At 40.7% G+C, this 288,358-nt stretch overlaps 1 protein-coding gene and 1 long non-coding RNA gene across 2 annotated transcripts; both read left to right on the top strand.

Moving 5' to 3' along the window:
- Nucleotides 1-69,544: 69,544 nt before the first annotated feature.
- Nucleotides 69,545-74,898, top strand: LOC139013689 (uncharacterized). The gene is made up of 2 exons (XR_011472109.1): nt 69,545-70,250; nt 71,426-74,898. It is a non-coding gene; the product is annotated as an uncharacterized lncRNA (long non-coding RNA).
- Nucleotides 74,899-119,179: 44,281 nt separating this feature from the next.
- On the top strand, nt 119,180-246,735 carry SPTLC3 (serine palmitoyltransferase long chain base subunit 3). Its single transcript, XM_070419901.1, has 12 exons — nt 119,180-119,577; nt 145,113-145,298; nt 163,861-164,015; nt 164,638-164,786; nt 183,086-183,210; nt 185,119-185,212; nt 195,531-195,636; nt 204,735-204,954; nt 212,721-212,847; nt 237,085-237,220; nt 241,750-241,879; nt 242,947-246,735. The coding sequence occupies exons 1-12, from the start codon at nt 119,464-119,466 to the stop codon at nt 243,058-243,060; spliced, it is 1,656 nt and encodes a 551-aa protein (XP_070276002.1). The 5' UTR covers nt 119,180-119,463; the 3' UTR covers nt 243,061-246,735.
- Nucleotides 246,736-288,358: the final 41,623 nt, after the last annotated feature.

Genomic DNA, 288,358 nt, shown 5'->3' with positions numbered 1-288,358 from the left:
GGCCAGACAACCCCAGATGCATGTTTCAGAGAGATGAGTCTCAACTGCTTACTAGAGAGAAGGAGAACAATGCAAGGAGGAACAGACAAGTTATGACAAAGAGAGAAAGCAGTGAGAAACACGATACAAAATTAAGCAGAGGCAGAGAGAGTCAGAGCTGTGAATGAAAGCAGTTCAGGAGCAAATCTTGTAATGATGAGAGTCTAATCACTGGGTTTGGTGTGTGCCCAGTTGGGTTTGCATCTACTTTAATGTATCATACTCTTCAACCAAAGTGGCAAGAGGTTCTAACATCTTGACCATCATTCTTATTTCTCAAAGTAATCATCCTGACCTCCCCATTGATTGTTACTGCAGCAAAACATCTGTTCTGTATTTTTTGTGCTCATAGAGAAAATCACAGAGTTTATAAGAAGTAAAGTTGTTGCAATAATAATAATATTTGCAAAAACAGTGGTAGTAGAAAAAATAACACATTTAGTGAGAGCTTTCTGTGTGCTTGCACTGTCCTGTATGATTATCTTAGATTAACTCATTCAATTATCACAACTCTGCTTGTACCCATTTTGCAGAAGAGGAAATTGAGTCACAGAGGTAAGTTAATTGCCTAAAGATCTATAATTAGCACAGGCTGAAGCCAATATTGGAATCAAATTCTGAATAATGGGCCATGGTTTACCTTTTAAAAAATGTAAATATGAGGACTTCATTTTCCAAACGATAGCTATCACATTCTGCTCCATATTTCTTCTGCTAGGTACAACTAAAATTTGTACCTAGGCATTCCAAGATGTTATATAAAAAACAAACATAAAAGGTGGAGAGACTAATTCAGATAAGCAAGGAGTCTCAGGACCCATGAAACAAAATGGTGATAAGTTCCCTGGATTTTACTTTTGTCTCACATTTCCCAGACTTGGAGCTGAAGAGGATGGCAACCTGGAAACATCAATGGACACATGCCAAAAAAAAGCCTCCCCTCGCCCCCAAAAAAGCCTGCTTTCTCTAGCTAAAATTACAGAAAAAGAAACCTAGCAAGGTAGAATTTTTTTAGAAAATAACCACATTTCAGCAGTCAAAAATCCAGAAAGAAACATAGCCCACCCATGGCACTAAGTACATTAAATATAAATGGTTCAAATATATCAATTAAAATTCAGAGATTGGTAGAGTGAATTAAAAATATTGCCCAGCTATATACTGTCTACAAAAAGCAATAACACTTAAAATGCAACAATAAAGATAAATTGAAAGTAAAGTGAAAGTAAAAAGATAGAAAAAGATATATCATACAAATATTCATTAAAAGAACCCAGGGATGGCTATATTAATATCCATAAAGTAGACTGTAGAGCAAAAAAATCATGAGAAAAAGAGAGAAACATTATCTAATAGCAGGGGAGTCAATCTACCAAAAAGGATATATAACAATCTTAAATGTTTATGCACCAAAAAAACAAAATTCAAAATATATGAAGCAAAAAAAAATTGAGACCTGAAAAAATACAGCCACAATTTTAGTTTAGAACTAAACTAAATATCCCTCTTTCAACAATTGATAAAACTATGAGACAAAAAATCAGTAAGGATATAAAAGACCTCAACAACACCATCAAACAGAATCTAATTGATATTGTTAAAACAACTCACTCAACATAGCATAATGTACATTCTTTTCAAACACTTATGGAACTTAACATAGACCATATTCTGGATCACAAAATAAACCTGAATACAGTGTATTCTACCATCTCAGAGGAGTCAAACTATAAATCAATACCAGAGAAATAAAAGGAGAATCTTCCAATATTTGGAAACTAACAACACACCTCTAATAATCCAGGTAAAGAGTAAGTCCCACGGGAAATTTGAAAATACATTTAACTGAATGAAAATAAAAACATAACATGTGAAAATTTGTAAAACACTACTAAAGCATTTTGAAAGGGAAATTTATAACCCTAAACACATATATTAGAAAAGAAGGAAAGACTGAAATTATAGACTATACTTCCATCTCAAGCAAAAAAAAAATAAAAATAAAAATGAAATACTAGTAAACAGAAGATAGAAAATAATAAAAATTATATGAGAAAACAATGTTAAACATAAAAATATAGAATAAAGTCAATGAAACAAAGATCTGGTTCTTTAAAAGATTAATAAATTGACAAACCTCTGGCTAGACTAAAAAGGAAAAAAAGAGAGGAGGCACAAAATACCAATATCAAGAATGATGCACAAGATATGAATACTAAGTCTTTGCAAAACATAAACTGTCATAATCAATAATTGCTAGACACTAATAGAAGGGAACAAATTATTGATACACTAAACAATCTAAATTAATTTCCAAAGAATTATGCTAAGTAAAAAAGTTGATCCAAAATGGATACATACTGTATGATGACATTTATATGACTTTCTTGAAATAACAAAAGAAATGAAAAACAGAATAATCTTTGTCAAAAGTTAAGGAGGGGTGATGACAGGAGGGAACTGGGTGTGTCTATAAATAAGCAAAATGAAAGATCCTTTGGTGATTGAAATATTCTGTATTTTGACTGTGTCAATGTCAACATTCTGGTTGTGATATTTTACTATAGCTTTACAAGACGTTGTCATTGCAAAAAACTGGGTAAAGAATATATTGAATCATTGTTTTTCTTACAAGTATAATGTGCATATACACTTATCTCAAAATAAAAAGTTTAATTTAAAAAGTCAACATAGGCTTCTTAGTCATAGGTCTGCAGCTAATATTCAAAACATAGAAGCTCAGTTCTAAGCTGTCAGGGAAGCTGCTCTTCTGTAAACTCACTTGGCACATGAAGCACATATTCTGCCATCTGTACAGTCACCCTCCTCCAGGCTGCCCACACTCTAATCTTCCTTCCAGACCCAGAACGTTCTGACTCACCACTTTAATTTGATCTTTCACTCATCCTAAATATACACACGCATGCTAAGTCATGGACACATACACACAAATGCTAAGTCATCACAATTGCTATTTTTTTTTACTCAAATAAAGTTTGAAATCAGAATTATGACACTGCCAAAAATTGCATAACTACAGAAGCACATATGTTACAACAGATGGCTCACAAAGTTGTTACCCTCAAAGTTGTTCTGCCTAGCAAACCTATCAGTAAGCATGTTACAAGTAAAGGAGAAAAAGAGCAGGTTTGGTTGGACTATGGAATCCTTGAGAATGGAGAAATGGCATTCCAGAAAGTTACAACTAAGGGCCAATTTTATAGCATCTATTATATGGGCCGAAAGTTGTTGATGTTGTTGTTTTGGTTGTTAGTCTGTGTGTATTGAGGAGGGGAGTAAAAAAATACCTCAATCACTATTGAGAATATATAATCGCTACTGAAACCATTTCCTCTTACTTGCTGTTTTAGAAAATGCTCAAACATTCAAGATCTGATAATAATTAAATGTTCCAATAGCTCCTGTCAAAACCATTTCTGAATTCCTGGGCCTGTGCTTGCCAGACGCAATGTCAGGATCTGTAGGAACACTTGTTGATAATAAACATTTCCACTTTACTGTATTGTTTCCTTTCCATATTTAAATTGCTACTTTTCCTAATCTATTTAAGTCCATTGGATATGCAGTAGACTTAGTAAATGATGTCTTCTCAATACATAATGTATTACTCAGCTATTGCCACAATTATGGTGCATAATCAACCATCTCAAACCTGAGCGGCTTAAAACAGCTAGCATTTCTCATAGACACAGGTCTGCAGGTCTGCACCTGGGCTAATCCGGGCTGGGCTTATTCAGGCAGTTCTGTTTCAGGCTGAACATCAGCTGGGCTGGGCTGGGCTGGGCTTGGGTTTGGGTCTGACCCAGGTGTCTCTTATATTTGTGGACCAAGGGAAAGTTCTAAAGGCAAATGGCAGAAGAGTAAAAGGTAAGCCAAATCACCCAAACTCACTTAAGGCCTCTACTTGCATTACATCTAATGTTCTATTGGGCAAAGCAAATCATATGAATGATCATGGCATCAGTGATGTGGCCACAAATGCCCACAACAGGAAAAAGAGGGGAGTATTTGCTGAGCACTAATCCAGTATTTCACACACCACAAATGGATTTCTAGCACTTCCTTAAGACAATGAAGATACTATGGGGCACTGATGCTCATGTCACCATTCTTAAACACCTAAGTCAACTGGACAAAAATATAATAACAACTGAGAACAATAGTCTGACCTGAGTATGATTTAGAGCAGTTTCTCAACCTTGGCATGATTGATATTTTAGATGGTAATATCTAGCTGGTGGGGGCGGAGGGGGGGGGGGGGCTGTTTTGTGCATTGTATAATTGTTAGTCACATTCCTGGCTTCTATTTATTAGATGCCAGTAGCAATTCCTAGTCATAAAAATAAAAAAATGCCTCCAAACATTGCCAAATGTTCCATTGGAGTCAAAATTGCTAGGATTTAAAACCACTACTTTAGAGAAATAATTAAATATTCAAGGTATGATAAACATCATCAATTGCCAAATAAAAATGTCAGTATCACAGTATTTTTACTAAATCAATAAATACATTTTCACTTGCATCCTTTTATAAGGTAAGCATTGGTTAATCATCCACAAATCCTTATAACTACTCTGCCAGGTAGGTATCTTTATTTCATTCAACTGGTATTGAAATTAAGCTTCAGCTAAGTGAATTGTTCCAAGACCCAAAGATAAAAAGAGTAAAAAATTAGATTTGTTTTTAAGCTAGATAGATCTTTATTATAAGAGCAGCACTGCATTCCGTTTTGAAATTGGTAGGTGAAAACCTCATTGTATTGTGGGCTTTTTTGGTATACAACTTTGAAACCATAACCATAGTCTATGCCATAAACATGCCCATCACCTCCAAAAGCTTTGTACCGCCATCCTTATTTATTATCATTTTCCTTGTGAAGAACATTTAATATGATACCACTTGTATGAGGAATCTAAAATAGTCAAACTCATAAAAACAGAAAGTAGAATGGTCATTGTCAGAGACTGGGAGAGGGAAATGGGGAATTATTTGTCAAAGGGTAACAAAGTTTCTTTTATACAAGAGAAATAATGTCTAGAGATCTACAGCACAACATAGTGTTAACTGTTAACAATAATGTTGTATACTTGAAAACCTGCTAAGAGGGCATATTTTATGTTAAAACTGAGATTCTCCAAATTAAAATCAGCTTTGAATTGTAGAACGTGTTATTATAGAATCGATAAGGATTCTTGATTATTGCAATAATTTTTGTTCTGCTTTATTATGTATTTATTTTATATAAAAATCTGTGATAACCAAAGACTTGATAGAAAATGAGCCAACTCTTTATTATTCACATCATAAACACTGAATTGCTCCAAAAAATTGCTCATAATCTTCAATCTCTAAGAATGGCAGTTAGATCATATGCAAATTGTAAAAAGTATTTTTGTTCTTATAAACTATACCCACAATCATTAGCATCATCAAAAGCATAAATTTTAAATAAAAATAGTGCTAACTTACTTGTCTTAATTGATTGCTAGAAATCATCTAAAAGTCAAAATTCCCATCTAAGCTATTATTACTGTTTAGAAGAAGGCCCCTGAAGGTCCGCAGAGCTAGCCTTGATTTCTGTGTTTCTACTACAACTCATATCCAGTCCATAGTGAATCCTATTAAAGATTCCTTCACAACATATTGGTGGTCAAACAATTTCTCACTGCTTCCGCCACCATCTTAGTTCAGGCTAGTCTCTCTCCTAGTTAGATCATACAGTAGACCTAACTGACCCTTTTCCACCCTTGCTTCCTATGGACTGTTCTCTATACAGCAGCCAGTGAGCTTTTGAAAAGATTAATAAGTAATACTTCATCATACCCCTACTTAGAACCTTTCAGTAGGTTCCTACCATATTTAGCATAAAATTCAAATTCCTCTCCAGGACTTGCAGATCTCTAATAAGCTGGCTCACAGCTACATCTCTACCTCACCTATAGCCTTTCATTCCTCACTCAGTGCACTGCAGTCATCCTCATCTCCTTGTTGTTCCTTGCACACATCAAGCAAGTTTCCAAATTAGAGTTATTCACCTAGAAAAGGCTTTGCTCAAATGCTACCTCTTTGGAGAAGCCTTTCCTGAGCACCCTATGTTAAAAAACAAAACACAAAAAAACAACAAAAAACACTTCTAAAATTCTACTCACTTCCTTTTCTTCATTTTGTAGTTGACATCATATTGCCTATGTTTGTTGCTCTTTTATTTATTAACTGTTGTTGTTATTTTTCCCAATAAAATGTAAGCTCTACATGGTCAGAAACAATGGTTTGTTTATTATTCCATCTCCAGGATCAAGGAGAGCATATTGTTTATCTTCAACATATATTTGCTGAGTAGATGAATGAATGAAACCTAAATATTAACTAGAGTCTCAAAGTGTTTTTGAGATTTAGCTAATGTTTTCCTAAGTGTTCCTACTACCCCACCACCAACACCCATTCTTTGTCTATAGATTCTGGAACTCTCCCCAAGACTTCTGAGAATTTCCAAAGCTTTATGTTTTCACTGCTTGCTTTCTTGGTTCATGAATCATCTCATGATCCTATGTATACCATCTTTACCCCACTAAAAACCTTCTCACTTTACTGAAGATTTATGGACAACAAATGAAATGGTTTTTACAGAGATTTTGTAAAGAGAAACTTTGAAAAGTTTCCTCATTATTCTTAAAAAGCCTTGAGTTACCACTCCACGGGGGATTTTTAAAGAATATGCTATCCTATAGGTTTTCCTAATACACATCAACCCCCCGTCCCTGCTTTATTCCATCTCTCCTCCTCAGGTCATGCTCTCCAGGGTGAAAACAATCTCTTCTCTTCAAATCACACAAAACAATTTAGTCTTTCTTTCTTGCCTTTGGTTTTTTTCTGTCTTCATGCTTCAGGGTCTCTCTTTCCATCCCAAAAAGCTCTTCAAGGCATGTTCCTAAATAAAGATTCTCTTCTCTGAAAGAATGGTGCTAGCCATGAAAACGATACATCTGTTGCTTCTATAGCTATGAGAGGCTCTAATATTCCACATGAACACCAAATATTGCCTTCTGAATAAATACTATCTCTCACCCTATATATATGTTAATAATTTGTGTACAAATATACATGTGCATATATATACAAATTTCCATGTACATATATAGTATATACATTACATATACTATTGTGATTCATAAAAGAAAAATTATCCGAACCTATTACTAAACTCATATGAACTCATGGTAACTCTTGGTTATTGGTTATTTTGTCAATTAGTCAGTTCTAAAATATCAACTTTAATCAGATAGGTGTCTATAAGCCTTTCTCATGTTAAAAAAGTTTTCTCATACATGAAAAGACTAAAAATTTATTGCCTATCTAATACGTAGTTTTCAAATGAAACCTGAAAGAAGAAAAAGGAACAAAGGAAGCAAGCAACAAGCCATCCTTGTAGATTCTTTTCATGCTTGTCAAATATTTTTACCTCAGAAATTTCTATAGGAATGGAGAAAACACAAGAACAGTTCATTTATCTAAATCACATGGACCCATTATTAAATAAAAAGTTATATACAAACCAATATTTAGTGATCATCTAGAAATAAAAACATGTTCGTATTATCATTTGGTCATCAGACGTAAGGTCTCACTTACCTGGAAGAAGCATCTCAATGGTGGGTAGGACTGGAATACCTGAATCCCCAGGTAGATGTAGTGGTGCTGGTGATAAAAGGATTGCTGCCTACCACCTGTCTTGCACTTGGATGCTTCTGGTAGAATTGTCATCCAGGCCACCCTGCATTCTTGATTGCATTTCTAACAGTTGGAGGCCTTTAATTTGTCATGCTGTTGCATCTATTACACAGGAGGGGGCAAAAGTAGGCTTATAGTTGTGAGTATGTAAAACACAGATTATTCTCATATTAGTATTTATTAATTACTGTATTTTTAAATTATTTTCCATATGGTCAACTGAAAATCAATTTTTTCCCCACCCTGTACTATGCTGGGTCTTGGGAAGAGTTGATAGCCATTAACATGTCTCCCAAACCACTGCTACTAGTATCCCGTCTCCTGGTATGTTCTTTTGAAATACATCAGCCAGTAGTTTCCATTGAAATTAATTGTCCAATATAAATTCTGGGCCCTAAGGCCAAGCATACCATGCTAGTGGAATGTTCTAGGATGACATGTCCTTCCTAATGAGTATAAGAGGCTTGAGATCAATTCTGCAGTCCTGGGTGAGATATTCCTAACCTATGAACTGCAATTACAGATGCCAGCTCTGGCCAACTCCACACACTGCTTATGTCCACCAATGGGGAGAAGGGGTACTGATTTATTGACCTCAATGACCATATATGACACTTTTTCCTGACTTGGAAATGCCACTCCCTGGGTTATTATTCCCACATGGATCAACAGACCTCCCCTTAGTGCCTCGGTTGAACATAATCTGAGCCTAAGATGCAGGTGATTGCTAATCCTTCCAAGCTTTCCTGGACCTCTTCCAGGATCCTACTTGGTGAGTGTGTAAAAACAATCTTCCAAATGTATGTTTTCCAACACACTTCTCAGGGAAGTAGATACCAAAACAAAGTTAGAAGTATGAAAGATTTCTTGAGGGTAACATCTGTGAAATGTAAAGAGTTAAGGGAAAGTCTTCAGACCCTGATGCAGATCTGAAAACAGTGAGCGGAGAAGAGGAAGAAAGACTGTGAAGGAAGTGACTCAGACTGTGGTGCAGCTTTGAGAAAGTCTCAGCCACCCAATGGGGAGCTCCAGTGCAAAGAAGGGTCATTGAGGAGTCCAACATTGAGCAGAAAAGCCCAGGTCCTAGTACGCCCATGGTGGCCAGACATTGAGAGAAGCCCAAGAATAGCTTGGCCTCAGCTCAGATGCCTCAGCAAATACTGAAAGTGCTACAGCTGCCTACTGGCAGCTATCTGTGTTTCCTGCCACAAGTTCTTCCTTAAAGAGAGACCTGAGTAGTGTGTATCCGTGGTTGCCTCAGGAGGAGACAGAGCACACTACAACCTTGACTGTAGTCTAACTTCTACAGAGGATAACTGTGCTGATGAAAAAAAAAATATATAGAATTTTTAAGTATCTAACTAACCCAAGTAATCAACAAATCCCCTTCACCTCAAAGACCCAGCAGATTAGCCTAAATTCTAGTGTCATTTTAGATGACAGTCACTTAACTGTGGGTCTGTTAGGAAGCATCTTAGCCTAGACCCGTGGTCGGCAAACTGCGGCTCGCAAGCCACATGCAGCTCTTTGGCCCCTTGAGTGTGGCTCTTCCTAAGCCTTAGGAGTACCCTAATTAAGTTAATAACAATGTATCTACCTATATAGTTTAAGTTTAAAAAATTTGGCTCTCAAAAGAAATTTCAATTGTTGTACTGTTGATATTTGGCTCTGTTGACTAATGAGTTTGCCGACCACTGGCCTAGACCAACACGCTACACATATATATATCATATCAGTGTGGAGTGGGAACATTCAGTCTCCCATATATAGGACAGGATGGGAGGTTGTCTAGAGCTCTCTGCCACCTGGAACCTATACCAAAGGCTGTGTCTGGGCTCCCTGAGACTCCAGTTTTGGGGGAGGCTACAAGTAATATTCATGGCTTCTGTTTTCCTGCTTGTGTCATATCAATCCTCCATCATCTTCTACAGCAACACCAGAGACTAGCCCAGTGATGGCGAACCTATGACACGCGTGTCAGAGGTGACACTCGAACTCATTTTTTTGATTGATTTTTCTTTGTTAAATGGCATTTAAATATATAAAATAAATATCAAAAATATAAGTCTTTGTTTTACTATGGTTGCAAATATCAAAAAATTTCTATATGTGACACAGCACCAAAGTTAATTTAGGGTTTTTCAAAAAGCTGACACGCCGAGCTCAAAAGGTTCGCCATCACTGGACTAGCCTCACGGGCTTATAGATTAAATTGTAAGTTCCTGGCTGAGAAGACAATGGCACCTCTACCCCTTTGGGATCAGAAGTGAGCTGAGAAGTGAGGTTTAACTTTTTTGATTCTCTGTAGCGTAGCTCCTCAGAAAAGGTGGTGGTCTTCTCCACAAAAACTATTGGTTCAAGGCAACTGATCCTGTGGAGGACTGTGGGGGAGCATTTGGTCCTGTCAACTCATTGTATTTATCACCTCTGAGATAGGCTGTTAAAAACCACAGTTGTCTAATTCTCATATATCTGTCACAAGCCAAATAGTCAGGGAAAGTCCACAAATAGCTGACATTTGAACATTTTCTTTCTGGAGGAGAAATAAGTGAAAATTGAATTTTCTCTAAGTTTAACATGAAATCAAATTTAAAAGTAAATATTTTTCTACTAACAAACAGAAAACTAAGGAAATTGTTAGCATCATTGGATTATTTGGTTACAGGGCAATTAAATGGGAAGAGAGATATAGTTATAAATCAATTAGTCAGTTCTAAAATACAATTTTTTATCTAAAAATTGAAGTAAGATTCACAGAACTAAAATGGAGGATTAAAATGTCTAAGCACAACTATCAAAATCTCAGGAATTTTACACTCTATGAACATGTTCTCTAAAACAAATAATCTAAGACTTACCACTCAAATTTATCTAATTTGTACATGTTTCCACTGATAGTATGAATCCACATAGACATGTGAGAACTTAAGGGGATTAATTTTTTATCACCTGTCACAATGGAAACCTATAGCAGATGCTAAATTAGAAGCAAAGAAACATCTTCATCTAAGACTCAGCAGTTGTTAAAGTGTCAGGCATGGTTGGTTCATTGCAGGAGACGCAGGAAAGGACATGGAAAGAGACTGTCTCCAGGTAGCCATTGATCTGATGGTAGATGTACCCAAGGGAGAAGCATGACATCCTAGTGAGTAACTATCAACTCTCATTTGAAGATGCCCAAGCACAGAATGTGCTCCTATGTCAATATCTAGCTGGAAAGGCCCCTAAATATTGTCTAGCCATGTTGCTCTATTTTATGGAGGAAGCATCTGATAATTGAGAGTCTGAGAAGCTAAACCAAGATCACACATCTGTTTAGGGACTATGCTATGAGTGAACTGCTTAAGTCACTGCTTGTCAATCTTTCTACACATACATTATATTCACTGACCCCATAAATCTTTATTAAACATTATGTGTGATTTAAGGTATTGTAGTTGTTTCCAAAAAAATCATTGAACACCGTATGTTCTCATTTTGATCAAATACATTAGCCAGTCTTTACCAAAGAATCAGTTGAGCAATGGAATTTAACATCACTGGGACTCATTTATTGATTCATGTCATTCTTCCCCAAATGACACTTCTCTAACCATATAGTCATGCTTGGGGCAGCATCCCTTCCAGATACACGCCTGTGTTTTCTGGGATAGTTGCTCTTGGCAAACTCTCTCTCCACTGGCACCTCCTTCTTTGAAAAACACAGCAGGCCAGACCCTCTCTCCCCATTTCCTCTGTGAAAACAGAGCTACTTCCCAGCTGGCTTTAAGAGGCCATGATGTTTCAGGTTGTATATCACCAAAGTGATTGTTTGTCTTCAATGCTCGCAGTCACCCCCATTTATGCAGCCACATTAGAGCTTTTTTGATCCATACTGTTGTGTCTTGCCTGTAAGGCGGACAGAAGAGGATTTGTGGAGCAAGCATTTGGTCACAGGGAAGACCCAGTAGACTGTGATAAGCCCAATATATCACAGCAATTGAATCCTGCTATTTCATCATCAAATATTCTATGGAATCCAGTGCTTCCATCATAACATACCTTCATTTTCGTTAAGCACCGCTGTCTCCTCTTAAATACAAATACTTTTGAAAGGGTTAGTACACCAAATTCCTAAATTAGAGAATCAGACTGTGTTCCTCCACAACAGGATGGAGATGTGAATTAAGGACTGAGCAGCCCAAGCAAGGCGGAGTGATTACTGTGATGACGTCAGATGAATCCAGTCTTATGATGGTTATGTGGATCTTGGGGGCCGGGGTGGCGGCGGGGAGACATTCTGTGCTGGCAAACTGGCTCTGTGCAGCCTTCTCTGGAGTCATAATGACTATAATCATCATCATAATCATTAAAGCAGCTGGTATTCATTGGGGATTTATGTTCCAGATTCTTAGCTGAGAGCATGATACTGTTGAGGCCACAGACAGGTCTCTGAGAATCTTGCACCTTCATTTCTGTCCCCTGCTAGGTTACCCAAGAGTTGTGAGCAGATCTGTGAATGCATATCTTGCTTTCACCTTCAGAGTAAGTGACTGATTCTCCTCTTGAAGAATTGCCAAGATAATGTATGTTAACTGCAAACATGGTTACTTATTTAGTGGGTATTACTTTATGCCTGCAAGCACAGGTATACATAAAAGAAATACTTACTTAGACAACACAAGCATGAGTCCTACAGCTAAACTGCCTAAGTTTGAATCCTGGTTGTGTGGCCTCAGTTTCTCCATCTGTAAAATGGGTTGTAATGAGTTAATGTTTGTAAAGTGATTAGAACTGTGGTTGCATATATCCCCAAATATTAGGGGACTATGTCTATTTAGAGGCCTGGGTTGGTCAGGCATAGGCAAAAATGGAGTCTTTGCACTCAGGTTATTGCAGAGAAGGTCTTCCACTTATTCAGTGAGGCTCTTTAAGCCAATGGCCTTGTTGCCATGACCCTCACCAGGGACCTAAGAACCTTCCTGCAAGACTGCATGAGGCCTGTCTCCTAAATGTACCATGTGGCCAGTATCTCTCCAAGGCTTTGTCACCTTCCAACTGCCCTCTTGGAAGGCTACTTCATGCCCATCCATTTTTGCCTCCTCTCTCGGTCTCAGATCAAAGAAAACACTTTTCTAGTCTAAAGACAGGAGCAAAGCTCTAGTCCTCTTTCTTTTTCTTAGCTTTACATCTTCAATTTTCCCTAAGAGTCAAAGATATTAGAACACAAAAGCTTGGGAGATCTGCAGGCTATTTCTGGTTTTCTGGCCTTGCCTTACACATCTCTCCTCTGAGGCAAAATTACCTGTATAACTAGAGGGAAAGAGGGAAGTCCAATGAAAAGAGAAAACAGAGGTGACAATTTCCACATAGTATCCCACCCTACCTAAGCAAGAGGATGTTTCTTAATATGTGATTGGGAATACTGGCAACTCAGCAGAAGGCCAGGTTCCACTGTTTGCTCACTCCCGAGAACCCCTGACTCTTCCTTCTGCCATCGCTGTGCTTTCATTCTGGCCCCAGCACTGACCCCCCCCCCCCCCGCCCCGAGGGTGTCCAAGCAAGAAAAGCAGAGGCTGGTGAGCCACAGGTGCTGAAAAGACAAAGTGTCCATCCCTGCTAGATGCCAGTGCTGGGTTTCTGCAGACCTGGGGCTCCAACTTCACAAAGCGGCTCCTGCCCACTGAACCACACTGTCATTCACTCTTCTTAGCACCAGAAAGCAAGGAGGGGCAGTGACAACAGATACTGAGTGGATTTCAGGCAGGTCTGCATGCTACTGCCAACCACTTTGCTGAAAGAATTACAAGTCAAGTGGTCATTCTTTGCTTCAGCCAAGAGTTCGAGTGAACCTAAGACGTGAGATACATCCCTCTCTCAGGGATGTGTGTGTGTGTGTGTGTGTGTGTATAATATATTTTTATTGATTTCAAATAGAGGAAGGGAGAGGGAGAGAGAGATAGAAACATCAATGATGAGAGAGAATCATTGATCCTCTGCCTCCTGCATGCCCCCTACAAGGGGACCTGACCAGGAATTGAACCTCAACCACTTGAGGCACACTGGCAGGGCATGTGTGTAATTTTTTTCCAGGTCTGAGCCTGATTCTGGAGGTTAAAGTCCACAAGAAATCAGTCAGCTGTAAGGGAAGATGGCTTTAAGGTAGGAAAGAATAAGAACAAAATGGAGCCCACACGCAGGAACTGGAGGCCAGGAGGATGGACTGAAATCTCTATCCCTCCTTGTCATCTTTGACCGTAGAAGTTTGTTGTCCTGCAGAAGCTGAGGATCACAAGACAGTGAAACAGTTGCAGGCCACGCCATTTCCTCCCACAATTATGTGAGTCCACAAACTGGAGATGATGGTATGAACCACAATGTGGCAGCCGCTTCACTCCCACACTCCACTTCTCGGCCAGACCTACATGACACATTGCGAAGCCACTACAGCCTTAAATGACTGAGAGCACGTGGCAGCCCCAACAGCAGAACCTCTAAACACAAGGTGGTCAGGTCACAGCAGCAAAGAGTAAAATCGTCTGACACCCCACCACCTTCTGGCAGGTCTGAAGTATACCTTACAGTGCTAAAAAGAGAGGCTAGCATTGTCTCTAAATTCTTAGCAGTGATTCAGATGATGTTCGCTGCACACTTATGTAAACTTCATTTCCGTTTTGCTCTAAAGCTGGAAGCTCTTGGGAAAATGCAGAATAAGAAAAGTTTTAGGCGCCTGAGTCACCTGCCAATCTCCTAGCAGATTACTCTACATCTCCGAGTTGCCACATAACAGTAGCATTATTTTTATGCATACACATAGAGAGGCATAAAATACACAAACATAAAATAGTACCGGGTCTTAGCAATGCAGTGCATCGGCAGGGTTATGCATCTGCTCTGTTCATCTGCACTGGCACCTCAGAGAGAAGATCCCTAAACCACATGGGCATAGCAGCCAGAGATCTTGACTTGACACAGTGGCTGGAACCTGCCAGGGAATATACTACTTACCCCAGGTAAACTAAATGCTTTGGGAAAGAAAATAATCCCTCTAAACCAGCGGTTCTCAACCTGTGGGCCGCGACCCCTTTGGGGGTCCAACGACCCTTTCACAGGGGTCTCCTAAGACCATCGGAAAACACATATATAATTACATATTGTTTTTGTGATTAATCACTATGCTTTAATTAAGTTCAATTTGTAACAATGAAAATACATCCTGCATATCAGATATTTACATTACTATTCATAACAGTAGCAAAATTACAGTTCTGAAGTAGCAACGAAAATAATTTTATGGTTGGGGGTCACCACAACATGAGGAACTGTATTAAAGGGTCGCGGCATTAGGAAGGTTGAGAACCACTGCTCTAGTCCCATGGAGACAAATGGGGATAATGAGATAGAAAAATACAGAAAAGTACAGCAGTCCTAATAGAACAATTGAGAGAGAGAATTATAATTATATATATACTATATACTGATTCTGTAAGGGAAGATGGCTTTAAGGTAGGAAAGAATAAGAACAAAATGGAGCCCACACGCAGGAACTGGAGGCCAGGAGGATGGACTGAAATCTCTATCCCTCCTTGTCATCTTTGACCGTAGAAGTTTGTTGTCCTGCAGAAGCTGAGGATCACAAGACAGTGAAACAGTTGCAGGCCACGCCAAAAATTTGTGCACTCAGAGGGGAAAGGGGGGTCCCTCAGCCCAGCCTGTGCCCTCTCGCAGTCTGGGACCCCTCGGGAGATAACAACCTGCTGGCTTAGGCCTGCTCCTGGGTGGCAGAGGGCAGGCCCAATCCCTAGGTGCAGCCCCTGGTCGGGCTCAGAGCAGGGATGATTGGGGAGTTGGGGCGCCGCCCCCTGTCATGCACAGAGCAGGGCAGATTGGGAGGTTGCGATGCCACCCTCAGTCACGCTCAGGGTAGGGCCGATTCGGGGGTTGGGGCACCGCCACCTGTCACACTCAAGGCAGGGTCAATGGGGAGGTTACGGCGCCACCCCCTGTCACGCACAGAGCAGGGCCAATCAGGGGGTTGTGGCGCTGCCCCCTGTCACGCACAGAGCAGGGCCCATCAGGGGGGTTGGGGCTCCATACCCTGTCATGCACAGAGCAGGGCCAATCAGGGGGTTGGAGCGCTGCCCCCTGTCACGCTGATTCGGTGCCAGGAGGCCTCGTAGCTCCGCTGATCCTGGTGCTGGGAGGCATATTACCCTTTTACCATATAGGATAGAGGCCTGGGGGCAGGCTGGTTTGCCCTGAAGGGTGTTATGGATCAGAGTAGGGGTCCCCACTGGGGTGCCTGGCCAGTCTGGGTGAGGGGCTGAGGGCTGCCTTCAGGCTGGCGATTGACTGAAGCTCCCAACCGCTCCATTTTTTCTTTTTTTTATTTTATTCTGGGCCAGCTCTAGCTCTGAGGCGTCTGCTGTTGAGCGTTCTATAATCAAAACAATGTATAACTCCAGCTCTGAGATCTCAGCGGGGTTTTGTTTAGCTTCTATATTTGTTACAAAGTTTCAAACTGCCAGCTCAGAGGCCAGCAAGTCAGGCGGGGAACGTTGGAGTCCTCCTTCACTGCAGCAAGCAAGCCTCATGTTTGCTTCCAGCTGCCTGGCTGCCGGCTGCCATCTTGGCTGACAGTTAATTTGCTTATACTCACTGATTAGCCAATGAAAAGGGTAGCGGTCGTACGCTAATTAACATGTTTCTCTTTTATTAGTATATATATATATATATATATATATAAAAGCATAATATGCTAATTAGATCAGACAGCCAAATGACCTTCTGGACATCATTTCAGACATCCTTCCCGAAGAAGCCATGGTGGTGGGGGCTGAGGCAGAGGCAGTTAGGGGCGATCAGGCAGGCAGGCAAGCAGTTAGGGGCAATCAGGCAGGCAGGCAGAGTGGCTAGGGGTGATCAGGCAAGGAGGCGAGTGGTTAGGGCAGGGGTGGGCAAACTTTTTGACTCGAGGGCCACAATGGGTTCTTAAACTGGACCGGAGGGCCGGAACAAAAGCATGGATGGAGTGTTTGTGTGAACTAATATAAATTCAAAGTAAACATCATTACATAAAAGGGTACGGTGTTTTTATTTTTAGTTTTATTCATTTCAAACGGGCCGGATGTGGCCCGCGGGCCATAGTTTGCCCACAGCTGGGTTAGGGCAATCAGGCAGGCAGGGAGGCGAGCTGTTAGGAGCCAATGGTTCTGGATTACAAGAGGGATGTCCGACTGCCAGTTTAGGCCCAATCCCACAGGGATCCCTGCGGGATCAGGCCTAAACAGGCAGTCAGACATCCCCCGAGGGGTCCAGGATTACGAGAAGGTGCAGGCTGGGCTGAGAGACCCCCCTCCCCCGTGCACGAATTTTGTGCACTAGGCCTCTAGTCTACACTAATAAAAGAGAAACATGGTAATTAGCGTACTACCGCTACCCTTCCCATTGGCTAATCAGCATATCCTTATGCAAATTAACTGTCAGCCAAGATGGTGGCCAGCAGCCATGCACTGAAGCGAGCAGGGAGGCTTGCCTCCTCCAGTGACTGCAGACTCCAACGTTCCCCGCCTAACTTGCCGGCCTCTCAGCTGCAACTCTAAGCAACTATTGCTATGTTGCAAATAAGAAGCTAAACAAAACCCCAGAAACCGGCTTTCATTCAGCCCCGGACCGCAACATTGTATCGATGTTTTCAGCAGTGAGGCCTCAGAGCTAAAGCTGGCCCAGAATATAAAAAAAAAGAAAGAAAACAAGGAGCAGTTGGGAGCTTTTAGTCACCTGCCAGCCGGAAAACATCCCTCAGCCCCTCACCCAGACTGGCCCGGCACCCCAGTGGGGACCCCCACCCTGATCCAGGACACCCTTCAGGGCAAACCAGCCGGCCCCCACCCCTGCACCAGGCCTCTATTCTATATAGTAAAAGGGTAATATGCCTCCCAGCACCGGGATCAGCGGAGCAGCGAGGCTCCCGGCACCGGGATCAGCGTGACAGGGGGTAATGCCCAAACCCCCTGATTGCCCTGCGGCTCTGTGTGTGACAGGGTGCACCACACCAACCCCCCAATCGGCCCCACCCTGAGCATGACTGAGGGTGGCATCGCAACCTCCCAATCTGCCCTGCTCTGTGCATGACGGGGCGGCACCCCAACTCCCCAATAGGCCCTGCTCTGAGCCTGACCAGAGGCTGCACTTAGGGATTGGTCCTGCCCTCTGCCACCCGGGAGCAGGCCTAAGACAGCAGGTCGTTATCTCCCGAGGGGTCCCAGACTGCGAGAGGGCACAGGCCGGGCTGTGCACCGGGACTCTAGTATATATATAATAGAGAGAGATACAACCTATGAGAGAGAAAAAAAATAGACTTAAAAACAACATGTTAGTACAGAGTCCTTTGGAGCATATCATAGGGACCCCTAATTCCACCTTAGAGAACCATATATAATTATCTACACTAATAAAAGAGAAACATGGTAATTAGCATATGACTGCTACCCTTTCCATTGGCTAATCAACATAACCTTATGCAAATTAACTGTCAGCCAAGATGGCGGCTGGCAGCCAGGCAGCTGGAAGCGAACATGAGGCTTGCTTGCTTCAGTGACAGAGGACTCCAACGTTCCCCACCTGCCGTTGCCGGCCTCTGAACTTGCAGTTTGAAACATTGTAACAAATATAGAAGCTAAACAAAATCCCAGAAACCAGCTTTCAGCCGGCCGGGATCTCAGAGCTGGAGTTATACATTGTTTCGATTATAGAACCCAAACAAACCAGATACCTGCTTTCTGCAGCGGAACCCTCAGAGCTAGAGCCAGAGCTAAAGCTGGCCCAGAATTTAAAAAAAAAGAAAAGAAAAAAAAGGAGCGGTTGGGAGCTTCAGTCAACAACCGCCAGCCTGAAAGCAGCCCTCAGCCCCTCACCCAGACTGGCCAGGCACCCCAGTGGGGACCCCCACCCTGAAGTGTGTGTGACCAGCTACAAACAGCCATCATCCCCTCATCCAGGCTGGCAAGGACCCCAGTTGGGACCCCCTCCCTGATCCAGGACACCCTTCAGTGCAAACCAGCCGGCCCCCAGGCCTCTATTCTAAATAGAAAAAGGGTAATATGCCTCCCAGCACCAGGATCAGCGGAGCCACGAGGCCTCCTGGCACCGGATCAGCGTGACAGGGGGCAGCACTCCAACCCCCTGATTGGCCCTGCTCTGTGCGTGACAGGGTACGGAGCCCCAACCCTCCTGATGGGCCCTGCTCTGTGCGTGACAGGGGGCAGCGCCCCCTAATTGGCCTTGCTCTGTGCATGACATGGGGTGGCGCCGCAACCTCCCCATCGACCCTGCCTTGAGTGTGACAGGGGGCGGTGCCCCAACCCCCCAATCGGCCCCACCCTGAGCATGACTGAGGGTGGCATCACAACCTCCCAATCCGCCCTGCTCTGTGCATGACAGGGGGCAGCGCCCCAACTCCCCAATCATCCCTGCTCTGAGCCCGACCAGGGGCTGTAACTAGGGATTGGGCCTGCCCTCTGCCACTCAGGAGCAGGCCTAAGCCAGCAGGTTGTTATCTCCCGAGGGGTCCCAGACTGCGAGAGGGCACAGGCTGGGCTGAGGGACCCCCAACCGCCCCCCCCCCCCCCGCCTGAGTGCACACATTTTTGTGCACCGGGCCTCTAGTCCTATCTAATAATAGAGAAACATGATAAGTAGCCATACCTCCTCTACCCTTCCCATTGGCTAATCAGGGCGATATGCAAATTAACTGCCAGCCAAGTTGGTGACCGGCAGCCAGGCAGCTTGAAGCAAACAGGAGGCTTGCTTGCTTCAGTGACGGAGAAAGCCAACGTTCCCTGCCTGCCACTGCCAGCCTCTGAGCTTGCAGTTTAAGAAACATTGTTACAAATATAGAAGCCAAACAAAACCCCAGAAACCTGCTTTCAGCAGCCGAGGTCTCAGAGCTGGACCCGGCCTCAGAGAGAAAGCCGGCTCTCAGTTCCAGTGACAGCCATAGAAGGTAAATAAATCCAAGAATTAAAAAAAAAAAAGAAAAAAGGGAGAGGTTTGTAGCTTCAGTCGCCCACCAGTCTGAAAACGGCCCTCAGCCCCTCACCCAGAATGGCCAGGCACCCCAGTGGGGACCCCCACCCTGAAGGGGGTGTGACCAGCTGCAAACAGCCATCATCCCCTCATCCAGGCTGGCCAGGCACCCAAGCGGGGCCCCCACCCTGATCCAGGACACCCTTCAGGGCAAACCAACCAGCCCCCACCCATGCACCAGGCCTCTATCCTATATAGTAAAAGGGTAATATGCCTCCCAGCACCGGGATAAGCAGAGCCGAGAAGCCTCCTGGCACTGGGATCATTGGAGCCGCGAGGACTCCTGCCACCAGGATCAGCGGAGCAGCGAGGCCTCCCAGCACCAGGATCAGCGGAATCAGGAGGCCTCCCAGCACTGGGATCAGCAGAGCCGCAAGACCTCCTGGCCCCTGGAGCAGCGTGACAGGGGGCAGAGCCCAAACCCTCTGATCGCCCTTTGGCTCTGTGTGTGACAGGGGGCGGGGCCACAACCTTCCTATCTGCCCTGCTCTGTTCGTGACAGGGGAAGGCGCCCCAACCCCCTGATCAGCCCTGCTCTGTGTGTGACAGGGTGTGGTGCCCCAATCCCCCATGGGCCCTGCTCTTTGTGTGACGGGGTGGAGCCGCAACCTCCCCATCGGCCCTGCCCTGAGTGTGACAGGGGGGAGTACCCCAACCCCCTGATCAGCCCTGCTCTGTGGGTTATAGGGGGCGGTGCCCCAAACCCCTGATGGGCCCTGCTCTGTGCGTGACAGGGGGGCAGCGCCCCAACCCCCTGATCGGTCCATGCTCTGTGCATGACAGGAGGTGGCGCGGCAACCTCCCCATCCACCCTGCCTTCAGTGTGACAGGGGGCAGCGCCCCAACCCCCCAATAGGCCCTGCTCTGAGCCCGACCAGGGGCTGCACCTAGGGATTGGGCCTGCCCTCTGCCACCCGGGAGCGGGCCTAAGCCAGCACGTTGTTATCTCCCGAGGAGTCCCAGACTGTGAGGGGGCACAAGTGGAGCTGAGGGACACCGCACCCCCCCCCCCCCACCCAGACAGTGCACAAATTTTTGTGCACCGGGCCTCTAGTCTTATATAATAAAAGTCCAGCAACCGAATGGCATAACGACCAGAATGATGCTCAACCAGTCTCTATGATGTGCACTGACCACCAGGGGGCAGTTGCTCAACGCAGGAGCTGCCCCCTGGTGGTCATTGAGCTTCCATAGTAGGAGCGCCACTGGACTGACCAGGATGAGCAGAGCTCCCACAGTAGGCCGATTCCCACAGGCCACACCCCCCACCAGTGCATGAATCCTGTGCATCAGGACTCTAGTCTCTCTCTCTCTCTCTCTCTCTCTCTCTTTCTATATATATATATATATATATATATATATATATATATATATAGTCCAGCCTGGAACGTAAAGGCTATTTAATAAATATTGCTGACTTGTGGGTTGTTGTTTTTGTTACACAGACTAGGTATAACATAAAGCACTAAATTGAACATCTCAGGTGGAATTTCACTGAGTGGGAGAAGCACCTTGCCTGCAATCTCTGGGCAGAGATCACCAGGGAGGCGGCCTGGTAGGGGGTGCCCAGCCCTTCCACAGAGACACTGACGGAAACAAATGGCTGCTTGTCCCTAACAACATGTGCAGTGGCTAGAAATGTGCATGGCTCAAGCCATATGATCAGGGCCCATGGAGGCCAGAGCTCTGCCCTGCTATAGTAACAGTTCTTTGTTCCCAGGAGAACATGAGAGGATTCCCACGTTGATTGCATCCTGTGACTCTAATCGCTCTGAACTGCGAGGCTCAATGTTTGGTCAGAGCTGCACCTCACTTATTTATTTTTTCTGTCTTCTTTGCAAACAACTTTTCCTCTGTGCAATCAATCCTACACTGAAAAAAAATAAGCAATGACTGACTTTGACGCTATGTTTACTCTTATTTTTTATTTTTACTTTTTTCTGGGAGTTGTATGACTTTTTCAGTTAAAAAATGAGTTCAAAAGACCATCCATCTGCATGTTCCCTTCCTCCATTCTTTCTACCACTGTTAGCAAGCACTAAACTGCAGGAGCAAGACTTGCAGCAGGCTGCGAAGATTTGCTTTGCTCCAGCCTCTGACTCACTCCTTTTCTGCTACAAAGTAGGGCAGTGAGATATAGCAGCAGGATTGGCCTCCGTGGCTCTGATTATTCCAGTGCTGCAAAACCGTGAACTCCTTTAACTCCAGAAGGACCAGAGTGCAGCACGCTGCTCTGGGTGGCCTCCCTGCTGAGATATTCTCTGAGGTTGGGTATGAGGAACAGATGTGAAGGCTAAACTTCATTTAGGCCCAGGCTTCTGGCACCTATGTAGTAATCCTCTTTGCCAATATATTGAGTACAAAGAAGCAAAATGATATCAGGTAGAAAATTGTGTTACAATGACCTATTCTTTCTTCTGATCCATAAATTTCATATCCGCTAACACTCACAGGACTCCAAATCCTTCCATAATTCCTTCCTGTGTGTTTGCTCAAGGACTGGGCTCCCAGCTATATCCCCTCACTTCTCTGAAGGCACCTTCCCTTCTCACTCATGATCTTTCTACTCATTTAACTCCCTTTCTCTGCCAAATCAGTCATGAATCCAGCTCTTTTCTGTGCTTTGATGTTCAGCTGTAGCCCCTCATTAAGACCAATCATAGAGTTAGAAGGACGCGGGACGGATAGGTTAGAATTGGTCACAAAAGGCCAGAAGAGAAAGTGCAGGAAAATGGAAATGGAGGAAAGTGAGGCAAATGCCCTCTTCAGCTGGCAAAGATATTTTAGGGAAATGGGCCCTAATTTGATGGTGTGAAAGCAGGTCTTGCCTTTCACGATAAAATCAAGGCCATTTTCTGAGAGTCATATTAATTGAAATTGATCCCTCTTGAAATAAAGACCTTGTGTAGGCTCATTTATGTATAAATATTTTTAATTAATAGATGCCTTCATCAAACATGAGAAGAATTAAGCACTAACACTCACCAGAGAGCCTGAAATTAGATTGATTATCTGCATCTTAATTTGCTTTTTTGGCACCACTAATTTATTTTTAATAGGTCTGTAATTTAGCTTTATCTATTTCTTATTCTGCTTGGCAGACTCAAATACGTGCAGCGCACCAGTCAGTCTCTATAACCTTTAGGCACTGCTGTCTGCACAGTATATTAATTTTTAAATTATCCAGCCCAATGTGAGGAAGAACTTCAATTAATTTCCATAGAGGAGCCAGGCTAACACCCCATCTTCTCCCTAGTAATAGTGAAATTTCAATGAAGGGGAAGGCCAAATATAAGGCGAAGCTTGATAAACACAGTAAATTCTCACTCTGTACATTCACAGTACATTCTAGAATCTGTTGCCCTTGACATGTTTTCCATTTGAATCAGTGGCACTGATATCATCATTGCAGTGAAAATCAATGCTCCTCTGTTGGCACCTGTTATTGGCAGGTTGACACATGTAATATTGGTGAAGGGAAGGCAGGAACATGCCAAAGGACTTTTCAGTTCCTCCCCATTTCTGATTATATGCACACTTTACTATTCTGAAAATTTTACCAGAATTTCTCTCAATCAGGAAGCTGGCCTCATTTTGGAAAGCCCTTGGTCACCTCATGGGGTATAAGCAAGATCACAAAGTAAAATCCCATACTAAAAAGAAGAGTAGTTATGACTCTGCATTCGGAGAGGGGGAGGTGCGGGGGGGAGGGACGAAAATAAACAACAGAGGTTTGGTGTTTTGTTTTTGTTTTTCTTTCTTTTTGCCTTTTTTGCCTAATAAGAATATAAGAAAAACAGTGCCATGGAAGGGACATATGTAGGGTGAAAATAGAACTGTGAGATTTGCACGCAAAGACCACTGCTGACCTATGAGCAGGGACAGCAGTTGCATGAATCCAGATGAAGACCATGATGATCACAGCCAAAGGCAGACTAAAGAAATTGACAACAGAGAGTCAGATTCAATTTATGAAACAGATCCATCCAAATCACTGATGATCTCAAAACCTGCCTCATCTGATTAACCAATGTCACCCCAATAAATTTAATTGAAAAACAATATCAAGGTAAAGTACTAAACATGGAAAAAATCACTGATGATTGTATTTGGCGAGGGGACGAATCATAGGTGAACCCCTGCACCTCTGACTTGAAGTCATGGGTGGCTGGCTGCTAGTCAGCACTAAGAACAGCAACAATGGGAATGAGCGGAGGGTGGGAAGCCAACTTTCCATGTTAGACAGCTATGTCTCAGATGTCTGTGAGACAGCCAAATGGAAATAGCATCGAGACAGTTTGGTAAGTAAGACTAAAGCCCAAATGGACTATCTGGCTTAGATAGATAAAAGTGGACGTTATCATTATAAGATGGTATTTAAAACAAAGAAAGTGGATTAGATCACTTAGGGAAAAGGATAAAAGAGAGGGGAAATATACTGGTCCAGTTCTTAGTCTTTAGAAATCTCAAAATTGGATTGAAGGAAAGAAAGGGACCCCCTGATGGGGGGGGAGGAAAGGCAGCTCTGAGTGGGAGGAGCATTCAGCAGGGGTAATGTGGCTGCAGAGAGGTAATGGGAGACCGTCCCAGGAGGGGTGCTAACCGTGTCAAGCGTTACTGCAAAACCAAATGGCACAGGAACACAAGGTCAATCCTACCCCAATGAATCTATTATTTTTTTAAATCCTTTTGAAGGCATGAGGAGATTGAATGCTGAACTTTGGAGGCAGGACTTGGTCTTTGATAGGAATATGGACATTTTCTCCATGGAAACAGGAGAGAGAAGATGGATGCTAGATAGAGACCCCTGAGTCTCCACAGAGCATAGTGTCACCTGGGCAGCAGCTCTCAAGCTAGGAAGCTGGTAATGATCTCACCACAAACCTGAAACACCTGTAAGTCCCCTTAACTCTGAACCCCAGCGACACTCAGTCTGCTTTTCAAAGCAGCAGTGCGTGGCTTTGCCTACGAGAATATAATTATCATGAGGAAATTATCAATGACCAACACAGTATCTAACTTTTTTAAAAATATATTTTATTGATTTTTTACAGAGAGGAAGGGAGAGGGATAGAGAGTTAGAAACATCGACGAGAGAGAAACATCGATCAGCTGCCTCCTGCACACCCCCCACTGGGGATGTGCCTGCAACCAAGGTACATGCCCTTGACCAGAATCGAACCTGGGACCCTTCAGTCCGCAGGCCAACACTCTATCCACTGAGCCAAACCGGTCAGGGCAAGTATCTAACTTTAATAAGTCTTCAATCTGTGATTTTTCAATCATACCCATAGATTTTTAAAAATAACTTTTATTGATTTTTTTACAGAGAGGGATAGAGAGCTAGAAACATCAATGAGAGAGAAACATCAATCAGCTGCCTCCTGCACACCCCCAACTGGGGATGTGCCCACAACCAAGGTACATGCCCTTGACCAGAATCAAACCTGGGACCCTTCAGTCCGCAGGCTGACGCTCTATCCACTGAGCCAAACCGGTTAGGGCATACCCATAGATTTTTAAAAAATATTTCTAAACAGTTCTTAGCATCACCAGTATATTCTAAAAGATGGAAGAACCTGACCCAGAAATTAGTAAAATAAAAAATGAATTAATCTATAAACATATTGCTTTTCTAACTTAAAAGAAAATCCTCACATAGGTAGAGAAAAATTAAGGGATTTAGTTACACAAGGGATAGGGCTGCCTGATACAATATTAGTGATTGGGCAAGAGAAAAGCTTAAAGCTGAGGTCAGTATTTATTCCCAACTAAAGATCATAAGTTGAGCATACCAGGAACCAGAGCTCACAGTGTTTGCAGAAAAAGTACTTTAAAATAATTTACTCCAGGGTTCTAAATGTCGATGCTCTCTCAAAACACAAGGATTCGGGGATTGGATCCTTTTATGCCTGACGCGGAGTAACTAACAATCGCCTTTCATTCTGAACATATCGCCCAGTGTATCATCTTAAGAGTGGCAGAGTAATCTTGGGATTTATAGGAAAGGTTTACACAAAATAAATGCGGCCAGAGTTAAGAGAAAGATAGAGAAAGAAGGCTGCAAAGGACTAAAGAAAGGCAGGGGTCAGGCAAGCAAGTTGAAGCTAGTTTATCAGTCGAGAATAAAGTAGAAGAACATGGCACCCTGTCCAACTAGACAAAGGAGTCGGGGACATCTGAGTAGTGGCCAAGAGGCTACTTCAGTTGCTGACCACAAATCTCACACCTCGTGTTTTCTGTGCAAGGTAACTTGCTGTCCTTACAGTGACTCCGCCAGATCTAAGAGTGCAGGGTCCAGATGGCACTTGGGCTCGCCTGTGTGCTGGGGACCACCTGGCTCTGTCCTACCAGATGCTTTGAGGGCTCTGTGGTGTGTCACAGAATCTAGAGATAATACTTGGAATATTAGAGTCCAAGTTCGAATATACAAGAGCCCAATCAAACTCAGTCATTTGAAAAAGGAGAAAAATGGGAAAGAGATTCTCTACGAGTTGAAACAGGTCACATAGCTAGTTAACTGAAGGACCAAGATAACAACTGCTAATGCAGCATAAATCACCATTAAGTTTCTCTCCTTTTGTCTCAATTTCTTTACCTGTAAATAGGAACAATATCTACCTCTTTGCTGGGTGGTGGGGAAAAAAATAAAAGATGTATGTGAACTATCTAACACAGTGATTGGCTAGATTGGCACCCTTTCTTTCTTGAACGTGACATTGTGCCTGATGCTACCAGAAACAGCAGGTTAAAGAAAATCAAATGTGCCTTGGTCAGATGGCTCAGATGGTTGGAGCATCATCCCGTACCCCAAGGGGTTGTGGGTTCAATTCCCAGTCAGAGCACATACCTAAGTTTCCAGTTTGATCCCCGGTTATAGTGATTACAGGAGACAATTCATCAATGTTTCTCCCTCACGTGGAAATCTCTCTCTCTCTCTCTCTCTCTCTCTCTCTCTCTCTCTCTCTCTCTCTCAATAAAACATATCCTCAGGTAAGAATTTAACAAACAAAATAAAAACCAAACATTTTTTCCAGTTTTCAGGACAATCTAGAGAAGGAAATTTTCACACATGCTTCTTCATTTTTAAGGGAAACATGTTTCTCTATTTCCATCCACAAAGTATTAAATAGCTCCGAAGCTCTTTCTGTGGCTTCTTAAATGCTGCTTTCAAACATGTCTTTCCCTGCACCTGCTCTCTCAGGGCAGCACTGTCAGGGTGGTCAGGAGCCTCTTGGCAAGAGCTCATGTTCCCAGGCTCTTGGCAGCACCCTCAATATCTCCATAAACTGAGAGAGGAGAGGTTGCTCTTCTCCAGAGGAGAACTGAATTCGCTTCTCTCTGTAGCTCCCCAGGGCTCAGAAAAAATAAACGTTCAGTGATGCTCAATAGCCATATGGACCCACTAGTAGTTTGGATATTTCTATGTGGCCAATTGGGATCACAACAATGTGAGAAATATGTTTCACGTCTATAATTTTGGCAGAAAATAAATGAAGGAAAGAGCTGGGCTAAGCAGGGCCTAGGGAAAATTTGGTTCTTAGAGTCCACATGAGGTACAGAGAGCTGTTTCGTCTCTTTCCAGATCACTCCTCTCATATCTTAAATATATAGTTTCCAAAATTGTGGTCATCAAATTGGCTTCCCTCCAAATCCTGTTCACCACTTTCCTCCTTTTTTTTTTTAAATAAAAGCCTGTAAACAATAAAGGATCATTAATACGCTAAAGAGTAAAATATTAATACATGTTTGTGTACCTTAATCCAACGTCAGCTTGTTTTCTATGAGGAATCTCAAAAGTTGTATTATAGGAATTTAAGGACAGAAAATCCTCCAGAGACAAAAGTTAAAATAACTCAGTATCAGCTTTGTAAATTGAAAGAAGAAAAAGTGGGAGCTTTTACCAAGGTTATTTAAGTTCCGTGGAAGGCATATTGGCTGCAGGTATGTCTGGTTTTCATCTAACTTGAAAAAGGCTTCGGTTTCAAAAATGAAACTATGCAAATAATGTCAGTCGTTTTGTGTAAATGCTCTAGGCTTTAAATGTTATTGTGGAAAATAAAGTAAAATAAAACAGCTTTAGTATGGCCCCAATAAGCTTAGCCCGTGGACTGCACATTAAATCTTGAATTACATAGTCCACCAAGCCCTCCCTAATGAGCCATCTAAGCCTCTGATGTATATAATATGCCTTTTTAAAAATGTAGGAATACATATTCCACCCACGGGTTTGGATGGCTCCTCTGGGTTATTTAAGTTTCAAAGGAGTTCATCAGTCTCCCAGGTATAAAGTTCTGTGAATGCCTTAAAAATGAAAATCCAGAAATTAGAAGCTCCAAATACCTTGAAGGGGAACAATATGTCAGCCCCAAACCAGGGTATCAAAGGCAAAGTTGATGCGACATCTGCCTCCCTGAATTTCCTATCGTTTGTCAGTTTGAGTCACAACCCTTAAAGCAGATGTAACTCTGTTCCTTCCAACCTAATTATACAACTCTTCCTTGCTTTATTTATAATTAGAACCCAGTGACCTCCTCTGACTCTTGTCGCTGCTGCTGTTGCATGACTCTTCTTGGATGTTGTGATGTGACTGTGCTGAGCCCGAAGGAGCAGGATATTCAAAGCCCCAGGATGGAGGCCCCATGGGCTGTTCTGCAAAGAATGTGAAGGTTGCAGCATCCCAGCCTAAGGAAGCTGGTGAATCCAGAAGAGTTGGGTAGAAAGGTGAGAAAAGATCAATTCTGGGGAAGCACAAGTAATAGATAATGCAGGACTTAGCAAGCAAAAGGAATCAGGTAGCAGGGGAGAGGGAATTAATTCTGCAGAAGTAAGATGCAAAGAGAGAAAGAAAGCGGCATTAGTTGGAATCCTTCCTTGTGCCAGACACTCCCATTAATCTATTTTAGTGCCCATTGCAATTTGCTATGTAAATAAACTTACTATCGTTCTACAGAGAAGGGAACTGAAGTTCAGAGAGGTTTAGAGAAAAAGAATTAAGCCTGTAGCATTTGGTTCTCCCTGTGGCTAATGATGGATGCAGCAGAACTGAATTCCAGGAATTGTGAAGATGGGAGGGTGTGTCTGGAGGAACCCAGAGGCACATCCAACGCACCCTGCCTGCCCATGGCCAGTGTGCTTCCTCAACTGCAGAAAAGAAAGCCCACTCCCTCGGTTGTTGGGAGGATGAAAAGAGTTAATACATACAACACATGGCACATTATATGAGTGGAAACTAATTACAATTATGTGGTTTGTCTAATGATCCATTTCCCCAATTTGCTTGTAGAAGTTTATGGTATGGGCCCATAGCTGTGTGTACACAAAAGAAAGTGTTTGATGGCGTTTCAAGTTTCTGTAGGCACTACTCAGATTTTTTCCCCATAAATTAAGGTGGGTTGGGTATGGCTTGAGCAGGAACAGCTGCTTAGAAAATTGCAGGTCATGACCCAAGTTTGAAAGGAGTAAGACCTAGAAAGCCGTTAATTCCAAAGGTTGAGGTATAGCGTGGCAGTGCATTTTTCATGCCACACAATTTAGAACTATAAAGAGCTGATATAAAGTAAATCTCACGCTGACAAAGGAGCAAGCAGAGAATGAACTCATTCAATCTGATGCTCTCATTTGGCACAAGTGAACCTGGTGGCTCCGAGGAGTCCAGTGTGTCATAGCCTCGTCTGCCCCCGCCTTCAGCATCTGGACAACGCTAGTTACCCTGGGCCAGTGTCCCTGTGATATTGACGGTCACACTAAAACAACATAGGAAGGACACACTGCCCTGCAGTCACCAGTAAGGGCATGTTTTTCATGGAATTAGTAGGTGGACCAGAGGATATCTGTGAAAATAGAGATCCATAACCTCCAGGATCTTCCCTCCCAAGATTATTAAGGTACAGACCGGGAGGGGCACAGAACGCTTCCACCACAGCCTCCCAGGACTCAGGCAAGCCCCCACAGGAGCACCAGGACACCTGATAATAGGCAGTTCTCTCTCTTCATGCCCAGGGTGACAGCCCTGCTGTTGGGGAGTGGCAGTGTGTCTTCTGTCAGCTGCCGCGCTGCTCTTTGTGGAGATGCCAAGCCCTTTAGACCACCCAGCAATCTGTGAATTACACCCCTTTAGCTTTCCCTCTATTTTTTTCTCACCCCTTTCCATGACTCTTCTCCCCTCTCTATAGATTTAAGATTGAGATATAAGGAGGAAAAGGAAAGAAAAAAGGAGTGCTTTATTTTTTATTTGTGGTTTGTTTGTTTGTTTTTGTTTGTTTGTTTGTTTGTTTGTTCTTTTTTCAAATCCTAAGTCCTGGACACAAGCTAGGCACCATTTTTTCAAGTGGCCCCCACCACCTTGAATATCACCGGTCCAAGCTAGAAGCTGGGACCCATTCCATGCCTCCCAGAGCTGTGTACTCATCAAGCCACCCAACATGCACCTGGTCTGTCCCATCCTGGCACTGTAGTGGGCATTATGGGTAATCAGAGAGGCCCAAGACATAGTCACAGCCAGGTTGGGAGACAAGAAAACTCAACTATAATGATTTTCTTTGTGAGGCTGTTCTGATATCATGACAACCTTCTGACATGAAGAAGCCCAGGCTGTAAGTACTATGCTTTAAAAGGAGCAACAGGAAATACGTTCCTTACATTGAATCCCCTAATGTCAATGGGATTATTTAAAATTGGTGCAGGAGGCAGCTGGTCATGTTTCTCTCTCATCGATGTTTCTAACTATCTCTCTCCTTTCCTCTCTGTAAAATAACTCAATAAAATATATTTTAAAAATAAATAAAATTCATGCTAATGTTAGCTTGCCTTCCCAGAGGTTTGGACTCACATAGCTGCTGGCCCATCTGGGCTGAAGGGCCCTGGAGGCATGCTCTTGTTAACACCCACCCAGGCAGCATTTCCTGGGGTCTGAGAAGTTCGCAGACACCCAATCAAAAATCTGCCCCAACTATTCCCTGATGTTTGAAATCTTCCTCAGGGAGAAGAGAGAAACTTTATGCACATGACTTCAGTTCATAGGGTAGAAATGACAGAGAGAAAAGATGCCTCTTAAACACAGAATTGTTAGGGGGATTAGAGAAGGTGGTGGAGATGGAGAAAAGGAGAGGCCAAGACCATTCAGAGAAACTTCATCTAATGTAGAATGTGACTGTCCATTGGCCCCCAGGCACTGACTTGTCCTTCCCCTGCTCCACTTCATCCAGAGTTCTGCCCGGAGAGGCGCTGGCTCAGGCTAGCATCTCAGCAGCACTCCCAGCACCAGTGCCACTCAGGAATGGGGAGATGTTGAGGAAAAGAGAATAAGCTGAGATGTCAGCCAGTTTTCCTGGCTTTGTTGTTGGCTTGTTTGTTCTCAGCTTAGATTAATTAAATTGGAATTCTCTCTCTCTCTCTCTCTCTCTCTCTTTGTGGTGGTGGTGGAAAGGGTGGGTGGGTATGAGGCTCTCCTCCCAAAATACAATGTTCTGAAGCACAGCCCGCCTGTTCTGCTGTTCTGAACTATAAAAGATTGAGTTAATTAACCTTTCATCAGCTGATTACTTTCAACCTTTCTGTTGGCACATTGGGGAAATGTATTAGTGGTTACTAATTAAAGGTATTGAATATACCTTTACACTTCTTCAAATTCCTAGACTCCTGGAACTAAGTTGATTAAGAAAAAAGGGGAAATTTTCTGTTGAATTTATTCTTGAAAATAGCTGAGACTATAAATAAAACCAGAAAAAGGAAAGCTGCTACCTTATTCTATAACAAAGCTTTTTAATTGAAGTTTGGAGCCTGGGATCATTCTGTAAGAATAATAATAGCCTGGCCTGTGTGGCTCATTGGTTGAACATTGACCTCCGAACCAAGAAGTCATGATTCAATTACTGGTCAGAGCACATGCCCAGATTGGGGGCTTGATCCCCAGTGGGGGGCATGCAGGAGGCAGCCAATCAGTGATTCTCTCTCATCACTGATGTTTTCATCTCTCTCTCCTCCTCCTTTCCTCTCTGAAATCAATAAAAACATATATTTTTAAAAGAATAATAATAGCTAAGACTTACTATATGTTTATCATGTGCAAGGAAAATAATTCCACTTCACATGTACCATCTTATTTAACTTTCACAGTTATATTTGATTGTTGTGAATTCCAATCCCATACTACAGGTAGAAAAATTAGAGTTTAGAAGTCAAGCAGTTAATACATACCAGTGAAAATCTGTGGGTGCTCTGTCTCCAAAGACAATGTGTTTCATTTTATTTTCAGAGTTGAAAGGACCTAGAAAAACACTTGTGGCTCCAACATGCATCATGTTTTCTCACAATTCCTCCCTGCACAGGTTATTTATAGCTGCACAAATAACCATCTAAAATATCTTTTATCTCAATCTAGAAGCACCTTAGCAGAGAAGTCTGTCATCAGGTCAAGCTGGTAGCCACGGGCTGCAGTCATCTGAAGGTTTGACTGGGGCTAGCACACTTTCTGCTAAGCTCACTCTTGTGATTGCTGGTAGTTCCTTACTCTGTTGACTAGAGACCTCAGATCCTCACCACGTGGCATCTCCATAAGTAGCCTGAGTGTCCGCATGGCATGGCAGCTGTATACTCCCACAGCACATGACCCACGAGAAACAGAACCCATGATGGAGCAGAAGTCTTTTATAGCCTAATCTCAAAAGAGACATACCATCAATTCTGTCATATCCTATAGGTCACACAGATTAGTCCTGGTACACTAAGGGAGGAAAAGGGTCTACATAAGGGTGTGAGTTTCAAGAGGTGGGGATCACTGGGGGCCATCCTAGAGGCTTCCTACAATCTTTGCCTTTCTACACTGTTCTCTCAGCTAGAATGCCCTTATCTGCCTTGTCTATCTCCCTTACTTCTACTCACCCTCAAAGACGAATTCAAATGTAATTTTTTGGAAAGAATTCCATGGTTCTCATGGTCCTGATGATTAACACAGTGATGACATTGTACTGCAATGACTTGCTTACAAGTTAGCTTAGCTCGGGACTTCCAAAAAGCAGAGAAAAGGTTTGCACTCGGGGAATTTAGTTTGGGAAGTGATTCCAGTCAACAGGAGTGGGGGCTGGGAAGAATGAAACATAAGAGAAGGAAAAGGCAATCCAAGAAGTAACTATTGAGCTGATCAACATCATAAGTAGTAATTGGGCTTTATCCACAGGGGATCCTCTGAGAGATTGTGGAAAGTGTGCCTAGAATTGTCTGCCTACAAAAAAGAGTATTTACTCTCCAGGTCCTTCCCCTCAATGATCAAGGGTAGGTTCAGATAGTATTGACAATAAAGCAAAAAGCAAGAGTTAAGAGGTATAACAAGTGTATTGGGGAGAGACTGGTATGCAGCAATTGCCTATACAGTGGCTGGAACAAAATGTTGGCATGAGTGGATATAGATGTCAACATACATCTACAGATCCCAGTTAAGGCTGGGAACAGTACCTCATTTATCTTTGCATCCCAGTGCTTAGAACAAGGACTAGCAGCTGGAAAACCTGTGCCATCTCCTGCAAACATCTTGGAGACTCTTAATTTTCAACAAATATGTACGAAGTACTTACTATGAGGTAGTCACCAAGTAAAATACTAATAATCCTGTTGAAATGGTTTACAAAATATTTAATAACTAGTAATTCATAGGGATTTCCAAATCAAAATGAACACCAGCCCTTCACAAACAGAAATTTACTTTCGTAACCCTGAAAACAGTTACATATTTGAGACATAAACCAAAAATATTTATACATGTGTCCAAATGATGGGTTTTTTTTTGGATTTGAGGATGAAATATAAAGAAAAAAGATGTCTTAGGGTACCCACATTATAAGACAAGCTAAAAGATGTTTTACAAAGTAAACAAATATAGCGGATGGAATCTCAGATCCCTAGTAAAGAATGAAGAATAACAGGAAGGGTAAACATGTGGATAAACAAAAAATACTTTTTTAAGTTATCATATTATAATAAAATTACTTTGAAAGTCTATTGATTAACACAAAATAAAAGTATTTTATAGGGTTTATAGCATATAATGGCAAGAATATATGACAACAAGAGAATAGAGGGCAGGAGGGAAGTAAATTTAACTATAAAGCTACATGTTCTTACAATGTGCATGAAAGAATGTAATATGTAAAAGTAGATTGTGAGCATTTTAAAATGTATATTAGAAAGCAAGTTAATCGATAAAAAAGTAATATCAAGAAATACATAGCTAAGAAAAATTGCAAGTTGAAATAAAATGGAATACTGAAAAAATAATTGATTCACCCAAAAGAAGGCAAGAAAGGAGAACTTAACAAAGGACTGGCAGATAGGCAAAGAGAAAATAAAAATAAATATCCAATGGTAGTCATAAACCCACTACAACAATAATTATATTGAATTTAAATAGGAAAAAAACCCACACAATTGAAAGACAGACATTATCTGACTAGACAAAACAGGAAGAACTAGCTATTTCCTGTCTAAAGAGACCCCTTTAAATATAAACACACAAACTGGTTGAAAGTAAAATTAGGGAAAAGGCCTAATATCCTATATAATAAAGAGCTAATATGCTAATTAGACAGAACAACAGAACAACCATCCAGATGACTTTCTGGATGAAGCAGGCTGCAAGGGCCAGTCAAGGCTGCAAGGGGCTGAGAGGGCCAAGGCAGCTGGGGCTGCAAGGGCTGAGCCCCTTGCACGAATTTTGTGCATTGAGCCTCTAGTATAAATAATAAGCAAATAAAAGCTGAAGTGGCTATATTAATATCAGACAAAGCAAACTTTAAGATAGAAAGTGTTATAAGAGACCAAAAAAAGGAGATTTTTATAATGTAAAAGAAGAAATTTATTTAAAAGACAATTCTAAATAAGTGATGCATTGAATCAGATAACTTCAAAACACATGAAATAAAAAAATAACATAACTAAAGGAAGAAATAGACAAATCCACAATAATAGTCAAAGATTCCAACTCAGATCTCCATTATTGGTAGAACAATCTGAGAGAAATATGTGCAATGCATAAATGACTTATATCCAGAACATATACCAAGTGTACTGATTAATAATGTGGATTTTGTAATCAAAGAAAACACGATAATTTCAAGAGAAACATCAAAACTGCTTTATTCAAAGTAATGTCCATTGCTAGCTACACATTTCCCTCATCTTCCAGGTAATTAGTGGATACTGTCCCAATAGAACTTTTCTTGTTTTGAGGCAAACCATTCAGACACCCTATTTTCCACTTCTTCGTACATTTTGAAGTGCTGCTCAGAAAGTGCGTGTGCCATTGATCCGAACAAGTGGTAATCTGAAAGATCAAGGTCTGGTGAATATAGCAAGTGGGTTAATACTTCCCAGGCAAGATCTTTTAATGCGTCTTTAACTGATTTTGAAGTGTGTGATGGTGCGTTATCACAAAGCAAAATTACTTTGCCCTGTCTTCTAGCACATTCTGGTCATTTCACGATCAAAGAGTGGTTCAAATTGATTATTTGTTATTGGTAGTGATCAGAATTAACGGTTTCACCTGGTTTTAGAAGCTCATAATACACCACACTTTCCTGATCTCACCAAATGCAGAGCATTGTCTTCTTTACAAAGCGATTTGGCCTTGCAGTGGATGTTGATGGTTGACCTGGATCAACCCATGATTTTGGTGCATTTGGGATTCTCAAAATAAATCCACTTTTCATTGCCAGTCACAGTTTGATGCAAAAAATACTTTCTTTCATGCCCTTAAAGCAACATTTTACTGATGACTTTTCAGTTTTCCATTTGTCTTTCATTCAGTTGATGTGGCACCCATTTTCCTTCCTTTAAAATATTTCCCATTGCTTGTAAATGATCAAAAATTGTTTTTTGAGCAACATTTTATCTTTTTGAAAGTTGTTTTTGAGTTTGACACGCATCTTCATCCAATAATGCTTGTAATTGTTGCTCTTCAAACTTTTTCAGTTGACCTGGACAGTTTTTGTCTTGCACATCAAATTCATCACTTTTAAACCAGTGTTCACAAGTATCTTGAGATGGAGCATGTTCACCATAAGCTTCCCGAAGTACACAATAACATTCAGCAGCACTTTTCTTCAAATTAATGAATTGAAACTTCCCCAAAAAATGCTCTTTTTTGGCACGAAATGGGACATTTTTTAAGCGTAAAATATCTATGATGTTAACACCTTCAGAAAATTTGACATATGAAGTTTTGAAGCTTGCTGTCAATACAACAAAATAGCATACATATCAAATCGCATATATATCAACATATGTGTAACTCCACCTATTGAAAAACCCTCATTATTAATCGGTATACCTAGTAAAAAACTCTTACAAATCAATAATAAAACCAAAAAATCTAATTTTAAAATGGTCAAAGGACTTAGACACTAAAAGAAGATATAGTAATAGCCAATAAGCACCTGAAAGATGCTCAACACAATTGCTCATCAGGAGAATGAAAATTAAAACCATGGTGAGATGTGGCTACACATCACTGAAAGCACTAAAATTAAAGACTGGACACACCATATGCTGACAAGCATGTGAAGACACTGAATCTGTGATCCACTGTTCATCAAAAGTAATGTGGTTGGCCACTTTGGAAAACAATTTGCCCTGTAACCCAGTAATTTTATTTCCACGTATATGCTGAGAAGAAATGAAAATATGTCCACACAACACAGCTTTATTTAGACTACCCTAAATCAGGATACAAACCAGCTGTCTATCACCAGGCACATATAGAAACAAATTGTGGTATATTATGGTACCGTATCCATACAATGCAATACTAACCTGTACTAAAAAGAACAAATTAGTTATGCACACAACATAAATAAATCTTTACAAAAACATTATGTTGATCGAAAGAAGCCAGACACAAAGAGATAATACTGTATGAAATCCAAGAACAGGTAAAACTCAACTACAATGATATAAATCAGAGCGCGGTTCCCTCATGAGTGGGAAAGGTAGAATTGCTGGGAAGGGATCTGAAAGGATTTGCTGGAATGATGGGAAATGAATGTCCAATAGCTTGCTTGGGTGGCTGCGTGTAACATTGTCAAAGTTCATTAAGGGCAGTAAGAATGGTCAGATCTATTCATTTTATTGCAACAAATCATACCTCAGGCCAGAAATAAACAAACAAAAATCCAAGTAAAATTAAGGAACTTGAATGTCGTTATATTAATCAAATATTGCTGTAATGATGCCTACTGCCAAACAACTACAAAACTCTGACTTGCAACAGCAAAAAACTTGTTTTTCACTCACAAGCATGCAGGTTGGCCAGTGGTCCTATGGGACTGCCTTCTCTGGAGATTCTAGCAGCTGCCCAGGGCAAGTTTTTCTCATAGTGCTGACAAACTCAGAAGAGCAGTGAGCCATGAGGACCCACTGAGGCTCAACTTACAACTTGCTTCCTGGCATGGCCCCCTCCCATTGGCCAAAACAAATCACATGACCACAGACAAGGGATGAGAGGTAATGTAAGAGGTGGGACAAAAACCAGGTCTTCTGACAACTAGCCCAGTGCCTAGGCACCCGACCATGCTGTTCCCCAGTAGTCTGGAAGCCAGCAACCTTGGCCACAGCTGTGTTTCAGAGGAAAGTTCCAGCACATCTTCACACTCCCACACAGAAGTGTGATGAAACCCAAAGGACATGGTGCTCTGCGCAGGTCTGAGATATAAAGCCTCACTCGGGGTTTTCTGGTGTTTGTTCGACATGCAGGAGGCTGTCTTCCGCCACAGAGCTCTCTGCTCTGAAGGAAGAAATGTGTTATTGGAAAGAAAGACAATGCAGCCACCTAATGGATACTGGGTGTCATAGGCCTGCTTCTGCTTCCCTGAGAACACCTGAAGTAGATCATAGCCCAGAGGGGCGCTGTGTCCCTACTTCAGTGATTGCATTTGAGCACAGCTGTCTGCAGGCGATAGGCACCTGGAAGTGTGGGTGGGAGGCTGTGGGTATATGCGCTGTTCACTGAATGTGCTTCTGCAACTCTTTGGCCAGCAATATTACCTGACTTGAGTCCACCCCAACATAAACACCCAAAAGGCAATTAGACATAACCCTGTTTCAAGAAAAGTAGAAAAATTAGACCTTTTTCGCCACTACATCTGGTGGAGACCTGGTCTGAAGAGAGGTGGTGCCCATTTCTGCCATATGTACTTAGATAAACCAACCAGAAAGAAACATTAGCCTCTAAGTTCCTTTCAGGCCTGTCAAACCACTTTCCCCTAAGTGCCTTGGACACACAGTTAGCACAGCAAGAGCCTCTAAATTCAGTCTCTTTTCCACTGTTCTGACCCAGGCCAGTGATCTGAGCTTCCCCAATCCTCCTGGCTTCAGGCGTTTGTCTACTACTCCAATCAATGGAAGTCATTTGCTCCATTCACTCTTCCAGCAAACAATGATTGCTCCCCTGCTGTGTGTCAGGAACTCCGCTAAGCCCTGGGGATAAAGCAGTGAATGAGAAAAACAAGGACCCTTCCTTCCAGAGCTTAAAAACAAGGAGACAAGATAGACATTGACAAAGCAGGTGCAGTGTGATGGGAGTTAAGAAGCGGAGTTGCACTGGGCTCTTCGGAGCCTCCTAAGCCCCAGGAAGGGCTCCCACTTTCCCCTAAGGGCAGAGGGAGCCATTAAGGGCCACATGATGCCCATGTGGCTTGGCTACAATTTTTTCCTGCAAGCTGCCAGGGAACAGGGCAACACTTTTCAAATTCCACATCTTTCTGTGAGCTACATCCCACTGGGCCGGGAGGGGTGTGTGTCATGTCAAGCTGAAGCACTTTCACATGCACTTAAATGTTTGCAGTAAGTGGGAAAGTGGAGGATGCCTGCAGTGCCTGTGACCACACCCCGCAGAGAATGGAACTAGGTTTGGGGGATCTCTAGGCCTCCGATGGCTGAGGTGGGCAGTGATGTAGAGACCACCCACAGGCCGCTCTGCCACTCTGACCCCTCTGCCAGTAAACGCCCTTGCATTGGGGTGAAGTGCCTCCTCTTCCCCGCCTCTCTGTTGGCCAAGCACTGCCAAGTCATTTTTAAAGTCACCTGAGGAGATAGGCTGAGGTTCTTGGTTAACTCACAGGCTGGCACGCAGCCCACTGTGTGCAGTTCAGAAGTGGCTTAAATCCTCGTCTCCTTCTTAGTTTTCCATTAGTCAAATGACAGAGCAAACCTGAAAGTCAGAGGTCCAGCTGGCATTCCTGAAGTATCCTGAGAGCCCTGGTTATAAAAAAAAAATTAAAGTTCTTTCCCACAGAAAATGTAACTGAAAAAAATCTTTTCGTTTCAATCATTCATTCCTCGGAAGGTTTTTCCATGTAGTAGCCCAGAGCCAGCCAGGACTACAAAGGAGGTTGGCAACAGAGCACCAGTGGTTCTGGGGGAGAGGGTGCTGGGTTTCCCCCACCCAGAATCCTATCTTTAGCAGAAACTGCCATTAGCCAAAATTTGTCTTTGGACAGCATATCTTTCTGTCTGTAAACAAACACAGCTCAGACGTGTTTCATTCAGCTCCCTACCTAGGAATCAAGCTGCCAGATGAGGTTGAAGAGTGGTTGGGCCCGGTCTGTGTGTCTCAGTGGTTGACCATCGACCTATGAACTAGAAGGTCACGGTTTGATTCACTGTCGGGGCACATGCCCGGGTTGTGGATTCAGTCCCCAGTGGGGGCATGCGGGAGGCAGCCCATAGGAGGTTCTTTCTCATCACTGGTGTTTCTATTTCTCTGTCCCTCTCCCTTCCTCTCTGAAATCAATAAAAATATATTTTAAAAAAATAAAAAAAGAGTGGTTGGCAGCGGTGGTGTGGGAGCCTCGGAAGGGCTTCAGAGCTTGACACCAGCTGCAGTGGAATTGATTAAGATGAATTCCCTTGCTCTGACTGGTGGGAACTCTGTCAACAGAGGGCATTTGGGGAAATGGTTCCTATAATTTGTTCCCAGAGAGCTCTGCCCTGCAGCTGAAAGCCACTCACGAAATAACAGGTCTTTGGGGAGAGGCCCATCACACCACCAGGAGGTGGCAGAATTTTCCTCCAGGTGAGCTCTGCTGTAGCCTGGACTGGGGGCAGGATCAGCACCAAAGTGCAGGATGGGTGAGGGGCTACAGATCCTACCTCTGGGGCTCCTGATCCTGCCTCTGGGGCTCCTGATCCTGGCTCTGGGGCTCCTGGCTCCAGGCTCCAGGCTCCCACTCAGTGCTCAGTGCTCTGCATGGAGCAGCCTGGGAGAAGCAGAAGAGGAGGCAGTGACTATGTCTGCCAAGGGATGGCCTGAAATAAATTTCAGTGCCTCTCACTTCTGCTTAAAGACTCCAGGCTGGCCACACCTCTTCGTTTATGTGTAGGGTTTACTATGATGTCACAGTAGTTGAACATGAGCTCACCCCTCCACACACACAGGCGCACACGCACACACACACACACACACACACACACACACACAGCTCCATCATTATCTGCATCTCCCTCTTCTTTCTTTCATCGAATATTTAGGAAACTCCTGCATTGTGTGTGTGACAGGCACTTGATCAGGGAGTCAAGCTGTCAGTTTGAAGCTGATGGTTGTAATGGGTGCAAACAAGCTCTTAACTGAACAAGAGCGGGGATGTAAGCAATCTTGAACTGCTCTCAGCTGGGTGGGAATCAGTTTGAGAATCCTGCAGGATCTGTAGTGGGTCTCACAGTCCAGGGTCTGAGATGAAAGACATGAAACCTTCTTTTTCCCCTCACCTGTACTTGCTAGATTTGGCCATCCTGAGCTTAAGAGAATTCTTTCATGAGCAGAGAAGCCAGTGCCCAGGGGACCTGCTCTTCCTGTGTGCACTGCTTGGAGGTGACGGGGACCCTCATCTGTTGTTCTTGGTAGACCCATGATGGGCTGAGTCCAGGATATGTAGAGTTTGTTTCATGATATAAAAAAAAAAGTAGGGAAGAGAAGCAACACTATTATTCCCAAAAAACTCTGTAGAAACTCAATCAATGGTTTATGGACACCAATATCATGTTGAAAAGAGAATGATGTATAGATTCTAGAGCACTGCTATCTAGTTCTAACTCTGCCACTCACAGTAGTACTGTGGGCAAAGAAATTCACCTCCCTGGGTCTCCTTTTCTCTCAATTATGAAATGAGAAGATTGGACAAGGTGGTCATTGCCTGGCCTTGTGGCTATCGAGAGCATCATTCTCGGATGATCTGACACCAGCCAAGTTGTCATGGCAATGAAGTTGGCCTGCATGGTTACCTCTTCCTCACACAAAACTCCAGCAGCCTGAGAGTTTAGACATGGTGTGGAGGAGAGACTGTTCCATGGTGTGATCACTGTCTGTCCTACAGGCTGGACCCAGGCCAGACAGGTTGCTTTCCATAAACCCCTCTTAGAGACTATCTGATCATAATTGATGTTCATCTATATATATAAAACCCTAATATGCAAATAGACCCAATGGTGGCACAACCGAACAACCAAACAACCGGTGGCTATGACATGTACTGCGCACAGAACATGGCAGGGATTAGCCATGGTGGGATGGTGGAGTAGGTGAGCGGGGATGCCATACCAAGGCAGGGTGCTGGTCGCTGTCATTGGGGTGAGCCTCTGGTGGTTACTGAAAATTCTTTGCTCCCGCACGCCACGGTCCTGCCCAGCGCTCACACCTGCTGCCCAGGGCAAGTCCTGGAAAGTGTTAGGACTATAGGACAATGTAATCCTTCACTGCCCTTTGTAAGCTTACCACCACAGGAGGGCAGTGACCAGGAAGACTTGTCCAAGCTTCCTGCCACGGGAGGACCAAGACCAGGAAAACTTGCTGGACACCATCTAAAGGGTTAAAACTGGCCTAAAAACACCTGATCACACATCCACATTCCATCCAGATTCCAAGCCATCAACGCAGCCCCAAGACCCACTGACTGATGACAAGAACTTCCCGCCAGTGACTGCATATACCAGGTAGGGATGAAACTCCAGCTCCTGCTGCTGCCACCATCGACCCAGTGGCCTCTTGGTTCAGTGCTGTGCAGCCCTTTCCTTAAATAAATTCAGTTTTTCTTAAAAAAAAAACCAAAAAAAAAAAACCACTCGCACCTGCTGCTGGCACCCAGTGCCAGCCCTTTTCACTTGGCACCATCAGCAGGTGTGAGTGGCTGCTGCCAGTCCTGATTGTCCCTCAGGGCTTCTCCACCTTCCCCTACTCCCGAGGGGTGAACGGGGCCGGCAGCTGCCTCTCGCACCTGGTGACAGCCCCGCTCACACCCACTGCCAGCACCCAGCACTGGTCCCGATCTCTCCGCACCATCAGTGGTTGTGAGCGACAGCTGACGACCCCAATAACCCCTGAAAGCTTCTCCACCTTCCCCTGTTCCTGAGGGGCGATCGGGGAAGCAGCTGCTGCTCACACCCGCTGACAGCATGGAGCAATTGGGGCCAGCGCCAGCAGCGGGTGCAAGCGTGGCCAGTGGGAGCATGGCCAGTGCTGCCAACGCATGGGAGGGAGCAGCAGCAGCAGGAGTGGGGCTTCTGGCAGACAGGGGACCGGGGACCATGGTGGGAGGGGCCAGGTGGGGGACAGAGGATGGGCTGAGACCCACCCCTGTGCCCACTGCAGCCTCGTGGCCCACAGTTCCTTTCAAGGTGCACGAATTTGTGCACTGGGCCCTTAGTTCTGATATAAATTGGCACCCCTCCCTTGCCTCCTGCTATGTTCTAGTTCCTGGAAGAAGTTGTTGTCCTGACCTGGTCACATGTGTAATTTTCCATGCCTCATAGCATTTGCATACTAGTACCTGTGACTATACTCCCCACCCCCTTTACCATATATAATTCCTTGGCACCTGCCAAGTGGTGTAGGGATCCATTTCATCTTGCCGCTGCCCATGATATGACTCGTTTGTAAGTTTCCCTTGATAATAAACTCTGATAATTGCCAGACTGGAGTGGCAGCCTCTTTCTTTCCCTGCCCCCCACCTAAGGTTTTCAGTCTCAGGAGGTTTCACTGGGTGTGCATGTATGAAAACACGGAATTCCACATTCTTTTCTTTCAACTTGAAATAGATGCTGGGAAAATAGAGATATAGCTCTAAGCTTAACTTTGATTCCAAATAACTGGTAGGTCAGTGTTGTAAGTGAATACATTGGCTTTCAAATGGGAAAAAGCCAAAAGTACATCTTATCCCTCATTAGATATAAAATGGAAATATCTCTGTTCCTTCCAGAATGCAAGGGCATTTCATTTCTTAAAGATGCTTTAAAAGAAATATGTTCATTTTGGGGATACTTAAGCTTACAATTTCCCATAAAGCTGCTACTTCTTAGGACTCTGGCTAAAACCTCTTATCTGCTGAACCACTTCATTTAGCAAACGTTTTGCACACTTTCTATACAGCAGACACAGTTAGTTATGCAATGGAAGTACAAAGTCATATACTACATATGCCTTTTTTATAGAAACTCACTTTTATTCATTTAGTCTACAACTATATTCTGGCACCGATTAGGTACTAGGAACAGAACTAGTCCCTGGAGAAACAGGAGTGAATCAGACATGGTCTCTATCTTCAGGCAGCTCCCAGGACAGTGATGCGGAAGGTGGGAAATGGGCTACTCTGACATTGTACAGAGGTCGGTTTGTACATGCAGGGAACTGAAAATAAGGAGTGGTCCAGGCGCTGACTCTTCAACAAAGGTGTAAAGGAACCAGAGATGGGGAGTTGGTTGGAGTAAAATCGATGAGGAGAATTCTAGATAAGAAGACAAAGGTGTGAAAGGAAATGTTTCCTTGTTAAAAGCAAAAAGACCAAATGTCAGCAATGGGAATAAAGGAAGACCGTGTCTACCTAAATTGAGAAAACTCAATTTGCAAACATGAAATGATGGTGCGGAGCTGTCTTCTACCTCTAGGAAGGAGAGGGTGAGGACTTCAGTCTCAGACGGTGGCATCTCTCAAGTTTCAGATTAATCTCAGCTCAGCCAGTGCCTAACTCCAGGACCGTGGGCAAGCTCTTTAACCCCATTTGTAAAATGAGACCAATAAGAGGATTTCCCTAAAACTCTTGGGAGAATTAAATGATACAATGACAATAAAAGCAGCTACTAAGTGGTCAATAAATACTGCAATTATTTAAATTTTAATTTGATCTCTTATAATGAGTTGTTTTTTGGTCCCAATGACAAATGTTTGTAGTTACTAAGTGTGTTGAATGATTATTTCTGAATTGCACAAGCTTATTCTTTACACCAGTGTATTAAATATGGAGCCAGTCTTAATCATAAAAAAATATGCACACATCCATTTGTGAAATGGATTTTGGTCAACATTCCTGGGTAATTTCATTTTTATTTTATATAAAGTGTCACCAAAGTGAGGAACACTGATATCAATTTCTCCTTTCCAAATGGTAGTGCTTATCAGTAACATTTTTATTATGAAGTCCTGGCATGGTTCAAAAAAATGATTCTGTGTGATTTTGGGCTTGATAGAGCAATGCATATGTTTGTTTTTTTAACTCCTCATTCACCACTTAATAGTTGTGTGATATAAAGTTACCCCATCTCTCTGTGCTTCCTTTCACACATATTTCACATTGTGTGAGATTTTGGGGTTGTTGTGAAAATTAAATTAGTTAATTCAGCAATGTACTTAGGACAGTGCCTGACACATACCACAATATAAGGTCACAGTAAAAGTTGGATAGTATTATTATTACCGAAATCTTAGACATTCAACAAAAATGGGTTATGATTAATAAAAACCATAATGAATATTGACTGTGACACTTTCTGTATTAGTTATTGATTTCTATATAACAAGTCACACCAAATTTGTGTGGCTTAAAACAAAACTAATTATTATTTCTCATGGTGTCTGTGGGTCAGGAATTGGGAGCATCTCAGCTGGGCAGTCTGTCTCAGGTTTCTCGTGAGGTTTCAGTCAGCTGGGATTATCTCAAACAGATGCAGGCTGGATCAGCTGGGCCTCTTTGGACAATTCTGTCTCTATGTGGTCTCTCAAAAAGGTCCCACAACTGTGGCGCTCAGGTGGCCAGACTTCTTACACATGGTTCACGGTTCCCAAATCAAGAGAGAGAGAGGAGGAGACAGAGAGACAGAGAGAGAGTGAGCACACCAGGTGTGAAAGCCCACTACCTTTCCTGCCCCAGCCTCAGAACGTGTGTAGCAAGCCCCCCAAATTCAAAAGAGGGAGTGATTATCACATTATAAAAAGAGCATGTGAGCCTGGCTGGCATGGCTCAGTGGTTAGGCATTGACTTATGAACCAGGATGCCATGGTTCTATTCTCTGTCAAGGCATATGCACCATTTGCAGGCTCGATCCCCAGTGGGGGGTGTGCAGGAGGCAGTCAGTCAAAGATTCTCTCTCACCATTGATCTTTCCATCTTTCTCTAATCCCTTTCTCTCTGAAATCAATAAAAATATCCCATATAATAAAAAGTTAAATATGCAAGTCGACCGATGGCAGAACGACTGGTCACTATGATGCTCACTGACCACCAGGGAGCAGACGCTCAACCCAGTAGCTGCCTCCTGGTGGTCAATGCGCTCCCACAGGGGGAGCACCTCTCAGCAGAAGCCAGGCTCACGGCTGGCAAGCTCAACAGCACTGGTGGAAACCTCTCCCTCCTCCACGGCAGCACTAAGGATGTCCAACTGATGGCTTAGGCCTTAGCCGTCAGTTGGACATCCCCCAAGGGCTACCAGAAGGTGAGAGGGTACAGGCCAGGCTGAGAGACACCTCCAACCAAGTGCACTGGGTCTCTAGTATTTTAATGAGAACATGTGAGCCCTGGCCACTTTGGCTCAGTGGATAAAGCGTTGGCCTATGGACTTAAGGGCCCTGTGTTAGATTCCGGTCAAGGACACATGCCTGGGTTGCGGGTTTGATCCCCAATAGGGGGTGCGCAGGAGGCAGCTTATCAAATATTCTCTCTCATCATAGATGTTTCTATCTCTCTCTCCCTCTCTGAAAGCAATAAAAACATTTTTTTAAATGTGAGATAGGAGGTGATAGGTAGTAGACAGATAGATGGATAAGCAAATAGATCAACCTTTGAAATTACAAATCTGCCACCTTTTCCTCATTGGAACTGGAGACCCCCTCTCCTAGCAACAGCACAAGTTCATTCGTTGACTTGGAAAAGATCCAGAGCCTTTTGACTTTTGAGTTTGGGAACTTGTAATTCCATAAAATGAGAAGTATCATGTGGTAGAAGACTCTAGAGACAGCCTGCCTATAATTAAATCTCAGTTATTTGACTTATAACTGGGGGACCCTGGACAAATTTTTGAATTGCTTTGTGCCTCAGTTTCCTCACATATCATATGAAGGCAATAATGATACTCACCCCAAGAGTAGCTGTGAGAATGAGCTTGTATGCAGTGTATTAGGGATTCCATGAAGCAGGAGTGAGGGACCAGAGATGGTGAGGCAGAGCAGGGAGAGAAGCTGCTAAAATGTGCATGATTGAGCTGTTACTGTGGTAACAACGGGGGCTCTGGGGACACAGAACAAGCCTCTGAAGTTTCCCTCTGATGGAAGCGGGAGCATTTATGCACCAATCCTATTTGTGCTTGAGTGTTAGTTGATGGTTGACTGAGGGTCATCAACTCAGCCATTTCCACACTGAGCTTAAGGGCTGGCAGAGCAGCCTTTTCCCACTTCAACAACAACAACAACTCTGCAGCAGAAGACTGAAGAGTAGCTGAGCTGGAACCCTGGCAGCAGGCACCAAACCTTTCCATAACTTGTCGAAGTCGGGGAACAGGAGTGAACACATGCAGTGCATGCCACAAAGATGTTCCAAAGCAGTTGACACCTGGGCCTGGGAGTTGCCCTCTGCTCAGCCTGGAGGGTCTGTGAGCTGCTGGAGGTGCCAGTGGTATGCCACTGAGTGTAAATAGGTGCTGACTCAGAGCAAGGCAGATATGGCCCCACTTTTGTTCCTAAGGGTGTGGGTGTGGCAATGGCAGTATTTCCTTCTGAATGTGTCTTAATACACCTGAGACCCAGGTGGGCAGTTCCTGACACACAGTGTGTCCTCAATAAATATTTTTGAATAAATGAATGAATGAATGAATGAACCTTCAAAGGCCCCAATATAAATCTCTGGAGCTTACATGGTACCTCCCTGTCCCCTCTCCATACTTGAAAAAGGAGGCCCACCTTCATGGTCCAGAATGAGAATAAAGACCATTTAAAGACTGCCTGAAAAGTAACTCACTCATTAAAAAAATCCAAAGTTCAAATAGCAACCTGTCTCTCCCAGAAGAGCATCAGGCCTGGGGCTGCCCATGGCCGCGGAGGGACTCCTGTCACTCTGTAGTAGAAAGGGTGCTGGGGTCATTGAATGCCTGGCCCAGCCTTAATTGCAGTGTTTGGTTCTTTTGTGAGCCACCATGGAGACCTCTGAGGATCAATTTGCAGGCTGCTGCTTGGGGTCAAGTGTAGGACTTTTCTGCCAGCAGCAAAGCTTAGAGACAATATGCGACACCATTTAGTTCAGATCCCATCCTGCCTGTCCAGCTACTGCAATGTCTGCCCTGCTTAGAGGGGCCAGCGAAGTCTGCTAACGAGCCCAGCTCTGGGGGGGGCGTTGCGCTCCCCAAGGCACCGTGACAGGGTGGTTCTCTGAGGCTCCAAAGAGCTTGTCCACAGAACCAGCAGAAGGAAGCCAACAAAAGGCCATTGGTTGCTGTGTGCATGTGCCAGGGAAAGAGGGAGAGCCCTGAGTCTTCAGCTGTGGGACAGGAACTAAATGAATCCTGAAATTGGCAAGTGTAAGCAGGCCTGACACTGGCCGGTTACACACAGGCCACACACAACATAATGTCAACCAAACATTCCCAGCACTTGAGAGAGAGCAAAACCATAGGCAGGTCCAGGTTCAGAGAAAAATCACCCACAAGCAGAGAGGAGACACTCCTCATTCAAAGCTGAGGAGGTTGGACACTCCAAAGGGATGGCCTTTAAAAACCCCTGAGTGGTAGCACTGCTGTGCTCCTTCCTGGAGGCTCTGGGGAAGAGTGTGTCTAAGCTCCTCCAGGCTGCTGGCTGAACTTGGTTCCTTGGATTAAGGTTCTGTTTCTTTGCTGGCTGTCAGCCAGGAAAGTTTCTGCTCCTAGAGGCTTCCCACAAAGGCATCCTACTCTTACCTGAAGAATCTAAGTCATGTTAACACAGAAAATAGCCAGGATTGTCCTGGCTGGTGTGGCTCCATTGCTTGAGCGTCATCCCATGCAGGTTGGATTCCTGGTCAGGGCATATACCCAGGTGGCTGGTTGGCATGTACAGGAGGCAACCAATTGATGTTTCTCACATTGATGTTTCTCTCCTGCTCTCTCCCTCTTCCTTCTTCTCTCTAAAATCAATAAAAACTTTAAAAAAATAGCCTGGACTTACAACTCCTGTGTGGACCTTTAAAAAATGGGCTGCTGGCCACGCAATTTCACATCTACTTTAACTTTACTGTTTCAAAGGAAAATGACCCTGGGTTCCCTTTGTGTCCAGACATAATGCTGATCCCTTACACACAGCCATGCTCTGCTTTGAGCCCATCAAAACGATGCTTCAATTACATTTCACCTCAACTCCACCTTCTCCAAAACCCTGAGATGAGCACATGGCTTGATTTCTTTGGTAAGATGCACCACACTTCCTGTGGGGTGTGTCCTTCCTCGTTGCAAGGACTCAGTGATCTGACCTCGTAGGACTAGAGGCTTGTCTTAGGCTGGCTGAACTAGAAAAACTAGGAGTGCTTAATACAGAGCTTGGCACATGGCAATACTTGATTTAATCTCATCCATAGTAAAAAAAATGTAATAAGAGTGTATTAATTATCATTATTATAAGCTCTGTGGGTAAGTAAAAGGCACTGATGCTGTGCCAAGGGTAGAAGCTGTGACTAAGCTGATTGGAACAAACAAATCGCCCTGCACCGTGTCTGCAGAAATCCCTGTTACTGCGGAGATCTCCTGAGGGCAAACTTCCAGCTCAGAAACCATGTGACAGCACCTTGGTGCTAGCAGAGCTGTTTAGTCATTAGAAAGACTTCTGCAGCATGGCCCCTACGCCTCTGGACTATGAGTTAGAGTAATTAAGCCACAGCTCTTAAAACTTTAAAATTGCTTGGGGTTTTTTTGTTTGTTTGTTTGTTTGCTTTTTGTTGTTGTTGTTAATCCTCACTCAAGGATATTTTTCCATTGATTCTTAGAGAGACCAGAAAGGAGGGGAAGAGACAGAGAGAAACATCAATATGAGAGAGACACATAAATTGGTTGCCTCCCACAGGTGTCCTGACCAGGGCTGGGGATCAAGCCTGTAACCCTGTAACCAGTATTTGCCTTTGACCGGAATCAAACCCGGGACCTTTCAGTTCACAGTCCAACGCTCTATCCACTGAGCCAAACCAGCTAGGGCTAAAATTGCTTTTCAATTGCTTTGTTAAGGTAGATGTGAAATTGTGTGTCTGTCTATCTGATGCTAATGCAAAAATAAGTTGATCTCTGATCTGTATCTCACTTTTTCTTACTAAAAATGAAAAGGTTTATATTTTTAATAACTAAGGGTAACCCTAGCATAATGTAAAAGGTTTTGGTAGATCCTTTAGAAACATGTCAGACACCAATTTGGGGTTCAATGAGGATCTGGTGAGGATGGAGGACATGAAGCATTGGCAAGCAGTCCCTCAGAGCATCCCCCTCTTTCCAGGCCACCTAGACAGCATCTTTTGTTTGGGTAATTAATGTTAAGAATGAGGTCATATATGTAATACCTTAATCAATAAAGAAATTAAAGATTGAAAAAAAAGGAAGATAGATTTAAATGCCTTCATCAAACACCCAATTTAAAAGAGCTGAGTCAGTGTCTAGCAATGTTGGGTACATAGACTATCAATAAACATTTGTTGAATACACAAATGGACTCTGATATGTGCTTCAGACAGAATACCACCCTCCAGAATGGAAACATGAGAGAAAGTGCTATATGGGTATGATAAAGGGCATCCACACAACAGTGTAAAAAGAGTTTACACATAAATGGACAAAACCTACCAGAAGGTCACAGAAGAAGAAAAAGGTCTATAAAATTCAGGATACAGATTATTCAGGTTACTTCTAATAGAGTAACATCTGTATTCAAGACAAAGCAATTTAGTTCACTTTTATTTGAAAAGTTAATCACTTCCTGGCTCTTAGGTCAACTGCCCAGTCTTCTGTAAGCTATGTCTGGTCACTGGTGGATGTTGGATGCATGAATTTCTGCAGTGTGAGGTTTCTTTCCAATCTTAACAAAAATTCAAACTCTGCTCAGACTTCTTTGTATGAATACTTCTGACATTCATTTTACATGTTCTTACTAAGTTAAGAAATAACTATTATTCACAGAAAATACATAAACACTAGATTCACTAATACGATAATCAGTCTTTTCTGTTACTTTTTGCTAATTTATTTTGGGGCAATATGTAAGATACAGTGAAAGACATAAGGAATGCTACAGTGAACATCCAATGTAAGAAATAAAACCACCATCCAATTGACATTCCCATCTCTGATTAGAGACCCTTCAGAAGGATCAGCAGTCATGAATGTGGGGACTATTATTTCCATATCTTCTTTAAAATTTTAAAATATTTTTAATTCTTAGTTTTGAAGTAGAAACAATATTGCTTGCATATTTTATCCTAACTGTAACTGGTATCAAACTTTTTTTTCTGAAAGTGTTTTTTTAAAAAAATCAGTGATATATTTTTGAGATTTATCCCTGTTGCTACATGTACTGACTATATAGTATTCCATTATATGAATATACATTTTATTTATCCATTCTTTTTTTTATAAGTTGTTTCCAAAAAAATTGCTGTTATAGGTCTCCTTGGGCATATGGGCAAGTTTTCTAAGGGGCATTGTTAATAATGATAATAAAGATACTATTACCATTACTTTAACAACTACTACTAATAATAAAAGCTAACTTTTATTAGTCTATTTGTTATATGTTTAGTAATTTATTTAATCCTATGAATTCTAAGAAGTAGCTACATTATTAATTCCATTTTACCAAAAAGAAAAACATTAGAGGGTGATTAATGAATTATAGAATGCAAATTTTTCTGCCATATAAAATGCATCAAATTATAAAAGTTTATATCCCTTTCAGATGTATACGCAGTTCCTATTGCTCCATATTCTCATCATAACATGATACTGTCAGATTTTCAAATATATATAGAGAGACTGGTAATGTGGAGTATATTCATTGACTGCTTAGAATATAGATCAAGAAAGATTGAGCCCTGGCCAGTATTTCTCAGTGGTTAGAGCATCGGCCCATGTTCCCAAGGGTCTCAGGTTCAATCTCCATGCCCAATTGGTGGGACATGTGCAGGAGGTAACCAATCAATATGTCTCTCAGATTGATGTCTCTCTCTCTCTCTCTCTCTCTCTCTCTCCCTCTCTCCCTCTCTCCCTCTCTCCCTCCTTCCCCCCTCTCTGAGAAGCAATGGGAAAAATATCCTCAAGTGAGAATTAACAACAACAACAACGAAGACTGAGAAAGAGAAAAAGAGAGAGACTGGGAAACAGAGAGAGATTAAAAAAAACAATCAGAGTAAAGGAAAGTATATTTTAGGACTTAGGAAAGGAATTCAAAGAAGTTAGGAGTTGAAAACTGAGGAAAAGCAACCTAACTAAAACATTAAGCCTAACTGATAGTCTTACACACATCCACCCAAGCAATAAAGCCCTACACATGCCAATTCTCCTTTACCCAGTGCTCATTCGGCTGCCAAAGACTGTAGGGGGATACCTGAAGGAAAATTCCTTTATCTCTAACTCCTAATTCTTCTGTACTTTTAACATTATGACTCTTCAATAATGTTGTGTCCCTAAGCCCCTCAGCTTTTTCCTTTTTTGCTATGAATAATTCATATAGTACAAAGCAAATCAGTAACACTCTTTTTAACCTAAAATTATCAAATTTTCACCAGCATTCATTCATTTTCTTTTGTCTCCTCTAAGAGGGAGATACATGTATTATGTATGCTTGATCAATCAGAAAACACACCCCAACTATGAAAACAAGAAGATTAGAAGTCCTTAATAAAAATACAACCAAAAAAGAAAATTGTACAAGTCACTAGACCTTGGGAGACAGCAGTTCTCACTCGTTCATTAGTATTAACTCTTTAAGCCCACATGGACTTTCAAATGGTACCAATTGAAAATGCCAGTGTGGGAAGTGGGCTTCTCCCCACAGCTATTACAGATTCCCTCCTCATTAAAGGGCCTTCTGTGTTGCACAGGTTGCAGAAATGTGGGCACTTTTGAAAGGGAGCTAAGAAAACATGCTTCACTGGATAAAAGGATAGCCTTGTTTTACTAAAAAACAAATTCAGGCCATAAAAAGTCAAGAAAGGCTCTAACAACAAAATAAATTATATTTTAGTTACACACCCTATGTTTTTATGGAAAACTTCATTCTCCACAGAAAAACTTCAAGGTACCATCACCTCCATAAAACATTATACCACAATTTTCAAAGGGAGTTTTCCAGGAGAATTGTATTACTCTGAACATTCTAATTCCCCATGAAATTTAAGAATTTTACTGGTTATCAACCACCTCCTCTGATCTTGCAACTCCAGCACACAACACCAACAGGAACCAAAATATCTCCCTTCTTTTGTCTTTCAGTCCCATCCATTTTAACACAACACGAGTTCTTAAAATACCAACTTGGATTATCCAATGGAAAATTCTGAGAGAAATCCATAGTTTGTCCTGGCATTTCAGTTTCAAAAAGAGGCCCAGGTTTGGTGTCACTGTCGCTTGTGAAACCACTTAGACTCACGGATGGAAAGAATGCCTTTTGCCTCCCTCTTTGCTGGAGCAAAGTAAACATGTCTCCTGGTACCTGCTGGTTACTGAAAGGGTTTTCAATATATTTAGTTAGTATAAGCCAGTCTTTATTCTTGAATAAAGCCCTTCAAGATAGATAGAATCTGCCATGATTTCAAACAAACAAACAAAAAAACATTTGTCACTTTAAAAGATACTTTTCTTCATCTGATTCTTGATCAAGCCAGAATACTCCATTAAGGAATTTATGTGTGAGGCCTCTTGTTACTCAAAAATTATAGCTACAACTTATGATTCTAAGAACACCCAACAACTTGTAAATAATATTCTAATTAACAGTACTTGAACTTTTGTCCTCAGAAGACAAATGTCTTTTAAAATAACTTAGCAAGAAATAAAGATAGCAGGTGTGTTGTGCAGAAATGTGTGAACCATCTGACCAATGCCAGGAGGAGCCATGTAAAGCTTACCTTCTTTTTAAGGTATGTGTAAGGAGTGGGAGAGGTCCAGAAAAAAATGAAACAAGTGTAAGGAAAGACTATGGGGTGTCAAAAGGGAGAGGCAGCAAGGGAAACATGCTTTGTCTTTTCAGTTCTCAAGATGGATCTAGAATCATGAAAATGTGCCCTGTGTTCTTCAATTCCTCATCTCATAGAATCCTCACAGCAACACTTGTGGGCAAACAGCCGATTATAAGATAAAGAATTCGGCTGTTCTTTGCCCCTGGTTTCTGGGAGGAAGCTCCTAAACCTTTGAGACTTCTTGAATAATAGAAATGTGTTTGTTTTTCCAGGGTGGGAACCCCTTGGGCCACACCATAGTTTATGTTAATGAGGTGACTCATGTGGACCCCTATATATTTTCAGGAATGGAGCTGGCCATGCTGGAAAGACCAGCAGTGTTATTAAAGGGTCAGATAATACCATCCCAACTTCATGGGAGGGAAGGGGAGCTGGACTGGGTTCAATCATGAGGCCAATGATTCCATTAATCATGCCTACATAATGAAATTCCTATTTAAAAAATCTAGTAAGCTGAATCTCAAGAACTTCTCTAGCTAGTGATCATATATCAATGTGCCAGAAGGGTGATGGGGAAAAAGACACATTTTTAGGGGCTAACAATCTGAATCTAGTGACTGCCCTTTTAATTGTCTGGTCTTGCAAGACCTGTTTACTCCCATTTTAGAGAGGCCATAAACCTTCCCCAGATTAAGTTATCAGTGCTGGTGCCAGGCCAGGCCTTTGGTTAAGGTCTCAAAGCCCCAGCACATAGGGCTCTTTAAGAACTTGCAAAGGAGACCAGAAAACCCCATATTTGGGAGGCAAAGGACTGGGAAAGATATAAAAAGGGACAGCTTCCCCCATGTTGTTGTTCAGAATTTGAAAGACATTTTTCTCTGGGACCACGTGTAATAATACAGTGTAACTCCATTTCTCTAAGCGTTGCTTGGTTTTTCTCCGGTCTTCTGTAACAATGGAAGTCTTACATTTGTAACCTTCTCAGACATCACCTTGTGCAACTCTTCATTTGGCTGCTCCTCATTTGTTTCATTTATAATAAAACTATAATGAAGTACAAGCATAACTCTTTCCTGAGTTCTGTGAGGTGTTGTAGCAAATTATAGAATCTTTCGAGACAGGAGAACCCCTGAATTTGGTCAGAAGTGTGAATGGCCTAGGAATCTCTGAGCTTAGAGCTGATGTCTGAAGTGAGGGCAGTTTTGTAGAGGACTTTGCCCTTAATCTGTGAAATTTGACCTAACATCAAATAATTAAGGTTCAGAATTACATAGCTCAGGTCAAGAAGTTATGCAATTCATTTAAGGTCCTTCTTGCTCTAATTATAAGTGTTTTTCACTACACCTTGCTGAATTTTAACTTGTCAGAAAATTTTCAGGCTAGGTTCAAGGAAGATTGTAGTTAAATCTGTTTTAACACATCTAAAAATATTATAAAGCATGTGATGTTTAAAAAAATATACTATAATAACTATAAAAATATGCAAAAATTTTCCCCAAATAATCCATCTATAAATGTGGATACACCAATGCAGAAAACTGTTCTTAAACTGATATAGTTTCAAATTTAATCTAGAGAACATTGGCTGATACTGCTCTAAAATTAAATATCAAGCCAGCTTGATTTTTTTCTGATTGTATCACTGCCATCATATTTTGGAAGTTTTCCAGTTTCACTAATTGTTTCACTTTTTTTAGCAAAAGCACAGGAAGTCAAGTCAAGCTGGCTGACATCTTGAGAGAAAGCTCTCCACATCTGTACTCAAGAACATCTGGAGAATTCCTAAACACCTTCCATTTCAGGCCTCCTGGTGGAGTGGACATCCAGTAGACAGGAGAAAGTGAGTTGTCTTTTAAGTTGGGAAATATAAGCCTGAGTGAAAGGAGATTTGGGGGTAAAATAGGAGTTTCAGGGGTGAGATAGGCAGGTTTAGAAAATTTAAAAAAAAAGTAAGGGATCCAGAGAAAAAGCACAGGGCTATAGAGATGAAAAGGGTTACATTTCCATAGAATAAGGGAGCTGGAAACAGCAGAAGGCACATTTCCATAGAATAAGGGGGCTGGGAGCTGCAGAAGGGGGTAAGGAGAGCCTCCCATGTCCCATGTGAGGTTTGACCTTTGAGCTCTGGAATTGTATATTGACCAAGTCAGAAGGGGATAGTGACCAATCAGAGGGGATATCAAGGGACAAAGATCTGCAGCCTTTATAAACCATCGGAAAAAAGAACTCAGTGGGACTGTTTCCCCCGCCCCACATGGCAGTCTGTGCTTGTTTCTCAATAAATTTCCACTTTTCGTCCATGGTTTCATTCTTCGACTCCACTGGACAAGAGCTTGGGAACCATCCTGCCCAGAGGAACACCAGGCATTTCCAGTCCAAATTTTCTGTATCATAAGGACCAACACTTTGGTGTTTCACTGTGTCCGTCAGTAACAATACTCGATGGAGTATTTTCCCATTGGAGGTCAAGGGCAATTTTTATCGGATGCCTTTTTCAGAGGAACAAATCTCTGGGTCTCAGCTCAGGCAGTGGCTGCTTTGGTAGCTGTTTTGGAAATGGTTTGTACCTGTTGGTGATAAAGCCAGAGGGATTGTATGAGTTCCCTGCAGTAATTACTCATTTCAGCTTCTAATAGAGTAGAATCTAGAACTGGAAGTCATTCTCAAAATTTTGAGGCACCCTGTTATTAAAAAGGAGATAGCGTCTGCAGGAATCTATCTTACTAACATCAAGGCTAATGGAAGTAAAACTTTCAAGGCTTAAGGATTTTTGAGAGCTTTGATCATTAGCGTTTTAGAGTTCCATTAGTTATTTATTTTCCCTGAGGTTTATGGATCATAAAACAAAGTTTGAATAAATGGCAACATTTACAGAGTTCTTAGTAATAATACTACCAATGAAATATGTATTTCTGCAAAGATGAGATAGGATTCCTCAAGTCAGGAATGCAAAACCAAGAAGTATTTTCCCCCGTCATTATTGCTATAGCTTTCCAGAACTAAAAACCTCAACCATCATCATGTCCCATCTTTACAGTCTTTTTGTGTTATCAGCAGGTGGAACATGATTTAAGAAAATATCCTCAGTAATACCCTCATGCTCTTGTGGATAATACGAAGCCTTTTTACAGAACTCTACTTTCATTATAGCTTCTTATAACTTTAGATAACAGAAAAACATCTCCATTTCTCTTATTCACCCTCTTGTAATGGTCAGGACATTTTTTTATTCCTAAGTATTTGAAAGTCATGAGATAACCTAAAACTCATACCTACATCAGGATAAATTTACTTATTTTCTGTCAGCTGACAGGTCTGGATGAGGGCAATTAATTTATCCATCTGGAAATTGTGGGAAACTGTTTATTGCCTTCACTATCTGATAAGCATAGACAGAGAACCCCCTCCCCGCCCCCCCCAAAGCTGGGTGCCTTTGAAGCCCTAGCAAAGGTCAGAGCTAGGCGCCACCTCTGTTTGTCCAGACAGTGGTAGCTGAAACTACTCCCCCATTTGTTATTATGTAAATCCTTGCTGATGGGCTAGTCTGCCTGTTGCCAGGGGTCACCTGCCTAAGGGCTATGCTATGGGTGCATCCCAGATCAATAAAAGCTTGGTGAGGCCTGAGCAGAGGAGGAAGTCCTTCCCCTTGAGTTGGACTTGCCCGCCTGGTCCCCAATATTTCAAATTATCTCTTGTCTTTTCATTTTCATTTGTGTGCGGCTCTGCTTCCAGTTCCTGAACCCTGACCCACGCGGGACGTGGGAAGGAAACACCCAACAGGAAATATTTAATTTCTGAACGAAGCTTAGATTCACGTTTCTGATAGCATACCCAGATTCATAGTTTCTGATAGCATACCCAGATTCATAATTTTAGTTTTTAAGTATGAACCATATAAAAGCCAGACTTATCCCATTTAGAAGGTCCATACTGGTCATAGACAGTTCACAAAATGATGTTAATTATTAAGTTCTCTTTTTTTAGCTATAGAAAGGAAGGTGGTTAAATTTAGAGCAATATAGCAATGGAGGAAGACATTTGAAGGAGAGAGAAGGGAACCATGGCTTCCAAACAGGTGTTGTTCAGCTGGTCCTTTGGTACCAAGTCCTTGAGAAGCATCCCAAGGGGCATGTGTTCACCGGGCCTTCAAAATAGAAGGGGCTTCCAGCAGATACAGGAAGTCAACATGTTTCATTGCCTTTAACATCTCAGGTAGAAAAAAAAGAAATAAAACCCGTTCCTCTACCATTGGATCAAGATTATGATTGTGTTAACTTAAAAGACCAAATTATAAAGTCTTACAGACGATTTCTTAAAGAGCTGGTTTCTGCATCCACCAGAAGCACCCTCCTGAGAAAATGGCTACCTGTGCAGTACCCAACACCTGGTCACACCTCATGGGCACCCTCTGAGGGGGAGTGGCTAAGACTTCCCCTCTGCTGTCCAAGCACTTAGGTGCAGGGGCAGTGGCCATCTTCAGCCAAGGCTGGCTCTAGATTCGTGGCAGGCTCTTGGTAGCACAGTAATGGCCAACTGCTGCTTGTGGTTCTCGGAGGACTGCTTCTTGACAATTTTCTGTTGTGTTTTAGTAATTGGATTGGCTAAATCCATAACTGTCTTGACTAGATTTTGTGACCTTAAAACTTCTGTACCTATCCAAAAAAAAAAAAAAAAGATGAAATGTGTTTCTCTTAAAAAAAAATTTCTATGGAAAGCTGTAAGAATTGGCCGATGGAATTTGGACTGTCAGTATGGGATTATGTTGTTATTTCTGGAAATCCTAAAGTTGTGCTTTCTCATCAACTAAGCATTGACACATTCTAGTAAAGAAGTGTGCAGTTTTAAATTTTTCCATGGGCACTTTTTTTATATTGCAACTTATTTCAAATATAGCAATGAAGTTTAATATATGTTCTGAGAACTTTTTTTGTTTTAAAAATTAATGGGTTTATATATTCTCTCTACTTGAGTACTGAAAATTATTTTAGAACCAAAAAGGTTACTACTGATGGTTATGTGAAATGTTCACTTGAACTGCATCCAGGACATAAGGATAGACTTTTGCTTCATATCCCCTTGGTGCCTGGAGCAAGAGCTTCAGAGCCAGGCGCCACTGGTAGGCATCTAAATAATTCATCACCGAGAAATCTCTTATGGGTTTGTATGTTACATTCTCCAGTGCAAAGATCCAGGGGTGGGTGATGTAGCAGTCAAATCACAGCATGACTTAGCTTGCCTGTGGATACCTGACTCTAAGGCTTGCCATAATTGGGTTGTATTGGGAGCAGTAAATATATATCCTGTTCAACTGTTTTCTCATGGAAATGGTCTTTTGTTTTTGCAATACCAATAAAGCAAATATGAGGTCTGATTTTAGTCTATTAATGCTTAGAACTGATTGATGATTCTCTCTCATTATTGATGCTTCTCTTCCTCTCCTTTCCTCTCTCTCAAATCAATAAAAATATATTTAAAAATATGTATTTCTATTAATACATTGTACTTCTCTAGAATTCACCTAGAAGATAAACTCTCTTTTGGGTTTATTAGGTTTTGTGGTTTTATTTTTTGTTTACTTTTAAAAATTGAACTGCTATTTGACCCAGTGATCCCACTTTTAGGAATATATCCTAAGAAACCCAAACCACCAATTTAAAAGAATATATGCATCCCTATATTCATAGCAGCACATTTTACAATAGCTAAGATCTGGAAATAGCTCAAGTGCCCATCAGTTGGTGAATGGATAAAAAAAAGCTGTGGTACATTTACACCATGGAATACTATGCATCTGTAAAAATGAGGCATCTCTTACCCTTTAGGACAGCATGGAGGGACCTGGAGAGTATTATGCTAAGTGAAATAAGCCAGTCAGAGAAAGACAAGCATTACATGATCTCACTCATATGTGGAATCTAATGCACAAAATAAACTGATGAGCAAAATAGATTTAGAGACCTAGAAGCATGAAACAGACTGTCAAATCTCAGAGGGAAGGCTGGGGTGGGTGGGAAGAGATCAACCAAAGAACTTGAATGTATATATGCATAACCCATGGACATAGACAATAGTGTGGTGAAGGCCTGACATGGGGGCACAGGCAGGCCAGAAGGGGTCAATGGGGGACATGTAGTACTTTCAACAAAAAAGATGTTTTTAAATAAATAATAAATAAATAAATATCAATGTTGGAGGACAGAAACGCTCATTATAGTTTTGAATTAATTTTAGAAAACCAAATTTTAACAAACTTAATTATTCCTATTTTCTTTTATCTTGTAGGGTAAAAGAACAAAGTTATTATTCTGAATTTTGGAAGGGCAAAATAAAGACATAACTACAGAAGACAAGATTATAAATCATAACCACCTAAAATCAGAAATAATATTAGACATTGTAAAATCACAATAAAAATAATAATTATAACTAAAATAAGTTAAGAAAAAACAAGGAATTTATAAAAAGCTGATTAAAGTGTAAAAATGTACTATGGTCTAATAAAATAATTGTTACAAAGGAAACTCCACAATCTAAGCATAAAATAGCTGTTATTTATTCTAATTTTTATTTTATATTATTTATGTAGTAATTTGGATATAGCATTTATTCTTTCACATCCTATATAAAAAAACCTTAATATGACTGAATGATGAGCAACCTGTCACTATGATGCACACTGACCACCAGGGCACAGATGCTCAATGTGGGAGCTGCCTCCTGATGGTCAGTGCACTCCCACAGAGGGAGTGCCACTCAGCCAGAAGCCGGGCTCATGGCTGGTGAGTTGAGCGGCCGTGGTGGACAGTAAGGATTGTAGGGTCCCGTACTGCAAGAGGGATGTCCAACTGCCAGCTGAGGCTGGCTCTCCGGGAGTGGGCCTAAGCCGGCAGTTGGACATCCCCCAAAGGGGCCTGGACTGCTAGAGGGTGCAGGCTGGGCTGAGGGATGACCTGCCGCCCTCAGTGCACAAAATTTCGTGCACCAGGCCTCTAGTATATATATAAAACATTCACAGATATATAAATAGATAATAATTTAAGCTGGTACCTATAGCTTTAAAATATAATTAATTTATCAGTATATTAAACAATTTATATATCATATTAAGTTGTACTATAAATAAACTGTTAGAAATTTCTTAAGAAAAAAATGTATTTTTCTTTAAACATATTTCTATTTATTATAACTTACACAATTAAATATTTGTATGAAAATCATCTTTATTCAAAATAAAATATTTTTCCAGACATACACAGAAAAATTAGGTAACAAAAAATAAACTAGGATTGTTTCAATATTTTTCTCTTTCTAAACACAGGTAATTTTAGCAACTGAAGTAGATATATACACACATAAAAAAACACATATTTATTTCTATTTGTATACTTTGGGTGAGATAGATGTCATGCAAAGATAATTACACATTTTGTTGTTAATCTATTGCAATTTAAAGCAGAATACAATCATGTTTATTAGTGTTTTGTGTCTTGTCTTTACTGAGAAATGTTTCAGGCTTTCAAAACTTATTACCTGGCTCACTTGTCTAAAATCTTACAGTAAGAAAAGAATTGGGAAATTATGCCCTGACCAGTTTGGCTCAGTGGATAGAGCGTCAGCCTTCAGACTAAAGGGTCCCAGGTTCGATTCCGGTCAAGGGCATGTGCCTTGGTTGTGGGCACATCCCCAGTGGGGGGCGTGCAGGAGGCAGCTGATCGATGTTTCTCTCTCATCGATGTTTCTAACTCTCTATCTCTCTCCCTTCCTCTCTGTAAGAAATCAATAAAATATATTTTTTAAAAAAAGAATTGGGAAATTATAATTTACTTAATACAGTGGGGCCTTGACTTACGAGTATAATTCGTTCTGAGACCGAGCTCATTAAGGAGCTTGTTAACTCAAATTACTCTATCAACTCAAAGCAAAACATAGGCCGAGAGGCAGCTGGTATCTCAAAAAACTCATTAGTCGGGACACTCGTAAGTCAAGGCCCCACTATACATCAAATCTTTATGATTGTAAGAGTTTAATAAAATTAAAACCTTTAAAAAGACATTATTATCATTTCAGTTATCATTTCATTTCATTATGCATATACATAAACTTAAGTTTATACATATAATTTTAAATTTTAAACCAGTTATGTAAAGAGTGATTAACTTACATGATTCATAAATCTAATATAGGAAATGTATTAAGTTTACATAATGGGAAATTTCACCCTGGTCTTTATCAAACAAAAATACTATCCTGACATATTTATATGGTAAACTGATTTTTTTAAATATATTTTATTGATTTTTACAGAGAGGAAGGGAGAGGGATAGAGAGTTATAAACATCGAAGAGAGAGAAACATTGATCAGCTGCCTCCTGCACACTCCCCACCAGGGTTGTGTTTGCAACCAAGGTGCGTGCCCTTGACCGGAATGGAACCTGGGACCCTTGAGTCCGCAGGCTGATGCTCTATCTATCCAGTGAGCCAAACAGGTTAGGGCAGTAAACTGATTTTTAAGCACTAAACCACATCCAAATCATTCCTTTTACCTTCAACCAAATGCTCTTGCTTCTTAGTTCAGAACTATAGGATAACAAGGGCTTATTATGTAATCATGCTAAAATGTCCCTAAGAGAAACTCCACTTAACTAAATTTAAACATCATTTTAAATTTAGTGTTATTTTTTTACTTAGCCTATGGTGTATCCCAGAGAATGTTACATATGAACTTGAAAAGGTTTGTATTCTGCAGTCATTGAATGCAGTGTTTCATTTATCTCAGCAAAGCCAAGTTGGTTGAGAGTGCTGTTCAATTCACTCATATCTTTGTAAATTTCCTCTTCAGTTCTTCTACAAAGTATTGAGAATGGGGTGTTGAATTTTTTATTGCTCCTTTCAATTCTATTAGTGTCTGCTTCATGTATTACTAGGGTATGTATTTGATATGTATACATTTATATACTTGTTATATCTTCCTAATGTGTTAAGAATTTATCATTTTGATGTCCTCTTTGTAATAATATTTTTAAGTATTTAAGTATTACATATGTCCCCTCTTTTCCTTGTATTCAATATAGCTATTCACCTCTCTTATGGTTACTATTTCCACATCTTTTTGTTTTTTATTTTCAATCTCTGCATCTTTCAATTTAAGGTGTGCCTCTTATAAACATCATATAGTCCAATCATGCTTTCACATCCAGTCTGACAGTCTTTACCTTATGATTGGGGTATTTAGATAATTTACATTTAATGTTCTATGATTGTATTTATGTCTGTTATTTTTCATTTGCTTCCTACATGTACCTTGTAATCTTTATTCTTCACCACATTTATTGACTGCTTTCTTTGGTATCAAATATTTTTCATCTAACATTTTAATTCCTGCTTGGTTTTATTTTTACTATTTTTAAGTCACTCCTCTAGGATTTAAAATATAATTCTTATCACAGTCTACTTCAGATTAATTTTTATTAAAATACTAGAGGCCTGGTGCACAAAAATCTGTGCACTGGGGGGGTGCATCCCTCAGCCTGGCCTGTGCCCTTTCCCAGTCTGGGACCCCGTGGGGGATGACCACCTGCTGGCTTAGGCCTGCTCCCTGGGGGATTGGGCCTAAGCTGGCAATCAGACATCCCTCTGGCAGCCCAGCAGCCCTCAGAGGATGCCCACTTGCCAGCAGGGAGCAGACCTAAGCTGCAGTCGGACATCCTTAGCGCTGCTGAGGAGGCAGGAGAGGCTCCCACCACCACCACTGTACTGGCAGCCATCAGCCTGGCTTGTGGCTGAGCAGAGCTCCCCCTGTGGGAGCACACTGACCACCAGGGGGCAGCTTCTGCATTGAGCGTCTGCCCCCTGGTGGTCAGTGTGGGTCATAGTGACCAGTCATTCCCAGTCTTTCTGCTGTTAGGGTCAGTTTGCATATTAGCCTTTTACTATATAGGATAGAGGCCTGGTGCACGGGTGGGGGCCAGCTGGTTTGCTCTGAAGGGTGTCCCAGATCAGGGTGGGTGTCCCGCTTGGGTGCCTGGCCAGTCTGGGTGAGGGGCTGAGGGCCATTTTCAGGCTGGTAAGCAACTGAAGCTACCAGCCTCTCCTTTTTTTCTTTTTTTTTTTTTTTTATTCTGGGATTTATTTACCTTCTATAATTGAAACTTTGTTGCTCTCACAGGAGCTAAGAGCAGGCCTGCTGAAAGCAGGTATCTGGGGTTTGTTTAGCTTCTATAATTGAAACTTTGTTGCTTTTGGAGCTCAGAGCCGGGCCGCGGCAGGTGGGGAACCTTGGATTCCTCCATCACTGGAGCAAGCAAGCCTCCTGCTCCCTTCAGCTGCATGGCTGCCAGCCGCCATCTTGGATGGGTTAATTTGCATATCATGCTGATTAGCCAAAGGGAGGCATAGTGAAGGTATGGTCAATTACCATGTTTGTCTATTGTTAGATAGTATAAAAATTTGATCCAATATAGCTTCATTTATTCTCAGTGTGCTATTAGTGTCATGGATATTTCATTGATATATATTATAATCACAATAGTCTAGTGTATTATTATTTTTAAAGACATTAAGAAACAAGAAATATACCTATATATCTGTCTCTCCACATAGTAACTATTTCTGATGATCTTCATTTTTTCTTTTGACTGCTGTCTGCTCTCATTTGCCTCCAGCCTGAAAAAATTTATTTTGTATTTCTTATTAAGCATGTCTGAAAGCAACAAATTTTCAATCATTGTTTATCTGAGAATGTCTTTATTTTGCCTTCATTTTTTGAATAGTTTTTCTGGATGAAGTTGTTGGTACATAAGTTTTTATTTTGTTTCTATTAGCATTTGGAATATTTCATTCCATTGCCTTTTGGCCTCCATCGTATTTGATGAGCTGTCAGTCATTAAGGCATTGTTGCTCCCCTGTACATAATGAGGGTGTTTTTTTCTTGCTGCTTTCAAGATTTTCTTGTTTGGGCTTCCAGAAGTTTGACTACAAAGTGATAATTAAGTGTTTACTTTTTGTATTTATTTTACTTGGAGTTTGTTGAACTTCTTGGGTGTTAATGTACTCTGTTTTGCAATATTTTGGAAGTTTACAGCCTAATTTCTTCAAATACTTTTTCTTCCTTTTTATCTCTCCATTTCTTTCTGATTATACTTACGTCGGTTCATTTGATATTGTCCCACAGGTCTCTGTAGCTCAGTTAATTTTTCTTATCAGGCTTATGCAAGTCTGTTTCTTAAAAAAATTCTTCTTATAAACACACAAGACACTAGGTAAGTAGAGGAATTATGTGAGCTGTTATTAAACCAGAAAACAAATTTAATGAGGAACAATACAGATCTGATCAGATAAAGAAGTACCAGAGGACCTTCAAAATAGAAAAAAAATGAACAAAACAAAAAAAGAGCATTATTGAATGTTACAGTTTGTTGTACATCAACTTTCCACACAACTATAGGCAGGTTAATACCTCAACAGGTAGGCATACAGATCTCACATGCACATTCTTACTGAGTCCACGATTCCAGTAGAAGGCAATAAAGACTTCAGCTGGTCTCAGCTGAACTTGGTGAACTTTCATTTTTGTCGATGCCTTACAGGCAAAGACCCTCAGGAAGACACATGAAATTTAACGCCTGGCTTATCAATTTATTAAAACCCACACCTTAGAGAACTGGGAGGCATCATGGTAATAAAAATATTAGAAAAAACTTATAGGAGTTGGACTTGTGTGAGATATTTCTGAAGAGGATTCAAAGCAGCAGGGCTTTGCTCTGCTTTGGATGCTATCAGTAAGTGGGGACAACTTCATGATGAACTATCTTAATAAATCTTACCCAGCAGGTTACGGAACAGTGAAGCCGAAGCTGGGATTGGTTTTTAAAAACTCAGCCGTTATTTATAGTCCAACCAGGAGAGAAAAATCACCATTTTTGTGGTTTGAGCAACTCTCATGTTTTTGTCTTTATTCAGAATGATTATAGAGTGCTCATCTTCTCTTAATCCATCATTATCACAGAGTGGCATTTCATGTTCATATTCTGTTTATGGAACACCACTGTCTAGCTGTGAATACCCCGCTAGATCTTGGCATCAACACAGGGTAATAATACCAGACCAGTTCCCAGATATCTGAACTACTCTTCTCTTCCTCAGTGTAAATACTCAGGAATGGCTCTGGCCAGTTTGGCTCAGTGGATGGAGCGGCGGCCTGTGGACTGAAGGGTCCCAGGTTCAGTTCTGGCCAAGAGCATGTGCCTTGGTTGTGGGCACATCCCCAGTGGGAGGTGTGCAGGAGGCAGCTGATCGATGTTTCTAATTCTCTGTCCCTCTCTTTTCCTCTCTGTGAAAAATCAATAAAATATATTTTTTAAAAATACTCAGGAATGACACTTTAGGGATATGGCCTTACAGTGGTTCTCAACCTTCCTAATGCCGCGACCCTTTAATACAGTTCCTCATGTTGTGGTGACCCCCAATCATAAAATTATTTTTGTTGCTACTTCATAACTGTAATTTTGCTACTGTTATGAATCATAATGTAAACATCTGATATGCAGGATGTGTTTTCATTGTTCACGACCCACAGGTTGAGAACCACTGCACAAGATGCTGGGATGAGCTGGAAGACCATCAGGTTCCCACTGGTGAGGACAGGGTCTAAACAAACTATGTAGGGCTGGGCGTCCTCTGGTTGATGAGATCATGCTGCCATTTGTAGGGAAAACTTGCTGTCGGAGACACCAGTGTGAAAAACATCACTCCTTGCCCTAAAATGTCTAGGCAGCTTTTGGGACTATAGGTGAGGCCACAAGAGGGCCCAACGCTGAGGTCATTAATTTGCTAAAAAACTTTTGGTTACTTACCAGGACCAGCTGTAGGCCCTTCCTCCAGTAAAAGCCCAACCTTCCTTTTCCAGAAGAGAAAAATCTCACAAGTTGGGACATCTTGGATAGTAGAAAACTTTTCAAATTTAATGTGAGGGCCAAAGAGCCCTCTTAGCTGGCATGCTGTTTCTGCGAAAACATTTGGTGAATATATGTTTCCGGGGTTGGCTATGGAAGCTGAGCTATCCAATGGTATATTTCCTAAGGACCTCTCTCAGGTGGCCACTTTCCTTTTCTCTGCATGAAGACCTCTTCTGCAGTCCAGGCTATCATTAAAACCCCATGGCCTTCTTATTACGAGTACTGATGTGGAATTTATAGACTCACTTGGTTTTGTGTGATTTCTCCTCTAATTTGTCACTGTCCTTTGCTATCATCTGATCCTTTGTTATTTCATTTTTTCCTCTGGAATTTTTTTGAAGTGCCATGCAGACTTCTTATAAAAATATAATATGGTAGTGTTAAAAATTATTTGGATTTCTCTTCATATATTTATGTTCTGGGTGGTTTTTGTTGTTGTTTTTTGCTTTTTTGAGAAACCTATCTTCTCTTTATAAAAGAGTAAATATGTCAGGAATGAAATAGCAGTGATCATGTGTGTCTAGAACTCTTCCACTGTAAGACATCTTCCAGTGGCCACTCTTTTCCTCCTATGAGCAATGCCCCTTACCTACATCGGACTCCGCTGTCTTCATAGAGGCTCCTCTTGTGTAGTCAGTTTCTGACTTTTCAAGATTTCATGGCATCCGTTTTCCTAGTAGTTGAGTGGCCAGTAAGACGCCTTCTTGCCTTGAAGGCTCATCACCCTCTTGGGGACCAGAGGCTTTGCCAGGGTAAACTGGTAAAAGCCACAGGCCATGCATTTGAGGTCTTTCTCCAAAGCAACATCTGCAATCTCTTCAAAAATGTATTAACAGCAGTGTCTTTGTGGTACCACACACTGGTCCTGGCTTAGCTGTGCCCCTCTTCCAATTGACCTTGCCATGAAGCTTTATCTCTTCCTCTGATAGGACACATTTCTCATCGGCATAGTGATCCAGAAAACTTACATGCCCATCTCATCACAGTAATTTAAGCCCTTGAAGCTGTTTTTGGGACCCCAGGTGAACAGGACACACATGGGAATATTACCTAGTAAGCCAAGGATGCTGGCTTGATGGACCGGTGCCATTCTGAGTGCAGGACCGCAGCAGCTAGGAGCCAAGAGAAGCTGGGGGGGGGGTGTGAGTGAAGTCGTATTCCACAGTCTGAGTCTGAGACCTGGGAGAGGATATGGGTGAGAGGGTGTCCTTGAGAGATACCATGAGAAAGAGGTTGTGGTGAAAGGGGCCAGGAGGAAGAGCAGGAGCCTGAGCACCATCCCTTCATGTCTGGCTTCTCTCTGCTTGGCTCAGGTCCTGGCAACCCAGCTTTAATCAACCCCCTCACAATGAGGCCCTTGTGACCTCACACTCCCCTCTCCCACTCGTGATTCTATCCCAGGAAGTCCCTTGGAGCTGTCCCTGCACCAGGAGCCCCATCCTTCATCTCTTGCTTCTCTTTCACCCATCTCATCTCCATCTAACCCAGCAGTTCTCAACCTGTGGGTCGCGACCCCTTTGGCGGTCGAACGACCCTTTCACAGGGGTCGCCTAAGACCATCCTGCATATCAGATATTGACATGACAATTCATAATAGTAGCAACATTACAGTTATGAAGTAGCAACGAAAATAATTTTATGGTTGGGTCACAACATGAGGGGCCAGAAGGTTGAGAACCACTGATCTAACCACTGTAGAGCTAGATAGCCCAAATTTTCATGAGCCAACGGTTGAACACAGGGGTGAGCTGTGTCTGAGAAGCCAAGTAGATGGGCTGCCCAGAAGCACCAGGAAGGTCTGGGTCAGAGATATGGGGCCATGCAGCATATCTGACTCTATCCCAAGCATTTGACCCTTCCCCTTTAAAGCACCTTCTGTTGCCAGTGGAAACAGGGCTCTTCTGCAGAGTCATAAGGAAAGCATTTCAGGGACCCACACATGGGAGGATGAGGTACAGTGGTAAGATTTACTGGAGTAGAAACAAAGGACTGCCCCCACGTGCCTCGGGTCTCATCCACCATCAAGTGGCTTAGTTTCATCTCACTGTAGAATAAGTCCTAATACTGGTGAGCTTAAGTGCTTAGCAGGAGGGTCAGGATCCAGAAATGAAATGCCATCATCCTGGGCTGCAGTATTGCAGCATAGTCTCAGCTCCCTACTGCCCTCTGCTGCTGCTGAACTACTGTACCCAGGCTGTGCTTGGAGCCTCACTTGGAGCTGTAAGGCTGCCGGGCCCACATGGCTCCTATGGAGAGAGAATGCACATGTGGAAAAAAGGGGATAATGCTGCTACCCAGACAAGGCCTTGGGTTTAGGAGAGATCAGGCTTTCTTTCAAACTTACCTCTTTCCTGGCTGTTCATGGGCTTGTGCTGTGGTCGGCAAACTGTGGCTTGCGAGCCACATGAGGCTCTTTGGCCCCTTGAGTGTGGCTCTTCCTAAGCCTTAGGAGTACCCTAATTAAGTTAATAACAATGTACCTACCTATATAGTTTAAGTTTAAAAAATTTGGCTCTCAAAAGAAATTTCAATCGTTTTTCTGATGATATTTGGCTCTGTTGACTAATGAATTTGCCGACCACTGCTAACCAATCTCTTTTCTGGATCTTTCTGGATTTTGTATCCTTTATCCAATCCAATCCTTTTCCCAGGTGAGACACCTACCCTTTATAATTTCCATCTTGATTCCTACTGTGCATGTCTCAGAGTAGGACCTCCCCCTCTGCCTTCTTGGCATATAATACACATTCACATTGAGAGGCGCCAATATAATCAGGTCAGAGAGGTCAAGGAACAAACGGCATCAAAGTGTTACCAGAGTGTTACATTTAACAAGCACCAGGGCAATCAGGAAGGTTAGGAGGGGGAGATGGAACAATCAACTTTTATGGGACACAGCTGCAGCCAGGGAGGTTACGGAGATGGCTGCAGCCCGGGAGTAAACTGAAAAGCAAGCAACCTGATAAGAAAGTGGACAGGCATTAATTCACAACGGCGCCAAGATTCCCAGAAGAGTGACCCCTTTGCTTCCCCCGTTTGCTCCCCCCGTTAGCTAGAAAAAGTATATAACCTATGCCTGAACCCTTAGTCGGGGCTCACGGCCACTGCTCTGCCGCGTTCAGAGTAAGTTGTGGGCCCCGACATATGTTGGAAGCTAAATAAACCCCTTGCGTTTGCATAGAAAGCGTCTCTTGGTTCTTTGTGACAGCGGCTTGCACCCCGGATTTTACATTTGGAGGTTCCACCGAGATACCGGCGGGGGTGAGAGGGACCCCTTATTTAGGGCTGGAGGCTCTCCCCCAGCGGGGAGGAGAGGGACCCCCTGTTTAAGGCAGGAGGCTCTCCCCCACTTGTCGCCGGGCACGCAGCGAGGTATTTGTTGCAGCCGCCTCTGGGTTCCAACAGACGCTTCTTGGGGTAAGTGACGGCGCCTTTCTGAATAGCGATCGCTTAGATATTGGAAACACAAATTTAGTTAGAGCTGGCAAATCTGTTTGGTCGGGTGGCTGTCGGGGAGGGGCGTGAGCCTCCCCCGACTGCGACAGACAGACGTGTCGGGAGGTCGCAGGCCACAACCCCAGGGGACGCCCTGGTGGAGTCTGGAGAGGACCAGGGACGCCTGGTGGACTCCTGTCTGTTCCGTCAGTTAGGTACGGATTCTGATTCTGGTTCTGTAGTTCTGTTGCCAGCTAGGTCAATTGGTTCTGTAAAACCTTCTTTTTGGATCCTTCGATTTTTGTCTCAACGCGTTGTGTCTGTCTTTGTCTTTTGTTCTTTGTTTCTTGTCGTTGGTGTGTTGGTGTGTTGGTGTGTGTGTGTTCTCTCCTCCACCCTCTGCTCCCTCCCTCCACCCTCTGCTCCTCCTGGATGGACGCTGTGGAATGGACTCAGACTGCTCCTTTGGGTATTGTGATTGATCAGTTCAAGGAGATTGCGGAGGCTTTAGAGCTCCCTCAGAAATTGGAAAGTTGTTAAGAATTGAATGGATTGTTTAAACTCTGAATGAATGTCGGGTGAAAGTATGTGAGTGTAAAGACGGGGAGGGAGGGGGGAGGGGGCAAGTGTGCTGGAGCGCGGTGCGCGGTGACCGCAGCCCTCGCCCCGGAGCCTGGCCGCGCCACGGGCCCAGGCAGCTGGGCTGCAGCGGCTGAGGCCCGGTCGGCGGCGGGTGCTGGGCCGGAGCTGGAGCCCGAGCTGCGCAGCCTGGAAGAGGCCGGAGGCCGGGAGAGGCGGCGGCAGCCCAGGCAGCCCGAGCCCCGCAGCTTGGGCCTGCGCTCGCTCAGCGCCATAGGCGGCAGCGCGCCTTCGGGGGGCGGCGCTGGGGGGCTCGGGCCGGGCGCGGACTCGTTCACGGAGCCTGGCGGCGGCGGCAGCTGCGGCCGGCGGTGGCCGGCGTTGGCCCCGGGCTTGTGTGGAGCGCGGGGGGGGCGGGGCCGGCGAGTCGCTTGCAAGAGGCCGGAGCAGCGAGGCCCCCGGCGGCGTCGGGTCCGGGGGAAGGTCTGGGAAAGGTCCCGCGCGGAGCCCACGGGCCGGACAGCTGGGGGCGGCGCGGCTACTCTGGACAGGAGCAGGGCTCTTCCCATGGAGATCGCGCCAGCTAGATGACAAAAAGTCCTTCTTGTAATTGAAAAGTTTTAAAATGTGTCTGGTATTTCTGTTCACATGTAAAGAGAAAAGCTGGTTTAAAACTAATGCGCGCAATTGTCCTGTTTTTGGACATTTAGATAGAGTTTTGAACTAGAGTCTCTTCACACATGTACAGAATAAAACCCAAGACTGATTATTTCCTAAGAAAAATAGCTAATTTTACCCAGGGAAGCAATGCAGGCTTGTTCTAGCAACAAGCCTCCAAAAGAAAATTCAGTAAGATTGCCTCTGTTACAAAATTTGCCAAAATACATGCCTTAATAATAATAATTGGATTTGAATCTCAAGAAATTATGTAGCTACAAATTTGCCTCTTGACTTTCCCAAGAGAAAAATGGTGGTTTTAAAGTCAAGGGCTGGGCCAGGCCTGTTTGCCAGCCTCGGTGTGGTTTTCCATAGCTGCTGGAAACTTGAGACCTTAAAATTTACTGAGTCAAACAATAAAAAAAAAAAAAATGTTCATCTAGGTATTATTAATCTGAATGTGCCTCATACAAAATCTAGAGGGTAGAATTGAATCTATTGGTTAATTGTGCCTTATATTTTTGAAGTTTACAAGAAGTCGCTGACCACAGAGAGACAGACAGCTATCCCAAGATGACGTCAACAAGGCCTGTATACTCACAAACTGATAATTGCTAGCTGTGATGATTCAAAGTTTTAATGGGAAATGTTATCTGTCTTTATTGTTTAAGTATATGTCTTTGTTGTTTAAAATTGTTTAGCTAGTGAAATTTTTGTTTGTATCTCCAAGAAAAAAAAAATGATGAATGTATTGCTAATCTGAGGAATGTTAATTACTTACATGTCACCTTAAAAATTAATTAAGGCTCAGAGTTCTAACTAACTGGAATGTACAGCTTTGATGTGATGGAGGAAGGTAAAGAAATACTTAATGGAAGGTCTGAGGCATGGTTATGCATTTTTGAAGGACATAGAAAGAAGGTTTGAAGGCTAACCTAAAAGAATGAAATTTGTAAAGATTGTGTATGTAATAAAAAGAAAAAGATAAATGTTAAAAGAAAGATGAATGCATGATAGACCAGTAAGCTGGGACAAGTAGAATAGGGAAACTAAACAAAAATCCTGTTTTCCCTAAACCAAAGACATTTGGAGTAAATGCTTTGCATTTGCCTCCCTAAACAAAGGTTAAATCGTTTATGTCAATCTGATTAGTGTCATTTGTTGTCCATGCCCAGGGACAAATGAAGTTAGAAAATAAGCCTTATTTTGATTAGTTCTTTCATTCAGGAGGAGCTAACCCGGTCCCTCCCTGCAACATGAATGATAAAATGTATGTTAAGAAATTTTAAAATTGCTCAAAACTCGCTGCCTTGGGTCCAGTTCTGCATGTATAAGAAGGGACAGAGTAAGGTTTAGTAGCAGGAGTGGAGAGGCAGGCAGGGCAGGAGCAGGCCAAAAGAAGCTGGCGAGGCCATCCAAACCACCCAGCCGCTATTGGCCAGAGCCGCCTGAGGCAGACCTCCTCGGACTGGCAACAGCTGACTCTGACTAGGACAGGCTGGGCTCTTTCCAACTGGGCCCCCATGAACCGATGGTCGAAATGAAAATCGGGGGCCAGACTGTGAACTTTATGGTTGGTACAGCGGCAGAGCACTCGGTAGCTACTCAGAAGGTAGCTCCCCTCTCAGGACAGGAAGTCACCATTATTGGAGCTACCGGGACCACAGCTGCAGACTGTTCTGCCGCCCCCGCCGATGTCAGTTAGGCGGCCATCAGGTGGTTCATGAATTCCTGTATTTGCCAAATTGCCTGGTCCCTCTAATGGGCAGAGACCTTTTAGCCAAAATGAAAGCAGAAACCACTTTTGCCCCAGATGGTTCAGCACAGCCCTGCCTAGGTGAAGAGACCTCTTCAATGATCCTGCCCTTAGCAGTGCCGAGGGAGGAAGAATGGAGACTTTATACCCCCCCAGCCAAAGGCCCCCACATCTGTTCCTGTCAGGCCCCCATCAGGGGACTTGGATGATGTTCCTGTTATCTGCTCAAGAGCCCAAGACTGTAAAGATACTTGTTCACTAAAAAGATAATTGTCTCTTTTCTTGAGAGGGCTCCAGAGGGCGCACGAGGACATTTGGCTGCGCCTTGGCGCCACCCAGGCAAAAGGCACCTCCTGGAGCCTCAATGGAAAGGTCCCTACACCCAACTCCGTGGTGCTGACGACCCCCACCGCTCTCAAGATAGACGGCGTCGTGACCTGAGTCCATCACACCCACGTCCGGTCAGCGGACCCATCCATGATCCGGAAAGACTTCGTCAAGCTACAGCGTGCTCGACCTGCCTGATGCTGGTAACATTGAATAGACTTAGATAATGCCTGCATCTTCATGGACATGGCTCCAAAGAGACAAGGACAATTTATAGAATCACATGTTTAGTAGCAGAAGATGTGGCTGCCTAAAGCGGCCATGATGCCTATATTATGTTTCATTGTCACATTAACCTTTAATTCTCTTGCAGGTTTAAATGTATGTTGACTATCCTGGAAGGGTACTATGTGGGGTGAGCCCCAAAAAGTAACGGGTGCCTAGCTGCCAAGAGGGCAGGTGCCCACCTGGGCAGGGAACAGTGCCCATCAGGTTTTGGTCTCTGTTGAGAGACAGCTAATAGTTGGCAGCCTGTGTACTGCTTGCAGGCCTTTATGACCATGCCCATGTCAGGGGTAGTCTGAAAAGAGAAAAAAAAAAAAAAAAAAAAAAAAAAAAAAAGCCTGTTTAGAGTAAAAAGTCTGAAGCATAGTTATACATAAAAAGAAAGTTTAATGCCAACAACTAAAAGGAATTGGCAAGGAAAGTCAGAAAATCTTAGAGTAGATCAGTATGTCTTTCTTCTTATGTAATTCCTCCGAAATTTGGCGATGCTAACATGGCAATACATTTCTTTGCATAGATTCAATAAGACCGGTTCCTAATAGTGGTTTTATTAACGAAAAACTTTGACTGGAGTATCATGTTTTAAAGAGCCCTGTCTAAGCTCTAAAGACTTGAAGCCAGTAAAAATGCCACGAAGGAAGCCTGGTATTCTGCTTGGAAGCCCTGAAGATGGCTGGCGCTGGAGTGTCAGGCCGATGCCCTACCATCACTGGCGGTTGGTAAGAGTAAAAGGGGAGCAGTAGGGATGCCTCTACGTTCCTGCGGAGCCCCCACACGCTCTGGGCCGCAACAAGTAGGAGGGCTACTGAGATGGGCTTAAAGCCTGGAGCGTGGGCTCAGGTGGAATTGCTACAGGTGAAGAATTCACCTAACTCAGCAGATACTGCAGGCGGGCCTGATGGCAGCTGGGTGGCATGGCTTCCTAGCCCTACGGGGCACATTAAAATTCAACCATGAAATTCCAGCAAAGGTAGTCAGTTACCATTCTTGTTGTGTTTATACAAACATCAGGACAGTAGATAAATTAATCTTAATTTGGCTTTTTAATAGCCATGGAGAAATTTTAAGAAGAAAAATCCTATTTCAATAGAAGTTGCTAAAGCTAAAATAGTTTCTTTCCTTATCATCAGGCAACAGTACTCAGCCTTAGCTGAGCCTGAGGGTCTCTAAGATTAGAAACCGTCCACAGAAAAAGGGGGGAATGAGAGGCGCCAATATAATCAGGTCAGAGAGGTCAAGGAACAAACGGCATCAAAGTGTTACCAGAGTGTTACATTTAACAAGCACCAGGGCAATCAGGAAGGTTAGGAGGGGGAGATGGAACAATCAACTTTTATGGGACACAGCTGCAGCCAGGGAGGTTACGGAGATGGCTGCAGCCCGGGAGTAAACTGAAAAGCAAGCAACCTGATAAGAAAGTGGACAGGCATTAATTCACAACGGCGCCAAGATTCCCAGAAGAGTGACCCCTTTGCTTCCCCCGTTTGCTCCCCCCGTTAGCTAGAAAAAGTATATAACCTATGCCTGAACCCTTAGTCGGGGCTCACGGCCACTGCTCTGCCGCGTTCAGAGTAAGTTGTGGGCCCCGACATATGTTGGAAGCTAAATAAACCCCTTGCGTTTGCATAGAAAGCGTCTCTTGGTTCTTTGTGACAGCGGCTTGCACCCCGGATTTTACAACATAACAAAGGAATTTCCCCTTTCCTGGTTCTTTCTCCCCCCTAATCTGTGGGAACTGACCTGGTGTTCCCTAAGGAGATTCTTCCTGTTTGCTCAGGTAGTAAGTCCCTTCCGTTGAGGATGCAGAGGTCCTCTGGGGAGCCTGTGAATACTGTAGCTTCCTAGTAAATCAGGCCCAATGTCCCATTCAGCTCCCTAGTTTATCAGGCTTTATATCTGATTCCATTTTCTCCCTTCCTTAACTAACTAGCTACCTACATTAACATTTCCAGCACACTCTACTGGGGTTTCCATGACGACAGTAAACAAGCTTCAACTGCCTTAAATTCCAAGTCCACAGACCACACCTTAAAAACAATTATTTAGACATTATTTTCTCCCAAAAGATGAGGAGCTTCCAGTGATATTTAGTTCATTTTCATAGCTTGTACAAATTATAGTATGGCATACTTCCCTGTACTTAGATTGCCTTCCATATTCATTAGAATTATAGAGTAAGACTATGTCATTATAGTCATGATCAGTCATACTTTTTATATCCAAGATGTCTTTGTACATGGGCAGTCTTTCTTTGGGTTCAAATCAAAATAAAAATCTGTGCTGTTTCTGTGTTATGCGTATCTTTTCCTGGTGAGAACTCAGCAGAGGGTTGAGTTAATCAGACATTCTGTTCAAAGTACAGGGTAATCATTGATCTCTTCAAGACTATTTTCTTACTTTATTTATTCCAAATTCTCACTCCCTTTTTTGCTAATCTCCCCCAAAGGAAATCATTATAAGAGGAATATGTCTTCTTTTTATATGAGTTTATATAAAATGTGTGTTGTAATGTGTGCATAAGTTTTAATTTTACTAGTAGCAAATGCTCCCTTGTCCTATCTTATTATGTTTCTTGCTTTTTTAGTCTTAACTTCCTCTAGACCACTCCATGATGGACCTGGTTAACCACTGCTGACTGTCCAGATCTGGCCCTGTGCTTCTATATGAAAATAGACTTGTACTGGAATACAGCCTTGCCCATGCATTTTGTGTACTATCTATGAATGTTTTCATGCTCCAATAGTCCAATAGTTGCCACAGAAACCATATGACCTTCAAAACTGATTATATTTACTATCTGACCCTTCATAGACAGACCTCTGAACTAGATGATCCACTACAATTGCCATATTTAAATTTTCCAGAATTATCCTTTTTCTATTGCCATTCTTTTTAAGGGGGATTGAGCTCATGGAGGAAGAAAAACATGCTAACATTCACTCTGGGGGCAGAGATTTTCTGAAAACAACTTTCCACTTCAGAAATCCCATTTGTAGTTATGTGACAAGGCCCCAGCACTGGCACAACCCTTCACACACTGGAAATATTCCTTCAATGAGCTCAGTGTTAGCCTCTGTGGATTTTATGGGTTTGAACAATTAAGTCATGTTGTCTAAGACAGTTTTTTAAAGCAGCCCCTTAGCTAATGCACAGTGAGAAAAGAAGATAATATGAGTGAAAACTGTTTCTCACCCTTCATTACTAATAATATTATTTATTGGTGGGAGTTGTTATCTATATTATAGATCGCTGTAAAAAGCTCCAGATTTGGGGAAAAACATTTAAAAATACATAAGGCACAAACAGTTGGGGATTAAAGTAGGGCTGGTGAGGATGACGGTCTTTCAGAGTATTATTACTCTTTTGTCTTTCTATCCTGGTTTAAGCAGCATCTCTTATTGGGGCAGCTTAATAAAGACTCAGGTAACAGGGGTTAAGTTACTGTATAGTACAGTGCTAGGCACATAGTGCACATAGTAGGCACTCATTAAATGTCTGTTGGATGAAGGAGTCGGCCATGAAGAGTGCTTTCAGTTGAACTCCAGCCCTCTAGAAACTTTAAATGTTCAAGAAAATACTGGCAATGGCATTCAATGATGGGCATCCAGACTACAGCATAAAAAGAGTCCAGATATATAGGAACAATGAATTATGCTAACAACTCATCACAATGGCCATGGGGTAAGCAAGGGGGTGCAGTGTTGGGCAGGATACAATAAAAAATCTAAGTGACTAGCTTCACTGCAGTATTATTCACACTGTTACTGTAATTAACTTCAAGTCACCTGTTTTGCCAGTATTAACCTTACCTGTAGGTACTTACTACATAAATTTTTGCAGTGCATTTGGATTTCACTTGTCTTCAATTTCATCGCAAAGATTCAATCAGAACTTTATTATTTAAGACAGATATTCGAGTCAAAGGGCCACTTTAACAAACAAGTTTTTCCAATAAATATATAAAAACTTGGTTCATGAATATGCTATGTATTCTTTACTCTTGCTACTTTTTTATTTCATTATATAATATTTAATTTTCTTCTGGAAGACAAAGAATGACACAACAAACATGCATTCACACACCACACAAGTTGACAAATGAAACATTTTCAACCCAACTGAAGCCCCTAGTGATCCCAACCCTGATCACAGAATTCTTTCTTATTATTAGATACTAGAGGCCCGGTACATGAAAATTCATGCACTGGAGGGGGTGGGGGGATCCCTCAGCCCGGCCTGCTCCCTCTCACAGTCTGGGAGCCCTCAGGGGTGGGAGGCGACCCGGCAATCAAGGGAAGGTGACACCCCATCACACCTCTGCTGCTGCCACTGCCGGCAGCGCAAGCCTCAGCCGGCCCTGGTTACCTGAGCCTCGGGCAGCCCTGGGCAGCTAGGCAGCCAACATCCGAGGCTTTCCTGCACCTCGGGTTGACCCTGGGTGGCTGGGGGGCTGAGGGGACTGGGGGACTGCTGCCCCAGTGGGGCTGAGGGGACTGGGAGCCACTATCTTGTGGCTGTGGGCGCCACCATCTTTGAGGGCAGAGCAGTCAATTAGCATATTCCCTCCTTATTGGCTGTGGACACTGCCATCTTTTGTGATGGTGTGAGGATCAATTAGCATATTCCCTCTTTATTAGATAGGATAACAGTTCTCTAAACTTTGGGTATTATTATTACCATGTGTTTCTTGATACTCTCCTACATATATATCTATTCCTACAAATACATAGTATTGCCTACTCACTTAAAACCTACATATAACTGGTATCATAATTTAGGTATATTTTTGCAAAAGATTTTACTTCATTCAGTATTATAATTTTTTACTTTTATCTATATGGATATCATAGACAATAATATAAACAGACTCACTTTAAATGGAGCTGAAGCTTCCATTACAGAGGGACTTCCTTGTACATCTTATGCCTCAAACCTTGGAATGTTCAAAACCGTGCAAAATAACCTTTGGATTGGGCCTGAGTAAACTTGTGTCTTACAAAAGAACTATTTGCAAAGATAATAAAGCAGTTGTTCTGACTACTGGACTGATGACCTCTGGACTGAAAATTAAGAGTAGTGTTTAGAATTAACATCACTACCTTATGTTATCTACACCAATAGAAATACCTTCCTTCTACTAATGTAATTATGGCCCTTTCCTTTCTCATCAATACACATAGCCTTTGTTTCCTGATCAGAACATTATTTGGACTTCTGCCTGACTAATGATTCCCGAATAGCTGTTCTTATTGATCTCAAATAAATGCTTGTTTCCCTCTCACTTGTGGACATGTACAAGAGTTTTTCTAGGGTAATATTTAATAACTAGAGGCCCAGTGCACGATTTTGTGCACCAGTGGGGTCCCTCGGCCTGGCCTGTGGGATCGGGCCTAAACCAGCTCTCCAACATCCCCTGAGGGATCCCAGATTGCGAGAGGGAGCAGGCCAAGCCAAGGGACCCCACTGGTACACAATCAGGGCCGGAGGGACAGAGGAGGTTGGCCAGCTGGGGAGGGACTGCAGGAGGGCTTCGGGGCATATCCAGCCAATCTCACTCAGTCCTGATTGGCCAGACCCCAGCAGCAAGCTAACTACCATTCAGAGCATCTGCCCCCTGGTTGTCAGTACACATCATAATGAGCAGTAGAGCTGCCTTAACATATCATTAGCATATTGAGCTTTGATTGGTTGAACAGACAACCGGACTACCGGACACTTAGCATATTAGGCTTTTATTAGCAGATATAATAAAAGCTAATATGCAAATTTTCCCCTAGGGAGTTCAACTGACCAGGTGTTTGACCGCTCACTGTGACGTGTGCTAACCACCAGGGGGCGGTGTGGAATGACAGGAAGGCCCTGGCTGGTGGCTGGAAGCCAAGGGAAGGAAGGCCTTGTCTGGCAGCTAGAAGGCCCCAATTGGCTCTGATCACTGGCCAGGCCTAGGGACCCAGTCCATGCACGAATTTCATACACCAGGCCCCTAGTCTACACTAATAAAAGAGAAACATGGTAATTAGCGTATGGCCGCTACCCTTTTCATTGGCTAATCAGTGAGTATATGCAAATTAACTGTCAGCCAAGATGGCGGCCGGCAGCCAGGCAGCTGGAAGCGAACATGAGGCTTGCTTGCTGCAGTGAAGGAGGACTCCAACGTTCCCCGCCTGCGCTGCCGGCCTCTGAGCTGGCAGTTTGAAACTTTGTAACAAATATAGAAGCTAAACAAAACCCCGGGATCTCAGAGCTGGAGTTATACATTGTTTCAATTATAGAACACAAACAAACCAGCGGAAGCCTTAGAGCTAGAGCCAGAGTTAAAGCTGGCCCAGAATAAAATAAAAAAAGAGAAAAAAAAAGGAGCGGTTGGGAGCTTCAGTCAACAACCGCCAGCCTGAAAGCAGCCCTCAGCCCCTCACCCAGACTGGCCAGGCATCCCAGTGGGGACCCCCACCCTGATCCAGGACACCCTTCAGGGCAAACCAGCCAGCCCCCAGGCCTCTATCCTATATAGTAAAAGGGTAATATGCCTCCCAGCACCGGGATCAGCGGAGCCACGAGGCCTCCTGGCACCGGATCAGCGTGACAGGGGGCAGCGCCCAAACCCCCTGATCGGCCCTGCTCTGTGACAGGGTGCGGCGCCCCAACCCCCCCCCCCCCCCCACAGGCCCTGCTCTGTGTGTGACAGGGTAGAGCCATAACCTCCCCATCGGCCCTGCCCTGAGTGTGACAGTGGCAGCGCCCCAACCTCCTAATCGGCCCTGCTCTGTGGGTGATAGAGGTCAGCGCCCCAACCCCCTGATCCGCCCTGCTCTGTGTGTGACAGGGGGTGGTGCCCTAACTCCCCTATCGGCCCTACTCTGTGAGTGACAGGGGGGAGCTCCTCAACCCCCTGATGGGCCCTGCTCTGTGCGTGACAGGGGGTGGCGCCGCAACCTCCCCATCAACCCTGCCTTGAGTGTGACAGAGGGCGGTGCCCCAACCCCCCAATCGGCCCTACCCTGAGCGTGACTGAGGGTGGCATCACAACCTCCCAATCCGCCCTGCTCTGTGCATGACAGGGGGCGGCGCCCCAACTCCCCAATCAGCCCTGCTCTGAGCCTGACCAGGGGCTGCACCTAGGGATTGGGCCTGCCCTCTGCCACCCAGGAGCAGGCCTAAGCCAGCAAGTAGTTATCTCCCGAGGGGTCCCAGACTGCGAGAGGGCACAGGCAGGGCTGAGGGACCCCCCCTTCCCCCCCGAGTGCACAAATTTTTGTGCACTGGGCCTCTAGTATAGAATAATAGCATTGATAATACCACTACTAAAAATTAAATCTGCAACTTAATAAAAGCTAAAAATGTAATTTCCAAGTATTATACATACATTAAATTATTCTATGCTCACATCAACCCTATGAAATGGATAACTATTATCTTCCTTTTATGGATACAGAGAACATAAGTGAGCAGTTGATGGGTCATGTGATAGGCAAATTTTCTGTTTTACCGGGTATAGCAAATTCTTGTTAAAGTGTTATACCAATTTCCATTCCTGTTAGAGGTACATACAAATTCTTATTGGTCTATATTATTGCAGCATTTAATAATGTCAGACTTTCAAAATTTGGTTTTTCAAATCTTCATAGAGATAAATATATATTCATGTATTATTTGTGTCAATAACTCAGATGAGAAAGAGGGAGATCAAAGTAAATTCTGTCTTAAGAGTGGGGTGAGTAAGGAGGTCACAGAGGTTGGAAGTTGAGAACACAATAAAATGTCTTTTAGAGAGCCAAATATTACTGATCATCTGGCTCAAGCCTGTTCAAAGGGTGGAGCCACACACCATGGAAGTCTTTGTTTTCCAAATGCCCATGGCTTATTGGACACTAAAGGGAAAATCGGAATGAAACATCGGAGTATAGAAAAGTATCATCTGTAACTTTCAATTCTTTCCCAGCTTAGGCTCTGTAACACTATAGTGAGGAATGTTCTAAACACTTCCACCTCCTCTTTTTATTTGTGAATGGCTCCAGGAGCACAGAGGAAATGGTACATTTTTATAAACCTAAAATGTTCACTTTTCCCCAGAACTGATTAGATTTTTTACATCTCCTACTAAATGTGGATTATGGTGTTCAATAGAGAGATATACTTAAATTATGAACACAAGGAGATTAAGGATCTTTAAACTATGGAAAAAGATAAAACTTTTCAGCTCATGGCAGATTGGGAAATGTAATTTTCAACAAATGCACTTCTCTTTACACTTTAAGCACAGAGAGACCTTAAAATCCCACCACATAGAAAACCCCCACAATGTGAGATGGGGGCTTCTCAGGGCAGGACTGCTGATTCCCTGGGCATCAAGGGCCCCCTGGTGTTCTGTGGATTTTATTCCAGAAACTCCCAAATTTTTCTAAGGGAGCTATGCAAACACACTTCACTGATTAAAAGTGTAAGACTTGTTTGGCAAAGAAACAAAATTCAGGCCATAAAAAAAGTAAGATATGCTCACAGCAACAAAATAAACTATATTTTAGTCATATATCCTATGTTTTATGGTAAACTCTTCCTCACAACAGAGTCTATCACCTCCATAAAATTGTAGCCCTCTTTCCCCAATGCTCAAAGAGAGCATTTCAGCCCAGCTGATGTATCTCAGTGGTTGAAGGTCAACCCATGAACCAGGAGGACTCTTGGGAGAGAAGGAATTGGGTGGGCACCAACAGTGTGAGCTACAGTTTATCTTCAGCAGGGTTGAATATAAAGAAAGGATTCTCCTGCTCCTGGTTTATAGCATACCCCACAGACTCCCATGTGGCACAAGCTATTTTATTGATACATCAGTTTGTGTAGCAGATGATTATGCAGCATTAATAAGTGACCACTTTAATTTTAACATTGCCAACACTGCTTGCTTTAGACCTTCTAGTAAGACACCGAAGTGCTGGAAATCTGAAGCTCCCATGGGAATTACAGAGCATGGCAGTGTTCTGCCATTTCTGGAGACCGATCTGTAATCATTAAGAGGTATCGTATCCCGTGAATGCAGCTTGCAGAGAACTTAGATGTGCAACACCTCGGCATTCTCACAAGGCTGTGGGCGGTCGGATGCAAGGGTTATCTCGCTGGTGAGGAAGCAGCTGAGAGATTATGTGGTTCGCCTTATGACTGCTAAGAGGTACGGACTTAACGCATGTTCTTCTTCCTCTTTTCTCTTTCTACTGTACCTTGTTGTATTCCAAGGCTGCTGCCAATTGGGGGAAGATTTTAGTTCAAGTTCACTTAACACCTCCAAGGACATTGAAACATATGTGGTACTTCCAAAACCATATCAAAATAACAATAAAATATAAGAAATGAGCTGCAACTACTAACGTATCTATGATGATAGTATGAAGACATGATGACTAAAGCTCCTCTTTAATTTCTGTCACCTGAAGTTTATTATAGATAATTTACTGCTCTGGAAACCAGCCTGACTTCTCCCTTCTGGCACCGCTGCCACTGTATTTAGGGCATCTTCCCTGTGTGTGTGGATTTTTGACCCACTTTCTTTAGCGAAAGCATACGAAGTGAATTCACACTTTTGCTCACACTGCACTCAAATGTATGGAGAAGGGTGGTATCCTTATTTCGCTAGAAGTGACTTTTGCTTCTCACAAGTGCCACCTGCTGGGTTGTATGTGCATGTCCTTAGGAATGTGCATGAAAGTTTGGAGGCATTCAAACTTTCAAGCAAACTTTTTTGTTGAATAATAACATACATAGCATATGTACAAATATGTTAAGTGTACAGTTGCATGGGTTTTCACAAAGTTTGCACACCCATGGAGTGAGCACCAGATCAAAAACTAGAACATTATCCGCACCCCAGAACCACCCACTGCCACCTCCCTGCTACTAAACCTGGAGTGTGGGTAATGGATAAATTTCAATCTGGTAACCTCAGTCTGATTCAATATTGTAAACTGTGCACAGAATTGTTCCCTATGTAAGATGTTCAGATGGCACACCTTTTGCCCTGCTCTCCCCTCAGCAAGAGGGCATCTTAGTACTGAGGGGATGTCGTAGAGGTGTTCTCATGATTTGGAGGCAGGACGGTCGCAGATCTATGTCTAGAGTCCTCACTGGTTCTGGGACAAAAGTCTATACTCATCCTGCCGTCAACTGCTGGCCCCTGAAGCCCTCAGGTAGTGCTGGCTGAGCAGTGCCCAGTTTCTGTCCCTGCTGACAGGGCTCCCATTAGCATCTCAGTTCTGGATGCTGTCCTGAATCCCTCCCATTATATGGTCATGATCCTGGCCCATACAGTTCCAGATGGCACTTTATTCTCTGCTATAATGACCATACTTCCAACTATCTCCCTTTCTTCTTCCCCGAAGGGGCATGAGAGAGCACCTGGTTCCATTCTGTAGCACAGGAACTGGGGACAGCTTGGGGACACGCACTTTTAAGGCCTCTCCTGTGTCTAAGTACATTTCACAGCCTTTATCACTGTGAAGGCTTCGTTTCCCAGGGTCATACATGGGAACGAAGTCTTGAAAGGGATGTTGCTGGCCTGTGACCCCGGCAGGAGCACCACTGCCTCGTCATGTTGAAGGTGGCCAGATGCAGGCTCTATCCACTGTGCCTGGGGAAGCAGACCACATCCAGCACCCTTGGGCTACCAGAGGCCTATCAGTATGAACTTGAGAAAAGGCAGTCACCTTAGGAATAAGAAGTGCAGCAATTGTATGTCCCTGCCCCTGTATCCCTTTCCCTCCCTCTCCTTAAAGCAAACTTTGTGTTTAATGCAATAATCTTCAGGCTTTGCTTTCTTCAATATTACATGGTAGCAGAGTAACCCTCCACCCAGGCTGGTCTTTTCTCCACGGTGCATCCACTTACCCCTTCCCTAGTGTCACAGATGGAAGGGATATGGAAGAACATCTATGAACTGAGCCTCCAGGTCCCACTTTTGATCCATTCTATGGGACCTAAAGGGATTTGGGGTGATCCTTTCTCTCATAATTAAGCCTGGCTCTCAAAACTCTTTTTTAGAAACAATAGCAATAATTTCCCATTTCTTTTTGAATTTCTGCTATAATAATTCTTATCTCTGCCCACCCTTCCAATCCCCCAAGGCACCCATCTGCTCAAGGCCACAGGGTCCTTTAGGTTGACAAAGGCCATATATACAGAAACATAAAATTGCATTCCCTCCAAAATCCCTGAATTAACACAGAAATATATATATATTTAGAAAGAACTTTCTATATATATATAGAAAGAACTCCAATTTACTAGCTCCAGAAATATTGCGTTAAAAAGACTTGAAATAACACTGGACAAACACTGGTGTTCATGGAATTCTTTATGGTTTATAAGATGCTTCCCTGTGAATCACCTCACTATCCCCAGTCAGTGCAGCATGTATTGCCGTCCCCATCTGGAGGCCGAGGGAGTTAAACTCTTTGCCATCAGCCTATCGTGATGTGGTGGCAGACAAACAAACCTATTTTAAAACACATCTTTCATGTAGCTATGAAGATAAAAGTTGAAATTAGGGACCAGGGTAGACACTCTTGATTTTGAGAAGAACCATCTTTCTGAGCCACTTCTGTCAGGAAATGTATCAATGACAGGGGCCTTTATTCTTTGGAGAGCTCTGAACATGGCACCACTATTTCAATTCAAATGCTTCACGGTGTCCTCTTTAAAATGTGGCCAGCACCATTGTGGGCGGGCTCTTCACTGCACAGTTATGATGGGGATTCAGGCTTTGCCTCATGAGACAGAGGCAGGAGGACATTGAAACTTGAACTCTTCATGGTGCGAAGCAAGGCCCCTTTACATGGCATCATGCGAGGAACCATGGCCAGTATTGAAGTTAAAGGGAAACAGCAGCTGATAACTTCCAGGAAAATAGTCTTGGAGGTGTACTTTGTTTCTCTTTGTGCAAGGCCATTCCCTAATGCTACTCTCAAGTGTCAGGAGAGTCTGTTTAATTCATAGCCCCTTTGTAAGGCCTGATTGGAGCGATCATCTTTGTCTACATTTTTTTTGGCAAGAGAGAGAATAACTACAGCATGAAAAGGGCTCAGAGACCTGCAGGAGGAGAGAGAGGGAGGGAAGGAACTGAGCCTGTGCTTGGAGCAGGAAGTGCTGAGGGGCACAGATGGGCTTGAGGGACATTCTAGCACTCCTCTGGGTCTCAGCACCTGACAGCATCCACAGGGCAGTCAGAGTACAGTAAAGGAAAGGGGACCTCTCATGTACTGGAAATTAATTGGACACAGAATTCATCATATTTATGGATAACTTTTACCTGTGACATTTGCATTAGCCACCAATAAATTATTATAGTTAAATATTATCTTTCTCATAGATGCCATTTAAGTGCAATGAAAGAACATCATCACACAATCAAAACAATGAAGTTATCTTTCTTATTTTCTATCCTCAGGGCCCTCTCTCCTCCCAGCCATTCTCCAGTCTGTGGGAATCATTTCGTAGTGAAGCACCTATTTCACATCCAACCAGAAGATGTCAGCCCAAGCTCAGTCGTCTTGGCACTTTCCTGGACCACAGAGTAACTTTTCTTTTTTCTCTCTCATCAGTGGGAAGTTTGAGATGCTTACAAGCCTCAGAGTCAGGGACAGTGACCACAGTGGCTCTTCATGGATGAGACCCATGGCCTCTGTGGCTCTGAGCAGATGAAAAATCTTTGGATTGTGGCCACTAAATAAATAACGATTGATTGCCTGGAGCTCTAGTCACTTCAAAAGAGCCTCTACTAACAGCAGTTTGCAGTCTCAGGAAGAGCCACCTTTCCTGCCCACAACAGTCCCTAAGCCTGGGGTGGGGGTGAGGGTGGGGGCACTGGCATTTCCTGTACAAGAACAGGAAACAGGTGACCTGACCCATGCGGAGAGGATACCACGTACCTACATCCCATGAGGTGCATGAAGGCAACTCCAGATCTGGCTCAGCAGCGTGGCAATGCCTCCGAGGATGAAAATGACTTTCTCACTTGCAAACTGTCCTCCCCAATGTGTCAGCAGAACTTCATGGGTATAAAACGCCTGTGGTAACTCTAAGAATCACATTCTTGCCATAAAACACAGAAGGCAAAGGGAGTGGTGGGTTGCCTTTCTTTCCACGTGGATTTTTGTGAAAGCTGAAATAACCTATTCCGGACGCCTCCCAGCAGGTATAGGTTTATAACTCTGGCCAGCCTGTCCATGAACAGGTCACCAGGAAGAGAAGTGGCCATGCCATGGCAGGTATAGATTGGTTGGACCCATCCCCTGGGGCATGACACTGCCCCACACTTGAACAAAATGGGGTTCCGTTATCAAGGCTGTTGGGGAGGCAGCTAGCAGAATCTGCTTCACAGCACAAAAAACTGATTTAAAAAGGACCTTCCAAAAATCCATATGAGAATACAACTCATTCTTAGTAAATCAACATTAAGCATATATGCTGCCCAGGTAACTTATCATAGTGAGATCTTTTAAGCTTTATGTAGCTCTATTGACTACTTGCAAATATAATTTGTGAAAATTATATTATTTTGAATGCCTTTAGGGCAGTTCATTAAGACTCAATAAAGGTTTCCTCTTTCCCCCTCTATTACTTTCCTCAGAGCTCTGCTGGACCTCCCCATCCTGTCCCCTAGGAACCTCTTGGTCAGATTTCATAATTTCTAGCCACTTTCAATTGCCAAGGTTCTATTCATTTCAAATTTTTAATCTAAATATCTATTTTGGTCTCATCTCTCCCCTTCTCCAAGCAAAGGCTCCACCTTCAGAATGTTGAGAATGGATGAGTTTGTGATCTACTCGTTCCTTTCCTCTACGCCAGCACTTGGAGATTGGTCAATGGGAAGACATCGTTCATCTTCCGGAGGCCCTCTTGGTGCTCTTTCTTCTAGCCTCCAAGTCCTCTGCAGTTGGGTGAAAATAAAGGGACCAGAGAAAATGGTCAAAAGCCTTTTTCCTGGGCAAGTCTGTCATCTTTGGTGGTTGATTCTAAGTTACCACAGTCCACCAACACCCTCCAAGTGAAAAAGCCATTCAAATGCTCGCTCTCTCCCAAGTCGAGTGCACAAAATCTTTCGAAAGGCTTCTTGGGGTCACTGTATAATTTACTGCTGACGTGGCTCACTTCAAACTCTTTCTACTTCCCTGGCTTCCCTTTCTGACAAACCTGTTCCTGGTAGGCAATCTTTACATCCATGTTCAGTGGAGAACTGACAAGACGACACAAAACTGGTTCTTTTCTGTAATGCTGTGGACAGCTCTGCATTCCAGTCAAGGGTGTGCAAACATCTCCACTGCTGGTCCTTGCTCTCCATCCTATCTCCTTGCCTTTTCTTACTTTCCTTATTTAGATTCTGGTGCAGATGGACTAGCCTGCTTGCCTAGGGATGTATCCGTCTTGGAAAGAGACTCAACCTTTCCCTTCTCCAGGCACCACCAGTCTCCCTGAGAGAGTCTCTTAGGGACCCCACCACCTGGCTTTGGAGATGGGAAAGCATCTTCATCATGAATACTTACTTCACCAGGACGACACCCACACTTCCTGTGCATCCCCCAATTCCCTCAATGGTTTTTCATAGGTTGGGAAGTGACACTGGCTGAACTTCATGGATAGTAGGGACACTGTGCCTCCTCTTGGTAAGCCTGGGGCAGGGCCTGATCCCCGCACTTTGCAGCACTTTTTAAAGGTGGTCATGTAATTCACTTTACCCTTAGGTTTAGTTCATTGCTGCCAATACAGAGACATGATAAATGTCCTCCTCAAATCTTTTAAATTTAATATTGAAAAAATTATTTAAAATAAGTTAAAGTTTGATAGATAGATTGTTATGCTATATTCAAGAGAGAGAAAAAACTCTAACATGTTTTCAGTACTTTATTTCATCTAATTGTCCTCAAGACAATGAAGTAATATCATCCTCACTTGATAAATGACTTATTCACAATCTTATAGCTGATAAATGGGGCAGAAACACAGGTCTGTCTGATTCCGAAGCCCAAATTTTATAATTATATTTCTTTTTATACAAATAGTATCTGTTAAATGGGTGGGTCTGACAATCCCTCTGAATAACGAGTTTTAAATTACTGACACCCAAGTAAAATCCAATTAAAAAGGAGTGGCCACCACCAGGCACTCACCATTTCCACTTAAAACCCACTCAGTGAAGAAATACTGAGAGTCCACTGAACCGAAAAGAAATGGAATATAACCTCACCTTCAAACTAGCTTGCAACTAAGAAAGAGCCTAAAAACACATAGGAAATGGACTATAATAAAGGTGAAAGTGAATCATCCTAACACAAAGGCAAACATCAAATTTTAAAGGGACTTTGGAGTCCAGTTTCATGTTTGGGGGAGTGGATGTCCTAGAAAGTTACAATCTGAGCTGAGTCCCGGGAATGGGCAGGCTATAGGGATGAGCAATGCCAGGGAGAGAGTGGAGGCTAGGGAACAGCAGGAAGGAAAGCAAAGAGGCAAGAAATCATCTAGCAGATTAGGTTTGGGGAACAGTCAGCGACAGCTAGTTTAGCTGGAATGTAAGTTGGATGGAATTTATAGATTAGAGATTGGGAGATAACATTAAAATTCAAGTAAGGGTCAGATCACAGAGAGCTTTCAGTGTCAGGTTAAGGTAGTGACTGGGACACCATTTAAGTATTGGAGCTGAGTATTATTTCCCTAGAGTTGAGTCTTAGGACAGTGAGTCTGGAAACCCTATGTAGGATCAATTAAATGAGGAGAAACAGAAAAAGTAAAACTAAAAGAACGGCCAGGCAGCTATTACAACTGTCCTGGGATGCATTATAAGAGTAAATACTCCAAAGATGTGGAAAAGGTGGAACCCTTGTACACTGCTGTTTGCAGTATAAAGTGGAACAATCACTTTTCATAGGTTGGCAATTTTTTATAAAGTTTAATTTTATCTTATGACCCAGCAATTTTATTCCTAGGCACTACTCAGGATAAATGAAAGCACACATCCACAAAAAGAGTTGTATAAGGATATTTCCAACATCCTCACACAAAATATTGAAAAACTGGAAATAACTCAAATGCCCATCTATAAAAAAATTAGATAAACAAATTCAGTATTTTCATATAATGGAATGTCATTTAAAAATAAAAAAGAATGAACTACTGAAAATCTCTGGCAATAGAAATCAAATACTAGGTGCTGGGGGAGGGAAGTAAAGGGAGAATGGACTAGAAAGCTGCCTGAGGGAACTTCATGGATGGTGCAAATGTTCTGCATATTATTTTTGGTGGTTACACAGATAATTATCCCAAACTCATCAATCTGCATATGTGATGTTTCTGCATTTTATTTGATGTTAATTATATCTAAGTTAAAAAAAATTCTAGGGTCCTGAAAATGTAGCATCCACTAAACTTTCCTGCAAACAAAATCTAACAAATTAGAACATTCAAATACATTACCTGAAGAAACAATCTAAATAACATGCCAGAAATAGTGGCTAAAAAAGACTTAGAGGAGAAGCAATAAAACCAATAAAAACCTATAGTAAGATGAAATTATGTGCTTAGATTTTTAAATTAATTTAATCCTTTTGTAAGAGATAATGAATGTGATCAAACTAATGCTTTAATAATAGCCTATATCTCAAATGCTAAATTATGGCCAAAAATTCTGAGAATTCAGTTGGAAAAGATAAAACAGTGGAGTTTTTTTAGAAATCTGTAATTAAAAGAACTAAAATCCTGTTCTCAAAAGCCAATATTATGCTCAAATACCATATTTATACATTTAAAGGTATTCATTGTAAACTCTTATTAAGGAATATTTTTTCAACAAAATTCATGATTCATGAAATTTACTTTGGAATTAAAACTGATTTGCTGCATTTATTTCTCACACTGAGAAGTGATATAGTGCTTACTGAAGTGTGTCTTCTCTGTTGGGTAGATAGAGCTCATGTTAAAAAGGCAGCGTATAGCCTTCTGTACTTAGCTTAGAAAGCAAATTTAAATTACTATTCATCTCTCACCCAGATAAGCTCTAAGAAGTGTATACTTAATGTTACCTGTTTGGAGAGTCTGAAATACATTTCCTGTTTAAAAGGAAGATAGAAATCTGTAGGACTGTCATTCTGGTGACTTGCTTGAGGAGCAAAAGTAAGTTAAATTGAAAGTCCATTTAAGAAGGAAAATATAGCCTTCACCATGTGAAACTCCTGTACCTCCCTCAAGAAGAAAAGATAAGCTGTTACCTAGAGATGAGTTTTCCATGACAAGCAGGTGATAGTTCTGTGTAGAAATCAGATACAGAGTAGAAAGTGATATACTGAATGTAAACTCTTGAAATAGTTTGGTAATTTGGGTCTTCTCTGCTCCCCACTCTGGATACCTGTTAATTCTCTGGGCTTCTACTACTTGAAGAGACTAGAACTAAAGGGAATGATTCTTAACGAGCAAGTGGTTGAATAAATAGTGGTAAATTTCTACAAGGAAATATTAGACTGTTTATAAGTAGAGTTAATTGGATGCATATTGACATAGCATGGTGTTAATATGTTAAATGAGAAAAAGCAAATTTCAGAATAATGTGTATTGTAAGTATTCATCCTATATAATAAAAGCCTAATATGCAAATCGACTGAATGGCAGAACCACTGACTGGCAGTGGCAGTTGGGGGGCAGGGCCAGCCGGTGAGTGGGCAGTAGCGAGGGGAGGGGCAGCTGGCACCACCCCCCGATTGCCTTGCAGGTCACCTCCAAGGCAGATGCCAGAAAGGGCCCCCTGATCACCCTACTGGTCGCCCCCCAGATCAGCCCTGATTGTCGGCTAGGCCTAGGGACCCCACCTATGCACAACTTTTGTGCATTGGGCCTCTAATTTTTGTATAAATAAATCACAAGGGACAATATACCAATAAAAGATATGAAAACAAGCCATCAGATCTGATTCTCAGAAAAATAGCTTAGGACATCTTATATAATAAAATGCTACTATGCAAATCAACTGAACAGCAGAATGACCAGTCATTGATGCGCACTGACCACAAGGGGGCACTGCTCAGTCAAAAGCCAGCTCACAACTGGTGTGCGCAGCCGTAGTGGTGGGAGCCTCTCCTGCCTCCCCGCAGCTCTAAGAATGTCCTACTGATGGCTTAGGCCCTCTCCCAGAGGACATCCCCCAAGGGCTCCCAGACTGTAGGAGCATGCAGGCCAGGCTGAGGGACACCCCCCACCAGTGCACAATTTACATGCACCGGGCCTCTAATGTATAATAAAATGTATAGACTATTACAGAAATTTTAGAAAAGATGAGTTAACATGGATGGACTGATGGATGGAGAGGAAAGAAGAACTGGAAAAGAAAGAAAGAGAAATTGTTTTTCTTTAGAAATCTAAGGTCATTTTTCCTTTTTTTTTTTGTATCAAAAGTTTCCAATGATGTTATGGTACCAAAGTGTCCCTTAATCTGATCTACATGCCAGTCTTTTTCTATTCTCTTTCCCTTCATATTTGAAAAGAATATCTTCATATTACTCCTTAGGTCATTTAGACCAAATATTACCTCTATTTTATCTTTCTGGTACTATTACTGACTAGCTGTTGAACCCCCTGCACAGATACTGTATCTGTTACTATTTCTCTAAAATGGTTCATATTCTTTTCTTATTGCTCCATATTTTAAGAATTTTTTTTTTCATTTGTCCCCTTTTTAATTAACAGGTTTCTTTTTTACACTTTGTTCTTTTTCATAGTGTATGCTTTATATTGCTCTTGCTTTATGGATACAATATACAGTGGGGCCTTGACTTACGAGTTTAATTCATTCCATGACGGAGCTCGTAACTCAAATTACTCGTACGACAAATCAACAGTGAATGAGTGAGACACATGATGCTGGGCTGATGTTGTGGCATTCACTGTGATGTTCGCTGCACCAACTAGCGGTGGGGTATCTGAAGCTGGCTCGTAACCCAAATTTTAGCTCACAACTCAAAGCAAAAAATCGGCCGAGAGACAGCTCGTATCTCGAAAAACTCGTTAGTTGGGACACTCGTAAGTCAAGGCCTCACTGTATTCTTAAATTGGTATGTCTTTAAGTTCTCTCCTTTTTTATATAAACTAGAGGCCTGGTGCACAAAATTTCATGCACTAGGGGGAGGGGGCCCTCAGCCCAGCCTGTGCCCTCTCGCAGTCCAGGACCCCTCAGGGGATGTCCGCCTGCTGGCTTAGGCCCACTCCCCACCTAAGCCGGCAGTCAGACATCCCTCTCACAATACAGGGCTCTCATAGTCCCGGACCCCTTGCTCCTTACTGCCCACCTGCATTGGAGCTCCTCCACTGCCAGTGCACTTGCCAGCCATGAGCCTGGCTTTTAGGGTTTTATTATATAGGATTGGCTAGCTCTTTATTTTTAATTCTCACATAAGGATATATTTTCTTTTTTGTTTGTTTTTATTGGTCTTATAAAGAGAAGAAAGGAGAAAAGAGAGAGAGAAAGAGAGAGAGAGAGAAGAGAAGAGAAGAAAAGAGAAAGAAATATTGATATAAGAGAGACACATCAATTGGTTGCCTCTAGTACACACCTGACCAGAGATCAAATCCACAACCTAGTTGTGCCTTGACCAGGAATTGAATCAGAAACTTTTTGGTATATGGGATGATGCTCTAAGCGACTGAGCCACATAGGGCTTTAAGTTCCCTGGTTATATCTAGGTTTTCTATAGTGTGTGTGTGTGTGTGTGTGTGTGTGTGTGTGTGATTGAATTATCCTAAAACAAAAGAATAGGTAGCAAGATTATGGTTAAAGGACAAGAGATGTCCACTTATTTCTGGAAGGCAGAGAATATTTTTAGGATTACTGATGACTGAGGAAGAGGCAAGGAAGAAAAGCTGCTGCTTAGAAGACATGTTGAGGAATGTTTGTGGAAGAAGAAGCCAATGACCTGGTGGCAATGGGCTGCGATCTAGCATGGCCTCTTATTAGCTAATAATCCTAGGAATTTTACTAAATGAAGAACTTTCAATATTATTTAATAGATCAAATTTACAAACGGATATGAAAGATATTTATATACTGTGATCTCTTTACCCAATTTAATACATTTTATTCTACACAGTATTCTAGTAGTGCCCTCTGTGGCTCTTCCAGATCACATTGGTCTCCCATTCCTGACCTTGAATTGTGTTAAACATTCTTTCAGTTTGTTTAAGTTTCATTATCAATGTCTGTATCTTTAATATTTATATTGTATATATGTCATTGATATATAATTATATATGTTGTACATGTACATAAATTTGTTTTGCTTGGTTTTGAACTCATATAAATAGAATTGTATTATACATATTCTAAGACTTGCTTCTTTCATTCAACGTTATGTTTTTGAGTCTCCCCCACATTAAGGCATGTAGCTGTCATTTATTTACTTTCACTGCTAGACTATATTATAATTTACTGATTCTATTTTGATAAAAATTAGGTTGCCTTTAGTTTTTGGCTATTATGATTCACGATTCTCTGAACATTCTTATATGTACAGTATACTAGAGGCCCGGTGCACAACACTCATGCACAGGGAGTGGGGGGTCCTCAGCCCTACCTGTACCTTCTCTCAGTCCAGGACCCCTCAGGTGATGTCTGACTGCTGGTTTAGGCCCACTCCCTGCCTAAGCCGGGAGTCAGACATCCCCCGAGGGGTCCTTAGAGCTGCTGCAGAGGCAGGAGAGGCTTCCACCACTGCTGCTGGGCTCTCCAGCCATGAGCCCGGCTTCTGGCTGAGCAGTGCTCCCGCTGCTGTGGGAGCACACTGACCACCAGGGGGTAGCTCCTGCATTTAGCATCTGCCCCTGGTGGTCAGTTTGTGTCATAGCAACTGGTCATTCCGCCATTTGATCAATTTGCATATTAGGGTTTTATTATATATGATGATGATTCTGTTACATGAGTGCACAATTGCCTCTTGAAGTGACTTATTGCATTATGAAAGTGCATAGGTTCAATACCATATTGTTCCTAAACTGATTTCTAAAATTGTACCATTACACCAAAGTCAGCAGTGAATGAATATTTTAGTTCCTCTTTATCTTAATATTATTTGATATTATCAAATATTTAAAATATTATCAAAATAGTAGTATGCAATAGTGTTTTTTGGTTTTAATTTGTATGTATTCTTACAATGAATTTGAACATCATTTCCTTGTGTATTGTGATTTTTTTGACTTTTGGTGAAATTTTAGCTGTGAAAGTTTCTTAATGTGTTTGAATTTGAGGTTTTACAGAAAGGATATGCATTTTCATCTGTCTAAGAGCATTATCAAAAAGGTGTCACTTAAGTGATCTAATTTAAATTCTCCAGATGATAAAGGCAGTGTGAATATGGACTATAACCCATGTGAGAGCTGGCTTATGATTACATAGTTTTAGGAGGGATTATTAATTTTTTCTATTAAGTAGCAAAATCAAAAAAGACCTATTTCAGCATATCGAATATAATCTAGCAAGTTATAAACTCCACTTCTTTTTTAAATATATTTGTATTGATTTCAGAGAAGAAAAGAAAGGAAGAGAGAACTAGAAGCATCAGTGATGAGAGAGAATCATTGATTGGCAGCCCCTTGCACTCCCCAAACTGGGGATTGAGCCCGCAATCCAGGCATGTTCCCTGACTGGGAATTGAACTTGACCTCCTGGTTCATAGGTCAGCATTCAACCATTGAGCCATACTGGCCAGGTCCCACTTTTCTAATCTTTACCAAATAGACTAGTGCTGTCCAATAGAACTTGCTGTGATTGTGGAAATAGTCCATATTTTCACTGGCCAATTTGGAAGCCACTAATCACCTGTAGCTATTGAGAACTTGAAATGTGATTCATGTGATAAAAGAAGTAAAATTTATTTTCACTTAATTGTAATTGTTTAAAATTTAAGTTTAGATAGCCACTTGTTTGTAGCAGCTATCATATCAGACAGTAGAGAAATAGACCATTACTCACCCATACATAAGTGCTTTTATGAGATATAAGTATTAGAATTATATATAAACCAGGAGATGGAATTTTTGGCTACATGTTTGAGAATGCCATAGCTAAAGAAAAAATAGTATAAAAGGAAGTTATAAGGGTCAATGGGGGGAAATGGGGTATATCTGTATAACATTCAACAATAAAGGTATTTTTTTTAAGAAAAGAAAGTTTTAAAGAGAACCAATCTTCTTCCTCAAAGTAAATTTCTGGCCTAATTTTTTATCTGAAATTTTATCTGTTGAAGTTTCTTAATGTATTTTAATTTGAGGTTTTACAGAAAGGATATGCATTTTCATCTGCCATTTTCACAAACCTGCAACCCAGGTACGTGACCTAAACTTCTGGTAGAATGTTGGATGTGTGGCATCCACCTGACAACGTCACAACTGAGAATCAGTATCGTTTATGGGATTGCACAATTGAGAAATATAAACAGCACAGGAAATGGCAGGAGGCACTCCCCAAAGGTTTCATTAGGACAGATCTTATCTCGGCTGCAATGACCTGGCCTACCAGTCCTAATGAGCTAGCTCTGACTCAGACTGGCTTGTTGAATTCATGCCAAGGCCAGGGCATGGTCACAGCCAGGTGCTCACCATGCAGCTTCTTGTTTTTGTTATTTGTGGCACTGAAGCTCTCCTTTCAACTTCAGAGAATCAGCACTCGGCCCATCCTAAGAGAGACCACTCCCAGAGTTATTTCTACTAGACACACAAAATTTACATTGCTTTGTAAGACTATGGTGAATATTTAAACCATTCTTCTCTACAGAATTAAAAAGGATAGCCATAGTTCTGTGAGGAGCACTGAACTTAAAGTCAGGAGAAATGGATTCTTGCCCCAGCTCTGCCCTTAGCCAGCAGTGCTCTTCCTGTGCAATCACACAACTGTTCTGGGCCTCAGTTTCTCCAGCTGCAAAAGGAAATGGTTTTACTATATCAAAATAAACTGATTTGGCCTAGCCGGTTCAGCTCAGTGGATAGAGCGTCAGCCTGTGGACTGAAGGGTCCCAGGTTTGATTCTGGCCAAGGGCACATGCCTGGGTTGCGGGTTCGATCCCCAGTAGGGGACGTGCAGGAGGCAGCTCGTCAATGATTCTCTCTCATCACTGATGCTTCTATCTCTCTCTCCTTCTCCCTTCCTCTCTGAAATCAATAAAGAAATATTAAAGCCCTGATCGGTTTGGCTCAGTGGATAGAGTGTTGGCCTGGGGACTGAAGGGTCCCAGGTTCGATTCCGGTCAAGGGCATGTACCTTGGTTGCGGGCGCATCCCCATTAGGGGGTGTGCAGGAGGCAGCTAATTGATGTTTCTCTCTCATCGATGTTTCTGACTCTCTGTCCCTCTCCCTTCCTCTCTGTAAAAAAATCAATAAAATATGTATTTTTTTAAAAATATATTAAAAAAACAAAACAAAACTGATTCAACTTAGAACCATAGCCCAGATAATTGTGTAAACTTTCACAGCCTGGAAAATCTTGAAAACAGCCATTCCTATTTTTGCTTGTTTTTTATTAAATACTAGAGGCCCAATGCATGAAATTCATGCAAGGAGCTCAGCCCCTGCTGACACAGCAGCAGCCTCTGCCTCAGCCCCCACTGCAGCTTCGTCTGGAAGGTTATCAGGAAGGACATCCAGTCTAATTAGCATATTATGCTTTTATTATTATAGATTTCACACACAAAAATCTCTTATCACAGTCTAATAGAAAAGGTTGAGTTACACAGAACTGACCCATGTGAACAGCTAGGAGATGGGACAAATTGAGGGCTCTGTTTCCATTGCTGCTGGAACCTCATAATGGGTCATCTCAGTAGAAGGAAAACTAGCCTGGTAACAGGTGTCTGGATGATCTTGGAGACTTTGAGGACACAGCTCTGTGTCCAGATTGTATAATTTGTCACAATAAATCATGAGACTTCTCAATGACACATAGAGAAATCCTGTGCATCTTTAGAGCTTCTGACAAAATAGAAGTTATAGGATAAAGTTATTTTTAAGTAGGATGTTAGTTTTATAATTAAATAATATAACTTAAATAGTTAATATACAATAATAGGTTTAATTACTAGTTTTAAAAATACAATAAATACACCATACAGTGTCCAAAAGTCTGAAAACATACAATAAGTAGTACATTTATTGTACACAATACATGTGGAAAAATTGAGTCTCAGAAAGGCTGAGAGCTCAGTTAGTAAGCGGCAGATTCAGATCTAGAATTCAAACCCGTATTTTCTACCTCTAAAGCTGTGTGCTTGTCTCACATTAGGTATTAGCACCTCAAATCAGAACTAGTCCCTGATACATTTGTAAATATTTTCTCATTGAAAACTTAAACTTATAAATAACAGTCCAAGACACCAGCCAACCCACCTTGAAGGTAATTGGGTAGAATGAAGAAGGTACTTTTAATATATGATGGAAGAATATAAATAAGCTTTAGTTACTTCAACACACACCATTTTTCTTTAAAATTTTTCTGAAAATGCCCGTATATTTTTCAAATGAACACCTTTTTTTTTTACCCTGAAGTCCTCTCTGTATAATGACTTGGCTTCATTTTATGACATTGAATATATGTGCACATCAGTGTCCTCGGATTAAAATAGAGAACTAATTGCAGGGTGCTGTCAAGTCTAACTTGTTTATGCAGCATAGGTCACAGTACCCTAGCAGCTACGCTGAATAGACTTAAAGAATCTTCAAATGTTTGGGATGGATGAAAGTTTATAATAGGCTATTTCCAACCCTCCTCACTTTGCAGATGAAGAAACTTAGGCTTGTTCATTCATTCAACACACCTTTGTTGAACATTTGTTGTGTGCCTTCCACAGGGTTCAGTTACTAAGTGAAAAAAGAATCAGCTGAAAGAAGTCAAATGATTGCTCAAGATCACTCAGAGCTCCATGCCACAACTGGAGTAAGGATAATTGGGGCAATGGGGATCAGAGAACACTTAAGATTTAAATAAGATCACTCAGGTCTGACATTAATTCTGAAGGTGTTAATGGTAAGAAGTTCAATGTTTGCAAACTCATTGAGTATCAAGGCAAGGAAGTCTGGGGAATGTTTTTAAATATTAAGATCAGAGGACTTCAGTCAAGTATTTCGAAACTTAATATAGCAATGCTGCTTATATTGGAGGAACATGGCCTCACACATATAAATGAGAAACAGTGGAGCTTAGGTGTGGAATGTCACACCCTCTTGCTCTAATTCAAGACACTATGCCAAGGGATTTACTAAGCCAAGGAGGTTTGGGACCTTGGATGGATAGAAAAAAATAACAACAGGTTAGTGTTCAGAAGTGTCATCCCTTTTTTCGTGTGCTATTGAGTAGGGGAGATTGCTTCTGGAACTCCCAGTCACCTTCATTCACAGGGTGAGGTCTAGGATAATTAGCTTAACCCTTCTGGATGCAATTTTATATTCATAAAATAAAAATAAAATATCTGTGTTTCTCTCCTTCATAGGATTGTTATATCATCACATAAAGTAGAAATTATAATACAGATCTATTTCTATTTTATTACAATTAGCCTCATTTTTTAAAAAAGAAATTGTCACTTAAAACTTAAATGGGTACTAGAATCATCCTGTTAAATAACATCAGTAAGTTGGCAGAATAAGAAGTCCCAGGCCCGATCCTCCATAGAAACAGATTTCGCAGTGGTAAATAGCTCTATGAGAGGTCTAGCTCACATTGAGAAGTCACATTACTCAAGATGAGCACACCTTTAGATGGTAATCAGAAAAAAAAATTTAAGATAATAAATGTTGGGGACACAGAGAAATTGGAATTCTAGTACACTGTTGGTAGGAATATAAAATAGTGAAACTGCTATAGAAAACAGTGTGGGGTATCCTCAAAAATTTAAAAATGGAATTTTTATATGACCCAACAATCTCACTTCTGCATAATTATTCAAAAGACAATGTACCTACTACCCAGAGCAGTCTATAGATTCGATGCAATCCCTATTAAAATACCAGCAGCATATTTCACAGATCTAGGAAAAATATTCCAAAAATGTATATGGAAATTAAAAAGACCCCAAGTAGCCATAGCAATCTTGAGAAAGAAGAACAAAGTTGGGGATATCAAAATAATAGATATCAAACTATACTGCAAAGCCATTGAAATCAAAACACCCTGGTACTGGCACAAGAACAGGTATATAGATCAATGAAAGAGAACAGAGAGCCCAGAAATTGGCCAACATCTTTATGTTCAATTAATATTTGACAAAGGAAGCTGGAGCATAAAATTGAGTAAAGACCATCTCTTCAACAAATGGTATTGGGAAAATTGGATAGGTACAAGCAGAAAAAATAAAACTAGACCACCAACTTACACCATACAAAAGAATTAACTCAAAATGGGTAAAAGACTTAAATGTGAGTGGCAAAACCATGAAAATCCTAGAAGAAAACATAGGCAGTAAAATCTCAGACATCTCATGGAGCAGAATTTTCGCTGATACATCTCCTAGGACAGTGGTTGGCAAACCGCAGCTCGCGAGCCACATGCGGCTCTTTGGCCCCATGAGTGTGGCTCTTCCACAAAATACCACATGTGGGCGCACACGTACAGTGCGACTGAAACTTCGTGGCCCATTCGCAGAAGTTGGTTTTCAGCCTGGGCGAGTCTATTTTGAAGAAGTGGCGTTAGAAGAAGTGGGCGTATGTTCACTGAAGTCGACCCCTCAGATTGAGGACATTTTTAGCAAAGGCCAGCTTAGGAGTACCCTAATTAAGTTAATAACAATGTACCTACCTATATAGTTTAAGTTTAAAAAATTTGGCTCTCAAAAGAAATTTCAATCGTTGTACTGTTGATATTTGGCTCTTTTGACTAATGAGTTTGCCGACCACTGGTCTAGGACAAGAGAAACAAAGGAAAAACTAAACAAATGGGACTATATAAAAATAAAAAGCTTCTGCACAGCAAAAGAAACCATCATCAAAATGAAAGGAGAACATATTGGTCAATGATGCATTTGATAAGGGGTTAATCTCCAAAATATATAAAGAACTCATACAACTCAACACCAGGAAGACAAACAATTCAATTAAAAAATGGGCCAAAGGCCTGAATAGACCCTTCTCCAAAGAGGACATAGCGATGGCCAATAGATGTATGAAAAAAAATGCCCTATATTCTTACTACAATATAAAAGGGTAAATAATGGGCCCTTTTAGGAAAACATCATCTTACAACCTACAATATTGTAGTGCTGAATTCCAAAGTAAAGTTTGGAAACTAAGCCTAATCATTAGTTAAGGACAGTCTTTGTGGGATATTTGGTGGGACAGGAGATTTAGGTAAAAAGTTCCCTGAGATCTGAGGCAGAATCTTCTCCTTTTCTGTAACTCAGGCACTTCATAACTCAACGTAACACAACAGAAATTTGAGCCTGTGGTTTGGAAGATAAAGAGGCAGCAATCACATGTCAGAGTTTTCTCACCTGAATAGTAAATACTGAAAAAGAAATGTAGATAAAAAAAATTAATCAAGTTTGTGGCCATAGGTAGTGATTTCTCTGGAGAATCAACAGCTTGGCTGGCTGCATAAGGTTCTTGATCAGACAATACTAGTATTTTGGCAAGGGGAACATGTGAATCTTGGGACCATTGTCTGCAATAAGCCCTGGGGGTTAGATACCCAATTTGTATGCATCCAAGAAGTGTTTCCTGTCATCTCTTTATGGCTCTGTCACTACTTGCTGGATAACTAAGAGCTCTTATCCCACCTGTCACCAGGAAGCAATTCATTCCTGGGGACAAGGCTGATTTGGAGGACATGAACAGGGTTGAGAACTGGGGAACACCAGAAGCTATAACTGGATGATGGCTCAACTTTCTGCCCTTACCCATCCTATATAATAAAAGGCTAATATGCCAATAGACCAAACACTGGAACAACCAGTCACCATGATGTGCACTGACCACCAGGGGGCAGACACTCAATGAAAGAGCTGCCCCTTGGTGGTCAGTGCCCTCCCACAGGGGGAATGCTGCTCAGCCAGAAGCCAAGCTCATGGCTGGCACGTGCAGCGGTGGCGGTGGTGGGAGCCTCTCCCGCCTCCACAGCAGGCAGACATCCCCTGAGGGGTCCTGTACTGCAAGAGGGCTCAGGCCAGGCTGAGGGACACCCCCCCCCCAAGTGCACAAATTTCGTGCACAGAACTTCTAGTTATAAATAAACAAAGGAAGGGGTGAAAACACTTCCCCAATTAAATGTGAAGCTCAGATATTTATGGATGTCAGAAATCAAGAGCGTATTCTCACTCTTTCACTTTATCCCACAAAATGTTCCTGGGGGATAAAATATTAAATAAAATATTTTATTTAGTGACAATGTTAAAGATGCTATGTCATTCTGCTTTATAAAAACAATTATAAATTAGCCTGGTTGGGGGTTGGTTGGAGTGTTGTCCCCTACACCCATGGTCGGCAAACCGCGGCTCTTTGGCCCCTTCAGTGTGGCTCTTCCACAAAATACCACATGCGGTACACATGTACAGTGTGATTGAAACTTTGTGGCCTATGCGCAGAAGTTGGTATTTTGTGGAAGAGCTGGTATTTTGTGGAAGAGCCACACTGAAGGGGCCAAAGAGCCACATGTGGCTCACGAGCCTCAGTTTGCCGACCACTGCCCTACACCAAAATGTTACAGGTTTAATTCCCAGTCAAGGCACATATCTAGGTGCACCCAGAAGGCAACTGACAGGTGTTTCCCTCTCACATTAATGTTTTCCTCTCTCTTTCCCTTCTCTCTCTAATATTAGTCAACATATCCTCAGGTGAGGCTAAAACATCACATACTACAAAATCATTCCCATAATCACAAAAAATGAGTAGTCTATAAAAAGAATATTTAGCCCTAACCTGTTTGGCTCAGAGGATAGAGCATCAGCCTGTGGACTCAAGGGTCCCAGGTTCGATTCCGGTCAAGGGCATGCCAATTGGTATTAGATGAAATAGCCTCGTAAGCAATAATTCTACACTTTGTTATATCAGAGATGTTATTGATCAATATTCAATTGTAAGTGCTTTGGGAAAGTCATTGACTTTTAAAATATTTTTTTATTAAATTCCTTTTCAGAAATCACACAAAAGTGCCTGTTCAAACTCACTGATGTAAAAATACATTTTAAGAAGTTAATATTCATCCTCTTACTTCCTCAGGTAACCAAAGAATAATTTCATATATTTCTCTATGCCCCACAAGTGTGTAGGATACTTTATAAAGTTTTTTTACCAAACAAGATTGTATTGCTCATATTAGTCTTTTTTTTTTCTCATTTCGCAATCTTAGAGATAGATCCAAGAAATTCCTTCTCATAGCTGCAAAATGTTTCATTTATGGACATACCACAATTTGCCCAATCATTGCATAGCTAATGGACATTCAGGTTGTGCCCAGGTTTGTTGGTGTTTGCGTGTTTGTTTTTCTACTAAAAAACAAGGCTGTGAACAATGTTTATATTTTTACAGGTATCTTTGAGTCCTGGTGCTTTAATTTACATAGGATAGATTCCTAGATCTACCCTATGCAAGATTTTGGGGTCAAAGGGCACATCCATTTTTATTTCAGCAGTTAATGCCTGTTTGTTTTCCAAAGGTTGGGGCAATTTTACACCCACCATCAATGTATGCAGATGCTCATTTTCTTGAATCATTGGCAATATTGGAGGTTGCTGTACTTGAACAATTTTTTCATTCCCATAGCTGTCAGTTGACTTACAGATAATTTTTAAAAACCAGTTTATAATGTTGTATTTCTTTGTCCTCTAAAAGTCCTGACTTTACTGTCATAATATGTTCATTTTAAATAAAAAAGCTTACATGTTCTTATTTTGCCCATTGGATTTTTATTACAGGAACAATTTTACAACATAACAGATATAGAAAGCAACCAACATCCCTCCATAAATATTTTCCAGCTCTTGTCCATATACATTTGAGGTTTATAAAGATATGGTTCTAGCAGAGTGCACTTTGGCACTTTTAACTTTTTACTGGACATTTGAAGATAAATATTTTCCCTGTTGTTCTGGAGTCTTCCCATTTTAACAGCTGCTTAATGTTTCATGGTTAGTGTAGAAACTAATTCACGATTCATCTATTGTTAAATGTCTGGATTACTTTGTGGTTTAATAATTACAGATAACTCTAAAAATATTCATAAATATAAAATCATCATATTTTAAGCATAGTTTCCTTGGATAAATTACCAGGAACAGAATGGAATAAATGTGTTGATGAATCTTGAGACATATTGAAAAGTTACTTTCCAAAAGTGTGGAAAATAATGTATGCAGGCACAAGCAAAGGAAAAAATTTCTGAATGATATTTAAAGATCTCTAAATAAAGACCCAGCAATCTTTATTTTTAATGAGTTGTTGAGGGTTTTGTTTGTTGGTTTATTTTAACATCTTAAACATATTCTATGATGTTATAAACAATGGTAATCCTTGGGGAAGGTAATGACTGGAAGAGAGAGCAAGTGGGGTTCTGTGGTCCTGGTATGTTCTGTTGCTTAATTTGGCAACCAATTAGTCTGATGAGATCAGTTTGTTAAGAACTAGGAGAGCAGGACACTTAGGATGTCAGCACCCTTTTCTGTATCCTATGCATCAATAAATGTTCAAGAACTACATTTTGGGGATTTCATGACCATGTCTGTCACATTGCAGAGGGACACGTGAATAATCTGGATCCTTTGCCAAGCAGCACTCTGGACTGGAACTGGGTATCTGTATATGCTCATATATTCTGCTACAAACCATCAAAGATGTTTCAAAACACCAAGGCTGTGGGTATTAGAAAATCGCTTCAAATCCCAGTTGACCAAACATTCTTTGTCTTCTGAACTTTAGCAGCAGTCTGACTGTGGTGTCTTAAAAGAAAACTAGATGTATCAATTTGAAGTTGTTTCTCAAAATAAACTTTGAGAAAGTTACATGGTGATAAAGTCCAAGGGGATTAAATGACTGGCCCGAGGCACACAGCTAACTAACTAGTGGCAGAACTACAACCAAACCCAGGTCTCCAGTTTACAGTAACATTTTAAGAAGTTAATATTCATCTGCTTACTTCCTCAGGTAACCAAAGAATAATTTCACCTATTTCTCTATGCCCCATAAGTGTGTAGGATACTTTATATAGTTTTTACAAAACAAGTTTGTATTGCTCATATTAGTCTTTCTTTTTTTTTTCTCATTTAGCAATCTTAGAGATAGATCCAAGATGCTTTCTGTGTAAAACTAGCATCGGACAAAATAGCTGTTGATTAAAGTCCTTCAGCAGATTCCCAGAGGGACTGATTTCCATTCTCCTGATCCTGTTTTCAGTCCTCTCCTGATGTGTTCCTAGCCTTGATCTTCTCTTACCTTCCCACACATACTTTCATCCTGGGGGAAAAAAATGTACTTTTATGCTTTGCACCTGTTGCCTCCACCTAAAAGTTCCCCCTGTGATCCGTTCTTTATGTATATTGTCTCATTTAAAATATTCCACACTACAATCTCATAAAGTAGGTTTTACAAGTGTGCCCAAGAGCACATGCATAATAAATGTGCGCCCAGTTCTGTTTAGTTGCAAAGACCACATCTGAACCACTCCTCCCAGCTGCCTCCATTCCTGCATTCACAGTACCATCGGTCTGAACAGTCACATACCGGCTCACACAGGCAGTATCTCATTTGCCCTTCCTTACAACCCTGTGAGCTCAGAATTATTATTGTCCCCATTTACAGAAGAATAAAATGAAGCTCAGAAAGTGTGACCTGCCCAAGGTCACACCATGATTATAGTCCACACCATATAATTTTCTCCCTGATTCTACATTTCTTTTAGTTAACTACATAAATATTTATTAAGGATTTAATTGAAGAATATTAAACTAGATACTCTGAGAAGTAAATAGGTTGTTTATAAATTACTTCCTGTGTTAGATATATATCTTGTACCTAGTTTATAATATCCTAAATAGAACAGAGCTCATCCTACTTATCAGCTTCCCACACTGCTTAGATCAGCCTGGAGCCCAGAATCAGTAAGTATGTATGCATTACTAGACTGATTATCTTACCAGTAGGACAGTGATTTTTCAACCAGTGTGCTGCAAGATTTTTTAAAACATGCAATACCTGACTACTGAGTCAGGGGCACTGACCTATTTTTCCTTAGAATGTCAAATAAAAAATTACAACAGCTAACACAACAATAGCTATCTGGTGTGAATGGCCTGTCTTGAACCATAATTACTATTATTTTTTTGTAAATCAACCAAAATTACACCTATATTTTGTCAAATTAGCAAAAAAAATATATGTGATGTGCTGCAAAATTTTGGTAATTAATTTATGTGTTCCATGAGGTGAAAATGTTTGAAAATTGCTGCCTTAGGCTCTTCTCATTCTGGCTGCCAAGACAACCAGATGCCAATCAGCTACCAGACATTCTCATCCCATGGTTAATTGCAGGGTCATTCATCTCCTGGTCATCCATATTTCCCTTGTTAGAAAAAAACTCCATTTAAGATTTTTTACTTAAACCAGCACTAGGTAACAAGTAGGAATTCCTACTTCCCCAAAACATACAGAAAATCATTGACTTGTTTGCCATTAGAATCCTTCCCTAAAATTATGGTAAATATATCAAGTTTCAGGGAAAGAGTACAATTAATTTTTAAGAATTAACAATTCAAAAATGCATTGAAATCTTATTTAATAATAAGTGCAATGGCACCAAAAGCATAAGTGAAAAAGCAAAATAAATCAATTAAACCATCAAAATTAAAAAATTTTGTTCTTCAAAGGATACCATCACGGCAGTAAAAAACAAACAAACAAACAAACAAAAAACAAGGATGTAAAGTACTCTAGCTGGTTTGGCTCAGTAGATAGAGCATCGGCCTACAGATTGAAGGGTCCCAGGTTCGATTCCAGTGAAGGGTATATGCCCAGGTTGTGGGCATGATCTCCAGTAGAGGCATGCAGGAGGCAGCCAATCAATGATTCTCTCTCATCATTGATGTTTCTCTCTCTCTCTCCTTCTCCCTCTCTAAAATTAATAAAACACACACACACACACACACACACACACACACATATATATATATATATATATATAATATTTTAAATAAAGTACAGCATAGGGAATCCTATATAATAAAAGGTTAATATGCAAATTGACTGAACGGTGGAACAACTGGTCACTATGACGCACACTGACCACCATGGGGCAGACACTCAATGCAGGAGCTGCCCGCTGGTGGTCAGTGCATTCCCACAGGGGGAGCGCCTCTCAGCCAGAAGTCCTGTGCCTGGCTCACTGCTCACTTGCTGGGGAGTGCACAGGCAGTGGTGGGAGCCTCTCCCACCTCCGTGGCAGGCAGACATCCCCCTAGGGGTCCCTGACTGTGAGAGGGCACAGGCCAGGCTGAGCCCCCCTCCCCCAGTGCATGAATGTCATGCACCACGCCTCTAGTATAGTCAATAATATTGTAATAACTATGTATGGTGTCAGAAGGATACTAGTTTATTAGGGTGATCACTTAGTGACTTACATGATGTCAATCACTGGGCTGTACACCTGTAAGTAATATAATATTGTAGTCAACTGTAACTGGAAAAAGAAATCACCCCCTCCCTACACACACACACAAAGAAAGTAAAATGACAACCTACAAAATGGGAGAAAATATTTGCAAATCATGTAAAAGACAATTGAATCTAGAATATAGATAGGAATAAAGAATTCCTAAAACTTAATAATAAAAATACAATACAACTTAAAAATGGGCAAAGGTTTTTTAAAAAACAATTCATCAACACAGACAACAGCATGGTGATTCCCTAAGGTTAGAGGGTGGGAGAGGGGAGTAAATAGAGGAGGGTGTGGGGTGGATAAATGGTGATGGACAGAGACTTGATTTTGGGTGATGAACACACAATGCAGTGTACAGATGATGTGTTGTAGAACTGTGCACCGGAAACTTGTATAATTTTATTAAATAGAGTCACCCAAGAAATTCAATAAAAAAAGAAAAAAATTGGAAAAAGAAGACCTAGATCTAATCAATAAGTACATGAAAAGAAAAGATGTGCATTAGCCCTGGTCGGGTGGCTCAGCTGGTTTGAGCATTGTCTCATGCAACAAAAGGTTGCAGGTTGACTCCCACTTAGGGCACATATCTAGGTATAAGGTTGGATCTCCATTTCAGGGAGCATCAGGGAGGCAACTGATCAATGTTTCTCTCTCACATGAATGTTTTTTCTCTCTTCCTCTCTAAAATCAATGAAACATACTCTTGGGTGAGGGTGAAAGGAGAAAGAAGAAAGAAAGAAAGAAAGAAAGAAAGAAAGAAAGAAAGAAAGAAAGAAAGAAAGAAAGAAAGAAAGAAAGAAAGAAAGAAAGGAGGTGCACAATATTATTTGCCATCAGAAAAATGCAAATCAAAACCATAATTAGATACTACCTCATGCCCACTACAATAGCTATAGTCAAAACCACAGATAATTGAAGTTTTAATGAGGATATGCAAAAATTGGAGCCCTCATACATTGCTGTTTGCAATGTAAAATGATGCAGCCACCTTGGGAAACAGTCTGGTAATTCTTCAAATGTTAAACATAAAGTTAACATATAGCCCAGCAATTCTTATGTACATATCCAAGAAAAAGAAAAAATGTTTTTTCACATAAAAATCTGTACACAAATGTTCATAGATGCATTAGACATAATAACCAAAAAGTGGGAACAATCCAGATATCCATCAGCTGAGGAATGGATAAAACAAGAATGTGGTATATCTGTACTATATGTATATAATTCAGCCTTAAAAGGGAATTTAGTGAAAGAAACCATTCACAAAAAGACACAATATGTGATTTCACTGATATAAAATGTCCAAAAAGTGTACAATGGTAAAACTGAAGAGAAAAAAAGATAGATTAGTAGTTACCTAGATAGGGGCAAATTGGGGGAGGACAAACAGAGAAATTGGGAGAAAATAAAGAATGACTGCTAATGGGTTTGTAGTTTCCTTTTATGGTACTGAAATTTTCTAAAATTGATTGTGGTGATGGCTACACAACTCTGTGAGTGTAGTGAAAACTGTGGAATTGTATGTAAATTACATATTAATAACTTAATTAAAAATAATAAGAATCAGTCTTGGAAATTTCAAAAGCAGAAGGAAATATTTGATGGCATACCCCTGCATTCAAAACAAGCTGAGTTGTAACTGACATATATCTTCCTTTTGCTCTGTTTCTGTGAAATTTTCCATAAGTTATTATATATGTGTGATTGCTGCATGCTCATCATCACGCTAACATGGCAAGAACTAAAAACCTACTAATGGGAAATGAGGTAAGGACACGTTGGCAGGTTCCCAGAACTGGAAAAACTGGTTAAATATAGATCTGGCATGTCTCCAGCTAGTTTCCTGCACTTGTTCACTCACAGAAAGGAAAAACACAACCATTTGGAAGAGAAGACAATGTGATTAAAGGTGTCAACCAATATCTTTGGAAGATTGAACACATTCTGGACAACAAACACCATGCTCAACAGTCAAAACCCAGTTGGTATGCAACCCGCCCTTCCCCACTTCTATTCAATGTAGACTGAATTCATCACAATGTGTGTGTGTGTGTGTGTGTGTCCGTCCGTCCGTCTGTCTGTATGTATGTCTATGTGTATGCATGTCATAGGAAATTTCTGGGGAGAAATTAACTTAACTATGATACCAGTACTAACAATTTGAGGATTCTATGTAATGAATGTTACCTAGAAATAAAAAATACACTAATTGTAAATGCAAGCAAATGGCTCACAATCATAATGTTGAGCCAAAGAAGCCAGACAAAAACAATGTTCTACATGGTTCCATTGTTATAAAGTGAAAAAGAGGCCAAGCTAATCAGTGATGTTAGAAATCAAAATAATGGTTATTCTTGGAAAAGTCCTGACTGGAGGGAGCATGAGCTAGATTCTAGGGTGCGGATATTTTGCTTCTTGTTTGAACAAAAGGTCCACATTTTCATTTTGTACTGGGTCTGCAAATTAGGTAACTAGTCCTGCTGTCTATTCATTTGACATATAGGGCAGGGCAAAAATACGTTTATGATTGTAAGTACATGAAGCACAAAGTTTATTCTTGTATTATTATTTGTTAATTACTAGAGGCCCAATGCACAAAATTCATGCAAGGGGCTTGGCCCTCACAGCTGAGGTAGCTTGCCTCAGCCCTCGTAGCCCTGGCTTTGTCTAGAAGGTGGTCCAGAAGGATGTCCAGTCTAATTAGCATATTATGCTTATATTATTATAGATTGTATTATTTTTCCATATGAACAACTGCAAAACTAATTCTGCCCTACCCTGTATTTTCTGCCTAGAAATTAAGGGAAAAAATCTTCACATCATCTCCACAAAATATAAATCGTAAGTTCGAGGCAGGAAAAGAAAATCAATGAATATGAGCCAGTCTGAAGAAAGTAAGAATTCTTATATACTAACACATTACAAGAAATGCCTTAGTACTGGTACCATTCAACTTTTAATCATACCGTTCTTGTGTTTCTTGTAGTTTGCATGGGGAAGAAATAAAAAAATATTCGAGATGGACCTAATAAACTTGAATAACAATATAAAACATTATTTTTATGCTTTTTCTTTCCACAAAGAAGAATAATCATTTGATCACCAATTATTAATTAGTTGTGATGTCTTATTTATTTTTTTTCTGAAAAATGTTAGATTTGGGGGGGGGCATTTTTATTTTTCCTTTTTTATTAAATGTATTGGGGTGAAATTGGTTAATATGATCAAATAGGTTTCAGGTGTGGGTTTCTATTTTACAAGATCTGTGTATTGCACTGTGTGCCCATCACCCAAAGTCAGATCTTTTCCTGTCACCATATATTTGGACCCTCTTCTCTCCCCACTCCCTTCCTCTGGCACCATCACACTGCTGCTTGTGTTCATGAGTTTCAGTTTTATATCCCACATATGAGTAAAATCATATGGTCCTTAGCTTTTTCTGACTGACTTATTTCATTTGCATAATATTCTCAAGGTCCATCCTTGTTGTTGCAAATGGCAGTATTTCATCCTTTCTTATGGCTGAGTAGTATTCCAAAGTTAGATTTTTAGCTTTATACATTTTTAAAATTTTTACAGCCTATGCTTTGCCTTCACAACTAGATTGTTGAATGTTAGTCACTAAAATATCATATATTCCTTGATGCAAGTGATGTCTATTATCCAATGTCCTTCAGGCCACCCTCTATAAAGTGGGGATTCCACAGTGATCTGGCTTTCCGGTTTTGATTTCTTACCAAATGCTGTTTTGAATTGAAGTTTCCAAAGTTAACAGTTTGCTTGTTCTTGAAAAGGATAAAATGAGGACCATCAGGTCTTCCAATACTTTTAATTTTGCAGGAGGACTGTGCAGTTATGAGCAATTTGGGGCTTTAAAATGGCTCAGGATAACACATGATAAAGGGTTTAGAACAAACTGAAAAATTATTGAAAACTCAGCTGTATTACAGAGTACTTTCTAACTCTCTGGGAACTACAATTAAACAAGTCATTCTTTGAGCCTCAGTTTTAAATGTTTAAAATGGAAATTTTATTGCCTATTATTGTGATGGTTATTGTGAAGACTAAATAAAATGTGGAAAAACCCTGAGAAACTATTTAGAATATTGCTGATGAGGCAAGAATTGGATTAGAGTGGCAGTTAAAATACCAACAAAACAGGTTATTCTACAAATCACTAAAGCATGATTTTAAAAAAATAAAAAACTTAACTTTCAGACAAATATAAAATAAATGCATCAAAGTTTTTATTCAACTTATTAATTAATCAGTAGTAATATATAAAGACTGGGTCAAAAGAAAATGTGAAGAACAGACAAATATAGATAGATAAAGAGAGAGAGAAAGGAATATAAAAATGAATTTTCTAATGCACATAAAACTAGATATTGTCCACTAAGGCAATGCACTATAATGTTTGGGGTTATCTTTTCAAGTTTGCAGAAAACAATTATATTTCTATCAGTCAAAATTAATTTACATTTCTACCACAAGAATCATTAGCATTGCTATTGGTTTTCTGCACATTAACTTCTATCCCAACAGAATTCTAAAATAGTCAACAGAAAACCAATAAAAGGACACACACTCTTATCTATAAGATTCTAATCAGATGACCATTTTATTTAGTCTTCACAATAATCATCACAATAATAGACAATAAAATTTCCACTAGACTATGTGCTGCCTGCCACTCAAATGACACTTTGCAATTTCTCTTGTCCATTTCTAGTTCTTGGACAATTATTTATTACAAAAAGTATCACTCAGTGTGTTTATCTAGTTGAATAGAAACTATTTGAAGTTCCTTAGCCCATACACATTCATTTTGAATGTTATAGTGGGCCAATAATTTGTTTCTTTCTTTGTATTACGTGTGTATATGTTGTAAGGATGGAGGTGAATTACTGCTGTAGAACATTATTCTAATATAGTAACTGATGGGCATTATTAGTCTTTTCTGCACTCCTTATTCCAGCTGTTAAACTGCTCTATTCTCATTGAGCCAAGAGGGAGAATAGAAGACAAATAGCATTCTCTAGACTTTTGTGTTCCACAAATGAAGACCTCAGGGGAACACAGAAGACTCCCATGAGTGACAGCCAAGGTGAGTGGAGAGAGGGATGTTCTCAGAGACCAGAAGAGAGATGCTTCCAGGTCGGGATGAAGAAAATCAGAAGGGGCCCTAGCTGATTTGGCTCAGTGGATAGAGCATTGGCCTGTAGACTAAAGGGTCCTGGGTTCGATTCCAGTCAAGGTCACATACCTGGGTTACGAGTTTGATCCCCAGTAGGGGGCATACAGAAGGAAGCCAATCAATGATTCTCTTTCATCATTGATGTTTCTATCTCATTCTCCCTCTTCCTTCCTCTCTGAAATCAATAAAATATATTTTTTTTAAAAAGAAAATCTAAGGAAAATCATAAGACCGGAGGAACCGGTGGGTGGTGGTGCCCCTTAGAGGATAGAAGTGTCTGGAGAGAGAACAGCCACAGAAATAGTCTGGGTGGATGAGGTCACAGGCAGACTTGTAGGGATCCCTGATTTCTAGCCTGGCAGGGAGGGAGCAGAATGTCTCCTTTTCTTTCCAAAATGGCACAAGGAAAGCAGAGAGAAATCCATTAGAGTAAGAAATCTATTAGGAAAAGGTAGAAAAGCATAATGAGAAGATACTCGGTAGCATATGTCAATGACCAAAAACATCGTCATTCTCCAAGCCCATTGTCCCAATAGCATCCTAATTCCATTAAGGTACCCATTAACTAGACCACCTGATGGAATGGGGTGGGGTTTCTTCAAAATTAAAATTAAGTTCTAAGAAAAAAGTTAGTGTTTTGTTTTTTGGGGGGTTTTTTTGGTTTTTTTTAGTACTGCTGAGTTGCAGGCTGAGATTGTTGTATGCTATATTTATGATTGCTGTGCTTAGGGAGATTCAGCCCTCAGCAGACCCAATGCTTGTCATCTCCATCCATAATACTTAACCTCTTATTGTTATTGTCAAAAAGGCTCATCCATCAGCTCCTTGGAAGCTTAGAACATTCTCCATCCCAAGGCACCAGAATCACTTTAGGACTTACCTCCAGGGTTAGGCCACTCCAGGATGAATTTACTCTACAAATGTCTGGAACCAGATGGGCTTTATAAACCACACCACGCCCACCTAGCAGGGGTATACAATGACCCAGTCACACTTAGGAGTCCAAATGAACTGCCTAGCAAAGTGAGAGACAGTCTACACAAATGAATCAGTACTTCAACCTCACCTAGAGGTGAGTTAATGTATTTTCAGTTCTGGAAATATCAATAAGATGATGATAAAGGAAATCAAGCCCAGAGGACTTCCAGTCAAGATGCTGGAATGTGCTGATCTCCTTCCACAACCACATCAAAATGCCAACTAAATTATAGAACAACCACATGCTCGAGAACCACACAAAGACTAACTGAACAGAATTCCTACAAATAAAGACATAAATAAGCCACAAGGCTCTTAAAAAACAAGACAAAAAATTAAGCCCCTAGTATTAATACTTGCCTATCAAGTTTAAATGTAATCTATGTGTGCAAATGAGATGACAAGTCTATAATATTTAATATACTTTCACATAGCAGTCTTGTAATTTTAAATACATGTAAGAAAGTATTAACTAGTTTATAGACAATATTGAGATATTGGGGAAATTTGATTTATCATATACATTTATTTAAATTTATTAAATATACATGGGTCAATTTTGTGCTTGACAATGTTTTGCTTATTAGGACTAGAAGTTCCCCCAGTAGTCATTTGAAGTGATTTAAAAAAATAAAATATATTCGAGTGTTTTATGTTTTACATTTTGAAGCCATTTAATTAACTAAGTTTTAAATATTTTAAGGCAATGCATTAACTAAGTTATAAATGGCACTGCTTTGTTTAAGGAGAATTAAGCCTATTCCACTTATGTTAATCAATTAACAATCACAAAAGTAGTTGTTCTTAGTCCATACAGAAGTTATAACAAGATTTATAGATAGTACTTAACTAGGTTATCTAGTTCTAATTCAATATGAAAACTATTAATTTAAATTCCACTAAGTAAATCACCATTGCTTTGAACAAATAACCCCCCCCCAAGGAAACAAATAAATTATATTTTTGCAGAAATAACAGTGTTGTTGTTTTTTAATTAACAAAGTCAGTTAGCTGCCCCAAAATATAGTGGCTTTGAGAATAGTAGGGTGACTACTTCTTAGAAATACCCAGTTCTATATTTGAGTCTGAATCCTGTACTTTAAAAAAAAATGATGTTAAGTTTCATAAGCAAAGAGTTACAGTTAGGACATCAATAGGGAGGATGAACACTATTCTTTGCCCTTTGCTCAGGAGCATTCTGAAGATAATTGCTACTAAAAGGACTTGAGTGGACACTATTCCCTGAAAGAAAAGCAGAAATGTTACACTGTTGCTGACCTTGGGGTAGTAGTCATTGACGACATGTTTTTTGTTCTGAAAGAAAGAAAAAACCTTGACATCTGATATCTGTAATCTTGGTATCTGCCCTTTTATGAGAATTTTCCAGACTGATATTTTAGAAAATTTAAGTACTTCCCCGTAGAGGAATCTCAGACTATTAAATCCCAGCAGATATTGAGATGTGGCTAGATCTTTGCTCTTTATTTAATAGATAACAGGATTTGAATGAATGAGGAAGGCAAAATAATTTGTTTTTATTTGTTATTTGACCAATTCAATGAAATATTCCAAATTGAAGCAGGTTCTGTTATTTTTCCTCTTTATTATGGTCTTAGGAAAAGGGACTTTCTTCTTTATTATGGTCTTAGGGAAAAAGAACTAGCATCCATGACTTACTTCTATCACACATTCTTGTGGCTTTGGAAAAGTCACTTAACTTGTTGGAACTTTAGTTTTTGCATTATCATTACCTTCCATTATGATTCACCCAATAGATTTCTAGAGACTGTATAATTTTGACCATTGATTTTGCTTATTTCCTCCCTTTTCTGTCAACTTTCCATGTCCCAGTGGTTCCCAAAGCTTTTTCAAAACACAGCACCAAGCCTCTGAGTTTCTCTTTCTTACCTACCCCTAGAAGCTGGCATCTGGACAAAAAATGTAGTACTTTCAGGGAATACAAGGCCATATTACCTAATTTGGTCTTTGTCCTTAATCCACTAAAGGACAGATTTCTTTTTACCTTCCATAATGAGAGATCTTGGGAAGGAGAGATGCAGGTTCTGTGAACTTCTATTTTGTGATGGTGAGGACTGTCTGTAATGAAGGGCTTAGCAAATAACCTAGTATATCATAGTTACTCAAACATTTGTTGAGTTTAATGGTTGATCTGAAATACATTTAGCTATTCAGAGACACAAAATCATGCCCAATATGTAGTCTGTGTTTTACTATTGATCAATGTCTTAGCTTATTCTGATTATATAACAAAGTGCCATAAACTGGATAGCTCATAAACAACAGACTTTATTCCTCATAGTTCAGAAGACTGAGAAGTCCAAAATCGAGGTGAAACAGGATTTTTTTAAGGGTGAAAAGCACAGGTTTTAGGAAATTTTAGAAATTAAAGGGACCATGGAAGAAGCACAGGGCGGCAGAGCAACAGAAGGTATATTTACATAGAAAAGGGAAGCTGAAAAGCTGCAACAGGTACATTTCCATAGAATGAGGGAGCTGGAGACCGAAAAAGGTCTATATTTACAAAATAAAGAGAAAGAAGCCCTTCATCCAGAAGGAGAAGAAGAAAGCCCAAAGGGAATAAGAAAACAATAAGGAAGGAGGGGGGAGAGAGAACCTCTCATGGGACATGTGAGGTTTGACCTTTGAGCCCAGCAGTTACTACAGTATTCAGTCCAAGGGAATAGTGACCAATCAGAGGGGATATCAAGGCACCAAGATCTGCAGCCTTTATAAGCCGTAGGGAAAAGGAACTCAGTGGGACCCTTTCCCCCCTCCCCACATGGGAGTCTGTACTTGTTCTTCAATAAATCTCCACTTTTGCTATACCAACTTCTGTCTGTGGATTCATTCTTCAACTCCTGCAGACAAAGAACCTGGGTTCTAGTAAAAAAGTTCTGTATCAAAGGCACCGAAGATTTGATGTCTGGTGAGGACCCCCTTCCTAGAGGGGTGTCTTTTTGCTGTAACCTCACATGGCTGAAGGGACAAGGGAGCTACTTGGGCATCCTATATAATAAAAGACTAATAAGCAAATCGACGGAATGGCAGAACAACTGATCGCTATGACATGCACTGACGACCAGAGGGCAGATGCTCAACACAGGAGCTGCTCCCTGGTGGACAGTGTGCCAAATGCTGGGTTCACCGCTGGCAAGTGCAGCAGTGGTGGTGGGCAGCACTAAGGATATCCGACTCCTGGACTGCGAGAAGGTGCAGGCCAGGCTGAGAGAACCCCCTGAGTGCACGAATTTTGTGTACTGGGCCTCTAGTCTGTTTAGAAGAGCACTAATCTCATCATGAGGCTCCACCTTTGTGAGCTAATTACCTTGCAACAACCCACCTCCTAATAGCATTTCCTCAGGAGTTAGGATTTCAACATATGAATTTTGAGGGGGACACATACATTCAGACCAGAAGCAATTAATATTCCTACACGCAAAGCTACCACTCACTGAAACAGACTTCTACACTTATTTTCACTGGGGATGATATAAAATAATAAGCCACCATTGATTATGCATATCTTCTGTATCTGATGCCAAATGATTGGGGTGTTCAGATGATTTTGTGCACACAGCAATTCACATATCCCAATGTGGCAAGTAGAATCATTTCAACAGTGAGAATGCGTGGTATGCATTTCCTGAAGGTCTATGTGTGATGATCTTGTTGTGGCAAATGGCCCAAGAGAACGACAGCTGGCACCCAGAGGAATCAGGAAAGTAAAACCTTTATTATGCAGCGCTGCTAGCCCAGGGGACTGATCCAAAGCCTGAACTGCTAATGTAGGGAGGTTTTGAATATATATATATATATAATCTTCTTGTGGTGGGCTCCTCGGGGTGGGCTTTGCAGCTCCTCCCAAGTCAGTTAGAATGGGACTTGTAAGATTACTGTTTAACTAGATACGAAACTAGGCTGTAAGCACCCAAAGTTGCCGCCCTATTTTCCTTCTCACTCTAACCTTGACAAATTGGGATTAGAAAAAAAAAGTGTTTTTTGAGATTTTTTTCTGTGTATGTTTTTTATCCCTTTATAAAAATAAAATAAAGAAGGAAAGAACAGGAAGAGGGAAAGTAGGATAAAAATGAATATCAGAAGAGGGAGGAGAAAAAGAAAGAAGAAAAGAAAAGGAAGGGAATAGAAATATCTAAAGTTCATTATTTAGTTTTATCTCAAAATCCATATATTTTTTTAAAAAAATTTCTACAGGTCAGTAGAGCTCAGTCAAAATAACAGTGTCTTCAACTTGTCTTTCTAAGTAAGCTGAGACAGCTGGGCCAACATTATCAGCGCCCTCTCCTACCCTTCCATCTCTCTTTTGCATAAATCTGGACGAAAAGAAGCCAACAGCACAGGTTTAGCTCCCAACTCTCAGTGTAATGGCCATGGAAGAGAGAGACCAAAAAAAGCCAGTTCTGCTCTGATGACAATGGTTAGGAGAGATGCAGTAAAAATCCTGAGCTTGAGACACAAAGGGAATTCACTTGGTATTAACTGCATTCCATGATTTGGCCCAAATTCTTATTCCTTCAGCTCTCCAGGGGATGGGAAACACGGCACCCCTCACATGCAAATCCTGGTTAGGAAAAGCATGATCACCACCTCCGTCAGCCACCTCTTTCTGGAGGGGAAGCGAACCCTATGCAAAGCTGAGGACCAGGAAATCAGGCTTTGTTTTTGTTTTCTCTGTTTTGGTTCATTGACCCGATATTGGTTTCTATGCTAAGTGTGTGATGGTAAAAAACAAACAACAACAAAAAAAAAACAACCTTGATTCAGGCCCTGGCCAGTGTGGCTTGCTTGGGTGGGTGTCCTCTCATGCACCTGCACACGGAAAAGTTGCCTGTTTGATTCCTCACCAGGGCACATGCCCAAGCTGCAGAGTTGATGCCCAGTAGGGGGCGTGCAGGAGGCAGCCTATCTATGTGTCACTCTCTCCCTCCCTCCCCATTTCTCTTTCTGTCTAAAAAAAAAATCAATAAATAGAAGAAGAAGGAGGAGGAGGAGGAGGAAAAGGAGGAGGAGGAGGAGGAGGAGGTGGAGGAGGAGGAGGAGGAGAAAAAGAAGGCTTGATTCAGGAGAACAATGCAAGTGTGCTTGGAAGGACTCACCAGGCTTTAAATGATTAACACCATCCAACACACCAAATCACTGCAATGCCACTTGATAGAAGAGCACAGAGCTCTGGTGACCGCTGCATTGAGAGATTAAGAGTTAATAAGTAAACCAGAAGTGTTTGCACCTCCATCTGTCTCACAACACCTGTGTCCATAACAAAGCCAAACTAGTGTTTTCTTTTCCTACCACCCCACCAGGCATTAGCCCACAAAAATGTTTTATCTCATTTTATAGGTGGAGAAAGTGATGCAGAAAGAGAAAAAAAAATGACTTCTCTAAAGTTACATGGTACAGGTAATGCAGCCATGATTTTTTAAAAAAGCAAACAAACAAAACAAAACAAAAAACACCAAACATTCTGTCCCCTGGACCTCTGCCTTACAGGAATTCTTGATGAGTTACTACCTTTCATTATGTCATTGGTTTTAACATTAGGTGGGTTCTGAATTTTTTTTGCCATTTTTGTATTATGATAAAATAGGCATCACATAAAATTTACCATTTTAACTATTTTAAAGTGTACAGTTCTGTGGCATTAAGTACATTCACACTGCTGTGCAACCATTACCACCATCTATTGCCAAAACTCTTTCTGTCTCCAACTCAAACTCTATGCCCAGTAACTGGTAACTTCCTATTCTCTCTTCCTCTAGCTCCTGGCAATCTCTTCTGAATGTTATTTTACAGCAAAAAGAAATGTTGACTTTGAACTTGATTTACAACTAAAAAAAAAAAAAAAAAAAAACTAAACTAAAAAAATGTAATTAGATGCAAGAGGGAAAGGTGGGGGTTAGACCTCCATTCAGAAGTGATTGTATGCAGGTAGAAGACTCCACGTGAGTGTGCTGTGTGTGTGTGTGTGTGTGTGTGTGTGTGTCTTTAAAAGATTTCCTCCTCCCAGCCCGCCCCCTCGCAGTTTGCCACTGGGTTTTGCAGTCTCCTGATTTCCTCAGTCCACAAGAGGAGCCAACATGGGCAATCGCCTCTGTAGTTTCAGGAGCTAGTTTGCGGCAGGGGAAGCCCCATTCTGAGTTGAGGAGTGGAAAGGTAACCCGTATGTTTTTAGTTTCAAAGATCTGCCCCCCAAAATACTATTGCTTTTCTTCTGGAAAAGCCTGATTGGTAAGATTCCTCCAAAGGCTCAGCCCGCCGTGCTGTATGCCATCCCCTCGCCAACTTCGACCCTGAAGCTTGCCAAGAACCCCCGGAGGAAAACCTGCTGGCTTCCATCGTTTGCCACAAATGGCCAATTCTGGAGGAGGCGCTGTCTGCAATGGGAATCTTTACAGTCACAAGAAATGGGACGGCTCACAGAATGGAAACTGCACGAAGAATGGCATAGTGAAGAAAGTCCAGGTAAGAGGGGATCCCTGCCTGGCTCGGGATGGCCAGGACATGTGACTATTTCTTTGTAAGGCTGTCTGAAGCGGTCCTAACTGAAAGTCCTCTTAGGAAGTGTTAGGTGTTTTGATTCTGCCCTTCAGCTAATTTCAAATGCTTGGCTTCTGAGCAGCTTAGGTGTGGGGTAAGGAGAAAATTTCTTCTCTAGACAAGAGAGGACATACATAGTCCCAAGAGCTTTTTAAAGCCTGAAAATACAAACATACCTACTAGACTTTTATTTTCTCTCACGCATTTCGGGGGCAGACTTGTGAAGGCTCAAACTTCTCAGCTAAATTTCAGTCCATCAAGAAATCATGACAGGCTACACTCACCAGGCTTCATAAAACATTTTTTTTAATTGAGGAAGTGGAAGTAAACTAAAAGTCGCCGAGATTATGTGGTGTGGATGGCATTTTCCTCTGTACGCCAGAAATGCTCCCAGTCCACCACTCAGTACAGTTAGCCCAGCTTATTCTCTGGGTGAAAGATGAATTATGTATGGTATTTAGTGGGACATTGTCACAGCTTACAGCTTGATTTGGGGCCAGAGTCTTTCTTTGAAACTTGACATCACAGCATTCCTCTGGAAGACACTTCAGAGAGTGTGGCTTATTGTTACATGCTGCACACAGAACCAAACAGCCTTTTGTTTTCCCATTCGAAACATTTTTTTGGCTCCTGCTGTAATACAATGTTTGATGGGGTTCTACGGAGAAGGAGGAAGAGGAGGCAGAAGAGGAGGAGGAGGAGAAGGAACTGGAGAAATATTGTCAGCTTATTCCAAGAGGGGGCTGGACTCTGTGAGGTATTTGTAAAAAGGCAGTCCCCCACTTCCCACATGCTGCCCTGCCTCACTGCTCTGAGGAGCAGGGATGAGCTCACCTGCCTCAGAAGCAAATTGGCATAGCCAGACAGGTAGCTTCACTGTTGGGAAATGAGAAGCTGGGCAGGGAACCTGTACAGTTCATCACTCATCCATCCCCAGAGAACCAGCATCCACCCAGGGGAAAGGTCAGACTGTCGTAAGATCGCAGGACAGGTTGGGCTTGCTGGGAGCCAGTTCGCCACTCAGTACATTAAATCTGTGCGTCCAGTTGGAAGAGGTGAAGGGGCGATGGGGAGGGGGGTACTCTGGAGCATGGCTGTATGTGAATATGCTGTGGCCCCCTCTTAACAAAAGGCATTACCCTAGCCTTAGACGTGTCTAATGACAATCTCAGGTCTGGCCTCTCACAGATGAGAATTAGTGCTAATAAATAGCATTGTTGGTAGCTGCTTCATGCCAGTTCCGTTTGCCTCATTTTATTCTCATAAAAATACTGTTAGATGAATACTATTAGCCATGTCTGTATGGATGAGGAAATTGAGGCTCTGAGAACATAACTTCTCAAGATCACCTATCTATAAGAAAACGGGAGCATAAACTCCAGACCATTCACCTTAGCCCAACTTCTTTTTTTAATTTAAATTCTCTATTGTTTAAAGTATTATATATGTTTCCTTCCCCCCCACCCCCTTGACCTCTCCCTTCCAACTTCTTTTTGGTACCAGGACTCTATGGTAGTATGCACTTCCCACTAACAGCCTAAAAACCCTTATTTTAAAAACTGAAATTGACTAAGATACCAATGACACTTGAGAAAAAGAAAGGGATTATGCTTTCATTGTGACCACAACTATTCAAGAATATCATGCTCTAACTCCTAACACATTGGCCTGTAGTGAAAAACCTTGGGAAGTAACCAAGAAAATAATAATTATGTATTGTATAATCTCTAACATGTACTGCATTCTTTCTAAGTGCCAGACATTCTAACTACATTCATCATCTCACACATTCCTACAAGGTGGATATAATTACTATCAGACCCATTGTAGAGGTGAGGAAACAAAGCTTTAGTAAGTTAACCAAAGTCAGCAGCAGAAGCATCAAAACCAGTTTGGGAACCTGGTTTTCCCAATTCTAAAACCAAAGTTTGCATTGCTTAGTCCATGCTGCTTCTCTAAATACAAGATGTTGGTAGAAGTGAGATCCATACCTACTTCCACAGAGAAGGGGCAAACTAAACTCAGCCTTAAAGGGCAGAGTTAAGTGTGAGTTAAAGGTATCATGTTTTGCTTGCGTGCTTTATTGTTGTTAATGAAAATTTGAGCTTATTATTGCAAATGACACCAAACTGTCACATACCAGAGCCTTCAATATGCAACATTGTTCATTCACAGACACACTGCATCCATGCACAGGCCACCACCCATTCTTTATTTTAAAAAACTCCAAGTTAAAGAAAACCAACTCCATGTAACCCTGAGTCATACTGAGCCCAACTCCATGTAACCCTGAGTCATATGGACTTATACTGAACCCCAGATGGAAACCTACAGGTAACCTACCTTCCAGACGCTTTCTTCCACAGTATATGGTCACCCTGAATAGGCAGTTCACTTAGCGCAGCATTTCCTGGTAATAGGAATATCATAGATATGCAATGCAGTAGGTAAATGATATTTGCAAATGATTTGATGTGTTTTCCATTGAAAAGTAAAATCTATTTTACTCCCCTTCAATGTGGGCTGGACCTAGTGCAGGGGTGGGCAAACTTTTTGACTCGAGGGCCACAATGGGTTCTGAAGAGGGCCGGAACAAAAGCATGGATGGAGTGTTTGTGTGAACTAATATAAATTCAAAGTAAACATCATTACATAAAAGGGTATGGTCTTTTTTTTTTTTTTTTTAGTTTTATTCATTTCAAACAGGCCAGATCCGGCGGGCCGTAGTTTGCCCGCGGCTGAATGTTTTACTTGGCCTATAGAATGTGATAGAAGGCATTATCTGGGACTTCTGAGACTAAAGTTAAAAGAATCCTGTTAGCTTGAGCCCAATCCTCCTAAAACATTCACTCTTAAAACCTAGCCACCATGTTTGAAGGAAGCCCAAGTAGCCCAGAGAAGAAACCCAAGTAGAGAGAAACCAAGTATCCTTGCTCTGCTACTAGCTGAGATGCCGCACCAATTTATAAACTGTATAAGTGAGCTATCTTGGAAATGGATCCTCTAGCCTGGTATCTATCAGCTCCAATTGATACTTCATGGAATATATAAATAAGTTGTCCCTGCTGAGTCCTGCTCATAGTAAAGATTCATTAGAAAATAAATGATTGCTGTTGTAAGTGTGGCAGTGGTTTGTTAAGCAGCAATAAATAAATGAACATATGGATATTCTTGTTTTTAAATATCTAGAAAATTCATTCTGCAATCTCATCATATCCATTTTATTTATTTATTTTCCTTTCCAATTTGTGTGCATTTTCTGTTTTTTAATTGTTTTTTTTTGTTATGATGAAAAACATAACATACAATTTTCCATCTTTTTTCCCCATTATAGTTCACATTCAATATTATTCTGTATTAGTTTCAGATGCACACAACATAGTGGTTAGACAATCATATACTTTACCAAGTGGTCCCCTCAATATTTCAAGGAAACCCCCTGGCCTATACATAGCTATTACAATATTATTTTTTTCTCCATTGACCTCTCTCCAGCTACTCCCACCCCCCAGTACATGGCCTCACCCCACTAGTGACTGTGTCCATTGGTAATGCTTATATGCATGCATACAAGTCCTTTGGTTGATTTCTAACTCTCCCAACGCCCCACCTTCCCTCTGAGATTTAACAGTCAGTTCGATGTTTCTCTGTCTCTGGATCTATGTTTATTCATCAGTTTATGTTGTTTATTATATTCCACAAATGAGTGAGATCATGTGATATTTATCTTTCTCTGAATCATATCCATTTTTAGTGCTGGCATTTACATTTTGAGGAGAGAGTTTGCTGTGGCCATCTATTTCCTTTCCATTTGTTTTGTGTTTTGGGATAAGGACTGTATGCTTAAGATGAATGTCTGACTGGTTTAGCCAAATACAATGAACTCAAATATTACTAATGCAAAAGTGCCATCATCTGAATGATGCCAAATCTGAAGTATAATTATTCAACCTGTGGCAACCTGCAATTTGCTATATTACCTATGAATAAATAGCTAGCTCAGGAAAGTGTGTGTTAAGGTGAAGAAGTTTATTTAATTAAAATACATGTGTTAATTATATTTAATATTTACCAGTTATAAATTAATTTTATCTATTTACTAAGTTTCTTTAAAAAACCTTTCTTGGAAACACTTTTAGAGGTGGATTGATGTCAACCTGAATACTTGCAAGGAATTTACTACATTTATTTTGAAATACACTGAATTTAATATTTCTACTAAATGTTGTCACCTTTGTCCCAATTGGTCTGAACTAATATAGTTTACTATAATTCTAAAATATTCAACCTGTAAATTAATGTGAGAAGGAGCTGCTGCCACCCTATTAGAAACCAAGATATTGGCCAGATAATTCACAATTTAGGTGAAACATTTGGGGGGAAAATAAACAAAACACTATAAGCATAACTCAGATAAGTATTAAAAATAGTTATATTTTATCCATCCATCACAATACCATCAGAATCCTCCTCCACTCATTAATTTTGTCACATTGAATACCATTTGATTACAGCAGAGACTGAGGGTGGCAGGGTCTGGTATGGAACAGTAGGAAGTGGTAAGAATGTATTTACCTAACAAAGCTCTTTGTCTCCAAGAAGCAGAACAAGTCCTGTGTAAACAGATCTTAGGATTTTCAAAAGAAGTTGGAAATCCAAATGAGGTGGGAGGCAGAGAGAATCTCCTCATTTTTAAATATTGGCATCTAACCTTTAAAAATTCAAATAGTGTAGATTTCAAGGAAATATTGCTTCCAGCCACAAATCTGAAATCTCTGAACTATAGGTAAATAGGGTGAGAAAAATAAGAGGTCATAAGTAGAGTGCTATTTTCTCATACACGTTTAAGAAGAATAGTTCAGGGAATTTGACTTCTCTTAATTTAGATTTACTTCATACTTTAAAAGAACAATCTATAATAATAAAAGTATAATATGCAAATCGACCTAACGGCCGAACAGCAGAACGACCATCCAGACAACCATGCTATAACACCCACTGGCACCAGGCCAGCCAAGGCAGGTGTGATGAGATTGGTTGGGGGCCCACCCATTGCCCAATGATCACCCTGCAGAGAGAGGCCCAGGTCACATGCTGGCGGGGCAATTGATCAATCGGTGGGGGGGGGCTCCATGATCACCCCAAGGAGGGAGGCTCAGGCCACCAACTGGCAGGCTGCAGCAAGTAGGCAGGGCCTCCCTCTGCAGGGTGCTATTTATTGCCCCAAAGAGGGAGGCCCAGGCTACCCCGGCTATCCATTGCAGAGTCCTGTTTGGGTGGGTGGGGCCTACCTCTTTAGGGTGATTGATTGTGGGGCTCCCGGACTGTGAGAGGGCACAGGTTGGGCTGAGGGATCCTCCCCATCTCGTTCCTTGAGTGCACAAATTTCGTGTACTGGGCCTCTAGTAGATAATATAAAAATTTATGTTTCTTTCCCTGAGTTGTTATATTAACCCTGGAATATGCAAGTTTGAGAAACAATTATAACTGACTTCATATACTAGATTTCCCTGACTAGCCCTGATATTAAATATTAGGTACCCAAGTGTTCGTCAAAATGTCATAGAACTGACAATATTTTATTAGTCAAACTTCATCTCTCAGACTTCACAGGAAGTGACAGAGAAATCTTTTGTTAAACAATGCATCATAAAGCTTGGTCACCACTGTTGTTCTCTAGATACGGTGTGACTGGGCCTTCAAAGTTGCCCAAGAAAAAGGCTGTGTGCAAATCGTAATTATTCTGTCAAGTTATACTTGACTGTTCTTTCTCTGCCATGTGGGCCTTACCCATTTGAAGTCAAGGATCCTTTGAGAAGCTGATAGGTACATTTTATAGAAAAATGAATGGGTTCATAATCATAAAATTTACCATGTAGAGAGTTCATATATTCCCTGAGTTTCTCAGATCCCCTGGTTAAGAGCCTCCGCTGTGGAATCCCTTTATTAATTAGGCTACATCTGCTCTCACAACCTAACTACCAGCAAGTCAATCTCTCCAGAGGAGATGGGAAGGTATTCATAAATTGATTTACCAAGGAGAGAAAACCAAAAAAGCCCAAAGTGACTCAAGCAATATGCGCAATAAGTGTCATTCATTCATTTAAAAACTTATATTAGGATTTTGCATTCTACTCTATATTACATTTAAATTTTTTCTTATAAAATTATTTTTATGTCCTCCCTTAAAAGCATTGAGTAAAAATGAACTCCCAGAAAGATATTTCTTTCCTGGTGACTTTTCACACCCCAGAACCACTCAGGATTTCCCGGGGAATCACTTAAGGAAGAATGATATTAGGAAGAACCACTCACCTTGAATTCATTTAGAAGTAGGTTTGAGACCTAGCTCTGCCCCTTAGTAGCTATGTCATATTGGACAGATAACCTTATGTCTCTGATCCATATCTAACAAGGCAATGGTGAATATGAAATGAGATAGCATATGTAAGGCTCCTAATAACTATCAAGTATAGAGTAGATATTTAATAAGTGATAACTGTTATCTATTAAGATAAATCTGCAACCATCTCTTTCTCCACTATTTTAATAGTGTCCAGTGCAATGCCTGGCATATAATAGGTGCTCAATAAATTATGGTCTTAAACCCTCGACTCTTCTCATTCAATGATGGCTTCTCAGTTCCCATTTTATTTGACCTGTCAGCGGAATTTGACACAGGTAATCACTCCCCTTTCCTTAAAGCACTTTCTTCTCTTGGATTTCAGAATATGATACTTTTATGTCATTAGCTGTTCCTTTGCAGTTTTGATTTCTGGTACCTCCTCATCTCCTTGATTTTTAAATAATAGAGTGACCCAAGGCTTAGTCCTTGTACCTTTTTTTCTTTTCTAACTGCATATCTACCATGATCATGTGATCTTGTCTCATCTCTCTATGTATATGTGACATCTCCAACTGTACATGTCCAAAACTGACCTCCTGATAACTACTCCATCTCTCTGTTCCCAAATCTTATTCCCTTACAGTTTTCCCCATCTCAGTAAACAACTCTATCCTTTCAGTGACTCAAACCAAAAACTTGAGTATCGTTCATGACTTTTCTCTTTCATTCTACATTGAGTCAGCAAATTCATGATCCTACCTTCACATTGTATCCAGAATCTGACTATTACTCACCTTCCCACAGCAACCACTCTATTCTCACCCACCATGCTCTCTCACCTGGGTTGCTGCAGGAGCCTCATCTCTTCTTCCTCTGCCCCAGTTATATATCGCTGCATCACAAGCCATCCCAACACACAGTGGCATTGAACAACAACCATTTTATTATGCTCATGGATTCTGCTGGTCAGAAGTTCAGAAAGAGACACAGTGGGGACTGCTCCTCCCTGTTCCTATGATATCTGGGGCGCCGGCTAGGATGGCCCAGTGGCCTGAGCCTGGAACACCTGGGTCAGGAAGATCTGCCTCCAAGGTGGCTTCCTCACTCCCATGCCTGCCATCCAGACTGAGATGCCTGAAGAACAGGACAAGCTGGGACTCTGGACTAAATTTCCACATGAGTCCTCTCTAGCAGGGAGGGCTTGAAGATAGCTTTCTAGTAAATGAAGAAGTCTCATGGCCTTTCATAACCTGGCCTCAGAGGATAGCTTCACTGTCACCCTACTTTATAGGTTGAAGCTGTCAAAAACAATCCCAGAAGATTCAAGGGGAATAGACCAACCCACTGCTCAGTGGGAAGAGTTTCAAAGAATTTCTAAACATATTTTAAAACCACCATATCATTTTTCTATCTCTGTCCATCACCACCAGCAAGACTGCAAGACTGGTCTCTACAGAACAGCCAAAATGTTCTTGTGAAATGAAATCAAGATGTCACTCTTCTGCCCCAATCCTTCCCCTGATTTCCATTTTACTCAGAGCAACTGCCAGAATCCTCACAATGGCCATAAGGCCCCCTGGCTTAGTCCTCCCTGATATATCCCTTGCTCTTTTTCCCAATGCTGCAAGCAACCAGGCATCAGTCTACCCAAGACATTAGCACTTCCTCTCCCATTTGTGCTTCCCAGATATCCAGGTGCCTGTGCCCTCCCTCCCTTCAAGTCCTGAATCAAATGTTATCTTCTCTGTAACAGGTCATCTTGAACTTATCTAACATGGTAAACCTCCTCTCTTCTTGCCTCTCTTTCATGCTCATTTTCTTTAGTACTTAACACCACACACACACACACACACACACACACACACATTTATTTCCTATCTGTTGTCTGTCTAGCATGTGAGCCCCACATTGTCAGGGATTTCTATCTTATCCACTACTGAATCCCCAGTACCTAGACCAGAGCCTGTATATAGTCAGTGCTGAATACCATTTGTGGGATGAATAAAGACCATCTGTTTTTATTAATCTACAAAAGGCCCAGTGCATGAATTTGTGCACCTTGAAAGGAACTGTGGGCCATGAGGCTACAGTAGGCACAGGGGCAGGTCTCAGCCTATCTTCCGTGCCCCTGCCTGGCCCCTCCCGCCGTGGCCCCCAGCCCCCTGTCTGCTGGCAGCCCCGCTCCCGCTGCCGCTCTCAAGCGCTGATGGCGCTGGCCCCACTTGCACCTGCTGACAGTGGCATGGAGTAATTGGGGCCTGCACCAGTAGCAGGTGCGAGCCGGGCCGGCGCCGTCAGTGGGTGTGAGTGGCGGCTGCTGCCCCAATCACCCCTCAGGAGCAGAAGGATGTGGAGAAGCCCTTAGGGACAATCAGTGCCAGAAGCTGCTGCTCGCACCCGCTGATGGCTCCCAGTGATCAGGACTGGTGCCAGGCACTGGCAGCGGGTGCAAGCACTGGGCAGGACCGTGGTGTGCAGGAGCAAATAATTTTCAGTAACCATCAGAGGCTTGCCCCGATGACAGCGCCTTGGTCTGGTGCCCCCACTCACCTGCTCCACCATCCCACCATGGCCAACACCCGCCATGCTCTGCATACACCCCCTGGTAGTCAGCACATGTCATTGCAACCGGTTGTTCAGTTGTTCTGCCGTTTGGTCTATTTGCATATTAGCCTTTTATTATATAGGACTAGAGGCCCGATGCACAAAATTCATGTAAGGGGCTCAGCCCTCACAACCCTGGCTTCGTCTGGAAGGTTGTTCAGATGGTTGTTCTGCTGTTCAGTCTAATTAGCATATTAGCTCTTTATTATATAGGATTGCTCGTAAGAACTTCCATTTGTTTTGTTTTGTTTGCTATTCAAATTGCTATTCGCAATCCACAAGCCCAGTTCTTTAAAAACTAAAAAGGTTAGGGGCAGAAAGGGGTCCTAATATATGGTGACAGGAGAAGATTTAACTTTGGTTGGTGGACACATGGTGCAATATACAGATCTTGTAACATAGAAACCCACACCTGAATTCTATATGATCATGTTGACCAATGTCACACCAATAAATTTAATTTTTAATTTTAAAAAAGACTAAAAATACCCCACTCATGTTATACAAGCTTCTTTTTAGACTTCAAAGAGTATAACCTTTTATGAATTAATTCCCAAATTTTCTTACCTTTGTTGGAGAACATTAACTGCCCCCCTTTGTTTTTAAACATATTTCATTGGTTTTTCACAGAGAGGAAGGGAAAGGGTTAGAGAGCTAGCAACATTGATGAGAGAGAAAGATCCATCAGCTGCCTCCTGCACGCCCCCCACCGGGGATGCGCACGCAACCAAGGTACATGCCCTTGATCAGAATCGAACCCGGGACCCTTCAGTCCGCAGGCCGACACTCTATCCACTGAGCCAAACCGGTTCGGCAACTGCCCCCTTTTAAAAAATCATTAAAGCACTAGATTATTTTGTGTGATCAGGCAGCTACATGTTTTTTTCTTTCTGACTTATTTCATTTAGCATAATGCCCTCTAGGTCCATCCATGTTTTTGCAAATGTCAGTATTTAATTCTACTTTATGAACAAGTAATATTTCATTGTATCTATTACCACATCTTCTTCATCCATACATCTATCGATAGACACCTAATTTGCTGCCATATATTGTCCATAATGCTGGAATGAACATAGGAGTGCATATATATTTTTGAATTAGTGTTTTGTTTTCTTTGGATAAATACCCAGAAGGGGAATTGCTGAGTCATATGGTAGTTCTATTTTTAATTTATGTGAAACCTCAACACTGTTTTACATAGTGGCTGCACTAATTTATAATCCAACAAACAGTGCACAATTTATATTGATATCCAGATATTATGTACACTCCAGGCCTGGGGTCAGGGAACATGCTTTAAGCAAGTGAAACTTTTTGAAGGAAATAAAAATAGAAATTAAATATTATTGATTAGTCCTGATGATTCTGTTGCTTCTTAGCAGGAGATAAAATATGCCTGGATTAGAGAGAAAATGACTAATACCTCAGAGTATACAAGCTTGTCATCTGGTTTTAATAAAATAATTTATTCTCAGGGTTGAAAGTCCAAGAAAAGTCAGTACAATCTGTTTTTCCACCAATGACTCTATACATGAGTTGGTTTTTTTGTTGTTAATCCTCACCTGAGGATATTTTTACCATTGATTTTTAGAGAGAGGCAGAAGGGAGAGGAAGAGGGAGAGGGAGAAGGAGAGGGAGAGGGAGAGGGAGGAAGAGAGAGAGAGAGAAAGAGAGAGAGAGAGAGAGACATCGATGTGAGAGAAATATATGGATTGGATGCCTCCTGCACGTGCCCTGACTTGGGGTGGGGATCAAACCCACAACTCAGGTACATGTCCTTGACTGGGAATTGAACCCTTCAGTCCACTGGTCTATGCTCTAACCATCTGGCCACACAGGCCAGAGCTATGAGTTGTTGTTTTTTTAAATTTTATTTAACAAACTTTCATCACACTACATATTAAGAACTTTACAAATACCAACGTTTTGATTTTTACAACACCCTTATGTGTTTGATACTGTTACTATCCCCATTTTTTTACATGAGGCAACAGATCATATAAAAGTTAAATTTGTTTAAGATTTAAACTTTTAGTTAGTACAGCAGAATGGCCCCAGAGCTTGTGTCTTTATGACCAAAAATAAATAAATAAATAAATACCTCCCCCCAAACATCTTATTGTGAATATTTGCAAACTTACAGAAGAATTAAAAGAGTTCTAAATGAGTACTCATATACCTACCACCTAAATTCTATATTTTATTATATTTGTTTTATCTCATGTCTATCCATCTATCCCTTTCTCCATTTATCAATTCATAGAATTTATGCATTTCAAAGAAAGTTGTAGAATCAATACACTTTACTCTGATACTTTTCCATATCTATATCAATAACTAGACTTCAATTTTTGTTTAAAATTTCTTCTTCTTCTGTTGAGGTAAAACTTACATATAACGAAATGCACTAATCTGAAGTATACCATTCAATGAATTCTTACCTACACTATCATTTGATTGTTCTTATTAGAAAGCACTTCATAATATAGTTTTGACTGCAGAAAAATACTATAAAATTGTTCACTTAACATTGGAGAGTTTAATCTATGGACAAAGAACTGAATACTGTGCAAATTAACATTAAGTGAGGTAAAGGAATGACTCAAGGGAAGGCTGACTCACTAGAGTTTTCCTGTTGTACACATTTAATTCCAAAGGATCAAGAGCTATTTTCTTTTTGGTCTTTAGTGTAATCCAGCTAGCAGTAAGGGAACTTGGTTTAGAAGTCCATACAATTCCACTCTATCCCCTGTCTTCTTACACATGGAGAAATAAGGCTCAGCAAAGCTAAGTGACTGAGTTCAAAGTCACACCACTGGGATACTCCCTTAGTCTCTTGTCACCCAGACCAAGGCCTTTTCTGAGAAGCTGAATTTTTTTGGAAACCTCCAAGCTCTTAAAGCAAACAGCCAGGGACCACATATTTGAAGACTCAGCATGGTATTTGCTGTTGCAAATTCTTTAGTCTCAATTTCAAAATTGATATAAAAATTGCATTTGTTTCATATAAGAACTACAGGCATCTTCTTTCTTGTTTCCCAAAATAAGAGTCATATATACAGAGCTTCCTTTTTTTGTATATCTTAGGACAACATGTCAGAGAAATCAATAGGCAGTGAGACTCAAATAGGTGCCATCACTTTTCCAAGACCTCAAAATGGCCAATCCAGGGCAAGACACACCTCTGTCCACCGCCAATTTCTAGCACCTTCACACAACACTCCCTTTCACATTATAGAACTAAAAACAAATATAGGAGCGCTTGGCACTAACATGTTTTGTCAACACTTGCAAATAACTTGGGACATCTGGGAAAAACACACAATTCATGTACCTCATGGATTAGTTTGTTAGTTTATGCAAAAGGGACTGGCTTTTTCCATAAGGGACCATGTGTCCCATTGGTCAGTTCTTAGCAAGACTACTGAATCAGGTACCTGTAGACAGAAACAGATAGAAATACTGCACATGTTGACCTGAGAAAATGATTCAAAGACTGAAATGAATAGGTCATAAACATCAGGGTTTTTTTTGTGTTGTTGTTAAATGTAGTATCAATCATTATACCAATCAGATGATTCAAGTCTTGTACCCCCATTAGTTATGGGTCAGAAACTACGATGGCTTAAAAGAATGCCTGAATCCTCTAAGCTGGTTGATTCAGAAGTATAGATAAAAACTAGTCAAGATTAGTCTTGCTCTGGGAGAAGTTACTTTTTTTTCTTCATTATGTGCCACATGATAAGAAAAATTAATCTGCTAATTATAACTATGACTATTATCAGATTTTTTGGAAGCAAAGAAATAAATTGTTACGTGACTAGGTTGTTTGGAGACAGGATGCTTGGTTTTCCAAGGAGCAAAAGCTTTTTATAGAAAATAAAATGGCATGTTCTATCTTCCATGAAAACAATAGATTTCAGCAATTTGTATGCATTCAGGTAAACATTATTTCTTTATGGACACATTCTGTTCTGAAAGGCAAGCAAAAGATAAACCAGGTTATAAGCTCTTAGGCTGCTCATAACATACATAAAGGTGTGTGCTTTTACAGGGTGGCAGGCAGGAAGGAGTAGGGAGAGAAGCAAGAATAGCTATGTGCAGTGTGGCTCAGTGGTTGAGCGTCGACCTATGAACCAGTAGGTCATGGTTCATTCCTGGTTAGAGCATATGCCAGGGTTGTGGGCTCAATCCCCAGTGTGCAGCGTGCAGGAGGCAGTCGATCTATGATTCTTCCTCATCATTGATGTTTCTATCTCTCTCTCTCTCTTCCTTCTTCTCTGAAGTCAATACAAATAGATTTTTAAAAAAAGAATAGGTATGTGCAAAATCATAATAAACACAAAGAAGGAACAACAACTGAATCCTTAGCCAGTTTCTCTCTTTCTGAGTAGAAAGACTTTCTGCTTCTTTGCGTTGTTGAATGGCAGGCACTGTTTGGTTTAGCTTCAGGGAGTAGGAAGTTTTGGGTGGGGTTCAGGATCATTGAGATGCAAAAAGAAATTGTTTCAATTTGACTTTATGAGAAAAATGACTGTTTGCAATCCAAGTTTAATCCACTGAGTTCAGCCAAGTGACTCTCAGAACCACATTTTGTGGGCTTCCAGGAACCCCACCCTTGTTATAACTCACCTATGAGTCATTAGCTGTATTGTCAAAACACGCCTCTGATGTTGGTTCATTCTCTTGCAGTTCAGGAGGCTCTTTCCTTGTGAGTTTTGGTTGTAGGTTCAAAATTTCAAAATCAGCTGAACACATTCGCTTCATCAAATCTCTACAATGGATATGGTAGAGACTTTAAAATCACCAACTACACAACCACGAATCACTGTGAAACATTGAATGAGGGTGCTCCTGGGAGACACAGTCTCCACACAGCCTTGCAAAGGCCCTTTGAAAACACATATCTGATCAGAATTTTAAACCACTATTGGCTTAAAACTCATCAGTGGCTTCCCTTATTAGGATCAGGGCTTCAATACAAAACTTGGCTTATAAGCTTTGTATAACCTCCTAACTTAGCCTATTCAATCATTCATCAAGAATGTACTAGTAGTAGTCGATACCTACTTCATATCAGATGCTATTCTAGGTACTAGAGTACTAGCAATGGCCAACATGAATGGAGCCCCTTCCTGGAACTGACATTCAGCCATGCCTGTCCCCTCACTATCCCTAACACACACATACCCCATCCCTTTCCCGCAGGTCCTCAGGCTATTTCTGCTGCTGGGAACAATGTACTGGGTAAACTCCTAAGATTATTCCAATCTCATTTTAGCTACTGAACCATCTTCTTTAGGGAGGCCTTTTGTCTCTTCCTGAACTAGGTCAGATCTCTGTCCTACCCACTTCACAGCACCTTTACATATGCATCACTTTCTTTTTTGTGTTTGTTTGAACCTATATTTCCATCTAGACCAAGGGTTGGCAAACTTTTTCTGTAAAGGACCAGATAGCAAATATTTTTAGCTCTGCAGGCTATGCAACCTCTGTCACAATTATTCAACTCTGCTATTATAGTGTGAAAGCAGCCATAGACAATATATAAACGAAAGGATGCATCTGTGTTCCAATAAAACTTCATTTACAAAAGTGGGTGGTGAGCAAGATCTGGCCTGTGCACCACAATTTGCTGACCTAAGTCAACAGAACCTCCTATGGTGATAAAAATGCTATATATCTGTCTCAGTAATGTAGCCATCAGCCCTATATGGTTATTAAACAGTTAAAATCTAGCTAGTGCAACGGAGGATCTAAATCTCTACATTCATTTAATTTCAATTATTTAAGTTTAAATATAAAGGCCATGTGTGGCTGGGGATTACTGTATTGAATAGCGTACATATAGCCCATGATTGTCATGAGGACAGGAGCTGTGTCCCTCTTAGTCACCACTGTGTCACCTGGACCTAGCACAGCTACTGGCATGGAGTAAGTGCTCAAGATGTGTTTGTTGAATGAAAGAACAAGTGGATACATATGGAATGACTTACCAAACTTCTTGTTTATTTTTTTACCACTGCGATCCACTTGATTAGATATTGCCCCCGGATACTTCTTGTTGTCCAGTCCAAAATGTTATATTTTTGTATACACATTTGATCTCCCCATTATCTTGTGAACTCTATGAGGATGGGAGCTACAAGAGAGACTACCCAAATGCTCCTTCCAGGGCCCAGCACAGGTCCATGCACATGGTAGTCAGCCTTCCCACGAAGTGTTTGCTGCCACCAGTACCCACTTGGAAGGAGAAAGATTCAGCCCCTGGCTATTGGATTTCTGAAATCTGTTCCAATCTATCGTGTTTCAGAGATCTAACTTCAAGATTTTCTGCTTTAGCTCTGGTGCTGTGGAGTTGAGAAATTCAACTTAGCCCTGCCTTTTCCTGCTTTATAACCTTGGGGAAGTTGCTTAATGCCCTGTGTCTCTTTTATCAAGTGAAGGTAATTCTAATTCTATTACAGCTATTCATCGCCTACCTCTTAGGAATATTACCTAAATAAATAAGATCATGGCCACAAAAGCTTTGAGCACCTCAGAGATAAGCACTCTTTTCACATGCCTCATTATAACTGATCAGGGAGATAGTAGGTGGTAGTTATTCTCAGTGATATTAAACCCTGATGCATTGTTTTCTCTCATTTATCAGGATAACTTAATAAAAGCTCTGTGATCCTCAAGTGAGTCAGCTGATCGCAAATAAGATCAGAATAATGCAATGGTTGCAGGGTGGTGAGACAGCCACTTTGTTCCAGAGTTAAATTATGTCTAATTGACATCAGAGCCTCCACTCTCATTGTCAACCCCAGGTAGAATCCTAGGATCCTACAAATCTTTCTATTCTGCATTTCTCCAGCAGTTCTGTTAAGGGGGGCATCCCAAAGAAGGCGCTCTGTTCTTTCACTGCTATCTGAAACAGAAAGTCTGGCTTACCCTGCCATAGAGGGCCTATTTCATTACAGTGGGCTCTGTACATCTCATCTCCAAGTAGGTAACAGATGAGGTCCATGTAAGGTTCTGTTCCTCTTGTTTCATCCCACTAGCAAGTGCCTATGTTGGTCCTCCTGTCTGAGAAGGCCCTCACCTCCTCTCCCAACCTTTCCCAGTCTGGGGTTTCTCTCTCTCTCTCTCAATCGTTTGTTCATTCATTCATTTCTAAAGCAGATAGTCATTGCCACTCTGCTGGGGACTCTGTTTAGACCCCTTCAAGCAAATTTGCCCTTTCTGTGAATCCTTCACTTCTCAGGGTGGGTGTGTCCTGTGGAAGCCTGTGGCTCTCTTCATGGGCTGTTCTTTCTGACTTATTAATTTTTCAGGTGGTGAAGAGAATTTGTCAGGTGGTGAAGAGAAAAGCCAAGACAGTTGGAAACCAACTTAACCTCTCAGGAACTGAACTTGTTTACTGATTTACTGATAGAAAGAGTTGGAGTAGATAATATATAAAGAACAAGTCCCCCTACAGTTCCATGTTTCTTTCTCTCTCTCTCTCTCTCTCTCTCTCTCTTTCTTTCTCTCTGACCCAGGTTGTCTCTAAATCCTAAATCTTGTAATATGCTTTTTCCCCCATTGGTACTGCCTAACATACAAAGATGCTCAATAATTTAAGAATTTAACCTTTGATTCAGTTAATTTTCTGGCATAAGTTTCCCCAGATATAAACTTGAATTTTGGTCAGCCCAGACATGTCCTGATACATTGCCTTGGGAAGGTAACATGGTTCCCAGATTTCTTTCAAATGCATCTAAGTGAGGGTTAGAAATAAAAGTATTTTAACAAAATTCCTATAGTATGTATTCATTAAAGTAATACTAGATGTCATAATAAAAAAGGCATCAAAAAGAAGTTTATTTCTCACTCATATTAAGTCTAATTGGCAGTGATAGGAAGTTGAAGGGGGAGGTGTTCTACACAGTTATTCAGGGAACTAGACTAACAAAAGCTCTGCAATCCTTCATATGTGGCTTCCCAGGCCACCTTGGCCATCAGCATTCAGATGGCAGCCAGGGAAAGAGAGAAGGTGATGGATCATGAGAGAGGCTTTTATGGGCCAGACATGGACATGGCATATTTCTCTTCTACCCCTTTCACATTGGTAGAACTCAGTAACTTGACCACATCTGTCTGCTAGGTTTATGGGAAATGTAGTTCAGCTGAGAGAAAGAGGGAAGGGAAATGGGTTTGAAGAACAGCCAGTCTTTGCCACACTGGACAACAGGCTTTAAATATTTGAAATATTTGAAAGGCCTGTGTGAGAAATAATGAAAACTATTATTTCTGCAAGTGATCTTTTATTTCCTGTCCTTTTATCAAATGACTTGTCTTTTTAAAATATCATTGTAATACAATCTGGTGAGTGTAATGACAGTGTTCTGCAGTGAGAACATCTAGCCTGGATTTTTTATCACATAAAGCCAGTGCTGGGTCTCAAATAGTGAATATTAAGCAGGCAAATAATATAAGTAATTTTATGATGAAAACCAACACTTCCCAAATAGAGTTTAGTCATGGTATAGCCAAGTTTATATGAAAGGTGATAAATACATTTGATACATGTGCTGGGTTCCCAAAGTTATGTGGAATTTCATGTCAGCATTTTAATAATATTCAATAAGCTGAGTCAATCACAAATATGTATTCAGAACCTACTATTGGAAACTGTGTGTTGACATGGAGATACTGTGATGAACAAGAAAGATGTCTCCCCGGCTCTCACATTCTAGATCATGTACACCAGCGGTTCTCAACCTGTGAGTCGCGACCCCTTTGGGGGTCAAACGACCCTTTCACAGGGGTTGCCTAAGACCATCGGAAAACACATATATAATTACATATTGTTTTTTGTGATTAATCACTATGCTTTAATTATGTTCAATTTGTAGCAATGAAAATACATCCTGCATATCAGATATTTACATTACGATTCATAACACTAGCAAAATTACAGCTACGAAGTAGCAATGAAAATAATTTTCTGGTTGGGGGTCACCACAACAGGAGGAACTGTATTAAAGGGTCATGGCATTAGGAAGGTTGAGAACCACTGATGTACACTGTGAAGAACACCCAAGAGGTGCAGAGCTAGGTAGCCTTCCCCAAACCCTTTTGTTGGTGACCATCTCGAGGAAGCACTGGGAAAGCTGTTATAAATGATGCTTGGATGTTAGAGCTAGAGATAAAGCTATTTAGCAACTTCAGATTTGCGGAGTCAGGATGGAGTAAAGAGACCATCCAGGAAGTGATTGCAGTGGCCCAAGAGAAAGGTTGATGAACATCTCCTTGGATACTGTGAGTCTATCTAGGAGATCTTTCTTTCTACGCATTCCTACTGCCCTTATACTTCCCGCCTTTGGTCAACTGTCTTCTCATTCATGAAAGCTCCCTATGTCTTCCAGCTAGTGTTAAATGCATCTTCCTTCCAGTTCCCACAGTACCCTGATCATATCTCTGATACCACTTGTCAGCTGTAGTCTATCTATGAGAACATCCTGTCTCCCAACAGAACATTTGCTAACACAGACACTCAACAAGGCTTGGTTTAGTGTTGAAATAGGAATAACAACACCAAAGAGATCTTTTAGGTAGACGTGATGCTGGAGTTTTAAGGGAATATTAAAAATATAAATTTTAATTGAAGTTGTCATGTATTAGTCATCTCAGCAGTCTGAACAACTTGAGTTGACTTAGTCACTCAGTTTCTTCTACTCCAGCTCTCCTATTGGAATCTCCTAGGTAGGAGGTTTCCACCTGGAGTGTATCAGGTGGAACATCCGATTCTAGTGTCTGCCCATAAGTGAATGACTAATTCATCAGCAGTGAAATATCTGAGTTTCATAGAGCATGACGACATAAGGATGGGGTTAAAACACTCATTTTTTAAATCCCTGGGCAACTTAAAGACATTACTAGTAAATACCCTTTCAAATAAGATATAACTGTGTACTCTCATCATTCTTGTACCACTTCACTTCCATGAGCTTTGGTGTTGCACTATTTGTATGGCTTCAACCATCATCTAATGACATTCCAAAGTATTTTAGAAGGGAAATAAATGGTAACTTTGAAACCAATAAGACACTCAAACATTTTAGAGTAAAAGTGGAGAATTCTACTGAGGAAAGAGCTGCTTTAAATTTTAGCTACCATTAGGAATACTAGTGTGTGTGTGTGTGTGTGTGTGTGTTCATGTGTATATCTTGGCCATTGATACATATTTGGATTCTTTGCCTATATTTTAATTGGATTGTTTTTTTTATTATTAAACTGTGTCTTCTTTTCATATACTCGATACTAAAACCTTATCAGATAGATGATTTGCAAATATTTTATCTAATACTGTCAGTTTTAGATAAAACTTTCTTAATAGTATCCTTTGAAGCACAAAAACTTCTAAATTGGATGAAGTACAACTTATCTGTTTTGTCATTTGCACTTTTGTTATCATATCTGAGAAGGTTTTGCCTAACTTAAGGTTGGAAACATTTACTCCTAAACTTTTTTGGGAGAGTTTTACAGTTTTAGCTTTCACACGGAGGTCTAGGATCTGTTTTGAGTTAATTTTTGTGTATGCTGTAAAGAAGGGGTTCAGCATCACTTGCTCAGGTTTTCTTGTCTGAGTCCCCATATATGATGACCTTTCTCAAGGTCAGTATCTCAACCCCCACCACTCTGTCCTCTTTAACCTCCCATTTCTTCCTCATCTCTCACACTTGCTCTTTCCTACTGGACCCCCATTCTCCCATTTCTCCCTATGTTTAAGCATTGGCCAAGGCTCTATACATACTCTTTCTCTTCTTTTCCAAATATTTTTCTAAAAGTAACATCATCCATTTTAACAGTTTCATCTATCACCTCTATTCAGATTTAATGAAAATCATAACAATTAATGGTTGCTCATTATATGGCAGGTACTTTGAATATATTATCTGAATTAATTTTCAAAACAATCCTTATTAGCTCCATTTTACTTTGAGTCATTTAAGGGCAAGGTCATAGAGTCAGCAAACGAAAGTGCCTGCATTTGAACCCAGGCAGTCTCTCTCCTCTGCAAGCACTCTCCACCTTTATGCTCTTCCTCTCCATCAAGACTGGCCTCAAAGTCCACTTTTTTTTCCACCTAATGTGATAATGGTCCCTCCATTTGTGTCATATGACGACTTTTACTTTTTGCTCTATGTTATGGTCATTTACACTCACTACCCTCCTCCCCTGCCCCCATAGACCATTATCCTATCGGTTCTGGGAAAAAGAGACTGGATTTATTGATTACATATCCCCATTCATATCATCCTAGGACAGTGCAAAATAGGCAGCCAGTAAAAGATCTGCTAGTTTGAATGGAAGAGTAATTTGTAAAGTGGGTCCTCCCAGCATGCCCCAACACTGTTTATTTCCACATGTGACAGGAATGCAGGAAGTAAGCCAACCCCAGGGTGTCACAGTGCCCCAAATGACCTGGCCCTCTGGGCAAGGTGGCTCAGGATCTCTTCATTTTCAAGGCTGCAAATAAAAAAGGTAGAACAAATAAAGAAAATGCATTACACATAACCATGCTGTGTCGGCTTGAGCCAACAAACTTATTAAGCAAAATTGTATGCTTCATTTGCTGTAATAGGGCCAATTCTCATACTTTAAAATAACTATCCAACCCTAGTCTAAGAAATCCTTTCCATGAGGCATGACTAACTTCAATTTTAAGTAAAGGAATGTGGTAAATGAGTCACTTTTCATCTGTTCAGAAAGACCTGTATATTTCCAGATAACTTTATTCTCTGTAAAGGTATCTCATTTCCACCCTGCCAAATAAAATTACATTAAATTAAAAAAAAAAGTTATATGAGAGAGATAGAGTAAAGTAGATATTCATTTGGGCTGTTGGATAGTGTTGAAAGTTTCTTCTTTGTGTTATAGCTATCTTAGAGAACAAGTCATATGGGGAAAACTAGTTACACAGGTCCCAGACCGAGTACTCAACTGAGGGTTTTGTTTGCATGTAGGTAGAGAGTCTGTTATGCCAGTACAGGTTTGCCTCAGAGCCTTAAGTTTAAGCAGAACGTTCCCATGAATTCTGGGGGAGTTGCTCTGCTTGTTTTGGCCACATATGGAGTTCAGCAATGGATATGGGCCAGGAAATGGCAAAGGGAAAACCTCCTGCTGATTCTCACAGGATGGCCTTGAATGACATGCACCCATATAACTCAGCCATCCTCTCATTTTGAGGGCAGGCTAACTCAGGTTTCTGAAGTCACATTGGGTACCGTTGACTCATGCTTCTTCCTCTATGGTGCTCTTTAGAGAAATGAGTCTCCAAATCCTGTCCCAAGCCCACTGATCTTTCTTTATAGCTGGTACTTTAGCACATTTAACCATGGCTTAAACTGTGCCTCACAATGGCTGACTCGCAGACCCTCTACTTCAGCCAGAGCCTTTCTCTCCTTCTGCATCCCTGACTGCCCAGCAAACAGTCCCACTTCTGAGTGCAATCTCCACCTCCAACTTAGCATGACCCAGACATACCCATTGTCTCACCCCCATAAGCAGCCCTCCTGATTCCTTCTTCCTATTAACAATACTTTAATGTTCCTTGCAGATACTTTTCATTTTCTTCTTCCTTGAAATCACACCTAATCAGTCACAAACATTCATCAAATCTTTCTTCATGAAGATATCAGTCCCTTTTGCTAGAGTCTAGACAAATCCAGGAAGGAAGGAAGCCAATTGTGTGTCCCCCATGCTGTGGAAAGAACCAGGAAGTGGATCTTTGTGTATGTGTGTATTCTATTTTTTTATTATTTATTTAACTTTTAAAATCTTTATTGTTGGAAGTATTACATATGTCCCCTTATTTTCTCCATTGACCCTTTCTGGCCCACCCTCACCTTCTGCCCTACACCCCCAGACCTTCACCACACTATTGTCTGTGTCCATGGGTTATGCATATATGCATACAAGTTCTTTGTTTGATCTCTTCCCACCCTAATGAACAAAATAAACTGAGGAAGTGGATCTTAACTGGGTCAGGAGGTCACCTGGAATACTGAAGACAGATGCAGTCGAAAGTCAAGCAGAGAGGAGAGACAAAAGTTGGCACTGGAATAGTAAGTCATCCCCCAGACCTACAGAACTGATGTGAGAGCATAAGGAGAGGGAGGTCAAGAAGTCAAGAGCAGGAGCCATGTCTGTCTTGGTTATCATTGAATCCCCAGAACCTAGCTCATTGCCGGCTCACAGTAGGCACTCAATAAATGCCCTAGATTCCCAAATACAAGGCATTGGCTATAATCTTTCATTCACCTTTTACTCAAGACCTCATATTAAGCAACACTCTCTCACTTTTGTTATTTTAAACAACCAAGTAGCATTTGGGGATGACACATCAGGTAAAAGCAACATTCATCAATGTCAGTTTGAGGTAGCTAGAGAAGAAACCTGATATACTAAATAAATAAGGAGGCAATACATTTTAATAAGATTTTGTGAGGTTTTGACTTAACAACACAAGTGTTAGCTGTTATTATAAAAATGTTTTTTTAAAAAAACTGTTTTAAAAACAAGTAATGTAGAGATAAAAAATTGTCATCTACCAGATAGATTTTTTTGCTAATCCTCGCCAAAGGGTATTTTTTCCATTGCTTTTCTGAAAGGGTGGATGGGTGAAGGAGAAAAAAAAATGTCATCAAGGACTTATTGACTTCCTCACATGCCCTGACTGGGGACATGGGAGCAAACCTGCAATCCAAGTAGGTGCCCTTGACCAGGAATAGAACCTGCAACCCTTCAGTGCCTACCACTTAACCACACCGGCCAGGGCTGGATACATTTTTTTTGATTATCATATGTTTTGTGGCTTGGCCAGTAAGTCACAGAGAATCAAAAAATACTGCATCTCAAATAATAGAAAGGAAACAAAGGTGATAAGCTCTAGAAAACTGTTGGTGGACTCAAACATGCTTGTAATGGTGATAAAGAGTACCTGAGTAGCAAAACCAGTATTTCTAATTTACATGATTTTATATAATATATATTTCTAAATATGCATGGATAAGATAAATTAATGCATTAAATACCAGTAGACATTTGACAGTTTCTTGTAAATCACTAAAACTTATATATTCAAGCACTCAAAACAGATTCCCCATTCTCCAATGAGATGATTCATAAGAAATGTTGTTGAATGAAGTAATGAATAAGGTATAAATAATCTTTAAAGACTGAAACTTATTTAAGTAGTAGCATTAAGAATAGTTTACTCACTAATCCATTGAGTCAACATTGATTGAGCTATTTGGGTGCAGGACTCAGAATGGTTTGGTACCAAAGTCTACTTTCCACTGGAATGCTGACACCTAAAATAAAAGAGAGAAATACTTTAGCTTTGTATTATGAAAAAAAAATTAAACACATAGAAATGTAAAAAAAAAAAATATTTAACAAACATCCATACCTCTAAATGCAACAGTTATTAACATTTTCCCAAAAATTGCTTCATGTATATGTTTTATTTTTGATGGATCATTTGAAAGAAAGTTGCAGCTGTGATAACACTTTAACCACCTTTCTTAATACTTTAGCATGCATCTACAAAGATGAAAACATCCTTCCACATAATTATAATACTGTCATTCCAACTAAAATTTGTAACTCCTTAATAAGATATATTTCCAGTTAATTTTTTGATTTCTACAGTTGTTCAAAATATGTTTTTTATCAGTGTTTTGGGTGTTTTTTTACAAAAACAAACAAGTGATTCAATGAAACACCACAACTGCATTTGGTTGTCTTTTTTTTAAGATTTCTCCCTTACTCTTTTTTATCCTCTTCTTTCCCATTCGACTCAAGTATAATTGACAAATAAAAATTGTGTATATTTGAGGTGTACAACATGATTTTATATAAGCATATGTTGTGAAATTATCACGATCAAACTAATTAACACATCCATCACCTTACCTAGTTGCCAAATTGTGTGTGTGGTAATAACACTTTAGATCTACTATCTTAGCAAATTTAAAATATGCTATACAGTATTATTAACTGTAGTCACCATGTTATATATACTCAAAACTTATTCATACTATAGTTGAAGTATTGTACCTTTTTACCAACATCTCACCATTTCCTCACCATCATGCCATTCTTTGCTTCTGCGAGTTCAGCTTTTCTAGATTCCACATTTAACTGAGATCATATAATATTTGTCTTCTTTTGTCTGGCTTATTTTACTCAGCATCATGTCCTCCAGGTTCATCATGGCAGGATTTTCTTGTGTTTTATGGCTGAATAATATTGGTGTGTGTGTGTGTGTGTGTGTGTGTGTGTGTGTGTGTTCATAAGGTCATTCATCCATCGAGGAACACTTAGATTGTTTCTATATCTTGGCTATTGTGAATAATACTGCAATAAATATGGGAGTTGCAAATATCTCTTCAAGATACGTATTTTCCAATGGATATATACTCAGAAGTGGGGATTCTTTTTTTTAATTTTTTGAGGCAACTTCATACTGTTTTTCCTAATGGTTACACCAATTTATATCCCCACTAATATTACACAGGGTTCCTTTTTCTCCACACCCTTGACAACACTTGTTATCTCTTATTGTTTTTATGACAGCCATCCTAAGAGGTGTGAGGTGATATCTCATACTCACAGTTGCATTATTCAATGCAATTTTCATTTGCATTATTCAATGCAGTATGATTTGCATTTCCCTCATGATTAGTGATGTTGAGCACCTTTTCATATACCTGTTGGCCATTTTTATGTCTTCTTTGGGAAAATGTCTGTCTGTTCTGGTCCTTTATCCATTTTTAAATTGGGTTATTTAGATTTTTGAGTTGTATGTGTATCTTATGTATTTTGGAGATTAATCCCTTATCAGATATATGGTATGCAAATATTTTCTCCCATTCAGATTGCTTTTGTTGATTGTTTTCTTTGCTGTGCAGAAGGTTTCTAGTTTGATATAGTCCCATTTATATTTTTTGCTATTAAAGACCAAGCCAATTGTCATACAAAAAGTTCCACATTGTGATTATCTCATTGTTTCCTCATGAAGCAATATATCATGTTCCTCTAGCCTGATATTTCTTGTGAAATGGAAGTTAGATATAAGAGCTTGACTAAATTCAGCTTAAATGTTCCATTGGTATATTGAATACTGCAACATAATAAGAGCACAGAGTGGCCAATTGTTCCAACATCTGTAATGTAATTTTATCACGTGGTTAAGGTAATAACCAGGTACGTCATCTTGTAACCTATGGGTGATATTTTGTCATCTTGTAAAAACCTGGTTCCTCATTAACTGTTCGCTTAATGGATTTAACATCTGTTGAGAATGTTTACCTTAATCAATTACTTCCTTAGGGGATTGTAGAATAAAATGTACATTTCTGATTACCTCTTTCAGTGACCAATTTTCAAAAAGGTTGAAAGTCCAAAATTTTAAATCTCATACTTTATTGTAATGGGAGAGTACTAACCTTCGATTTTCTTCTGTTTTCAGCAAAATGGGAAGCCACATTTTTATGAGAAGCCGATTGTTGAATCCTTTGAGGAAGCACCTCTTCATGTTATGGTTTTCACTTATATGGGATATGGAATTGGAACCCTATTTGGCTATCTCAGAGACTTTTTGAGAAATTCGGGAATAGAAAAATGCAATGCAGCTGTAGAGCGAGAAGAACAAAAAGTATGTATGCACATCTCCCTGGATCTTTGTCAATGCTGTTCTTCTGTAAAATGTTCTCGCAAGTAGTGATGCATGTGCAGATACTAAAAAGAGTGAGGAGCTCAGGAACTCCTCAGGGTAAATGCTATTTATTTCTACCCCTAGACCCCATCCCTTGTGTGTTCATGGACTTGTTTTATGCAAATATTTATTGAGTAACTACCATTCACCAGATAGTAAACTAAGATTTTCTTCACACACTATCATATTTAACTTTTATAATAACCCCATGAGATGGATATTAAAATACCATTTTAGAGATTTAAAAAAAAATCATAATATAAGAGCAAGACATATGGATGGGGCTATCTTCTGGTCTTCTAGTTGAAAGATGTGTATTATTTATGTTTAATCCTGGAATACAAATGTGTGTCTAAATGAAGTGTGAGATTTTTATTTCCTCTAGATCAGGGTTTTTCAACATTGGAACTATTGATATTTTGGACTGGATAATTCTTTGGTGTGGGAGGCTGCATGTGCATCGTAGAATCTTTAATAGCATACCTAGCCTCTACCCACTAGATGCCATTAGCATTCTCTCACATACTTGTGACAATCAAAAATGCCTCCAGACATTGCCAAATGTCTCATGGGCTGCAAAATCACCTCTGATCTAAATACTTTCGATAGTTAACCTACAAAAGTCTACAGCATCCTCTTTTCACATCGAGCTAACAGAACAGCCTGGAAAACATTTAAAGATATACCAAGAGTCTGCATTTTGTTAACATGATTTCCAAACTGGTTCAAATGATTTATGATATCATGAACCTTTTATTCCTAAAAATTGCTTTGGAATACTATGAGTGTGATCACAAATTATTTGACATGATGGAGCTTTAAACACATCTAAACAAAAAGGATAGGTGAGGCATGAATTTCAATATAATGAGTGAATCTCAAATCCTGTAACTTAGCAACCAGTACCTACGGTAAGATAAACACTTATTACAGTAATGCTTCCATGAACAAATCTCATGGGCATATTTTTTTTGAAATTGCCTTAAGTCAAGTGTATCACCTCCAACAGAAAATAAGGCCCAGGTTTATTGTTATAATTCCTCCTACTTTTAGCAAGTGTGTGAGCAGATGCTCTATGTCAGGTAATGGCTACTAATATAGAGAGAAGAAAAGACAGTTCCTGCCATCAGAGAATTTGAAGCCTGGTGTGCAAAAACAGACTCATAAGCAAAGCATATGACAAAAAGTGATGATGGGGAGGAGTGTGATGTGGGGACTGGGAATCTGTGTCCTGTGATCCGTTTTAGGAAGTCAGGAAGCCATGATGCTGGTGCTTGAATGGTGAGCAGGAATTTGCCTAGTGACCAAGGGCACAAAGAAAGACATTCTCAGAAAAGGGCACTGCCTGTGCCAGGGTATTCATTAACTTGCTAATCAAGTCAGATTCTCTTTGAGCATGCATTTTTTGCCAGCCACCATGCTACAATCAGGGATATAAGCATAACCAGGGCAGATAGGGTTCTTGCCTTTATAGAGCTAACCATTAAAAAAATTGCAATAGAATTTGATAAGAGATTCTATAGAGGTAAGTAGAGGATGTCAAGAGAGCCCAAGGAACCCAAACTTGGTGGTCAGTGAAGGCTTATGGGAGGAAGAGAAAGTTAAATTGAGATGTGATGACTCAAGAGTAAGTAATAAAGCAAAGGATAAGGCAAGATGGGACAGAAGGAGTCTTCAGGAAGAGGAAACTCGGTGTGAAATGGTCCAGCTGTAAGAGAAAGCATTGTACATTCAAGGAACCAAGGAATTCCAATGACTGCAGGGCTGTGAGAGTGGGAGTATGTGGGGAGAGGATTGAGAGGCAAGTAGGGGCCAGACCATAATGGGTTTTTATAAGCCATGGATATTTATTATAAGAACAATGGGAAGGCATTGAAGGATTTCAGGCAAAGGAATGCAGTTTTGCAGATTAGAAAGATCATGTTCATTACCCTATGAAACAGGGGTTGCAGGAGGATAACATAGAGACCAAAGAAACCAGTTAAAAGTCTGATGTAGAAATCCAGGTTAAAAAATAAATAAAACAAACCTAAGTGAGAACTTGGGCTAGGACCTTGGTAGTGATGATAACTGGGATGGTGATAAGAGATATTTAAGAAGGTAGTAGGAGATTATTGGTTTGATTTTAGAAATTAGAGAAATGGACAGATCAAAGACCACACCTAAGCTTATGACTTGGGCAGCTGAGGAGACAAGAAAGTGGTGTCATTCACTGAAATGAGGGATAGAGGGAAAAGATCCAGAGGAGGGGAAAAGTGATTAATTCATCCTTTGACAAGCTGAGTTTGAAAAATTGGCAGCTAGAGATAGAGCTCTAGACTTCCAGAGAAAAGTCTCAGATGGCATCTTCCGTATATCTTGAGCATATCAACATTAATCAAACCCAAAGAAGTAGATGAGCTCTCCCAAGGAAAGTCTATAGAGAAAAAAAAAGAGAGAAAGGATGAGAAGAGAACAAAAAACTTCAGAGAATTTTATAGACGTCAGAGATGGAATTCCAATTCTAGACTAGAAGAAAAGTGACACCAGAAAACCCTTATAATGGTTTAGGAAAGAAATAATTTGTGTTTGAACTGAGGAAGAAAAGGGAACTAATTTGGGGGGTAGTATCAACAAGTCTTGAAAATATATAGAAAATAATATAGAGGGAGGAATGCCAAATTTCTACTTTGGTCCGACATCAGGATGATAGTGGCATACCCATCACAACAAAATGGTCTTATTTTGGCTAAAAAAAGAGATCACAGACACAGTTTTGAGGTATAAAGATTTCTTAATGGTAAAGGATATCGAAGCAGTTAAATCAAGCAGGGAAAAATCACCCATGTTCCCAGAGAAAATGAGGTTTCCCAGGTCCTAGCAGAGCTGATAATGAACCTGGGAAGTTGGAAGGAGGAAGCAAGTTATTTTAAACCATTCTTACAATGATCTCCACAGCCTCCCCCCGCCTCCCCCCCCCGACACCAGATAGTCTATTCTAGAAGTTCTTATCACCAACCTGCCTGCTCCCTGGGTATAAGTAGCATGCACTAACTAAGTACATTACAGAATATTTGCTGAAACAAGGTGACAGTCAAATTTAAATTTCTCAGGGTGGCATCACATGGCAGGTTTGGGCTTCAGATGTGCCATCTATCTTTTAGCCTGTTCCAATATTTTAGCTCTATCAATCCCAAGGGGCTAGTTTTGGGTTTCCTAAAGCACTTCTTACTTTCAAGCAGAATATATATATATATATATATATATATATATATATATATATATACACAAGTTGGTTCTCAGCACAGACAACTCTAAGATGGTTGAGGGCAAGGTTATAGGGATGTGCTCCTGGGAGGGAGTGAAGGGGAAAGATGGTGCAGGTGATTTGTGATGCAGTCAGGGAGCTCTTGAGGTGGAGGGCTCTTCAGAAGTGTTGAGAGAGGGGGTTGAGCCTTCAATGATGATAGATGGGGGCTACCTCCAGAAAGGGATTTGACCTTGAGCCGGGCAGTTCCCTTCTTTGAGCTGTCAGCCTCCAGCACTCTGAGCATTGGGGAAGGAAGGGATGCTTTAGTCCTAAACAATGAGATAGGCACAGGGCATAGCAGCCTGTCTCTAACACCCCTCACTATTGCTGCAAGAACTGCTTGAATCACCTCTCAGGGAAAAGGCATTGCATTCAGTAAGACAGCATGTTGTATTTCTTTACAAAATAAATAATGTCCCACCCATTTGATCTCTGTAAAGTAGAGAGCATCATCATTTAATTGACTCTCCTTAATAGATATTCCTTTTATGTGGCACCCTTTTTATTATGTGTTCCTTCCTTTTGAGCCCTGTTAGATTAGAGGCTTTAAGAACAACAAGTCCTAATTAACTGCAATAGCTGCAATCACTATATACTTTTTTATGGGACATAGTCACTAGATACTCTATCTCCAGGCTGACCTTTATCCTTTTAATATTGCCTCTAGCCCTGCACTTCTGACAGTAACCTTACTCTGTGAAAATAAGCTATCTGAGGCACATCTTGAAGTCTCTGGCTGCTTTTCAATGACCGCTGGTTCTTTTAGCTGAAATGAGCATTATTCTATTCTCAAAGCTGGTCATTAGGAGTGCAGAATAGATTGTCCCATAAGACAAACCTGCCATTCACAAAATGACATCAGGAAAGAAAGCACTTCCACGAAGTTATGGTGGACAAGAGTTATTATGGTTTTAAAAATATCATAAATGGATGCTGTGACTTATGATTACACTCTTTGACTCTTAATTTTCAAATTTTGATCTTATTTTTAATAAAATTTTATATGTTTAAAGTGTACAACATGGTCAAACTAATGGACATATCCTTTTCCTCACTTTCTTGTTAATCAAATATAAGCATTTTTAAATTCAGTTTCTCTATTTTCTCTCACTGCGATGACTTCTGTCATACCAAACCATCCATTCAAACTTAATTGTTGCCCAAATTTAGACTCTCTTTTTTATTTTTATTTTTTTTTTATTTCTAGCCCAAACTCTCTGAAGTTTATTCCAAAACATGAAGGCTCTGATTCATTAGTATAAACTAAGTGAAAAGAATAGAAAAATAAAAATCTCTTTTCCAGAGAGCACTAAAAAAATCACAGGCCCAGGACACCTGGTACCTCCCATAGACTCCATCAACAATCAGAAGACACTGGCAAGGAAAAGAATGATACAGACAGATATATGGTTTAAGTATGTTTGCTTAAATCCTTCTTTAAACTTTTAATTTTGGAGAAACATGTGTCTTTTTTAAAATAAAAGGTAATTTATGAAAGTTGAAATGTAATTTATGAAAGACCTCTAGGTTAATTACTTTCTCAATGTGGTAATGGCCCAACTTCTCAAAAACAAAAAGATGTAAGCAAATATAATCAAGTAAATGTCAAGCATCACCAGAGACTTTAAAATCTTCATGCACAGCCACATTTCTCAATCTTTATAGTTGTTAACATGTTCCTCAAGACTCCTTCTAATGACACCAGACTGTTATAAAACATTTTAATTGCAATTTTGTGTTCACATTAGATCCACACAGTCCCCCAGTAACCCTACAAGTAAATTCCAGACATTTCTTGCCCAGCTGAAGAGACTTTTATATCCATATGGGAGAAAGAGGGCTCAGCAAGTTGTAGCTATAGGGATGTTTAAGACACATCTCCAAATGTTTACATGAATTAAAATACGTTTTGCGCCCTGGTGCAACAGCCTGATTCTCCCAGAGAGACTTTCTTCTGAGTAATTTGAGGTACAGGGTCCATTAAGATCACTGGGTATGAGATATGATTTTTTCCAAAACAAACAGATGGCCCAAGCACTGGTCTTCCTGTTTGGACCTGGGTGGGTCTAAACTCAGAGAGCTGTATTAGGTTTTCTCTGGGAACTTAACATGCTGGCCAGCAGCTTGTAGGATGGTAATATCAGACCAGTTCTTAGCCTTGGCTGCACATTGGAATCACTTGTGAAGCTTTAAAAGGTACTAATATGCGAGCTTTACCTCCAGATATTGGGATTTTATTGTTTTGTGGTGAACCTTGGTTGATGGGGTTCATAAAATCTTTCCAGGTGATTGTCCTGTGCAGCCTAATTTAAAAACGAATGTGTGCAGCAATGCTTCTCAAACTTTCCTGTGCATTCAAATGGTCTGGAGATCATGTACATTCTCCTTTAATAGCTTTGGCTTGGGGCTAAGATTTTGCATCTCTAACAAGCTTCCAGGTAATGCCAGTTCTGCTGGTCCAAGGACCATAAGTTGACCCTTCTCAAAAGTATCACCTGAGAGCTTATTAGAAATAAGGAATTTTAGGCCCAGTGCAGAACTTCTACAGCAAAATCTTTATTTTACCACTAGAGGCCCCATGCACGAAAATTCGTGCACTAGGCGGGGTGGGGGGGAGGGGTCCCTCAGCCCGGCCTGCACCCTCTCACAATCTGGGACCCCTGGGGGAGGGTCTCTAGGTCTGACCTTAGATCAGGGCCTATCAGGGCTTTCCTTCCCCCAGCTGCAGGCAGCTGGCCCCAACCCTGCCGCTGCCACTGTTTGCCATCTGTGCAGTGCTGCACCCCCTCCCCTGCCACCAGTGGCCTCCTTCTGCAGGAAACAGGCTGGGGTGTGATGGCTTGGCTGGCCTGGGCCTCCCTCTTTCTTTGCTGGGGGCAGGGCCAGCCATGCAAGGGGCCGTCTGCCTACCTGATTGCCCCCTAACTACTTGCCTGCCTACCTGAACACCCATAACCACTCTGCCTGCCTGCCTGATTACCCCTAACCACTTGCTTGGGGGTGGACCAGCCTGGAGAGGGGCCTTCTGCCTACCTGATCTCTCCTAACTTCTGGTCTGCCTACCTCAGTGGTCAGCAAACTGCGGCTCAACAAACCAGGGCTCGCAATCCACATGTGGCTCTTTGGCCCCTTCAGTGTGGCTCTTCCACAAAATACCGACTTCTGCGCATGAGCCACGAAGTTTCAATCACACTGTATGTGCGCACCCGCACTTGGTATTTTGTGGAAGAGCCACACTGAAGGGGCCAAAGAGCCGCATGTGGCTTGTGAGCCGCGGTTTGCTGACCACAGGCTTACCTGATCACCCCTAACCACTCTGCCTGCCTGCCTGATTGCCCCAACCACTTGCTTGAGGGCAGGAACAACCTGGCAAGGTGCCATCTGCCAGTGCTGGCAGCTGGAGGAAGGAAGGCCTACTCTTGCATGAACTTTGTGCATCAGGCCTCTAGTACACACAAATGACAGAACACCATTGTGCAACTACTGAAAGGAATGAAATCCTGCACTGGCTTGTAAAGATATCTAGATATATAGTTAGATTTAGAAAAATGATTCACACACATGTATGATATGATCTCATTTAAATTAAGGAAAGGACATAATAAGTACAAATGAATATATTTATAATTAAGTGCACAAAAAAGACAGAAAAGATGAATGAAGAGCCGAAACCGGTTTGGCTCAGTGGATAGAGCGTCGGCCTGCGGACTGAAGGGTCCCAGGTTCGATTCCGGTCAAGGGCATGTACCTGGGTTGTGGGCACATCCCCAGTGGGAGATGTGCAGGAGGCAGCTGTGATCGATGTTTCTCTCTCATCGATGTTTCTAACTCTCTATCTCTCTCTCCCTTCCTCTCTGTAGAAAATCAATAAAATATATTTAAAAAAATTAAAAAAAAAAAAAGATGAATGAAGAGCCTGCTTTTGATCATTATTTTCATAATAATAAAAGTAAAAACAAACAAACATGAGTTTTAGGAAGGGCTCTTCATTAGGGCTGGTGATGACCCACCCACTCCTCACATTGGCTTAGTAGTAGTTGGTATACATTAGCAAAGCTCTATCTTATTGAGGTCAATCAACCCTGCCTATTAGGACAGATGCCTTCTTGCAAAGGAAAGTGGAAAGTTCTATATTGTAAAAGAACTAAAAAATGATTTGACTAACATTTTAATGACACATTAGAAATTATCTTTGTGTGTGTGTATACATGGGCATATGTATGTATACATTTGAATATTTTATTATATATATACTAGAGCAGTAATGGTGAACCTTTTGATCTCGGCGTGTCAGCATTTTGAAAAACCATAACTTAACTCTGGTGTCGTGTCACATATAGAAACTTTTTGATATTTGCAATCATAGTAAAACAAAGATTTATATTTTTGATATTTATTTTATACTAGAGGCCCGGCGCACAAAAATTTGTGCACTCGGGTGGGAGGGAGGTCCCCCAGCCCGGCCTGTGCCCTCGCGCAGTCTGGGACCCCTCGGGAGATAATGACCTGCTGGCTTAGGCCCGCTCTCAGGTGGCAGAAGGCAGGCCCAATCCCTAGGTGCAGCCACTGGTTAGGCTCAGAGCAGGGCCGATTGGGGAGTTGGGGCACCGCCTCTTGTCATGCACACAGAAGGACAGATCAGGAGGTTGCGATGCCACCCCTAGTCATGCTCAGGGTAGGGCCGATTGGGGGGTTGGGGCGGTACCCCTGTCACACACAGAGCAGGGCCCATCAGGGGGTTGGGGCGCTGCCCCCTGTCACACACAGAGCAGGGCCCATCAGGGGGGTTGGGGCTCCGTACCCTGTCACTCACAGAGTAGGGCCGATAGGGGAGTTGGGGCACCGCCCCCTGTCACACACAGAGCTGCAGGGTGATCAGGGGGTTGGGGCGCCACACCCTGTCACACACAGAGCTGCAGGGTGATCAGGGGGTTGGGGAGCTACCCCCTATCAGGCACAGAGCAGGGCTGATGGGGGGTGGGCGCCTTCCCCTGTCATGAACAGAGTAGGGCGGATAGGGAGGTTGTGGCCCCGGCCCCGTCACACACAGAGCCGCAGGGCAATCAGGGTGTTTGGTCACTGCCCCTTGTCACGCTGATCCCGGTACCTGGGAGGTCTTGCTGCTCCGCTGATCCCGGTATTGGGAGGCATATTACCCCTTTACTATATAGGATAGAGGCCTGGTGCATGGGTGGGGGCTGGCTGGTTTGCCGTGAAGGGTGTCCTGGATCAGGGTGGGGGTCTCCACTGGGGTGCCTGGCCAGCCTGGGTGAGGGGATGATGGCTGTTTGCAGCTGGTCACACCCCCTTCAGGGTGGGGGTCCCCACTGGGGTGCCTGGCCAGTCTGGGTGAGGGGCTGAGGGCCGTTTTCAGGCTGGCGGGTGACTGAAGCTCCCAATCTGTCCTTTTTTTCTTTTTTTTAAATTCTGGGCCAGCTTTAGCTTTGAGGCTTGGCTCCAGCTCTGAGGCCTCAGCTGCTGAAAGCAGGTATCTCGTTTGTTTGGGTTCTATAATCGAAACACTGTTGCTGTCCTGCTCACTCCAGCTCTGAGATCCCGGCTGGCTGAAAGCAGAGATCTGCGTTTGTTCTATAATTGAAACAATGTTGTGGTCCTGCTGGCTGAAGTCCAGCTGGCTGAAAGCAGGTTTCTGGGGTTTTGTTTAGCTTCTATATTTGTAACATTGTTTCTTAAACTGCAAGCTCAGAGGCCTGCAGCAGCAGGCAGGGAATGTTGGCTTCCTCCGTCACTGAATCAAGCAAGCCTCCTGTTCGCTTCAAGCTGCCTGGCTGCCAGCCACCATCTTGGCTGGCAGTTAATTTGCATATCTTGCTGATTAGCCAATGGGAAGGGTAGCGGAGGTACGGCTAATTACCATGTTTCTCTTTTATTAGATAGGATATTTAAATGCCATTTAACAAAGAAAAATCAACCAAAAAAATGAGTTCGCCTGTCACCTCTGACACACGTGTCATAGGTTCGCCATCACTGTACTAGAGGCTCGGTGCATAAAATTCATGCACAGGGGGTTGTCCCTCAGCCAAGCCTGCACACTCTCCAATCTGGGACCCCTCAAGGGTTGTCCAACTGTACATTTAACTTCTGCGAGATTGGCAAATTTCCTTTCAAGGAAGTTTGCATAGCTAGACTCTAGTCAGCAGTACCTGAGAGATCTTGCTGCCTTGCCAGTACTTGATATGTTGACATCATCAGCATATTTTTTAATTTTTGCCAATCAGATAGGTGTACATATTTTTGTTCTTGTCTTAATTTGCATTTCCTGATTAAAAGTGAGATGGAGGCTCTTTTGATATGGTTATTAGTTATTTATACTTACTCTTCTAGATTGCCTATTTGTAACCTTTGCTCATAATTTTATTAAGTTATTTTTCTTACTGATTTAGAGCAGTTCCTTTTATATATTCTTATATTAATAATTTGTCTGTTAAATGTATTTTAAAGATGTATCTAATTTTGCTTCTTGGCTTTTAACTTATTCTATGTTATATTTAGCTATACATACAGTTTTAATTTTTTATGTCATATGGATCAAACATTTCTTTTATGTTTTCTTTTTTGTTGTTGTTATTATTATTATTATTTTGCTGTTAATGTTTTTCTTTGAGGAGGGGGAGTTAATCATGTTTAGGAAAGCACTTTTTAATCTCGAAATACAACACATTTTTCTTTCATTTTATTTTGTATTTTTATGATATTGGGTGTTAATATATTTAATCCAAAAATTCATCTACAATTTATTTCTATGTGCTGTGTGAGGTAGGATGACTATTTTTAAAAGATATATTTTAAATCATCTCAATTAAGTAGATGGTTATTTTTTACCTGCTGATTTGAAATATTAATCTGCCTACTTTTTAGATAAATATACAAGTTTTAGGTAATTCTTAAAGATTTTCTCTCTGTGTATACTTTAGAATTAGCTTGTCAGGTACTGGATTTTAAGAAAAAAAAATTGTTATTTTAATTAGCATTACATTAAACTTATAGGTTAACTTTGGAAAATTTGACATTTTAATAATATTTAGTCTTCCTTTTCAGAAACATGATACATCTCTCCATTTATTTAGATATTTCTAATGTTCTTTTTAATATTTTGTAATTTTCTTTATTCTAAAGTTCTATCATTTTCTCTTTTACTATTATTTGGTTATGATTTTTTTATGGTGGTGTTATTTGAATACTATCTTTTATCCCTATCCTATATTCTAATTAGTTATTGATGACATATTGGAAAGCTATTGATATTTTCATATTAATTTCAAATTTTACCACCTTAATAAATTCTCTTCTTAGTTGTCACATGTTCTCAGATCGTTGTATTGCAATTTCTTTTTTTTTTTCATTTATTCACAGAGTATTCTGTGACAGTAGTGAACATGTATTCTCATTGAATTCTTAGGCACCTATGAAATAGGAATTGTTATTCCCATTTTACCCATGAGAAAACTAAGCCCACGAGGGCTAAAAAACTGGCTTCAGGTTACATAAGTAGCAGAGCCAGATTCACATGCCTGTATCTTTATCCTTGTCCACTCCACCTCTGCACCAGTTACTCTGTCAGGTGCTGTGCTTTTTAACATATTACTGATGATCTTCACCACAGGTAGGCTTTATTATCTCCACTTTATGAAGAGCAAATTAACATCAGAGAACTTAATTGACCTATTCAAGATCATATAGCAAATAAAAAATGGAGCTGGCTTCAAACTCAGGTCTGTCTGCATAGCACTTTATTTCATCATGGGTTGGCATCATCAAGGTTTATATGTATCATTTATTCCCTAATTAAATTATCAAGCCCTTGAGTGCTGAAATCATGTGCCACACCTGGAACTTAGATGTTAGTGGACAGATATGTTATTTGGACCTTAGATCAAATTTTTCCATTGAAACGAGTTATTTTTAAAAACAGCTGTTTTCCAGGCTAACCTCAAAGGCCCATTTGGTTAAAGATCAATGTTCTAGTGGAGCCCATAGGATTCAGGAAGGACAAACAAGGTCTTCCTCTACATTCAGGGGACAGCCTAGACCTGGGTAAATCTGAGATGGTATTGCAATTCCTTGTAAGTTTTCAATGTGTGCCATGAAAAACTATAAACTGTCCTTTAGGTCCATTACAACAAACTTGTTCATTATGTTATTTGAGTCCTTTTGACTTATTTTTTGTCAACTCAAACTTACAATTTCTGAGAAATGTATGGTAATGGAGCTAATTTCCCGAGGGAACAGGAGGATCCTGGGGAAAGGCTTTGTGGATGCCCTTCTTGTGCTACTGGTTAGACCCAGGCATCTCCTGAGCTGGTCCATTCCACGGGAAAACATACAGAATCTGAAGGTCTTAATGGCTGGTAACTGCATCCAAGCCACGATCTTTTCTGTCACTTGACCCTCTGGTCTTCTGTTACAATGGTATCACTTTTGGGGTGATATTTTTGATTATCTATAAGATAGAATGCTCATAACCACATACTGGGGCAATCTACTGCATGTGAATTTGAAGGATGGTTGGGCTCCTATACTGGTCACATTTGTAAGCTGAAAAATATCATTCCAAGTGCATTTGTTCTCAAATAGTTAATGATCCTGATGTAGGTTTTATTATGATTTTAAGCTACAAGGTTATGATAATCAATTATACCTTTTTTATGCTTTAACAAGGAAATGGACATGTTTTTGAGAGAAAAGGGGACTGTGCAATTCCAGGAAATTTTTTCTAAACTATTTCCTCTTTGATTTAATAACATTTTTACAGAGTGTTTACTATCCTTCAGATTATACTATATCCCCAAACATTATTTGTCTTTCTATTTCTAATTTTTTAATTTCTTATTTGAACTACATCATATAAACTCATTACATCTAGAGAAAAGAGACAAGTAGGTCCTTAAGGAATATTTCTGGACTCTGAATAAAATCATGGTTTTAGATTTTATGATAAATCTTACTCAAGATAAAATTACCCATTGGTTTAGGAGAGAACTGAACAGTTGATTTAGGAAAACAGTTGGTTTTAGGTAGAAAATAACCAAAATATTATGTCTTCAAAATTAAGATAAAATTAATTTCAGACATGGAACCACAAGATGCATAGATACCAGGGCAGAGGGAAAATGGAAATCATAGAGTTCAAATACCCATTTGACAAGTGAGGAAAATCAGATCCAGCAAAGGGACCTGAACTCGGGTCCAGCTCTCACTTCACCCAGATTTTCCAAGCTTCCCTCTAAAACACCAGCAATGATGAAAAGCATGACCAAGAATATGGAAAAGTAAGGCCAACAGATTGCCAGACCATGGTGGACTGTCCACTCACCATAAGGAACTTAGCATTGACTTGAGAAAACAACTTGGGGTTTCTCATTATTGATGCTTTATGAAGATATGCCATCATGGACCCTGAGGGAAGGTGGGAAAGTACTAAGTCCATTATGTGTGTGTGTGTATATATATATATATATATATATATATATATATATATATATATTTCAAAGAGGATGGGAGAGGGAGAGAAAGAGGGAGAAACATCAATGATGAGAGAGAATCATTGATAGACTGCCTCTTGCAAGCCCCACACTGGGGATCGAGCCTGCAACCCAGGCTTGTGCCCTGCCAGAATCAAACTGTGACCTCCTGGTTCATAGGTCAATGCTCAGCCACTGAACCACACTGGCCAACCCTTCTCCTTCTTTTTCACCTTTTCCTCCTTTTCCATTTATCCTCCTTTTTTCAATCTTGAAACTCCGATTAGATCTTCTGAATTTGTTCTTCACATCTCTTGGCTTTTCCTTAATTTTGTTGCTGTCCTTTCTCATTAGGCTCTGAAAAACGTAGTCAGTTTATTATCCTAGCTTATTAATTTGCTCTTCAGCTGTGTCCATTATACTTTTAAATATTTTATCTCTTTAAAGAACACACTATTTTGTTTTGTCTCTCTAAAAATATCTTATATAGGTATATAAATAATTATTCTTCTGTTTTCTCTTTTGCCTTTTCTCTAGATGTTAGTTCTTCTGCTTATTAAATTGTGTGCCTCTTATTGTGCTAGTTTTCCTTAAATCAGCGGTTCTCAACCTGTGGGTCGCGACCCCTTTAGCGGTCAAATGACCCTTTCACAGGGGTCCTCTAAGACCATCCTGCATATCAGATATTTACATTGCGATTCATAACAGTAGCAACATTACAGTTAGGAAGTAGCAACAAAAATAATTTTATGGTTGGTTCACAACATGAGGAACTGTATTTAAAGGGCCAGAAGGTTGAGAACCACTGCCTTAAATAGTAGTGGCACTTTGCTTTATGCTCCTCTTTGTATTTAGAATCCTTATTTGCCCACATATTCCCCTATCTTGAGGGACTGTAGAGGGGAATAGAATGAGATGCCAGGAACAGTAGCCTGTGTTCTTGCTGTGTGGGCTTCCCACATTGGGACATTGCTCTTCTGTCCAGCCCTTGTTTCCCACCACAGTGCTTTGTCCTGTGGATAATATTACTGCTTCTTACTTACTGGCCCAATAAAAGGAGGACAAGGAGATGTAGCTCTCCAGTTATTCACCCTGAGTATCAACGTCATACAGGTACTGACTCTCTGCTACAGGTCACTTAGGTCCACACAAGTCTCCGCGAATGTTTTAAAGCTACAGTTCCCTGTGGTCTCATTTCTCCATCGATCAGATCTTAATTCATTTTCTATCTTTTGTGATCCTTTAACATTTCTGACTTACGATACTTACGATACTCTTGACTGTTTTCTGGCATTTATAGATTCATTTTGTTCTTAAATTCCTATTTTTTGTTATTTCCTAGGACTTTTAGATGAGGGGTAGAATATGTACGAATATGTACAAGTATTAAATCCACTATGTTTATTCAACATCCCTCTAATTTCTGAATAAGAAAAAATAAATTTAGTCATTTTTTCTTTGTGTTTCTCATATTTCTCAGGACTGTTTATAATGTAGTTATTCTTTTCAACAAAAAAGAAAACACAAACATATTTTATTATTATTCTGAGCTCAACCCTGGTAAGAGAAACAGCTATTTTCCAAAAGGAAATAATGATATAAAAGTAAATGTTAGATGAGAAGTGTCAAAGTAGGAACAAATGAATAATGGTGCTTGATAATGATTTTTCTCTCTTGACAAATTCATGATTCTATTTGCTACTGAATGGGAATGTAGTTAAATAAAACAAAAATGGATATGCTTCAAAATTTGGTGGTATTTTTTTTTACAATGAACTATGGGTATGTTCTCTTTGATTCCTTATAATCACCCTAATTCTGCAGCATGATTTATCAAAAAGAGCATTGGTTTTAGAATAAAGTTCAATTCCCAATTTTTCCATTCAAATTTTTTGCCTTTCTATTAATTTGTCTATAAAACTTGGATAGAAATACCTGTAACTCTTGGAAAATTATGAAGCACCCTACAGGCTTAAAGGTGGAAGAAGAAAGGTTGTCATATTGCAGAAAAAAGCAATCCATATTTGTAACTGCATTTTAGGTTTTGCTGAATCCTCCTGTAGCCTACCCCTAAAATGATGGTGTCCTTAGAGCCTTGGGTTCACTCTCACATCTAGTCATTTGTGTCAGGAAGAAAAATGAACAGTGAGTAGGTCAAGTGACAAAATAAATCTACAGATAGATCAAGATAGTGCCATGCTATTGCAATGCTATCCTATTGCAACGTTTGTTTTTGCAATATCTAGTCAAGTTTCATTTTCTGGTATAGTTAAAATGCCGTGGGAGGCTTACCTTAGACTAGAGGACATTGACCTTTGCAAGGTATCGACTGCTCCTGAATAAACCTCACTGATGCTCAAAGGAATGGGGTGGGGTGACAGCACACCCATGCAGTGGTAGGAAGACTCACAGGTGAGGAGGAGGCAAAGAAATAGCAAGGCAGTTCTTTCCTGGACCAGATGACTCTGTATAGTGAAAAAAAAAAAAAAGGCGGGGGGAGCATCCTTTTGACCAAGAAGTTTCAGATACCTAATTAATATTTTTTTTAATGTAAAGGTCATTTTCTAGCAGAAATTTTTCTCTAATCCTGCAAAAGAGTTTAGAACCCCTGTATTTTGCCTTCAGAGCATATATCCCAATTAAGAGCTAGCTGCTGGTTTCCTTACCAGCAGAAATTTTGGATCTCTGGGCCAGAAACCAGAAAGGTTTGGCAGAATGGAGTATTTTCCCACCTTCCCTCAGGGTCCATGGTGGCATACCTTTATAAGGCATCAATGATGGGAAGCCCCAAGTTGTTTTCTCAAGTCAATGTCAAGTTCCTTATGGTGAGTGGGCAGTACTCGATGGTTTGGCAATCTGTTGGCCTTACTTTTCCATATTGGTCATGTTTTTCATCATTGCTGGTGTTTTAGAGGGAAGCTTAGAAAAGCTGGGGCAGGTGCCAGCCTGAGGTCACCCTGAAGTGGCTGCCGGGAGAGTGGGTGAAGTGGGAGGTGGGCCCGAGTTCAGGTCCCTTTGCTGGATCTGATTTTCCTCACTTGTCAAATGGGTATTTGAACTCTATGATTTCCATTTTCCCTCTGCCCTGGTATCTGGGCATCTTGTGGTTCATGTCTGAAATTAATTTTATCTTAATTTTGAAGACATAATATTTTGGTTATTTTCTACCTAAAACCAACTGTTTTCCTAAATCAACTGTTCAGTTCTCTCCTAAACCAATGGGTACTTTTATCTTGAGTAAGATTTATCATGAAATCTAAAACCATAATTTTACTCAGAGTCCAGAAATATTCCTTAAGGACCTACTTGTCTCTTTTCTCTAAATAGAATGAGTTTATATGATATAGTTCAAATAAGAAATTAAAAAATGAGAAATAGGAAGAGAAGGCTTGGGGATATAGTGTAATCTGCAGGATAGTAAACACTCTGTAAAAATGTTATTAAATCAAAGAGAAAATAGTTTAGGAAAAAATTTCCTGGAATTGCACAATCCCCCTTTCTCTCTCAAAAATATGTTCATTTCCTCATTAGAGCATAAAAAGGTATAATTGATTATCATAACCTTGTAGCTTTAAATCATAATAAAACCTACATCAGGATCATTAACTATTTGAGAACAAATGCAACTTACAAATGTGACCAGTATAGGAGCCCAACCATCCTTCAAATTCACATGCAGTAGATTGCCCCAGTATGTGGTTATGAGCATTCTATCTTATAGATAATCAAAATGTCACCCCAAAAGTGATACCATTGTCACAGAAGACCAGAGGGTAAAGTGACAGAAAAGATCGTGGCTTGGATGTAGTTACCAGCCTTTAAAACCTTCAGATTCTATGTTTTCTCGTGGAATGGACCAGCTCAGATGCCTGGGTCTAACCAGTAGCACAAGAAGGGCTTCCCAAAGCCTTTCCCCAGGGTTCTCCTGTTCCCTCAGGAAATTAGTTCCATTCTACCAGGGGAAGGAGAACAAATAATTCAAAGAGGATGGGCAGGAGGATGAGGAAGCCCACTCCCAATTATTCATTGGCTCCCCATTGCCTCCAGGACAACGTGTGAGTTGCTCTTTTAGACACTTACGGCTCCCACTTTCTGTGCCAGCTGACACTACAGTCTCAACTACACCACAGGGAAAAAAGAGGATGGAATCAGAGGGGTAACAGGGACCCAGACCAATCAAACAAGACTCTAGCTTTGATTCCCAGTGAGGTGGGGGCCGTTATAGGTTCAGAGCAAAGAGTAACAAGAGCTGCCATATCTTTTATTTAATTAACGAACAGTCGGTCTTGCCTGCAATGTCCACTGAGATATTGTGTCCATACCAGATGTCCTTGATATTTGGTGCTGTCCAAAACGTTCATACTTAGAAAACATCCCTCAGTTTAAGCAGCCCATAACATTCATTTCAACTTTTGGCTTACAGGGTTCATACATAAAAAATACTATCATGTTTTACGGGTCTAATAATTGCATTTGGGTGTATTGCAAATAATAACCCTTCTCACCTCAGTAGCCTACTTGGTAATGACACACGGGGTGAGGTGAATGGGTCAGTGTGGGCCAAGTGACTCCATGGGCATTTTTATACATGACCAACTGACCTGCAAGAGTTTTATTTCTTACTCATTCTTCTCAAATACACCCTACATTCCCAGCACATGGAGCCCTTCACCCTCATGGGGCCAAGCATCGCTGCCAATAGCAATCTCCTTCTACCTGTAGTGTCCCTCCACATAAAGCCACCTTGATTCCTCCAGCAAGATGTCTCTCTCCCTCTGTCTCTAACCTTACAAATGCCCAGTGTACTTGGCTTAGGCCAGCCGTGGGCAAACTACGGCCCGCGGGCCGGATCCGGCCCGTTTGAAATGAATAAAACTAAAAAAAAAAAAAAGACCGTACCCTTTTATGTCATGATGTTTACTTTGAATTTATATTAGTTCACACAAACACTCCATCCATGCTTTTGTTCAGGCCCTCGGGTCAAGTTTAAGAACCCATTGTGGCCCTCGAGTCAAAAAGTTTGCCCAACCCCTGGCTTAGGCCAAGGTTTTGCGTTTTCTGCCTGGTACTTACTATTAGGAATTAGATGACAACATAGATATGTCTTGCTTTGAGCCTCAGCTGGATTGCAAACCCCTCAGGCATGGATCACATTTTATACAGCAAAGCAGTGCTATTATTTCAACTGTGACAGAAGCCAGGTGCATCCACAAACTCAACTCATTTTCTAGGTCCTTGACTATATAATAGCCAGATACCTGCCTACAGTTTGGCCAACAGGTCCAAAGTTCAAGTTCATCCACATTTCTAAGTACACAAATGAGTTGGAATATTCATGTTTTTAAAAAGTTAAGACCATATTATTACCCAACCAGTTTTTTCCAACTAAACTGTTTTGGACATAAACACCTATTGTTACTCTTCAGATGAAATGCTGCAGAGATTCATTGTCTCCACACATTTTGGGACTTGTTTTATATCACTCTGTAATCTTTGTTGCCTTTATTTGCTACATTTTTCTCACCTTTCCCACTAAAATGTAAATTCTTTTGGTATGGAGTTCTTAGTTATTTATGGGCCCTGCCTGTCCCCTTGCCCACAAACCCTTGCTCAAAAAATATTTGCAAATGAAATATTTGAATGGATCTTCCAGGTCTTCCCGTAGTCTTCAATTGTAAATGAGATAGAAAAAGAAGAGGGCCAAAGGTAAACTTCTGCCTCTCTTATACAGGATTTTGTGCCACTGTATCAAAACTTTGAGAATTTTTACACACGAAACATTTACATGAGAATCAGAGACAACTGGAACCGGCCCATTTGCAGCGCCCCGGGGCCTCTGTTCGACGTGATGGAGAGGGTGTCGGATGACTACAACTGGACATTTCGGTGAGGTGATCACCTGGAGGGGCTTGGTTGAAAGGAAACCCTTTCAAGGAAATCCTGTCGATTACAGATCAGAAAAACCACAGCAAGGAAGCAACTGGTCTTCCATCATTAAGCCTTTTGCAAGCCCTCATGTGCCAGTAGGGGAAGTCACGGTGATTATGCTGCCAAGGGTAGCATGCTTATATTGCAATTTAAGTAAGACCTGTGTCAGAAGGTGCAGGATACACAGAGCCAGCCAGCCAGGAAAAGCCCTTTTCAGCTGTATTGACAAATTATACCCCTCTACTTCTTGCTGAAGTGATGCCCGTAGCCTTTTCTCATTTAGAAAGTTTTTACTGGAATTTAAACCAGGGCACAGGTGTCATGAAAGCGAGCGCCCAAGGAAAATCAGGACTATGTAATACTGCATGGCTCAGGACACCTTTTTGTAATACTCTACCCAGCTTCAATATGGGGATACTTTCCTCTAAGGACAAACCATTTTGTGGTGGCAACAATGCAAGTCTAAAAATATATGTATGATTTGGGCCAGACGCAAGATATCTTTGTGAGTCTTGTATGGGGCACTATGAAGATATTAAATGACAAAGACCTTTTTGCTCACCCGCCCTTCTCTCTGCAGGTTCACTGGAAGAATCATCAAAGATGTCATCAACATGGGCTCCTATAACTTCCTTGGCTTGGCAGTCAGGTACGATGAATCTATGAGGACAGTGAAGGATGTTTTAGAGGAGTATGGCGTAGGTGTGGCCAGTACCAGACATGAAATGGGTATGTATGTCCACCATTTTGAAATTTTGTCTAGTTGGGTCTCAGATTCCCTGTGGCTACTTCTCAAATGTAGATCTTATCTAGACTGTGTGACGCGAACAGCTGTTATATAATGCAAAAGGTATATGAAAGTCTTCGTGGAAATTTCAAACATTATGCTCTTGCCAAGTAGTCTATTGATTACAGATTTTAGTTATTCAGAATAAAAATTTGATCTTTCCTGGCCATTATTATCTAAAATAGCAACTATTGTCTCTTTTGCCTGGCCCCTTTTTGGGTCCTTTCTCCCACCTTTCTTTTTCTTTTTTTTAAACAGCTTTATTGAGGTGTTACTGATATTCAAAAAACTGTACTCATTTAATGTATACAATTTAATGAATTTGGATATATGCATGCACCCATGAAACTATCACCACAATCAAGTGATAAATATATCCATCACCTCAGAAAGTTTCTTTGTGTCCCCCCTTTTTTGTGGTAAGAACACTTATCATGAAATCTACCCTTTTAACAAATTCTTGGGTGCTCAATACAGTTTTGTTGACAATAGGCACTATGTTGTGCAGAGGATATTTAGAACTTATTCACTTACCAAATGGAAACTTTATACCCATTGGAAAATAACTTCTCATTTGGATTTAGCCTTTTCTTCCAATTTTCTGAATGATGTCCACACCGATCTTGATTTATATATTGTCTGTCTCTGCTACTACAACATAAACTTCATTAAGGAAGGAATTGGCCTGTTGACTGTTGTGTTGAATGAATGAATGAATGAATGGGCAAAGTGGAACAGACTATTTATTTCTTTTTTAGCTAGAACATTCTCTCTTATTCAGAGAAGTGACATCAGTGAGAAGGAAACTACTACTCCACTTCAGGGAGGAAGAGTGGTGCAAACTTCTTCCTATAGAGTACTTTGCTATTCCTGGCACTTGGTTTGCTTATATACCATCTCATTTGTTCTTCACAGAAAGGCTGTGCTGTGGTAGGCTGTGGTAGTTTGTGTTATTCCCATATTTTAGAGGAACAAACTAAGATCATAGCAAATTAAGTGATGGGCCCCTGGTGGCTTATTAATCACCTCAACTCCCAGTGTAGCTCAGCAATTTCTACTATGGCAGTTTCCATCCAGGGTAATTTTCAGTGCCTATCTGAGAATCAGGAGTAAATATGCTAAAAAAAGATTTACCGTTCATGAAAAATGAGTCACAACTTAGATAACCAGTTGGCAGAAGGGCTTTAAAAACATTTAATTATTCAGTTCTGTGCAAGAAATAACAACACAAATTGAACAAAGTAAATTTTTTTATCCAAATTACCAAAAAATACTTAACTAAAAGTTTAGAATTTATAAGTGGTTGCCCAAATTTTTTTAAGAAAGACATCTTACTTATCTTTATTTGAGGCATGAGGGCTGGAGGTATGAAAAGCAGGGTATAAAAAGGTTCCATGCCACTTAGAACGGGGTTGCCCACATGCCTTATTTGGCATAAAGCAGAGACTGGAAAAAGACCCTGGTTATAATGGAAAGGAATCAGTAACTTTTGGGGATGTTTCTTTTGGTGCTAGTGATACTCAACACCAGGATTATTAATGAACCCAAAAGAAAAAAAAATTCCTGAATATGATGACTCCCCTCAACTCACGGAGACAGAACATTCCCCCATCACAGCCCTCAGAAGCTGAAGGGTGGGAGCTTGATACGGGCAATGGTTTGCCCCAAGTGGAAGCCACATGTGGAATCCAGATCCCTGAATCTGCAGGCTCAACAAACCCAGAGAGAGGAGATGATCCCAGTGTGGACTATGCGTAGCCTCATTTCTCTCCCTGCCTACTCACCCTTCTGAGTAGGTGGCCTTTTAATGTTTACTTACTTCATGGAGCTCTCCAGCTCAAACTCTAGAAAGAAGATTTTAACAGTTTTCAAATAAACAGTGAGAGAGAAAAATAAAACCACCCACAATAATTTTAGACAAATAAGAGACCTGAAAAAAGGACATAAATAATCCAAAATAAATAAGTAAACAGGTACATTTAAAATACTTCTGCAATATAAATAGTAACCTTAACATAACATGCAAGAAGTAGTAACATAATTTTGAATAACATTTATTTCAAGAAATACAAGTAACTTTTGGAAACCTTATGCTATATAGTCTTAAGAAAATGTTTAATAGTGTAATGGATAAACAATAAAAACTAGGAAATATAGAGACTTAATTTTAGGAACCAAATAGCTTCTTAAGGAAACAAAAGTAAAAGTTTCAGAATGTTTAATCACTTAGGAATAGAATAGAGAACCCAGAAATAGACCCAAATCACTATGCTCAATTAATATTTGACAAAGGAAGCAAGAACATAAAATGGAGTCAAGACAGTTACTTCAATAAATGGTGTTGAAAATTGGACAGATACATGCAAAAAAATGAAACTAGACCACCAACTTACACCATACACAAAAATAAACTCAAAATGGATAAAGGACTTAAACATAAGACGGGAGACCGTAAAAATATTAGAGAAATCCACAGGCAGAAAAATCTCAGACATATGCCGAAGCAATATCTTCACTGATACAGCTCCTAAGGCAATGGAAACTAAAGAGAAAATAAACAAATGGGACTACATCAAAATAAGAACTTCTGTACAGCAAAAGAAACCATCAATAAAACAATAAGAAAGCCCACTACATGAGAGAACATATTTGCCAATGTTATTACTGATAAGGGTTTAATCTCCAACATTTATAGGGAACTCATACAACTTAACAAAAGGAAGATAAACAACCCAATCAACAAATGAGCAATGGACCGAAATAGATACTTTTTGAAAGAGGACATACAGAAGACCAAGAGACATATGAAAACATGCTCAAAGTCACTAATCATCCAGGAGATGTAAATTAAAACGACAATGAGGTACCATCTCACACCTGTCAGAATGGCTATCATCAACAAATCAACAAACGACAAGTGCTGGCAAGGATGTGGAGAAAAAGGAACCCTCGTGCACTGCTTGCTGGTGAGAATGCAGACTGGTGCAGCCACTGTGGAGAACAGTATGGAGTTTCCTCAAAAAACTAGAAATGGAACTCCCATTTGATCCAGTGATCCCACTTCTAGGAATATATCCCAAGAAACTAAAAACACCAATCAGAAAGGATATATGCACCCCTTTGTCCATAGCAGCACAATTTACAATAGCTAAGATTTGGAAACAGCCTAAGTGCCTATCAGCAGATGAGTGGATTAGAAAACTTTGGTACATCTACCCAATGGAATATTACACTGTGATTAAAAAAAAAAGGAATTCTTACCATTTGCCACAGCATGGATGGAACTGGAGAGCATTATGCTAAGCAAAATAAGCCAGTCGGATAAAGATAAATATCACATGATCTCACTCATTTGTGGAATATAATGAACAACATAAACTGATGAACAAAAACAGATCCAGTGACAGAGAAGCATTGATCAGACCATCAAACCTCAGAGGGAAGGTAGGGGAGGTTGGAGATGAGGGGGAGAGATCAAGCAAAGGACTTGTATGCATGCATATATGCCTAACAAACAATGGACACAGACACCAGGGGGGTGAGGGCATGAGTGGGGGGGTAGGGGGGACAATCAGGGGATATGGACACATATGTAATACCTTAATATATATATAATATATATATATATATCCCAGCCTTTTAAAAATAGTTTCCAATGTCCTGGGGGGTGGGGGGAAGAACACTGAGATTATATTACAAAATAGAAAAATTAAGCAAAAAAGAATATCAAGATGAAGTATTTAAAACATAATAAAAGGATAGAAGACCACACATATCATTTTGACCAAAAATATGTAACTAGAACATATTTGCCTACTGAAAGAAAACAACTGAGATTTGGCTAAAAACCTAAACTCAACTATGTGTTGTAATAAAAAAACAAATACAATTAAATTAAAGTTATCCCAAAGGATAAAGGTAGAAAGATCCCAGCCAGGCACCTGGTTCCCATCTCCCTGCTGCAACCACCACAAAAATACCTCAGTGCCCAAGAGGGAGGTTGATCTAGTTGAGGGAGCAGCAAAGGAGTCCAGTGTGCAGTTCAAATCCGCACCTGCAAATGCTCAAGCTAAGCCCAAAATATAGCTGGAAACAGTACATCTCCAGACAGATACTGCAGAATTTCAAATACTGTTTTTAAGAACCAAAAAGATGTCCTGCTATTCATTTTTGTGTACAACTAAAATAATTGTGAAATAAAGAATTAAGGGAGGTTTTGACTCGCTTGTGGATCAATTTAACAATCCACAGGCTGATGGGGTTGGGAGGGTTGTGCATTTTTTTATATTCTGAATAGGAGGCAGAGTGAAATGGCAATTTGGAGTCATAATCAAGCATTTAAAAGGTTTGACATTTTAAATTTACATCTTCTATATTCATGTTGTTTTCTATTAGCATGCTCCCTGGTCTAGGCTGTCTGTTTCAAATTGTGTGCCATGTGTGACAACTTTGGTAATTATAGCATAATATTTCATAATAAATTTGTTAATGTGCTCTGGAAGATTATACATCTTTGAGGTGTGTGTGTGTGTGTGTGTGTGAGAGAGAGAGAGAGAGAGAGAGAGAGAGAGAGAGAGAAAGAGAGAGAGAGAGAGAGAGAGACTATGGCCTAGATGGGAATGACTTGGTACTCCCCCAAATGAATATGTAAGTTGAACACAATCCCAATAACATGAATGGACAAGGTGGGGAGAGTCTAAACTGAAAGTCTAGAGACATACACAATGTGGCACACTCATTTGTTTATAATAAGAACAATATTTCAAATCAGTTAGAAAAGGATCATAATTAGTATTCTGATAACTTGACAATCATATAAGGAAATAAGATTTCTACCTCACACTTTACCTCTAGGTAAATTACACTTAGGTAAATTGCAAATGTATTTGGAATTGAAATGTAAAAACAAAAAAACAAAGAACAGCCACCACCAGAAAACACTATATAAATAAAATTGAAATTGAATGAATGAATGAACTTACAAATGAATGAAAAAATGAACAGAATAAAGCTATTCAGACCATGCAAATACAGAATGCACTTGTGTGTGTTCCTTGTAAGTACCTGGCTAGAAATGTCAGACTGTAGCCCCCTTGGTTTGAGCAATACCCCTTTCTTCGCCTGTTTGAATTGCTACAACTAAATACCACAGACTGCGCTTATAAACAACAGAAGTTCACAGTCCTGGGGGCTGAAAGTTCAAGTCAAAGTTCTAGCATGATTAGGTGAGGGCCCTCTTCTGTGCTGCAAACTTCTCCTTATATCCTCACCTGCCAGTGATGTGTTGCTCTCTGGGTCCTCTTTTATACAGGCACTAGTTCTACTTATAGGTCTTCATCCTCATGGCCTACTCACCTCCCATAGGTTCTACCTCCTAATATTATCACTTTAGGCATTAACTTTTCAGCATATGAATTTTGGGGGGTGGGAAAGACAGAAACATTCAGAGCACAAAAGCCTCTTCTTTAGCTTGTTACTTGTAATCACCTCCTCAGTTCTACATCCCACAATGACCTCCAATATTTTCCACCAGAGCTCACCTCACTTGGCAGAATGCCCTCTTAGGCAGAGGGATCCATTGTAAATGACCTCCAGGCCGACTCCATACCAGGCCTCCCTGGACTATGAAAAACAGGCACTATTCCCTTTTTGAGGAAGGCCAGCTTGCTTCCAATCAACAGCTATCCACATGTGTTTGCCCTTCAGATTTCTCAAGCCTAATTCAGGAAGTAATCCACTCTAGGGAACCAGAGAGAGCACTCCCAGAGAACTTAAAGGGAAAGATTCAACAAAAGCAAACATTTGAAATTCTTCACATAAAAACCATGTCAACTAAGTTAAAAGTCACAGAACAAAATTAGATAAAGTTATTCCCAATGTATATGAGAAAATATCAAAATTCTTAATAGGTAAAGACAAATCAAAAATAAAGATAATTCCAATTTAAGCAGTGGGCCAAGATTATGACAAAGTTCAATACAGGCAAAACTGCACAATCAGAATAGTATGATGTTTCTCAACCTTTTTTATTATCTCCTCCTCCCATGGTATTTTCATACCGCAGATATGTTGTAAATCTGTGTATGTAGTAGATGGATATTTGTGTTTTTTGCATACATAGAGTAAGATATTCCCCCCCCCCTCCAAAAACCAATTTTCAACTCTTTGGGAACAATAACGCCTTTGTTGAGAATGCATGGAATAGCTGTTACTTTGTGGGGAGCTGAATGGTAATCAAAAGAAGCACAAAGGAACTTTGCAGTTGCTTTTCATGTTGTTTTTTATCTTGTTGCAGTTATATGTGTATGTTCACTTTATGAAATTTCAAAGAGTTCTATACTTATCATTGATTTTCTCTTGAGACACAGTTACCACTTTTCACCTAATTGGCAAAAGTTAAATAATAATAATATTCTATAGTTTCAAACAAGTGAAGAAAAGTCTACTGTTATAAACTGCTTTTGGAGTAAACTGGAGAGCAATATGAAAATATATCAACAGCAAGGTATTTAACTCAGCAGTTCCATTTTGAGAAATTTTGCCTTAAAATTTTAAATAACTAGCTAGGGAAGACATAAGGTGTATGTCTTCCAGGTCCTCCATTTTCTTATCTTTAACATGGAAAATGCATTGTTAAAAGAATAAAACAAGTTATAAAACAGTATGTAAATGATGGGCCCATTTAAAAAAAATACATTTTACATGAATATCTGCATTGATAAGGATGGTTATATTTTATTTTGTAGTATTTTCTAATTTTCCACAATGAACTCCTATTTTGGGGGTTAATTATTCTCTTAAAAGTCAAGAGGAGCCTAAAATGAGGCATACAAAAAAGAGTTCTGGCATTTCCGAAATGTTGGCACTAAATCAAACTGACCACATTTTTCCGTCTATTGGAGGGACCCTGCCCCAGGCTGTGTGGATTCTTTAGTGTGTACAATGAACTCAGAGTCTGAGGGATGTGCCAAGAAATAAATGATAAAGATTTATTCAAGAGTCTTAGGGTTCGCGAACCAGAAATACAACTAGGCAGCACTCGGTGTTCTGAAGGAGAGAGAAAAGCTAAGCGTTCTTATAATAATAATAATAAAAAGTACAATCTTGAGAAGCATCAGTCCCACATTCTTAGCCTCTAGATTGCTTTGAGATGATAATCCTGTAGGTAACTAGTGGTCCAGCAGGGTATCAGGTGGTCTGAATAGGTGACCATTCTTTCCTTAGTACTTCAGGGTAATCAGGGTTATCTGGAGGTTTGATGTAGATCCAGGCATTGACCCAGGACTGGAAAGGTCAAAAGTTTAAGTTCCCAGGCTCCTTAAAACAGGAATAGAATTGTATGCTCAAGCCTCAACCTACTTGATTGTAGTAATTTAGCAGTTTGGCTGTATTGACTCCATTTGTGGTTCTCAAACTTTAACATCAGATCCCTTGGAGGGCACAGAACAACAGTTGTACCACCTACAGAAGTGGTTCTCAACCTTCCTAATGCCACGACCCTTTAATACAGTTCCTCATGTTGTGGTGACCCCCAACCAGAAAATTATTTTCGTTGCTACTTCATAACTGTAATTTTGCTACTGTTATGAATCGTAATGTAAACATCTGATATGCAGGATGTATTTTCATTGTTACAAATTGAACATAATTAAAGCACAGTGATTAATCACAAAAACAATATGTAATTATATATGTGTTTTCCGATGGTCTTAGGAGACCCCTGTGAAAGGGTCATTTGACCCCCAAAGGGGTTGTGACCCAGAGGTTGAGAACCGCTGACCTACAGAATTTCTGATTCAGTTGGTCTGGAATAGGACCCACGATTTTGTATTCCAAAGGAGTTGCCAGGTGACGTTACTGCTTTGGGGAACACACTTTGGGAACCACTGAAAACTATCCAACATGGCTAACTTTCTTAACCAAATCAGTCCAAAAATTTTCAAAATGTATTTTACTTTGTGTGAAGTGCATACCATATATGATTAGGAGATTGAGTCTATCAATAAAAACTGATAAGTAGGTAATAGACACCCCAGAAAATCAGTGAACACAGTTGGTTTTGATATCTGAACATAGGCCACCTGGCACACATTGCTGGTCCAGATTTCTAAAACCAGGAAAGGTTAAACTCAGGCATCTTTCTTTCTTTTCCCTGCTCCACTTTTATTCTCCAAGGGTGTGCAGAAGATGTGTAGTAGTAGTATATTATTTGAATACATATACTCTCTAAGCTCTTTGTGCTGTCATAATTTGACCAGCAACTATTAGTAAGAAGTTCACTTCTAGGGAAACAAACGCATGGAATGCCACAAGACTAACTCGGTGCCAATGAAAGCTCATCTCTACTTGTAGTTTTCTCTTCCTTGGAGAAGGAAAGCCTTGTGTTTGATTCATCTTATTAGGGAAACCTGAATAGTATACATACCTTAAAACTGTTTGAGAACATTCCTTCAAATTATAATTGCAATTTCAAGAAGTAACCTTCAAATAGTTTCACTGTAAAAACATCATAAAGGACATATTGACTTAGGAATCAATGTAACTGAATATAATAGGAAATCATTTTTCTTTCTTGAGTTCCAGCTGTGATTTTCATGTTAGGTGTAATGTGCAAATTCGCTGAAATGTCTCCTTTTTTTCAAAGTTTGAGAACATTTTCCTTAATCATTAAATGGTTTGTCTGCCTCTTTATCTTCCAGACAAGTTCTCTGCTATCATTTAATTTAAACGATCAAGGCTGCTGTGTGTTTTTCCTCAAATATTTGTAGCTAGATTCAAGAAATATGCAGTCTTGTTAACCTGAGCTACCGATAAGGGGCCAGCATGAATTTGCAAAATGTTGACATTAAAGCTATTCCAAATAAATATCATCTTATGTCCTTCAAATTCTTATAGAATGAGCATTTTATAAGAACCTGTTACCAAGTAAAGATCTTGTGTTCTTTTAAAAAAAAACAAATTTAATTAACATGGTTTTATGCAAATCAATGCTATAAACATGCTCTATAACAGTAGGTTCAATTAAATAGGCTATAAACATCCTCAATTAGTTTTACCTTCTAATTCACACAGCAAAATTGTTCTTCATAAATAGTGCCATTCCTCTCAGACCAAATTATTGTAAAACCTGATTAACAAGATGTTATTGCTTTTCTCTCAAGCCTTTTTATTTTCATTTAAGAGTAATTGTAAGAGGAACGGGACTCAGAAGAATTGTTTATGAGTAGGAAAATGAAAGTGTATCTTGCTTTCTGAAAGCCTTTTGGAAATTCCCTAATACCTGTTATAGTTCTAACAAGGTAATAGCCCTACTCTTGACAGTGACAGAAATTACAGCCCAGCCAAATTTCAACTAGCAGGACTGTTTTTGCAAATGTAGAATTTGGCCCTGTAGGTTCAACAAAGCCAAGCAAGCACAACAACTCAACAAGCTATGCCAATAATTTTCACAAGTATACTTACCAGCAAGGTAATACTTAGGATAATTTAGAAATCATATAATTTTAGAATTTGTAGTTTATCTAATTTTAGAAATTGTAGATTATCTTCCCTCCACCCTCACAAATACCATATACATGAAGTCTAGAGATTTTTAATGACTTGCCGATCAGTGTTCATGCAGTCACTAGGTTGAGAAATCAAGACTAGACACTAGTTATCCTGAGTCTCACAGAAGAGCATTATTCCATACTGTTCATAGCTATCACTGGAGACCAACTATATCAGGGCTCACCAAACTGACTGCAAGTTATAAATAATTTTTAGTGTTAAGCAGCTTAAGAATAAAAATAAGAATAGCCCTAACTGGTTTGGCTCCGTGGATGGAGCATTGGCCTGCAGACTGAAGGGTCCCAGGTTCGATTTCAGTCAAGGGCATGTACCTTGGTTGCAGGCACATCCCCAGTAGGAGGCGTGCAGGAGGCAGCTGATCAGTGTTTCTCTCTCATTGATGTTTCTAACTCTCTGTCCCTCTCCCGTCCTCTCTGTAAAAAATCAATAAAATATATTAAAAAAAAATAAGAATAATATTTTGCAACATGTGAAATTTTATGGAATTCAAATTTTAGTATCCATAAATGGAGTTTTATTGGAACACAGCCACACCCATTATTTTTGTGGATTGTCTATGGCTGCTTTAACTTTATTGATTTTTTTAGAGAGAGGGGAAGAGAGAAGTAGGGAGAGAGAAACATCTATTCAAAATGATGGGCTGCCTCATGCAGGCCTCCCACCAGGGCATCCAGCCCCCAACCAGGGTATGTGCCCTGACCTGGAGTTGAACAGGCAACCTTTTGGTGTACAGGACAACACCTGCCCAACTGAGCCACACCAGCCAGGGCTGGCTGCTTTGACTTTATAATGGCAGAGTTGAGTCATTGCAACAGAAACCACATGGCCCACAAAGCCCAAAATATGTTGTGCCTGGCCTTCTATAAAATGCCTGCTGATATAGACAAGTACTTGCTATCATAGCAACTTGGGAAGAAGAATCCTGTATATTTAATGCCATTGTCCAGATTTCCAAATCCATTGCATATCAGCACACATCACACTTTAGTCTCCTTTACTTTATTTAGACTGAAAATCCTGTCCCATCCAAATATACTAAGGATATAGATTAACTTTCATTGACATAGACACCTGGGTATACCCTTGAAAGCCACTGATAACAACTTGAGGAAAACCAAGGACATTGTCAATGTCTACTGCTAGCTTCACACATTCAGGCGATTAACTGTGGGAATAGGGGCATTTGGGATGACAAAAATACTACTTGACAGAAATATGATACCCATTTATTCCATGCCCTCTTGAAAAAACCATTTTTTTTTTTTTATCATTTTGGCATTTGTGTTTCCTTTAATACTCAGGATATAACCTAGATACAACTTTTCACCTGGTGTTGACTAGCAGAATTAAGAAGACTTGATTTGAAGAATCAATGAATTTATCCAGGCTTCTATTTTTTTCTACTTATTTCACATGTCTTTCCTATTCCATCAGGGCAAAAACCCTTTTATATTTTCTTGAACTCTATACTAGCTGGACAACCTATGTATTGTGGGTATATTTAATAAGCCAAGAAGGAATAAAATAAGCTCTACAAGTAAAAAGTGAGGACTGAAAGACTACACAGGAGCCTATAAATTAATTTCCATCCACGTTACCAGGTAGAACTTGCCCATTTCATCATGTACCATGTCCGGACTTAATTCTCTGCCATTTCATGGAAGTAAAATAGAGAATAGAATCACAACAGAGTGTTGACAAGGCCCCTATTATTTATTCGAACTTCCTTTTATAAAGGAGTAAACCAAAGTCCAAAAAATATCAATAACTTTCCCAAGGTCACGTAGCTAATGAATGAAAAGGCCAGGTGGTTCACAAACTCAGGTGTGAAAGAAGTGTTTAAGTTGTTGTTTTAAACAAGTTAAAGTTAACTGTAAGCCTGAATCTAGCTGTTCTATTTTGGGGCCTTATTGGGGCTCCCATTCATCAAGAGAGAACAAATGTTCTAGAATGTTATGCAGCTCCCAGACATCAAGGATGTCTCCCTGGTCTTTGTTCCCCTGGTGAGAGGCCCACTGTTTCAGTGAACACAATCCGTGTGATCCAGCAGTCCAGGTACTTTTGTCCCATGGTGAGGGCTGAGGAGTGGCTGGTGTGGATAGAAAGTCCAATGTCCAGCATTCAAGCTACTCTACTGCACCTTGCAGCTGTCCCCGGGCAGCTACCACCAAGAAATGCACATGTATCCACTGACCCCAGTCTTGATCAAATCCCCCTGACCTTCTCTGTTTCTCAGATACCCTAATCTCTCTCCTTTGGTCTACTAAAAAATTATTCTAGTATTACGATTATTTATGATAGGAAGGATCATAATGATTATATATCCACTAGAAGCCCATTGCATGAAAATTCGTGCAATAGGCCTTCCTTCCCCTGGCTGCTGGCACCCGTTTTCCTCCAGCACCCGGCACCCAGGCCTTTGGTCTGGCCACAGCGGGGAAGCCAAGCCTCTTCACTCTTCACTCTTCATTCTTCACTCCTCACTCCTCACTCCTCACTCCTCACTCCTCACTCCTCACTCCTCACTCCTCACTCCTCACTCTTCACTCTTCACTGCAGCCGAAGCCTTCAGTCTTCCCTCAGTGCCTGCATATGCAAGTTAACCGCCATCTTTGTTGGGTTAATTTGCATAGTCGCTCTGATTGGCTGGTGGGCATAGTGAAGTGACACAAAGTTGCATGTTTCTCTTTTATTAGTGTAGATGCCTCACTTAACCCTTTGAGTGCCAACCAATATCCTAGGAACTATGCTAAAATTGTCAAGGCATGTTTGCTGATTTTACAGCAGTTTAGGAAAAAAAATTATGAATTGCAAGTAAATGAAGTTACATATTCAAAAACTTAAGGAAACCTTTACTACATTGACATATTTAGCAATATCATCATCACTAATAAAACAGACTTAGAACTTGGAGCCATTTCAAAGCTTTGATAGCACTCCCAGCACTTTTGGCAAAAGACAGGAGGAGCGCAATTGCGCTCCCCAGCACTCTAGGGGTTAAGGTTTTGTATCAGATTCTATGATCTACTAATGTTTTAACCTGCCAAGAGGTGGCAATAGTTTGTTTAAAATGAAGGCCTGGATAGGTGGGCAGATACAAACTGTCTCTCCTATTTCAACAGGATAGAAGAACTCTTAACCCAGCAGAAGCTGCCTATGTGCAGTATGAAAGTATGTTCTAGATCTACTGTAGACATCACATGTGGCTTTTTTTCACACTTGTTCTGCATGTCTACAGGAAAACAAACCTACTAAGAAGGTATCATAGCTCTATAACCCCCATTAGACTGAGCACAGTGGAGTAAGGAGGAAAGCAAAGTATTCTAAGAGTTTTTGGGTGATGAGCTGGAAGGTAGAATTCTGTAGGTAGAAGGACTGATGCTGGTTTTAATGCAGGAATCACCAGTTCAAGCAAAGTGGCTCAGAGGCGGGATCATTACAGCACAACAGGAGCAGCCAGATGAGCCAGCTGGCAAGTTTCCACGATAAATAATTGCCTGCTCCTGGGTCAAGTCTAAGGAACAACCTACAAACAGGATACTCTAGACAAAAAGTGACCACAACCTCAGTGTGAAAAATAGTCCTCCCATGCGCCACTCGGGAAGAATTGGTGATTGTGAAACAAGATTGTTAATAACACCCACACTCTTTACTATTGATCAGTGTCAATATGAAGACCAGCAATCTATATGTTCTACCTGAAATGTTTTAGTCAGTAAATGTCAATAAAAATCCAGGAGCAGTGTATCATCCATAAATACAATATAGGTACTTTTTCCCTGAATCTGATTTTTTATTGATTTGACTGATAGTTGCAAACCCAGTATTTGGCAGATGAAATAATGCTAAGAGAGCTGGCAAGAGGATACACCCAGTTTGTATTTATTCTTTTATTCAGTATCCCATTGGATAAATGAACCTTCAGGATGAGAATAAGTGTCCATATATGCACAACATAGCAATTGTCTCTGCCAATTATGACTTTTTAAAAAATATATTTTATTGATTTTTTACAGAGAGGAAGGGAGAGGGATAGAGAGTTAGAAACATCGATGACAGAGAAACATCGATCAGCTGCCTCCTTCACATCTCCTACTGGAGATGTGCCCACAACCAAGGTACATGCCCTTGACTGGAATCGAACCTGTGACCCTTCAGTCCGCAGGCCAATGCTCTATCCACGGAGCCAAATCAGTTAGGGCAATTATGACTGTTATTGACCTTCAGGGACTAAAGAGAGAAATGGAAATAAAAATTATTGTGAATTTACCTGTACCCTCATTTAGGACAATAGATGTGTTATCCGTGGGGAAAGGTCCTCATCCCTACCTGTTGCTAGTGGGAATGGGATTCTTCCAATATCCAGAGAAAATGAATTTTTGGAGACTGGCATGGGAGGATGAAATATTGTAGAAAGCTTTATTTCTGTGAAGTTAAACCCCTGAGATCCCCTGGTCCCATTTTCCTTTGTCCCACCATATAAGAAGTGTAGCTGTAGCTTCAAGAGAGCTAGAATCAAAGCTGGTGTCCAGAAATTTTGTTTCACATCAGAGCAGTGTCCAGTCCAGTATCAGGCTAGCTTAGTTTGTGTTCCCGGTTGCAGTTCATCAGTCCATTGCTGTGGGATCCACATGCCACATGCCTATGTGGCTATGGAGAGAATATGGACAGCAGCAAAGCCAAAGGAGCCAGAGAGCAAGAGCCAAGACAGCGAGCTCCTTTGTTTAGTGGATTATGTATTTCCAAATTGTCATGGGCTTGCAGTGGCCCTGTCTACTCTGGCCAATGGTTTCTGCTCCAAGGTTTGACTGACAGGCACCGTCCCTGTGTCACCCCAACTTTACTGGGCATGTATCCATCTCCCCTTTGTTGGACCCCTTTCCCCAGTGATCTGCAGGGAAGGAGCAGGTGATTACCTGCAGAGTGCAAAATTGCAGCTTCCTGGTAAAGCTGCCCAAATAGCTATGCTTATAATGTCTGGCTTCCTCCTTTGCTCCTTTCCTAATTAGCTCCTTTCCTAGCTAATAATAATGCTATCAGCTATATTTTCTTGGGATTAAAAATTATTATATTTATATACAGATGAAATGTTGAATATAATTTCTAGAAGTACTCAGGTACTCAACTACCTACTATAATTTGTCATGACTCAGACACCTCAATTCAGTAAAGGTGTATGGACTGAATATTTGTGGAAAGCAAACTAGTTAAGTTTCTAGTGACTCGTTTGTTTTCCCAAGGTATTCCTACACTTTGATTTATTGAATATGAAGAACAGGAGGAGGAAATCAGCAGTCAATTAATGCAAATAAGCCACAATTTTATTATTTATTAACAAACTACCCCACCCCAGACCAACCCAGGCTAACTTTAAAAGGCATGACTTCTTGAATAAAATAATGGCCAACCATTCTGGGAATCTTTCAAATCTGTTTATGAAATTTGAGCTATGAACACTAAACAAAGAAATTCTATGGTAATTGGGTTTGAGATTGGAGACTCTTGTTTCAACACATGAAGGTAAGCCTGTAGATGCACAACCACTCATAACTCATAACTCAGGTGTGAGGCATCTGGTTATAGAAATTCATGTATTTAAATATTACTTTACTAACCATGTCACCACTGGCTTGCATCTGGAGGCCTTATATAGACACAGCATTTCCTCTCATTTCCATCCTGGCAGTTTCTCAAGATATCCTTAGATACACCCATTTCTCATTAGTTGGCTGTTTGGTTGGCTGTTCGGTTGCTTACAACACATCCTACATTATTCTAAGAAGTTTTAGTGAGGCAACTGTAATAGATTAACCCTTGAGATGTCATATTTAGGAAGGTGGAGGTCACAAAGATTCATTATGAACTCCTACTCACACAGTTCTGGGTGACTGGACCAGGACACTGCTGTCCCCTCACCCTCTAGGTAGGAAAGTCTCTTGGGAAAAGTTACAGAGTTAGCAAGGCTTGGTTAGCCACCTCATTGCTGGAGGCCTTTTACAGATATGGGTATTTTCAAGCTGGTCCTCACTGCCCAGCCACCTTATTGCCCTAGCATCACATGGTTCTTGACCTTCTTCCCTGCACCATCACCTCCTCTAGGCTCAGTTTTATCTTCATTCTCCATCAAAAGACAGCATGCAATTCTACCAGTACTATGTGTCGGTACTGCACTAGGCACCGTGGCTGCCAAGAGGAACATTTCAAACATGGTATATGTATCCTGAGGGCTCTTTCTGTAATAAAAAAAGATGGTCCTGTGGACATCCTCAGTTCAACTTAAAGGCTATAAGCATTATGCGGTGAAGCTTATGCAATCTTCGAAGAGAACATGACCAGTTCACCTGGGGAAGCTGAGAATGGAATCCCAGAAAGGAGGTCATGTTGGGTGGATCTCAAAGAGTGAGTGGGAGCTGCAAGAAAATAGATGTGGAGGAAAGAGCACTCCCCATGTCAGGAAAACCTACAACAGTGCCTCTCTCCGCCTCTCTGGAAACTGCAAGTCCACTCAGCTGTTTTGTGAAAATGCTGGAGCCAGAACTCAAGTCTCCCTGTGTCCAGGCCGATGGTCTTTTCACTCCTTATTCTGGGGCCATTCCTGTTGGGATGTAGTCTCTGTTAGGTAAAAATCTGACCGATGATTATGTGACTGCATTTTTATCTTTAAATTTTTGTTTCTCTTTTTATTTAATATATCTTTGATGATGAAAAGGTTTTAAATTACAATTTAAAGTTTTAAAGTTTTCCCTCAAATCTTAAGAAAAATTGACTTTGCCGAAATACATGTTTTACTATGGTGTCTGACAGTTGAAAAACAGAGGAATGCTGGTTTGAAAAGATTCAAAGACCACCAGTTATCTGTTAGATGATAGTGTGATTTCTCATAAAAGATAAAGATTGGACATCAAATGTTAGAGCTTCTGTATTAAATGCAAAGTAAAACCTTGAACCATTCAGTGCTTTCTACAGTTTAATGCATCACCATTTTAGCACAATAAGCAAGATAATTTACCAATTTAAATTAAAGTCTGATATCACATTATGTTAACTAAAATATGTTAATCGTTAGGTTACAAGAAGCATGTTTATAATAGTTCTGAATAAGCTAACAATATAGCTCTAACTTAAATTTGAGTTAAATCTGGCTTCTACATCCCAAGGATGCAAATTACAGCATCTCTCCACTTGTCCATTATTCTGTTCTGTTAAGTGTATCATCTAGAGCAGTACTGCCCAATAAAAATATAATGCAAGACACCTATAATTTAAATTTTATAGTAAAAACATTAAAAATGTTTTAAAAACCAGGTAAACTCAACTTTATGTTTTCCACCCAATATATCCAACATATTATGACTTAAACATGTTGTCAATATAAAAAGATTAATAAGCCATTTTACATTATTTTTATTGTTGAACTAAGCCCTTAAAATTGTGTATATTTTACCCTTATAGCACATCTCAATTCAGACCATACATTTTCATTGAGTAAAGTGAAATAAGTAGAATGTAACCCTATCAAAATATGAAATTGTGTTGAGCGGTAAATATTTTATAGTGCTTAGGTCTAAAAATTTAAATTAAGTTAAATAAAATTTTACTCTATTGCACTAACCATTTGTAGCTAGAGGCTACCATATGAGACAGTGCAGATCTAGAAGGCAGAGTGGTGACAAAAAAGAAAACATGGGAGTATTAGGTTTGCTCTCAGTAAGGCATGAGGGGATTATGCATAGAATGGGGTAAGAGAGTACGCTTATAAAAGATACTAAAGTGGTAAAAATGTGAACTTTGGAGTTAGACTAGATTACCTCTGTTGCTTTTTTTCTGTGACCTCTTTACACTTTAGCCTTCTTATCTGTAAAGTAATAATACCTAGATTACTGGGCTATTTAGATGAAATGAGATAACCTAAATAGTGTAAATAGTGGGCTTCAAAATCTAGCACGTTCCAAAGGTTCAATAAATTATAACTAGATTTATTAGTATTTATGAAAGTCATGGAATCTGTTTACATGTGATTGTAGGGAACCTCTGAGGGGTTAACATTTAATCAATTATTTGTGAGATGTAGGGTGTGGAGAGAAAGAAATTGTGGAATTTTTTGTAGTTTTTATTGCATCATAATGTATTTATATAGAAAGTACACCAATCACAAGTATTCAGCTCAATGAACTTTTACAAAGCAAACATACCATGTAACTAGCACCCAGATCTAGAAATAAAACATTTAAAGAATCTCAAAGCTCTTCTCATGCTCCCAGTAAAAGAAACCACCACCCTGACTTTCAACATTATAGGTTAGTTTTATCTGTTTGTAAATGTTATATAAATGTACTCATACAACCTGTATTAGTATATAAGTATCTGATTTATTTCACTCAATCACTAATTTGTGAGATTTTTTTAAAGTTGTTGTGTGGGACAGTAATTTGTTCTTTCTCATTGCTGTGTTGAATTCCCCTATATAGATACTCCCACAATGTATCTATCCATTCTGTAGTAGATGGACATTTAGGTTGTTTCTGTATGGGGACTATATAGTAAATATACTACTATGATCACCAAAACATATAGATAAATTTTGATGATGGTTATGTACTGGAATTTGAGTTTTAATTCTTGGACTTTTTGTGAAAGAGAAGACTCACTTATCCTATTATTTCGTTTGCAGGAACCTTGAATAAGCATAAAGAGTTGGAAGACCTTGTGGCTCGGTTCCTGAATGTAGAAGCAGCCATGGTCTTTGGGATGGGATTTGCAACTAACTCAATGAATATTCCTGCACTAGTTGGAAAGGTGAGAATTTGTTAACATAATTGTCTTCTGCTGTATTTTTCCTAAGAATTATAACTGAGAAGGCCCTTTGTTAGAGGTATAGCTCAGAAGTTCCTTTTCTGGGGAAAAGCCTAATGGATATCCATCTTTTTAAATAAATGTACCAGCTTAGTCCATCAAATCTCTTCATTATTATATTCTGGTTATAGAATTGCAGCCCCAGCTGTGAGTCAAATTTCATCTTTCATGCAAAATCAATTGATTTCTTAGCAAAATCAATTAAAACACTTATTAGCTAACATTTTGCTTGTACCATTCATTCATTTATTCATTCACTCAATAAATACATGACTGAGAATCTACTATATCCTGTTGTGAGGTAAGATACAGGACATACAAAGATGAACAAGACTTGTGCCTTGTAAATTTATGTATTTTACATTCTAATGGAAAAAAAACACCAAATAAAGTAGGATAACTAACACAGAGAAGGCATGTATATTCATTGGGAAGGACAAAAATTTGCCCTCAAACTCTTCTTGAGAAAACTCATTTAAAGTGGGTGACATGAGAATATTTTACTTATCTGTTAAGATAGATAAGTTATTTCCTTAAGACAAGGAAGAGTAAACAGCATGGGTAAAGGTCTAGGCTGGGAAGAACTAGAGTATAGGGTAGTGGATGAAGAAGGGACCAGAGATTATGGCAGATGCCAAATTGCAAAGTCTTGCAGTGTAAATCATGTGCAAATTTTGAAATTTTTCCTGAGAAAAATGGGGAGTGGGTTGGTTCATTTTAAGTAAAATCAAGTGTCATAACCAGATTTATGTTTTTTAAGGAATCTGACTAATGACAACTAAAGGTAATGTATAGTCTTTGATTGAATTATGTTTTTAAAAAATAGAAGGAAAAAAAATATCTGTAAAAGGCATAAGACAGTATTAGGACAGTTGGGGAAACATTATGTTGAGCTGTATATTACATGATAATATATAAATGTTTAATTTCTTGGGTGTGATGATTACATAGTGATTTTGTAGGAGAACGTTCTTGTTCTTAATAAAAACATGCTGAAGAACTTCAGGGTGAGGTATCATGAGGTTTACAAGTAACTCTCAATGTTCACCAAAAAATAATAAATGCACACTCATATCTGGAGTATAGAGTATAGGAATGTTTCTGGCTCTTGCCTCAAAAACTCAAAACATGTTATGTATGAAGTTTCCAAAATATAAGGAAAAACTCACAGATCCTGGGTGGCCATGGAAGACAAATGGCCACCACAGTTTTTCTCTGCATTTTGGGTATGGTTGAGCAGTTACAAAATTTAAAGTGTTTTCATTCAAAAGGAAAAATAATTTTGTAAGTAGTAATGTATAAGCAGTAAATTAGATTGGGCTTTTCCACATGCCTCAGATTGAATTGCCTGTCATACTTGCCAAATGCAGTGTTTTTAACTGTCAAGCAGTGATGCTCTTATTGCATGAATGTCAGTACAGTGAAGAATGAGAAAGAAAAGACCCTGCCTTTCAGTAGGAACACACCAAAACTGTCCCAAATAATCCAGCATGGGATTGAAGGACCCCAGCAAGTCCCCAACCCACCCAAAAGTACATCAGTTTTCCTGTCAAACATCAATTCTTTATACAATAGCTGTTCCTGAACCAAGATCTTAAATGACCTTTTCTGCTAAAAATTAAATGTAAGTGACTAAAGACGTAATCCCTTAAAATAACCCCCAGCTCCATGAGCTAATTGCTGAATGGTATTTTATTTATATAGACACCAGATTAACCATTTGGGTTTTTAAAACTGAAGTGGGTGCAAGGTTCTATGTTTCAAGTCTCAAAGTATCTTACTGTTCCCCTGTGTTGTTTTTCCTTAACTTTATTTACTGACCTGTGTCATATGTGCTTTTTTTCTAAACAGGGGTGCCTCATTTTAAGTGATGAGTTAAACCACGCATCTCTTGTGCTTGGGGCCCGACTCTCAGGTGCAACCATAAGGATCTTCAAACACAACAGTGAGTAGCAGTATATTTATCCAACATGCATCACTTGTTTCTAGAAGAATGTAAAAATGATTGATGGGGCTTTGTCCTTGCTCTTCAAACCGGGAGCTTAGCCTAACGAAACACAATTGTGTTTATATTCACTACTGGCTTGTTAACCTCTGCTGACCCAGAACAAATGGTTGAAGTGCACTAAACACTCGGATTGTTAAGTGCAACCCAAACACATTAGTGTCACTGTTATTAGTGGCCTTGCAATATGGCCTCTGAAGACATGACGGATCTGTTAGAACTACCATTTAATTATCAGGAGTGTTATAACTCTTCCTTTTCTATTACTCCGCCTTGGGAAATTTGAAGACTTGTTTAAGTTGTATGTTATAATCAGGTAAAAAGTCATCTTCCTTAGCAATATGCTTCTTTTCACTATCCTCGCTCACTGCAGGCTCAGATACCCTCCCCCGCCACACACACACACACACACACACACACACACGCAGTTTATTCAATTTGATTGAAATGCTCTTTCAGGCTCTGAGTTGTGTGGTTAGATGAGGAGGAGGCAGAGGCTATTTATTCTTACAGACTGATGGGGCAGCCAGGGAAATATTAGGAAATACTTAAAAGGAGGTAGTGGGGGACACCTGTGTTCTATTGTCCAGCTGTGCCCCTGACTTGTTTCATCACCTGATGTAAATCCTTTAATCATTCATGTACTCTGTTTTCTCATCTGGAAAAGAAGGGTGTTGAACTATCTGGTGAGCAAGGTTCAGTTTCTGATTCTAATGCATTATTATGATCAGAATTTTCCTTTCTTTCATTGTGTGCACATGTACACACACACACACACACACTTGTTTCCTCTCTCTTCCTTTTCACCACCTTTCTCTCCTGCTTTCCCCTTCTCCCTACTGTTTCCTTTTCTTCTTCCTTGACACTATCCTCCATGCTCCAAGGAACTAACAAAGACTAAAGTGAGGAGAAAAAAAAGTGATAGAGAACTGAGGGAGAATTGCTCCAGAAGTTCACCTCACAGAAATATCAAACCAAAGAGCAATTGCCACATGGGAGGAAAAGCAAAAGAATGGGAGAGTTCTAAGGTGAATTTCCTTTATAACCTGCAGTTTTTCTAATGAAAAACCTCCTGCTTTCACTGAGTAGGACGAGGTCTGGCTATGCCTTTCCTGAACCACCTTCAGCAGCTGTGTGATTAGGAGTACTCTGGGGTTGCGTTCAGAACCAGACTTGAGGTCCCTCCAACCTAGCTCAATTATGACAGCCAAATCCATGTTCATTCAAACTATCTTGTCCCCATTTCTTTATTTTGCATCAAACAATCAGTCTTGGCTAGTCTCTGATAAGCCAAGTTACATTCCCACAGTTCTGTTTCATTTGCCATTGATTGTCACATCCAGACTCAAATTATTTTGACAGTGTGGAAAATTCATGTTTTGAGTAGACATATTTAAGGAGTTCAAGAAATAAATTTATTAAGAGACCACAGAGTCCTAGCCAGTTTGGCTCAGGGGATAGAGTGTTGAGGGTTTGCAGGTCAAGAGTACTTACCTCAGTTGCAAACTCGATTCCTGGCCCTGTTAGGGCACATGCCGGAGGCAACCAGATGATGTATCTTTCACATCAATGTTTCTCTCTCTCTTTGTGTCTCTCCCCCTCCCTTCTGCCTTCTCTAAAAATCAATGGGACAATATCCTCGGATGAGGATTAACAAAAGAGAGAGACAGAGAGACCACAGAAAATGTCTTTGGTATTAGCACAATTATACCCTTTTGATTCTTTGGCATGACGGGTGGTTGGTGATCAGAGGTTTTATCTACTTGGGGAAAGATAAACAGCTGGCAGTTATTTGAATATAGTTCCATCCACATATGGTTAAGTGTAATAATCTTGTACTAGTATAATCCCCTTCTGCATTGTCTCAGGATTGGTTTGTGTGCTTAAAAGAATACAGTAGAAAAAATGATATGTCACTCTTAAGATTATGTTGTAAAGGCATTATAGGCTTCTGCATCTCCTTTCTTGGGTCACTTATGAGGACATTCAGGCAGCCAAGAACCATGGAAGGAGGACATCTTGACTGATCTCCTGCCAACATCTTCACTGCAACCTCACATATTTTATGGACCAGAATACCTAGCTAAGGGTCCCAAATTCCTAATCTGCAAAATCTACCAGATAATAAGTGTTTGTGGTTTTAAGCCTCTAAATTCTGGGATAATTTGTTACATAACAATAGATAACTTATATAGCTTCTCTGGCCACCATTGCTGGGGCAAAAGCTAAACATCCAAGCATGACTTTCTACTTCCTCCTTCTTTGAATCTAGAATGAACAGCTCATTCTAAAATGAATGGCTCAGCAGAGCCTGAGTTCTTCAACCCAACTTTATTCACATTGTCACTGGCAAAGAAGCCAAAATAGGACAAGTTGGAAGACAAGCAATTCTTGGTCTACATGGGGACAAGAAACTCGAGAGCCTGCAGCACATAGGTCAGGGAGGAAAATAAGATTTGTCTACTGCTTCTTGAGACACAGTTTCCCATGGCCAAATGTCAGGTTTTATCCACTCTGTTAGCAAACCCTCCTTTGGGGGCAGAGGGAGTGGAGATGGGGCAGAGGTGGTTTGAAATGCTTCTTTTCCTATTGGTTAATGCTAAAATATGGGATAATCATCACCCACATTCCAGTTCCACAAAGAGCCATCAAAAATTTTGCCTTTATTCTTGGATATATGGAGTGGGTGCCAACAATGTGAATATGTCAGTGAAGATTATTTCCATATTTTTGTTCAAACACAAATATGAAATACAAATGATTTAGCCGAAACCATATAATGGGAACATTTTTAATCAGAGCCCTGCGAAACAACTTTATTTTAAATATTCAAATAAAATGATGCAGTTGAGCCACAGATGAGTCCATTCATCCCAGCTACTCAGAAATTGCTCTCGTGTTGGTTCATTTCTCCCAGGAGCTGACCCTGAGACAAGGGTTTGGGTGCCAGTCACTTATTCAGGAAGTGATCCCAGGAAGCACCAGCAGGTGAGCAGAGAATGGAGATAGAGAAGGAAAGGCAGCCAATCCCGGGCATGTTGTCAAGCAAGTTACCCCAATAGACAAGTGGAGCTCAGTCCTACTAAGAAACTATGGGAGGCTGTGTAGACATACTTCAGTGTTATTCCATCTCAGGCGGGAAGGGAGCTGGGGTATTTATCCACCAATTCACACTTGTGGTTGGTTGAGAGTTGCCCCTACTCAGCCTGAGTTTGTTCCCACAGCCTGAAAAAAAAAAATTCTTGGCCTATCTTTGCAATAAAGAGCTGGGCTGAGGGATATAGGCAGGGCATGTACAGCATATGCAAATGCTCTTACTCACTAGCTACTCTAGCTACTGCCAGGCCATATTGGGACCCAGAGGGCTGTGAGTCTGTGTAGAAATCAGTCTATGATTTATCCTGTTAGTAGCCTGAATTTCAACCCAGATTGCTGACATTGGCTTCTGAATTCCTCTGGCTCAGTGCTAAGAATATCTCCTTGAGTTTTCTATTGTGGGCAGCTTCAGTGAAATAGCCAATCCTTAGTTTGCGTTTGTGACTCATTGGGTGGCACAAAACAGGCTCTCCAGCCATTGCACATCCTAAGCTACGGCATCAGCTCCAACCAGGCACCAAGTTTGATCTCCACTAGGATTTTAGTGTATTTGAGAAAATGGGGCACTTGTTTGCCTTTGGTAAACACACCCCCTGGGCTGAGTGTATTAACACCCTGAGCATGCCAGGACCTCAAACCGTTGTGTAAGGTTTAACTCTCTAGAAAGATTTACATCTTCTGTTAGAGATTTGGATATACCAAGACCGAGTGATTTTTCCCCTGAATCAGCTCACTTTACTGGTAATTACATATAATCTGGATTCCAGAGCAAGGTTTCTCAGACTTTCCTGTACAGAGGAGTCACTCAGGGTCTTGTTAAAATGCAGACTCTGTAGATCTTGGGTGGGGCCTGAGTTTCTGAATTTCTGACAAGTTTCCAGGTGACGCCAATGCTGTTGGTGCAGGACCACACAGGAAACTGTGAGGCTGTAGGCCATCTCTGTCCTCAAGTGAGCCACAAAGGGCTTTTTTAGCTAGCCTTGAAGAGGAGAAGCAGTATTTTCAGTTAGGGGAGTTGCCATGAGGTCAATGGGCTGGGCAGGCCAAGAAATTGGAATGGTTTGCAGGGGGAAAGTGGAGAAGAAGAAGCAAGACTCTACCTAGAGGCATCTGATGGCCAAGAGGAGGAAGAACAAAGAGTGCAGTGTCACTGGGAAAACTCTGAGTCCTACCTCATCTACACAAGGAAGGCTCATGAGGGCTATTTAAATAGAAAGTCAGACCTATAGAAATCACTTTGACTACTTTATAAGCCATGACCTTGAGTCAGGGCATTTGGGTCCAAAGGATACAGCCATGCATTCATTCCAGTTGTCCTTGCTGGTACCTTGACCTGCGACTCAGCATCCCAGCACTAACCTCTGAGCTTTCATGTTATTTCCTGAGTTACGTCTCACCTTCCTGTATTGACCCCATTCACTTAGAGATCACATCTCAGTACTTTGTCTAATTCTACAGGCCCCTTCCTGAGAATCAAAGCTTTACTTATATGCGGCATTGGGCCTGAGTGCATGGGACACACTGTGCACATGCTTTCTGCTCTGCCTATTCTTCACCCCATTTCCCCATCAGAGTTGCAAATATGAACCCCCCTCCCCAAGGTACACAGACCCTACCCTAGTACCTGTCTCACTCTCCAACCCAGTCCAGGTCCTTGCTCCCAGCTGCCTTTTGCACTCTTCCAAGAAAATTATTTGCCCTACCAAAGGCCATGCGACACTTGCCCACATATTTACAGAGCCATCATCAGGGAAACCAGAACTACACAGTATTTGCCCAAACTGCATGGCAAAATTTAAAGCACCAAACGTTCAATGCATCAGAAATGTCCTTATTGATCTTGTGAAAAAAAAAGAGAGACTCTCTATAAATGTGACTTGGAGGAAAACATTTGCTTTGCTTGCCAAAGCTGGCCATTATTAGAATGTTTTCCACCAAAGGCTAAATAAGGGGCAGTCTTAAAAGTAAAAATAATTTATCATTGTTCACAGTTCTTTAAGTACCTATTGCTTAATATTTCACATTGGGGTTCAATATTGAAGGATGAAACTGGATATCTCTGAAGAAACAAAAGGAATAGGAGAAAAGATGGGGACCAAGGAATTTTTAAAAACAACAGGTAGCATTTCGTCACCATCCAACCATAATTTTACTGAAGCAATAGCTGTTGAGTGCTTATCATTTGCAGACATGATTGTATTTTTGGCGCTCGGCCCATGGAATAGAGAACCAAAGGGTTTACCTAAGTGCAGCTAGGGGTAGGGTTTGTGGAGCTTTAAATGATGAAAGATGGGCCACCAACCACACGGGGCAGCCTATAAAAGTGGAGACTGACATTCATCCCAACCAGGACCTGGAGTCCTGGATCCAGGGAGGAAAAAGGGGCATTGAGGGTTGGGCAGTGAAGGAAGTGCTTATGTTTCAACAAAAGCTCAGTTGCATAAGAGAAGAGGAAGGAGGAAGCCTTGGCAGAAGAAACAGTGCCAACCCTGTACAGCAAAGAAAGAACAAAGCCAAATACCCAGTTCTTATCTTCTGGAAGACACTCTTCCAGCTACACCCAGCCTTTCTGCTCAGAAGACTGTGGCTGGCTTCCTTGTTTCCTTACGCCCTCTTTTCACAGGATCTTATCTGCAGCTTTCCCGGATCCCAGAGGCTTGGAATTTGGGACAGGTCCAAGAACAAGCTCTCAGTGTAATTGCCACCCAAGCCTGGTTCTAGGTTTTGGCACAGAGTTGGAGTACTCAGGGTATTTAGTAATTTAGTAGTCCAGTAGCCATGCCTGGCTATGCACCGGATACCAGAATGTGGTCTCATGCTCTCATTTTTGATAGTTATATGTTCATCACCCACCCGGCCGGCTTGCTCCTCTCAGCCCTTCACAAACCAAGGGAAACAGTCTTTGTGAGCCAGACTTAGTGGCCAGTAATGTCTAAGGCATTGTTGATACTCAAGTTTGTGGTGATTACAAACCCACAGTGTGCGATTATAACTTTATAACCATGTTGCACAATAGCACCGTGCATGTGCACCTTGATGACATCAGATTTGTTCTTTTAATTTCCATATCTCAGAGTTTTCTTTATACCCCGACAAGAAAGTGGTGGTTTCTCTGTGTTTGGGATTTGTTTTTGTTTTGGGGAGTTGTAGTTGTTGGTTTTATAAATCTTCTGGCATTAGTTTGCTCATCTGGAAAAACAGGTACCTAAACATTCTTCCCTGCTTCTCAGAGCTCCCATGAGGGTTAACAAAATGCAAGCATAAGTGCTCCAATAAACATCAGTGTTTAAAAGTCCCTTACAGATGTTAGCATGTGGTTTGCTAAAACAGTAGAACCTCATAAGGCCTGCAGAACATAAGCCTCAATCTCCAGAACCCTCTGAGTCTCTGAGTCACAGGCTGGAGCATGATAGAGCAAGACCTTAAGAATTAGAGAAGCCACCCAGGTGCTAACTTGGGTCCAGCAGCCCGTGCTACGTGAAGTCATCCCTTTCCCTGTCTTGTTTCTGTGATTCAAAGAGGCCAGTATGTTTGTCCCCTGCAGGGGGAAAATGGCTGATTGCTTTTCCCTCTGCTCAAGGATTGCAGGGTGTGGACACCAGGGGTTCTGTGAAGTTCCACCAACAGCCTCTCCCCATGGCACTCTCCATTCACACCAAGCACAGGAGGCCCCTGCCACGGGCCGGGACTCATCTGCCTTCCATCTGCAAAACGCATAAGTCACATCCCAGCCACACAGAGGCTTGTTTTCAGGTCCCTCTTGTTCTTAAAAAATAGGAGAGAAAGTTCTCTTCTCTTTAGTGGAATCCATTTTCAACTTAATCCTGAACTAAGTTATGTCTTTATGATTGCATAAAAAATACAAAAATCTATGTATGTCCAGATTTTGAAAATCTTAGATTATCCATTTTTATTTTTTTTAAATATGTTTTTATTGATTTCAGAGAAGAAGGGAGAGGGAAAGAGAGAAACATCAATGATGAGAGAGAATCATTGATTGGCTCCCTCCTACATGCCCCCTACTGGGGATCGAGTCTCGGGCATGTGCTTTGACCAGGAATCAAACCTTGACTTGCTGGTTCATGGGTGGATGCTCAACCATTGAGCCACACCACATGGTCTGAATATTCATTTTATTTTATTTTATTTTATTTTTTTAATTTATTAAAGACATGTTATTCTTTTTTTTAAAATTTTTTTATTGATTTTTTACAGAGTGGAAGGGAGAGAGACAGAGAGTTAGAAACATCGATGAGAGAGAAACATCGACCAGCTGCCTCCTGCACATCTCCCACGGGGGATGTGCCCGCAACCCAGGTACATGCCCTTGACCGGAATCGAACCCGGGACCCTTCAGTCCACAGGCTGACGCTCTATCCACTGAGCCAAACCGGTTTTGGCGAACCTGGGACCTTTCAATCCGCAGGCCAACGCTCTATCCACTGAGCCAAACCGGTTTCGGCTGAATATTCATTTTAAAATGACTGCTAAATTTGTTCTCGTGGGCATGTTTTTATTACTTTGGCATTGGAACCACACTCATCGTGCATTTCTGTACAAACCTTAAAAATTTCAAGTCCCAGAAGAAAAAACACTAAGCAGGAGTACTCGTATTCATCACCTCTTTATTCCATCCAGAGACTAACAGGCTTGTGGTAGATTATAGAAAAGGAGACTGGTTCCCCCAATCACCTGGGTTCCTTCAACATCCATTGTAACAGCAAAGCAAAAGCGAAAACGATGTCAGTACAGGTGAAGGTTTATTATCCCTGAAATTCTCAAAATGAGAAAGCTGCTTTTGGTTTCTTTGGCTGCCATCTAGTGGTGAATGACATAGTGCCAATAAAACACTACATCTGTGAAGACGGACTCTTCAAAGCAAAAGCAAAAACACAGTTAATTAAATAAATATTATTGCAGACATGAGGCTTTTCTAATAATTCATAGTTAGTTCTAAAATGTCATTCACTTTCCTGTTTTCTGGTCTGTGTTCTATTCCATGAAGAGACAGAGTATTCCATTATCATTCATGGATTTAGCATTAATACTGTGCACCAAGACCAGCACTATAAAAATGAATAAAATAATCTCCCTGCCTTCTGTGGAAGAGAGACATAAAATCAAATAATGGGAAACATGATGAGTGCTGTTGAAAAAGAATAAATGACTCGTCAGGGACACCAAGAAGGAAGAAAATCTGTATTATGGGCCAGAAGAAATTGAGTTGAGGCTGAGTGGTGTGAGTGGGAGTTCTCCAGACAGACAAGAGGTAAGAGCATAAAGAGTAGTTAGAGGCTGTGTGTTGGGGAACGCTGAGAGAGCGTGTCAGGGAGCTAGGCAGAGGCTAGGTCAGGAAGGGCCTTTGAGGCCGCATTAGGTAACTCCAGGAGTCCCCCGTAGCCATGGTTTCACTTCCACAGCTTCAGTTACCCTCAGTCCACCATGATCTGAAATATTAAATGGAAAACTACAAAAATGAATAATTCATAAGTTTTAAGTCGTATGCCATTCTGAATGTGGTTCGATCAAATGTACTCGATCAATTAAAAAATACCTTACAGAACTCGAACCCCCCCCCCCCAATTTTATTTCAGATAAATACCTTGTGGCCTCATTGGGGGTGGCTCGGTTGCCGTGTGGAAAAGTAAATGCACCAGCTGATGCATTCACCCAGCTGTGGGGGAAACCCGAAAGCAGAGTTCCAACCACAGACGGGGGACTAAGAGACAAAGTTGAGGGCTCTCCGTTGAGATCAAGAATCTCAGCTAACCAGAGCCTGGCCCAGTGATAAGCGTGTGATACCTGCCTCTTGAGAGCTTGCGTGCAGTGGCTAAAACCAATGTTGACTGTGCTATTTTAAATTTATCTTTGCCAGATTTCTCTCTGTGAGCATTTTCAATGGAATCTCTGATGCCTAGTGACCATTATATAACACTCAGATCAGCAGTTCCGTAGCATCCCTATCTTTTCCAGTTAAAATTGGATTCTAGGTCTAAAGTACTTCAGTCTCAGATCCTCAAAAAGGGAAAGCTTAGTGAGGGCAAAGAAATATAATGAGTGTAAAAATACATGCACATAAACCTTGCCTTTTTTTCTCTCTAGGCTTTGCAGGTTAAACACACACAGATACACACACACACACACACACACACACACACACACACACAGCTAGGTTGGTAGGCAAAGCTTTCCCAAGGGCCTGTCAACCAAAGCCCAGTCATCTCCATCTGATGGCAGACAAATGAAAAGCCACTGCTAATTATATTTGACATCCAAAGTTAACAAGAAAAATCTAGCAGACATTCCTCCTTCCTCCTTCTACGTCACTGTGGAGAGTGAGAAGAAGGATTAGTGGCTCTCACAGAAAACGTAGTGGTTACAAATGTGGGTCAGGTACAGACTTCCTTGGGTTCAAATCCTGGCTCTGCTCTTTATGATCATAGACCTCAGGCAATTTAGCAGACCTCTCCATGCCTCAGTTTTCTTCACTACAAAATGCAGATGCCTCCTCCTTAGGCTCATTGAGAGGAGTAAATGTTATTACCAAGAACGTGCTTCGAAGGAATGCAGGTAAGGCTCAATAATTGTAAGCTATTATTAATGTGTCCAGAAATCTCCAAATATTTTGCAAAGAAAGGCTAGTTGTCCCACTGCCTTCAAGTGTTGACAACTCTGAAGTTGGAGGCTCCCAAAGCATAGGAAGTGAGCCAGCGGCCAGCACTGCCGCCACCCCAGGCAAACCCAGCCAAACTCTAACATGCTTGTGTCTTCAACACTAGGGTTAGTTCATTATACCTCTCACAGCTCCTTTCAACCTGGCAAGAAAGCTTACACATAAGAGATGCACTTAATGTAGAATTTCCTTCTCTTTTAGGGCAGGAAAGGAGAGTCTTTTAAGAGCCTTTGACGCCATGTGCCTCCAGCAGAGGTTTATTCTGCCTGCTATGCAAACCCAACTAGCCACCTTGTCAGACTCCAATTGTACTAAAAAGAGGACCCCTCTACTCTACCCCCTACCCCCAGGTGTTCTCTGATTCCAACTTTGTTCTCTGAAAATTCAGGTCTCAGCCTGAGCCTAAAAAATCTGCCACCTCCCCAAAAATGATAATGAGGGAGGTAAAAAATTCCTCTCGTGACTCATTTTTTTTTGTATTATTTAAAGACATGCAAAGCCTAGAGAAGCTCCTGAGAGACGCTGTAATCTATGGCCAGCCTCGAACCCGCAGAGCTTGGAAAAAGATTCTCATCATGGTGGAGGGAGTCTACAGGTATGTAAATAACTGGAGACATTTCAACACTAAGAAGCCTGCAGCAAGCTGACAAATGGGGAAAGGCTGACCTCCATTAGCACGAGGGGAAAATGGGTGAGATATAGATATGATGGAGGGGTCCGAGATAAGCTGTGAATGTGAGTTGCCAAGCCTTGGGTCACCTGTCTCTTTAATGGCTATACATATGGCAGAGCACCTTGGCCACTGGCAAGCTTGCGAAGGCTTCTTCAGAAATACCCTCACAGGGCATTGCTGACTTGCATTGGTTCTTCTACCTGTGGCTGCCCACAGTTTCAAAGGCCTTTGGGGGCTGGGTGATTCAACATCAGAATGCTCTTTGCCTTTACAACTCTAGTAGATGTTGCCCATGGGCACCTGGGTGGCCTTAACCTAGACAGTGCAGCCAACCTCCAGTTGTTTGCTGATCTTGGCCAGTAGTTGGTATCAGAGTACAAAAGGCCTGCTCATTTCCCTCAACCTGAACTGCAGTTCTCCATAGAGAGTTCAGGGGTGGGGAGCAAGAATGGTCTTGGCTCTTGCCTGAGTTTTCTGCCCCCTTTTGAGCCAAGCAGACAAAACACCCCATTAAAGCCTTTCGGAGCTGCACTTCTATACTGCAGCTTGTGACAGAGTTTGCCTCATTCCCTGACTGGATTGAGTATCGTTACTGAAATGGAAATTTCCTCCAAGCTCTCCTTCTGTTAGATACCCTAGTCCAAGAATCAAGGAAATATTGTCTCAGAGTTGCTCACTCCTAAATCAGTCCTCAAAAATCTTATATTAGAGGAATGGAGGAAGATGTTTCCTATGAGATAATTATAGGAAAGTGAAAAATATGAAAAGGAAGAGAATGAGGGCTTCACTTCCCAACAGGGAGGAATGTGGCCGCAGAGGAGACTTGGGAACAGAAGCAGCGGGGTTTTTCTCACCCAGCTAATCTAATTGGTCCCGGAGTGCATGCTGTTCCTCTTACATAAATAAATGACAAGCAGCAGACGAAATGTGTCTCCATCCATTTTGGGGGGAAAAAGAAGTGCTTTCTCCTACATTTAAAATTATCGTCATTCTGGTATCATTTTTCCCCTCTAGTATTTACTGCCCTGATGGCTGGTGTTCTGGGTGTCCCCAGTGCTACTGTGGGGTTGCAAAGTTGGCATTTCAAGTTTCTAGTAGGCCACTCTCTGCATCACCTACCGGGACTCCTCAGGCATGTCCTGTTTATGAAACCTCTAGGATCACCCTACACCAGCATTCTCAACCAGGATGATTTCTTACCCACAACTCACCCCCACCCTAGGCACATTTGCCAATTTTCAGCTGTCACAAATGCAGATCACACTGGCATCTAGTGGGCAAAAGGCCGGGGATGCTGCCGAACAGCTTACAATGCACAGAACAGTCTCCTACAACAAAGGGTTATCCAGCTTAAATGTCAACAGGGCTGAGGTTGGGACACCTTGCTGTAGAATAATTGAACTACTCTGGCTCTGAACTTGCACTTTTAGGAAATAACCTCACATTGCCTTGGGTTGTCATGACCGCAAGCATAGACCTTTCTTCCTTTTGTGCCAGCTGCCAGCCTGCAGGGGAGCCCTTATCTAAACACCTGTCACAGGGCCTGGAATAGCGGGAGGACCTATCAGCTGAGGAAGAGCAGACTGGGCATCTCCATTAACCAGAGCAAACAAAATTCAACTGAAAATAAATACACCGTGACTCCACTAAAGGGAAGTTGCATTTTAAGCACTTTGATCGTGGCTGAAATTAAGTGGGCCACCAGCGTTTTTACTCTCAGATACTCCCATCAGTGACAAGAGAAATCACTCCAGCAGCAGGCCCTCTTCATGGCTGCACTGGCTCTGGGTCCTACTGTGACCTCAGGAGGACAGAAGAGCCGGGCATGGATTCCTGGCTCTAAGCCAGCCCAGCACTAAGCCACAACTTCAGCTTCTCTAGTAATGATGACCGTTCTGTGATCCATTGCTGCATAACAGACCGCACCAAAATGTAATGGCTTGCACAGCAATGAGCTGTTTCCCATGCTCCCTTCTGCTCTGCTTGGTGTTGGTTAGGGGTCATTCATTGTGCTGGGTGGTCAGCTGGGGCTGGGATATCCAAACGACCTCACTCCCACATTTGGGCTCTTGGTATTGGCTGTTGACTGAGGTGCCTGGTTCTCTGCCCTTCCCTGGGGTGCTTTTTCTATCTGTAGGCTCGTCTCACTCAGCTGGAGCTTCCTCACAGCATGGCGGCTGGATTCCAAGAGAAGGGAAGCAGAAGCTGCCTGTCTTTTGAGGGCAAAGCTTGGAGTTGGCACAGTATCACTTCTGCCACACTCAATTGGTCCAAGCACATTGCAAGGCCAGCCCAGATTCAAAAGGAGGGAAAATAGAATGGCTTCTTGCTGGCGAGGCTGGCTCATGTGTCCAGGGATGGGAAGATGTGTAGGCAGCCATCGTTGGTGGGAATCTACCGCAAGGGCTCCATGAACCTGGCATGTGTCCACAATGCAGAGTCCACCTCCCATGGACTTGCCATCACAGAGAGGTTCCTTTAATGTCACCAGCACAGAAATATCATCTTTAAATAAGACTGTGAACTAAAAAGCTTCATTCATAGATAAGAAGTAGAGCACCTCTTAGTGCTCAGTGCCTCCTGGGGCCTCAGATTCCTCAACTGTAAAAGAAGGCTGGCCTAGAATAGAGTTCTGGAGCATATGGATGTTCTCATTAGATGCAGTCACCAGAAAATGAAATGATTTCCCACAGATTTTCCAAAGGGCTAAGGTTAGAAATGTGCAATCAATAGTTTACAAATGCACTGCCACTTTTTAGAGATGTACTATGAACACATACCTGGTTGATATCTACAGGAAGCATCCTTTGAACTTTCACTCCCAGATTTTATCTCTTGCTTGTGGCTTCCCATCATGGGCAAAGTCCTCCCACCACAGGGAGCTCACCGAAATCAATGTTTTCGTAACTCCAAAAGAGAGCAGTCAGCCAAATCAGAAAGCTTCAGGCAGGTAACAGGTAGAAACGGCTAGATACCAAGGCCAAGAAGTCAGTAAGCTCAACAAAAGCAGTTGTGATCATAATAACATCAATAATAATAGTCATGTCACTACCCATCAATCATCTACATATTATTCTTTACATTTAGAATATAGAAGAGTCAGGATTTGCAGGGAGGCCTGGGATCTGGATTCAAATCTTATTGCTGCTGCCTACAGCTGAGTTCCCTTCATAAAGTTCTTTTTTTCTTCTTCTTCTTTTTTATATTTTTATTGCTTTCAGAGAGGAAGGGAGAGGGAGAGAGATAGAAACATCAATGATGAGAGAGAACCATTGATTGTCTGCCTCCTAAACACACCCCACTGGGGATCGAACACACAACCCAGGCATGTGCCCCTGACCGGAATCAAAACTGGGACCATTCAGTCCACAGGCCAACGCTCTATTCACTGAGCAAAACCAGCCAGGGCCATAATGTTCTTTTTTAAGTGTTAAATGAGGTCATATAAGCTAGTGCTTGCCAAAGCCCAGCCCACAGTAAGCCTGCAACCAAGGGTAGTTTCTTTCATCATTAAATTTATTTTCAGTTGAGGAAGTTGCAACTTGGAAAATAACCATCTGTGTAGCGAAGCTTTTTGCTCTTCACCCATCTTGAGGAGGGGTGTCAGAGGAAGGAGCCCACATTGATCATATTTCCCATAGGCCATCTTGAGTAAGCCTCCCCAGGTCTCTTGAGGTTATTGTGAGGATGAAGACATCGAGGCTCCGAGGCCAGGACAACTTGCCCCAGGGCAGATAACTGAGATGAAACAGAGCTGGGATTCAAACCAGGTGGCCCTGCTGGGACAGAGGCCCAGTGTAAACAGGAGAGTCAGCTAATGTGTCCACATCGAATGAAGTAAACATGGAAACTACAAGGTCATCCATTTGACTTTCAGCATTTACCTATCAAGGGCTTAGGTTCTTTATCTGTAAAATAGGAAAACTGAAACTTGAAGTCTAAAGTTCCATGACTCCATGATTTTTGGTTTAAAAGTACAATAGTAATATTTTAGCATTCTGGTTTGTATTTTCCTTTAAATATTGTTCTAAAATCACACTCTTCAAATTTTGTGTCTCTGAGAAGTCTAGTTTTTTAATCACTGCAGTAGAGAAATCTCAAAATTACTAAAAAATATACAAAAGAAGGAGGGGTCTTTAAATAATCTGAGATATAAACTAGCATAGCTGTAACACAATAAAATTAACCAAGAAATAATATCCAACCCTTCAAAAAAACATATATATAAAGAAATGCTGAAGTTTCAGAATGCCATTTTCTCTAAGCATATAAGTCATTCTCCTCCTCAAAATAATGTAGGTTTAAAGGTTGAGAACTTCTGTGGTAATCTCTAATCTATGCCTCTATCATTGAAATAAATAAAGACAAAGAATAAGAAAACACCAGTTACTCTATTTTTAATTAGTCTTAGCTCTTTTTGCTCTCTCTTTCCACCTTCCTTCCTTCTCGTGGGTTATACTTTGGGCCCACCAAGGAGATTTTTCCACCATGTAAATTGGCAAACTACCAGTTTAATTCCCATCCTGCCAGTGGATAATATGGTTTATATGGGGAGGAGAAGGTGGTGAGAGGGAGATTTCCAAAAGGAGTCTTGTCACTTAGCTAATACACTATGTAATAGAAAAGATATAAAGAAATTATTCACTGGCTTGCTGGTTTAAGAATAATTCAAATTCCTGCACAGAGCTTCAAATTAACTGGTGGAATTATCTTTCCTGCAGTATATTTTAGTTGATTTTCTTCTATTGAAGTCAAAAGAAAACACAACTTTCCATTCAGGAAGGAAGAATAAACACTCTTCTTGTTTTCTACTTCGTTTTGACAGCAATTCACAGGAATAGCATAGATACCTTTTATGCATGCACCAAACTCAATATCCCTCTATAGGAAATGGTTCATTTCAAATGGGGTCACAATGAGAAAAATGAAAACTTAGTGCGAGTGAATATAACTCTTTATAAAGGCTGAGTTCTCCTTAGATTCAAGTGTGCCCTGCATTAACTCCAGAAATCAGCAGTATCGTAGAGTCATTAATCTTACAGGGAGAAATATAAACCAGGTGGGCAGACTCCTAACATCAGCTAGACCAGCCCCAGCGAAGGATGGCTAATTAGCTGCCCCCAGTGTCTGCAAACTGTTCAACATTAACTCTGGCTCCTGCCAAATTCAGTTCCAGAACAAAGAATGGTTATTTGTGACATGTCAAGATTTTAGTATATTTGTGTTACCAACTTAAAACAGTTTAAAGATGAGAAGAAAATTCTAGCATTTTGAAGGCATAGAGCCATTTATTATATATGACACCCATATGCCTCTTTCCTAGAAGATGCAACACAGAGCATTGTCAAGGGCTCCCACTTTCTCAAGGGAGGCCTCATCACAGCCATGTTCTCCTAGGCTCCTCCTAAGAACAGGAACAACCCAGTGAGCATGCATTCATATGTCACACACTTTACCAACATTATTTCTCATCATTCTGATAAAGATGTTATAAGGGTGGTCCCATCAACATGCTTATTTTACATATGAGAAAACTGAGGCACAGAACAGCATATAAGTTGTCCACATCCTCAATTCTCAAGTGGTATTGCTACAACCTAAGCTGAGGCAATTAGATGGCTGTACTGCCTCCTCCTCAGTGGCAGCAACTTTAGCAAGCAATTGATCTAAGCAAATATTGGAATTACCTCACAAACTTATGTAAAAGAAGATGGCTCTGTTTGGTCTTCATTTCATTAAAATCTGAAAACAGCCATTCAGAACAAAGCACAAATGAAATAAGCTGAACTTTGTTAAAATTAAGAACTTCAGCTTTGCAAAAGACAGTGTCAAGATAATTAGAAGACAAGCCACAGACTGGAGAGATATCTGCAAAAGGTATAGCTGATGAAGGACTGTTACCTAAAATATAAACAAACTCAAAGTTCAGCATTAAAGAGACAAGCAACTTGATTAAAAAATGAGCCAACAGACATCTCACAAAAGAAGATATAGAGATGCAAACACATATATGAAAAGATGCTCCACATATGTCACCATAGAATTGCAAACTAAAGCAACAATGAGATACCACTACACACCTATTAGGATAGCCAAAATCTGGAGCACTGACAACATGAAATGCAGGCAAGGATGTGTCGCAACAGGAACTCTCATGCATTGCTTGTGGGGCTGCAAACTGTGCAGCTACTTTGGGAGACAGTCTGGTAATTTCCTCCAAAACTAAACATATTGTGATCTACAATCCAACAGTCATGCTCCTTTGCATTTACCCAAAAGAGTTGAAAATGTGTGTCTACACAAAACCCTGCACATAAATCTAAATAGCATCTTTATTCATAATTGTCAAAACTTGGGAGCAATCAAAGTGCCATTCAGTCTGTGAAGGGATAAACAAACTCTGGTATATCCATACAGTCGAACATTATTCAGTCTTAAAAAGAAATGAGCTATCACGCCATGAAAAGCTGTGGGGGAAAAACACGAAATGCACATTACTAAGTGAAAGAAGCTAATCCAGAAAGGCTACATAGTGTATGATTCCAACTATATGACATTCAAGAAAAGACAAAATATGGAGACAATAAAATGATTAGTGGTTACCACAGGTTGGGTTGGGGGTAGGGGTGAATAAGCAGAGCACAGTGGACTTTTAGGGCAGTGAAAATAATCTATATGATATAATGATGACACATGTCATTATATGTACATTTGTTCAAACCCATAGAATGTACAATACCAAGAGTTAACCCTAATGTAAACTATGGACTTTGGTTGATAATGTGTCAATGTAGGCCCATCAATTAAGACAAATGTACCACTCTGGTGGGGGATGTTAATAACGGGAGGTAGTTATGCCTATGTGTGAGTATACACCGTGGAGTATATGGGAAATCTCTGTATCTCCCACTCAATTTTGCTGTGAACCCAAAACTGCTCTAAAAAAAAATGAAGTCCTTTAAACACACACACACTCCCTCCAAACCAACACCATTGGTCTGGGTAATCGTACAACCAGCTGGACTGTTTTGATTGAATTGACCTAGCACTTAAGTTTATTTTTTAAAATGTATTAACTTTAATAAATAAACTAATCAGGAAGAAAGGAAAAGTTTAACTCTCTGTTTGCATCAGTTGATTAGCTCTTGAACAGAATTGACGGGTTGCTTGAATTGTTTGACAAACTCCTTTGTGTGGTGAGGGTGCGAGTCTGTGTGTTTTCATAGAACTCCTGTCAGTACAGCCCAAACTGTGTGTGGTGGGGACACAGCTTACCAGTGTTCTGAGCGCTGATTCAAGTCAAAAGTTCTTTTACATCCCCTGAGTCCCAGAGGTGCCATGTAAATATAAGTTATAATTTTACTTATGTATTCACTTCATATTTTCCCCATCGCTGGAGAACTCGAAGTGTTTTTGCAATGTACAATACCATGAAACGTTAAGCACGTAGGGCTTAAAACAAAACAGTTTATCTACAGCAGTGGTTCTTCAAGTGTTGTGCCCAGTGAGTAATATGGGCCTCTCCTGGGAGCTTGGTAGAAATGCATATTCTCATCCCATCCCAGACCTATTACATGAGAAACTCTGGGGATGGGCCCAGAGATCGGTGTTTTGATCAACCATTCAGGGGATTCTCGTGCTCACTGCAGACTGAGAGCAGTGGCCCTAAAGGAAAAGAAAGAGGGGACACCACCAGATGTCTCAAATGAACCCCTGACTTCCAGTGAGTACAGTCTCCGGCATCCACAGTTCTGTGTTCCGCCATTTCAATTACATGCGGTAAACCACAGTCCAAAAATATTAAATGGAAAATTCCAGAAATAAACAATTCATATGTTTCAAATTGCACACCATTCTGAGTAGCATGATGAAATGTCTCCTTTCCACCCAGGATGTGAATTAGCCCTTTGTCCTGAGTGTCCACACTTGTATACACTTTCTGACTATCAGCCACTTAGTCGTCATCTCAGTCATCAGACCAGCCATCAGAGTGAGAGCCCACATTCACATAACTTTTATTACAGTATATTGTTATAATTGTTCCATTTTATCATTCGTTATTATTGCTACTCTCTTACTGTGCTAATTTGTTTATTTTTAAAAATATATATTTTTTATTTCAGAGAGGAAGGGAGAGGGAGAGGGAGAGATAGAAACATCAATGATGAGAGAGAATCATTGATAGGCTGCTTCCTGCATGCCCCACACTGGAGATCGAGCCAGCAACCTGGGCATGTGCCCTGATTTGGAATCGAACCGTGACCTCCTGGTTCATAGGTTGATCGATGCTCAACCACTGGGCCATGCTGGCCTAGCTTACTATGCCAGTTTATAAATTAAACTTTATCCTAGATATATGTATAGGAAAAATACATATTATATATAGGGTTCAGATTACCCTCGATTTCAAGCATTCACTGGGGTCTTAGAATGTAGCCCCAAAGATAAGTGGGGATGACTGTATGAATAAGAGATCTTAAGAACTTTCTGTTGTGCTTTAATTAATACTATGTGCCCTAAATAAAGTTGTCTTGTGAGTTTTTATTCCTTCTTTCAATCTTTGGCAGTTCAAGCACTGAGTTTAGGTCAGATGGAACTGGCCAAATAGACAGTGGCAGACTGATAAGGGTGGATCACGTAGAGCAATTTAATTAAAACTAGCAAAATGCCCCAAACCCATATTGGTCAGCCCAATTAAACTAGTCGTCTTTACAAATAAATTAATCAACAATGCTGTGAGCTCCTTGTTGACTTGGGAATTAGCTATAACAACTCAAATCACTTAAACCCACTAAATGTAAATTATTTTTTTCATATAAAATTCTGCCAGATTAGCCTTATTAGATTGAGAAGGTTGTCTCAGCCAAATAAAATATCCCTTAAGAAGAAAGGAGTGGCACATCCCTGTCATCCCCGACTGGTATCAGGGCAGGCTGACTGAGAAATACTGAAAGGGAAACTGAGGCAGAGCTTCCCAGGAGGGTACACACTAGTGACGAGCATTTCTCCTTATGCCCTAGCATGGAAGGTTCCATTGTGAATCTGCCCCAGATCGTGGCTCTAAAGAAGAAATACAAGGCTTACCTCTACATTGATGAAGCTCACAGTATTGGGTCTGTGGGCCCGACTGGCCGGGGCGTAGTGGAATTCTTTGGAATGGACCCTCAAGATGTCGATGTGCTTATGGGAACATTCACCAAAAGCTTTGGAGCCTCGGGAGGTTACATAGCTGGAAGGAAGGTAAGAGAGGGACTCCTTGTGTCTCTGTCAACCTTGAACAACCTGGGGACGCTGTCTGAGGGCTTCTCTGGGTTCTGGGAGAACTTCAGTTCCCCACAGCTCGCTTGATCACAACAGGAGTTCCACAGCCAAGGAGCACCTAGAATGTCAAGGAGCTCACCCGCCGACAGCGAAGAGGAACAGGTGACGAGTAATCGGATTAGAATACAACAGCCACCCTATCTGTGTACACAGGCCTAGACAGTGTCAAGCAGAGGATGGTTAACTGCAGGGAAGAAGTGTTAGAATGAACGTCAGTTTTGCAGACAAATGATGGGGGAATTATGTTTCTATATACCAAACCTCAGAAATAATAAGGGGTGCTATAAAACTGTAAGTAGTGTGGGTTGGGGGACATGAAAATACAAAGCAACAGTGGGCAAAGGTCAGATATTCAGAACTCTGTGCTATAGTGGTTTTAATCAAAATAGGAGTAGCAAGATCAGAAACATCCTTTTTAGGGGTTTTCTCTTCAGGATAATTATCTCTCACAATTTTGGAGAAGTTGTGATCAAATCTTGTCATCCTTTAATATCTATATGCCTTAAAAATTCTGATCTGATGGGATTAGACTGCATTCATTCTAGTGCCAGTGTCACCAAGGGGGTTGCCAATATAAACCAGTAAACGTTTAAATGAAATTTAAAAGAGGGAAGCAGAAAAAGAAAATGAGATATTCAAACCTGCGTTTGAGGGATAAAGGAGATAGTTGCCTGCTTCGTTATTCTGAGAGTTTTATACAAATCCTGATAGCTATCTCACATAGGTCTACGCCTGTCCCAAAGAGAATGCATGGCAGCAGTGCTGGCTCTGCCCAAGGGGGCACAGCAGGCCTCAAACCAGTGCGTGCAAGTGACATCAACAGCTTACCGAAAATTTCTAGTTCCTTGATCATTGTGACCAGCAGGGACAAGAGTTCAGATTCCTGGTAAACCAGTTAGACAAACAGGGAGGACAGCTGAAAACAGTGTGGTCATTGAACACTGGGATTTAAAGCAACAGATTTCATTGCGGTCCTGTCCTGAGTTGCACAAATGCTTCACATGTTCAGTGTTTTCAGTGGCCTTTCCCCTTCACTAAGCACTACTTTTTTTCCCCAAGCTCAAAGCATTGTTTTTCATCCTGTGGGAATTAGCCGGGTGACGCTAGAAACCTAGGGAGTGCCCAGGAGCCTACCAAACTCGGCTAAATCTGGTGCAGGGTGAAATGCGCCTGCCCTGGAGTGTGGAAGCAGTGGGACCAGAGCAGTGGTTCTCAACCTATGAGTCGCGACCCCTTTGGCAATAGAACGACCCTTTCACAGGGGTCGCCTAAGACCATCCTGCATATCAGATATTTACATTACGATTCATAACAGCAGCAACATTACAGTTATGAAGTAGCAACGAAAATAATTTTATGGTTGGGTCACAACATGAGGAACTGTATTTAAAGGGCCAGAAGGTTGAGAACCACTGGACCAGAGGGTCTCGGATGCCCGAGCTGCCTTCTCTGGGCTCCAGGGCTGCGTGAGCTTGTGGTTTTGTGATTACTTTAGCAGCAGTTCTGAGCTACAGAAATTTTAACCAAGCTTAACTCCTTTTCCTGACCCAAAGGCACCTGAATAAACCGATGCCAGCGTGTCCTTGAAATATTGTCAAATTTGTTAGATGTCACATTTTCCCCCTCAGAGTCCCTTCCTCTTATATCACATTAAACAAAGGCTCATGGTTACCCTGAAGTAAGGCCCAGCTCACAGTTTTCTCTCACACTCTCCATCCCGCAGTCAGTAGACTATTTTAAAGGTTTATTTGCTCTTGTCTATGTAGCTTCTCTTCATTTGGAGTACATACTGGACAATTGTGAAAACTACTATTATTTACTTAATCAGTACGCATTCAATCTTTTTCCAGATTTTTGGATCAAAACAATTATTTTCAAATCACAAGATTTTACTAAGAACACTATGAGCATAGTAAATTTGAAATTATTAAGGTTTCATACCAGTATGCAGAAAATGTATGCCTATCTGTTCATTTTCTTGCTCTTTAGAATATTCATTCTGTGCATGCTTATGTCCAGAGGACTGCATCTGCATCATTCTTCTTCCTCCTGTTCCTCCTCCTCTTCCCTTCCCTCTCTCTTCTTTTCCTTCATGTTGCCCTGCAGGCTCTGAATTGACCACTAGATGGCAGCAAGAATTAGGAAGTGTTTGGCTGAGATCCATTATAGCCTATACATAGAGACCTGCTTCTGCCTCAATCAGCAAGAGGCCAGTTTTCAAGACCTAAAGGGTGAGCAGAAGATAGAAGGCCACCTGAGAAAGTGTCTGATGATTTAAAAATCAATCAGATACACGCCTTTTTGGAATGGTTTTGGTGAGACTGTAATAAACCCAGATAAATTATGGTTTCCTTCCAGCCAAATGAGTTAATGGAACTTTTATATCTGCTTGCCTGTACCTTTTTTAAAAAAATTATGTTAATTTTAAATTATGTATAGTTTCAATTTAAATAGAATTTTTATTCCCCTGGACTTTTAATAAATTTGTGGAGAATTTTTACCTGGTATTTGTTTTAAACTATGTTTTTTAACTAATAGGACATAGGGTTGGGCAAATGCTAATGCTTTTGCTTGAAAAAAAAATCTTGCTACTTATCTATTTAAATAATTACAGTACAGTTTTCAGAGTTTCACCATATAACTATTCCTGGATAATTTTCAATATATGTCTCAATTTGATGGGTATTAAAAATATCCAGGATTCTAAACCAATGGGTACAAAAACAACAAAATTAACCATAAAAAGTGTTCACATGCACATATGGGGACTTTACATTGGTCTGAAACCTTAATAATTTTAAATTTACTATGCTCATGGGGTTCTTAGTAAAATCTTGTGATTTGAAAATAATTGTTTTGATCCAAAAATCTGGAAAAAGATTGAATGTCAGTGTTAGGGTTAGTCATAGAGGGATATACATAACAGTTAGTAGGAAACTAGAAATCTTGGTGGAGTTGGTCAAGGTGAGTACTATGTATATTAGCAACCAGATGCATCAGGTAAGAAAAAATATTTGGAAACAAAGGGGAGAAAAAAAATGGTTTGCTCCTAAGATAGTACCACAGATAGTAGAGATATTGTCTTGGCTTCAGTCTTCCTGTCACAAAGTGTCCTACAAATTCATCTCTGTTTCCTGGGGTGCACTGCCCTGACCTCAACCTTCTCTCCCCGCCTCAGAAAAACTGCTAAAAAGTCTCTTAACTGTCAGCAAGATTTTACGATTTTGCTCACTTTGAGTTTGGAGCTGCTCTAGATAATCTGTGAACAACTCAACTTGGAGGATTCTGTCTTTTTAAGACTTTTGAGGTGAAATGTCAGGTAATTGTCTTCACCTGTCGGAGCTCCATGCCATGAACGGCTTCTTTAAAGAATACCTGAGATGATGGAGCTAGGTTTCTTATTTTTATTTTGTAATTTGTATTGATCCAGTTGCTGAGGAGATGGGTCGACACTGCAAATCCAGTTTTGGGAGTTCACGTTTTTCTCAGGCATGATCTTGAGTTCTCTTGCATGCCTGGTGCTGACCCCTATCTTTCACAGCCTCCGCAGACTGACCAGAGACTTGCAAATGAATGAAGCAAAGGTAGCCTTCATGATTGATAGGTTGCAGGGCTGGAATTCTGGAGAAGGGCAGTGGGAACAGGCAGCCACGTATGGAGAGAGCATCAGCCCCAGAAGCCTGTGTGCCAGACGAAGGCAGGCCCCTTGCAGAAGCCAGCTCTGCCCTGCGTGCTCAGCCCTGGCTGCATTTAACAGCCCTTTGAAGTAAATGGGGGTCATGGAATGAACACCAAGATGTTTATTCTAAGAGTCTCCTGTCTGATTTTCTCAGAAAAGCTACCCTTGTCCTTGAACTCCAAGCCTATGGGTAGAGAAAATAATCAGGGTTTTGAACGTACAAATGGACATGGAAACTTCGGTCTAAGAAGACCTCTAACCCACCCTGAAGGAAGACACAACCCAGACCCGCCTTGCAAAAAAGACCAAAGCCAACTCTTAATTCATGGCTCATGGTGCCCGATGGGGGAATGCTAGGAGGGAATTTAAAAAAAGAAAAAGAAAAACAGAAAACAAGGCTTTCCTTGATGCTTTGCAGAAGTTACTCAAAGAACCCCACTTTCTAAACCACATAAGCAAATTAGCCTCTGTCCATACACTCGACTCTGATAGAAAGTGGACTCCATCTAGGAGAAAGAAGAGTATGGGCAAGATAGGCTTAATGTTAAAAGGATGCGATATTGCATTGAGGAGGCATTTATTCTAACAGAATGCATGTGATCTTACGAAACTTCTCGATTTTCTAAGAAAAATTGAGGGTTGGGGACACTGAGAAGAACCCTTTAGGGATCAAAGGCACCTTTGTTTTGTTTCTTTGTCTGATCAATGCCCCAAGGCTAAGAGAGTATCACTATAGTTTTTTTCTATAGAATGAAGCTTAGTTTCCCTGATATCCTTCAGGGACCCTCACCATCCTTCCTCAATCCTTAAAAGGCCCCTGCTCTCCATTAGACCATCAGGATTTACCAGACCCCTGCTAAGTAGCCATCACTATGGACTTTCAGAGAAGTGTATAACTCTGTTCCCTGCTCTCAAGGAGGTTTCAGTCTCTTTGGAGAAATAAGATTAATATACATGAAACATTTGATGTTGATGCAATTCAATCTACTGTTCGGCTCTTTAAACACTTGAATATATAAGGAATTATAACATCCTCTCAGAAAAAGAGGAACAATCTCTGTGGACTAGGAAAAAGTAAAAGTGAAGGTGGTCTTCTCTGTGCCCTCCTGGTCCCTCCTCTCCTGTCTGGAGAGGTAGTACGGTGTGGTGTTAAGGGAGGGGACTCTAGAGCCAGACACTTTGGGTATAAATCCTTGTTATCTAACCACTATTTGGTTGAACAGTTTTCTGATCCTTTCTCTGACTCAGCAATCCCATCTATAAAATGGAGATGAACACAGTTCCTACCTCATAGAGCTATTATGAAGCTAAAATGAGTTAACATATGTAAAGTTTGTAAAATGGAACCTCAGCCAGCCAATGAGTTTCAGCTATGGATATGTCATAGCCCTTGAACATTACGCTCTGCAAACTAGGAGAGCTGGAATAAAAGGACTCCAAGGAATTTTTATATTTTGGTCCCCTCCTCCCACCCCATGCTCCCAGTTCTAAGAATCTCTAAGTTGGCAATCTATTAATACTTGCTGACAGCATCAGGTATTCACTTAGAATTAGATCCTATTCTAAGCACCATATGTGTATTAATTCATTTAATCCCTATAATGACTCTGAAGTAAACATAATTTTCTCCTTCTTCAGAGAAGTAAGTTAAGGCTCAGAGAGGTTTAGTAACTTGCCCATGGTCACAAATCAGTAAGTGGCTGAGCCAGGGCTTGAACCTAAGCAATCAGATCCCAGCGCCTGTGGTGGAACTCCAAGGTCATATCTTCTCTCAAGGAGACAACCCCTCATCACCTTTTTCAGAAGCACTAGCTTCTCTCTCTATTCCCAATTGACTCCTCCATTGTTTGCTAAAGAAAATGCCATCTGTATTCCTAGTTTTAGCACGTGCCCATGCCTTTCTCCGCTTCGGCCTATATCTAAATCTACCCATCCTTCAAGACTGGACCACCTTCCTGAAACAGCCCTTTCCTGACTCAGGTCCACAGGAGCACCCATCATCCTGTCTCCTGCACCCTCCCAGGTGCTCTAGTTAGCTTCCTCAGCATCCTACTGGGTGGTATCAGCTCTCAACAGAGAAAGGAAACCCCAGCTGCTGCTCAAAAAGGAGCACTGAACATAGAGCTGGTGCAGCTGCTCTGGAAAATGGCTCTCTCTCTCTCTCTCTCTCTCTCTCAACCCTGTCCCACCCCCACCATCCTCCAAAATGACCTTCACAAATGCCTGCGGCCAGTGCCGTAGGTCAGGCCATCATCATGCACATACTCTTCAAATAAGGTGAAAGCCAACCCAACTGTTTTTATGAGATTCACTAAACAAAAGAATAGACAGAATCGAATTTTAATTTTAAGATAAGTGGATAATACCTGCCAAGGACTAGTTTTTATACCTGTCTTCTCTTCTTGGACTCCCACATCCAGAGCATAGCCCAGAGCAAAATGGTATGGGGTAAGGGGAGGAAGAGAAAGGAGAAAAAAATGAAGGAAGGAGGGAGGAAACAGAAAAGGAGAGAAAAAATTTAAGTGGAGAATTTGAAATTTAAAGAAGAGGGGGACTCAGTAGAAGGAAGGAGAAAGATACAAAAAAAAAGAAATGGAGAAAAAAAGAGTGAAATGAAGAAGAGAGGAATTTGAGAAGAATGATGTATGAAGAGGGGATTTAGAATGAAGGGCATATGAAGGACGCAGGAAGGACAGAATGGAGCTACCAGTTCCCCTGCCCTGGGCCTGGTAGAGGCATCATGTTACCCACCAGCTGTAAGGCAGGTCACTCTCTTTACTGAAGATGAGCTATGAATGTTTACAATGCTTGTGAACAACCATGGCACCAGACTCGAAGTGAGATATAAAAGTGGAGGATGGGGCACAGTTCAAGGTTCAGAGGTGGACATGGATGTGGCCAATAAAGGGGAGATTAGGAAGAGATGAGCCTGCCAAAAGCACAGCTCCCCCCAGCTCACCTTCATGAGGGAACAATTGATAAGATGTCTCAGTGGGATTCTGAACTGTCTTGTTATCTTAGAAGAGAAGGTGGCTGATCCTTTACAGACCCCACTGCTAATACAGAGAGCCGTCATCAGCCCATTAGCTTTTCTGCAGAACACCCTGAAGGTCCCAGGCAATGAGCCAGTACAGGTGGGAAGATAGATGGATTCCCAGCTGGAACTGAACACCTCCAGATGCCAGCTCTGTGGCCCTCTTGACTGTGACTTTAGGAGCTTCTTCACGCTCTCAGCAGACCTACCTGGGACCTTAGGTTTGGCCTTAGGAGTCAATCATTCCTCCCACTGAGGACCAGCATTCTGTAGTGAGTCAATACTCCAAATAGTGTTGCACTAAAGTTCCAGTATTTTCCGACTGCCCAAAGCATAACCAGAGTTTATCTGGTTCTGATCTACACTGTGGTTTAATTTCACACTTCTCCCTTCTGCCACTCCATCCCCCACCCAAGGTTTCTTTTCTTTTATATTTGTCTTTATTCCTCAAAACATAATCAATTTCACCTTCTTGCTGGAACCTTCCATACCTTCTCCAGCTAGCAGTAACTCCCTCTTTCCTCTGCAGGCTATAGCTCTGTTGCATATATTAGTTTATTTTTTGTTACTTTTCCTACCATTACTTTTCCATGGGCACAATGTAATGTAGTATGCGCAATGGCAATATCACATCTTGTATTTTTTGGACACTCCTGAATACTAAGCCAGTGATTGTACATACTAAATACTCAACAAATGTTTGGGAAATCATTTTTCTTTTACACATCTGGTTTGGCCCTACAGACCTCAACTCCAAAGTTGCTGCTTTTATTGTATACCTTCTAAGATTTTGAGGGAGAAACTAAGAAGAGAAATAAAAAAAAAAGTTGGATAATACCTATTAAAAATTGGACCACGTTCAAGAATCAAATGTCTCCTGCTATGATGAATGGGCTTGGGACAAGATGTGACTGTCACCACCAACACTGAGACTTACTTGCCTTCTTTTTGGATTTACCTCCTTTATTAAAGGACCTTGTGGATTATTTACGGGTTCACTCACATAGTGCTGTTTATGCTACCTCCATGAGCCCTCCGATAGCAGAGCAAATCATCAGATCAATGAAATTCATCATGGGACTGGATGGGACCACGCAAGGTAAGCAGGCCTGCAGTGAGCATGGCTCCCGTGAAATCCTTTCTAGACCTCTCCTTGTGTCCTTTTGCCCAATCAATTTTCCTCTTCTGTAATATATACCTTTGACTTAATGTAACTCAATTTATAAATCAAGCCATGTGTACATAAATAGTACCTGATACACATTATACATAGTACACATATGTACTAGAACTGCTGTCAGCGCACAAAAAAGAAATGCTTTTTTTAAAGCAATGAAAACTTTCTAATTTACTCCTTAATGTGACCCGCAAATTTGGATAATTGTGTGTATTAGTTGTGTTAAAAATGGAGCAAATAATGCCGTGTATTTGCCTGTGCTTTCTCAGGGCTATTGGTCTTTTTTTTTTTAATCTTTCTACCCATCTTCCTTTTGTTCTTTCTTCCTGCCTTTCTTTCTTTCATGGGAAAGAAAATCCACCATTGGCCATTGAGAATATATGGACAAACCAACACACAATGAAAACTTTCCAACCATTTCTTTGACATTGGGTTACCATAGCCAAAGTGTGCCACTTGGCTCAACCCAAATGAGCTTAATCTTTTTGAAATATTGTTTCATCAAAACTTCTTGGAGGTCTCCTTCTATCTTTCAGATATAATTTATAGATCTTCTACTGCATAGCAGAGTGCAAATAACTGTGGTGAATTAGTCACTTCTTGCTGCCAGACATCTGGCGAATGCATTCATGAAAGTAGCAAATTATACTGGACCAGAACTGGCCACTGGGCTGAACAATCCATGTGCCCCACCCCACGTCCCAGCTGATGTGCAGTCCTATTATTTAGTTCAGCCTTACAAGCCTACTATTTCAGTGGAAGCCTACAGAAATCCATCATTCTTCAATTTTATCAAAGCAGCAGGATAGCTACATACAAATTTTACCTAGAAGCCTACTATATAAAATAGATTAGAACAGGGTTGGTCTGTTCTAATCTCCAAACTGGTGGCCCCTGAGACCTTTCTACTGTGTCCTAGTGATCCCCCAAGGTCACTAGTTTGAAAACTTCCAAGATAGACCTTTTTTCACAAAACCAGGAAGATGACTCTCAGAGTGACCTAGTTCGTTCTCCATGTAAAGGACAGCTATTGATTGATCTCTAGGGTCCCTTCCAGCCTTGTCTTTTGGGTTTTATTATTCCATGTCTTATTGAACAGTCTGAGTGAAAAGGAAATGAAAATCCAATCTAGGGAAGCCACATGGTATGATGGTTAAGGGCATAGACTGAAAGCAACTCATTGGCTTTGACACCTGGAACACTACTTACTCACTGTGTGACCTTAGGCAAATGACTTAACTTTTCTGTTTAACCCTGAGCGAGTTACTTCTCTATGCTTCGTTTCCTCTGGCTGTAAAATAAGGGAAATATTATTGATGTGTCAATGGTTTTGTGAGACATGTAAAATACTTAAAATTGTGTCTGAAAACAATTATATAGTAAGCATTATATAATTGCTCGCTATGTTATCGGCTGTTATTCCTGAGGTGTTCAAGAATTTAGACCATATTTCAAGGGTGCCGTAGGAAGGATTCTTATGATGGAAGTGGGGGAAGACTACATGTATTCCAAGGTCCTGGATTAGTCAGGGTAAGTTATGCTGCCATAACAAGTTAACCTTGAAATTTCCAGTGGCTTAACAAAACCAAGCTTTATTTCTTGTTTGTACCACATCTATTACAAATCAGACAATTCTCTGCAAAGTTTGCGTCCATGGGGGCAGTGACTCACGCTGCTGCTAGCTTGAGGGTTGGCCACCTCAGCATATGTCCTCCTTGGGCACCATGGTGGAGAGAAAGAGAGCATCAGCCTGGAAGTGACACTTATCACCTTGCTTGCAGTGTCACTGGCCCAAACTAGTCACATGGCCACACCCAAATTTGGGGAGCATAGTATACTAAGGAATATGGATATGACATGGATAAGCAGATATCTTTCAATCTTGTAAAACTGAAGCTAGAAGTAGAGCTACCCCATTCCCACACGAGTTCTCATGATGGGTACAAAACTGGCCTGGCAACACTACTTTCTCATGATGCCAGTTAATGATCTTCTTGAACTTCACCCACTTCTTCATGGAAAACAATGATTTGAGGTTTATGCTAAAGAGCAAGTTAAATGAATTGTCTTGCAATGAGCAGAATTATCCTTTGTCTTATTTTAGAGATGAATAGCTAGAAAAAAAATTATTCTGAAAATTTGCATATTTCTTAAGCCCTTTTGTGTGTATGTTGTCAGAACCAGATGATTGTATGTACCCAACTTGACAGTCATCTTCTTTCCTCTGGATTGCTTTACCACTTCATCCCAGTCAGAACTCACTCTGTGTATCTGGTCACAGTTAAAGATCGGCAGAAAAATTAGATTAAAGACATAACCATTTCTCCTTTGACAGTTGTCTATCAGCAATTTTTACTCCTCTGCAGTGGGAGATATTTCCCTTGTTTTTTTCTCTCTTGGCCTTAAAATTAAATAATTATTTGGTTATTATTTTTAACCTCTCAGTTCAAGTTCCTCATCTCACTCCTCTCACAACAGAGAAATAAGCAACAGAGAAAGCTATGTGAACAGCTAGTTTTCTTAGAACTGAGCTAGGAGAGCCAGGGAGAAAGAGAGGACAGTTTCTTTTCAAAGGAATGAACAAAGGAAAGTAATAGGAAAGAAAATTGACAGTCATCAGCCGAGTTTCAGATGGTTCTGCCTGACACGTCTTTTGAAGAATTCAAAGGCACAGCTGACTGATCATGCTGGCCTCATTTACGACAATGCCTGCTTTAAATAAAATGAGCAGGACAGGTTGGGAATATTGCGTTAACTCACCCCTTTCTGCGGAGATAGACAGACTCTCAGGGTAAAGTTGCCCAACGCTCAAAGGAAAGCACTATGTCACCCCGGAACTGCCTTCCAGGATAGGATCTAAGAAAGAGGGCCCTGCTCCAAGCCTTCATCCCCAGCCCACTCCGCTGCTACTGTGATTGGAGCCTTTCAAGGCTTTGTTTCGGGTGGAGTTTGGGGAGCGTTGGCCAGATCTCTTCCTTGATGAATGTCTTCACTTTAATCTGCAATGCAAAGCCATGTGCTTCAAAGAAAGGCGAGCTACAGGAATAAGGTCAGTATTCCTTTGAAGCCAAGGTTCAAAGATGAAATAGAAGTCCCAGTGAAATGACAGTGTTTATGCACAAACAGCCACCTCCACTCTGCAGCCTGGCTGTTGGGGGAGTTAATGCACACAGTCTGGGGGGCTGGGGGCCTGTCGCTGGCGCGTGGGTACCACATGCACGGAGGCCCGTTTCATCTCCTGGCCTGTCACTCCGTGCAGCACAATGAGCCCAAAGTGAAGATTTGGTTTCTCCATCGTAATGGATGTTGGGTGGTCCACCAGCCAAACCAATGTTATCAGCCTTTGAAGAGCTAGAAATGTGTCTTGAATTAATTTGGTGTTCCTCTGAGTGTCAAAGCCCGTGCTCAGCTTAATAAATACGTCGTGACTCAACTTCCATCTCACCGGCTTACTCGATTTCAGTGCCAGTGTCTATGCCAAACAAGATGGAGGGGATGTTTATGGTACCTCAGAGGAGTGGGAGCCTAGAATCATTCTACATAAGTTGTGGCCACTGAGGGGACCCCTTTGTGATTGGGCACCTTCAATGATTGGCATCACTTTTAAAGAGGCCGAAAAAGATTGCAGCTCGCTCATTTTCTTCATCTAGGCCAGTGGTTCCCAACCTTTTTTTGGTCATGCCCCACCTAAGCATCTCTAAAATCCTGATGCTCCCCGCCCCCATGACATACAATTCTTATTATTCAAAAAGTGAACTCCTATTCATGTGGAGGAAGCATCAAAGGCCATTAGCTTGGTCTAAACAAGCTTCAAAGAACATGGCATCCATGAAAGAGAAAAATAAAAGAACAAAAGGACAGTTGAATCACTGAGGAAGAAAACAACAAGAAATTTTTTGAAAAATAATAATAATAATATGAAGCAATATGAAAAAAATAGCAAATAAAGTTTCAAAACATTTAATGGAGAACTAAAATGCATAAATATGTCACAATATATATTTATGTACTACATATGAGGCCCCTCGAACCATATGAAATGCAAAAAAATTCACTGTTAATAACTCATTCTTGCCGAAACCGGTTTGGCTCAGTGGATAGAGCGTCGGCCTGTGGACTGAAAGGTCTCAGGTTTGATTCCGGTCAAGGGCATGTACCTTGGTTGTGGGCACACCCCCAGTAGGAGATGTGCAGGAGACAGCTGGTCGATGTTTCTCTCTCATCGATGTTTCTAACTCTCTATCCCTCTCTCTTCCTCTCTGTAAAAAATCAATAAAATATATTTTTTAAAAAATAACTCATTCTTGAATTGCCCCCCCTTAAAAATCAAGTTGCCCTCCTATGGAGCATGTGCCTCACATTGGCACCCACTGATCTAGACAGACATGGCACAAGCAGCCACAGGAGGGTGAGCCCCAAACCACATCAATGCCCCCCTAAAGCAAGCATTGTCAATAATTCTCTTTTTATTTATTTAATATTTGTAGCTTTTCAATGAATCAGTCAACATTCTTTTCGAGCTCTTAATGGTGGCCCTGCCTCCCCACCCTCCCTTCCCCAGCTCTGGGCCCCCTTTCACTTCTGAGACAATGGGGGTTGTATCACAAGGAGGATTAAGGGGTGTGTTCTGCAGCCGGACTGCTCAGGGCCCAGTTCCCTGCCCCACATTTGCTCCATGATTGGCAAGGTGCTTACCTTCGTTAGCCTCTGTTCCTTTATTGTAAATTGGGGTTGTCAGGAGGATTCAATGATGTCAGGTAGATAATGAACTTAGCATGATGCTTGATGCACAGTTAAGTTACTGTTGTTTTTAGCTCATCTGATTTCTTCCCTTCTCTACATTTTCCAGTTGTTTTTGCCCATTCTGGAATTCTGTCTTTCCCTCAGACCTCAGACCTGCTCCAACAGCATGTCCTGCAGGACTTCCTTTGACACATATCCAGAATCTAGTTGCTTCTTACCACACCCACCCCTCCTTCCAGCAGCTCTCACCTGGATTACTGGAGACTCCAGGAGAGTCTCCCTACTCCTGCTCTTGCTTTTTTATGACTTGTTCTCCAAACAGAAGCCAAAATTCTATTTTAAAAAATGTAACTCAGACCACATCACTCTTCCACTCAAAACTTTCCATTGCTTCCCATCTCAGTGTAAAGTCTGGACTGTGGCCTTCAAGCTTCATGATATGGTCTGTCATTTCCCACCACTCTTGCCCTTCTTGGTCCATTCCAAGCAGCTGGCATCCTTGCTTTTCCTGCAGTGCAGGGAGCAGCTTTTGCTGGCCTCTCTGGAACAGCATCTCCGAGCATTATCTGCATGACCCACACTCTTCCTTTCCTCACATCTTAGCTCAAAATCAGCCAATGAGGGGAGCAGCACCATCTTAAATTGTACACCCTCCAGGCCCTCCAGTTCTCCTCACCTTGCTTAAGTCTTTATAGCATTTACAAGTGCCTGAAAAGATATAGATAGATAGATGATTGATAGATAAATAGATAGATAGATAGATAGATAGATAGATAGATAGATAGATAGATATGTCTATCTAGATCTAGATATACTTGTCTTCTGTTTTCCCTCACTAGGATGTAAACTTCAGGAATAAAGGCATTTATCTATTTTATTCAATACACTTAGAACAGTGCCTGGCAATTTCAGGTACTCAACAAATATTTGTTAAAAGCTAGAATCTTTCTGTATTTGCCTCTTAACTCAGCAAATAAACTGTCCTTATCCCATTCACATCTCTGTGTTTGATTCTCTCCCTTTCCACCTTCTAAAACCACTGGGCCTTCTTCTCAACCATGAACTTATTCATTTCCTTCAACCTAAAGAGCCTTCCCTTACCTCTTTTCTCTCTTCAGACAGCCACTGAGTTGCATCCCTTCCATTGCTGGATTTAAAAGCTTCTTGAAAATATGGCCTGTTCTGCTCTCTCTCCCCTCCTCCTCCCCACTCAGTGTTCAGCACCCTCACCCTGTCTTCTGCCCATTTCCAGGCCTGCTTCCTCAAATATCCCCCTTGTCCACCTACCCAACTGGCGCTCCTCCAACCAGATTTGATGGACCCCTCTGCTTAGTTCTCTCTATTTGAAAACAGTCTTCTCTTCATCATGGAAATATTATTTTTTTAATGTTCTGTCTGTTCTTTCTCCTTTTTTTTCTGTTAGGCCCCTTCCCTGTCTGCATTTGCCAGAATTTTCTCTTCTGTTATCTTTACATTCTGCACAACTAGGCACCTCTTTGCCTTTTCTTTATGTAGAAGCATGGTTCTCAAACTTGAGAATATATCAAGCCATCTGGAGGGATGGTGAAAACTGATTGCTGACCCTGCCCCCATAGCCTCTGATTCAGAAATTCTTGTAGCAACTCTCATAAGCTCCCAGGTGGTGCTGATCTTGCCAGTCAGGGACCCACACTTTGAGAACCACTGCCATATAATGACCTCATAATCAGTCATCCTCTCCCTCCATCAGGCACCAATGGATTGTGTATTTCTTATGGCTAGAAACCATCAACATATCACCAGGAATCAGCACAGTGCTTGACACATAGTAGGCCTCCAGTACATATTTTCAAGTTGAATTAAAAAGAAATATTCTAAGCTCCAATTGTGCATTGCCATGAGTGGGTGCTAATAAAATATCTGTTAGGAACATCTTTTCATCAAAAGATGGCAGCAGGATCTCTAAACACTTAATATTGGCCATCTCAGCAACTGGACTTGCTCACCAAGATCAGCCTTTTCCTTGGACTCCTTGCCTATGTTCATGCTCCTGACATTTATATGCTAATTAAATGCCATGGATGTCAGAAAAAGTGGCCTCTGTGTTCCCAATCATCTGAAGTGATGGGACTACCTGATAGAAGAGAGAAAATGTCCACAAACTATTGTATAGCAATGGTTCTCAATGTGTGGTCCCGGGAACTTAGGAGAATGCAACAAGCATTCCTGAATCAGAAGTTCTGAGGGCAGGGCAGCAATCTGTTTTCACCTTCCCTGCAGGTGACTCTGATATGGGCTCAAGTTTTAGAAGCAAGTTTCTATGTAAAGCAGGGGCGGGGAATGTCTGGCCCGCAGGCCATGTAAGGCCCTCGAGATCATTTAGTCTGGCCCTGCCAAGGCATTAGGGGTGAGTTAATTAAACATTTGACCAAAAATAGCAGGCTAATTTTTAAGTTGATAATTTTGTATGGCCTACAAATGATGTTATAAATATCCAAACGACCCTTGACAGAAAAAAGGTTCCCCACCCCAGATGCAAAGGAAGGAAATAGGTGAGGGTATTGTGCAGCGAGAGAACAGAGGATAGAATTTTGACAAATGCAGACATGGATAGATGACCTAGCAGGATAGGAGGAGGAAGAACAGACAAAAATAAGAGAAAACCCAGAAAAAAAGCATGAAACACATTTTAATCTACTTATTTAAACCCCTCTGTTTCCTCAACCCTGTTCACTTATTCACTGCAAACACCTCACCTGTTCCTCCCATGCCTGTGACCACTCTGGTATCAGGAATAGCCAAGAGCTTTAAGCCCTCAGGAAGTATATGTGCCTCACAGCAGGCTTCCCCTTGAACCTGTGCCTTCATGTAACTTTTGGAAGTATGTAAAGTCATTAAGAGATTATGGTCACAACAAGGGTTATATTATTTGATTTGATAGTAGGCATCTGGTAGAGATATGATCATTTCTATAATAACTCATGTCTCTCGGTGTGGACAGGGTACTATCCATATAGTTAAGTTACTTATCTCTTCAGTGCATTTTCAATAGATGGAATCCAGTGGGTGAGAAAGGAAATCCTCAATGGACAGCACTGTTAAATTTAAATTATGACAAGTTAAGTTTACAATCAATTATGACAAGTTCATAACTTAGAAAGAATGGCTTTTCCTCCAATATGTACTGGAGTCTGCTTAACTTTACACTATAATTATCACCCTCCCATTGGCTAGTCATTCTCCTGCTGTGATGGTTACAATTTGATAACACAGTGTTGAAATGATATTGGCACTTTTCTAAGCAAGGTGATCTGTTCCTATTCTTGTCACACTTCCAAGTTCATATTCATCAAGCATCTTAGACACTATCAATCAAACTTAGATATTATCCACAGAATTACCTCAATTCCCCACTTTCAATCTGAAGAAAAAGCTTACTAAGCTTTTCAGAGTGTGGACCCCCAGCTTTTGGTGAACTTTAGAAAGAAGGTCAATAAGAGAAGGATGAGGAAACTGAGGCTGAAAATAAGTGCCTGTAGCCATGTGCCAACACAAGTGATCCTTCCTCAAGCTGAGCTTCCTTTGCCCTTTAGAAAACTAAAAATGTAATCATCCCAGCACCTGAGGAGAAGTATTAAGTAGACATACTCCCTAACAGAGAGCCTCCTCACACTAAATCTTTCTGGGGTTTTAAGTTCTTGCTTGACTTGGGAAGTATTCAGAACATTCCGTCTGTGAAGAAGGTGTTACCTCGGCCCTAGGACTCTGTTTGCACATCACATGCTGCCTTTGGCATGTCCGGGGAATGAAGGCTCAGTTAATGAGATTATTTTTTTCCCCTCTGAGTATCTGGCTCTGGGAGGAAGACTCTCCATCCCTGAACTGGGGAAGGGATGTCCTTTAAGTCAACATTATGGTGTCATTATTGTATGGTGACACTGTCTATTCTAAAATTAAAACGGAATATTTCCTCCTTTCATTGCAAAATTCCTGGTTCTATTAACTGGGAAATCCGAGGGGCTAAAGATGGCTGCAGTTTCTATACAAAAAGGAACTAGCAATGGAGAGAGGGCGTGTGTTCTGTTAGTTCAGTAGTTCTCAGCCTTCCTAATGCCGTGACCCTTTAATACAGTTCCTCATGTTGTGGTGACCCCCAACCATAAAATTATTTTCATTGCTACTTCGTAGCTGTAATTTTGCTACTGTTATGAATCATAATGAAAATATCTGATATGCAGGATGTATTTTCATTGTTACAAAGTGAACATAATTAAAGCATAGTGATTAATCACAAAAACAATATGTAATTATATATGTGTTTTCCGATAGTCTTAGGTGACCCCTGTGAAAGGGTCGTTCGACCCCCAAAGGGGTCGCGACCCACAGGTTGAGAACCACTGTGTTAGTTGAAGGAGTTTCGATCCCATTCAAAAACACAGATAAGTCAAAAATTGTTACAGATAAAGTTTTTTCTAGCCCCACAAAGAAAGAGATAATTTTTCTAAAAAATAGAAACAAATAACAAAAAACAATGGGGCCTTCTCTGATTTTTCAGTGCTGTGTCAACCTCCCTCATATCTGACTCCTTGGCCACCACACAGACCTTCCTTGCTGCTGATACTTGAGCTCGTCTCTCAGAACAGGCCCAGACTGAACATGGGGCCCAGATGATATATGGACTCAGAACAACTTGGAATGGGGGTTCATCTGGAGGGGTCCTCCTAGCTCCTATCACCAACCCAGCAGGACCTTCCCTAACCACCCTTTCTAAAATATCACCACCTTCCTTGTGGGTTACTCTATCTACTCTCTTATGTCAACTATGTTTTCTTCATAGCACTAAACACCACCTGAAATTATGTACTTGTCTCTTCAATTATTCTCTGTCTCCCCAGGAGAATACAAATGCCATGAGGGCAGGAACACTGTCCTCAACCTCAAGCAGTACCTGTTGGCTGAGTGAATGACCTCATTCAGTGTAAGCTTTGGGCATATCGCATCAACTACTCAGCAGGCATTGGTACCTCTAGTATGCAGGCTCCTGGTGGTTCCTCTGTCTGGAAGGCCCTATCTCTCTCCACAACCCACTATACCTATTCTTTATCTTCTGAGCCAATGTTCAGCCTTCTAAGCCCTATCTCCATGGCTACAGTCAGAAAATAAACCTTGCCTTCTCAGTCTCATGCAATCTATCGCTTTTATAATGGTAGTCATACACACCCCACTCTGGTCCTTCAAATAGGTAGTGATTAGTTAATTGTGCCTTAAGAATCAAATATGTGAATGGATGAATATTGAGTGACCTGATTTGGTGTTTGAAGCAGATTTCTGGGCAAAGCTTAGAATCTAATCATTATCTGTAAACAATTAAGATATTATTTTTTTAGCTGTAGAATTATTTTGTTTTAAATACTTGAGTTATAATCGCTTCCTTTATGGGTACATGCATAGGCCAAAATCTAAAGTTCCTTTTCTATTATTTTGATAACTGATATTCTTTTAGTAGCTTTGTCTAGATACCATCTAATAGAGAGGTGAGTAAGCTGGATAATTCAAGACAATGATGCCCAAATAGCAGAAGCAAGATGGAGTTTTCTTTTATTACCCAAGCTGTTAGGTGTTTCCTATGGAGACACCATCCAAAGCTCAAAGGTGCATTTGACCTTATTATACACAGTAATCGGCAAATACTGGGCACCAGCTAATCTGTGTCCAAGTTGGAGTGCATTTCTAAAATAGAAGAGAGTAGGTTCATTCTTAAGTATGCAAAAATTATATTTTCCACAGAGTATTCTGGAGGGTCTTCCTTCCATCCTCTTCCCCATGTTCATCATGATTTGCACTTAGGATTTTTTTCAGTTAATAAACTTCATGTTTTCATGACATTACTTGGCAACAAGTAATAAGAGGTTGAAAAACTAAAATTCGCACAAAAAGTGTATAGTTTCCCTTTACACCATACAGCCAATGAAAAGTAGAAGGCATGAAGATTTTGATTCCTTGAAAATTATATGGTACCTTTCTTTATAAGGCCGTATTACTTAAGGTAAATCAGTGAATTAGTTACTATAGCAGACAAGCCCCAACATATCAATGGCATAACACAATGGAAATTTATTTTTTGCTCATATCAAATCCAAAATGGGTGTTCCTGTTGAGCAGTTTTCTCTTCCAGGAACCCAGCCTACTTCCCTCTTGTGCAGCGGTTCTCAACCTGTGGGTCTCGACCCCTTTGGGGGTCGAATGACCCTTTCACAGGGGTCACCTAAGACCATCAGAAAACACATATATAATTACATATTGTTTTTGTGATTAATCACTATGCTTTAATTATGTTCAATTTGTAACAATGAAATTGGGGGTCACCACAACATGAGGAACTGTATTAAAGGGTCACGGCATTAGGAAGGTTGAGAACCACTGCTCTTGTGGCTCCTCCAGCTTAAACATATGACTTCCAAGATTGCCACCAATATGGTAAGGAGAATCAAGGATCATGTGTGTGATGTTTTCAGGAGTCATAACTAGAAAGGCACATTTTATTTCTGTCCACATTCTATTGGCCACAACTCAGTCACATACCCTTGCCTAACCACAAAGAAGCCTAGGAAATGAAGTTAACTGTCTTCCTTGGCCAAGGAAATGGGTTCAGTGAATAGCTAGCCAGTCTTTGCTTCAGTACTTAACCTCAGTCCAGCACATTCTTTCCCCCAACTTTCAGATGAGTGTACACTGTAGGAAGGCATTGTATATTTTAGACAGTTTCCCAATGTTTCTCTATTGACTTAGTAAATAAACTCTTGACCTGGAATGGAATAAAAGTAGCTACGGACAAAAGAAAAACAAAGTCCAAAGGACTGACGATGAATCTCTTTCCCTTTTATAGGGACTCTCAGGGCTTCTCGTCTGGCTTTTACTACAACCACTTCTGCTGCTTTTTCACAAAACCTAGTCTCAGGCCATGGCAGGGATTGAGATCATTATCATTATTATGTTGCTAAATTCCCCAATGCTGTGTACTACTTGAAGGGAGAAAATGAACCCTGGGCATAATGCTGCCCCAGAAGAAATTAAAATAACATAAAATTGGAACAGCTTTGGAAGTCAGGCCAAACCAGGAGAGAATGTATATTTTGGAAATAGTAACACACTCTCAGACATTCAGGACATATTTTTGGAAGAGGGGGTGTCATGAGACAGAAAATTATAAATTGCGTCATTATCAGAAAATTGTAAATTGCACTTTAAAACATGCACTTTAAAAACATAGACATGTAGGCTAGTTATTTGAATTGGATGGGTTTATTTTTGAGTCACCCCAACTCTCCTGTTCGGCCACACTTTGGTTCAGAATTTTGGGTCCATGAACTAAAAGGAGCCTAAGAGGCTTGAACAAGAATAGAACCTCTGATGTTCATCACATCGGCACCCAGCACTTGACTTATCAAGTTAACCAGTCGCGAGAGAAGACTGAACCGTGAGCCCTAGTAGAGATGAAATTAGTGACTCTATGTCAAGGTTAAATTCATATGAAAATATGACCCTGATCAACATCACTTTAAGCATTTCATCTACTTTGGGAAGCACGAACACTGTGTTTCTGTTGTTATGCCCACAAGGGCAAGTTCATTCCACACAACTCATCCTGTACCATGTCCAAGATTTAAAAGATTCTTTTTCAAATGCTTAAATTTTTGTTGTTTATTCAACTATTAGAAGAAGTTGTATAAAATGGCAATGTCTTTAAAAGTAACTTTATTAATTTATGAACCTCCGTCATATTTCTTGCCTTTCTCCTCTACAGAGGAAATTTAAGATAAAGAGAAGGGAGACTTAGAATACATTCACACTGGAAAATATAGTCCTGCCTCATTTTTAAATCATCTCAGGTGGATTATTTCATTCATCCTGATCATTTGTGAACTTTTATCATGAGATTGGCAGGTGAGGTACTGACCCTGCCTCTAACCCAACATGGACTTGAAGAAAGTGGCACCAGTGCCTTCCAGCTGTGACCTTGGACCTTTGCTCTGGTCCCTGAAACAGGGCACACATATTTTTGCACTTGAGTTGATAGGTTTAAAAAACAGAAGTGACTAACTGGGAAGATTTAGGGCTTTGAGAGAGGCAAGAAAGGAGTATACCGGGTGACAGCAATTCGCTCTCAAGAGTGGAATTTTCTCACTTTCCTACTGTTTATATTTGACACGAGATACCTGCACAGACGTCTCTCATAAGATGTTGCTTTTCTTCAGCTGCTTGGGGGCTGCAAACTACACTTACCCATCTGCAGCATCAAATTTATCATACAGCTACTCTTGCTAATCACTCTTTATCTGAAATTCTGTCTCTTCCTCCAAGAGAAGAAGAGACAGTGGAAAACAAAAAGGCCTGCGATTGGGGCGATAAAACTATGATAATTAATTTTAAAAGGCCTTCTCACGTTTCTCAGCCTCTACCTTGGCGGAGAGTTCAGGGAGTACAAAATTGGCTTCCTACGATTTCTTTTCTCCCCACAAACCCAGCAAGGATTGTTAGTTCTGTCCCTCTGAAGTCTCTCAGTGAATGTGAGAGGAGTCCCCAGAGAACCCTTCCCCCAATGCACCATCTGAGGCCCTGGCACTGAAGACCCTTGGCATTGTTGAGGGAGGAACTAGCTGCTGCTTCCTAAAAATATTTGCTACTCGGTCACCAGCTGGAGACCCAGAAAGAGGCAGAGAGAGAGAGAGAGAGAGAGAGAGAGAGCGAGAGAGAGAGAGAACGGAGAGCTGCATTTTCTAAATGGTTTCAGGCCACTGGCATTTCAGCAATAGCTAATACAAAACAGATGGCGGGTGCTACGCTCCGCTGGCCTTCAACTCAGGGCTGCCTCCGTCCATGATTAATCACCTGTGCTGGGGGGTAAAAAAGTTCTACCTGGTCTTTGTGTGCTGTGCGTGTGGACCGAAGGCTGCACTTAGCAAGCAAAGTCACAGGCCTTGCCTCTCTGCCCTATGGCTGCTTATGTGCCTGGAGAATGACTTGGGTTTGTCCCATGAACACAGAATTCGCCAGAAAACTGAACTCTGGCTAGGAAGGGGAGTTTGTGCAGAAATCGCTTGCAAAATGCTCTGCAACCTTCTGCTCCTTCATTTACTCACCTTGACCGTTAGCCAAGGGTAGAATTTTAGGGCAGCTCAGTAAATTCTGCACTTGCTTTGAGCCCTTTAAAAAAATGTCCCTAGCAAGAGTGTAAAGAGAATCTGTTTGTCTTTTTGTCTTTTACATGGCAATGGGGCAAAAGGATAGTGTGGCCACTTCCTTCCACCATCCTACAAACAAGATATCCTTTTACACCGCGGGCCCTAGGAAAGTTTCCTCTTCACTGTTGTTTCCTCTGCATAGACGGGCTCTGGGATGGGGTGGGGGTGGGCGATGGAGCGCACATGGAATTCCATGTTGGTTCAGCACAACTGGGGAAGGAGCGAATCTGATGCCAGCTGTAGCATCTTGGAGGATGAAGGGGAGCCGCTGTTCCTCATTGATCTTTGTTTTCCCCACCGCGGGTTCATTTTCAGCTAAGCAGCAAAAGCCCCAAGTGCAGCAGGGGCCATAACCCAGCCCCCGCTTTTGTCTGGAGAAGTGCGTGGAGAAAACCAGCTACCCCAGCAGCCACAGCTGGGGAGGATTAAGCAGGTGGATTTGTGCCTGGAGAAGCCCAGCATGTGTTCTGGGCTGGAGTGAATGTATTTGGTTTCTATCTTGGTATAAACAGAGTACCACAAACTAAGCGACTGGAAACAATGCCCATTTATTATCTCATGGTCTTGGGTCAGAGTCTAGGCACAGTTGGTTCTCTCAGCTCCCAGGGACGGCTCGAACTCCTTCCCACGTGGCCCCATCCACCTTGCAGCCAGCTATGGAGACTCTTCTTCAGGTCAGACACCCCTCTCTCTTCTTGAACCTCTTTCTTCAGGGAGATCTCAGCCCCTTCTAAGGGCTCACCTGATTAGGTCTTACGTACTGGTCCATGTGCTTCAATTTTATTTTACCTTTGTAAAATAGGAGACTTTTTGTAGTTAGATTTCCAGTGATTCTATGCTTCGACTGGAATACTGAGAATAAAAATTATTTGGTGAATACTTAATCCTGGGACATAAAAAGATCTGAAGACCTGTCCCAGACACCAAAGAAGACTTAGGCAGGCACAGGGACAGCCAGATGGGCTGCAGGTGCCACAGGTCACTTCGATTGATCACCAGGGTCCAGCGGTAGAGGGCAAATCCAAATCATTCAGGCTAGTCTTTTGGTTCAGTGAGTTTGGTTTTCAATATTTTTGAACCATGGAATCTTTTTCAAATAAAATGTACATGAAAGTCCATTTTATAAAATATATACAGTTTTTCAATTTTACAACACATATAGGACTTAGTGCGGGGCAGACAATCTTCTACGTACTTACTTAATACCTAATCCTCTCCAACAGTATGTAATGGGCTTCAGTATGATGATGATGATTGGCATCGGTCCCATTGCACAGGTGAATAACCTGAGATACAGAAGGATGAAGCACCTTGTCCCAAATGGCCGAGCTGATTTTGAACCCAAGACACTGGGCTCACAGTCCCTGAGCACTTGGTCTTGATGCTGCTGTTGGCGTGGGGGGCAGCTTGGGGAGCGGGGTGGTCTGATCTCCTATTTGCTGAGCCTCTCCTCAATTTTTGCTCCCATGCCCTCCCTGAGGTTTCCCCAGTGCATCTCCCAGCAAACACTTTGAAAACCAGATATTTGAGTCATGTAGGCAGCTGCCTTGGATGAGGCTTCCTGGTGGCCACTTTCATTTGCATCATTTCTCAGAGCCTTTCAGAGGCCCCAATAACCCGGTTACTCAACGCAGAGCCTGTCCATTGCTGCTTCCTTTGCCTTCTTGCCACAAATCAGAACAGTTGCTGACACACAGACTTTTGCTGCCACTCTGGCTTCCTACCTTGACTTGCCACCTCCAGGTTTTCCTCCTCTGAATCCATACTCAATACACAATGAGCTTTTCTCTTTCTAACTCCCCCGGAACGTGGCATTTCCTGCTCCTGATGCTGCTGTGGCTCTCTATGACTCACCAGAACCTTCCAGCCCTTAGGGTGGAACTCGCAGATCCCAATGGTCTGACTTCACTGATCTTTCTCGTAGCCGTAATCCAAACATTCTAGATAAGTAAGTTAGCAACAACCAACCCACCATCTCCAAAATTATATGCACAAGATGTTAACCCATCACCTGTAGGTCTTTGCTCCAAACTCCCAGAGCATATCTTCCAAGGATCATTCAATTTTCTACCTTTCTTTATAATTACATGATTTTTTTCGTGTCTATAGACTAGACCATATACGCTCCTTGAAAATAGTAGATACCTTTGCCTTTTAATCCATCATTGATCACAACCGTTGCTTAATAGCACACTCCCCAAAATCTTGGGAAACAGATGGAGCAGCTATTGTGATCATCCCCATTTAACAGATTAGTAAATCGAGGCTCAGAGATAATGAGTGGCTTGTTCATCTTCATAGAAAAAAGAAAAAAATCAGATGGAACTTGAGGCACAGATCTGTTGACAGAGAGCAAAATACCGAGACTAGATTGTTCTCTGGTGTCTTCCATTAAGATCAACCTTATTATCTTTGTAGACTCAAAAACCCACAGTATAATTTGTGATTTGGAGTGGTGGTTCTTCATTGGGATGCACACTGCAGTTACCCAGAGAGTTTTTCTGAAAACTAATAATTTAATATTGTGAAATGAAATAATAGTATCATTTTTGGAGCAGAATCTCTACTGAGAGGGCCTTACTGTGTGTATTCGAGAAAAAACAAACCCGAAAGACTCTGTGTGTCCTCCTGCTTAAGAATTGCTGATTTACAAGGTTCCCAGAAGGACCCTAGCCTTCCAAATTACCCCATTCCGCATGTACAAGTTCCATAATTAGTGACTTTTGAAGATACTGCTCTCTATTTAATGTGAGCCAACATTATTCTTCCTGTAAGTATGCATGAAGTACTCACATGTGAACAGCCTGCTAACTTCATCTGTATCTGTCTCATGGCTCTTGTTCTCAAGTGTGAATCATCTGATACCTGCCCTGTCTACGAGTAACTAGTGGGTCATTTCTTTGTAAACAGCCTCGGAAGTTTTCCATCTTCTACGCCACCTTGGCAGCTGGCCGGGCTCCTGTGCATAGTGAGTGCTTTTCATTTGTGAAATGTATGAACCCATGAATCATGGAATTCACACCTCATCAGGAATGAGTTTACCAGCTTCTTTCCAAAGAGCAGGCTTTGATAGACTCAGAGGCACAGCCAGTTTCCAGGTCAGCTGGGTAACGCATCAATGATCTTCCAGCCTCAGTTTCCTCATCTGTTCAGGGGGCCCAAAAACACACTGCTTGGCTCATAATAGGTGCACAGGAGATGTCCATTTTACCCCTCCTTGTGGATTAAGCTCCTGATGGTATAGGTCAGCAGTGGGTGGGTGGGGAGGTGGAAGTGGCAGTGTCTTCCCAGGGCCCTTGAAATCAGGCCATGCAGACAGCCACTGCCCTTGATGTCCAGCCTGCCTGCTCCTGCACACATTCCACAGGGTAGGACTGAGCGGCCTGGAGAGTCCTTGGAACATGTGTATGTGACTATAAAACCTGCCATAACCTTGGAATCTGGACATCAAAAGGGAGCGCTCCAGTGCCTGATAAAAAAAAAAAAAGTGCGTTCCTCTTAGCAAACCACTCCAAACACTGTTTTCTCCATCCTACTGCGAAGCTTGTCACTGCTAATGTGATTCTTATGATTCTTGCCGCTCTGTAGCCTCTTGATCTTTACTGAGATCTCTCTGCCCCTGAGTGTGTTGGACACAAAATGTCCCGTCTGGTGTCCAGAGCTTAAAATAATAGACGCTGGGTTCCTGCTGCCACGTTGAAACTTTACTCCAAGGTCTCTCGAAAACTCCCCTCCGCCTCCTGCCCCCTCTCCATGTGGGGAGAAGCAAGGCTGACCGGGCAGACAAAGAAGGGGGAAGAGGCAGGGAGATCAGGCATTCTTTGAACACTGCAGGCATTCTCTGATATCAATTTGGATTTGGGGTGAGACATGTTTTATGGAAAGATTCTTCCCATCCCTGAAGAAAAGGACCACATTTTCCGAGCAACGCTGCCCAGGCGTATGCTTGAGGCCATTGAGCCAGTGGTGGTATGCGAAGTAATGTAAGGGGGGCGAGCAGTGTATATTTCTGCCTGTGCATTTTGAAGCTTGGAAAATAATACAATAAGTCACCCCGTGGCATCTGGGCATATTCATGTTTCCTCTGTTCAAAAATCAGCTTGCAAAGTCTGCAGAAAATAGAGAGGGGCACTGGTGTTGGCTCACGAGCTCCACAAATCCACCTCTTTCACTTAGTCTCACAGGGGGAAATGCCTGTCTCTCCTCTTTTGCATGCTGATGGTTCAACCGAAAAGAAATTTTCCTTCTTTAGCTTTTGACAGGTTTTTCTGGGAGTCGCCACTGTCCGCAATTCCTTCTGGCCCTCTGGAGACTGAGTTGTCTCAAACATATTTTTGGAAAGGCCACAGACGATTGTTTTTATTAGGGGACTGCGGGGCTTTGTAGTGGGATGCTTTGTGTTTTATTTGTTTTCCTTCCCCTGCCCCAGCTGTTTTTGTTTTAACAGCAATGGAGGGAAGGTTAAGGTATTTGTGGCCTCTGTTAACCTAGCCCATCTCTCAAGTCGACACAGCTAGAAATCTGAATGGATGGAACAGCAGCATACAGGTCATCTGCCAGGATGGGTTCATCCCTGATTTCATCCACCCTCACGAGAGGGGTGAGGTTGACACTGGGGTCGACCTCAAGTTGAGTGAGCGCTTTGGAGCAGATAGCTGTCAGAGAAGCAGGTCACCCCCCATGATATGTACTATCTGAGAGCCCAAGCACTCAGTAACTGCTGGGTTGTCATCGTGCCAAATGAGAAGCTATGACATAAGCCCATCTTCTACTCTCCATGTCCAACCAAGGAGCGTGACTCAGCCAGGGCACAATCGGGCACCGAACACTGCCCTGCATCATCATCGGAGTCTCCTTGGCTGTAACTTGTAAAAAACAAAACTCATGCCTAGTTTCATCCCAAAAGAACCTCATTTATATGGTGTGTGGTGCAGGCTGGGCATCGGATTTTGCCAAGCTCTCCAGATGATTCTGAGGTGGCACCCAGGCTGCTGAGAACTGCTGCCCTGTGAAAAGGAAGGGAATAATGGCCTCTCAGGCACCTACTATATGCCAGGCACAGCAGTAAGCATTTTTCCTGCATTAATCCCTTTATTTCTCTCAATGTTCCTGGGAGGTAAGCTTATTTATCTCTATTTTACAGGTAAAACTGAGGTTTTAAGGCCTTAGGTTGTCCAGGATTCTTAGACCATTTAATTTTAAAGCCTACCTTTTTCCATTCAACAGCCTCTTTGGAGAACCCAGAATAAAGCAAAATAAAACACTTGATCAACTCTCCAGAACCCTACATAAGAGATCAGCTCATTCACTTACTTATCTGCTTGGGGACCTTCCCTGTCTTCTACGGAATAGGTGGAAGAAGCATCAGAAATGAGTGATGGATTTTGCATGCTGAGAAGGGATTGTGGCTGCAAAGACCAGTCTCCATGTCATCCTGGCATGGCTGTCCCTGTAGGAAAGCCCAAGTGCTAAGCATACCTTCTACTTTTACAAAGCACTCTTCCAGCAAGGATCTCAAAGCACAACGTAATTAATAAAATCACCCACATCCTGTCTAGATGAGTAGCATTTTATATGTACAAATTCCTCTCTGCCCCCAGGCCCTCCAGGAGTAGGAGAATGTTTCCAATTTTAAAGAGTGAGCAATAGAGTAATTGAAAGGAGCTGTATCTTGGCCAATTCAAAAGACCTCAAAGGCATTTATAGTGACCTAGATGAGAAAACATGGTGACCACAAAGTGTGTCATAATGGCTTGTAATCCGTGCTGTGCTAAATGGTTCAAAGATAGGAGACAGGGCAAGAATAAAACATTCAGTTCTTAAGAATCAACTACCCCTGGGACTGATATTCTGATCTGTTTGGTCAACTCTCCAAAGGATCTAGAAGCAGTAAAGTGATGACATTAGCTGATGATTCAGTTACTTGGGTTAATCAAGGGAGAGGGGACAGACGGGGCCAATTAAGTAGCTGGGCAGCCCAATGATAGATGAATCATTATGGGCAAGTGCAAAGATAATGCCATTGGGAAAAGCAATTTAAGTCATTCATGCACTTCCAGGCCAGGAAATCCTTCTAGTCTTTGAGGGGGATCATTTAAGAATCATCAGACCCAGCCTGATGAAGTCATCTATTCATTGTGCAACTAACGATCAACAAAAGAGCTGAATGCACCAGGGGACAGGCCATATGGAATACATTTGGGTGGCTGGGATGTATATCTGTGCCTTCACTTCAGTCACCTTCTCTAAAACACATCTTACTCCATCCCCCCTTTTCTTTTTCTTTCCTGTCCACAATTGCCCCCTGCTTTTCATGTTCTAATACACAGAGTCAATATATGGATGAAATGTTTTAATACAAAGACAAATATTCTCATTCCTAATTTCTAGTTCTTTTCTTTACATAGGTTTCTCCCTGTACACATAACTAGTTTCCAAGGGATGCTCAGCATGTCACAAAACAAGTTTTTTAAGCACCAAAGAGGTTATGTCTATAAAATTTATACAAATTTTTCTATACCTCTCGTGCCCCCTTGCTAGAATTAAAGTTTCAAATCTGGAACTTTGGGAAAGAAAGCTTATTATTTGTGGGGGGTGGGGGGAATAAGGTGAGTGGGAAAATAGAAACATATATTAAATTAAATCATACTTGCAACTACTTGTTTCTAAAAAAACTAACGTCTCAATCGGGAACTTGAAAGTAAAGGTTATCAAATATGGCCATGTTGATAAAGCCCATGAACACTATTTTATCTCTTGATTTATCTTCTCCCTCCTCAATTGCTATTTATCTACCTTTTAAGTTCATCCTTCTCTTCCCAGCCATTAAGTGTTGGGTTTTTCAATCTCTGTACTTTTTTTAGACGATCTACCCAAAGTTTCAGCCTTATCATACCTTGTTCTCAACCACTCTTTTCTACAAACTGTAGGACCATTGCACTTGTTCTGTTTCCTGTGCCTAAAATGCTCTCCCCTGTTTGATGTTTTGTTTTGCTTTTGTTTGTGGGTGCTTTTTTTTCTTTTGCCAGGTTAACATCTGTTCATCCTTCAGATCTAAGCTCACTTATTACGTATCGGCTTCCTCAGACTTGGTACAGTCTGACACGGGTTCCCATAATACCAGATAGCATTTTTTACAGGATGCATCAGAGCTATAATTTTACATCCATTTATGATGATTTGATTGTCTGTCTCCTACTAGATTATAAGCTCTTCCCTCTTCCTATTTCTTTTTTCCTGTTTCTACTAACTTTTCCCTGCCCACTTCTCTTCTTCATGGGTTACCATAGCTTTTACTTATCAATGGCTTCCTCTATCTTATAGATTCTGATAATAAGCTTGTCTCTCTCTGTCTCTCAATATCTAGTCTTAGTACCAATTGTTGGTTATCTCTAAATTTTTCACATTCAAGAGTAAGAGGATTTTATTGGTATAATTGATATTTGTTATCTCTATGGCAAAGTTCCTGTGATAGACCAATTCATGGATCCTTGCCCAATATCCAAATGTACTGCCCTCAGATCAAGGATGTCTTGCATCCATTAGCTGTGGCCAGCATGATGGGGCTAAGAGGTCAGCTTTCCTGAGGAAGTACAATAAGCCAGATGCTTTCTTTTTTTATAATGACATGCTTACTGAGAGCTGGCAGACTTGGGAAGGTATCTTCCTTGAGAACTGGGAATGGGTGAGAGATAATAACAGAAAACAAGAAAGGACAATTGTAGTATTCAACATCATTCTCCTTAGTTGGTGTTGCACTCAATTAAATCTTCATTACTTGACATATATTGTTAACTCACTGAAAATGTCACAGAGGTCAAGTAGATGTGGATCTGATGAACAAAGAAAAATTCTGAAAAGAAGATCTGATGTATTTGGGGAATGATAGAGCCTAATTTAAAAATGCTATATGTTTGGATAAAGAAAATGCCATTTGGGGGGCTGTCTACTTTTTGGTTCACGATGACTTTTCAGAATTAGCCCTTCAGGTCCTTGATTCAAAGTGAAGGGGGGCTGCCAGCTCTTCTCTGTGGTAGGGTCCAGACTTGATATCCTACCTCACCCCTCACAACATGAACCTGTCTGGAGCTTCAACCTTTCAACTGCCTCTGCTGAAAAAAAAAATGGTAGAACAGTGATCCTAACAGCTGGCAGAGATAAATTTTATTGAGCTTCAGAAAAAGAGATGGCTACCATTCATTATCTAGCCAGACATTATTCATTGCTGCTCTTGGGGAGAGTACCATAATACAGGGGTTAACAATACAGAATCCAGAACCCAATTACCTGGGTTTAAATTCTGATTCTGCTGCCTACTAACTGTATGAACTTGGGTAAGTTACTTGGTTTCCTCATATATAACATGAGATTATAACATCTATATCAATAGAGTTTTTAAAGGACTAAATATATTATTAAATATATTACATATTTGTGAGCTACAATTACTGTTGTTGTTGATATTATTATTGTCCTTTAGAGGTAACCTCATCCAATTAGTGGCCTACCTATATTTCTCAGGACACATTTGGTTATAGGTGTTAGAAATTCAGCTCAAAGTAACTTAAGTAAGAAAAATAAATGTATTGGTTCACACAACAGGGCCAGTCCAGGGAATGGACTCACTTAGGCATGAATAAACCCAAGAGTTTTGATGATGCTACCAGGCCTCTGGCAGACTTGTGTCTTAGCTTTCTTCTGGGTCAGCATCATTTTCAAGCCGGTTTCCTCCATATGGTGACAGATGTAGCTTGAGATTGACCTAACTCTTACACTTCTTCCTCAGTGGATCTGAAAGACTCTGATAGGCCCAGGTTGTGTTCCATCATGAACCAATAATCAAGAAAATGGGAAGGCAGGGTGAACTCTACCTAAATTCACATCATGGTCTCCTGGAGGAAGGATGTTGAGCAGAAGATGTCCACTGCTTAACCCATTGCCAAGGCACAATCTAGGGCCATCTCTCTAAGGAGGAACTAGAGGACATGTTTACTAAATATTTTACCCATTTTACATCTGGAGAACTAAAGACAACCAGGACTGATGTTCAAATTATTGAATAACTGGTAGAGCAGCAGCTCTGATCAGTTTGAATGGACAGCTGAACGGAGGTCAGCAGTAGTAGTACATTCCACAGCAACCTGGCATCAAATGTGAACATTGGACTGATTTCTGGGGGGAGTTAAACACTCAGTCCTTTTCAACCTTCCTATTGAAGATTTACTGACTAGTTGTGGTTGATTTACTGACTTTTCTGATTAGAGACAGGACTGGAGTAGACAAATGTCTTCAGAACTCCTTCTGGTCTTTAATTCCATGGTTGTCTCATGTGTGTAACCTCCCCACTGGACACATGCTGAGGACAGAAGATAAACTTTAGAGCAAAAGCACCAATAACCTGGAAATGGACACATGTACCTTTGCTTGACCTTCTGTTTGGAGTCAACACTGTCATTTTTTTCTGCTTGGGGAAAGCAGAGGTCTCCCTCTTCCCTTCCCTCTATTACTCTACCACCATCAAATACCTCACAAAATAGTCCTGGTTTCTGCTGGACCTGTCTTGTCCAGAAAAGTGCTAAGTGCTACCCCTTCAAACTCAGGTTGGGTGACATGTTCTTTAATTAGAGACTTAGATGAGGGGCAATTTAATGGACCAGCTCAGCTTGGCTTAAAAGCCTCTACTAACAACTAGTGTGATAATACGTGTGTGTGTGTGTGTGTGTGTGTGTGTGTGTGTGTGTGTATGAGAGAGAGAGAGAGAGAGAGAGAGAGAGAGAGAGAGAGAGTTTCCTTATGTCACTCCTTCTCTTAAGTTAATGTTTTTAAAGCAGTTACTGCAGAGTTCATACACAATGGGTACCTAGTAAATGATAATTCATCTCATTCCTTCTTGCTAGAACCTTCCCCACCACCCCACCCCACCCCACTGCAATTCTACAGCCTAGCCTACCTTTAGTTGCTAGCAGTACCTGGAAGCACCATTGCCCCTAGATCCTATCTTCCAGGCTCAGGGCAGTTCTCAGGCATTAGTGCCCACACCTACTTACCAGGAGATACGTTCCCACCCTACTTCCACCTCCTCCCAACTAAGGCTGCAGGCCTGCGGAAAGACTTAAGAATGCTTGCCAAGCCCATCTGACTTTTGCTTCCCTCTTCCTGGTGGTAATTGATGGATTTCATGCCTGTCTCCTTTCAGGGTTAAAGAGAGTACGGCAACTTGCAAAAAACACAAGATACTTCAGACAGAGACTGAACGAAATGGGATTCATTATCTATGGCAATGAGGAATCTCCCGTGGTCCCCCTGCTCCTTTACATGCCCGGTAAAGTAGCGTGAGTATCCAACAGACTCTCAGAGTAATGCTTAAGCCCCAAGGTGATCTGACTAAGATGGTGCTTTTGACACTGAGGCTCTTGCAGTGTAGGCCTTGATCGTGTGCTTTTGACAGGTTCTGAGTTCGGATTTCACTTGTGGAGCTGCTCAGAAGCCACATGGCCTATCAGCAGGGTCTTTTCACAATTGCTAAGGTCCACCATTTCCAAGCTCTGTGAATTTAGGGGAATCACCTACCCCTCCTAAGGCTCAACAGTAAATCAAGGATGATCCTGCGCCACCTCCTGCCCTAAGATCTTTCTCAAAGAGAAATTCTGAAGACCCTTTCTCCTAATATTTAAAAACAACATGACCAGGTTCTGTGCTTTCTCCCATTGAACACTTGCCCTCCTCAGAAGAAGGCAGCCTTGCTTTAAGTGTGGGGAAACTGAGGCTGAGAACAGGTAAACAGCTTGCTCAATGTCATACTTGTCAAGCAGTAGTAAAACCAAGGGGCCAATCCAAACCTAGGCTTGCTCCAACACTCATGCTCTTAACACCAAATTTTAATGCCTCTCCTGTGAGCTTAGTTGGAGTTCTTTTCCATTGATCCCTTGTCATGGGTAGGAATGAGTTAATAGATTGATTCTTCAGAGTATGCTTCTGTGTCACTTTACCACAGCAAAATCCCAAGCAGTTAAAACATGTGTGAGTTGTTTAGTGTGTCACAGATTACAGATCTGGGTCAGGATTGCATTGCCTGGAGTGACAAGAAGACAGTGTGCTAGGGAAAGGTCACACGGGATACTGCTCTGTGCTAATGGCAGGGAGGGGTGACAATGGTGATTCAAAGTGGCAGATAATCCAAAGCCCTTTACCCTCTGATTTTAGAGGGCACAAAAGAAAACCTACCTTTTTTCAGAGTTGTTGGGGAAATGGTGTTTTCTGGAAGATTCTATATTGAGTTCATGTCAACGTAATATGTTATCCTTAACTCAAATGAAGATACCAAATATCAACTTACTTTATTTTTGAGAGTGTGATGTGCACAACACTGGCAGGTGGCAGAAGGGGGTGTGCTGGACAGTTCCAACGTTGATGATAAAAGCCATAATAAAAATCTCAAAGGTTGGGAAACGGATCAATCCAATGAGAAGAGTCCATGAAGAGTAAAAGCAAATTCATTTAAATTCAAGCACTCAACTCTACCATAACAGAAAGAGAGTGTCTGCTCCTTTATGTGCCAGGAGGCCTGACTGGACACAGTAAATGTGGAATTAAAAATAGAACTAAGAGGAGCTTTATGTAAAAGTTATGCTCTATGGTGTAGTGAGATATTTGGATTGAAAAAGAATTTTGACTCTGCCTCTTCCTAACCAGGGAAACCTTGGACAAGTTACTCAACCTTCTGAAGCTGCAGTTTTTTCATTTTTGAAATGAGATATAATAGTACCTATTTCATAAGGCCATTGTGAAGGTTAAACAAGATGAGGTCTGTCAGCATTTGGCATTGCCTCTTATCTAGAAGCTACTCAGTGTTAACTATTATTATTAATAGTATTAATAATATGTATAAAGCACTCGATATAGTGTTTAGTGTACTGTAAGCACTCTGTCCATGGTAACCATTATTATTGCTACTACTACTTCTAATTCTGCTACAATGATGATGATTACTAGTTTTAACTGAATGCAAGATTGAGTTACCATGGTTGCATGGCTCTCCAAAACTTTAGTTACATTAATAAAAATAGAACTTCTGGGGAAAATAGTAGGTAATTATGCTATCTTAAACACTGGATGATATGTCAAACTCTCTAGTGTCTTCCCATTTCAGATGGTTTTTAATGAGGAGCTAATGTTGCTAAATGCCAGTGATGTGCTCCTAAGGCTCTTAGACCCAGTGGTCATCCATTGAGGGTAGGACGCTTAGCCCTGGTTTACAAATGAGGACACCAAGACTCACAAAAGTCAAACTGCTTTCTAAGGGCCACTCAGGTTGTAGGTAGTAGAGCATAGAATTCAAAGCCAATTCCATTGGCCTCCTACGCCAGAGCTCTTTTTGGTGCATAGCACAGCCTGTCAAGCTTTAGTCCACTGGGGAAAATGCACATCTCACTAAAGCAAGGCGGGGTATGAGTTCAACCTTCTTTAATGTCACCTTTGGTGAGTCCAAAGGCATCAATCATTACAATGGAAACAGAAACTCAACTTGTTCGGTTGTCTAAGGAAACTTAGAACAGGTTAGTTACAAAAGGTCATATCATCTATTGTTAGCAGGAATTGCTAGCAAGAGTTTGCCCTGCTGCCTGGCCTGATTTTTATCTCTGCTATTTCTTCAATCAAAAGTGTATAGGTAGATCATGAGACAGGAGTTAATTGTATGGTATAAGCCAGTGTGTTAGCACTTCTTTCATTGGCTCAGTTTTAAATCTTTGATTTCATTTAAAAACTGCAGAATGAAAATATAATCTCCAGCCAGTCGAACTTTTGAAGAGTCCTTTTGCAACTCTACCACTGGGATCTTCTAAAAAGTTCAATAGAATGTGATTGCACTTATAAAAAATGCACTTAAGTAATCAAGAATCCATAGTAGTTACTATTTGGTACAGGGTTTACGTTTTCCTTTTATGGCCCTTGTCACACAGGTCGAAGATGATGGGACATAAGATGCCCTGAGGCTGCAGGCAACACATGCTAATATTTCATTATTATTATTATTATTATTATTATTACATAATTTCATTTCTTTCAGCCTACGCCAGCTCTGATTTCCTTTGGGGAGTACAAACCCGGAGGCTCATTATAGAAAATGTTCAGGGCAATTATATGCATTAACTGAAAGAGGTGGAGTTTAGAAGTGTAAGTTTTAAGCTCAAAAGTGCTCCAGGGAGGCCTCGGATTAGCCTAATGAATCAACAGTCATAGAGTTTGCTCTACATTCTTTGGCAAAACTCGCTTCCTCTGGTACAAAGAGAAACTCACAGACAGTGAAAACGCTCCTTTGGGAGTCCCGACAACTGGCCTGAGATCATGGGTCAGGTGGTTTGTACTCCAGCAATAAAAGCACTTGACTTGTTTCTCAGACAATTATGAGCTCTCAGCCTGTGTAGTTCCGTGGGCAGCCTTCCATAGGGTGATCAAGAAGCAGAAAGAACAGCCTCTGTTTTCAAGTTTTCTCAGTTAGAAAGCTTCATCTCCTTGTAACCTTCCCAGTCCAAATCAAAGGGCGGATCTGGCCTTATCCCAGCCAGGGGGCCAGAGAGGCTGTGTGTCCGGTAGGTCTTATAATCTCCATCGCTCCGTTTGATAACCTGCATGAGGCAACCGAAAGGCAGACAGCCTAAGGGCGAGAGGAACGAATAAATGAGCAGGCTTGCTCTCAGCCTGGCTCAAGAATTCTTCCTGAGTTATTACTAGAAGGTTTCTGTGATGCTGTCACAGAATAAGACACCAGCAACCTCTTAATGCTAAGAACAGATCTGAGACATTTACCTCACTCAGTAAGAGGGATAGATTCACCTGGGGCATGTCTTTTTGTCTGACCTTCGCTCTAACAGAAAAAAATTTACAGACTATGACAGTCTGATATTCTAGAATTGTTACTGAGATTAGCTCTGGAGAAGAAAGAGACGAGAAGCAGTAAAGGGGAAGGAATTGTAACTTTAAGAGGTTTTGCCCTGCATCAGGAAGCTTTGCAGCTGTGAGACTATTGTCCTACAACCAGCCAACCTCCCTGTGTGTGTACATTTCTTTCCCTGTCTCCCTCCTGTCCCACTTCCCTTTTAACCAGTTAATGAATTTATTCTCCCTGGACTCTTCATTCACACATAAAGAAATGAGGAGACCTTTGCTATTTTCTAGTTTAATAAAAAATAAAATATTTGGCTCTGGAGTAAGAATATGGCTTGGGGTTGGCTCCTGCAGACCTTCTGACTTTGGTCTTCCAATTACAGTCATTAAGTACAGGTTTCTTGAAATTTTCATACTATATCATTAGCTTTATGTTTTTAAAACATATAGGTGTGCATTTAATATAGTGTCCCAAAAATGCATATATACACTTTGAATAGTTATAAAGGCAACGTTTATTAAAATACATTTCATTTTTCAAAATTGAGCTATCAGCTGTTACAGTGTGTATACATTTTTTGGCGGGGGGGATAACATCATGTATATTCTTTCTTTATGTAATTGCACTGTGTTAGCTGTTTGGTTTTTATTCCTAGGAATCCTGCAGACAAAAGATTTAACATCAGTGCAGACTTGTTAAATCAAGGTCACGTCCATCAGCATTTTCTGTCCAATGTCAGAGACTCAGTACTCAAGATTACTCAATGAGTGTGCCAGGATCCATAATATACACACTCTGGTGCCATCAAGTGACTGTCCCATTTCTTTGTGAATTGTGTTTGACGGATGCTTAATAACTTCAATCATCTTCTATTGATTGTTTTTTAAGAAAAAGTCAATTAGTCATATTCTCTCTTTTTTGTACAGTATGATGTTGTCATCGCCCAGTAAACTTCCTTTTTTATTTTTCCTTTAGGGCCTTTGCAAGGCACCTACTAAACAGAAAGATTGGGGTAGTGGTCGTTGGATTTCCAGCTACGCCCCTAGCGGAAGCCAGGGCACGGTTCTGCGTTTCAGCAGCACATACCCGAGAGATGTTAGACACGGTGAGTACAGCACAGGCCAGGGGATCTCCAGTACCGGTACCTTGGATTCTGAGCATGTTCTTTTATTGAACTAGCTTAGGGTTCCCTGGGCCTCTCTTGGGAGATTTAGGAAAATAACACTAATAACGCTCACTGCTAAAAGCAAGGGTATGCCAACACTGTCCAACAATGTGATCAACTCAGTAGACAGAAAAAAAAATCAGTTTAGTGAAGACCTGAGTCAAGTCAGTGTTTTGGTTTTTATAGAAAAGACTGACTGAGTAGCCAAATGTTGTGCTATTTACACTAGTTCTAAATGCAAAAGCTAATCTAACATGCTTTTTCAGCATCATCTGCCTGCATCACAACATTTTTCATAGCCACCAAATTCATCATAATAACATATAACCCAACTAGGCAACATGTTGGAAAACTAATAGCAAAGGCAGCTATTTGCAGGAAGTATTAATGATTTTAAAACCACATTTCATTGTCTTTTGATTTAAATCTTTATGTGGATGAATAATATCAGAGAACTAAGCCATCTCAGTCAATTTGGAGTTGATGGAACATTCTTATAATGTCAATGCAATTTAGCAAACTATTGAGTGTCTACTATGTGAAAAATCCTGAAGTAAAAAGTCTGAGAGCAGACAATAAAAAATAAGAAACTAATGATAATACTAGATAGAGTAAGTTCATCTTGGAAAGGAAATTTATATGATTGCAGGAACATGAAGGTGGAAACTTTATCTTTTTCTTCCACAAGTTTACCTGTAAGTCATTAAACTTTAAAATAAAGCTAGAGGGTAGCATGGGTCAGATACTTTTATTGTTTTCTTCATACCACCAAAATAAGTGACACATTCATTATGTGGAGTTAGACAAAGAATATGAAATAAAGTGAATTAGCACCTAACATTCCTCTAGGGATGCCTTATACACCATACCTTAATGATTTGGATTTTTCTTCTTTTCTTTAAAATCAAAGAAGCTGGGAAAAGAAGAGTGTAGCTCTCTGTGAAACACTGGAGAGCAGAGCCACTTGGAGGTTCAAAGATGACTAATGGAAGGTGATCTCTTTACAGGTGTTGGAAGCCCTAGATGAGATGGGTGATCTCCTGCACCTGAAATATTCCCGGAACAAGAAGTCAGCACGCCCCGAACTCTATGATGAAACAAGCTTTGAACTTGATGATTAAGTTCCCAGGTCCTGATTGGCACCTAAAGACTTTGCCAGAAAAATTCTCTCTTTGCCTCAAAAAGAATATAAGTGCATTTCTCTCCATTTCTAAGGACAATTGGTTTTCAAACCAGCTTAGTTGAACTGAGGGAGACGTTGTTGTGTTCTTAATGTCCCCAACTCAGGACTGTAGAGACAAAAATACGGTTTCAGATTTGTGTTTTTCTTCTCCCAAGTAACCTGCTACACACACACACACACACACACACACACACACACACACTTATAATGTTTGTAATGGCAATAAGCCTGTGTTTTAGCTGCTACTGTGCAGCCTCTTTAGTCCAGATCCTTTCAGGAATTCCAACCAAATGAGAGGGTTTCGGTTTTTCATTCCATAGATCTCACTGTGTGTTTACTTACTCCATCTCCGGATGGGCCAGCGTGGTGGTCAGTTGCAGACCTCCTTGTTCCCATGTGAAAGCACCATCTAGAACGCGTGTATCACAGGAAGTTCCAGGCAGGAAGGTAAAGAAATGTTGCTTCTACCATTTGCCACATTTGGACTTTTTCCAAGGACAAGTGTCAAAAGCCATAGTTAGTGTTTTGAGGGAGAGAGCAGAACTGGCCAGCAGCACCTAGAGACGTCTTCAAAGGAAACTTTCTTTTTCCTCTTGCTGGTTCCTCCTACAGTTTTACAGCTGAGCTTTTAAGGTTTGGAAAATTCAAGATGTGTTTTTCATAAGGAAGGGGGTAGACGGCAAGCACAAGCCAATTTTAGGCCTAAACTAAAACCATGAAGTTAGAAGCATTTGAACATTTTTGGTGCCATGTAGAGTGAATGTTTAGCATGCGTAGTCTCTATGACTTTAAGGAATGGGTTGACATTTTCCTATTGAATTCTGAGTAAATAGTGAGATTTCATTTTCTTGAGAGTTGACTCCCATGACTATACTTGAAGAATTGGTTTAAAAATATCTAAAAGCAAATATTCAACTTTTTCAAGACTGACACCCCCCCCCCCCCCCGTACCCATTTAGGTCTATTAACATTAAATAGTGCTGTCATCTGCCAAATGCACTTCAATTTGGTGCACAGTGAACTTGTGCACTATTGGCAACTAACTGTAATTTACTTCAGTGCCCTCTCTCTCTCTCTCTCTCTCTCTCTCTCTCTCCTTCTCTCTGTGTGTGTGTCTCTGAACACAAACTCCTCTGGAATAGCACCCCTTTGCTAATTGGATCTAGTTGGTATGGAAAAAGCCAGTGGAAAACCTTATCTTTAACAAGCTCCCAGATGGTGCACAGATTTGGAAACTCTAAAGAGCAGTGGTGACCTTTTAGCAAAGCTTCTGTAATAGTTTGAATGAGTTACAGAACATTCCACTCCATCAAATGACACTATAAACAAATCACTTCAAGAGAGGTTTGACTTTGTGTGACACACATGGACCCAAGCTTTCATGCTGTGCACTGAGATAGAAACTCAACCCCAAGCACTGGTGTTGGATGGAGCAACATGCCCTGATGTTCAAAACTTATTAAAGGAGAAAGATGATCTGCATGGAAAGTTTTAGGAAATTATAACCCCTAGTAGGTACAACAATTTAAAAGTGGATCGCGAACGTTTTTAAGTAGTATAACATTCCTCGTGAACAATTTTTATGTACAATTAGGTTAGAAGGAGAGAAAGCAGGTTCTGAAATGCTGTTGCCCCATCTAATGACTGAATTTGATAACTAAATTTCAGCTCTTCTCAATGAGCCAGTAAAGCATTACTTGTGCAAGGAAAATATATGTTGAGTAAATGTACAATGAAAAAAAAAGACACATAGGTCTTTTCTTTTGAAAATGTGCATTTAAATGAAATTGATCTTAGTTAATTTTCCAAAATGCATAAACGTCTTCAGTCCTGTAAAAGAAACGGGAGACAAAGAGGGCGACAACATGTCTGGGCCTCCCTATGGTATAGCAAGCAATAAACATCCCCTCCCATTCTGGATGCCTGTGATCTACACACCCACCCTTTGAGTTTTAAGTCTCCAGAGGGGTGTCTCCTTGAGCAGGAATTACTCTCATAATTACTTTCATGGAGGCTCTTGAGTCAACTCATGATAGGAAACTAATTACTTAGCCAGTTGGCATGGGAGGCAGGGGGAGATTATTCTCTCTTCATCAAGATCCAAGAGTTCTGGGGCAATTTATTACTTTCTCGTGTACAAGATAAAAGGCCTATCTCTGTCAGAGTCTATGTTGAATATACACTTATAAGAACAACTGTAAGCCAAGTGGAATGCTTCACAAGCAGTACATTAGGAGGGATCCAGGTCCCACTGGGCTGGCAATATAAGTGTGCATATATATAATGAGGTTGGTTAAGAGGGTGATTGTGAATATTGAGAATTTTTCTTCTGCTGCTAGGTTAATAAGACCATGATTTTAATTCAATAGGGATTACTGAGTTTCCATAAGTATAGCAGAGCCAAAAATGTCTCTTTGGTTGATTTTGGGGGGAAAGAAAATTTCTAACAGAACTATAATGTTATGTACCCCCAACCTTCCCATTTACACACACACACACACACACACACACTCACATTTACTTTTCCCTTACAGAGCAAGTAAGAGTAGAGAGATGAAAGGTAGAGAGATGGAAATCTGATTGGTTGATAGATAGATGGAAGGTGTTGTCCTAAAAATAATCTTCAGGGAAGCAGAAGATAAAGGATCCAGACCATATTTGTAAGAAAGATTATTTGCATAATGAAATAACATGAACACATGTCTAATCTTATCATGGGACTTCAGTATCATGGATGCTTGGCTGGATAGCATTTCAGCAAGTTTTGATCTGAGAACCACAGGCTTCAGAATTTATTTGAAAGCTTGATAAAATGCAGATCCTTGAGTCCCACACCAGCATTCTACTGAATTAGAATAGTGAGAGAGAATAATCTACATTGTCATCAGCCTTCCCAGGGGATTCTAATCCATGTCATAATTTGAGAATAATTACTGGAGCTTTTGTTTTGATAGACCAGTTGGCTCTAATAACATAACAGAAGCTTTGTTCTGACTCTTTGTTTATAATTAAGAGTACTTATACTACTAAAGTAAAGTGAATTATTCCAACTTTTTCTACTCAATTGGACATTTCGCTCCTATTTTCCAGGTATCTTCATTTCCTACAACAAGGAATCTAATATTGAAAAATATTCACTTGAATATTCATTTGAATAAATTATTCCTTCTCGAATGCTTCTCTGTATTCTTTCCTACAAAATGTTCATTTTCCTTTCATCACTTTGTTCCATTGAATGTGGTGTCTTGTTTCTTTATTTTTCTTCTACCCCTTTAAAAAACCTTCAACCTTTGATTATTTATTTATTCCAACAACAGCTCTTGAATAGGGTGAGTCTTAACAGTTCTTCAAATATGCAATGCCCCTCTCTATTTTTTCTTCAGAGACAGCAAATATAAGTGGGTTACTCTGACCTAAAGCTCTGATGATAAAACTTTAACTCTTAAGTATATCTTTTATTTACAGCAATGATAACAATCGAATGTTGAGCTTATCTAGTGATTTCTTGGCCATTGTACTGGTCTCAGTAAGAGCAACATATTTGAAGTCTGTTGTCTCAGGCCCTTTGCAGCTGTGTATTGTTTAGGAAATTAAAAGGCATCTGTATTTTAAATGTTTCTAAGCAATTTTTGTGGAATGTTGTCTTACAGTGTTGTGGTGTGTGTGTGTGTGTGTGCGCGCGCGTTTCACTGAAACATTTGAGGTGACCAATTTCATTTCATTCTGTCTGTGAAATGTTAGTTTATTTAATAAACAAAATACCAAAATTGATTATATAAAAATAATTGGTGGTTTTATGTTAATTTAGTGGGTGTTCTAAAAAAAAACAGACTGAGGTAGAAATTTGCATTTAAGAATTTCAGTGAGGAAAATTGGCAAGAGTGACTGGTGCTAGCTTGCATTTTGTCACAAGAACCAATTGCACTCATCTCTTTCCAATTCTGCATTCAATGACATCACATTGGTAGCTTAAAATTGGCCATGCTGCAAATATTTACACCATGGAAATTGGCAAACACTACTAATTAGGGATCTGAAGAGCCAGATGTTAAACATTTACCAGCACACCACTGAGATCACATACAATGGGACAATATCTAGGTTAGAGAGAGTGAACCGGATTGGAAAAATAAGAATTCAAACTGTGATGCTATAACAAAGGCCTTGTTAATTCCATGGGAGCTGTGCGACTGACATGGTTGTTTAGAGTTATTTCGAAATTGCAAAATGAGAGAGCCAGGAGCTTTATGTGTGCCAGCCAACTGTTCTTCCCCACCATCAACTAGTAACAGGATGCAAGCTAGGTGTGGGGAAGGAAACCACCTTGGGCAAGACTATTCAGCTGAAGGAAATTCTTGTAGAGGAATTCAGCTTTGAACTGACAGCAGTCCAACTGTTTAAAAAAATATTTCTAGTCCATCCACTTAAAAAATAGTTTTATAATGGAAATTTTTAAACATACAGTAACATAGAGAATAGTATAATGAGCCAACATGCACCTATCACCAGCTTCAAATATTATCAATTCATAGCCAGTTCTCTTCATTTACTTCCCCCACCCATTTCACTCCCATTTCCGCCAGATAACTTGGAAGCAAGTTCCAGATATAATAAGATTCCATTAGTAGATATTGCACTGAGTCTATCTAAAACGTAGAGATGTCTTAACTTGTTCCTTAATTGGTTTCCACTTCTTTACAAAATAAGTCTTCAGGATAACAAAGGCATCAAAAAGAGTCAAATGTTAATCTTTTCTTTATCTTATACCCTGCATATGAATTTTAGGGATCAAGACTAAGAATTCTTTCTAAAGTAGGTATGTAGTGTCTTAAAAAAAATAACAAATTATTTTTGGACAGTCATCTTGTGCCAGCCGCTGTGCTAAGAACTCTGACACCCACTACCTTCTGGAGACTCTTGGAGCGATTACTAAGGGACTCATCTTGGAAGGCAACAGTGTTGATGTTGTCTTGGGATTAGCAGAGTATAAAGAGGACTTCCAAGACTCTGACAGATGATTGCTTTTTTCTGAGAATGTCCTCTCTCTCTTTATCAAAGCCAATTTCTTGGAAAAGTTATTTTAGCTAGCTTTATACATTAGCAATGGTAATTCCAGCAGGAATAAGAGAACACGTTAAACCAGCTTACCCATTTGGAAAAGTTTGATGCCTGTGACAGTTAGGGTATAAGGGAGAATGTGTTACCCTCATTCTCATTGCATCCCTTCAGATGAGAGGCTACCCTCTGATGGTTGACAGCCAACTGCTCTGAAAAGTTATCACTGATACAACTCAATAAAGTATCCAACATCAGGAGGTCAGAGGAGAAGCAAGAGGGGATTTTTTTTTTTTTTTTTTTTTTTTTTTTGCTGTGGCATGAAACAGTGTTCCCTTTTATTCAGCCCAGATGCTAATTTTTATATCAAAAATATTGATTGAAGGAACTAGTGATTTTGGCTCTGATCCAAGTTTATTCAGGATCTTTCTTAATTAGGTTTGGGTCGGCTGCAATGCCCACGGCCAGGGTTAGGTCTGGCTCCAATCACCACATCATGCTCTCTACTTCATCCCCGTCCAAGGAATAAGGCAAGGAAATTGCTGCTGCTTTGTTTCTCCAGCCCATAAGTATGTTTTTTCCAGATCTGAAGCATGCATGGAGCAAATGTGTAAGGAAGACCGAAAGAAGTGTAATGGCTCCACTGTGATGAGATCAATCCAGCCTCAACCTGGCTGATCCCTGCATGAATCAGGCTCTGTGTGAAAAATGAATGGGTAGCAATGTGAGGTCATGGAAAAAGATCTTGGCATCTTTTGAATGAAAATTTTTCACCAGTCTGAGGCAGCCAATCCATCTATGAGTTTTTTAAAAGGGAAAAAGAATCTCTCTTGCCAATAATACATGATTTCCCCATAATTTATCTATTTTGTGAATAATTGTAAAGTCATGCAACTATTTTAATAATGTCTATACCAACTACATATACTTTATACCAGTCTTTGAAAAAAATCCCTGCACAAGTAAGGCATCAATAAGTTAGTCACACAGTATAGACACCTGTGACAAAATGGGTTTTCTTTTATATATAAAACTAGAGGCCCAATGTGGCTTCGTCCGGAAGGTCGTCCGGAAGGATGTCCGGTCTAACTAGCATACTATGCTTTTATTATTATAGATAGTGTCTTAACATTAAAAAATATGTTAGTTACTCTAAAATATTTTCAACTAAATAATTATGAAGAGTTTTTAATTCAAAAAAACTTAGATAAAACTTCAAAATGTATATTTGTAAGATATTTTATTAATAAGTCAACTCTGGAACAACCAAATATTAATGATTTCTATATAGGTAAGTCTGTAAGTCCTATAGATAGTAATTATTACAGACACATTATATTAAAAAATGAAATACTTTATTAAAGTGGGTTCATTTCTAATGAGGTTAACACTAACTCTTTTTAAAATTACATTTTAACTGTGCATTTATTACTTATAATAGCCAAGTAGAGCAGAAACAAGCCAGCTATTCAAATTAATCATCATGGAGCTCAATTGTGAGTAAAAGTGAAAGATCAGGAATTAGCAGATATTTGAGGAAAACCAGCAACACCAAAATGAGTGGCCAAGATTAAAAAATAGAAAAGCTTTCACCAACAGAAGCAGATAATCATAGAAAAGAAAACTTCTTAAATATTTTAATTATTATTCTTGTTGGTCAACCTGATTGTATGAAGGTATGACATCTATAAAACAAGAATAGGTTGATATGAAAAGAAACCAGAGAGTTCATTAAATTTAAATATGTAATGTTTAAATGTTTGATGAAAATAAATCAATATAAAGCAACGATTAAAAACATGACAGAAAATTCAAGAGATATGGAAGATACAAGCAGGAGGAACATTATTCATCTAATAAAAATGTGAGGAAAAAAAGATTCAGGAAAAGTGAAGACAGGGAAAAACAAAAACAAAGAAATAATAGAAGTATTATTTCCTTGAAGCTAAAACAGAACGGGAAGGTGGAAATGATCCAGTACGTGCTAATAAAAATAGATTTTCTTTTTTTAATTATTTTTCAATTACAGTTAACATTCAATATTGGTTTCAGGGGTACAGATTAGTGGTTAGACATTTATATAACTTACTAAATGATCCCCCCATAAGTCTAGTACCCATCTGACATCATACATAATCCTTATAATATTATTGACTATATTCCCTGTGCTGTACTTTACTTCCCCACGACTATTTAGTAAGGGCCGATTTGTACTTAATCCCTTCACCTAAAAATAGATTTTCACCTAAATGCATCTTTCTGAAACTTTGTTACACCAAGGATAAAGAGAAGAACTAAAAAGTTCCCAGCTGGAAAAGAACGAAACAATCTCACCTACAAAGGTAAAAGTAACAAATTTTATTTCTTAATATTATAAATGTGTTCTCCATCAAGTTCATTCCAATTTTCACACCCTTCAGCAGTGTATAAAAATATTCATTTCCCTAATCTGTGCCAATGCTGAGTATTACCATTTTTATAATCTTTATCAATCTGATAGAAAAGAAAATGTTTTTTTAAAAAAGATATTGTTGAAAGTATTACATATGTCCCCTTTTTTTCCCCATTGACCCCTTCTAGCCTGCCCCCACCCCCTAGTCTAGGCCTTCACTACACTATTATTTATGTCCATTGGTTATGTATATATGCATACAAGTTCTTTGGTTGATCTCTTCCCACCCACTCACTCTCCCTCCTCCACCTTTCCTCTGAGATTTGACAGTCTGTTCCATTTTGTTTTATTCATTAGATTCCACATATGAGTGAGATCATGTGATACTTGTCTTTCTCTGACTGGCTTATTTCACTTAGCATAATACTCCCAGGTCTCTTCATGATGTCTCAAAGGGTAAGAGATTCTTCTTTTTTACTGCTGCATAGTATTCCATGGTGTAGATGTACCACAGCTTTCTTATCTACTGATGGGCATAAGGACTGTTTCCAGATCTTAGCTATTAAAAATTGTGTTGCTATGAACATAGGAGAGCATAAATCTTCCTGATTGGTGTTTCAGGTTTCTTATAATATATTCCTAGAAGTGGGACCAAGAAAATGGGTTTTAATTAATGTCTGCTTCCCATTTACTAGTGACGTATTCCTTTTATGTGTTCATTGGCTATTGTATTGGTATTTTGCACAGTTTTTGTTTGTGTCCCCTGCTACTTATTTTTCTATCATGAATGTCTCATTAGCATTACTGGATACTAAAAGCAATGCCTTCAAATTCAGAGAGAAAATAGTTTTGAATCTAAAATCTTATATTCAGAAAAATTTATCTAATCGAGGGAGGGTGAAATTGGGACTTGTTTTTTACAGGAAAGGTTCAGAAAGCTTATTTTCTCAGTACCCTCTCTTTAAAAAATTACTGACCTCCCTGGCCGCTGTGGCTCGTTTGGTTGGAGTGTCCTTCATCCCAAGCACCAGAGAGCCATGAGTTCAATTCCCCATCAGGGCACATACCTGCGTTGAGGCTTCGACTCCTGGTCGCATGTATGGCTCTCTCTCTCTCTCTCTCTCTCTCTCTCTCTTTCTCATCCCCTCCCTCTCTAAAACCAATTAAAAAATTACTTGACCAAGACTCCAATAAACACATCCAAGCAACAGGAAGACATGGCATCTAGGAAAGCACAGGATTAATCCAGGAGTACAACGCAGAGAAATCCCAGTAGATTAACCTTTTATAACAAAGGGTGAAGGGCTGGGTTTTGCTCCTTAAGTGAAAATTAGTGCCTGTGGTTGGCAAGCACCTTCCTCCACAAGTTGTTTCAAGGACCTGGCCCCATTTCCCGCCTGAACTTTCCCCCAAGCCCTAGGACTTCGTCATTTCGTGCAGAGTTGAAGCTGCAGATTCTAACCTGTGAGAAAGGAAATGAGTGTGGAGGAGACCCACATCTTATTCCTGTCTGATGATTGACTTCACTCTTCTGGACACATTCTGATGAGGATGGCAGGCCCTGACTCCAAGATCTAAAGGAAGTCTCTAGAGATTTATAAGAAGCAGAATGGCTGCAGATTATACCCTAATGTCTCAGTTCCTAGAGATCCTCCCCAGCACTGCTCCAACCCAACCCATTTATTCCCCATCAGGTAGACGAGGCCTTATAAGCTCTATCCACGCTCCAGTCAGAGAGCCCAGAGTGTGACCCCACAGCCGGCCTGTCAGATCAGTTGCTTATTCCGCCTCTCATTCTCATCACCTCATCACAGGAGGCATTCACCTGAGTCCTCAGAAAAGGTGCATGCAAGGTGGCTGTCAGATTTGAATGCTGTCAGCTAAGCCACCTTGGAAAAGCTTTGGGCTAGGCCAGACTGGAAGAGGGGGCGCAGCAGAGGTGGGTGTCCATCTACATGCGGCTCTCTGGCAGGGGCCAGTGAGAACTTGGGGCACGCTGAGTCTGGCCCATATGCTCTTCAGGATATAAGAGAGGTGATAGGTTTCTCGCCTCTGTGATCTTCACTCTGCCCCTCAGATCGTCACACCTCACATCAGGACCCTCCTGGGTTTCATTAGTGATGGGGAAAGCCAGCCAACTGGGGATTAGTATAGGTTTGTTTGGGGTTGACTCTTAAAATTCCACTTTCACAGGGTAATAGCCTGGGGTCAACTCTTCAGTGAAATGCTGGAAAAGAGAAACTATGGTGCACTTTATGGCTTGTTTATCCATCTGCATCTTCCCTGGTGCACGTTCCTGGAGCCTCTCCCCTCCTGGGTTATGACCTCTCCGGGGTTTTGCAGCTTGTTCAAAGCTACTCCTCAGTGACGGTGTAAGGACTAGGGGAGGCAGCCACTGAAAATAACAGCATGCACAGCACTCATTCCTGCCCCACCCCATGCAGTGGCTCCCTTCCTTTTCACCACCCAGCCTTAAACACGAATGTCATTGAGTGGTGTGAAAATAAAATGTATATGCAGTAGGTCCTCACTCGGCAAAAGTAAGAATGTGGGGACATGCTTATAGAAAACCCCTGTTCATCAGAATTCCATGAATGTTCCTATTCAGGTCTTTTGGATTTATACTTCCAAAGGTCGTAAGGAGACAGATATTCTATTACAAGAATAAAGCACCAGAAACTAAAATCTAACAGTGAGCATCATACTTTGATTTTTCTGCTTCTGGGAAAAAATTAAAAGTTTTAACTAAAAGATTCTTAAAGGACATGGGCAAGTTGAACACAGATTTAGTTAACCCTAGAGCTAAGAAATTATTTAAAGTTGCCTTGTGTTATTATGTTCTTGAATTAAATTCATAAGCTATCCCAAAGCTTTCAACATTGTTTATTATTTGTGAGATACTTTATGTATGAGATACATTAAAATGCACATGCCTCTTAAACATGAAATTCCTCCTTTGAAAATTTTCACTAAAGAAATACTGAAGATCTTTAGTTGCTGACAACATTATGGTCTAAAGAACCATAAAATCTCCTACTGCAAAGTGAAAATACTAGAGAAAACGCAAGATCTTTTTAAATACAGAGCTGAGCCTGCAAGAAAATTAGGGAAGTCCCCAGAAATGAAAAATAAAAAGGAAGGTGACTCTTCACCTGTCACTGCTGAGCTGAAACTCTGATGGCCCTATGGCTGTTTTCTGAAACAGTAATAGACACTTGTGTTTTAATGCCCATTGGGGAACACAGATGAAAACTTGGGCCAGTGAGAACAATCTACCCAAAGGCAATGAGGAGATGACAATGATGTTTTCTGTCTACCAGGTGGAAGAAAAAAAATGGTCTACTCTGAGAATTTATAACCATTGGAGTGACCTCATGGATTTAACATTCACATTTACACTCGAATTCCATGTCAAGGAATAAATGTGTTCTGAGCTGATAATTCCCATTGTGTGCCTGGCAGAAACTATCAGAAAAGCCCTCTGAAGGAATATATTCTTACATCAGGATCCCCATTGAGGTCCCACAGAAGATGAGTTCACAGTCCAAAATTACAAAACTCATGAAGAAACAATCCACTCTGAGCAAGAGCAAAAGTCAGTATGAGAAACAATGACAATAGATGCCCTTGGATGAACACCACAAAAGTCATGCTTAAATGATTAAAGACCTAAAAATGAACAGAGAATATAGGAAATGAGGACAGATCTGAAAAATAGAACTTTTAGAAATGTCAAAATATGATCATTGAAAATAAAAATCTCAAAAGATGGGTTAAACATCAGCTTAGACATAGCTTAAGAGAAAACTAGTGAACTATAAGAAAGAATTGTTCACAATGCAGCTCAGAGAGATAAAAAGATACAAAATATGAAAAAGAGCTTAAGGACAAATTGAGAATATCAGAAAGGTTTAGCAACAAGGATCAGAGTATTGTTTGTAAAATCTAAATATTGAAATAATATAACTGTCCATGAATAGGAGATTTATTTAATTTCAATGTGTTACTCTTTAAGATTTTTGTTTAAGATCTATTTATACTTAAAATTAACTCAGGTTAAATGATACTATAAAATTTATTTATTGATATTGAAAGTATAAATATTTTTACAAAACTAATTAAATACTTAAATACATATTTATATAAATCTATAAAAATATCTCAAAAACTATACCTAATTTTCTTTAGGTAAGAATTATGTGTGTGTATGTGTGTGTGCGTGTTTTTATGTACGTGTGTGTGAAACTTTCCATAATATATACTTAATTTGGAAGAAGAATAATACATACTGGACTAACCCAGAACATTACTCTTAGATCAACAATTCTCCCTTGATTTTACCTTGATTTGAAATCCCCACTGGTTGGAAGCTGAGCCCTAAAGGTATCAATCAGGGTTACTTACAAGGTATGGCTTTGCACTAAGAGACAAAAGAGTGGAAAGTCTTTTGATCCATAAATTGTATGTGGGTCGCGACCCCTGAAAATACATCCTGCATATCAGATATTTACATTACAATTCATAACAGTAGCAAAATTACAGTTATGAAGTAGCAACGAAAATAATTTTATGGTTGGGGGTCACCACAACATGAGGAACTGTATTAAAGGGTTGCGGCATTAGGAAGGTTGAGAACCACTGCAATAAAAAGTCTTTTGATTCATTCACACTGAAATCTGGATCTCAGGTAAGTAGTGTTTATCACTCAAGGTCAACATCTGAATTGTTCAGGGGCCCCTGGCCACCACGTCTTTTTTCCCTTATAGTTATCCACCTGGAGCAGTGATGGCGAATCTTTTGAGCTCGGCATGTCAGCATTTTGAAAAACCCTAACTTAACTCCGGTGCTGTGTCACATATAGAAATTTTTTGATATTTGCAACCACAGTAAAACAAAGACTTATATTTTTGATATTTATTTTATATATTTAACTGCCATTTAACAAAGAAAAATCAACCCAAAAAATGAGTTCGCGTGTCATCTCTGACACGCGTGGCATAGGTTAGCCATCACTGACCTGGAGGAACCTGCTACAAGCTTTTTAGGACACCCAGCCAACCGCCTGACAGCCAGCATGGCGGGACGTCATTCTGTCTTATAGGATGAATTTGTTGATGTCTCCAACACCACCATACACCATACACCAAGTTCCCCCATGCTACAGAGTTTGGGATCTATGCCACACGACCAACTATTCTTGGTGTTCAGGGAGAAAGCCTGACCTTCTCTGCTTAGTCATCGCTCACCCAGGCTTTGGTTTGGTTCCTCACTCCATTCTGAATCCTGATTCCAAGTGTTGACAGTCACTCATGAGAGCTAGGTACTCCCAAGAGAGAAATCGGGGCAAAGTGGTGATTTCAAGGGTGCATTCTGCCTTGCACTGCAAGTTTACTGTTTTGGTTGTCACATCATTATAGCTGTATTGCGGTAACAATTATATATCATAAGATACAAGCACTATCAATATGCTATCAGCTCAACATTTCCAAACAGAGCAATCTCATGCATTAAAGACAGATAATAACATCTATGTTAGATGAAATCCCTGTCAACTGCCAAGCCCTAGTCTAGGTATATAGTCCAGGTACCTAACAGATACCATAGCAGCACCAAAGGGGTGGTTGCAAGGGCTCCTTTCCCCAGTCGAGAATGTGTTCTCAATCTTCTGCAAATGCCCTGCTTTCCCTTCCACCCTAACAGATAACTGTTCTAAGTTCCCTCAATACGAAATTCTAGAAGGGCCACTGAATGTATGTTAACTCATTTGCTTCTTACAATAATATCTGAGTACTGCATCACTATTTCTGTGTTAAAGATGAGGAAATAGACTAAAAGGAGCAAGTAACTTGCCAGTGGGAATACATGGCATGAATCACCAAGTCATAGACTCGATACAGTCTATTCAGCCCCAAGGGCCAAGCTCTTCTAAACTGCCTCCCTACACCAAGATTTATTGAGTAATAGATGTGTTCTGCTCTGAACTAAATATTGAGAAAGGAAAATAAAACCACTTCCCTCCTGACCTGCAAGGTGCTCACTCACAGTAACAAGCATTTATTGAAGACCAGCTGAATCCACAGCCGTGTGCAATAAAAGGAGTCACTGCATCCTCAGGTTCACTTTAGGTCTGCAGTCTAGTACTTTCTTGTGCTCTCAGCCCTCTCTTGAGGTTGCCTGAGGCTCAGTGGACATTTTCCTGCACACTGACAGCTGCCTCCTGCAAGCACCTGCATCCCTTTGCCTAAGAGTTTTCTCTGGACTCAATAGTCCCCAATCCACACAAACCAAGAGTTGATACCCCAAGAGCAATGGGAGTTGGCAGATGAGCTCTTCAACTTCTTTGCTATATAGGAGTATAATTTAAAGGTATGTGTTACACAGTCTTTCAGAGCATCCTCAGTACTATAGAACTCCAGCTGCCCACAGTAGTAACCTGCTCATCAATAAATTCATTTTATTTTTTTTATTTTTTATTGAATGTATTGGGGTGACACTGGTTAACAAAATTATACAGGTTTCAGGTGCACAATTCCACAAACATCATCTCTACACTGTACTGTGTTCACCACCCCAACTGAAGTCTCCGTCCATCACCCTTTATCTTCCTTTTATCCTCCTCCACCTCCTACTGCCCCTCACCCCTGGCAATCACCACACTGCTGTCCCCATCCATGAGGTTTTTCCCCCTCTCTTTTGTTTTCTTATCAATAAATTCTTTATTGGCTGCCTTCTCTTCCCTGTCTTTCTTCCCCATTCTCTCACCATGCTTCTAGAATCATCTCCCATATATACTACTGGGCAAATTCTTTTTCCTGAGTCTGCTGTCAGGTAAACCCAAGAAAAAGGACACCTCTTTCTCTTTCATCACAAACATTTAATCTTGCAGCCTATGGTCTTACTGGAGTCACAAGAACTTGCCCAGTCAGTGATGACATTGTTATAACTTTCTCCGAGAAACCAAACATTAACCTTTCCATAGGACCATCTTGCCAAATAAATCACCAACTAAGAAAGTGCCACTCTAGAGCAGCTGAATTGCAACTAACCCACAGGCATGAGAAATAAATTCATATAGTTACAAACCACTGAGTTGTCACACCAACAAATGGGAAGACCTAGACATTTTAAATAATTAAATGGTAATAACTAAAAAAAAAAAAAGATTTGGGAAGAATTTTTTTCAAACATGAAACATGAAAGAAAAATATAAATATATATAAATATGTATATAAATAACATTGCACAGTAGCTATAAATAAACCCATTTTATAAATTAAATATATATGTATATACACAATGAATTTACTTAAAAAGTAATAATATCACAAAGAACCAATAAGTTAAGAAATGGAACAATAAATAATTTCACACAAATAAATACATTAAAAATATTGAATTTGAACAATAATGAAAAGAAACATAAAGTATATCTGTAGTAAGACACTATGTCCAACTTTCTACCTATTAAATATGTGAATGTTAAAAATTGAGTTTTGAGGTAACTAGCTCACTGTCTTAAAACAGAAGCCAAGCACTCTACAATGATCACTATCTCCCACCTCTCGCCAACTCCAGCTCCAATGCCATATTTCTTAAATATTCGTAGATTCTTCCTGCCTCAGGCATCAACCATACATGGTTCCATCTGCCTGGAAAGTTCTCTTACTCCTCCTCCTCCTTTCCACTCCCAGCTCTTCACTGCATCTTTCTTTCCATCGACACAAATGCACACACTATGGCTCGACAGACAGATTTGTCCACATTATTTAAACTATATTCTCTCCATTTATTATTTTTTTTGTTTTATTGCTTAAAGTATTACAAAGAGTATTACATATGTCTCCTTTTTTTCCCCCTTGACATTCCCCCGGCCTTCCCTAACCCCCAGTGTCTTGTGTCCATTGGTTATACTTATGTGAATGCATACAAGTCCTTCGGTTGATCTCTTACCCCCACTCCTGCCCCCCAACCCACCCTGGCCTTCCCGCTGTAATTTGACAGTCTGTTCGATGCTGCTCTGCCTCTGTATCTATTTTTGTTCATCAGTTTATACATTTATTAATTTTTATATGAGCACATCTAGTTGATTTTATATAACATAAATATATGCATGGTTCTACTCTCTTTGTTTCTTTATGACAATGGAATCCCCTCTAAAATTTAAGTTTAGAATGCCATTTTATTGACCACCTGCTATGAGTTTTACATTACTTAATTATAGATTATTATCTCATAAATTCATGGCAATGAATTGCAAGGTAGCTATAAATAAACTCATTTTATAAATGAAAAAAAATTGATACTCAAAGGGAAAACATAGAGGCTTAGGGTTCTTCTCTGACTTGTAAAGAGCATGCAAGTTGTCACTCCAATCCTTACAACAATAAATGGCTGAGCAAACTGAAAATTAATGACTTTTCTTGGACCCATCAGAGAGCTGAGGTAAAGGACCAATGGCCCCTTTGAAATGTGGAGACACAGGGGGATCCAGGAACTCACAGTCAAGACCTGCTTGTCTGGAACAGAAGCTGCTAGAGCCATAAAGGAATAAGAACATTGAAAGGGTAATTTTGATGAAGCGCTAGAGGCTGAGGGTGGACTAGCATGAGAGGAAGAAATTTTTGAGGACCCCAGGGTTGAAGGGTGGGTGCCAAACTTTCATGGGGTTTACCTCCAGGAGCCCCACCAGGTTCTCACAGTGAAGATCTGAGAAAGATCCCCTCCCAGCTCTGACCAAGAAGGGGAGGAAGAACCCTTGTAAAAAATATACCCAGAACATTTTCCACTGCATGAAACTATTTTCCAGGTGGTAAAAAAAAAAAAGGCAGATCCTATACCATCTAGGAAAGGGGCATTGCTTCCACACCAGTCCCCTCTAGCTTCGTTGTTTCATCTACTGGGGCAGGGAGACACAGTCAACAGGGAACAGGGTTCCAAGGAAATAGATTGGGAATGCTGCAGCCAGGGGAGGAAGTAGAGAGCAAAGCAGAAGATAGCTGTACCACTAGTACAACACGTGTGAAGGTCACAACCCAAATACATAGGTTCACTAAAACATCAAGATTTATTTGGAAGACTATAAAACACTTTCCCTCTCCAACATCTTATCACCACTCTCCAGTACAACAATGGGTTATAGCTGAGAGTCAAAATAGACTCTCCCTGAGAATAAATGCCTAGAGAAATCCAAAGTCAAGGCAAAAACAAGGGCACCAGAGGAATCCTAAACTTCTTGCACCTGTAGCCCCTGGAAGCCTTAAAGAAAATCAAACTCCTAACCAGACAAGCATGCAACCTCACACGAAAGCAGCGGTTCTCAACCTGTGGGTCGCAACCCCTTTGGCGGTTGAACAACCCTTTCACAGGGTTCACCTAAGACCATCCTGCATATCAGATATTTACATTACAATTCATAACAGTAGCAACATTACAGTTATGAAGTAGCAACGACAATAACTTTATGGTTGGGTCACAACATGAGGAACTGTATTTAAAGGGCCAGAAGGTTGAGACCACTGCACTAAAGGCTTATTTACCATAGCTTTTTATTATCCAATAAAACATTCAAAATAAAACAAAAAACACAGTCTAAAGAAACAAAATAACTATCAGAAGCAGATTCGGATGTGACACAGATGTTTTTGTTTATAAATAAAAAACACTGTAACACAAATGAAAAATGCCTTTAATGAGTTCATCAGTAGACTTAACATGACTGAGGAAAGAATCAGTGACCTTGAAGATAGGTCAATAGAAACTTCCCAGAGCAGAACATCCAAGAAACTGTAGGACAATTTTGAAAGGTAGCATATAAGTAATTGAACTTTCAGAAGAGGAAAGAAATGGCAAAGCAGAAGGAATATTTGAAGTAATAATGGCTGAGAACTTTCCAAAAATAATGACAGACAATAAAAACCACAGATCCAGGAAGCTTAGAGAACACTAAAATAATTTTAAAAGACAAAGAGAAAAATCTTAAAAGAAGCTAGATGGGGAAAAAACACCTTGCCAGCAGAACAAGAATAAGAATTCAGGTGGACTTCTCATCAGAAACCATGCAAGCAAAAGAAGGATGTAGTGAAAAAATATTTGAAGAGCCGAAAGAAAAAAAAATGCCATCAACTTAGAATTCTATGTCCAGTGAAAGTTTCTTTCAAAGATGAAAGATAAATAGTGTCCCTGACCAAAACAAAAACCAGAGCATTCATTGCCAGTAGACCTGCTCTATAAGAAATGTTAAAAGAAATTCTTAAGGCAGAAGAAAAATAGTATAGGTAAGAAATCTGAATCTACATAAAGACCAGAAAAGTGTCAGAAAGAAAATATTGAGGTAAAATAAATGTTTCATAAATTAGTTTAAATAACTTTTTAAAAAAATAATAGTAACAATGTTTTACAGTGAGTATAGGATAGGTGATATAAATGGCAGCAGTGTCACAGGGATGGGAGAGATGAATCTGTAATATTCTGCTAAAAGGTACCTGGATTTCATGTGAAGTGTTATAGTGTTATTTGAAGATGGATTTAGATTTTTTTTAATTTCAAAAAATAAAATAAAAGGTATTTTACACTCTAGGGAAACCACTGAAAATATTATGTATAATTGATATGCTAAAAGAGGAGTTAAAATAAAACAATCATATAAAGTGCTCAGTTAAAGCCAGGGAATGAACAAAAAGGAGAAAAGAGGCAAAGAACAATACTATAAGAAGAAAGCAATTACTAATATGGTAGGCATGTATCCAATTATATAAATAATCACTTTAGATGTGGATGGTCTAAAAACACCAATTAAGAGCCCAGATATGCTCCCAAGATGATTTTTCTGCTTAACTAGAACAGCTGGATGGTTTCTAGTCCTTTTTTTTTTTTTTTTAAAGAATTCAATCACTGACATGTTTCAAATACGAGTATCTCCTGACTTAAGTTATATCCATCAAAACATAAAAATCACAGAGTAAAGTGTCTGAAATAACCCTAGTCATAGAGTTGTTAAGGTGGTATCTTACAAAAGTTAGGAATGAGTTAGGCTTCAAGTAAGATCATACTCCATAAACACTTGCTTAAACAAATAGGAGTTTAGATTTCTCACCTGAGAGAAAGGCTCGAGACAGCGGTTTCTGGCATGGGTTCTGCTACTCAACAGTGCCATCAGGGAGTGAGACTATTTCTGCCTTTTCATACTACTTTCCTTAGCTTTTGTCCTCATGTCTGTTGGCTTTTCTATAACATATGAATAGTAAAACCAGCTCAATGCACTCCTCGGGGGGCCTTGTAATGATTAAGTAAAGTAACATAAATGAAGGTCCTTTGTAAATGGTAAAGTGCTCAACGATGTGAGATACACTTAAGTTACTAAGTGCTGAAGGTAAGTTCTGGATGAATTTCCATTACACACATTGAGCAGTGATTGTCAATGACTTGCCCAGATTCACTGGGCCTTTCCTATTCTTGCTCACACCATCCAACACCATCCATCACGCTACTGAGATCTGTATCCCTTTGCCTGCAGTTTTTCCCCGGGCACTGGAGCCCTCTCTGCCCACGTGGGAGTTAGTCACAAGTGTTAGGGTATTAAAATCCTTCTACCCAGCCCAGGAGCAGGCTAGCCTATGGCTGACAGAGCTGAGGAATAAATTTCTTGCTCCTGAAGTGGGATAATTCTGAAGCAGGGTCTACACCAGTGATGGCGAAACTTTTGAGCTCGGCGTGTCAGCATTTTGAAAAACCCTAACTTAACTCTGGTGCCGTGTCACATATAGAAATTTTTTGATATTTGCAACCATAGTAAAACAAAGACTTATATTTTTGATATTTATTTTATATATTTAAATGCCATTTAACAAAGAAAAATCAACCAAAAAAATGAGTTAGCGTATCACCTCTGACACGTGTGTCATAGGTTCACCATCACTGGTCTACACAAATCCCAGAGTAGCATAGCTCCAGTTAGAATAGACTCCAGCTGTCCACTATGGTGACCAGCTTGCTAAAGCATCTTGTATTGCTTTTCTTCCCTCCCAGTCTCCCCCTCCCTCCACCTCCGCTTCCTGGGACCACCTCCCAAATGAACTTCTTGCTCTCATATCCTTGTTGGCTTCTGGAGGCATCCCAATGAAGACATACATCAAACTAGTATCATATAAATATGAGAATGCTTATTTGGCATAAAAAGTATATTCCAGACATTTTATTTTAAAATGCATTTAATGATTCTTTTTAAGTGTTTTCTGCATTAGTTTTCATTTTGTATGTATAGCATACCTTTGTTTCTAATTAATTCATTATGTTGCTAGGCTAACTAAGGGGTCAAACATGGCCTGACTCCAGACAAAGATGAAACACGAGCAATGGTACCCAGATGTATTTTTCACAAAGTCCTGTCCTGAAGATAGATAATGCTATTAGAACCTAGAATCTACAATTAGTATATTTTTTCAGTAAAAATACACACCAGAATGTGATGAATTTGTATGTTTGAAGGCAAATGGGGAAAAATGTTCGAGGTGCATTCACTTAGCCATTTTTTTAAAGTTCTGCTTTGCACTGAGTTCACTTCTATTATAATCAAGCTATTAAATGAACAGATTATTTTATTTAGGCTCATAAGAAATGATGACTTGTTGTGTTACATGAGCACTTTGAAAGAATAGTTTGGTTTCAGACTATTTACCAGGGCTGCACACAAACATTATAAATCGAATGTCTAGCTATATTTGTTTTCTTATTTTACAATTGAATTCAAATTTGGTTAAAAACTTTACCCTGCCTCGGGGCCTTTTCACTTTCTGATTCCTCTCTCTAGTGGGCATATGTCTGCATGGGTGTCTCTTTCTCATTTTGGGGTGGTGCACAGTCCCTCTTCATCCGCTATTTAAAGCTGTGCTGTCCAGGATAGTAGCCACTAGCCATATGCAAATGTTGAGCACCTCAGAAGTGCCATATATATAAAATAGACACTGAATTTTGAAGACTTAGTATGAAAAAAAGAGTGTAAAACATTTCAATAATTTTTATATTGACTACATGTTGAAATTTTGTATACATTGAGTTAACATGTATGTTATTAAAATTATTTTTTTTCTTTTTACTTTAGTTTCTCTTCACTTTTCTTAATGTGACTATCAGAAAATTACGTGGCATATGTTGGCCCACGTGATACTTGGCATATGTTGGCCCACGTGATACTTGTGTTGTGCAGTGCTGACCTAAGGTAATGCCCACACCAGCCTCAACACCCTGCTTTATTGTCATCATAGCACTTTATCACTCTTACACAAGTAAATTCTAAACTATGTACTTGTTTACTGGAATTTTATACAAGTAAATTGTAAATTGTTTTTGTTTGTTTGTTTGTTTGTTTGCTGTATTTTAAACTCTGAGGATCTTGTTGGCAAGCTTACTCTACACCAGAGTTTGGCCAGGAGTAGAGGTGGAAACCTACTTTATGAAATGGACTGATGAAGGGATAAAGGAGTGAGTGGACATGCACTCTCTTTTCCTGAGAGCCCCTCCGGTCAATAGTGACTCCACCTCACTGTGCTCACCAGGTTGGTGAGCTGGACTAGAATCCCCCGGGGGAGAGAAAATGCCATCACACAAAAGAAACAGAACTTGCTCATTGGCCATTTCTTAATTATATTTTGTGGTTTTCTTTATGAAACCACAATCAGATAGATGACTATTTGGTTCATCTGGTAAGAATGAGCAACACACTAGCACAGACATAACTGAGCAGAGGATTTACCTGTTATTAGGAAGCTAATGACTCAGTAACTAAGGCGATTGACTGGGATCAAAAAGACTCTCACTGACCTTCTGCTTAGTGAACAATCATTACAACAATCAAGAGACTGGAGGCACTTCTTGGGCTAGAAGTCATCTCTAATTGCTGGCCTCTGAGTCCCATTACTGCCATCAAATGGCTACCGGTGATATAATTATACGTCATAGTTGACAACCCCATTAAGATGAATGGTAAAGTTCACACTTTACTTGCTACTATTATTTTTAGACTTGCCTGTCTGAAGACTTAAAGACTTTGTCCAGACCAAGTCAAAACCTACTTACACTCTGCTCGTTGAATTGGCTCCGTCCTGTACAGAAGTCAGAGTCTTGGGTTAGGCAACCATGGTGCTCTACACGATATGTGATAAATTGCACTTTCCACCTTATTATCCTAGAATAGAGATTTCTAAACTCAAAGAGCCCAGAAGGTATGTGGTTTTCAACTCACTTCCAGGGAACTTAGTGGTCAAATTCTATTCTAGCCAATGATTTACAGAAAGATTTTAACAAATTTATAATCCCTTTCTGTTCTTGTTTCCTGGTTCCAATACGGCCTCTGAAAAATACTTTAGTTGCAAAAAAAAAGAAAAAAGAGTTTGATTTTCATGCACATACTAGTGATACCTTTTGTAAGACACAAATTACTTCCAAAAATTAATTAAAAATTTGTCGTCTAGCATGAATATATAAATAGCCAAACCTCTCTGGGATTTTCCACCAGTCTTTATTAGGTAAAAGTCAGCCTAATTAATATTTTGATACTTTTCTCCATATATCACAAATATTCAGTTATTTGGAAATGTACGGATTTTCATTTTTTTCTGTTTTAATTAGATTCTCATTATTATGTGAACATAACCTGATAAAGCTCAATTCTATTTTTCTACCTCCTACTTAAATGCCTATAAGTTGACCCCACTCTCTGTTCATCTAATTTTTGTGCTATTAACTCCCACTTCATCTCACAAACCTACATGTTCATTCTCATCCTTGGTCTTGTTATTTCTCTTCAGCAGAATATTCTTCCCTCTCCTCCCCGCCCCCCCCCCCGCCCTCTGTTTCTCCAAGTCAATCCTGCTATTGGATGCTTCTTCAATGCCTTCCTCCTCCCAGAAACCTGCCCATAGTAAATGGCTTCTATTTGAATGACAACAACATAGTTTATTTCATTTTCTTTCTTTCTCCCTTCCTTCTTCCCTCCCTCCCTTCGTGCATTCAAAAAGCATGTATTGTGTTTCTCATTCAAAAAACATGTACTGTGCTTCACCATCCACTAAGACCAAAAGGTGAGTGAAATAGACCCAGTTCCTGCCCTCATAAAGCTCCTCCAGTGGAAGAGACAAACGTGAGCCTGTTTGACTCTAGAGCAGTGGTGGGCAACCCCTGGCACGCGTGCCAAACATGGCACTCCAGTAACTTTTGCTGGCACGCGAAACCCTCTCTTATAATCTTCCATTTACAATTTGTTTCTTAATATCGACTTTTTTATTTTTCAGATAAATTCAGTCTAGGTGCATCTTAGATAAATAAATAATTTTACATAACAAGTTATCTTAAAGACCATAGACATGGATTGACGAGAAAGGGGAAGAGCAATTTCTATGCCTCTGCCTTAACTCTCCCTGCCTTCCTAGATCCGACCATTGTTTTAGTTTCATCCACATATGCTTTTGAATCTTTGTTCTCAGTGATGAATTTTGTTAAGTCTCATAATAGGAGTAGCCTGACGGATGAAAGTAGTAGCTCCTGCATATCTCTGAAGGTCACGAAATATAAACCTGATGTAAAATCTCTGTCATCAGTGATGCAGCAGCAAAAGTCCCACTGATAATATCAAACGGAGTCATAAAGTTTTCTGTCGGACTATCAGTGTACATGTATACATTAAAAAATAAATGTATAAATGTATTTTTCATCATCATATACTGTGTTTTTGTTGCTCGAATGAATTTTATTATTTCTTCAAGGTTCTTCACATACGTACACCTTAAGAGATATCAAGTAGGCATAACATGTTCTCAAAAATTTAGGGTTAGCACGCAGACAAATTTTGAGTCAGAGATTTTGCTGGTTTGGGCACACACTCACAAAAAAGGTTCCCCACCCCTGCTCTAGAGTGAACTCACAAGCCCCTTGAGGGTAAGGAACCCTTTACATCCTGCAGCACAGAGGAGGTTGTCAGAAATGCCTCTTACATTGACCGATGCCCTGTAAGTGACTTTAATATTTATGATGATAATTGACTTGGCATATTCACCTCTAGAACTCTGATTCAGGCTCACTATCCCCACAGCAGGGTCCTTCACCTTTCTGGGAGATACAAAGGAAGTTAAGGGGTGAAGCTGTCCTCAAGAGGCCTAAATCTAGGCCAAAATGGCCCTGGCCAGTGTGGCTCAGTTGGTTGGAGCGTGGTCCCATGCACCAAAAGAGGCCTAAATCTAGAGATTTAAACAAAACATTGCTTGACCTTCATTTCAGTGATTCTTCCTCTTGCAAAGGAGGCCTGTACTGTAGAGTAACTCCTTCAAGTGATGGTGTTGACTTCACTCTTTCTGTCAGACCAGTCCCAAGGCCTGATTCAGGGACTCTTACGCTTAGGTAGCTTTATCTAGTAGTGATAATACTCAGTTAACAAACATGTGAACTGACTCTTAAAAGATCCTTTCAAACGAAAGCGTCTCTCTTCAAAATGATTCCAATAGCTAAAGTAGCAAGTTTCTCCTCGTACACACAAAAATGAGTTGCTTTCCCCAAACTCAAATAACAGATCTTGTTAAAATAAATTCCAAAAGCACTGTGACTATTTCATTGACTTTCTGCATCTGCTTCCTTCATGATCTCTGAAATCAGCTAACAGTGACCATCAGAGACATAAACCATAGAAATAAAATGAAGAGTAATTTAAAATTGTCAATGCCAAATGTCATTTGCAACATAATCTGTGTTAAGGAAACAGGTTTTCCTTTTAACACTGTCAGTTGTTGAGTTTGCCACTTGGAAAGGCATCTGTTCTTTAAACTGTAATTTTCCTAGAGCAGAGAACCTATTGAGGGTGTCTTCTCTATGCAAAGAGCACTAAATATGTTCCTGGAAGTTGGTCAACCCCAAGACTGAATGATAAACCGCAGCATCATGAGAACCAACACTATAAACTCTGTCATCTCTCTCTCTCTCTCTCTCTCTCTCTCTCTCTCCCTCTCTCTCTAATTTGGATCTCATTTCCCAACTAAGGAAACAGTGGAAGTGCAGTGCAGTGTCTGAGGCTTGTAGGAAAAAAGAAAAAACTCGAAAAACCCTGAAAACCTCAATAGAGTGACCAAAGAAGGAAAATACCTTTTGAGTTAAATTTTCAATTTCTCTGGTTAATGTTACCCAGGGCAGCTCTCTGCCCCCTCAGCGAAGGGGAGGGGTTAGAGCGAGCTTCATTAGCTATAATGATAATTACACTCACTTTCAAAGAGGCTTTTATCCCCAAGGCTTAAAGTGCTCTATAAACATTAATTAATTTAAGCTCTGGGTAGCCCAGTGCCATTATGTCTTTTGTAAAGAAGAGTAAACAGAAGTGCAAAGGAGTTAAGTGGTTTTACTAGGCTCATTCAGCCAGCCCAGTGCAGAGCTGTGAACAAAATCCGATCTGAGTGACAGCTGCTCACCCCAGTCACAAGCCCAGGACGCTTCTAGGGATGGAAGGAAGGGGAGATACTCCAAAGTGAGGGCAAGTGAGAAAATGGCTAAATTTTAACCAAAAGAACAGGTAAATCGTACAGCACAGTTGATAGGATGGACCTCAGCATGCAGATAACTGAGATCCCAGTTTTTTTTTAGAATGGAGCTTTTCAGATGTTAATATGCAGCCAGAAAGCCTAGGGCACATTGCTACACTAGGGATCCTGCTTCAGCAGCTCCCTGGTGAGGCCTGAGGGTCTTCAAGGCTAAACAAGCTCTCAGATGATGCTTGATGGATGCTGCTGGCCATGGACCACATTGTAACAACGGCCTGTATATTTTTTATTGTTAACTTTTTTATCCAATTCTGTACTACTTGACTTTTTCAGCGCCTATGTGTTATCTTTTTTTTTTTTTCTTTTAAAATTGTTTTATGGTATTTATAGGGGGAAACACACAGGTCTTAAGTGCTTGGTTCTATGAGTCCTTACCAATGTCTGCATGTATGTAATCCAGAACTCTGTCAAGAGAGAGACCATTGCCATCACCTCAGAAAGTTTGCAGCTCCCATTTTGTGCAACCAGGTTATAGGATATATGTGTACAAGGTCAAAATGAAAAACAGGATGCGGGTGAACTTCTAAAATGAGAGGCGTAGCACTTCTCTGAGCCTTTTAAGTTAATAAAATGGCATCAGCACCAACCCCACTCGTTTCACTGTGACCTCCTTTGGAATTTGGAGGCAGAGTTGCAAACACATTATGTTGCAAACATCAGGCTGGAATCTGGGTCACCTGCCCCTTTGATCCCAGCACAGAGAGACTGCCAGTTCTTTCAGCGGGTCTGCCTTGGCTCTTCCTACAACATGCACAAAACAAATTCCACCCCATGATATTTATTATTCAATAGGAGTATGTTTAATGTTTCTCGGCCTTTCCTTAAAGGGGAAACACTAAATTTTAAAAATATATTTTCAAAGAGGAAGCACTAGATGGAGGCAGATTTGCACTATTTGACCAAGGGAGAGACCATGGTTAAGCTAATGAGAAACGAACCAAGGGATTGTGTTTAAACAATTCTGAACCACAAAGATGAAAAGGAATACATTTGATCAGTCATTCAGGGTTTTCTTTCCTTCTATATGAAGCTAAACATCTGGACATTTGGAAACATTTGGGTAATTAACTCATTTTTTTCCAGTTTTTCATCATAAGCAAATTAATTGAGCAACTTTTAGGGAGGGCAGGGTTATCTATAAAGCATGCTGCCAGGATCCTTGGGAATGGAGTGTGGAATGGGTTCTGGAAAAGTTTACAGTCTATTTTCACACCACATGAAGCAAGATAAGAGCCTGTAATAAGGCACAAGAAAAGGAAGAGGGAGGTTCAATCCATCTGGGAAGACCAGAGGAAAGTTCATGGAGAGGGTAGCCTTGAGATGGGACCTCATCTACAAAGGGTGGTAGTGGAGCAACAGGTATGCTGGGATAAAAGAAAAGGACAAGTAAAGACATAAAAGTGGGAAAACATACAGGAGAGTATTAGGCAACAAATTCTTGTTATTCTGTTATTAAAAACACACCTAAAATGAGTATTATTTTCATTTGCATTTCACTGAAAAATAAACCTCTGGCATGGCCACACTTGCATCTTTCATTCAGTAAATATGACTGCATTCCCACCATGCACCCGGCACTGTGCTAGGCATTGGACCCATTCTCATAAGACAAGACAGATGTGGCCCCCAAGCTCATGGACCATACAGTCAAGCTTGGGAACTAGATAAAAACAAGTAAATAAACAAGTAATCCACATTTACATATGGCAAAAAAAATACAATAAAAAAAAAGAGATCTAGACCTGTGGTGAAGACAAATATAAGAGGAGGGACTTATTTTCTGTAAGGTGATCAAGGAAGACCTTTCTGATGAGGGGGCACCTTAGCTAAAATCTTAAGGACAAAAAGAAAGAGCTAGGTTTTGGGGAATGGAGAAGATGGCCATGATACAAAAAGCAGAATTATGCAAAGGCCTCGAGACAGAAAAGAATGGCTGTGATCCAGGAACTGTCAGAAGAACTATGAGCCTGGTGCTTAGGAAGTCAGGGGGGAGATGACCCACAATGAAGTGGGGCAAACAGGCAATGACCAGATTTTATAGAGCAACGGTTCTCAACCTGTGGGTCGCGACCCGTGGGGGTCGAACATCCCTTTCACAGGGGTCACCTAGGACCATCGGAAAACACATATATAATTACATATTGTTTTTGTGATTAATCACTATGCTTTAATTATGTTCAATTTGTAACAATGAAAATACATCCTGCATATCAAATATTTACATTAAGATTCATATCAGTAGTGAAATTACAGTTATGAAGTAGCAACGAAAATAATTTTATGGTTGAGGGTCACCACAACATGAGGAACTGTATTAAAGGGTCATGGCATTAAGAAGGTTGAGAACCACTGTTGTAGAGTCTTATGGGCCATGGCAAGGGACTTGCATTTTTTTTTCTAAGCACAATGTACAACCCTGCATAGCTTTTAAGATGGGAGTGACATGATTTCATTTGCTGTTTTAAAAAAATCATTCCTATGAAAAATCCTAGAGATCCACTATACGTATAGTATATATAGTTAATTATACTATATAATATAATTTAAAATTTCTAAGATGGTAAATCTTGTAAGTGTTCTCATTTTTAAAAAATAATAATAGCCCTAACTGGTTTGGCTCAGTGGATAGAGTGTTGGCCTGTGGACTGAAGGGTCCCGGGTTCGATTCGGGTCAAGGGCATGTACCTCGGTTGCAGGTGCATCCCCAGTGGGGGGGTAGGGGGGTATGGGAGGCAGCTGATCGATGTTTCTCTCCCATCGATGTTTCTAACTCTCTATCCCTCTCCCTTCCTCACTGTTAAAAAATCAATAAAATATATTAAAAATTAATATTAATAATAAATAGAGTGGGAGAAAATTTTTGGAGATGATGGATATGTTCATGGCATAGATTGTGTGGTATGGCTTTACAAACATATACTTATCTCCAAACTCATTAAGTTATATACATTAAATAAATACAGCTTTTTATATGTCAATCACAACTTAATAAAGTAATTGTTTAAAAAGAATGGGGAAAAATAAAGGTAATGTATTCTGAAAAAAACAATCAGTCCTACTACTATGGGAGAGAGGGATTGGGAAAGGGCAAGAGTGAAAATGAGGCACCTTAATGAGAACTGATGGAGGTCTGGCTGAGGGGCGGGTGCTGGGGATGAGAAGTTGGTAACTTTCAGATGTGTTGTAGAAGTAGAGAATCAGTAGGCTTTGCTGATGATTAGGCTGAGGGAAAGGAGAAATTTGAGTAACTAGGTGGATGGCAGCACTTACTAATACTTCAATCCCATTTTGAATTTTCCATGTCATAGCTATTTATATTAGTACACATCTTTAAACATTGTTAATCGATTAAAAATGAAATAAATGCAACACACAGATCTCATAAGAATTCCTAAAATGCTACTCATATGCTACCAAGAGTGGCGTATCTTCTTTTTTTTAAAACTATATTTGTATGATTTCAGAGAGGAAGGGAGAGGGAGAAAGAGATAGAAACATCAATGATCTGCTGCCTCTTGCATGCCCCACACTGGGGATTGAGCACACAACCCAGACATGTGCCCTGACCAGGAATCAAACCGTGATATCCTGGTTCATAGGTTGATGTGCAACCACTGAGCCATGCCAACTGGGCCAAGAGTAGCATATCTTATTCAAAATCCAGAAAAGGTCTGTTTTACCAGACAGAATACTCATCAAGAAGCAATTGCTAAGCATTAGCTACATGCTCAATAACTGGGTGGTAGGAGTTGGGAAATACAAGCAACATGTATTGAATGCCAGCCACTGTTCAGATTCTTTATTTACTAAATTAATACCTGCAACAACCCCACAAGTAGCTACAACTATTGCAGCCACTTTATGAGGAAAATTGGAGCACAGAGAAGGTTATTATGTAGGTAATATGACAATTTGAAACCTTTCTCTAAAGTTAAGATAAGTAAATAAAAATGGGAGTAAATTTTCTCTTTCAACAATTCTGTGAAGATACATAGGTACATGTATCTATTTCATATGCAAACACTCAGCTTGGTGCACAGATCAAACTTTTGTATCTTGTTTATATACTGAAAGGGTATTTTACATTTGAACTGCACTTGAAATAATGGTCTATTATAATAAAATGTGCCTCTATGGATTAAAAGAATATTAATTTAAATTATATGAAAAAGCAATTATTTGATTCAGTTAACATGATCAAACCTTGCACTTTTATTAGCAGTGATTTAATCCTACCTTTTTGGTAGCCATTGACTCTTTCTCCCAATGCCACAACTTACAGAGGCTGAGTTAAAAAATAGTATATACACCTATAAAAACCTCAAACTCTGTTAAATAGAAAACAAAGAAGGTAATTTGTAGTGTCAAACCATCTTTTCAAACTTCAGTGGGGGCTGGAAGCTTCGGGCTACGAAATGCAAAACCTACAAGGACAAGCTCACCTTTTAAAACACTTTCTGACCCAACTCCTTTCAATCCATTTTGAAACTACAATAAATGTGCCTTTCAGAGGAAAACAGTGTTTATCCAAGTGCTTGTCACACTGGCTCACACCAAAACAGCTTTGCGGAATCGTTTCGCATAAAACTTTAATAGCACCGTAAGACTTCCCAGAATCCTCATGAATATAATACCTCAAATAATATTACTCCGGCATCTATACATTCAAAGACAGGTTTAATCAGCCTTTTGAGTACTGATTGGTTTTGGATTTCCATAGTTTTATTTTAATTTTGAGACGTCTTAGTTCCAAGTCTGAAACAGCCTAATTGCTTTCACAACAGAATCCCCCACCTTTGACGGGAAGGGGGTGACAGAGACTCCCCTCAGAGGGCTGAGCTGTTGGGCTTGTCTGGACCACTTATTGTCAATTATTTTACATCCACAGCTCAGTTTCCCCCGCCGTTTCCAGGATCCCTTGTTGGAGTTTTCAAGGGCCCACTTTGTCCACCTTTGTAATAGAATTCTTCCCCTGGGCATGGAAATATTGCTGGAGCCTCTTAATAATTTTAACGGAGTGTGGTGCAAGGATATTTATTTTGTGTGGGGGGAAAGTGTGTGTGTGGGGGGATTGCCTTTTTAATCACGGCTCATATTTTCTTCCCAGTGGAATTAGCTCCACTTTGGATTTGGTATGAGTCTGCTGGGAGCTTAAGGGTTTTAAGATAGAATAGGGCCCAAGGTATCAGTTTAGAAAACAGGGGGGTGCCTTTACCCATCCAGGGCCACCTCTGTCAACACTTTCTGACTGGAAGAAGGACAGATGACCATGGGGAAAGTGGAAGGCAAAGGGAAGCAGTGGACACCACCAGGCCCCTTCTCCCCTTACAGGGAGCTCAGAAGTGGACCTGTTGGGTACCAATGCTGTCTCCTGCCCACGAGGGCCAATGCCTTGGTTCTTGGAAAGGTCTATTATTGAACTCCAGAAACATAAATCAGATTTTAAAATATATATATATATATATATATATATATATATATATATATAATTGATTTTTTACAGAGAGGAGGGGAGAGGAACAGAGTTAGAAACACTGATGAGAGAGAAACATCGATCAGCTGCCTCCTGCACACTCCCTACTGGGGATGTGCCCGAAACCAAGGTACATGCCCTTGACCGGAATCAAACCTGGGACCCTTCAGTCCGCAGGTCAATGCTCCATCCACTGAGCCAAACCAGTTAGGGCAACATAAATCAGATTCAATGGCTCCTCTGCTTAAGAACCTTTGCTGGCTTTCCACTTTTCTTAGGATCAAGTCAAGCCTTTTCCGGATCTGGCCCATGCCCATCTCTCTAAGAGCTTCCCCCACCACTCACCCCCTTGCCGCAGCCACACAGGCCTCATTTCTAAGCCTTGGGCATGCTAAGCCCTTTCCCACCTCCAAGACTCTTTTATGTGATGAGTCTTTTGCCTGAAACCCTCTTCTAGTCTGTCCCTTGTCCAATCCAGGTGTCTGTTCAATGTTTATCTTCCCTCGTGCTCTCTGCCTGTTATGTGGAGGAAGGAGAAGTGAGAGTGAGCAGCAAGGAGCCAAGAGAAGGGGTGTTAATGGGCACATTATCACTCTGAAGACCTGTTTGGAGACTATCACAAGTACTGAAGGAAGCAAATGGGGGTATTTTCCCACCCACTCCTGTGTGAGCATGGGTGGAGGCAGCTCCCAGGGCTTCCAACCCTGCATGCAGGCGGGAGGCACTGCTGTGACCAAAGAGCACCTGCAAGCAGATGCAAGCGATCCAAGTGGACAGTCCTTGTCATCTGTTACCGCTGCCAAGGCAATATGGGACACGGGCGGTGTCTGTTACAATTTTGTAACCCCGAGGAGACAAAATATGTGGCCAGAGGCCCTGGAATATGGCCAGTCTGGAACGTGGGCATGTTGGATTCAAGCTTGAGTCCCTGCTCAGGCTCACTGTGCACACATGGGTGTTACCTCCCTTCTCTGAAGCTCAATTTCTTTGACTGTAAAATGGGAATTTTGATCGTAACTATGTTTAAAGTGTGGCATATGGCTCACAGGTGGTACCAAGGTAAGCTTTGGTAACAAATAGAAGGATATGTTCTAATTTTAAGGGTGGCACATTTTTATTAGACAGGTAACTCTAACTGATAAAACAAATGCCTCTGAATTCTGAGTAGCTTAACACAGTGAGCATTGATTTCTCACAGGTGGACAGATCAGTGCTGGTTGGGGAGTAGGAATCAGCTAACAACACTCAACAACAATCACCCTAAAACTCAGTGGCTTTGAACAAGAAAATTTCCAGGAAAGTGACCTGAATTGCTTACCCACATGTAATCTACCACAGGTTCCCTCAAAGACATTCAAGGGAGAAATGAGAGACTCGGGAGAGAAAAAGACATGAGAATAAAATTCACACCCTATATACACAATTTTATTCATTACCAAAATTTACTCTGATACCAGTTTCTCTGATAATGAAGTCTCTTCCTACAGTTAATTGAGTAATGAACACTGAAAATATGGAGAAACAAATTAGTATTATGTGTCACCTTCCTTTGCCATCATAAAGGACATTAGTGAATAAGTTTCTCAAAGTCTCATTATGAGCCTGAATAAGGTCGTAAATTGACAAAACCTATAATCTGGTGATGACAATGATTTTGAACAGCACACAGTAGGATTGCAACATAAGATAAGCAATGCAGAACAGTGTTTGTTTTTTTAACCTGTTAGAGGAAAGCGAGGTTGAAACTGAATTAACAAAGTTGAAATATATATTTTTTCTGCTGTTTAAAATACATATATTCCTTCCCTTTTCACCCTTACAACCTACACTGTAGTCATTATGGAAGATTGCAGAGCCACTCACAATTTTCTGCTCTTCCCTTTATCTATACCAGTGGTTCTCAACCTGTGGGTCGCGACCCCGTTGGCAGTCGAACGACCTTTTCACAGGGGTCGCCTAAGACCATCCTGCATATCAGATATTTACATTACGATTCATAACAGTAGCAACATTACAGTTATGAAGTAGCAATGAAAATAATTTTATGGTTGGGTCACAACATGAGGAACTGTATTTAAAGGGCCAGAAGGTTGAGAACCACTGGGCTATACCTTCTGCAATGTGCCTTTCCAGACACATTGCTCACATTTTGAGTCTGGACCAGTCTTATGACACTTTAGACAACAGAATGCAGCAAAAGTGATATTTGTACCTGTTCTAAGCATAGGCTCAAGAGCCTTACGGGTCTCATTCTCTTTTGGACCCTGCCACCATTATGAGAACAAGTTCAAGCTATCCTGCTAGAGAATAAGACACCAGATGGAAAATAGCTGAGGCCAAACACCTGCCACCTGACCACAGATGCATGAGTAAGAACAGCCTAGATGAGTAAAGCCACCCAAACCACCTCATAGACTTGTGAGAAATAATAAGTTTAAATAGTTTAATGACAATGAGTTTTAGGGTTATTTGTTATGCAGCAGTCGTTACTAATATAGATGGAGTGTATTCACCCTGGCCTTCCCTGTCCCTAATGCACTGATGTTGGGCTGAATTATGGTACTTTGGCCAATGGGATGTAAGTGGATATAACATGAGTTGAAGCTTTAAATGTGCCTGTATGGTCCGTATAGGCCGAGTTTGAGGGTTCGATCCCCAGTCAGGGCACATATAAGAAGCAACCAATGAATACATAAATAGGCGGAACAACAAATGTGCCTGTGTGGTTGGGCAGGCCTTTTGGAGTTTTCATTCTCCACACATTGTTGTTCTGTTAGCTTCAGTCTTTGAATGCAGACATGGAAACAAACTTGAAACTGACTATAATTCATCCTGGACCAGCCAAGGTCAGTCAAACCACAGCTGATTTGCAGGTTTATGAGTATGAATAAAGATTTTTGTTATTGTAATCCACTGACATTTTGGTGTTTTTGTTAAGCAACACTATCATAGCAGAAATGTACTATGGGATGCACATTGTCTTACTTTGTAAACTAGCAGCATCCTTGAATACGTAAAACAATTGTTTATTAATTGTATCATAATTGATTTTTACTAGGAAATTTTACAAGATAAAGAATTCTATTGTGAACTCTTTTTGTAAACAACATCTTTAGTTACACTCACTTTTGAATTCAGATTTTATATATTCAACACTGTTGAAACATAAGAAATCCAAAGAAGAGTAAAAGAGTTCTAGTCCTGACTCCCCATTGACTTATTATCTTTTGACAAATCTAAACACTATTAGCATTATCTGATAAATTCTGCCCTTTAGCTTATGGGATAACAGAAATAGAGATCTGTGACAGAAAAAATAGATCATAGACTTTTAGAAAAAATGTTATCTAATTCAATATAGCATTTTTAGGATGTATGGGATTATACTAAGGAATTCATAAGAAATATAATCAAAACCTATGTTCAAAGATGTATCACAGAGTACTTTTATTCCCATTTTTGTTTATTGAGGTACAACTTACAGAAAGTACATAAGTCTTACATGAAGTGTGCAGCTCAATTAGTTCTTACATATATATGGACCAGAACACAGTTCAAAACATAGAACGCTTCTAGTACTCTGAAGGTTTCCTTGGGCTCTATCCCAGTCTACTCCCCTCCCAAGATCTTTCATCACCTTAGATCAGTTGTGCTTATTAGTTTAAATGGAATGATACAGAATGTATTCTTTTGTATCTACTTTGTTTAAAAATACTTTTATTGATTTCAGAGAGGAAGGGAGAGGGAGAGAAAGATAGAAACATCAATGATGAGAAAGAATCATTGATTGGCTGCCTCCTGCACACCCCACACTGGGGATCGAGCTCATAACCCAGGCATGTGCCCTGACCAGAAATCCAACTATGACCTCCTGGTTCACAGGTCGATGCTCAACCACTGAGCCATGCCAGCCGGGCTATATCTACTTTTTATAGTAAACATTATATCTGTGAGAATCATCCATATTGTTACATGCAGCATCCAGTCATTAGTTCTTTCCCATTGATGATTAATATTCTATTGTATAGATATATCAAAATGTGTTTATCTATTCTAAAATTGATACACATTCAGATTGTGTCCAGCTGTAGACTATTAAGGATAAAGCTGCTATGAATATTCTTACACATGTCTTTTTGTTGATATAAGTGCTCATTTTGTTGGGTATACCTCTGTTAATGTTATTTTAATTAAGGAAACTTTGTACAATGTAAGTGTTCAAAAATAGAGGTTAGGCTAAGTACATTATGATATATTTATACAAGTTCATATGCTGTAACCATTAAAAGTTTTCTCTTAGAAGATTTTTAATCACCATATACAATATGGTTTCTATTATGTCCCCAAACTATGTAAAAACGTAGGCATGTGAACTATGTATTTGTGTGTGTGTGTTTGGTGTGTGCTTGTGTGTATATAAACTGAAAAGAATTATACAAAAGGGTAACAGTGATCATCTTTAGGTGATAAATATGTGTATAATTGCAATTTCCTTCTTTTATAATTTTCCATGTTTTCAAAAGTGAAAACATAATATGTTAATCACAAAAGTGCTTGATAAAAAATATAAAAAGCCACAACAGGTATCTTCTATTCATTAGTGAAATCTTATATTATAAACCACATTTTTGCAATGCTTCCTTTTATTTGTAATATTTTCTTATTCTAAATGATATACAAAATCTTACCCCTCACCATACCATGGGTCAGAACCGATATGGTCAGGCCAAACAGACACCCATCTATGTGGCTCTGCCTGGACCATTCCATAACTCCAGTTTCTGCTTAATATTATTACCCAGTTATACAATATAAAGGAAAAGTAACCATTCTAAAACAAAGAGAGAAGGAAGCACTAGCCGCTTTGGCTCAGTGGATAGAGCATCGACCTGAGGACTGAAGGGCCCCAGGTTCAATTCCAGGTCAAGGGCATGTACCTCATTTGCAGTTTGGTCCCTGGCCAAAATTGGGCACATGCAGGAGGCAACCAATTGATGTATCTCACATCAATGTTTCTCTCTCTCTGCCTCTCCTCCTCTCCCCTTCCCTTCCACTTTCTCTAAAAATCAATGAGAAAATATTCTCGGGTGAGAATTAATAAAAAAAGAGAGAAGGAAGGAAGAGCAAAGAGAAAGGCAACATCTGAGTGTTTGAGATAACTAAAATAAAATCATTACAAATAAAGTGACCTGGAAATAAAATAGCATGGTGTATCTGAGGATTATGTTGCAGAAATGAACCATTTTATAATGACACTAGAGGCCTGGTACACAAAAATTCATGCACTCAGGGGGCGTCCCTCAGCCCAGCCTGCATCCTCTTGCAGTCTGGGAGCCCTCAAGGGATGTCCACCTGCCAGCTTAGGCCCACTCCCTGGGGGCCTAAGCTGTCAGTCAAACATCCTTAATGCTGCCAAGGAGCGGGGAGAGGCTCCCACCACTGCCACTGTGCTTGCAGTCATCAGCCCGGCTTGTGGCTAAGCAGAGCTCCCCCTGTGGGAGTGCACTGACCACCAGGGGGCAGCTCCTGCATTGAGCGTCTGCCTTCTGGTGGTCAGTGCGCATCATAGTGACTAATCATTCCCAGTTGTTCTGCTGTTAGGGTCAATTTGCATATTACCCTTTTATTATATAGGATATAGCTTTACTATTATAAAATACTAGAGTCCCAGTGTACGAATTCGTGCACAGGTAGGGTCCAGCATGCCCACCCCAATTGGGGGCTCATAGGGCCGGGCTGGCAGGAGGGAGGGGCTGTGGGCGGTTGGCCAGCCGGCCCAGCCCCTGATCGGGGTGTTGGGGCCAGGCCGGCCAGAGCGGGGGGGCAGGGGGCAATTGGGGCCTGGATCAGGCTGGTTGGCTGTTGCAGTGCGCGTCATAGCCACGGGTCATTCCGGTCTTTCCGGTCATTCTGCTGTTCAGGTCACTGGGCTTTTATACATATAGAAAACTTCCCAATTACTGTTTAGCTTATAATTAATGTTATTTTACATGCTATGTTCTAAGAATGTAACTATTGTTTTATTCCGCATAATCTTTGTAACCTCAATTAAGTTTATATTCTCATATAATTTGATACAAATGGTCATTTGAAGAATCTCAACCAAAGTCAAAATCCACTTAGGAAAGAATCTGAGAAACAGAAAATCCTGCAGTGCCAACTATTTCCTTCTAGACTCTAAACTCTAAAATTTAGAGTTTCTCTGGCCCAAGGGTCAGCAAACTATGGCCCCCAGGCCACACCTAGCACACCATCTCTTTTTGTATGGACTCTGAGCTAAAATACACTTATACTGTAAATGCTTATTATGTACATGATGTCCTTAATGCTTCTTCTTGTCCTACAAACCTGAAGATTACTCTCCAGCCCTGATAGAAAAAAATGTGTTGGCCCATGCTCTGGTCCACTCGTGACATTATATACTTTTGTTCACATATTGATGAAAATGAGTGATGTTTTGGCAGAGGTGATTCAATGTGCAAAAAAAATTGAGCATTAGCATACCCATTTTAGATTCCTCCTAAGCACACGAGAATTCAATGTTTTCCAATCATTCCTACAGTTGGCTGGAGCCTTATGACTGAGCTCCAGTTCATAGCATGTGGTCTGGCCTTACAGCTTCCTGAGCAAGCCTCCATATACTCTTCTCCCTTCCCTTGTCTGCTGGAAGAAGGTTCTAGAAAATGCATAGCCAATAAATAAAAGAATCCCGCACCCCTTAATCAAAGGAAGACTTCCCTTTGAAGACCAAAATATTCAAATTTTCAAGAAATACATTTTTATTGTGTTGAGTCATTGAACTTTCTGGGACCGTTTGTTATGGCAGCCAAAATTACTTCCCCTGACTAATACATATATAAAAATATTTTTCAATACCATTGTGCTTCATATTACCATCACATGTTATTTAATCATATACAACAGCAAACAAAGTATAAGAAAATTTCATCCTTCAATCTTTGTGAGTAACCAAAACATCCCATTGAAGTCCAGTATTTTTGGCATTCATATTCCCAATCAATAAAATCTTTATTCCAAAACACTGCTTTTTGTTTGCTGCTTATGCATAAAATTGAACTATGAGTTCAGAACTAAGTTAGACACCAGGAAATAAAGGAAAATCCTGCCCTTTGTAAAATAACAACCACCCAGATTTGAGCTCCAAGGATATGTAAACAGTTCTTTCATGCTTATTCCTTCACAAGGCCATTTCTCATGTAACTTTCATCATCCTGTTTAGAGTTTACCAAGTGGGAATCTTCAGATTTCAGTTTAGACACATCTGGCTCACAAATGAGGTACTCCACCCCCAATCATTGTGAAATCCTGCCACAAGCATTGGTGACGAGATCTTGTGTTTATTAGTAAAGATGTGAGAACCAGTCAGTCACAAAACTCTTTTGAGTGGAGACATCTCTGGTGCCGCACTTTAAGTTGTCAGTTGGATTTTTTTCTGCTGAGGAACTGCTGTCATTAAATTCACTTCTGTATGCAAGTTTACCAGTTTTCGCTTTCTTTCAGACACAACCTCACCTGGAGCTGTTGAAAAGATTATTTTAACTGCTCTTTAGTTGTGAGAAAAGAGTTAATATTTCTAATCTGTTGGAGTTTTTTCTTCATTTGACTGAGCTTTTTAAATGTTCCTACATATATTTAGATTATTTGCATTAAAAAATGCATCATAAAGCTAATGTTTTACTATGTTTAAATCATTGAAGAAAATTGTGATTAACAACAAATTTGTTTCTCCTTTTTACACCGAGCCCAGCTTTCTAACAACAACAACAAAAAGAATCATTAAGAATGAATTAATAATGACTTTCTATGAGAGCAAATAAAAAGATAACTGATTCATAGATGAAAGTCACCCTCCAATACAGTCATAGACCACTGTCCAGAGGGGACTGGACAAGATTGACAACTTAGAATAAAGTAGAGTAGATTCCCGGAAATTAGGTGAAGTCGTGTTTCCTTTCTTTCCACAAAAGAAAAATATAACATACCAACACATTTTCCATGAAGAACTCTTCCCACTTAACCTCATAAAAGTGACCCAAGACTCTGCACCTTAAAAGAGAGTTCCTGACAACTGGGCAAAGTGGCATCATGGACCTGTGAGTGAAGTGATGCATTGAGAACACAACATTATCCAGGTAGTATCCTGCCCCACATTAATCCTGGGAAAGCAATCATGCAAGTATAAACTGATGGCATTCTGCAACATCAACTGGCCTAGACTTTTAAAAAAAATGTTAATGACACCTGACACCAAAAGTAAAATGTGGGGAGAAGATAGGGGCTGTTCAAGACAGACATAAAGAAACATGACAATGACAGTTAAGTGCAATAAGTAAAGTGGTCAAAAGGTACAAACTTCCAGTTAAAAGATAAATAAATTGTGGGGACATAATATACTGCATGGTGGCCATGTAATACAACCTTCCCCAAACGGAGGTTGTATTATATAACTATTTTATGGTGATGGGTGCTAACTAGACTTATTACGGTGATCATTTTGCAATATATGAAAATGTTGGCTTGGCTCAGTGGATAGAGTGTTGGCTTGTGGATTGAGGGGTCCTGGGTTCGATTCTGGTCAAGGCCACATGCCTGGGTTGTGGGCTCGGTCCCCAGTGGAGGGCATGCAGGAGGCAGCCGACCAATGATTCTTTCTCATTATTGATGTTTCTATCTCTCTCTCCCTCTCCCTTCCTCTCTGAAATCAATAGGAATATATTTTAAAAATAAATAAATAAATAAATAAATAAATAAATAAATGTTGAATCATTTACCTAAACCTAATATACCTAATATATCTAAAACTAATCCAGTAAGTGAATTATATCTCAATTTTTAAAATACAATAAGCAATTCTCACCTGCATCCTGGATAGAAAACCAAGCAGTTGTAAATGATATTGTAGGGATGGTTAGAACATTTTGAGTATGCATTGTAAATTAGATATTATTGTGTCAACGTCAAATGTCCTGAGCATGATAACTAATTATATGGTGATGATGTGGGAGAAGTTGTTTATTCTTAGAAGAAATATGCTGAAGTAGTAGGGGTGAAAGGTAGAATGATCAGTTTTTACAGTATGACAAACCCCACACAACAGCACCCATTTATGTAGCTAATCATGCTATTCAGGCTGAGCTCACCGGATGGGTGGTTTCTGTGAGATCCCCGCTGGGTTTCCTTCAGCAGCAGGTCAGCTGGCCGGATCTGCTTCTAGACATAGGCTGGTTCTTGGCTGCAGTTGACTGGGACCCTGTCTCTTTTCCTCCAGCAGGGTAGCCCTGGCTTATTCATATGAAAGTAGTAAAGTTTTGAGAGAAAGAGAGAGAGAGAGAGAATGCAAGGCTGCTTGAGGATGCCCCAGTAGGAGAAGCTGCAAAGTCAGGTGGCAAAGGGCCTTGATACAATGAAGGAAAAACTGTGGCTATTTGGACAATCCACCCCAGTGATGTATGGGTGTTCATTCGATTATACTTGCACCCTTTCTATTACTTTGAATGTTTTCAAAATAAAAAGTTGTGGAGAGGGATAGAAGACAACACAGGAAGCCAGATACAAAAGAGATATATGTACTATAAAACTCAAATTATATAGTTTTTTCTAAAGTCAAATCCTTCGTATGGTGATAAAAGCCATCATATTGGTTACATTTGGATAATTAGCTTCTGGGTGCTGGTTACATATTATTTGTTTATCTGAGTAGTAAAAATTGCTTTGAGTTATAAACTTAGGACATGTATTCTTTCCCATATATAAGTCATACTTTAATTTTTAAAAGTTTACCTTGAAAAATAGAAAGAGCATTGGTTTTGGAGCTAGGGAGCCTGATGCTGTCACTAAGTCCCTCTGCAATACTGAAAATGTCTACTTAATTCCCTGGGCCTCCGTTTCCTCATCTGTAAAGGGAAGCTGGGTGAGCTCTACGGGCCCCTTCCAACTCTGAGATTCAATTCTGACTGAACAATGTGCTCTCTTCCAGCCTAGAAATTACTTTTCAGAGTTTCAAAAGGACTTACATGATGTATATTCTATAACATCTAATCTTATCATGATGAAGCATTTTCCTCCTCCAGCAATAGCTATCCCTGAGATTTTGCTTTCCAGAATTTGCACAAAAATAAGTATAGCAATGCAAAAGCAAAAGAATGGCCTCTGAAACAGATGAGGTCTTCAAAGGCCAGCTATTTGCCAAATAGGTCAGGTGACTAGCAGGACATCCTATTTTAATATCACACTGGGAATGCAGTAAAGGACCCTGCCACATAAAGAGGAACTGTCAGGAACCTTTTCAAAAAGCCAGTCCTGTTACCCTGCCCCTCCAGCCAATGCCTGGGAAGGACATCCCTCCCTCCAGAATAAAGGTTTTTCACCTCTTCGGGTCATACACGCAGTGGTCTCTTGGGTTCTTTGTACATTTAGGGGCTTTTAGGACGAAGCGAAGAGCCACAGGCATCCCCTCTATCTTCACACATGTTGTGTGTGAGTTAGAGCACCAGGAAGCGATGGTCCAGGTGTCCCACAAGCCTCGCTGTGGCTGCAGGGGTTGGAGCCCCTGGGAGCGCCTTTGAGGCTCCCGGGTGGTGATTTTCTCACTTCTGAGCACTGTGAGCACTTCATAGTTCAAAGGACTCTAATGGAACAACACTTCAGGCTTTTTGTTTGTTTGTATCCCCCCACACCCACCCCCAGGGCTTAGAGTTTACTTCTAAGATTCCTTTCAGCAGTTTTCTAGAAGTTGCATCCATTGATCAAATATTTATGGAGCATCTAACTATGTGAATTCAGAAATGAACGAGACAGACACGCTCCCTGTCCTTATGAGCACAATACGGAGTTCCTTGTCCGATAGACAGAAAGAATTGGACCTACTCACCTTGTCCTACTGTGGGAGTAATATTTGAACTTCGCAACAACCCTAGAGTAGACATTCTTAGCTCCAAGTTAGAGGCAAGGAAACAGACTCAAAGAGGTCAAACAACTCGCCCAAGAGGTTCCATGGCTAATAAGTAGAACCCATCCAACCCCACTTTGCAGCAATTCCTTCATATATGGCATCTGAGATGAGGTGGTGGCTTGTGTCCGTCTGTTAGAACAGGGATTGGTAAACTGAGTCATGTGGTCCAGCTGCCTGTCTGTGGACACAGTTTTATTAAAACACAGCCACACCCATTTGCTGACGTATTTTCTTTGACTGCTTTCCTACTGCAGTTAGACAGTGACCTCAAAGCCCACCGAGACAAAAAGCTTTGCTATCAGGCACTCTAAAGAAAAGATTTGCCAGCCCTCCCTCGCAGAACATTACCAGCTTCTATCTGTGAGAGTAATGTAAGCTCCTGTCACAAACCTCAAAACCTTGGTCACTTAAAAAGTTTATTTCTCAATCACACAATAGCCCAGCCAGGGTGTTCTGGGCAGAGGCAGGGCTGGGGTAAGGGCTCTGCTCCTGGGAGCCAGGCTGATCATTGATCTAAGGCCACCCTGGGCAGAAGCATCCAGCCAGCAGACAAGGTGAAAAGAGAGAGGTCATGCACAGGACACTTTGATGGGCTAGATACGGAAAGGACACACATCACTTCCACCCACATTCTAGTGGCCAGAACCCAGTCCCATGGCTTTATCTAAATGGACAGGATATTGGCAAATATAGTTTATCAATATGTCCAGGAAGAAGAGAAAACAAGTTTTGGTGAACACATAACAGCCTCCACCATAATCCCTAACTGCTAATCATTTTACACCCAGAAAAAAAAGTGTTTAGTTTTGACTTCTCGAATCTGTTTTACAGCTCACATACAGTAGGCATGTGTTTAATTTAAAAACATATTTATGTGTTTAAATTTGTTTTCATTGAACTGGGGTAAGTTCACCCTTACCTTTTTGAGATACAAGTGAAATTATATGATGTCATGGAATTGCTTCAAAATAATCTCAGAGGGAGGAAGTGTATGATAATATAGATGAGATAAGATTGGCTTTGAGTTTTGTTGAAGCTGGGTTACGGGTCTGTAATAATTCATTACATTATTCTCTTTACTATTGTATATATTTAAAGAATAATACATAGAATAAAAATTTGTATTTTAAAGATTGCACTAACACTACTCTTTGCTGCCCAGCAACTGATTTTAGTAAAAAAATGTAAAAACAATAAAATCCTTGCTATAAGGTTCTCTTCAATGATATTTACTACAGGTGTTGTGGTGTGTTATTATTTTTTTTTTTTTTTTACTGTCTCCAAATATTCCAGTCAAATAGCTTGTCTGCAAGATAAAGGGGCCAATGATCAATAATAAAAGACAAAATCTATGAGGGAATAGTACAGTCAAATGACAGAAGAGTTAATATCCATAGGTCAGCCACTTATAGTAGAAACACTCTCAAGAGAATTCCTTCACCAAGTAGGGTCTAAATAAAGACCATAGTCATTACATTCATTAAACAAACACTGATTGGGCAATTACTGGATGGAAGGCCTTGTGCTCAGGTCTAGAAATATGTTACTGATAAGGCAGGTGTCCCTGCGTGAAGAATGTGCTACTTGTCAGGACTGGTGATACTAGCTGCTAAAGCAAACATCCCAAAATCACAGTGCCTTGAACAACAAAGTTTTATTTCTCACCATGCAAGGGTAAATGACGGCATTCTGGTCCAGTCATTCTCTTTTGAATCGTAGCTCAGAGAATAGGGCTCCTTTTACCTCAGAGTCCTTCGCCTCGTAGAAAGGAAAGAGAAAGCTGTATGTAGATAGTCACTTGGGATGTTTCATGGCCAGATGTAGAAGAAGGACCAGAATTCTTGACCATCTCACCTCACATATTGCTGAAAAAAATGTTTATTTAGCTGTGAACCTGGGAAGAAGAAAATTGGATATTGGAGGAGTGGAGGGTGGGGTGTGGGTTGGAGATATGCTCTGAAATGTCCCACCAGAATGGTGATCCCAGTCCAGGGGGAACATAGACATACAATCAGACTTCTTACTAGGAAGTAAGATCAACAATAAAGACATAAGGACGGTGCTGTTGGAATGCTGAAGGAGGTAGGATCTTTAGGACTTTTATCAGCTATTGGTAACATTTCATAAAATACTTAAAACTTAATTTATTTAGGCTTTGAAACTTGTCATTCTTTTTCCACAAACATGGAAAGCCCGTGCTCCCCATATCCTCAAAAGCAGAGCCCTGCTGGCAGCCTCGTTTGACAGCTCAGTCACAGAGCACGGGCATTTACAGATACTAGTTATGGGTGCTTACTAAAACATAAACTCACCTGGAATTTGGATCTCACAGCGTGAAAGGGTTTTAAGAGCAGTCACTCATGCATTTGTTCAACATTTTATAAAGACTTCTGTCCCCAAAAATCAATTTACAATTTTTACAACATCTTACAAAGACTTTGATCTCCCACTCTCCCTCAACAAATTTACAAGAATTTACACTGGGAGGATTTCTTTCCAGAGTTTTTTTTTTTTTTTTTAAGTTATTTTTCCTTAGGATCCAAAAATGTTAACTTGAGATGAGAGGAGAGGCAGTTGAGGCTCACATGTGGGGACTGTGTGTGATGAAAACGCAGGACACAGCAGTGCCTGGATTCTAATTTAGAACAGCCTGCCTCGGGCAATAGGAAAGTCATTTGTCCCTGTGCGCCACTTCACAATCTGGCACTCAGGGGCTAGAGCCAGCCCTAACTCTGCCTAGTTTGCCATCTTAATTTATATATTCCATCCATGCCCCGCCCCCTCTAAGTGATTCTAATTAAAAAACACACTGGAGGATCCTGGAGGGATCTGAAAGCGGCTGGGATCCTCTCTTTGATCTCCCATCTGAACCACGGACAGTCTATTGTTTCAAATTATCCCCCAGCGCTCTAGTTGACAATTATTGGCATTTTAGAGCCTGGAGAGCTCAATAAGTTGCCTCGCAGGACTGGCTGCCTGAAAATCCAAAGCAAGCACTGCCTTCAAATATCCCTCCTCCCTCCTACAAAAAAACCAAACCAAACCAAACCAAAAAACACAAACAAATAAAAAACACTGAAAAGGAAAATAAATTCTGTGCTTAATAAGCAGCTGCCAACTTATTAATAAGATGCTAGAACTGGTTAGAATTTTAAAGATGATGAAGGCATCTTTAAAGTGGCAACTAGCCCTTCCTTCCCTGGACATAAATAAACCCAACCAGCACTCCATACCTTAACCATTGCTATTTAAATTCTGCAAAATGCCACCGTGACTGGAGCTTCCGTAATGATGAAGGTGTGTCTTGTCTTAATCTGAGTAAGACTTGGCTGAGGTGTCTTGCGCATAAAGATGTTCATAAAATCAATCAAAGTCGTTGAATTAAGAATATTTCCTTAGTTTGGAACCCAGGGAGCAGGAGGGCAGAATCCGGGCGGAGGGGGAGAAAGTCAAGCCGGCGAGAAAGGTTTGTTTATTTATTTAATATCAGTCACCAAGGGAGAATCGGGAGGACCCATCCCAGGGGCACTGGGTGCGAGATGGGCTTGGAAACTTGCGAAAGGCTTGTGTGTGAAGCCAGGACGGAGGGCTCCGCTAGCGGAGAGGAAAGGGCTGGGCGGGCTCCGGGCGCCGAGGGGGAGGAGGAAACCCGGTGGGAGGCGGGGGGAGCGCAGTATAAAAGGCACCAGGCGGACGGAGCGCCTGCCACTCCGAGCCACTTCTGGAAGGCAGGAGCCACAGCCATACCCGGAGGGAGGGAAATGCGCGGAGCCG

Source organism: Myotis yumanensis, unplaced genomic scaffold (assembly GCF_028538775.1).
Source record: "Myotis yumanensis isolate MYYU_CA2020_CCGP unplaced genomic scaffold, mMyoYum1.0.hap1 SCAF_7, whole genome shotgun sequence".
Classification (NCBI taxonomy): domain Eukaryota; kingdom Metazoa; phylum Chordata; class Mammalia; order Chiroptera; family Vespertilionidae; genus Myotis; species Myotis yumanensis.
This window is presented reverse-complemented; position numbering and strand designations above follow the sequence as displayed.

Excerpts from the sequence above, each read along its gene's own strand:
- SPTLC3 (XM_070419901.1), top strand. The coding sequence starts at position 119,464 with ATGGCCAATTCTGGAGGAGGCGCTGTCTGCAATGGGAATCTTTACAGT. Across the intron at positions 204,955-212,720 it reads GTTACATAGCTGGAAGGAAG|GACCTTGTGGATTATTTACG; the intron begins GTAAGAGAGGGA and ends CCTTTATTAAAG. Across the intron at positions 241,880-242,946 it reads CCCGAGAGATGTTAGACACG|GTGTTGGAAGCCCTAGATGA; the intron begins GTGAGTACAGCA and ends ATCTCTTTACAG.